Consider the following 261,246-nt stretch of genomic DNA (forward strand, 5'->3'; position numbering starts at 1 on the left):
TAGAAAATTGACTTGGAAAAATAGAATAAATTAGCTTTCTTAAATTCTCCACCAGTGATCTTACCTAGTTACAAATGCGGGGCTTTGAGCCAAAAATAGGATTGATGAAGTTTATAATCTATGCAGCATACTCTGCTGGACAAGTCTCCAAGAAATCTCAACTAATTAAACCTGTTTTGAGCAGGAAATTGGACTACATTTCTTCCAGAAGTCCTTTCTAATCTAAATTATTTATGATTCTGTGATAAAATACCTAGACCTTTTTCATTTAAAGTTAATCGTACTGAACGTTAGTATAAATTCTTGATTTTAGATGAACATGTTCCACAAAAAGAAACAGCATCAGATGCAATACTAAAACAAACTACTAGAAGAAATGATTGCAATGTAGGATTTAACTCTCAGTGAGGTGCCTTTTAAATGAACTATCTTCTCTTCTGTAGGTGGTGTTTACTGTGGGAAGAATATCATTTCATTTTATTTATTACAACTTGAAGTACAAGTGTGATAAATCTTGCTGGAATCCTTACCTTGCATTGCCAGTGTGCCATTTGGTATGATAAATTCCCATCTATAAAGACAAAATTTATACCCTGAAATTTGTTATGTTATTATTCCATGAGAGATTTAGGATGCAACAATCTTGTTGCTTGGTTATTACCTACCTGTTCATTTGCATTTGAGCCCAAGAAGTTTTAACCCTTCTCCACATGGACTATGTGGATTGTTCTCCACATAGAGGAGGTTTTAAGTTAATCAAAAGAAAACTAGATCTAGTAGAAATATATGTCACAAGTTCAGTTGGATGTAACATAATAAAGGAGATAGAAAATTGACACAGACGTTGTAGAGAGCTTATAACATTTCATGTTTGCTGCGAACACATTCATCTGTACAATCATTTCAACAAATGGTGTGAGGGTTGAGCTGTAACTACCCAGACAGTGATCTCAGAGCATTCTTCTGAAATCCGTGGCATACCCAGTTCTTTCCTATTTGGCAGCACATTGGGTCAACTATTCCCCAAGAGCTTGAGCTGTTTAAATAACATAATTTTTAAGCTAGGACATTCATACCATTATATTGAGATTCTGCTGCAGGATTGGTTCACCATTCTTTCTTCTTCCTATTTAGAGCTCTCCTCTGCAGTTGCACTGGAGTGAATGTCACAAGCAATCTAATTAACAAAATTAACCTAGTGCATATGCAATCAAATTAATGGATAAAACTACTTTCCACAGTTCACTTTTTTCAAACAAAGATCAGAAATAAGCTCTCAGTGGATAATTGGATCCTTATTAGTTTGAGGACCCTCTGTTCATTTAATTGACATTCAATAAAACAAGTATGGCATACCCAGTGAAAAAAAGAGGATAATATGTTGACATTCTTATTAACACCCAGTTACTTTGAGGTAGGCTGGCTGTAGAATATTAACATTAGAGCTCAAGCATCATGCATGGTTCATACTTTCATAATGGTTCATAATTTTCTGTAGTTTCAATTTAAGAATACTTTATAATAGAGTTAGTTTTGTTGCTATATGGTAAATTTCTCATGAAAATGCTCTTCCAAATGGGCATATACCAAAAAATAACAAATTTACAAGAAAGTTCATATATGAAGCTAGCTAAAGCTCGGCTAAACTTCTGAGGATATGCACTCACTTGTATCCTTGTTACCATTTCTCTGTATTTTCTGTATTCACTGTATTCCTCTATTCATTGAAAACATACTTTTAAGTCCCTCACTCCTTTCTTCCAGCTGATTTCTATGTCAGCCCTGCTCCTTTCAAATTCAGCAAGATAAACAAAAGTATTTCTAAGAATGAGAATATAGTATATAGAATCATAGAATCATTTGAGATGGAAGGAACTTTAAAGGCCACCTAGCCCACCTCTCCTGCATTAAAAAGGGGACACAAACAGCTAGATCAGATTGCTCAGAGCCCTCTCCAACCTGGCCTTGAATGTCTTTAGGTACAGGGTGTGGACCACCTCTCTGCGCAGCTTGTTCCAATGCATCATCAACCTTATTGTAAAAAATCTATTCTTTATATCCAATCTAAATCTCCCCTATTGTAGCTTGAAACCATCTCCCCTTGTCCTATCACAACAGACCCAGTTAAAGACTCTGTTCCCTTCTTTCTTATAGCCTCTCTTCAGATGCTGAAAGACCGCTATCAGATCTCCCCAGAGCTTTCTCTTCTCCAGACTGAACAGCCCCAGTTCTTTCAGCCTGTCCTTGTAGGGGAGGTGTTTCATCTCTAGAATTGTTTTTGTAGCACTCATCTCAACACATTCCAACAGGTCCATGTCTTTCCTGTACTGAGGACTCCACATCTGGACACAGTACTCCAGGCAAGGTCTCACCAGCATAGAATGGAGGGACAGGATCACCTCCCTCACCCTGCTGGCCATGCTTCTTTTGGTGCAGCCTAGGATATTTTGGCTTAATTTGACTCATATTTAGAATTACATGTAATTAAAATCTGTTCTTTAGTAGATAAACTATTCTTTTAGCAGCTTGCATTTAAAAAGGCTGTATCTTGCTAAGATTACATTTATCTTCGCCTCCTTCTTTAACCACACAATCATGGACATCTACAAGGGCTGCTCTGAAAGTAATGTCTCCTGTTTTATTCTGTTGGCCCAAGGCAGCAGAGGTAGATGTTGATGGTATGGCAATACAGGTTGAAATTTCCTGCCATTATTCCATTACCTTTTGTTGTTGTGTGACAGGTAGCAGCAGAAGGGTAGTCTGACAAAATGGCCTCATGGAAGTGCGTATGTAGCAAAGGTGTGTCACTGAATTTCTCCACATGGAAAAAAATGCACTAATTGACATTCACTGATGTTTGATGAACATCTATGGAGAGCGAACAGTGAATGTGAGCACAGTGAGGTGGTGGGTGGTGCGTTTCAGCAGGGATGATAGTGACAGTGGGTTACCTGCACTAGTGCAGATTTTGATGAGCACAGCATGGGTTTTTCCAAAGCGTTACATTACACTGAATCCTCATGTCTTCAGCCATACCTAAGATTCAGAACCCCAAAGGCGATAGTTTGCTATCACTAAGTATTCATTGGCTTTGAGTGTAGAATTCAGTCTTTACAACTTTATCATAAGAAAATACTTTCAAACTTCAGGAAAAAAAAACCCCACAATGCTTAGGCAAAGGAGTCGCCAGGTTGTTCAAACAATAATCAGTTTTCAAACCACAGACATAAAAATAAATCGTATAAACAGCTTAAAATTTGAACTGTGCATATATCAAAGAACAAATTGCAAACTTTCACAGCTACTACACAGTCTGTAGTTCTCGGGAAAAAAAATTAACACAAATTCTTCTGCAATTGTGTCACAAATTGGCATCATTCATTTGACCCTCATACCTATATTTTCATCTGTCTGCTACAATCTATTTTTCCATAGCAAATATGTTGCAGAAAGAATGCTTATTAACTAACTGTTCTCTACAGTCTATGCTTCTGTAAATGTGTTTGTTTGCTATCGAGACAGGCTGCAAACATGGGAATCATTTACACAGCAATTTAAAAACTGGCAGTATGTGAGAGTTGCGCTTACATTGCATGGCATGGAAATGGTACTGAGACTGCGTATGGGACATATTAATGTGTTTCCAAATACAGTTTTGTATATTAATTTGTAAATGTAGAAATATTCCCATTTCCCCACAGATCACAAAGGAAACCACAGGTTTTCACGTGAGTCCCCTTTTGCCAAATCCCAGTTTAAAACAAAGATAAGATAAACTGCTTGTTGGGAATGCTCTATGATTCAGCAACAATGATATTTTCACTATACTGGACTTTTGAAACTTATACCAAGTTGTCTTATCCGAAATAACACTGGACTGGAAGAAGCTTTATAAGAAACTCGTCCAACTTACCTTTCTGTTAAATGCAGAATTTGTTTGTCAAAAACTATAAAAAAATAAACAATCGTTTTCAAACCTTAATTCAGATTAAGGTATCTGGTTTGTAGTTTTTCCTTTAAAATAAGACCAGTTTTCTGATTTAATGTGTTCATCACATCACACACTAAGTATTTTCATCTCTTGGTCATCATTCAAATTCCGATCGCCCAGCATGCCTTGGGGAGCACAGTCAGGTTTAAAAGCTTGTGTTAGTAATGAGCACACATCTGAATCATTTACATTACCATTTACACCAGAGGAGTGTGACATTTTGAAATAACTTGAATTAATAAAACTAACTTACACATTTTGGGAGTTCTGAGACATTCTGTGAAGGTAGAATTTAAAGTAGCAGAGTTTAAAAGCATTTTTTTTAAGTATTTCTATTTCTGTTTCTCCATTCTCATTACTACAAGGTAAACCATCATATGATAATAATGTAAAGGATACAGTGCTAAGGTATTAATTTTTTAGATAAAATGATTATTCTAACCTATTATACTGTTACATTTCCTGCTAGCTTCATAGCATATTTATAATAATTTCCATAGTGTTCAGTGTTAATAGTAATCTTGAAATTCCTAGGATAAATAACAATGTTTGCACAATTTCTGTCTCTTTCAGATGAGGGAGGTTGATGAACAATTTGAATGCAGTTCAATTCTCAAGTTTTTGTGTGAATCTACCTCTCTGTCTAAGACACAGATACATATATGAGCTTGTAATTGGTTGATTTCTTAACTTGAGGACAGAGGCAACATTTTAGATCTGGAGACTAGTACAGAAAAAAAGCAGTGTTACAACTCATGCATTTCAGCGTGTAAAGACACCTATTTTTAAATTGATCTTTTTAATTACAGACTGATGGACTTACATTAGAAATATGCATCCCTATTCAATAGCATTCAAGGGATAGTCCTTTTATGCCTCCATATAATTTATACATAATGCACATAAAACACTGTATTTCTTTTGATCAAAATCTCGAGTTAACTCTTTGTTTTGTATCAATATATTTATTCCTTCAGCCTCAACACAGTTTAAAATTCAGTCAGACTGCCCTCATTTTACATTTATGATATTCTTCTCATCTGCTTTGATTTATATAAAAGAATCTTTATTAAAGGAAAATTTGAATCTACTGACTTAATACATAAGAAGTCAAATTTTCAACCAGACTGGTTCCTGCATTTCGAGGACTTAAAATGTATTTTTTATGAAGTCCCGGAGTAATTAAAACAAAATTCAACAGTCCTTACTTAAATTGTGAGTAAGATGAGCTTGATTGTCTCATTCCCAGAAGAACAAAATCTATCACACAGTAACCCTCTTCTATCACAGAATCATTAGGGAGCTTCTACTAAAAGTATCAGATAAAGGTGGTATCGTGGTAAAAGTGAGTCAAAAGACAAAGGCTGTAACAGTTGAAAAAATGTTTTGAGTATATATCAGAGAGGTATTTATACTGCATCCCTATTACCATTGGTCATTTGTGTGCATTTAGATTTTCCAAATGCAAAGCACAAGACTGACTTCCTCTACAAATTTTCTGCACTGATGTTTTTGAGCTTAGATGTGCTTTCTTTATGATGTGTTGGCAAAATGAAGACAAAAAGTGCCTGAAAATATTTGGAAGTTCATAATCTAACAAACTCAGCATCAGAGATGCATGGCTCTGTCATTTCCTCCCTCAGTCCCACAGAATGGGGGAGAGATGGAAAAGTGAAAAAGCACACCTTTGTAGGACATCCCTATGTGCTAAAAAATGGGATCAACTTTCAGTGCGTTCGTCATTTGCTTTGTTGTATTTGTGCCAAATCACATACGCTTCTACTAGTGTTTTCAGTGCAGGCATTCCCTGAAACAGTATGTGTGCATGTCTACAAGCAGAGCAGACAGCCTAGTTAATAACATGCAGTCTATTTCCAGTCATCTATTTTTGTTACTGTTGGCAGCCTAAACAAAAATAACATGCTTCAGCTACCCAGTGTGTACCTTAGTGCACACACAATTTTAGTGCATGCTGAGGGGACTTTTATACTACACCTTACTCCTATTTGGTCTCCACAAATTTTCACTGGACAGAAATGTCAGGGAAGTTCTTCTTGTGGTGCATGCTCCATCTGTGACCTGTAGGAGCAGCCAGGCTGCCCAAAGGCAGCTCCATATGATGAAGGGGTGTATTAAGCCCATCTATACTGACATTCAGGCACTTCTGGAGCTCTAAGTGCTTGACTTTCCGTCATGGCATTCCTTTAATACAGACTCCACGCGTGTGTCATACAACCCAGTATTCCTGCTTTGTGGGAATGGAAAAACACATAAAGCCCAGATGCTATAGAGGAGTTTTTAATCTCTTCTTTTTACAGCAAATGCATTAAACACCAAGATACCCAGGTGAAAATGAAGAAAATGAAGATTTCTTTCCTGAGGTTTTGCTAACATTTTTTGTAAACAAATAGTTACAGCTGAAGACATGACATCTCAGAACACGAGATTTCATCAATCTTGTTCAACAGAGGATTGAGAATATGAATCACATTACCAACAGAGTGGAATTTGTATTAAATGTATCGATAAGCAGTGTTTTCGCGTCATGACTGCTTGCCAGAAGGCTTGCATTCTCAATGATGAACTACAATTTTTCCCAACAGTAAGTCAAAAGCTGGAGCCACTCAGCATTATATCATTTGAGGCCAGACATCCATTAACACATTTGGAGAAATGGGCACATAGTTGCAGTATGCTGTGATTGCTCCTGTTATTGTGTTCCTAGTCTCTCTTCAAAGATAATAGATAACAGATAATAACTGAACTCAAAATAAACCAGGAATACAAAACCAGCATCTTACAGTAACAATTTGCTTTAATGTATACATGATGAAGTATATAAAAAGCAAATTAATTTTTAGTGTTTTGTGATAACATTTTTCTTTGGGTCACTTCATGGAATTCATTGGCTAGAATGTTAATCTCAGAACAAAATTAAATACATCTGTTTGTTACCTAAATAAAGTAGCAACATAAGGAACATCAGAAATAAAAGTGGCATTTGTGATTGAAATCATGCTTTTTATGTTAATTCAGCTCCACAAGTACTCCCTGTATGTTATACTCTGCCAAGATTGTAATTTACTTAAAAGTGAATGTAGGTTATATGTAGGTTTTATTTAATAGTGATGATGATAACGATGACAGTGATAACAATGATAAAAACAGTGATGATGAAAACAACAACAATAACATCAGACCTTTCTCATAACTTTTTCATTTCTGTCACCACATGAATTCTTTTGACAAGTTGTTACTGGGGTATAAAGTGATTTATCTTCTCACTAGTTGCATCCAATTGCACAGACATGATTTCCATAGATCGTCAGGGTCAAATGATTTTTCCAAAATTTATTTCCCAAACTGCGTTGAAGTGCTTCCTCCACAAGGTTTTACTGATTCCTGATGTTGATGCAAATTCAGATTTGCTGCTGGAATAGGAGTGATGTACAACTTCAAAAATTAATCTTAAGTTTTGGTGAGTATAGTAAAAGGAGCACAAGAAAAATAATTCCCTAATTCTGAAGAACTTGCAGAGTGTCAGCCATGATATAAAAAGCATTTTATAACTACAACATCACTTGGATATGTTTGCACTGCATAGCTAGGGCAACATCTGGATGGACACTTTGGTTACAGTTTCACCACCTCCAAAGTACATTATGGACTGGACAATAACACAGGTTAATTAAATTGGTTACTATTATTTAATATTAGAAGGCATCTGCTTTGGTTGCTGTGCTGGCAATAAAAGGAATCATAAGGCTATGGGTACGACCTTCCTAGTTTCACTCAAAACCCATTCTCTTTTTTGTTCCTGTGAAAATGCAAATGAATATAGATTTTATTGAGAGATTGTACAGATACCCAGAATTTGCTTTCTTAGTGAGATGACCCCCAAAAATTCCTCACGTGGCAATAGCAGGAGCCTTCTATAAGCCCAGGAATAAGACACAGCCGTTATACTTTTATTTCAGAGCGGTCAAATGAAGACAACGCAGGGCACCTTCACAAGAGATTAGGGTGGGCAGAGTTCAGGCACAGTACTGTGGATCATGAGGCTCTGCTTAGCACTTTAAGGGCAGAGAGGAGTCTGTTGTTGACACGATTGGACAGGGGAGGTGGGTTTTAGGATGGCAGCAGCAGTTTTGAGTGAGATCAGAAATTACATGAGGTTTACTTCTGATTTTCTTAAAAGTTCAATTTGTCTTCAGTTCAGTTCTATACAGACTGGCCAGTACAGTAGTAAACAAATGATTCATGACCACCTTACTGCCATACAATACCCATTTGAAGTTCTTTTCATTTGCAATACTGTTTTGTCCTATATATAAACCATCTAGTGTACAATCATGCATGCTTCCTGTACATGGCCCAGACTATGCATGGCCAAATCCCCAACTTAGGAGGACAACAACAAACGGCTTTGTCTTTTTTTTTTTTTCCCCTTAAGTAATCCAAACCAAACTGCATGTTACTTTAAGAACTGAACAGCTGGATCACCTTCCTTTGCCTTTGTCTGAACACGATACTCCTTAGCCAAGAATTGCTAACTTCTGCATGCTCTTGAGAATACTTGTGTCCCGGACGTGTGTTTGGGAGCTAGACAATACAGCCATGTCTGCACGCCACATCTACCTCACACAGCAGACTGCCACCTCCAGGTTGGATCTGCACTTCATGCTGCCAGCCTTCCTCCACTAATACAGAGACAGGAGCACTTTATTTGACCTGTTAATCAGTAATTGTCAGTGATCAAACTGAAATTGGCAGGGCATTGGTAAATCACCATCTTTAAAATTTGTCAGTATCTTTTCACTGAAAGATTAAAGGTAAATATTAACATCCCAAACTTCAGACTTCAGTATTCACCATTACAAACATCTGAGCAGAAACTAGCTATGAAGAAACAGCAATGGTTCTGTTGAGTAACAGAATTTTCAAAACATGCTGAGAAGACTGCAAAATATGTTGTGTTTTCCTTTCATTCTCCTAGTTTGTTGTTTCTATATTTGTTTTTCCCCTGTAATAAATACACACAGAACTGGCAGATCACATTATCTTACATTCTTACTACCTGTATCCAACCCCCCCCCCCCCCCCCAAAAAAAAAAAAACAAAAAAAAAGTTAATTTTTCGGAAAGAACGTAATTTTTACCAAACTCTTGTTTTCCTAAGTGGTAACAAAACCTGGGGAAAAAAAAAAAAGAAACATAACAAAAAAAACAACAAATAAGCAAAGCTACATAGCCAGAAATTATGCTGCACTGCCAATATCAACAACACAGCTATTCAGTTTATGCATGAACTTGCAAGCTGCATTTTCCTTCTCAGAAATTAATTGCTGTGAGAAATCAGGATCTAAGCACTGATGAGGAAGGCTTTCATCTGATCACTGGATTTTTTCATTTGTGTGTGCTTCCACACTACCTCCAGGGTCTTGTAGGTTCAAGTTGCTGATTCTCCTGTATGGATTAAACACCCTGGCCAGACAACAGGGAAGTCTCAGAATCATCACTCTTAATGAAACACTTTAATGCCTATTGGAAATCAAAGTGACAGTGAATTAAGAAAGATACAGTCCAACTAAAGAATCAAAGTACAGGGGATAATGAGGGCACAAGATATTCAGACTATAACAATCAAGAAAACTGAAGTCCAAATTTGCAGAGGGAAGAAATCTGTTATATTTTGAAATGTCTATTTCTTTAAAAAAAGTCCTGTTAAAAACACTGAGCTAGAAAAATAAAAAAGTCACTAGTATTTTCTTTACATCATTTGAAATTTTTTGACAGAAAATTGTCAGCCAAAATCAAACTTCTCACTGAGAGTGTCTGTCAGGGTTGAGTGATACCTATGGGTGAATATATATACTTTCTGAGTCTTTCAATGTGTTTTTCTGCAAATCCAGTAGTACCAGGTCATAGGTAATTCCCTGAACCCTTTCTTCTTACTCTGACCTTTAACACTGCATATTTTACCATGTAATTCACTGTAATCAAAGGAACGAGAAGGACAAAAGAAGAAAACTTTAATCCCTGGATTAAGTCAAAAGGGAGAACCTAACTGAGAGCTTGTTTGAAAGAAAGTTCTGGAACGTGAGCGGTTTAATACAACAAATATCTTATTGGCAGGACAGATTACGTCTTGGATCTTCATAGTCCAAATAAGGACACTGTTGTTTAAGTTAATAACTGCTCTAACTTGGAATATGTTTTGGGGGAGAATTATTAAACATTAATCAAAGAGAGGCATGGGGGGAAAAATATGTAAAAAACAAAACAAAACAAAACAATTGCAGTAGGAAGAACCTTTTTACAGTCATCCCACTCCTGCCTAGCTCTGGCACTATCTTCACCCAACTTCTTTCTCTTCCTTCTTGCAGGAGCCTTACCCTGGCCAGTTGGACAGGAGCACTGGCTTCTTCCACCAAAAGGAACTGCAATATTTAGTTAGTATCCTTGTATGCTCCAACTACATGGGGGGTGGAAATGATAGAATCTTCAGAATCAGCACACACAGACTTGAAGTATAACTATTCAATCGGTATTTACTCAGAATTACTTTCAGTACAACATAAAGGCTATTTGAAAAACACTCGTATCCATTGAAATTTGAGATAGCTAGCATTTATAAAATGAAGCATGAATAGCAATGACAAAACACTGATATAACGTAGGCAAACGATGTGCAAGCATTGCCAAGAATCTCTGCAAATGCAGCTCTTTTTTCACCTGAAAGAGCTTTTCTAATATTCCTTCCATACTGCTCTAATTAAAATTTAGACACTGAAAGGGAAATAGCTTCCTGAATAAAAAATCAACACACTAGAAAGCAAACAGAGTTCTGAAAGAAAGAGATGCAGATTTATTTTTACCATGAAGGTGAAATGATTGAATTTGAACCTGAATAGGTCCTAGCCCACTGTCAGTAAATCACATACCTGAACAAATGGGTCTGAATACAACCTGCACAAAAATACACAGAATACCAAATAGAAGTGTACACCCATGGCAGACATTTCTATTTGAGGCATGTATATGTGTGTTAAGTGTGGAGAGTTTCAGTCAACACGGAAGGCAGGGAAGATCACGTCCTGTATTGATGGCTATGTAATAGGAAGCCACAAACCTGGAATGTCACTGAATTGCATTTGAAACCGAAATAGCTGTTCACAGTCACAAGGACACTGCGTTATTTTCCATAAGAGGACATAAAGCTGCTCAGCATTTGATAAATGTACATAAGGAGTGAATATAAAACAGGTACTACTTACAGCTGGCAATTGATTTTTCTGACTTTCTGCTGCCTTCTCATGATTTGCCAAACCATCCCCCACTCGCATTAGAGTCACAACCAATTCAAAGTTCAGTTTAAGCACAAATTTAAATCCAATTAAGATTCTTCTGCAACTTTCTCTCAATTTGTTGGGCAGGTTGTAAAACCTAGTGCTTAGAGATCCAGAATCACAGTAGTAGTGTAAGACACAAAATATCCAGGTTGTCTTTCTGCATCTTGGTCAATCTATACAGGAATTCATTTTGATAACACAGTGAAGATAGAAGTATTGAGTCAAGCTTGTACAGCACAGAAACTTCTGCATATGCTACAGAACCACAGAAAAATATATTTATGACAACAAAAGACAATTTTCCAGCTTCAATACAAAATATTGATATGTCTCATGAACTTAGCAAATGTAACAGAACAACAAATAACATTCAACAGTTATGCACAAGTACTGTTTTCCTCAGGGTCTCTGTCTACAAGATGAATGCTTCCTGTGACCACCGACTCCTCTTGAGCTGATGTGTTCTCCAGCTGCTTATTTGTGCAATATGGAATGTGGCCACAAAAATACATGTAAATCCACGGGTTGGTGCAACTATTTAAATTGCCGAGAAGCATGATAATGGTGAATGCTGATCCTGGAAGGAAATAGTTAAAGGAGTAACAGAGTAAATAAAGTATTCACAGAACCACAGAATCACAGAATCGTACATTCATACAAGGAAGTAACATTTTCACTGCCTGATGCTTTCTGATGTACCTGTTCATATCTTAAATGTACAGTAACACTGGGAAATCCTCATACATTCAATACAGTTTGTAATTGTATAAGTTACGAAGCATACTGTATGCTTTTCAGAATTAAATAGTTCCATATAGCTCTTTGTTTGGTGTAGCTGCTTTAAATTTAACATCAATTGCAAACCTGCTATACAGGTAGAGACAAATAGAGATACAGATATTGATGTAAATACATGTAGACTAATACTCAAATTTACACAGTTAGAAAGAATTCATAAAGATCAGAGTTTTTTTAATCTATATATCTATTTAATATCTATGTATCTTTGAGTTTTCAATAGGTGAACTTAAAAAAGAGCCTGCCTTTTACAAAGAGGCAATAGTACGAGTCTGACAAGATTAATCCTGTTTCAGCATGGTGTTCTTTGATGTCTTTTTTTTTTTGCTTTATAAAGAGCTGTTTCACAACTTTTAATCATTTCATAGTGTACCACAGATACTTCATCAAAATAATTTCAATATTAAAGTTAAAATTAAGATTTCTTATAACACCATTGCTCCATACACTAAGAAATGCTTATTTCATTACTGTGAATAATTAACTATTTCTTTTCACCTCAAGAGCCCAAAATGCTGCTGCTATAATATCCAAAAACCCCTGAAAGTCTGAATTGAAGCCCTGGCACATCACTTTCACTGTGCTGTTTATTAATTTTTGAATCATTCATCACTCAAAACACATACACAAAATACCTACTTTCATGAGGTTTTTATCACATAATATGTAAAGTTCTCTGTATGTAAATCAGCATAGTAGCTAAATGATACACAAATCATAATCAAATGCTATTGTAACTTTTACAGAAAAGCCAAGTCCCCATATGAAGCAATGTAGCAATGGGTTAGTCTGCCATGAAGTTAATAGAAAGGACAGAGAGTTTCTTACCTTCAGTAATGCCACTGGGGAACCACACAGACCACAGCTGTGCAATGAAGAATGGTGACCAACAGAGAACATATGCAACAACTGTCACCACTGTCATTTTTACAGTCTTGATCATAGCCTTTGAAATACAGTTCACACTGCTGGCTCGGGATGGCAGGACTTGCTTCTGATTCGTTACTTCATATTCATTCTGTTTTTTCACATATATATTTCTTTTGATTATTTTGCAAATTTTAACTTGGCATGTGATAAGGATGGTCGAGGGAATGAAGAATATGACTACAAAAATCCAAGTCACATACGCCTTTGGGCCCCACGGTTGAATAAATTCAGCCCAACATTCAAAGATACCTGGAGATATTTCAGTCTTAGAAAAGATAAATACCTGTGGTAGGCTAAGAATCAAGGATATAGACCAGCTGGTGCAAATGGGAATGTTCCACAGAGCTCTCTTCTTTTGGAAAGTGACCATAGGGTAGCAAACTGCTTGATATCTGTCCACTGTCATGACCACTATCATATAAGTAGAGGCAAACATGCCTAGCAATTGCAGATACTTGATAATTCTGCACAAGAAATCTGGCCCTATGAAAACATCCGTAATATCCCATATGAGTTGAGGCAGCACTTGAAAAAAAGCTACCACTAAGTCAGCTATGCTGAGGTGCAGCATGAATACATACATTCTAGAGAGCTTCTTTCTTCTTCTCCACAGCACCAGAATGAGAATAAAATTGCCCACAGACGCTGTCAGAAATATCACCCCCAGTACAGCAATCTCTACTTGAGCTAATTGCTCATCTCTTTCCGGTCTTCCAACAGGATCTGACTTATTTGTCAAACTCAGAAATCTGTGAGGAGGACTTTCAGTCTGATGTGTGCTATCCTGCATAGGAAATGAAAAATTCTTCATAGTGCACAGAAGCTACTCCCAGTAGCTGCTACTTGCGACTCAGGATGAAAGCTGTGAAGTGCCAGCCAGCAATAAACCAGCACGGGTTCAGGTTTCAGGATATCTTCAAACAAATCTCCTCCTGCTTGTGCGAACTAAAGCAGTGGACCTGTGTCTGAATGAAATTCTGCCTCTTGCTGGAGTGCAAAAAGGCTTTATATAGGCTCTGAGTGGAGCCTTATGTAACTCCAGAGTCATCGAGTAGGCTGCCGGCACCCGAGCCAATAGCAGCTCGAGCCACACAAGTGGGCGAAAGACATAAATAAAGGGAGAACTTCACAGGCTCTACATAATTAAATTACTCACTTCAGTCAAAAGCTTAACTTGTAAATAGCTGTGGCCAAAATCATGCTTAAATGATATTACTCTCGGGAGCACGTTCAAATATTTTTTATTCATTGCAGAAGTGTGCGCTTCAGCTTAATCAGAAGGAATGTTTGTACGTAGACGGAAAGTTAGGCCCCTGAGCTCAGATGCATCATCACTGCAGTCCCTTGGGTTCCTGGGGCAAGATCACATCCTAAATGCAGCAGAGACAAATAAATACATTTTTCCAAAGTGGTTTTCTTGGTTTGGTTTTGTTTGTTGTTTGTTTTTTTGAGTCACCTGATTCTGAAAGGGAAAAAAAAATGTTTTTACTTCCCTAAAAATAATGCCTTTATTTCAAGAAGAACTTGTGCTTCATATTTTTTTTTTTTTTTCCCTAAGTAAAATAAAAAATAACACATGTAAAATAAATTACTTTAGTGGGACCATGAGTCTACTGAGAATTTAATAGGAAAAGAAGTGAAAATTCTGTGGAAAGCTCAACTGAGTAAAGGTCAGTACAATAAAATACTCTTTAAGGGTGTCTATACAACAACAGTGCTAAAGGCTGAGGGATCATTTTTCACTGTCTAATCCTTTTTATTTTTGTGCAGTGAGGTTCATCACAACCATAAGAGTGTCACTGCTCTTTCAGTGTAACTTTTGCATATTGGGTAGTGGCAGATAAGAATAACAATATTGATTTAATTTCATTTGTTTTCCCTCAGTCTGTCCTCTCAATCACAAAAAGATGGATTTAATAAAAAGAATTAATTTAACATTAAAGATAACACATATTTGTATGCAAACTTGTCTAAAGATAGAGCACTCATATCCTTTTAGATAAGGTCAGAAGAGTGACAATTTGAAGTTCTTCTGAAGAGGTAACTGATTAGGTTATAATTCTGTCCACGCAACATGAATAACACACTATACATATACACTATATTACCTCTATCTTAATTTATTATTGTGATCAAGACTATGTTATAAAAGCAGCTGCGGAGTCACGTGAACAGATTTACATCTCCTTGGCACTGAATGTTTTCATCAACAGACAGGGGTAGGACAAAATGCATAAACAGGATGCTGAGAGACTCCAAAGGTTTGTAGACATAGTGCCATTTCTTTTCTCTCCATCTTTTTCCCCCTTTCATCCCACCGTGGGACTGACATTAATACCTCAAGCAAGGCTAAGCTTATGAAAGCAGACAAAAGACAAGCAGAACAATGTCCATAAATTTTGCCACTGACAGCAGCTATTAGTATCCTCAGTCCAGATTTGTCTGAATACTGCTGCAGCTGCCTGAGTCTCTCTAACAGCTTCTTTCTATGATCATGTTGCAGACTATGAATCATAACTACTTAATCTAATATACCTGATAATTTTTTTCCTAACTGGAAGGCTGTCTGTTACAAACTCAGATTCCAAAGGTCGCTTCTTTTTATTTTCCACCCGGTCTATAATACATCCCGAGTAGTGGGATGCAGCACAACAAGACTACAAGGGAACAAATGATTTTCCCTTCACCCTTTGCTCGGTAACTTTCAGGAGAATAACTGACTTGACCACAGACTGAGAATGTCAGGCAATTCTTCTGGTTGCAAACACTCTGCTGCAGAGCAGGCTGGGATCTTCAATTCTACGTTCACATGAAGACAAAATTTCAGGTGCGTGCTCCAAAATCGTTTATCCTGATAACCTCAGTGTATGAATTAACAAAAAAACGGGCATGTTCTTTGTTATTCCAGCAGGCTGAGTAAACACCTACATGTAGGCAGTGTTAGAACTAAGTGGATTGAAACATGAATACACTGAATAGAAAACAAAGCCCAGGGGTAGGTAAAGAAGATAAATTTACACTTCATGATCTGAAAGATGATCAAGGAATTATGTCTAAAAATAGTAGAATATGAAACAGAAGTTATTTCTGGGATAGCATTGGAAGACTAACCAGAATATAGTACCATAATCATATGTGTACAATTTTCACAACGCATCATGTATGAATAGATGTATTTTGAGAAAACATGCTTTTTCACCTACGCCTAGGACAGCAAGAACCCTGGAAACACACAGAGCCTGGGCAGCATACATGCTGTAATAGGTGTCAGACCCAGCATGTGGACACGGGCTGAAGGGCAAGCACACTGCAACACATAACTTTTGTCATGTTTATAAAAAGGGAGGGGCCCTTCTCGTACAAATTGTCTTAGTGATGTAAGACTCCGCTTCATCTTGCCTATAATTAGTTCAATATATGTTAATGGTTTCACAACTGTATAACTGTGCCCTTTCCAGTCTTTTCGTCCACACTATCTGACATTTAGGATAATGTTATATTGAAATTGATTCCACTCTGGGAATATAACTGTCTGTAAAAAGAAAAACAGAATAACAGATGAAAATGTTTAAGCAGTCTTAGCTGTTCTTTTACTCTGATCATTCTTTTTCCTCTTGCCCAGCTTTGTATCATTCCCAATCCTATCTGTCCAAGTTAAATTCTTTCCGGAAATTATTTACTTTCAATAGAGTGGGAAGGTACATTGTAATTAACTTCTGTTGAATTTCTCAGTGTGGGCTCTCACCTAATGTTTGTGAGGTAGCTGGTGGGGAGGGATTCAGCTCACAAATTAAGACACTTAAATTTAGGCGTCTGCTTAGAATTTCAGAATCACATGGTCGTTCATCCTGGAGGGCTTCTTTTCCAACCTCCTCCTCAAAGCAGGCTCAACACTGAATTCAGACCAGTTTACTTAGCAGCTGTTGGTTCACACCTTGAAAACCTCCAAAAACTGAGATCCCATAACACTCCTGGATAATCTGTTCCAAACACTTACTAATTGTCGTAGTAAAAAAGCTTTCCTTCTGTGCCACCAGAACCCCCCCTTCTTCTGACCCATGTCTCTCATGTTTCTTCCATCATCTCAGTGAAGAAGCTGGCTCCAGCCTCACACTGAGCCTCCCTATGGGTACTGGAAGGACACTACTAGGCCTTCTGAAAGTCTTCTCTCCTCCAGGCTGAACACATTGCACCAGGAGCCCTGCAGAAGACATTGTATTCAAGGAGTTAGGTATCTTGACTAGGCCACCTCTACTCTGCTGGGCCTTACACTTAAATCCTTTGCTTTGTGTTATTATGCAGATGGCATTCTAGCCTGTAAGAAGATATATGATTGATATACAAAAGAAGAGGCTCCATGACATGGAAGAAAGGAGGAAACTCTGAATAGACAGGATGCATGCAGTATGGTAGGGGAAGATCTCTCCAGTGCTGCACAGAAGCGGTGTTCCCAGCATCTGATTAGACCTGATTTGCTCACCGTCCATAGATTTTTTTATCTTCTCAGAACACCTCAATGGCCCTATGCCAAGCTCCCTTAAGCTCATCAATGTATACCCATATGGGGACTCCAAAACTGGTGGCAGTGCTCCAGACACAGCATAAAGAGCGCTGAGTAGAGGGGAATAACTATTTTCCTGACCTACGGATTACATCTGAGTTGTGTATCTCAATTCTCCTAACATGCAATATAAATAAATAAATAGAAATCAAGCCTTCACTTCAGTGTTTAAACATAGGTATTGAGTACTGTTTGAGTTGCCGTAGTGACACTGCCCAAGATTTATTTGGAATCATAGAATCATTTGAGTTGGAAGGGACTATTAGAGGTCATCTAGTTCAACTTTCCTGCAATAAACAGGGGCATGTACAGCTAGATCAGGTTGTTCAGACACCTATCCAACCTTACCTTGAATGTCTCCAGGGATGGGACATCCATCACCTTCCTACCCTTACTGTAACTTTTTTTTCCATATATCCAGTCTAAATCTCCTGTGTTAGTTTGAAACCATTTTCCCTTTTCCTATCACAACAGATCCTGCTAAAGAATCCGTTCCCTTCCTTCTTGTAGCTCCCCTTTAGATATTGAAAGGCCTCTGTCAGGTCACCTCAGAGCCTTCTCTTCTCCAGACTGAACAGCCCAGCTCTTTCAGCCTGTCCTCATAGGGGAAGTGTTTCATCTCTTGGATCATTTTTGTGGCCATCCTCTGGATGTGCTCCAACAAGTCCATGTCTCTCCTGTACAGAGGACTACACATCTCGACACAGTACTCCAGGTGAGGTCTCACCAGTGCAGAGTAGAGCGGCAGGATCACCTCCTTCACCCTGCTGGCCACACTTCTTTTGATTCAACTCAGGATACAACTGGCATTCTGGACTGAGAAAGCGTAGTGCTGGCTCATGTTCAGCTTATCATCTACCAGTACTCACAAATCCTTTTCAGTAGGTCTGTTTAATATCCTTTCATCTCCCAGCTTGCTTCAGTAGTGGGGTTGCCATGATCCAGGTGCAGGACTGGGTCTTGCACTTGGGTTTGTTGAACCTCATCAGGTTTTCCTAAGCCCACTGCTTGAACCTGTCTGGGTCTCTCTGGATGGCATCCCATCTCGTGGGCATATTGACCACACCTCACAGCTTGGTGTCATCCGCAAACTTGTTGAGAGTACACTTGATCTCACTGTTAATGTCATGGATGAAGATATTAAAGAACATCAGTCCCAGTAGAGATCTCTGACAGACACCATTCATCACTGATATCTACCCAGCCACTGATAATAACAAAAAGAAACTTCTAAAAATCATCAGTTGTTTCATCTTATGGTAGGCACGAGATACGACTTGTTATTAAATACAACCTGTGAAGACAATACATTTCCATTCTTTTATTTTGGAATGCATAAATAAATTCTAAAACTTTACTATTTATGCAAAGATCAAGTGGAAAATACTACTATCTGCTTTTGACTTAAGAAACCTGAGTCTTTATCTGTGAGATTTTGTAGATCTGAAGAGCTAGTAGATAATTGCTACTGAATTCATCAAGTCATGAAAACCAATTAATTAAGAATAGCAAATTTTTGCATAGTTGGCTAAATCTCTAGAGGATTTTGACGAAATCAGAAATTATTTTCTTAGCGGTGATGTCATCCTATTTCTTTTAAAATCTTAATCTGTAGGATTAAAAAAGAGAAGGCTGAAGATTAAATTATCAAGAACATAGTATAAACATTGACTTCTTACTTGAAATGTTTTTGTATGAAACACTTTGCTAGTAATATGTTCTAGAGGACACAAAAAAAAATTAACATAGTGTATTGAAATTGCTGTCATGGTAGAGAATGCATTATATGAGATGCATTAAGTAACATAAATACATAGGAATAGCAAAAATGTAACTCATTTTTGGCGTAGTATAATTGCCAGCAGATGGATTATTTCACTTAGTGAAAGTTACACAAGTGCTCTGTCAGGATTTAGGCTGTAATACCGATGCATTTACAGTAAGGTAGATTCATATTTTTCAGTATTAAAACAGTTTATTTCCAGATACAGCATATAAACAACTTTGTTATAAGCCATTTTTACCGGACTGAAATTATGATCACCATTTTGCTGCTATATTGGTACAACTTTCTACAGTTCTGTTTTCTTAAAAACCATCCCCCCACTAATTCAATATAATATATTAATGTACACAGTTTTTTGGACAACGAATAAAAGACTTACTCTGAAACTATATAGTTAGGAATTTATTAGAGAGGATCTATGGAAATAAAGCAGCATCAAAGGCAACAATTAAACCCAAAGTGCCAACTAAAGACACAGAAAAATCATATTGGAAATAGTATTGCAGGTAGTACATGTACAGTCATCCAATAAAGACAGCTACTAATGCTTTTGTCACAAAACAATAAGACCCAAAATGACGAATGGTGTCAATAACTACATTCTTCAGAAGGAACTGAACTTTGATTTGGACAAGAGAACTTTTAAGTAAGAAGCAGAACTCTTGGGAAACACAAAAGACTATTAGAAAGTAGGTCTGAACAATTCAAATTCTCATCAGTGGCACAATTCAAATTCTCATCCAGATCTACTTAATTTTCAAATTAACTTTATAATAAACATAGGGTAAATTACTGTCTTGCTAAACATGTATATAATGGAAAGTGGATGTTAAACCCTTCAAAGTAGATCAAGCTCTTAGTTGTACTCACATCTATGTTTTGTATGTACACGTGTGTGCATGCACGTGCAGATGTATGTGTGTGCAAAAGCTGCTTTCCCTAAACACAGCTTAGATGCCTTTCATCTTCTGTGAGATTATGTTCAAAGTAGTATGTTAACTGTGTATTTGAAGGAAGGGGGAGTTACTTCAGTAAGATTAATAGCTACATAAAAAATCCAGCTTAATATACTCAAAATGCTGGACTGCAATGTATCAAATTACTATAAATTACTCTTAGGCAATATTTTGGACCAAGACTCTCATAAACTAAGTGCAGCAGGAATTAGCCCCAGGCATTAAAGCTGGAGAAAAACAATAGGTATTGGCCCCCTCTGGCTCGTAACTAGATTATTACAGGTACTCATCACAGAACAGTAAAGCCATCTACGTAAATTACTACGTGACTCTTTTTAATCCCTAAGGATGTTATGTCCAAGAGAACAACTTTTTAACCTTTTCCAGTAAACTTAAAACTTTATTATTCACTGTGCTGATCTCATTCTTTGTGCATGTTTCTGATTTCAGAGCTGTTACTGACAGCAGGGAGTGAGAGTCCCACTTGGCCTGAGGACTAAGTTTGCTAGACTCACTTGAATTATGGTGGTAGAACTATTTTCCACAGACTATAGATCATTCTTTAAATAACACTTTATTCCCATTGCCGCAGTAAAAAATTGTGCAACTTTAATAAAGCGTGCTTAACTGCACAATGCGGAGATTTTGCTGGTATTTCTGTAACTCTCATCAGGCTGCTTTATATTGAGACATAAATAGTTCTTTATAATTTAGGTATGTAAGCTTCTTCCCAAACTTGTCTTTTTAATTTGCAGCATTCCAGGCAGTCCATTAAGATACTGAATGGCATGCCAGTTCATCTGCCACCAGCACTGTGGAATATGGCTGACAGGGGAGGATACCCACAGGAGCCTCAATAAGGCTCTGGACAGAGCTAACAGAAGTGGTGAAACAATGTGTAGCTTAGGAGGAGTTCTGGCTTAGAGATTAAATGGTTTTGAAGAATAATGAGAAAGTACTCCTTCAACAGATGAGAAGCTATAAATAGAGATTTTGAACATGGGGACAAATGCTAAGAGGGAAGCTGGCATAATACCTCAAGACCTGGTGCAAGAGTCAGACTTACTTCAATGCTTAAAATAAAGACAAAGTAAACAGCAGTGAGTCAGTTCCTCAGACAACACTGGGTAAGTAATAGCAAACAATAAGGACAGGGAATTAATTCCAGAGTACCTAAAAGAACTGTGTGTTTTGACCTCTTCCATTCTTGCCAAGAATTTTGTCTGACACGTACACAATTATAGCCTCAGCCAGATGCTGCAATAATGAAATTCACATCTACCAGCTCTTGCATGCTGAAAGATAACAGAGCAACTATTATAGTAATCACAGAGGGCTGAAAAGGAATTGTAATATGACCTCTCGCATGAGTCTGAATTACAAACTCTAAGTAATCTACTGCATTATTCATAATTACTATGTAATTATTTGATTAATACATTCTTATTTTTAGCAGCCGGGTTTCTAGAATGCACAAAGGCCCTGATCAAGGCCAGAGACCACTGACTATGGACTGTGGGAGAGCAGGAAATCAAGGCTAACTATAAGAAATATTAAGTAGAATCCCAAACCCCGATTTAAGGATCGAAGTTCCTTTGTGGTAAGCAGGAGACTGCTTGGAAGTAGTGGAACATATAAATGAACAGAAAGAGACACACTGGAAATTCCAGATCCAGATTCTGATTGAGTCTTAACTCCCAGCTAAGGTCTGGTATCTTCATCCACTGAAAATGCAGAGCCATTCTAAAAGTGTCTTAGAATCATTCCTTCAGGAAACACACTGGGACTCATCCAGTTCTTTTAAATGGGGTGAGAAAATGAAGTCTGTGGGTAGGGAGAGGAAAAACAGCAGGAAAAGGAAGAAATAAAAAAAGGAATAAGGTCATTGACAATATATAGTGTAAAACTATTTTGAACAGAATATTTGACCAGGTGATGTAAGAAAACAGTTCAGTGCAATTTTCAGCCTCAGGAAGTTTAAATACATATTTCTGATTCCATAAGAAGACTTATTGCTCCTTGATGTATCTGCAATGCAAACATAAAATGCTTTCTTCTTCTCATCTTGAAACTTGGTGACTATGCAGAAAAGAAGATTCATGGAACCAAGAAAAAAACATGGAAACCATAGGTGATTTTTAAAGTTCCCTTCCAACTCAAAGCACTCCATGATTATCTGAAAAAGGGACATAGTTCTACATCTTTGTGGCTAAAGCTCTCCCATGGGAAGAAGAAGGACAGGCCACGCTCTGGTGTTTGGTCCTGTATGCCGGTCTAGCATTAAATGGGGAGGTTGGTGGCCCTGCATGTGGCAGGGGGGTTGGAGATTCATGATCCTTCAGGTGGCTTCCAACCCTGGCCATTCTGTGATTCTGTATGTATTTTTCAAATGAAAAACTACTGCAAAGTGAGAAGAATCTGAAGAACTAATATCAGAAGCTATGGTCATCTTTGTGACTTCCTAACCATGAGATAGAAAAGTCATACGTAATTTCAAACTTACCTTCTGTATTAATATTTTTTACTTCTGCAATTTGAAAAACCTCAATAGGAAAGATTTAATGAGAATAATTTGCACGTTTTCTGGTTGTAGTTAATGAGGTTGCCTGCACTGCACAGTGTATCACTGAAATGAGCCAGGCTGGTACAGAATCTGTGCAGCCACAGTAGCAGCACAACGAGGGAAACATCAGGTTTGATTGGGTGTGACCTGTTATAGTTCTAGTGTTGTATATGCACATCAAAGTTTAATAGCAACCAAGTATGTGCTGGCCACCAGTTCTATAAATGCACCACACATCTATGCATAATAAGCAATGCAAAGCACAGCAGTTCAAGACTGTTTTGTTAGCTAACAGAAACTCGCACATGCACAGAGAGTAAATGTTGCATCCATGGTGCAGACAGCATCCCAGAGCCTGCAACAGGCACGCTAGCACATTGCTGCAGGTCAATGGATTCACATTTGGATGGATGATTCAGAGCAGATGTACCCTCAGGGACTCTGACCCTCCTGATAAATGAAGTGTCAAACACTTCTTTTGGAACATGCAACTGGGAGAGGAATTGGGTAATAGCCCAGAATATTACTGGCCGATAGATGATTATATAACTCATGTTTAGTACTAAAAGTTCTCTGAAATTGAGCTGCCTCCTTAATTCTCCATTACTTTCTGAAATTCAGTAACAACAAGGAGCAAAGCTGTCTAATTATTGATGTATGATAAAGATACTAAGCAGTTGCAATATAAGTTGTATATTGCCCGCCTTTTTAATTTACAGAACTGCACAACTACGAGACTGCTGGGCAAGGATAGATGTCTGAATGTTTTTCTTCAACTCAATTTGTTTAAGCCCTTTTTAGGGCTTAGCGTATTTCAGTCATTCTTTGACAAGAGGAAAATATAGAAGGGAAGCAAATGATATAAATAAAGCAATCAGAAATTAGTATCAAAAAGTTTCATTTGATTATTTGCAGTATTTGTGCCAAAAAGCCACACATCCAAATGAAAAGCTGAAGGAGGTATTCAAGCTGTCAGAAGTATGTGACAATAGTCTTCATTTTATTAGTTTGAGAACAATGTATGCTTATTCATGTTGCAAATTAATTTTTCTATATCATGTCTTCAAGAACAAGGAAATATTTTCCCATTTTTGTCTGCCATCTAGTGTTAGAAGGCAGAATACCTATGTTTTGCATTTAGACAGCTTAAAAACTTTGGGAACACTATGCAGCTTCTGTCTGCTACCCTGCATTGTTGAAAATGGAAACGAGCATTTTCCCTAGGACTTAATTGAAGATGCTATACTAAAGCAATTATCTCAGATATCATTATTAGCAGAATACCGGTCTGCCATTTCATGTTAATTTGCCCTAGAGATTTGAAATACTTATGTTTGTTCCCCAGTTAGTGTGTCTTGATTGCTCTGTGTTTTCAGGACACTATCCATAATCAAATGTAAAAACACAAACACATGTCTACAAATGCTCAAAAGATATACATACTTATAATATCTTCATGTCTTGTGTGCAGTGAAAGTATATGAAAATATATTTTTTCAGAAATAACAGCTTGGAAGTTGATCACGTTTAATTAATGTAAGATGAAGACAGTGGTCACTGCAACTGAAATAGTGTTGCTATCTAAGGGATTACTCAGCCTGTAGGTGTATGGAGATTGCAACTGTGGTTTGTAGGATTCCATAATACAAAAAGACACAAAGGCTTTATCTTGTAAAAATTTCTGTTTATCACAGATCATAACAACTCACCACTAGCAAGTATACTATGATTAGTGAGGCGAATATCTATAGATAAAAAACAAACTATTACAGATATTACAGGAAGCAAACATATACACAGTAGAAAATAAGAGTATAACACTAATAACTGAACAGTAGCAACAATTAAGGACAGTAAAAAGGCAATTAGATGTAGAAAAATCACTAATATAGCAGCAAATACAGATTAGATAGATATAGGCTCAACAAATTTATCAGTAATACTATGGCAGTGAATATACTTCCATAGGATTACAAACTCAACAAAGCTGTAAGAGAAAATATGATAGATTGTACTTAACAAGACTATAGTTATGACCGATTACATAGGAAGGCTGCTCTGAAAGTAATGCCTCCTATTTTATTATCTTGGCTCACAATGTCAAAGGCTGATGTTGGTTGTACGGGAAGTAGAGGTTGAGCCTTCCTGCCAATATTCCACTTCATTTTGTTGCCATGCAAGAGATGGCAGCAGAGAGGAGTCTGACAAAATGGCATTTGACATGGAAGTACATATGTCACTACATTCCTCCCCATGGAAAAAAAATGCACCCATTGACATTCATTGATGCTTGATGAATAGTTATGGAGAACAAAGAGTGGATGTGAGCACAGAAGGCAGTGGGTGGTGTGTTTCAGCATTGGCCACAGCAACATAAAAGAAAATCCATGTTTTCAATAGCCACTCACAACTGTCACAGTGTGAATTGAGGAGTGTCTCCATCAGCTATCATGTGATTTGGCGGATTACAACCAAAGAATATCAGCTTTAATACACTGGAAACAGCAGTGGCAATGCTGGAATATCAGAAAGTTTGCGGTAGGTGGGTCTCACAAGTTCTTGCACAGGAACAGAAAGAATTCCATATGAAGTTTTTCAGGACCTACTGGATACTCAGTACAAGGCTGAAGGTGGCAGTTTCCTGGATCACATTATTACCCATGACAAGACATGGTGCCACCATTATGACCTAGTGTCATAATGACACCATGTGAATTCTCCATCAAAGCAAAACTTCAAGATGGAGCCATCAGCTGGCAAAGTGATATGTATTCTTTTGCAATAGGAAGGGAGTGATCCTTCTGGATTTCCCGGAACCTGGACAAATCAGCAGCTCTGACCACTACATCACAACGCTGACTAAGATGAAGACTCAAACTTGCCAAGTTAGGCCAGAGAAGACAGCCTTTCTCTTGCAACATGACAGCAGAACCCACAAAGATTTGAAGACCATGGAGCACTTTGCCCATCTTGGCTGGACTGTCCTACCACACCCACCATATTGTCTGAATTTGGCGCTTTCAGACTTCCATCTTTTTTGGGCCAATGACAGAAGGACTGCACGGGCAACTTTTTCCTAATAATGATCTGCCATAGGAGCTGTGAATCAGTGGGTCGACTCCACAGGTACAGATTTTTATGAGTGCAGCATATAGGCTTTTGTGCGTTGCTGGAGAAAATGCAAAGTGAATGGTGGTGACTATGTTGAAAAATAGTGGGTTTTAATTGAAAATTTGCTCTATTAAACAGCATGATTGTACTCTTTGTATCCATTGTAAGTTTCATGGAAATTAAAAGGAGGCATTAGCTGAGTCACCTATGAATGTGCATATATATATGCATAAAATCACCAGTACCAAATGACCAAACCAGTCCAAGAAAAGGTGTATTTGTCTTACCAACCTCAAAGGTTCTTAATAAGAAAACTGATCACAGAAAAAATGGATTACTCCAGGAAGCAGGCACAGAAAGGGGACAAAAGTGATGGACAACTTGCTTCAAAGCTGGTCCACATCACAGGGTGTGGAGTGTCACAGAGTTTAGGAGTCAGTTCAAGAGTTAGGAGTCAATTTGATGGTCCACTGAAGTTTCAATCTATTTAAAATAAAAAAGAGAGAAGCGTGGCACCGAGGCATAGAGAGAGGCAGAGGGAGAGTAAGAAAGCCTTTGTTTTTTTAAATTGTTACAGAGATAATAACCATTAAAATGAAACTACATTCAGTACTATCTGAAATTGGAAACTGCCACTTTTTAAGGGACCAGTGTGACAGAGTTTGAGTTGCTAGGCATTCAATCTAATAGACATGAGCAGACAAAACATTGATGATCACAGAAAAATTCTTGGTTGAAGCTTTACAAAGGAAGTATTGAAGCAAACATAATTTTAAAATAGCAAATGTACATTCTATTAAAATTAAAATATACCTCAAGATGGTAAAAAATTGGATGATTTTCATACTATATGAAAAGTACTTTAATTGGAGTTTGTCACCCTCTGAATATCTTGAGCAGATCTATCTCCCTCATCTAAAAATCAGGCGCTTAGTCAGATGGGGTGAATCAGCTCTCTTCTGAATATTAAGAGAGTTCAGAAAATTAGTTTAGTGGAGGTGCCTATCTTTTAGATAAATGGATAACATTTCTTATTTATGTTCCTATTAAGAGTATGGGAATGCACTTTAGTAAGGGAGATTTAAATGTGTACGTCACAGTCAAGCACGGAACCAAAATATACTTAGAAAATGAATAGAGTTGAGATATTATTAAGTAACTTCATCAATTCCAAGGTGTAACTGGCCAAGAAGTTAAAATAGGATGGTGGATAATCAGTGAGCTCACCCATGGAAAGACATGTTGGATGTGTACAAAAATCAATGGAAAGGACCACCAGCTTACTGTAGATTTAATTGATAGAGAAATATTAACTCTCAATTGTAACCAAATTCAACTGTGAATGCAATCTATGGCAGCAGCAATTATAAGAGAAAGCAAAGAAGACACCTTATCCACTGGAATTTGAAAGATGACTTGAAAGAATGCAACTAAATTTAAAAAAGAATTCCAGTCCTGGTGGTATCTACTTAATTTTACTTATGATCCCATCATACAATAAAGCCATCAGTTTTGTCTTAACAATATGGTTATTTTGGTATATACCATATATCCAACCATTGCACTAGGATTAAGTCATAATGAGACTAAACTCTATTCACTAGAACACAGAAGCGTGGGCCCAACGAGTCAGAAACAAACAGCAAACTTGTGAAGTTAAGGTGTGCATTGCATGGGAAGGACAAGTATGAATCATAACATTAAAGCCTGAGACATTTGTCTTGACACTGATCAGAATGTTATTTTGAAGTATATCCCAGTGAACACCCTGAAAACGTATATCTTGAAAATGATGTGCTTGTATAAGAACCCTTTGTGATTTTATAAATATTTGTGCTTTTAGCCTTACTGAAATCATGGCATGCAACCTTAATTATTCAACTCCTATTATGTTTTATCTGTTATTACAATCTGATTATATAGTGAGTCTGGATTTGTTGTCTGCTTCTATTGGAATGAATCTCATACTGGTGAAGAGACTGCTGTGATGAAATGCCCTGTGTCAGCTACTGGAGTGTGCCTGAAACAATGGACTAAAAGCCTACGCACCATTTATCATGATGCAGTGGAGATATACCATGTTTGGAAAGAGTGTGAAAAAATGGAGAGCACGATTGGTGGGAAACTCTTCTTGAGTGGTCACTCACAGCAACATGAATTTTTAATCATCTGCTACATGCAGTTATGATTTTACTAATTACTAATTAGTGTGTCTGTTGTTATAATCATATTGTATGTAAAGGTTTTGTCCATGATAAACCAAATAACCCAACTTCAACCACCTAAAACATACAATGTACTACAGAACAAATGGCAATACTTCACTGTCAACTTACTATGGATCTGTAAGTGCATAAATTATCAGTATACTATTAATGGAATACAGGCAAGGAGTGACAATACCACTCTGTGAGGCTAAGATTTACCATCAGTGGCTGCAATGATGGATTTGTCTTGTGATGTTAGCAGAACTAGGGTCAAAGTGGGTTTGTGGGAGATAGCTTGCAGACACCAAATATGGCTGATATGCAAGTATGACTAGTAGTCAATTGTCTTACACTGTAAATAGGGGACAGCCCAGAGCCTGCGAAGCTCTCCTTCCATGGCAGGGGGTTGCATGCCAGGACCTCCCTCGTGAGCAGAGACTCAGCTCAAGGCTATTCCTCAAGGTTGAGGGATTCCTTACCTGTGATAGATACTTGGTAAGAGACTAATAGTTAGATTCTTGTAACTTCACTTCTTTCAAGATTGAGAGATTACTTATCTGCTAATAATTTGCTAACTTGCTATGTGGTACTTGCTATGAAGGACTGATTGTACACGTAAGCCTTTAGACATAAACCATTGGCCAGAGGGTCCACTCTAAACCTCGTGACTCATCAGGATGGTCTCCCTGACAGTTCTGTGCAACCCTGTTCTCTGTTCAGCACATAATCAAGTGACCTTGCCATCACAGATCTTGTTAAGTCATGTAACCTTTGTTGAATCACTACTTCATAGATAATATGTACATGTTCACAGTTGAATATGAGCCAGCAGTGTGGTCAGGTAGCCAAGAAGGCCAATGGGATCCTAGCTTGTATCAGAAATAGTGTAGTCAGCAGGACAAGGAAGATGATTGTCCCTCTGTACTTGCACTAGTGAGGCTGGACCTCAAGTATTGTGTTCAGTTTTGGGCCCCTCACTACAAGAAAGACACTGAAGCCCTGGAATGTATCCAGAGAAGGGCAACAAAGCTGTGAAGGGTCTGGAGCACAAGCCTTATGAGGAGCAGCTGGTGGAACTGGGCTTGTTCAGTCTGGAGAAGAAGAGGCTCAAGGGAGACCTTATCACTCTCTTCAACTGCTTGAAAGGAGGGTGAGCAAGGTGGGGTCAGAATCTTCTCCCAGGTAACAGCAATAGGACTAGAGGGAATAGCACATGGTGGTGGTATGGTGGTGATGGGTTGATGGCTGGACCAGATGATCGTAGTGGTCTTTTCAAACCTTAATGATTCTGTGATTCTATGATTCTATGAAAGACAAGGCTAAATTGGTGAAACATTTGAGAAGATGTGGGTGCACAATTTGTGCCTGGAAATATATGAATTTATCCCTTTTTATCCAGTGTTTTTTAGTTTGTTTGCTGTTTTTTTTATTTGTTTCTTTTTTTTTTCTTTTTTTTTTTTTTTTTTCTGAGTTGTATGGTTGTTCTGCAAAGCTGATGAACCATGGGTCTCTGAATATTCTTAGATCAACAGGTTTGGTCATGCTCAGGGAGACCTGTATGCAAGAATGTTTGTGTTTGTGATCAGACCTGAAATATGAAATCCCTTAGAATCTGTAGAAGAGGTGGTATATACACAACTCAGTGGTAAAATGAATGCCTGAGCTGGCACAGAAGGACTCATGGGAGAACTTGTGGTTGTTCAGATAAGAGCTATGTACAGATAGAAGGGATCTGCAGCAACTTTCATAATATTATTTGGCAAAGTAAAGCAGGATGTGCACTAGCAGTATAAGGCTTAAGGGGGCAGAATCTTCTTCTTACTAAAGTTGTTGGTCTTCTTTCACCTAATCCTTTGTTGCTATAAGAATGCAATTTATCCTACTTAAAGCCAGCTCGGAATGTTGCTTCAGATGGGCAACTGCTTCTTATGAGTTCCGCCTCCATTCACCACTAGGCAAACAAGGAGTTCTAGGGTGTGCACCAGGGCAGACACAGCTGGGGAGGGTGCTTTGGCTTACGCTGCAAGCAGAAAACCTACTCCTGTACCATAGCCTAAAATCTATCAGGACTGTGATGTTCTTGTAGCGTAACAGTAAGTTATGAATTAGAAACTCATAAAACAATGGGCTACCTGCATAGCTATGTCTGGCACTTAGGGCAGAGGCCATGACTTTGTCACCTGCACCAGAAATAGCATGGCCAGCAGAACTAGGGAAGCGATGCTCCCATTGTATGTGACACTGGTGAGACTGCATCTCACATACTGTGTTCAATTTGAGGCCCCTCATTACAAAGAGGGTATTGAGTTGCTTGAGCATGTGCAGAAAAAAAGCAGTGAAGTTGGAAAAAGGACTGGAAAACTGATGAAAGCGGGGCTTTTTAGTGTGTAGATGAGGAGGCTAAAGGGAGCCCTCATAGCTCCTTTCAACTACCTGAGATGAGGTTGCAGTGAAGAGGGTGTTTGTCTCATTTCTCAGATGGCAAGTGACAGAACATGAGATAATGGTCTCTAGTTGCACCAGATGAAGCTTACACTGGACATTAAGAAGAATTAGGAAGAGGCTGGTCAAGCACTGGAAAAGGCTGCTGAGGTAAGTGGAGAGGCTCAGGTTGGGTGTTAGGAACCAAGGCTCTTTACCACAGGGCAGCAGTCATGGCACCAAGCTGCAGGAGTTCAAAGAGCGTTTGGACAGTGCCCTCAGACACAGGCATAGGTGGTCCCGTGTGGAGCCCGCTGGGCTCAGTGATCCTTGTGGGTCCCTTCCAACTCAGGATACTCTGTGATTCATCAAATATTGGAGAGTTGGCAGATGTCCTGTAGGTAGCTGAATCTGCTTGATTCTGATACTAATTACAGCGTGCAACAGACTTAAATATTCCTAGGGCAAAGAAAACATCAGGTAAGGAAATTAATTTTGCTTTTTAATTAGTAAGAAAGATCAGAAGTAGGTGACAGAACCCCGCCCACAAACATAACGCTGCCTCTCTTTCGGGACAGGGTGAGGAGCTCATCACCCCACGGTGACTTCACCCCTTCCGCACCCAACGCCGCACACTTAGGCAACTCCTGGAGAATTACACTTAAGGCAGGCGGAAAGGCTGGGCTCTGCCCCTGCCCCTCGCGGCCCCTCACCCCCAACACCTCCACAAGCCGCCTGAGGAAAGGGCGAAGAACCGGCTGGGCCGCCACCTCCCTTGCCTGCCGGCGGGCACACTCAGCTGTTTCGCGCCGTGCCACCCGAGCCGTGCCGTTCCACACGTCGCCCGCCAAGCGCAGCTCCCGCGCATGCGCCGCGGCCCCACCCCAGCAGCGACCTTTTCCCGCCCGGCTCCTCCCCCAAACACCGCGCGAGAATCACGTCACACCACCCACCCTCGCCCCCTCCCTTTCTCCTCCCCCCAGCGCTCGGGGGATGTCGGTCTCAGCTGTTTCCGGCGCACCGGGAGCGGCGCATGCGCACTCTGGCCGCTCCCCCGCTATCGGCTGTTGTCACCGCCGCCCTGCTCAGCCGGGGGGCGTGCGGTGAGCCGCGGCCGCCTCGTTCGTGAGGGCGGCGGGAGCCGCCGCCTGACGGGGACCCGCCGCCTGGCAGGTACCCACGGCCGCCGGGCGGAGGAGGGGGCGCCAGCGCGTGGCGGGCACTTGGGGGTGGGCGTGGGGCGAGGCGGGGCCGGCCGGGCCTCGCCGCCCTCTGACGCGGCGCTCGCGTAGTCGTTTCCGCGAAGCGGTGAAGGTACAAACAAAGCACGCCCTCCGCCCCGTCCCCCAGCGCCTCCCCGCCTATATCAGCCCCGGCCGGTGGCTGCGGTATCGCTGGACGGGTGGGAACGGACGCGGCCTGGGGAGTTCGTGAGTAGCAGCCGTTTGCTTGCGGCCGGTCCCGCCTCGGCTTCATCGCGGCTGTGGCGCTTGGCAGCAGTTGGGCCGGGGGTGGCCGTTTACCAGTGAGGTAAATGATGGGTTTGAGCCCGCGTGTCTGCGCGGATCGGTGAATACCCTAGAAAAGTTCGTGATTTGCTTGTGGAATAGGAATTATATAGTGTACTGGCTTAAGGCTGGGATCGCTTCATTGAACTTAGTTCATTGTTACACAGATTTGATCAAAGCGTTGGTGCTCTTTCTGCCCTGGAGAGGAGTTCCTCCAAGAAGCACCAGTACCTTATCATTTTCATTTGGAACTTTGTCTCGTTGCACAAAAACACCTGCTGAAAAACATGCAAATTTCTGCCCATGGGAGGGACGAGCAGACACTCCTCTGTGTGTCACTAATTGGTTTTGGTGAGGGTTGCATGTTGCTCAAGGTGAACATTAACTTTTGATGAACAGCTCGGAAAGCAAATGGTATCCTGGGCTCCATCAGAACAGAGGTGGCCAGCAGGGACAGAGAGGTGATTGTTCCCCTCTACTGTGCTCTTGTGAGGCCCCATCTGGAGTAATGTGTCCAGGTCTGGAGCCCCCTGTACAAGAGGGTCCAGAGGAGGGCCACAAAGATGATCAGGGGACTGGAGCACCTCCCCTATGAAGACAGGCTGAGGGAGCTGGGCTTGTTCAGCCTGGAGAGGTGGGGTGACATCATTGCAGCCTTTCAGTACCTAAAGGGAGCCTACAAACAGGAGGGGAATCAACCCTTTGAAAGAGTAGATAACTGCAGGACAGGGGGGATTGATTTGAAGTTGAGGGAGGAAGACTTAGATTGGATGTCAGGGGGAAGTTCTTTACAGAGAGAGTGGTGAGGTGCTGGCACAGGCTGCCCAGAGAGGTTGTGGATGCCCCGTCCCTGGAGGTGTTCAAGGCCAGATTGGATGGGGCCCTGGGCAGCCTGGTCTAGTATTAAATGTGGAGGTTGGTGGCCCTACATGTGGCAAGGGGGGTTGGAGATTCATGATCCTTGAGGTCCCTTCCAACCCTGGCCATTCTGTGATTCTGTGAACATCAGGCCTTGTAGTTGTTGGGACTTTACTACTAAGTGTCCTGAGCACTAGGTATCACCACTGTGAGGTTATTTATCTGCTTTCACTGGAGCAGTAAATAAGCTGCATCAGCTTTAAACAACTCTGAGCTTTTAGTCTAACTTGTTATTGATTTGATGTTTCCTTTATTTTATTTTATTTTTTTTTTCCAGGTAACGCCACAATTTGAGGCTTATTTATTGAAATATATTTTCCGGGATGCAGTAGACAAACAACAAAGGAAGGGCCTAATTTATAAGTAATGACAGTTCATTTGTCTCTAGATGCATATTTGTTCTTTGTGATTAACCCAAAAAGTCTTTGGTGGAAGCAAAGAAACAAGTACCCGTGTTTGTATAGACCTAAAGTCTGCTGGAGAATAAGTCATGCCATTCATCTTAGAGTTTTTCATACCAGTGAGCCTCAGTATAAATGGGCCAGGAGCAGAACATTGTGGTATAGTAAACACATTTTCAGTCGTGACTTTTTGTATTACAGAGTTTCTAAACTTTTAACTTCTTCTTCCAAAGGACTTGCAAAAGTGAACAATCGCATGTCACGAATTAAGAATACTATAGAATCTGTTTCAAAGGCAGTGTCTGGCACTCACAGTGAACTGGTTTCGCGAATAGCTCGTTTAAAGTCACACTCAGGTACTCTAGGAAAGGATACTAAAAGTAATGCAGATGAAAATAATCTCAACGTGAGTCTGGGAAGTGGTAAACAAGTCTCAGATGCCAGAACTCAGGAGGATTGCAACAGAGGCCTAGCTGCCAAGCAATCCAGTAACACAAATGAAAACTTGGAGTTTGTGTTAAATAGTACAAGTGACACTAATCAAGATATTCCAGAAGATTCAGCATCTGCTAAAAACCACCTTTTTCATATAAGCTACCTTTCTACAAGTTTTGGAGAGACTTATAACTTTGTTGCTGATCATATCAACTGGTACTTCAGTAATATTTCTGTTATGGATCAAGAGAAGAAGAGGAATGCTTTGTTAAAGGGCTCTAAAAGTGAAGCCAAGCTTGATTCATCAGAGAGTACTGTAATTAGTGAAGAAACAGTGAATTCGGCAGCTCCTTTAGCTCCTGAAACAGAGACTCAGGGTGCTGAGAAGTCAAATGTTGCTCTTCCAGTTTCCACTAAAAAAAGTATTGCAAACTTTCTTTCATATCCCAGTAACAGTGTACAGGCTTTTGTAGACAGTTACATTGGTGGATTGGTTCCCAAGTTAAGATCGGATACAAAAGTTGCTGCACAGGAAAAGAGTAAACAGTTAGAGCAAGAAGGGTCTGAGAAGGATGAGGAGGATGAAGTCAAAGAGACTAAGATTGCAGAAGAGAGGGAAAAACATCTGTCCCTTCAGAGAGAAAAGGCAAGTTTTTCAGTGTTATTTTTACATATCTATTGTTTCTACATATATTTATAGCCGTGTATACATTCATGTGTACGTATAGTGTGTGTATATAGGTCATATCTATGTGCATTATGGGTAGATGTAGCTATTTATTCTTGTACTAGTTACAGTAATGTTACGCTTTTTCATGATCTACCTGCTGTAATTTTGGAGTTGTCCTGAAAAAACACCCCGTTAGAAATACTGGCACCAGTTTGTTCAGTACGTTGTTACTGTGAGCATTCTTTACTTATTTTCTGGGAAACAAAGTCTGTTTATATCTAAGAAAACCGTTGTGTTCTGTAGCAGACTTCCAGTACAGCAAGTGCTGTCCAGCACTTCTGTGGCATCTTAAAATAACCTTCTGCAGTTAGTCTTGACAATTTGCATACATGTCTTAGTGTAGTCCTGTGTTCTTTGTAAAACTTTTATCTGTTTTAGATCATAGCAAGAGTGAGTATTGATAACAGGACTCGAGCATTAGTTCAAGCCCTACGAAGATCCTCAAATCGAAGAGTCTGTATCAGCAGGGTTGAAGAACTGACTTACCATCTCCTGGAATTTCCAGAGAGCAGAGGAGTTGCAATTAAGGTGCAAACAATTATGCTTAAACAAGCAATAAATATCTATCAGAGAAAGTCTTATAAAGTAAAATTTTCTTCAGTGCTTTTGTGGGCTAGGCATATTTTCTACTTGTGAAGAATATGGTTTTTTTATAGCTATTTGTTTAACTGGTTCAAGCAGATCTATCTGCACGCTATCAGTAATTTAGCTTAAGACTCTTAGGATTGTTATGTTTATTTAGAAGCATACAGCATTGTCACGTGGATAGATAATATAGCTAATTCTAGTGGTAGGTGATGATTGTACACTGTGTTCTGTTTTGCAATTGGCCAGAAATGAATGTATGGTACAGTTGATCCCTGTGTGTACAATAGTTGTGATGCTTCTTTACGTGTTCCCTTTAAAGAGAGAGGACAGGGCTGGAGCATAGCCATCAAATAATGTTTGTGTAATCTAGTTCTACGTGTTTTCTTTCCTGCATGCAGTGAGAGGACAGGAGTTAGGTGGTGGACTATTCCAGCACTACTGACCAAATCACAGTGCTTCAGTCCCATGTCTTTTCCCAGCAGATGTGACAAGTGGCTGACATGAACTGTAAAACTGGTGCAGCGAAGTTCCAGCCAGATGAATTATCCTGGCTGGACATAAGTCAAGCATGCACATGAATAGTTATGATTTATTTTATTACGAGAGAGTATGCTTGCTACTCGTACCTTGATTATAATCCTGTGTATCTTTGTGATAATAATTCCAAATGTAAAGATTAGTCAGTATGAGGAAGAATTTTAACTTTTGTTTCTTTTGATATTATTGTGCTACTTCAGATGCACTTCCTGCTTTGCAACAGAGTGACATCTGCAAAATCTGTGCTTTTAGCTATACTTTAATTTGCAAAATAGAAATTTAAAGTACTAAGCATATGTGACAATGTCAATAAATAAAACTAAATTAGTAAAATGCAACAACAACTGAAATACCAATAAATATATTAGAAGAATTCAAATTTCAACTTGATTGTTGAGTTTTGATAGCTGTCTATTTTAACAATAAGGAGCATACAGCATAATATTGGAGACATTTTTTCCCCATGTTAGATATAGAGATGGCTTTAATGAAGTTATCCTTCAGTTAATATACGGCTATTACTCTAACATGCAAAACTAGTGTGAATTCTTTCAGTGTAAGCATCTTGACAAATACAAAGTTATTTCCTTCTGACTGCAGGAAAAGATAATCCCATGCCTACTGCGATTGAGACAAGCAAATGATGAAAGTCTTCAGGCTGCTGTTAGAGAGACTTTGGCAATAATTGGATATACAGATCCGGTGAAAGGCTGGGGAATTCGAGTCCTTGCTATTGATGGAGGAGGAACAAGGTGAAACTTTCATATACTCATAGATTTCTTTTCATAGTGTATCTGGGAATAGAATTGCAGTTTCTCTTTAATATTTTTGTGCCTAAACATGGAATTTTCTGATTTACAGTTCTGTTGCATTTGACTATTCAAGTCATAGGTACTTACTTTTGCATGTGCTTGTGAGTAAATTTCCATTAATACCACAGTTGGCTGTGCTCTAATTTTGTGTTAATTTGTACACCTACCAGAATTTGTAGAGATCATCAAAATCATGTGCATTAAGTTTAAAATCTTGTTTACTGACAGCTATGTTTTGAGGCATGTTTGAAGAAATGTTTTTAGCAAATATTAACTGATTGATTAATCTTCATTGTTAGAGAACAGAGTATAACGTCCATAGCATAAATACTTCCGCTTTTATTTCCTCATAGTATTTATTTATGTGCACCAAAATCAGTAGCATTCATTAAGAAGTAAGAGTGTGGTGCAAACCTGATGTTTGCACTAGATAGTAGTATTTTAAAAATATGGGGCTGCTATGTTGGTATAGTGTATAATTACTATCAATATGTCTAAATTGTATATTTTTTCTTAAGTACTTACAAGTTTCAACTTGTTTAGTGGGAAGTAGTAGCTTCGACTGTGAAGGCATTGTTTTGTTCCTATAAAACAGGAATAAACTTGGTTGTGCACACAGTACCGTGAAATTAATATAAACTTATTAATAAAATGAATAGGAAGAAAAGAATTTTGTATGTGTCTCCTTGTGAATTAAGGAGGTTTCTTTTTTTGTGTGGTATGTTTTACAGGGTAAGACTTTCAAGAACTTGCTACTGATGTGGAGTTTCTTAATGGTTCTATTAAAGCACCTTATTTTTAGAAATCAGTAATGATATCTATACCATGAAAATGAAGCAAGTCCAGAGAGTAAGCCTGATCACTGACTACTGTCTGTTCTGTGTCTTAATTGGTAGTGTTCAGCTGATTTTTGTGCAGGGCTGAATAGTGCTCTTCAACACAAGCCAGGCTAGGGTTGGAGGTAGCACACGATTCTGTTCTCAGCAGAATGTGTTGCCAAGATTGGGCTTGCTTCAGTGCTTCTTCTGCCTTATGCAGTTTTTTAGCATTGGACTGGAAAGGGTTGATACCAATATGCTTTCATTCCCTGGAATATTCTTGATTCTTAATATTGTAGATATCAGTTATAATTAAGCAAAGGTAGGTTTAATTAAATCTACATAAGATAAAACTACCACTGTGTATGAATGTGTTGGGTTTTTTGTGTATTTCAGGGGTTTAGTTGCACTTCAAACACTGCGGAAGCTAGAAGAACTTACTGGAAAGCCAGTTCATCATCTTTTTGACTACATTTGTGGTGTAAGCACAGGTAATTATTGTTCTACAAGTTGGAATTTTGTTATGAATGTAGTAAGAACATGTGGACTTAAATGTAGATTTTGCAAAATTTGCCAGATTTCTGATTTTTATTGTAAGCTGGGGAAAGTACAGGTTTAACTTCCAAAGGCTTTCTTTTTTAGTTCTTCTACATTAAAAACTTAGGATCATTCATGATATTCTTCTTAACTCAGCCTTCTGAAGAGAAGGCTGTGGTTCTGTGAGACCTTATTGCTCTTTCAACTAATATGAAAATAGAGAGAAAATGAAGCAAGACTCTTTGTGAAGGTACGCAGTGATAGGAGAAGAGTTAACAGAAACTGGAATATAGAAAATTATGATTAAGAGAAGGAAGCACCTTTTTTCTTGCAAAGATGGTTGGACAGTAGGAATGAGTTGCCTGGTCAGACTGATATATCCGTGCACGATGGATCCTGACCAGCATGTTCTAGTTGAATCATTTTCACCAGGAGGTTGGACTAAATGACCTCTAGAGAGTCCTCCCATCTTCAGTTATTACTCTGTGACTCAGTAAGTTGCCTCTCCCTAGGAGGCAACTGTAAAGATAAGCTTCTTTTAGAAAGACCACCATTGCTTCAGGATGTTATGGTAAACTAATTACAGTGCATTTCTGTTTTATAACATGAGAGATGCATTTAGTAGTTCAGTTTCTTTAGAAACCCAAATTCTCTTTTTTTTTTTTTCCCCCCACATCGTTATCCTCCACTACAATTCAGTTCTGAAATATATTAAATAGATCATTATGGGTAAATACACTGTCCATGTTTTCAAAGACAGAAACTGCTTTGTAGGATCAAAATAGAGAAGTTGACAGTGTTTGTCTACTAGTCAGAATTTGTTTGTAGGCATGTTATGACTGCTGCTTTTACCTTAATTTTTTTTTTTTTCAGAGACTACTAATAAGGTTATTTAGTAGTAGAAAGTTGTTTCTTTTCATATATTTAGGAAAGTTCTGTTAGTGAAATTTGCCATCATGATAAAGATGTTTTATCTCTAACAGAGAGGCTTACTATTCTTACTTGGTTCAATCCCACTACTCTGTAACTGCTAATAAATGCTTAATGCATTCTTTTAAGCTTTATTTCCATTAGCAAGTTTTTGTTTCTGCTAGTCAGAAGTACAATACATGACTATCTTGGCTGGGGGAGATTGTGAATGTTTGTCAGCTTGTGCTACCTGTGTACTTGGCCATTGTGATCTACATTGTTAGTACTTGTATTTATACCAATGGAATTTGCAGGTGATTGCAGCTGGTTGAACTGTGATTTACAAAAAATAAGAGGGATGCCCCTTATGTTACAGATCTTCTTCTTTTCTGCTGCACTACTTATCTCTCTTATTATCCTTAGCTGTGTGTCCTTTGAGGGTTAGGTTTTGCTTATCACAGTCTTTGTAGATAGGTATCTTGTACTTCTCTATAGTGATCATGGGGTATAAGCGTGGCAGCCACACAAGAAGATCCCTATAATGATGCCTTACAAACTTAACTCGCTTGCCTGTTGCCAAGCATTATATCTGGGCTTAGAGGTACCAGAAAATCTTCAGCCCATGAAATGCAACAAGGGCCACTGAACATTATTTTTTTTATGAAGAACAAAGTTAATGTAAATTCTATACTGAGTTTGTGCTGTACAAAAGTCCATAGATGAAAGCAAGTTGTACTATTACTCCATGAACTGAGCTACTGGAAATTCCATGTGTTTATCTCAGAGCTCTGGAGTGTGGTATGCTTTCATGGACACAACACTTAACCTTTTGAGAACTTCTTGCCTGCACATTTGCTTGTATTTTCAGTTCCTACAATGTCTCCAAATACATCAGTCAGAGTTACTTCTCAGTAGTGGTGTGCTTATAGTTCAGTCACATGGAGCAGTTTATAAATTGAGAATATGTATCAGGCCAAGTGCATACTTCCATGTTTTCCATGTGTGGATCTCCTCCACACATGAATGCTAGTAGGACTTCTTTCTAAATCTTAATATAATTAGTAATCTTTGTAATACTTAGTCCCATTCTGAAGTATTGTATGGTTTGGATCACTGACATGCTCTGATGCACTGAAAAACAGCATGCTTAGATAACCACTTGTGAAATCATAGAATGGCCTGGCTTGAAAAGGACCACAATGGTCATCTAGTTTCAACCCCCCTGCTATGTGCAGGGTTGCCAACCACCAGACCAGGCTGCCCAGATCCACATCCAGCCTGGCCTTGAATGCCTCCAGGGATGGGGCATCCACAACCTCCTTGGGCAACCTGTTCCAGTGTGTTACACCCTCCTCCAAATATCTAACCTAAACCTCCCCCATCTTAGTTTAAAACCATTCCCCATTGTCTTATTGCTGTCTACCCTTGTAAGCAGTTTTTCCCCCTCCTGTTTATACATTCTCACTTATTTTACTACAGAGACATCTGAACTGTAGTGATCTCTTTGGTCACCAGTTTTGAGTGTATAGGAAATCTGCATAAGATCCTAAGGATCTTCTCCGAAAATCCTCTGAAGTTGAGAACAATACAGGATTTGTTTTCCTATGCGTTCTCCCAGCCTTCATGGATTTGTAGGTTAGGAGCCTCCTGAAACTAGGTTGGCAGTTTTATTAATGGTTTGGGTGTGGTTTTTCCCTCAAATTTTCTTTCTAGTTTTGAAATGCTTTTTGAACACCTTCCTGATTGAAGAAATATGTTTTCAAGACAACTCATAAATACACCAAGTTGTGGTATTACAAAGCTGGAATTGATCTAAAAAATCTTTCTCATTTCCCAAAAGATGAATAAGCTATGCCTGTTTCACTGCTGACAGTTGTCAGATTTTGTATCATAACAGATGTCTTCGGAAACCTTGTTCTAGTGCTCTGTTGTCATTAGACAACAGCATTTCCAAAAGGTAATGTCAATCATCCTTTTGCAGTTCAAATGCGTTTCTCCATGTCCTAATTCCCTAGGGCCGTGGATGACATTATTTCCTTTCTCTTTGAAGCAGTCTGCTGTGCATTTAAAGGCTTTCATCGTTTATTTGGTCTTTCCTTAGAGATTGATTACTTTGACACATGGTGTTTTTTTGTGAATATATATATGTATTTTTTTCAGTTGGTCTCCATTAAGACCAGATGAAGAGTTTCTACTGACATCTTGCTGGTGCTGAGTTGAATAAGAAATACTTTCATCTTTCAGCTTACATTCTTGCCTATGTTAGGTCTTATTGACCTTCTGTATGTCCATGTTCTTCAAGATATGCTCCTTAGCCTCTCAAGTTTTATTTAGTAGTTTTTTTTTTTGTTGTTGTTCTCTGAAGTGTTGGCAGCCAAGGCTGAGATGGTTGCTGGAGTGTAGAAGTCTGTGATAACAGGCTAGAAAGTGGAGGAAGCGTTAGACATGTTTTCACTGGGTCATCAGGTCATCACCTTCGATTTTAGCTTTTCTCTCCTGGGAGTGTCTTGTTACCATCCAACAGATTTCAGCAAAGCCCTTTAATGGGTAACTTGCCTGATAATATCTGTTGCCATTTGTGTGCTAACAGACTGTGGATTTTGATGCTGTTTCTCAGGTGATAATGGGGAAAATGTTTTTGCATTTGGTATTCTGCAACTGTGCTTTTTGGAAACTGTTTCTTTTCCTACGAGGGTAAGTCATTCTTGTTTTATGCACACACTAGATGGCAGTGTGTATGAATAGAATAGTTCAGTTGGAACAGACCGTAAAAGATTATCAAGTCTAACTGCCTGGCACTGTAGGGTTAACTGAATGTTAGAGCATAAATGTAACACAAATGCCTCTTCAACACTGACAAGCTTAGGGCATCATTGCCTCTTTAGGAAGCTGTTCCAGTGTTAAGCCACTTGCACAGTAAGTACATTTTTCCTAACATCCAATCTGAACCTCCTCTTACACAGCTTTGTGCCAATCCTGTATGTTCTGTCACTGGTTCCAAGGAGAAGAAACTGACCTCTTCCTCTGCATTTCCCTTCCTCAGGGAGCTGCAAAGAGCAATGAGGTCACCTATCAGCCTCTTGTTCTTCAGGCTAGATATACAAGATGTTCTCTGCCTCTCCTCATAGGACATACCTTGCCACGCTTTTACCAGTTCTGTTACCCTCCTCTGGAAGCTTTCAAGGACCTTAGTATTTTTTTTATACTGTGAAGTCCAGAACTGCACACGCTGTGGTGAAGCTGTATCAGTGCTAAACGTAGTGGGAGAATTGTCTTGGCTGACTGGCTTTTCTGCAGTATTTGACACATCCCCAAAATGCAGTTTGCTTTCTTGGTTGCCAGGGTACACTGCTAGCTTATTCTGAGCCTGCTGTCACCAGCACGCTCAGGTCCCTTCCTGCTGAGCTGCTCTCAAGCCACTGGTCTCCTAGGCTGTGTCTGGTGTTAGTCCACTCCAAGTGCAGCAACTGCCATTTTACCTTGTTGAACTTCGTGGTGGTTGATGATCATCCAATGCTCTGTTCTATCTAGACCTTTCTGCAAGGCCTCCGTCGATGATTAATTATAAACGATTGGAACCAAATATATCCCAAACCAAAAAAAGCTCCCCTGTTACAGAATTTGCTGGAAGTTTTCTTTAAAGAATGAAGGAGTTTGTAAGACAGCAAGTAATGCTCCAAATATCTTTAAATGCTACAGCACAGACTACTCCTACACATTTCTCTTTCCAAATAACACAGTGGATTTAACCTGCTTTCTGGCCATATATGTTTTGGCAGGGATGAAGGCTGCAAAATAAAAGAATAGCATTTGTCAGTGTCTAAAATAATTCATTTTTGAAAATAGACTCTTCCTAATTTCTAGTTGTCCTTCAAAAATAATAAACAATGTTTTAACAGGAATTTGGTGTTAGAAATGTCAGTTGATCACCCTTTTCAAAACAGACGTTTTCTTAACCTATGAATATTATGGTAATTAATAATCCATCATTATAATCTCATTATGTACTATACTTACCATTTCAAAATATTTCTTTTCAGGAGCTATATTAGCTTTTATGTTGGGGTTGTTCCATATCCCTCTGGATGATTGCGAAGAACTATATCACAAGTTGGGATCAGATGTTTTTAAGCAGAATGTTATTGTTGGAACAGTTAAGATGGGCTGGAGCCATGCCTTTTATGACAGTGATATCTGGGAAAAAATGCTCAAGTAAGTTTTTTTTTTTTTTTTTTAAGAAAAAAGTTAAATAGAATTTACTATTATAAATGTAATAGCCTTCATTTTTGTTAGTGTCTCTTTGGTAAGCAAATTTAAACAAAGAAAAATGATTAGTATATAGTCTCATTCTTTTAAAATAGTTGTTTTAATATTTAATAGAACACTGGAATCCTTTAGTGTAACTTTTTTTCAGGAGCAGAGTAAGCTTTTAGTGCACTGATTTCTGATTATATTTTTGAATGCTTGCCAGCTACTTGATCTGACTCATTACAGATCTGCATTAAATTTTACTAGCCACCTGCTGTGCTCTTTTTTTTTTTTGTAAGGAGATATAGGAAGAACTGAAAGAATAAGTTGTAATAGGGATATTAGATGTTAGCTGCTCTATTGAGGGATTTTAACCATTTCCCATTCCTATAAAATAGGAAAAAAAATCTGTCAGAATTGCAATGGAAGAAATATTCACTTAAAGTTAACAATGTAAAAGTATAGAAATTCATTAACAGGTACTTGAGGGAAAAAAACATTGGAAGAAATAATTATTTATTATGCATTCTGTTATTTTCATTGATCTGTATTCATATTGATAGTTCAGTTCTTGAAAATGTACAGTATTAGCTGGCACTGCAACTGAAAGAACAGAAATGACTTAATATGAGAGCAGATGTAAAATGGCCAAAAGCTTCTTTGGATAGGTAACAAGTTTCATAGAATCACAAGGTTGGAAACGACCTATAAGATCATCTAGTCCAACCATCTGAGAAGGGTTTCTTACAATGGCCTGTGCTTCCCAAGTGGTAAGCATCTCACTGCTTTGCCGAAGTGGAAAAAAAGCTTCCAAGCACTTCTTTTTGTGCTCTTGCATATTTTTAGGAAAAAAATTGTTGATTAAATCAGTATCATATTTTTCTTCTGAGAAAACGAGAGTTTTTCTTCTGCCCAGAAAATTGTCAAATTACAAAAATTAGCTCGTGACAGTATTTTGTATGCCTTTAATTAAAATTAAAAATTCTTTGCAGCTGCATATAACACAAGGGAAGTAAAGCACGCTACTCATGTACAGTATGCAAAAGCAAGGCAATTATATGATTCATAGATTAGATTCTATGATCAGTACATTTAATTTTTAATCATATCATAGAATGGCTTGAACCTTGGGAGGGACCTTAAAGTTTGTCACGTTCCAACCCCCCTGCCACAGGCAGGCTTGCTAGATCAACTACTAAATCAGATTGCCTAATGGCCCCATCCAGCCTGGCTTTAAACACCTCCAGGGGCAGGACATCAGCAAACTGTTTCAGCTCCTCACCACCCTATCAGTTAAAAACTTCCCCCTGATAGCTAAAGGAAGGGAGATTTAGGCAGAGGGGGAACTGTTTTAAACTAGTCTGTCTCTCTCTTCTTGTGTAAAATGTTCATTTCTCTCCTGTTTATAATTTTTTTTTTAAATACTGGAAGGCTGCAATGAAGTCTCCCCGCAGCCTTCTCTTTTTCCAGGCTTAAACAAGCCCAGTTCCTTCAGCCCCTCTTCATAGGAGTGGTGCTGCAGCCCTTGGATCATCTTTTTGGCCCTCCTCTGGACCCTCTCTGAAAACTCCATATCTTTCCTGTGTTAAGGGCCCCAGATTTGGACACAATACTCCAAATGGGGCACCATGAGGGCAGAACAGAGGGACAATCACCTCCCTGTCCCTGCTGGCCACCCCTCTTTTCATGGAACCCAGGATACAGTCTTCCAGGTTGCAAGCATGTGCTGCTGGCTCATGTTCAGTTTTTCATCAACCATGACCCCTAAGTCTTTCTCAACAGAGCTGCTCTCAAGGAGTTCTTGTCCCAGTTCATATACATATCTGGGATTATCTCGATCCAAGTGCAAAACCTTGTCCTATGCTTTGTTGAACCTCATTAGGTTTAGAAGTGCCCAGCTCTTGATTTTTATCAGGGTCCCTCTGGATGGCATCCCTTCCTTCTGCTGTATCAACCACACTGCTCAGCTTGGTGCTGTGAGTGAATTTACTGATGGTGCACTCAATCCTACCGTCTCAATAAAAATGTTTAAGAGTACATTAGTTGCCTTCCCTTTGTGCACCCATGCCCACTCTATCATAGAAGGAAAATAGGTTGATCAGTCCTGATCTTCCTTTAGTGAAGCCATGCTGGCTGTCTCATCCACTCATGCCTTGTGCCTTAATGTGTCTTCCAGGAGGATCTGTTCCATGATCTTCCCAGGCACAGAGGTGAGGCTCACTGGCCTGTAGTTCCCCGGGTCCTCCTTCCTCCTTTTCTTGTAAAGAGGGGTAATGTTTCTCTTTTTACTGGGGACGTTGCCTGACAACTATGACTTTTCAAATATAGTGGAGAGCAGATTGGCAACTAGCTCAGCCAGCTCCCTTAGGACCCTGGGATGCATGTCGTTTGGCTCCATGGACTTGTAGACATTCAGTGTCATGAGTCAGTCTTGGACTTGTTCCACCCTTACAGTGAGGAGGAGTTTGCTCCCACAGTTTCTGCCCAGAGGCTCAGGTTCAGGGAATCTTGGCTGCCAGTGAAGACTGAGGCAAAGAACTCATTGATTACCTCAGCTTTCTCTGTATCTTTTGTAGCCAGTTCTCCTTTCTCATTTAGCAGGGGAGATATGTTCTCTTTGGCCTTTCTCTTCTGACTTATGTACCTGTTGAACGCCTCCTTGTTGTTTTTAACATCCCTTGCCATGTTCAGTTCCATCTGTGCTTTGGCTTTCCTAATCCTATCTGTGCAAGTCCAGACAGCATCTCTGTACTCTTCCCAGGTGACATGTCCTTACTTCCACTGTCTGTACTTGCCCTTCTTTTTCTTTAGTTTGACCAGCAGGTCCTTGCCAAACCACACTAGCTTCCTGCCTCCACTGCCTGCTTTCTTGTTCTGATGGATGGAGAGCTCTTGTACTCCCAGAAAGGCATCATTAAAGAGCAGCCAGCTTTGTTCCCCTCCTTTTGTCTCTAAGGACTTCTTCCTATGAGAAGTCATATCAACAAATGAGTCTTTGTTAACCCAGTTTTGCTATGTTGAAGGGAGCTGCTATGCCTATACATCATTTCATTGAAACAGTACAGATTCACGAGGGCTTCCTTGCAGCCTGGAACTGAGAAAGAAACTGAAAGGTCATATAGCATCTCTTTATGGAAGTAAGAAGGTTGGAGCTTACTTTCAGTAATTGCATGGGAAAACTGTTTTGTATTTTATTTTAAATCTAAATCATAACCATGCTGAGCAAATTTTTGTTTAGGATGGTAGTTGGGTTTGTCAGTCTTACTTGAAATAGAGTACAAATTTACAATATATAGGCATGCAATAAACACTTAGCATTTGATGGAATTATTTCCAGAAAGTAATCTTGCTGAAAATAATCAACTAATGTTGCATTTATTTGTGAGGCATATTATAAGTTCAATTTATGAAAATTACAACTGATTTTGCTTAATTTCTTATTCAGAGTGCTGAAGGGTATCAATTTTGTCTTACAGACGCGTTTAACTTACTGATATCTTACGTTACAATTTGAAGAATGATTTTTAATAATTTATATTCAATACTTTGTGAAGAAAATTGTGCTTGCTGTATATTGATTCATATAATGCAATATTGAATAGTGTTTACATGGAGAACCTGGCACATTGTTCTAGCTTTTCAGTTTTCTCTTGGCTGTTTACACGAACTTGGAATTCTTATGTCTGAGCACTCACTGTATAGACTTTTATACCTTTACTGTATGCAAACACAAGTCAAAGCTGCTAAGAGGTTATTATCTAGTATAATTATAGCAGCTGGTGTCCTGTACCTGGAAAGTTAGCCTCTCATTAGTGATTAGAATACAAGATATGGAAAACATTCCACCTATAAAATGAATGCTAAATGCATGCTGAATTATTGCTATGGAAAATATTCTTCTAAATCATGCAGGATGATGCGTTTATTTTCTTGGCTTCTGTTCTCATAATGGAAAACGTTTGCTTTTATTCCTATAAAGCTTCTTGATGAGATTGCTGTGTTTTTTTTTATTATTATTATTCTGAAATGCAGCAAAGTACTTTGTTTTGCTCTCGTAAAGTAGTTGTGTAGTCATGATAAATTTTTTGTTGTGTGATGAAGTGAGTAACTGAATCAAGGCCTCAGTCACTCTTCAAATTCACTTCTAACAGTCTAGAAAGATGAAGCATTGGTCCACTGAAATTAACTGCAAAAACCTGATTATTGAAGTGAAATCCAAGCATTGTTTCTTCTAAATGCAGAATACTTGTACGTTTTTATAACCCCTTATATTTTTTGTTCATGATAAAACTCATGGAGCATTTTCATTTTTCTACATTTATTTGTAGAGAAAAAATGGGCTCAAATCTAATGATTGAAACTGCACGAAATTCTAAATGTCCAAAGGTAAGTACAGTGTTCTAATATAAATACTAATTATATGCTCTTTAAGTATTATCAGGGGAAGAATAATTATTTAAAAAAAAAAAAAATGTGAGCACTGATAAACTCTGCAAGCATCTGTATAAGATAACCCATGCTTCTAAAGAATAAAAATTCTTTACAAGCGTAGATTTCTATAGCAATTTCTCATGTTTTTAGTTAATACTGTAAGTTAACAGATGTTTCATGTTTGTAAGCAGAGAAATGGTAAATGGTTCTATGTCCAGATGGAGGCTGGTAAGGAGTGGTGGCCCCCAGGGGTCTGGTACATCTTGGGGTCTGTACTCTTTAACATCTCTATCAGTGACATAGATGATGGGGCTGTGTACACCCTCTGCAAGTTTGGAGACAGTGCCAAGTTGAGTACTGCAGTTGATGTGACAGAAAGAGGGGATGCTGTCCAAAGGGACCTTGACTGACTTGAAAGGTGGGCTCATGTAAAACTTATGAGGTTCAATAAGGCTAAGTACAAAGTGTTGCTAAGTTCATGTGTGCAGACTGGGAGAAGAGCTCATTGAGAGTAGCCCTGCCCAGAAGGATCTGGGGGTCCTGGTCAATGAAAAACAACATGAACCAGCAGTGTGCACTTGGAAGGCCAACAGTATCCTGGGCTGCATCAAAAAAGGGGTGGTCAGCAGGGTGAGGGAGTGATTGTCTCTCTCTACTCTGCCTTCTTGAGGCCCCATTTGAAGTACTTTCTCTGAGTCTGGGGCAAAGAAATATGTGGTGCTTTCGGAGAGGGTTCAGAGGGTGGCCATGAGGATGATTTGAGGGCTGGAGCACCTCTTGTATGAAGACAGGCTGAGGGAAACTGGGCTTGTTGAGTCTGGAAAATGGCCTTCCAGTATTTAAAGTGGGAAGTTTTTGACTGAGGATGGTGAGGTGCTGGAGTATGTTGCACAGAGATGTGGATGTCCTGTCCCTGAGGGTGCTCAAGGCCCGGCTGGATGGGGCCCCGGATAACTCAGTCTAGTGCTTAATCTAGTGGTCAGCAACCCTGCTAGTTGCCTTGTGACTCATCATGTCAAATGTGATATTTCTTACTGTGCAGTAAGGGAAAAGAGTCTCTTCACTTTATCTGGATAACCAGGTTTTCCTCAGTCTTGTTTGTTGACCCTGAGATCTCTACTCTTCTGTATCTGAAGGGCACCAATTAATTGAAGGGATGTTATATACAGAAACAGCATGAAAGATGAGAAAGCATTTTATTTTTGGTGAAGGATAGGGTGTGAAGAAAGAAGAGAAATATAATAGCATATATTTCAGAACAGTCTGTAATTAACAGGTGTTTTGGTGTCATAGCACTATATTCAATGCTTTACTGTTAAATGGAAGACATTCACATTTTTCTAAACATAGAAACACGTGCTTGACTGACTGCGTTCCTCGTCCATGTCTAAAACAAGGACATGAAAAGGATGGAGTGGTATGTTACTTTCTGAGAGAGAAACTAGCCTACACTGACTTGAAAGTTATCTTTGAACTGGGATCTTTGGCATCATTCCATGTTCTTCAGTAATAAAATGTGAATATAAATAGAATTGAAACTAGTTGTTGGTAGTAATCACTCTGTAGTGCTTGCACTCTTTACAAGGCAAGTAAAATCAAAATAAAATGAACAGTTGGGTAAACTGTTAATTCCTGAAGAGAGATGGATTTTTCCAAAATGTGCTCAGTATTTTACAAGTTGCACTTCAAGAAGTAAAATATGAGTAATGTAAAGAAAAAAAAAAAAGCTCAAGCATTGATTTCATAGGTTTTTTAATTAATTAAATTTTTCAAAGCAGTGCTTAGAACCAGGCCTTCCTTTTGATAAAACAGACAAGTTTTCCTCTGACAAATGACAGAATACAGTCATGCATACATTTTACTTCTGTTTTGTTTTTTGTTTTTCTTTTTTCACGTAGTAGTAATACTTGTCTTGTTTTCTTTCCAAAGGTAAGCTTATTGTAAATGAGATGACTGACTTAGCTGAAGAATGAAAATGAATCCAGTGATATCACAGCGTCAGCTGCTAGTAATGCTGGTGCTGAGCAGTGTTTCACAGAAAAAAACCTGCTCTGTAATAAACAATAGACAAAATAGAATTGAACACCCACTTGTCTGCTGTATTGTTCTAAACAGTGTCAGACAGACTGGCTGCATCATTGCTAAAAGGTCTTGCATATTCTAATGCTTATCCATAATTATAGGTACGCCCACCTCATGTGATTATATCTGGTAAATATGCTGAATTTTGTAATTGTGCATTTTTTTAAATGGAAATACAGCTTTGACTTTTCACATAAATTTATGTGACTTAAAGATGTCTTAGTGTCCTTACAAAAAATCCTTGCAAGAAAATCTTTCAAAGATTTTTTTCTTTTTAGAAGAGATCCTTTCTGAGTCCTTTAAAGAGTCCTTTAATTTAAGTTGCAATGTTAAGTAATTGTCTTCCAGGAGGAATTGATTGATATGTTAAATGTATGTATTTCATACCATTGTTACATTGTTGGATACTGTGAGAATTGTTCTTGGTTTTCGTGCGCTTCTGAAAGAAACAAAATAGAAACAGAGGTTTAAAAAAGCCTTATCTTTAGGGAGGTTGTGTTGTTTTGTTATTTTCTCTTTATCATTTAAAATTTACATAGGCATTATTTTAAAAGTTAGTAAATACACACTGAGCAGAGTTCCTGAGAAGCATTTAATGTATAAATTGAATTTTTATAAGTTTGGGAATTTGTCCTTGTCTTTTATTACTTGATTTTTATTCCTTTCAATTCTCTAGGTAGCTGCAGTAAGCACCATTGTAAACAGAGGAACACCACTGAAAGCATTTGTTTTTAGAAACTACAACCACTTCCCTGGTGTTAAGTCTCATTATATTGGAGGCTGTCAGTATAAACTGTGGCAGGCCATTAGAGCATCATCAGCTGCACCAGGGTACTTCCAGGAATACGTTTTGGGCAATGATCTTCATCAGGTAAGTTGAAATTTTAGCCTTGAGAAAGCATTTTTCTAGGTATAATGCTTGAAAATCAGAATTAATCAAAATACCTTTGTAGCAGAAAGAAAATCTACGGCTGGTAGGAGCAAGGAAGAACACTTCTTCCACATGTATAGCCTTTATAGAACCAGAGAATGGCACTGGCTTAAAAATTGTAGGCTTCCTAATATGAACTTAAGTTTTTCTACTGTTCCTTTCTTCTCTGCCTGGGAGGGAACTTTATATGAGTTGTAAATGGCCTTTGACTTCCTGCTTACATCTGGTATTTCATTGAGCGTTATTTCGCTAGATGGATGGTATGGCTTTCCATCTCACAGTACTGCAAAGTGTGAAAATTTCAAGTTGCATGTTTCAGTGCTTCATTTTATTAATGAATAATTTCTGTTTATGTTATGTTTTACTTCTTTCTGCTGATACCTTATTAAGTTCTACACTGATTCCAAGTTGAAAAGCAAAAAGAATAAGAGATGCTAGGGCAGTAAGATTAAATTCAGAAGACAGCTTCAAAAGAAATTCACTTGAGTGTGAAGTGATATATCCTATTAACAGCGAATGCTGTTTTATTGTATTACAGCTTCTCTTGGTGACTGTGAGTGGTAAAGAAAAAAGGAAATTAACTTTATGTAGTACATCTTTTTTTAACTTTTGTTATTGTCCTTCAGTACTTGTTGACTGTTTATTCTATACCTCCAAATTTGAAAGAATCCTTTTTATAGTATTTATTTAAATGTAGTAGTGTTTATTTTGGAAAAGATATATTATAGATCTCTTGCAGAAAGGGCTGTGAAGGATGACTGAATCCAAGGCCTTCAGCAAAGACAGCATAGGATTGCATTATAGGACTTATAAAGAAAGCATCTGTTGTATTTCCACCATTAGTTCACATGACGGCATTAATCTTAACCAATGGAAAGCAACGATGGCATATTTGTGTGATGTGTACCATAATTAAGCATAAATGTACCAGGACCACATCCAGAATTTCTTATGGTATTTATTAAAATACTGTAGAATCTCATTAGCATTGTCATATGCGTAAGTAATACCGAAGTTTAAAGGCTAACAAATAATATGCTAAGAGTCAATAAACGGAAGCAATGATAGAAAGGCAAAACAGAATTTAATTTGAAAAAGCAGCATAGGAGGAAAGTGCAGAAACTTGTCTGTAACAATCCTGTGAAGAAACTGAAAGCAAGTCTGTGCACATTTTCTGCCTAGATTGAGCTCTCCTGCTTTATCAGTGATATTAGGAGAGAGTGAAAATACTTGAGGAAACTGTAGGCCTTGGCTTGTAGACTCATAAAGCAGTATGTATGCAATACACAAGGATTTGAGGGTATCTAACATTTCATATAGATTTCTTTTTCCAGTGCTCAGTTTCTCTTTCTGTAACGTACACAGTTGCAGTTGCTGAGGTTTCTGGAAGGCTTAATGAGAGAGTTTATTGTAGACCTTATCCATTTCCTTTAGTGTAAGATAACTTTTTAGTGTGTAGTGTACTTAACTCACTCATAGTAGATGAATTTATCTAATTTTAAACATTAATTAATTGAGAGTTCTTTTTGGCAATTTTGTGTGTGTTGCAAAAACATCAAATACTCATTAAATGTAATGATTGAAAATGGTGATTTCAAAAGGTAAGCTGTATTTTGAAATAGCATTTATAAGGAGCTGGCATAATTGTGTTCAGATATATAAAAATTATGCAAGTTAGGGGGTAACGTTCTCATGAAGGGCAGAATAACCTTACTGCATCCACCAGATTGAGAGTACTTTTATTTTCTTCATACTCTGTTTTTCCTTTCAGTTTAGGGCCTTTTTGTTTTTTTAATTTTGTATGCTGTCTGGTTATCCCCAAAGCATTTTAATCAAATGCCACCTGAAATAAGCAAATAAGTTATTTTATTTTTCTGTAAAGCTAAAAAGGGAGTGGCACATCAGATATTCTTTTTGAAATCTTGAAACACGGTCGTCTTCCACCTGTCCAAGCAGAACTGGAAAGAGAGCTGGTTTAGTCTTTGGAGCTGCTCCAAGCTGCTCCTTAACTACTTGATCGGTCAGAGTTAAGCTATGCAAGGCACTTTTCTTCCTCTTCTCACCATCCTACCCCCTCTTTTCCTTGAATTGAGAGCACATCAAAGTCAGTCTGTGCTTCCATATGAAGAATAGCTCTATAGTATGATTTTAAACTTCTACAGAGTACTGAACTGCCAGACTTTGGTGAAGTGTATTAAAGTGGATAGTAATACCACTTATATTCACTTTAAGTCCTATTTACCAGACTAGAGAATGTAACATTATGATTAATGTTATTAGAGATCAAGTCCAATATTCTCAGATATATAGTTAGAATGACTTCTAGTTCATTTTCCTTACTTGGAGTTCTTTGGACAAATCCCTTCCCTACGATAGAATCAGCATTGCCTCACAAACTCACGGTTCTTTCTTAAAACATTCTATTTGGTGTATTTGGATTGCTAAAATGTAAGAGATTAGGATGTGGCTTGCTTAATTCTACAAAATTCGTAAGACTGTAGGTTTTGTGTTCTCTTTGCAGGGAGTACACCGTGGTAAACTATGGAGAATTAAATATGTTTTCAGTATTAAAGCAGTTTATTGTAGTAGAAATAGATGCTAGATTTTCTTGTTATTCTTCCATATAATCTGAAAAATCTATATTCTTTCCAAGCATGATATGTTAATAGTCTTGAACTCTTTAACATTTTTTGGGTTGTTGTCTTTTGTCTTTCAAACCTTACTGATTTTTTTCCCCAGATTATTTTTCTTAACACATGGGATGTGCTTGTTTTTTACTAGACAGCAGACTAGCATGGTTCTATATGGCAAATGCTACGTAACTGTTTGCATGCGGATTTGTGTATCAGATTTAATTTGCATCAGTGCGCATTCAAATTACCTTGAATTACCTTGTTTTGATCCTGAGGGAAGAACCTCCTTGTCTTCAGCAAACTGTCACATGTATGTTTTTGAATGTAATGGTACCTCAGTGGAAAATGTAAGATGATCAAGGAGTTTTATTTCTACTAAGTGTTCAAGATTGAAAACAGTACATATGCATAAATACTTCTAAATGGAATATGAAATTCAGTAATATTTTCTGGTTAAAATAGCTTTTTAACTAGTATTTCAGCTCCAGGATTTTTTTTTTCAATAGATTAATATAGTTCTTTTAAATATTAGTAGATTTGGTCAAGCATCATTATTGAAGTTCACTGTAACTGGCCAAGAACGTTAATGTGATGTATCGTATATGGTGCTATTATAGTTTACATGGAAATACTTACTCTTTTCTATTTATCACTTTAAGCCTGCACACTAACAGATTGCATTACTTTTGAACTACAGATACAAATGAAGCATGCCATTGTTAGGCAGTAGTATGATTTTTTTTTTAATTCATCAATATAGTATGCATTCATTGTATGCCAAAAGATTCAATATTGTAGTACAATGTAGGAAATATGATGGTCCTCTGTGGATTTTTTTTTTTAATGGATTGGAAACTTGTATTAATTTACCAACGTAATCTTTTCTAGTTTGTCCTATATATAATCTACTTCTGCATTGCTTGTGTTTCTACATGATTCAGAAAATAGAGAAGGCCAAAATGTGAAAATACTCATAAAAGGCCTTGGAAAATTCTGAATGGTAAATACAATGAGATTTGTTTCTCAGCACTGTCATTTGGGACTCTGAAGGATTTTATATAGATGCCAGGCTTTGTATTGGCTTATCACTCAATTGTATGTTGAAATCTGAATGAAAGACGTTCTGTCATTTGATTTGACTTCAAATGTGTGAAAATACTTACTTTTACAATGGAAACATAGTGGTTTTTTTATAGTCAGTCTACATATTCTCTTTTTATTTTATCTAGCCTTTGTTAAAATTGATGTCTTTCTCAGAGTGCATGAAAGAGTTGAATGAGAGGTGTGTGTAAGGTTGAGATTAGTTCTTAAAGATGTTCTTTGTAACTCTAGCTGTATATGCTGCAGTCATGCCTGAGCTGAACTGTGGCTGCTCACTTTAACACTCACATTTCCATCTATACATATATATTTATACATGCATGTGTATTTGTGTACACACAGTCATGCCCTCTCTCTGGGAACGTTCCAGTCTCACTTTCTGTATTAGCCTCTGTAAATGTTTGAGAGGATTGTAGTGTGTTAATTTATTAATAAGTTAATAAATTATTTCTATAACTCTTCTGATATAACTGCTAAAAGATATTTCCAGGTGCCCGAGTGGTTTGTTTTTATTTGTGCAGTTGATAACTTGATGCCAGGTTTGTTAAATTTTCATTAAAAAAATTAAGCAGTTAAAAAAAAAAAAAAAGAAAACAAATAGCAATATTTACATTCAGGTCAACTGTGCCATGCTATCTTGTTCCACTCTGTCAAGAAGGAAAAACAGCGCAGCTGTTGGTAGATGAGGAGAGGAGGATTAATATTCTTTGTGGTTCAAAAGAGGAAGACATTAGCATTCAAAGGGATTTAATCCCTGTAACATGCTTCTCCAGGAACCGTGCAAGTCGAGAGAGACCGAGTCATGATGTCACAGTGTACAAGCTGTATTGCCACATATCAGCTTTTTAATATCAAAATCTATTTAAGAAGCACTGAGTGTCTCTTAAGCTCTCTCCAGGCCTGCTACAGCCGGTGATTTTTTTTTTTTCCCCCTACTTCTCACAGACGGTGTCTTTTTTTTTTAAATTGCTGTTCTGTCATGTAAAAAGCATTTCTTTTTTAGCTGTTCAACAGTATCACTTCAGTAGACAGTGCAGTATGCTGAGCAAATTGCCAATTAATTAATAGAGTAATTTGAGATTTAACAATCATTATGCACACTTCACTTACTTGATTTTACGGTTAAAAACTAAACTTGATGAATTAGGGCATGGGGAGGATGGGAAGAAATTTAACAAAGCCATACATTTTTCTCAAAATAAAATATGCACTGTTCAACATGACTTCTTCTTAAGTATGTTCCCATGATTTCACTGCTTTGTTACAATTCATTTAATACAAAACTAGTGTTGACTTACAGTAGTGCTCAAGTAATATTTTCCAGACCACCTTTGAGCAAGATCAAATATTGAAGTGGTTGAGAAATCGGCAGCTAATCTGTTAGTTGAGCATTAATAATCCAGGAGAAACAATGCATATGGTGAGAACATGAACTAGAAATAAAATTATATATATATATACAGTAATATAATATGTAACTAAAATTTCAGGTTTCCTCTCAGTGGAGGGAGGAAAAAAAAAACACATTTTCTTCATATTCTTCAGACTTCTTTCCTTGTAGTCGAGGGTAAATTTGCAAGCGCCATTTCATGTTTGTAGCTTGTTATGAGAGAGGCCTTCAAAAGTGATTCACTTAATAGATCCTACCCTAATTGGTTTTACATGGTAGCTTTTAAAATTAGATTCAAGGGTACTTCCCAGGCTCTAAGAAGACATAGAATATAGGTCACATTGGAGTTCTTTTCATTCTTAGGATATGCCACGGTGATCAGCATGCACCAGAGCTTATGCAGACTGTGCTTTAATAGGTGTATCTTGTTCTCACAATGATAGAAACAAATATTTCTTTGTTTCTCTGTCTACTTGTTGCCATACGCATTTCGTTCACTACGTGGATATATGCAGTTCGTTTTCTCCTGTGGATTCTATGGATTTCCTTAGCAGCTCATAGGGTGAATGGCCAAAGGGCAGTTTACCAGCCTTCATGAAAATGCTGTGTTTACTGCAGCAGTGTTACTTTGCAGAGCAGGCTGCTTTTAGGATTCCCTGCAGAGACTTGCTAAATGACTTGGTTCTGGAAGATTTGTTCAGTGAAAGGAAATAGAGGGTGTGTGTATTATTTAGGCATTTAATTTGGAAGCATTATGATGTGTATCTACCATGATTCAGAGTGATTTGTTACTGTAAATGTAATATTTCAGTGTGCTTATATGAAAAAGAAAAAAAAAATCACTCCCAAAGGAGCTGTATTAGATTGCATTATTTTTTTTTTTGCATTTTTTTTTTCTTTACTTCCTCAATCCATGTGTCCTGATTAACACCATTTACCAGCTAGTGTTTGCTAAATCTTGTAAAATCAGAATAGACTGGTATTAAAAAAAAAAAATTAAGAGCTGAGGCAGTGCAGTAGTGTGTCTAGTCAGTCTAGGTTGCTCCTCTAAAGTGCTGACATCACTGGCCATCGTTTCTTAGGAGATCATAAAGGACTATTTTCTATCATTGATACCTGTAATTTTTATTTTAAGCTGTACATCTGTCTAATAGTGACTTGGAAGGGACCATATTTCCTTATGAAATAGCATTGTGATGGTCATTGTGGAGGAAAGCCTAAGAGAGTGCTTGTTTATGATATATGATGATCTGATGCATGTTGCAAGTAATTGCTTCATGCTTTGGCATGTGCCATCCGCTCTGATTTGCCTTCTGCATTGTAGTTTAGTTTAGGAAACTGCCTTCTTTTTGTCATGGATGCAGGTCTTAGTACCACAGTGGTGATACTCTTCACCATGCATAGAAAATGTGCATGAAGTTGATTGGTGAATACCAAGTACATTCGCATTAGTTGAATGGGGTACAATGCCTAAGCCCTGTTTCCTGTGCTGAGCTTCTCTTTTATTGCATGGATTAATCTATAGTGCTAATTTTGCAAATCCCAAGCAGGCTGGAGATCTCTTTGATGATTCTTTACATTGCAGTTTTTCTTCTACTGCATTATGTGTCCAACTATGTCTTTAGTAGTAGTGTACCTTTTTATATATTTTTGTCTCATTTTTGAGAATTATTTCAGCTGGCATTTCCTTAGGGGAAAAAAAAACAAGAGAGTACAGATCAAAACAGTTTGCCTTGGGTCAAATCCAGTCCTCTGTCATCGTTGCCAGTTGCATTATAGACTGTAGTTCATAAACATGTAAAGCTGTCTTTGCTGTTGCTACCCTTGTAGAAGGTTATTTTTTGGAGGATATTTCTTCATCTTTTGATGGCCAGAAGATTTCTGATTTTGTTTATTTGTAGCTGTTCATAGTGGATACGAATTCTCCTTGTGCCTGTTACTGTTCTCTAGTTTAATTAACTCTTCTTTTATTGGTATTTACACCCCCTCTCCTCAAAATTGACAATACAAATACTAGGTTGTTTATATCAAAATGCTCACTCCTTCATGTGAATTACCTCCAGTAATTAACTTGCTTTTTCTTAAATTTTGTCAATTTTCAAATCCTGTAGTTATGAACCTGTTAGATTTTATTACATTGAAACTGAGCAAAGCATCTGCATCATAAAGAGTGAAACTATGAAATAATAGAAATAGTTTGAATAGTTCTGTTCAAAAAGAATAATGGACTAATTTCATTTGACTTCACAGTATGAAAGATAAAACTCCTCTTTAGCACTGCCTGTGCTTTACAAACACAACAGGAAGAACAGAAGTTGGGATGTGTGTTTGGGGCCAGTGTAGACTTAACCACAACCTGGCTTTTTTTTATTTACACTGCACACTATGATCCTTTCTTGTTTGTTGTTGGGGAACCACATTTTAAATTCCATCGTTCGTTGCTTAATTAATGTAATTAAATGTGGTACACAGTTCATGCCTTTAATGGAATATCCGAGTATATATTTCATTGCCCAATAATTCTTTCTAGTAAATCTTCACCAATACAACGCAAGTACATTTTCTGTGTCTGACATAAAAATTAATTCAGTAATGTCTTCAGAGCAGCTGGTCGTTTTCTGTGAATTAATGACCTGCTGGGATGAGTTAATAATTTAAGATAATCACCTAGCGCTATACCTCTGCCGACCATTCATTCCAAAAAAAAAAAATGTCAAGAGCAAACATGGCTAATGTAGAAGAAAAAATAATGCAAAATAATTATTAAATATTTAGCAATAGTGATTGGTAGCTCTCAGAAGCATTTAGCATGGGATTTATATATATATATATATATATATATACAACGTAGTGTGGCATTGTTACTTTTTAGAAAAATAAGGATGAGGAACATTAAAGGAGCATCTGAATTTCATTCAGAATCTCATTCTGAAATTCTTAGAAGCTTGATGTGCAGGAGGAATGCATTCGTATTCTCACTCCTGTCTTCTACACTGAGAACCTTCACTGCTGCTCAGATGAACATACTGAGCTGGTTTTGCAGAATGATTTGGCAAAGCTTACTTTTTATTTAAGGAAACCAGGCTAAATGTTTTTGGAGTGTTTTAATTTTTCAGAGCACTGATCTCTTACCGTAGTGCGGAGAGTCTTCAAGTCTTCATTTGAAACAGTAAACCTTGTTCTGAATCTGCGTCTGTTAATTATTTCTATGTTGACTTATAAACACAGAATTTGAAAAGTACTTTTCAAAGTCTTTTCAGAATCTTAGCCTGTCTTGTCTTAGCCTGTGATCGCTTTGTACTTTTTCCAGTCCTTCCGTATTTACAATGAAAGTAAACAACAGAGCAAGTCTGTAGAAGTGAGCTAAAATGCAAAGCATGTCTGCATAAGCACTGAGGTGAAATGGTTACTATGGAGCCTGCAAACTCAGCTTCCAAATGTCAGACTTGGCTTTCTTAAGTCATATCCTTCAGCCAGTGCTAGATTATTTTCTTCATGAAGCTTAACATCACTTAAGTGAAACTTGAGGATGCTGCACACAGCAATTAGAAGGCACAACTTGAGACTGACAAAATAAAGAAATGAAGTGATAGCTTATGGGTAAACAATGTGTTCTGAACTTCATTTAAAAAAGAAAAACAAAACTATCCACAGTAAAGTGTGATTCAAACTGCTTTTTTATAACATCTTCAGTTGAAGAACTGTTTTAAAATTACTGGTTTGAATAGCTGAGTGGTGATTTTATGCATGTTCACCTTAATTATTTACATAAAACAAGAATTCTCAGAAGGTTCTGTGCTTTCTGAGGCTCCTGAATGGTCTGGAGCACTTCTTTTATTTGAGGTCTCTGTGTATTTTCCTTTGGATTATGAAGTAAATGGGGAACATTTGACAATATTTAAGCATGCCTACCTTAATGCCTAGAACTGCATGAGCAAGGAATCTTTACCAAAGAGATTTCATTGGAGCGTATACCTACAAAAAGTGCACTTCTGTTTGAAATAAATTGATCTGGTAGTCAAAGCACAAGGGAGCCTCCTCTGCTTTGTAACTGTCAAAATACTTGGAGAAAGTATTAACTACAGCTCTAGTATAGCTAACTAACACTGGGCCCTAAAAGTAAGGTTATGCTTGCATTGAGAAGTTCTAGAGAAATCTGTATTGGGAAGAGGAATGTTTCATAAATTTCACTTGGGAATTACTTCATAAAATGTTAAGCAAAGTATAACAACTCAATGTTTGCCACTTGAAAAGCCTTTGGCAAAAGACTGAAAGCAAGTCCAAGTGCGTGACTTCAGTGCTTTGCTGTCACAGCCAAGCTTGTTTATACGTGTATTAAGCTCCATTTTAAGATTTGTTTGATTACCTCCATTATTTTTATCAGATTTTTATTTTTTTTAAGTTTTCTTCCCTACTGTTAACCTGCATGATGTCACTAGCGAAGTTACATACCCCTCTTCAGCACTTGCTTGCAGTAATGTTCCTACCCTGGCACTTTGTGCTCAGTGTACTGTCTGCAAATTAAGATGACTGAAGTGTGAGGTGGTTTTGCAAAGTTTGGAGTATGAAGGAGTGTGTAAGAGTTGCCAGTGTGCTGACTGTAGCAGCACAGGGAAGGGGTAACTTTGTATGCTTGGGAAGTGAAAAAGTTTGCAGTTACACCGAGAACTAAGTGAATGAGAGGAGATGGTGAAATGTAGTCAAGGACAATCTAAGAATGGAAGAACAATGCAAGTGAGTCACTGGTCTGCTCTGGCTGGTTGCCTGGCACATAGTCAGACAATTGCATATTTTTGTGGATGTTGATCAGCAATTTTGTCATTTTGCTGTGTGTGAAAAATGCATATTTGTGGTGTTTTTTTTTTAAGACTCCAGACTACACTGGTGTAGTTCTGTATTTTGTAAGAAAGGCTTTTAAAAGTTTGTTTTACAGCTAAAATAACATGCAACATAACATGATTCATGTTCTTTTTCTTTAAAGAGTGTAGAACCTCAGGAAAATGAAAGAGAATGAGGCCTCAGGAGGTTGTCTGGTCCAGCCTCCTGTTCAAAGCAGGATAAACTTCAAAGTTGGGTCAGGTTCCCAGGGCCTCACCAAGCTGAATTTTGAAAACATCCAAGAACAGAGATTCTACAGCTTTCTGTCTGCACTTTTTAAAGAGTCTAGCTAGAGATTCTCCCCCTTAGACAGAAGTCTGTGATATGACTCCTCTTTGACTTTCTCTTTTTTCAGGCTAAATAAATCCAGTTCTGTGCATCATCTGCTATGTCATTTTCTTCAGTTCCAAAACAATCTTAGTGCTTCTTTACTGTCCTCATCCCATCTCTCCAGTGTCTTGTTACAGAGTGTCCAAAACTGGACACAGTATTCCCAGTGTGACCTCATGAATACTGAATTAAAGGAATAATCATTTCATTTGACTTACTGATTGTTATGCTTTTAGCCCAATATGCTATTAGTATTCATTCATGAAAATGTACGTTGATAATAGTAGTGTATCTAGTATACTATTCATATTGTCTCTCTTTGTTGTTTCTCGCACAGGCAGTGCTATACCATAGCAATATAGGTAGAAGGGGCAACACATTCTACTGGGAACTTAAAAGGTTTGGGGCCAGGCTTCTGAAGCTCATAGTGTAATTAAAATTGTAACTTTGTCAACAAGATTTTTGTGTTGCTATATATGGCATAAAGAAGCTGTTTTATTTACATTATTTATTTTTGTATGAAGGCATTAGGAGAGCAGAATTGTGCTATCCAATGTGGGTCCATTAAATCTATGCTCTTCAATTATACATACATTTGCTCTAAAAGTAATTCCTCCTGTTTATTTCCATGGAAGCTACAGCAGATACAAATAGCACAATAGCACTATCTGATAGAACAAATTGTCAGCTACACAACACTTTTTCAACACAGTCACCATCGTTAGCTGTGCATTTTTGCCACTAATGAACAAAAGCCTGTTTGCTGTGCTTGCAGAAACCTGCACAGGGGGAGGTGCACCACTGTCACTGTCTTCACTGCTGAAATGTACCAACTGCTGCCTCACTGTGCTTGCATTTACTGTTTGTTCTCCATCAGTATTCAGCAAGTGTTGATGAATGTCAATGGGTACAATCTTTTCTACATGGAGGAATTCAGTGACACACCTTGGCTTTATCTGCGCTTCCATGTCAGACCCCATTCTGTCAGACTGCCCCTCTGCTGCCATCTGTCACACAGCAACAGCATAGAATGGAATATTGGTGGGAAGGTTTAACCACTATTGCCAAACCACCAACATCTGCCTCTGACGTCGTGGACCAGCATAATAAAATAAGAAGCATTGCTTCTAGAGCAGCGCTCATAAAATATGAGGTGTTTAGGGAACAAACCTCATGTGTCTCAGAAAGGACTTTTTGTGCAATTTTATGAAGACAGAGAAGACAATTATCAGAATATTAGAAGGGTCAATCTCTGGTTATTTTTGATCTTAGAACTGGATTTTTTTTTAAACTGTTTTTCTTACAATTCACATACGTGTGATATAATTGAAGCTATTTTTAAAATGTGTGCAATATTTTTAATGTGAGAATTTTCTTTGACTTAATGTGTTCTAATGTTTCTGGAGCTGCAAATCTGTAATTAAATCATTGCAGTGCTTTCTTCATTGAGTCTTTTAAAGTTCAGTTTAACTAATAACATTACTTACTAGTTCAGTAGTTGATCATTGAAAGCAGAAGAGCAATATCATGAGCATCTTTGTCAGAGTAAGCTGATTTGAAAAACAATAGTGATTGGATCATTATCAATAATAATCTGAAGGTGAAGAAAATAAATTAGTTACCCTTGTAACCTTGTACCACCTCTCCTATGAGGACAGGCTGAGAGAGCTGGGGGCTGTTCAGCCTGGAGAAGAGAAGGGTCCAGGGAGACCTGATGGAGTCCTTTCAGTATCTGAAAGGGGATTATAAGAAAGGGAGAGACAGACCGCTTATGCAGGGTCTGTGGTGTTAGGACAAGGGAAGTGGTTTCACCCTAAAATAGGGCAGAGATGAGGAAAAAGTTTTTTCCAATATGGATAGTGAAGCACTGGAACAGGTTGCCCAACGATGTGGTTGATGCGCCCTCTCTGGGGACTTTCAAGGTGAGGCTGGATCAAGGCCTGGGCAACCTGATCTGGCTGTGGTGTCTCTGTTCGCTGCAGGGAAGCTGGACTAGATGGCCTTTAAAGGTCCCTCCCAACTCTAAGGATTCTATGATTCTGTGTTATTTTTCTTTGGTGTCTTATTTGTAAGTTTGATAAAAAATACAGTGGTATTCTGTTATTAACAACACCCTATATTTTGATAATGCTAAGCTTTCCCATGGTGGAAAAAAAATCATGTTTAATTAAATTATATTGGCAAGATCAGTGGAAATTATTTGGTAAGCATTTTTTAATCTAGTTTATAAAGAAATAAGTAAGCACCATGAAGATACGTATTAAGATTTCATATTAAGATTCGTGGGGAATTGTATCGAGGACAAAGACATCCTTGTATTTTGTTTTCTGTGTAGAATTAAATTTATACGTAAGCAAGGATAATAGGCACTGCAAAGACTATTCATTTTAGCAGTGTTTTGAGCAAAGCAGACAGTAGTCCAGAAGCAGTTCAAAGATCTTTTTGTAGGTTAAAATAGAAGCTTGATAAACAACAACAACAAAAAGCCAACTCAGCAATCTCATTACTACTTGTCTAGTACAGCTGTAGTTAATAAAAGTTCCTGTAAAATGTGAGCAATTCCATAATGTTCTTTATTTTAAGCTCTGTTTGAATGTCATTGGTTTCTTTGTTATTCTTGTAATGTGATGGACAGGTGCAGCATATAGGTAGTTCAGGGAGCTTTTGCATAATGCTTATGCAAATATTCATCTATATTCTGTTTCTTCTATATTTTATATGGTTTTTTGAGTGCCTATAAAAATCTTGGCCTCTGCTATGATTAATTACTGTTCTTAACTACAGAAATCTTGAAAACAAAAGTCTCTTATGTTCATACATTCTATTGCTTGCATATAATATGCTCTTCTGAAGTTGGCTGTCTTAGAAGCCTAGAAGACAGAAGCACTTACTGAAGTAGCAAAGATTACCAATTAAGTGAGTGAGTTCAATGCAGGGCCACAAAGATGATGAAGGGAGCATCTCAAATGAGAGCAAGCAAAGAGCAGGGACTGCTCAGCCTAGAGAAGAGAAGACTTGTGGGGGAGGAGAATCTTACCAGTGTAAATAAATAAAGGTTTGGAGAGAATATAGAAGAGGGAATACCCTTAGAAAAGACAAGAAGTAACAACGCAAATCAGAACACATTACATTCCACCTGAATGGAAGAAAATTATGAGGGGGGTCAAACACTGAAAGAGATTGCCTAGAAAGGTTTTGAAGTCTCCATGTATGGAGATACTTAGAATTGAACTGGTATAGCCCTTGGCAGCACGCTTCAGCTGATCCTCTGCAAGGAGGGGGTTTGGACTACATGATCTCAGTCGGTCCTACCTAGTCTGAACTTTTCACTCACACCAGCAGAACTGACCAGAGATTCAAGAGATTATCTGACAGTGTCCATAAGCCCAGGAAACTTAGCTATGTAGCTGCTGCAAAGCGTAAACAGAGCGCTTGCACAAAAGATGAAAATTATTGCCTGTTTCATTGAGATGTTTTAATACAAAAATGCTGTACCAGTTCAGTTTGTAATTGCAATTTTGTTTTATTCACATCATATATAGTATTAACCTTTGCATTTATTTTTAATTTACAGGACGGAGGCTTGCTTCTAAATAATCCTTCTGCACTGGCAGTTCATGAGTGCAAGTGCCTTTGGCCAGATGTTCCACTGCAGTGTCTGGTATCGCTGGGTACTGGCCGATACGAAAGTGCGGGGAAGACAAATGTCACATACACCAGTTTGAAAGCCAAACTCACAAACGTTATCAGTAGTGCGACTGACACAGAAGGTTAGTGTCTTAATTTGTCTTTGTTCTCTGGCTCTTTTCAGCTTTTTGATTATTCTTATAATTTCAATTCAGAGAGCGATTTGCAACATTTTGTTTTTCCCTTTCTCTCTGTCTGACCCACTGAAACTTCTGCCTAGGTCATATAACCTGCAAGATCATGTTTGTTTGACTTTATTGGTGTCAAAATCAAATGCAAACAAAAGGAGAGCTTTAAGTGGTTGCTTTCAGAAAGCTGTTTTTACCCAGCAAGCGTTTGGAACTGGTTGTCCAGAGAGGTGGTGGATGCTCAGTGTTGCTGAGCTCTTTTAGCTTATGAGGTCTCAGCTGTTAGTAGGTGGCTGATGACACAGGTAAACTGCAGGTACCTGAAAAATGAGAATTCCACTAGTAATCCAGCAGGATTTGTATAAATTGAGAGAGGGAGTGGTAAGAATGCAAAGAAGGAAATAAGAGATGGAAGCTGGAAGTAGTCATGGAAACGGAAGTTTAAAGGAGATATAAGAGGAGAGATCTTAAAGGAGGGAGAAATGAGGTGTGGAAGGAGAAGAAAAGAAGAAGCAAAGAGAGGAACAAATAAATCTATTACATAGCCAGTTTATTTCTGTACTGGTTAACTTTCAGAATTCAAATATTCTACAATTCATGAAAACTTCAAAGCCAAAACCTGTATTCATAATACATAATAATTGCAGTTTAAAGAAAGCTTCAAAACTATGTATTTTTTTTACTGCAGACTTTGAGGTAAGATTTGAATATATAGCTCTGTTTCTTAATACCTTCTCCAATTAATATTGAGTGTAACAAATCATGAGTATCCCGAGTGGGGATATGTAAGTTACATTACTGCTGTTCAGAATGTGTTCTTTTTAATCAAGGAATGAACATACGTGTATCTGGATAGCTCACAAAGTCATCTTGATAATCATGAATGCAGTTGTCGTAGAATAAAAGATGAAGCTTTCAGCAAAAGCAGAGCTATGGGGTTATTTGCAAAATGAGTTTTATTTCTTTGTATAAGACAATAGTGGAAAAAAATGTACTTAGTAAAGCAGCGCATATTTACACTTTCTGGGTCATGTCACTCCAGAGCACTTGTTGTTCAGATTGTAGGACTGTTTGCCTCTCATGTAAATGTAACAGTTTCCTACATTTGTTTTCAATGCAGAAGTTCACACCATGCTGGATGCACTGTTACCACCAGACACTTATTTCAGATTTAATCCTCTGATGAATGAAGACATACCTCTGGATGAAAGTCGGAAGGAGAAACTCAGTCAGCTGCAGACAGATGGAATTCGCTATTTAGAACGAAATGAAGAAAAACTGAGAAAAGCTGCAAAAATACTAACACAAGAAAAATCAACTTTACAGAAATTTCATGATTGGATAAAATTAAAGGCTGATATGTATGAAGGGTTTCCTTTTCTTTCCAAATTGTGAATACGTAATGCATGAAAGTCTGTAAATGTAAATCTTATTTCAGAAAACTCATTCAGTACTGTAGAGGAACAGTGTTTATTGTGGGTGAACATCTTTGGAAGCTGTCCGTAGAACTCTGGTGCAAGGATGGCTGTTTTGTGCAAACTTACTTGATATCAAGTTTTATGGTGTTAATTATTATTATTTTTGAACTTTAGGGATCTTACTATTGTTCTTATTCAATTTGTTGAAGTTGGTAAAACTGAAAATTATGAAAACGATGCATTTTCAATGTATGTACCATATTTGTGGTTGGAGCAAGACTCGGTCAGTCACCAGGCTCATTGAAAATAAACAAATTAATGACAAATAAAATCCTCATTCACTTTAGGGTAGGCAGCATACTTGTTAGGCCCTTATGTAGCCAGTGAATTTAATAGAAATGAAACCAAAAACAAAAAGAAACTTTGCTCTGTTAATTGCACTTTGCATTTGAAAGATAACATCTAAATTCTTTTTCTTTTCAATGGTTTTTGTACATAACTATTCAGTAAGATGTTTGAATGACTATAAATGGCATATTAAATTATGAAGATTAACTGTTGTTTTTAAGACTTGCTGCCTTTTTTTTTAATGACTTCAGATTGGTTTGTTCGTTATTTGGAAATAATCCCAAGCCCTCCAACTTCATGTAAGCTGCTGTTCTTATCAGAAGGTAAAGGAAGTAAAACTTTAAAACAGTTCACTAGTTATGCAAGTGAGAAGCTTATTATAGAAGCTTTTTGATGCCAAACTTCAGGTGTCAAGAAAAATTTAGCAGTCGGTACCTGAAATAATAAATTATGCATTGCCTTTTATCTTTCAACTTTCATATATGCACTCTCTTGAAATTATCTTAAAGTTGTGAAGTTTTATTTACAGCTTACTATGGTCTTAGTACTCATTCCATTGCAACCTCTTGCTTATGTTAAGCGAGGTGGTGTGGTGAGCAATGCTGATACAGTATGTTAATGAAACATTTTCAACAACACTATTAGAAGCACTATAAGTGCAATGAAATGTGAGTTAGCTGCTGTCATGTGTTGGGCATCAATACAAGTCAAGCTCTCTTCTCTGGGTGACTTTTTACATCTTAGTAGACAGTTACATGGAACTGCTTACTGTGTAAAATGCCCAATTTCACCAAAAAGCAGCATTTGTCCATTTGCCTTTCAGGGGTTATAAACTGCCATTGCATTGTTTTCTATATATAATGCTTACCTTGACAAGTCACCTTCTCTACTTGTCTTCTTCAATCAAATGTTAGTAGATTACTTTTAAGAAAGGGACATGGAAGAGGACAGCGGAGATCCTCAGGAGCTGCCACGTACCATTTTGTGACTGTGGGAAAATATTTGATTAGGGCTGGTTTTTATTTTTCAATGTGTGAAAAAGTTTTACCTGAGTGTTTTATTTTCTTCTTTATTCAAATACCCATTGTTTTCTAGTGTTCCCTCAGTTCTCGGACTTGTTTGGTCAGTGAAGCTAATAGGTGCCATTAGCACACAACAAGCTGAAGCCTTCAATTTTTTGTTTAATGCTTCCCCATGCAAATAAATTCTAGGTGCACAAGGATTAAAGAAGCGTTTACTATTCAGATGTGAGGAAGGAAAAAGGAGAAACAGAGAGAAAGAAAAGTTCTAAAGCTACACTGATTTAAAAATAAGAAGTGAAAGAATGTGTGTTTTTAATTCACCAGGGTTTGGTGTTTTCTTTTTTTTTTTTTTTTTTTGTGTTGTTTCTGTGGTGGTGGTTCTGGTTGTTCTTTTTTTACTGTGAACAAAAATAGTTCCTTGAATAGGGCTATAAAAAGTTTTATGATCTTGATACAATTGTGCTTTATACAACTTCCCTTCTGCATTCCAGTTACTAAGAACTGACTGATAGAAAACAAGATCAAGTCTTTCCAATTCGTGTAAATTTAAGCGTGTAAAAAGCAATGTTAACATTTATAGAATGGCTTGGGTTGGAAGGGTCCTCAATGATCATCAACCTCCAACCCCCTGTGCTGCATGCAGGGCCACCAGCCTCCCCATTTAATACTAAGCCAGGCTGCCCAGGACCCCATCCAACCTGATCTTGGACAGGTTATTTTGATCAAGATGCTTTGCATAGCATCATACTGTGTTGCCAGTATCCTGAATTATAACAGACAATGTGAGATATTCTCTTGAAACAACATTCAATACTATTACTCCTCTGGAAAAAGGGGAAAGTCAAGCCTTTATCCGCAAGGATTCTCAAGATAGTATTAGGAATTCATGAATTTCCTATCATAGCTTTTTGGCATTGCCATTTATTTAAGAGGGCACCAACAGAGAACAAAGTGATAACATCTCAATTTAATTTTTACAAGAATTAAAGCTGTGTGAGGTGCTGGTGTTGGACACTCAGGTAAGTGTATGTGCTGGTCAACTCTATTAATATGAAATAACTTTACAGGTGGAATATCATTTTTCTATAATGCAGGATCTTTTCTTCATTTGGAAGTACTCAATACTCTGTTCTTTATACTAGAAGTTGATTAAAGAGTGTAAATTTGGAAAAGTACTAGTCTTTTGAATGGGAACAGAAGATTCCCGGATGACTGGAGGAAGGGTCATGTCACTCCAATTTGCAAGAAGGGGAGCAAGGAGGACCCAGGGAACTACAGGCCAATGAGTCTCACCTCTGTGCCTGGAAAGATCATGGAACAGATCATCCTGGATGACATGCTTGATCAGGTGAGGAATGTGTGTGTGATCTGAGACAGCCAGCACGGCTTCACCAGGGGAAGGTCATGCTTAACCAATCTGGTGGCCTTTTATGATGGAGTGACGGCATCGGTGGACAAGGGAAAGGTGACCGATGTCATTTACCTGGACTTGAGCAAGGCCTTTGACATGGTCCCCCACCACATCCTTATCTCCAAATTGGAGGGATGTGGATTTGATGGGTGGACCGTTTGATGGATAAGAAATTTGTTGGAAGGCCACAAACAGAGGGTGGTCATCAATGGCTCTATGTCCAGGTGGAGGCTGGTAACGAGCAGCGTCCCCCAGGGGTCTGTCTTGGGACCGGTGTTCTTTAACATCTTTATCAGTGACATCGATGACGGAATCAAGTGCACCCTCAGCAAGTTTGCTGACGACACCAAGCTGAGTGGTGCGGTCGATACAATGGAAGGAAGGGATGCCATTCAGAGGGACCACAACAGGCTAGAAAGGTGGGCCCAGGTGAACCTGATGAGGTTCAACACAGCAAAGTGCAGAGTTTTGCACTTGGGCTGGAGGAATCTCAGACATCCATACAGACTGGAAGGAGTGGTCCTGGAGAGCAGCCCTGCAGAGAAGGACTTGGGGGTCATGATGGTTGAAAAGCTTAACATGAGCCAGCAGTGTGCCCTTGCAGCTCAAAAAGCAAATGGTATCCTGGGCTCCATCAGAAGAGGGGTGGCCAGCAGGGACAGAGAGGTGATTGTTCCCCTCTACTGTGCTCTTGTAAAGCCCTATCTGGAGTACTGTGTTCAGGCCTGGAGCCCCCTGTACAAGAAAGACAGCTGTTGGAGAGGATCTAGAGAGGGTCACAAAGATGATCAGGGGACTGGAGTACCTCCCCTACAAAGACAGGCTGAGGGAGCTGGGCTTGTTCAGCCTGGAGAAAAGCAGGCTGCGGGGTGACCTCATTGCAGCCTTTCAGTACCTAAAGGGAGCCTATAAAGAGGAGGGGAATCAACTCTTTGAAAGTGTAGATAACTGCAGAACAAGGGGAAATGATTTGAAGTTGAGGGAGGGAAGATTTAGGTTGGAAGTCAGGGGGAAGTTCTTTACAGAGAGAGTGGTGAGGTGCTGGAACAGGCTGCCCAGAGAGGTTGTGGATGCCCCGTCCCTGGAGGTGTTCAAGGCCAGATTGGATGGGGCCCTGGGCAGCCTGGTCTAGCATTAAATAGTGGTCCTGCATGTGGCAAGGGGGGTTGGAGATTCATGATCCTTGAGGTCCCTTCCAACCCTGGCCATTCTGTGATTCTGTGATTTAATGTTATCTTCACTTAAGCATTACATTATTTCTGCTTCTTTAAGTGTTCACTACAAATCTGTTAAAAAAAAAAAAAAAGAGATTTGATGTAGAGTCTTGGCCTTTAAGCCTTTCATAAGAATGCATTAAACATATTCTATGTTGATGAGAGCAGTTTGTCTGACTTCTGAGATCCCATATTTAAGAAATTACAATATATTTGCTAAGTCATCAACCTTGCCTGCATGTTAAAAGTGTCCTTTTCAAGGGGATATGCATAAATGCATTTAATCAGTGCTCAGGTGTGGAGGGAAAATGGTACCTGCAGCTGTTTGCTTCCTCTTTGCAAAATGGGAGTGTCAGCCCACAAGCAAGGACATGGCCTCATCCTAAACCTCTTCAGAGCTTGATGTTCACCCCTTGTGTGCAGTAAAAGAAGCTGGATTATGAGTTACATATTTGAGATGAAGGACAGGAGCATAAAGATATGTAAAAGCAGCAACAGAACGTAAATCTCATCTGAAGAAACGGTTCACTCTTGGGACTAGACTAAAACAATCACAGCTCTTAAACTGATGAGGCCAAGGCTACACAGAAAGAGCAAGAAATGTCTGTTTAAAGCAGGTTCATTCTGTGAAAGATTTCTTGTACAGTTAAACCCACTGCTACTTTTTTCATATATCGCTGTCTGGAGGAGGCAGAAGGAATTTACTTTAGATCTGGATTTGTGATTACACTTGGAAGCTACTGTTCTTTCTCCTCATTTTTCTTGATGTAACTATATTTTCTTAGGGTTTTTTTTTTGTTTTTTTTTTTTTTTTTAAGTACACATAAGATAGAGTAGAGCTACAAATTAATTCAGACTGTTTTAGGCCACTACGTGTATAAATTCACAGGATGTGTATATCAAATCCTTTCAAACTATATCTTTGATCCTTGGCACTGCAGTGCTGCGCTGTCTATCAGGCACTAATTAGGAGTTTGCACTCCCTTCTAAAACATTTTAAAAGGTGCAGGCATGAGAGATGTGTATCTGGCTGTAATTAGTTTTTAGTTACTTAGAGATATTAGCTGTTTCCAAGGATTCCTACTTATCCTGCTCCTACATCACAGAGTACAACAGGAAGTTTATTGAGTCATTGGATGAAGAATCCCAAATGATACTCTGATAGATGAAAACGAAATAGGGAAAGCTGTAGAGGAAGCAGAACTGGCTACATACGGAGAAAGAATTTTAAATAAAAGGGGTTAATAGGTAGGCAGCAGATGGTCTAGATGTGGATCACATACCAGCATATTTTAACTAAGCACGTGGATGGAATGAAGAACACGACAACAGGTGAATCCAGGAGGGGTCCTTAATATTTTAAACAAGAGTAATTCAGTGCAGCATGAATCTAAGGAGGAAATAGGTTAGAATGAAAGCAGTGCCTTTGAAGAACACTGGTGTAAAATCAACAGTGGAAGGAAGATTACTGTAATGCAGAAAATCGAGTTAAAGGATTCCTGCTATGAAGAAGTACCCTGAGGAATGATGTGCATTTATCCAGTTGACTATCAGAAACTGAGTCAGCAAATTCACAGCTACAAAACCAGGTGTGGATGAGTGCACCTCAGGGGATGCCATGGACAGACAGATAGGAAGAAAAGTGGAATATGAGATATCAGTGTGAATTTTGAAAATTAAGCCACAAGAATATACTGGATAATGGTTGTTCCAGGTTACTTGGTGTGAGAGCAGAAAACAAAGTTCTTCCGCCCAGATGTCCGATCACATTTGAATATGCCAAGTCTGCATGCTGAAAAAGAAAATCAGCAGTTTCGTGCTGTAGTTTAGAACATGATAATGCCAAATCTTTGTAAAATTGACAAAGTATCCTTGCTCTGATTGTGAGGAGCAGGAAGAAGGCGTCTAGACAAGGAAATGAAAAGGTGAAGATGTAAAATAATGTCTGTTAATACAATGTCAAAAAGAGAAAATGCCCCTTGGACATGTTTAATAACTTATGCAGCTGGAGATACTAATTGAAAGATGATTCATTACTAAAGGAAAGAAAATAAAACTTTTTCATGGTGTAATGTGAGGCATTGATTTTAGGATATTTCTTGTCAGTGGCAATTCAGTACCAACATGAAGATACCAATTCTTTGCAAAGGGCACGGGCAGCAAGAGTTGAATGTAATTACAGCTGGGACACTGCTGTTAGAGACATTCAGACTAAAACAGATGCAAAGAAAGGCTGCCAAGGGGAATGTTAAGAGAGCATGCTTTGTTTTACATACTAGCTTAGAAAACAAGGACTGGAAGGAAGGTATACACTGTTGTCCCTTCAAGAAGGAAAAGGTAGTAAGATAAGGGACAACACTTCCATAAAACCAAGGGCAATTAAACTGTCCATCATCAAACTGAGGCAGAAAACGAAAAGGTTCCAATCCCCAAAGCAGTGATGTTACAGAATATAGCAGAGCTCTGCAGAGAATTAACGAGGAGAAAGAAACTCTCTTGCTGTAAGTTTTAAAACAATTCCTGAATAGGGTTCTATACTGTGATATTGTAAGGGCTGCAGGCTTCAAGGCCAGCAGAATCCTGCTAACCTGTGCAGTAAGAAAGAGCTCATTAAACCCTTATATGCAACAGACATATAGACCCCTTATTAATCCCTCATTAACCCCTTATATACAAGGGGTTAATATATATAGGTTTATGAACACATGCATGAGAGGGAAACGTATTATGTACAGCTATTCTGTAATCTTCATAAGGAAAAGAAGGAATCACCTTCCTTTGGCTCCATTGAGCACCCATTCTCTGGATCCCATAGCTACACTTAAAGGATGGTGGCAACAAAGATGATGGCAGATATCAACACTTCCTTTAGTGCCTTCCAGCAGTTGTTCTGCGCTACAACCATAGAATCAAAGAATCCTTAGAGTTGCAAGGGACCTCTGAAGGCCATCTAGTCTGACTGCCCTGTAATGAACAGGGATACTACAGCTAGATCAGGTTGCCCAGAGCCTGATCCAGCCTTGCCTTGGAAGTCTCCAGAGACGGGACATCAACCACATCATTGGACAACCTGTTCCAGTGCCTCACCGCCCTCACTGTAAAATAATTTTTCCTTATATCCAAACTAAATCTCTCCTCTTTAAGCTTGAAACCATTTCCCGTTTTCCTATCATAACAGCCCCTTCCAAAGAATCTGTCCCTTTTCTTCCTGTTTCTCTACTTTAGATATTGAAAGGCCACTATCAGATCACCTCTCAGCCTTTACTCCTCCAGGCTGAACAGCCCCAGCTCTCTCAGGCTGTACTCTTAGGAGAGGTGTTCCATCCCTTGGATCATTTTGTGGCCCTCCTCTGGACATGCTCCAACAGGTCCATGTCTCTCCTGTACTGAGAACTCCACATCTGGACACAGTACTCCAGGTGAGGCCCCACCAGTACAGAGCAGAAGGGCAGAATCACATCCCTTGCCCTGCTGGCCACACTTCTTTCAATGCAGCCCAGGATGGCTTTGGGGGCACATTGCTGATTCATTTCCAGCTTACCATCCATATACAAAGGAAAAGAAGCATGCCAAGACCCTCCTCCACAAGTGCTGCAGAAGCAGGGTGAGCAGGACTTCACCCCAGCCCCACCAGAGGCCACATCCTTGTGGTATGATCTCAGGGGGCTGCTGTCCCACTGCTGCCCTTGTTCATGGCTCAGCCTCCTCATTACCATGCCTGCAGTTGGATTTCTCCTGGTACTATTCAATTTCTGTATGCCACCTTGCCTGGTTTTTATGAAGACAGTTCTATAATGTTATTTAATAAAGTTGGCAGACATCATATATGAGATATCATTAGTGATTTTCAGCACAAAAATATAAAAATGAAGCAAGTATTGAAACAATCCAGTACTGGAAATGCATGTTCAATCTTTAGTAGCAATGCAATGTTGCTTTTTATTTATGATTTCATTTAATTCATTGCTTTCTGTCACATATGGCTATCTCACTGCATAGTAACATAAAAAATACATACCAGTGCTCCAAATTTTTTTACTTTTCAGGAAGAGGTTGTAATAGAATACCTTCATAGGCACACAGACAAATGAAACATATTACTGAGATCATTAAAATGCAATGCCAGAGCTCAACAAACTCATGATTTTAACAATGAGAAGCATTCTTGGTTTTGTATGCTGAAAAAGGAGCAGCTTTATTGTGCTCACACCATTATTTCATTATTAACTGAGACAACAGCTGCAGTAATTATTATCAGGAAACATGCTTTCAGAGTATCTAAAATGTTGATAGCAAGAACTTTCTTAAAAACTTGACCAGTGTCCACTCTCAGTCATAATCTCAGAAAAACTGCTATTGTTCCTTGCTTCCTCACTGTTTGCTCTGTAGAAATCAGAAACCCATCCTGTCCTTCTGTACATAACCTCACCTGAATGCATTTCCAAGCTGGTGGGCCAGGAAGTCAAGGAATGCTCTTAATAACAAAACAAGAGGACGGGTATTGCAGAGGAAAAAAATCAGAAGCGTAGAGAGCTGAAAAGCCAGGTATGGAGTACTGCTATCTTCCTACAAGGAAAGGCAAATATATCATGTACTGCCTAAATGTAGAGTCACAGGATGAAAACATGGGCATAACTAAATCTGACCTTTAAGGATTGCTTTGCAAAGTTTGTGAAGATATAGACATGTCATAACCTCAAAGCTTGAGCACTGTGTAGCTGCTTCATTTTTTATTGTATATTAAAGCCCTCACCAAACAAAGCTTTGAAAAGATCTGGTTACAAATACAGTGAGAAAGACAATAAATAACACTTTTTTTGGACTGGGTTTTCATGAATTTGCACTAGATATGTCACAAATCCTTGGGAAGAGCTACAGATCAGCAAGGAAAGCTTAGATGAGATTAGCAGGAAAAACATGCTCTCAGCAGCTGTTTATTTTGTGGGCTCATATATATGTACACACAAACACATATATATACATGTATGTTAGATAAAGAAAAAAAGCAAGATGAAATATTTCCAGTGTAATGCTGCTCCTGTGCACTTTATGTCTAGACTGTATGCTTCAGACTGTCTAAGAAAAGGAAAGCTTTTTCTCATCTATTATGCAGTACTCAGCTTGCTGCAGCCTCTCAGGTAAATGTCAGCTCTTTTCAAACCAATACGGCAGCCTCATCATAATTCAACTTCAAACAAGTGTTATTAAAAAACAGAATAGTTTTCAGAACTGTATATACCCAGCATGCTAGATTAAAATCAAGGGGCTGCTACTGTCTTCTGTCAGCAACTGGTGTGAGTGGTAGACCCAGAAAGCAACACTGCTTCATGCAGTCACTCTGTTCTCAGGCAGCAGTCAGTCAGCAGCCACTCTCTTCCTTCACAGTACAGTGTACTTCATGTTAGTAGTCCGTGCTTTCAAAAAGGAAGCAGTACAGAAAAAGATGCCTCTCTTTCCTCCTGGAGATAATGAGGAAGACAGAGATCATTACAATCCAGCACACAATGCCTCTGTTTTCCTCACTCACAATAGCTACTTAGAAAGAAGCAGCTTGTGTATCCAACCCTCAGAAAACAATACCCCATAGTCAAAATACCCCCTGGTCACAATAGCCTGCAGTCAGCTAAAAGTCACTACAAGTACCAGAAAGGACATATTCTCAGGTTCACAAACTACTTTGAAATGTCTGATTTCCAATGGAGCTTAGACTGCCAAACACTAAAGGCAATGGGAAAGACTGGAAGTACTGACCATCTCTGCAGAACATCCTCATGGTGAGTTCTCCATTGCAAAAACACTTCAGAAGTGCTGAGACCCAGAACAAATAAACCTCCAGCTGACAGCCCATACCTTGTTCTGGTAACCTCATTCTAGCAGGAGCCCTCCTGATGAACACTGGCATCAGATGGTCAGCTGACACATAGAGCTATTCATCTGATGGGCTTTTTCAAGAACAGAAAACTCCCATGCCAACCCTCTCCTCTGGAGAAATCTACTCTACAGCAAGACAAGAAAGCTCCCAAGCTGGATTCAGCATTGGGCTGAGGGATGTTAAAGCAGTTTTTCACATGTACTAAGGAGAGGAGACTGTTTCCTGAGCAAACAAAAAACGAAGCATAGGTACTGCTCTGCTAAACCTACAAGTTCCTTGTATGACTTATTGTTGTCATCACAGGATGACATGGAGATAGGTGGGCTGCTATTCCAATCCTGGTCAACTATTGCATGAGAGGGCACTCTCCTCATGGAGTGGAAAAACATAATTAGTCCCAAACTGGTCCCAAAATAAAAGTCTTGTGCTTTGAGGAATATAATCCCAAAACATCAGCAGGGTCACTCTCCAAAACCCTCCAGCATTCTTTTGACATATGCACTGTTCCTTATGGGTGCTTTTCTTTGCAGTGAAGGAATCTGAAACTGCAGAGCAGATCCAGAGCCCACACACAGCAACAAACAGAACTTCTAATCAGGTGCTCTTAAAGCTTTCTGAAAAAAAGAACGCTTACATGTACTTTCTTTATCATGACAGTTCCTGGACAGATTTTCTTCCCAGTCACCTAAAAAGAAACAAGAATAAAGACTTTCTTCGGAGGGTAAGTCATCCTGTCAGACTGTATTTGTAAAAACAAACACTGCAAATCATAAATCTTTTCTTCAGAACAGTTAACATCAGATTAGAAAATAACTGAATACTGTTTATTTTTTAATCTGATGCAGATATGCTCAAGTAGCTTTGTACAGATAGAGCACTGAAGCCTTCATCTGGCTTGAATTAAATACCTGCCAGTCCATGCCTTAGTGTTACCCCATTGTCTGCACACTTTGAAGGTCAGAAAATCAGATCCCAGGTCCCCTGTGAGTATCTGACATCTCTGGGGTTTTATTCAGGTATGCATGTCAGAGCTGGGCATCTAATCTCTATTTATATGTCTCTATCATTACTAAAACATGACGTCATGATAGATGGTGGCAAGCACTCAGCTGTGCACCCAGTTACACCTGTTCCTCAGCTCTGAAGATGTCTAGGATCTCACAGAATTGCTCAGAAAAGTCATCTTGCCTTGTCAAAAGTCTAGAACGGTTGTTGTGAATCGAGCTGTAGGTTTACTCCCCTAGGGGCATAATGTAGAATAGCATGTCTGTACACGTTCCAATGGCTACTGCCTCCAGATCTTCCACTTTGCTTTCCCAGAAAATATCTTTCTTTCTTTTTTTTTCTTTCTGTGTCATTGTTCTCATTCTGAAGAATTCTGTTGTTTTTTTTTGTTTTGTTTTGTTTTGTTTTTAAACCTTTATCCTGTAGGGCTCTATATCTGGTTTGAACCTCTGATTCCCCTGTACACCTACTGCTGTGTATTTTGAAGTACTTTCATTAATGACCACATGGCTAATGTTGCTGTTATAGACAGTAGTTAAATGGCTTATAGAACAGTCTTTGTGCTCATCTATTTCTCCACTGCTTTCTGGACAAAAGCATACTTTCCTAAGATAGCTCTCTTTGTGTTACTTCTTGACTTTGTGCCATAGAACGAAACATGATAAAAGTGTTACAGCAGCAACAAAAACAAAAAGCATTAGCCTCGTTTCTCCTGCTCAAAAATGTCAGTGTTAAAGCATTGCTCAAACTTTGAGCTGAACTCAGATGTTTCTCAGAACAACAGATGACAGGAGAAGTGAGAAAATCACCATTATGTTGCTAAAACAAGGGAAGATTATAGATAATACCAAGGGATCGGTGGATTGGATTGAACTTTAGAAAATAAAGGAAAATTAGGAAAAAAAACATGAAGTTTAATGTCACATGTAATATACATAGTAAGTTTTTGGAGAGAATTCGAGATGGCAGAAGAATCTATGTGCCTTGAGAGCATACACTGAAATGGTGAACCACAACTTGTGTACTGATCGCAGATATTCGTATTTCAGGTATGGAAATTATTTTTTAAGTGCTACAAAAAATAGTTATTTAACATACCTCAGCATGTGAGGAAACTCAAATCTGTTTCTTTCATCCACTGCAGTGGAAAGAGTGAGCTGGTGTGTGCACACGTACAGGAAAAAAATGGTATGTACTCCATACAGTTAAAGTTTCACATGAGGAGTACAGTCATTCTTCTGGCTTCATTTTTGGCACCATGTTTGATTAAGAAGTCAAGGAGTCAGTCCCATGGATCCAGACGTTTCCTTTGCCTGTCCTAAAGCTGGCCGACCCACCTGGCCTCCAGTTCTGGTTGTCAGAGCCCCTTCTGCCAGATAGGTGAAAGCCTGCACCATGTAACTTGTGAGCATGTGGGGTTTACAGCACCAAGGTGCAACAAAAGTGCATTATTTATTTTTTAGGCTTGTTTCCACTATATCTTTATTATTAAGGGAATGAAAAATCCAGTTGATATTAGAGAATTGATGTAAAACAAAAAAGCTTCTGCTAATAAACCAAATATTGCACAGTTTGTGCTCTGTCACTTCAACCATCTGATTTAAGAGCATTTAGCTGGTAACTATACTAATATGTTTGGCATGTTTTCAAAGTATTCAGGGGAACTCCTATACTGAAAGTGATGGGCTCTTGGAGCAGTCAACATCACAGCCCGCAGGAGGTGAATGACTGCCCTTTAAAATTAGGAAGGAGCAGGTAGTTCAGGATTGAAAGACTGACAACTTTAGGAACACACATTGGAAGAGGACTTATTTCCAGTGTGAGGAAGGCATGAACACCAGGGATCATTCGTCATTAACTAAATTTTTTCATTTATTTTAGTGAGATCCACCACAGCTGGAAGATACCCAAACTAAACAATAATTGCTGTATGTGACATTAGCTCTTCTAATAAAGTGTAAATAAAGGGTGAGACAGAGAAGATATTTCCAGTTTTCTTCTCATAAATTGTGTAACATTCCTTCAGTTTGTAAAAGGAAAATGACACGCTTTTCCTGGAAAAAAATGGAAAATGATGAAGCTCGATGGCTATGCTGCAAAAGGCGGGGGTTTCGGGGAGAAGAAGCAGAAGAGGATGAAAGAAAGGTTTTCCTATTTTTGCCAACGTTTGCACCTGCACATACGACAGGACTTTGCAACCTTGCTGAACATCAGTTTAATCTCCAAAGTATGGGTAGAGTCACTTCCAACACAACATCAACTGTCCGCATTCTGAACATCTTAGTGTTTCATTTTGAAAACATTTTCCTTTCTTAAATGTGTATATGTGATATCTCTTGTGACGTTTGAGCGCATTGTTTTTAATTCATTTGTTGTTTTCCATGTTAAATATTTTGAGTATATTTCTTTCAGAGTACTTCAAAGTATTTTATTTGTCTGAGACAGATTCCTTGAACTCTTCTAAATTCCCAACACATACCTGAGGTCCATACAAGAAATCTGCACTAGAACATTCCAAGAAATCAGCTTATCTGGATGATCGTTATGGTCCTTTTCAACCCAGGCCATTCTATGATTCTATGACTCTATGCTCTCCAAGGAGCTCACGATTCCAGTGATCACTGCATCTTACAAACACTGTTTGGTGCTGGGAGGACTATGACAAAGCCTTTGAATTATTAACTAACTTTATTCCCAGTTAAAGCTGACAATTATAGCCTAGATTATTACTGAGGTGATGGGCTGTTGCTTTTTTTCCTATCCTAGGTGCTTTGCCTGACATTTTCAGGGTCAGATTTTTTTTCTTTTTGCATTTTGGACTAACAAACACAAGCAAGAGTGTAAAAAATTTCACACAAAGTAATCATAGTTTTCTGGACCTTTCAAAATGCAGTTATCCTGATGTGATGACCAATACAAGAGAATCTTACAAATATGTTTGGTTATTCAGAAATAATGCTGACTGTTCACTGGCATCTGTTTTCAGAAAGCTATAAGGACCATGAACAGCAAATCACTGATGTCTCTTCTCTGGGAGTTTACTACAGCCAGCAAATTTATCCAGAGATTTTCTCACTTTAAAAGCTTTAAGGAATCCAAGCCTTTAGGGCAACATTGTGTTTACAATTTAAAAGCAATCTCATCTTCAGAAGATCCAAAAGACTTAGAAACCAAGCAGACTAGAAAAGTCATGTGGGCTTTTTTTCTAATTCAAGACTAAAGGATAACTTCAAAAAAAGACTTAACTGATGTAATTTTTTTACCAAACTCTATGTCTTTTTCTTTTCAATCGTTCAGAAAAAACCTTCCTTCATTCCAAGCTTACATGTGATCAAAACTCATATTCATGTGTTGGGAAAGGGAGCAGAGCTTACTCTTTCACCAACTTTACTCTTTTTCACTGTCATCTGAAAAGGCTTGAATACATTCTTGTGTGTGTGTGTGTGCGCGTGTGTCTATCATTAAGGTTTTTTTTCACATTATACGTATATCAGTAAAATGCATGAATGTTTGATGGATTGGAATTAAGAGTCCATTGGAGCAATAATAACAATAATAGTTATTTGCTGCTATCCAGAATCTTGGAATGATTCCTATGTCATTTTTATAGTGGAAATCTCCCTTAACTTGTCAGACATGTAGCAAAAAGATGGGACAGGTTAAATCATAAGGTTGGGTTTAACCTTAAGCTCCTGACTTTCAACACAGTCCTACTTAGCATTCAGCACTTTAGAAGTCCTTTGGAGTAAGATGCCTGGTGTCTGCAGACTTTTGATCTTTGCAGAAGCAGTGTTTCAAGAATTGTGAACAATGAATTAGGCTTGTAAGAGATTTTTAAGAGACTCAGCCAATCCTTTCAAATGGAAAAATAGGAATACTAATCATGTATGCAAACCATGTTTGGTATCTGCAGAAAGTTTAATCTGGTGTGTGGAGGACTTCCTTCCTTTGTTTATATACCAGATAAAACATGGATCCTAGTGAAATCAATATCCAATTTCCATCAACTTGAGTCATTTCATCATGCTGAATACAGCTGTCAAAAATGACTGTAGTTTCCATAGTATGCTACAGATCACATTAAATATTTATAATCCTTTCTCTCTCAAGTTCCTGAAAAGTTACAAAGACCTTTTATGACCCTTGAGATCACCTTCTGAGAATGGCCAAAACTACTGTTCTCTGTATACTTTGGCATCTTTGTGTGTTTAAAAAGTTCATCTTCCCCTTTTGCCTTTCAAAATTGCTCTCTAAAACATTCTTAGAGCACACAAAACCAACATATTCCTGTAATCACAGTTGTCCAGAGTGTTTGAGAAATATTTTTAACTCCTTTTTCAGCCTTTGCTATCTAACTGCTAAAAAAACAAGTATTCCAAATTAACAGACTGCTGTCATCTCTCCTTCCAAAGGCATTTCACTTTCAAAGAATGCTCTGATCATTAGTCAAATTGTCAAGCTGCTGGGCAGAAAGGAGGCCAAATATGACTTCAGCTTAAAAAAAAAAAAAAAAGACAAAAGGACAAAAATGTAGTGAAGTATCTGGTGTAGGTATAGGGTTAAAACCTATTTCTTCATAAACAGGCAAATACATTAAGAGTTTTACAGGCAAATATATTACAGAGTTTCTATGTGTTTTTGTGAGATGTATTTTATATTTCTAAGTTTACTTTCTCTCAATATTTAACTAGCCTGTATAATGTGAAAGAGCATCAGTAGAGTGGAGTGAAACCACCTCATCCTCAGATTCTCCTTGATGCTGTTCTAAGGTTTCTGCCCTGAGAAATTAAAATTCATTAAGATTCATTCTGCTTCATTCCTTTGCATTCTCTTGACCAAGTCAATGGAAGGCAGGGCAGGTGATAGCACTTGTAGCTCATTCTCTTCATCTACTCCTTGAAGATCAGGACCCACTCCTTGCATTCAACTGTCTAAGTCCTGAAGGAAGTTTCAGCCCTGTGATGGCAGTACAACATGTACAATGCTTAGTCATGAATTGTCTTCTGAGAAAAAAGTTCTGAGGCCTAAAATTGAGTATTATTTTTCGGTTCTTGACAACATTTCTGTACGATTCTCTTGATGGCCTAGTTCTCAACATATTTTATATTGAAACACATCCTTTGCACTGTTCTCCATGAAGGCCGATTTTTATAGAATCAGAGTCATAGAACGACCTTAAAGATCATCTAGTTTCAACCCCCCTGCTATGTGCAGGGTCACCAACCACCAGACCAGGCTGCCCAGAGCCACATCCAGCCTGGCCTTGAATGCCCTCAGGGATGGGGCATCCACAGCCTCCTTGGACAACCTGTTCCAGTGCGTCACCACTCTGTGTGAAAAACTTCCTCCTAATATATAACCTAAACCTCCCATTTTGTTTTTGTTACTGTATGCCAAGCAGTGCAACTTTTAATATTAGACATTATCACTGAAGCTTTTGATACTGACTTTGGTCTCTTTTCTGCTTAGAAATATTTACATTTTATGCTACTATAATAAACAAAAACTGGCATCAAAAAAATAAAGTATTTGTCCAGCAGTTAGTGTATTTACTTTACTATTGTGGTACAAGAAGATTTGACATACCAATAAATAAATCAGATTAATTTCAAAAGATATTTAGTTAGTCACAATCTACCAAATAAGATTAGCCTAACTTGTACTAATTTTACTATATTCAGTCAGGTATTTCTCAGTTTGTGCTACACTGTACTCCACTCACAACTGTAAAAGTGAAACAGTGGCACAGCGCACATAAAAATCACAAGTGATATTCAGCTGAGTAAATGTAGAGCATTAAAATACAGACATTTACAGCTGAGCGAGACACCCGCTGGTCCTGTTACAGTCAATGGAGAGAAACAGGCATTTCTAGGATGCAACTCAGCTCATCCTAATGTAGACATCTAAAATAGGTTAGATGAATCATATGCTAGAAGTGTCTATTTCTGGTCCCTTTATGCTCAGTGGTGAGAGTGACTAGCTCAGATGCAGACGTTGACATAGTAGACATCTAAAGTTAGGTGAGATGAACAAACCAAGATGTCTTTCTGTGTCTCTAAAAAAGTTCTCATCTAGGAACAAAATGTTAAATAATTATCTTTCAGCTAAAGTGAGTCTCTTCTACTTTATCAAACTTCTGAATGTTTAGTAGGTAAATTCTTCTTGAAAACAGTATGCAAATGCCCAGATAATACTGATAACTATCACAGACAAGTTTTTGATAGCTTTTCCTGTTTCACAATACTGCAACCATGTGTATCAGTTTTGTGTATCCATTAACTGGCTGTATCATGCACCTGATCGTTGTTTCCCTAAACAAAGATTACTAAATACTCAACAGATTTTTTCAAATACGGAAGTTGGTGATAGAAAAGTAAATGAATAAAGGTTGCTGTTAATGCTTCATGAATACTAAAACACTTATTCTGGAAATGCCCATTTGTGGATCTAATTGCAGCAGGCAAAGTGAGGAGAAATGCTAAAAAAAAATTATGGAATTATGATTCCAGAGATGATGCAAGGCAGAGTGAATTACTCTAAAAGGTAATAAACCTTCAGCTACACAACTTCTGCTCACATGCTTCTGCCAACAAACCCACCTATTTATTTTTGCTTGATGCCACCATCCTAACTGCCTGTGTTGATGGCAGTGTTCCACAGCACTAGATACCATCACCAGCAGGTGTAGCTCCTAGCTCTGCTATCTGCTGCATAAATACTAATTTTATATGTAATATTAAATAATAATAATGATATATATATATGCCACCATTTGGAAAGTTATGCTTTATGCTGTTGAATGTATGCATTTGTTTATCTCTGTAATAATAAAAAATTGAATTTAAATTCTATGGGGTATCATGTAACCATAGCAATTGCAACATTTCAGTTTAAGCATACATCAAGGTAGAACTGTCTGTTACACCCTTCATGCAATGCTTGAAAATTCTTTATTTGGTTTCTGCAGTCTAACACAGACCAGGGGGTTTGCCATAGCCCAATTAATTTGTCTGTTACAAAATTCATTATACCATCCAAATACAAACCAGATCTCCATTTCTACACTTAAAAATAAACCAAATAAAACACTTTCAAGTCTTTCCCCTTGAAGTGTGCTAAGTTCCTGGGTCCACCTCCTGAAGCTTTGGCTCACCATGTTCTCCAGAAATTTGGCAAGGATGCAAAAAGACAGCTGAGAAATCACGCTTCTCTCAGCATTTTATGCCCACGTTTTTTTGAAGCCAGAACTGGATACATATTCTCCCTATGAAACAGCATCTTGGAAGCATAGTTAGCCAATATCCTAACATTTTAGGCTCTCTGTTTACACACTGCATGATTTCTACTTAAGCCATAGTGTTTCTGCATTAAATAAATTGGTGAAGGGAATTCTATGCTAAAAATAAATACAAACAAATGAAAATAAAGAACATACAGGGCTACAGAAAAAAATCAAGCACTTACTTCCCTCTCTTTATAAAAAGGATTTTCTTCCCATCCTTCTAATCTTCTTTACTTATTCAGCTCTCAAATAATAATACTCTGGCATCAGATTGATAGGAGCCTGAATATCTCCAGTCTGAAGCAGTAGTGTCTGACTTATTATTTATCCCTTGGATATTTTTATGCATGTGCTATATCATTTATAGCATCTGTTATTCATCCGGAGTGCTGTTTTTCAGTAGGTCAGCTGTTCAGATTTAACTTGACAGAGTCATAATTGGTTCTCTGCAGAGATACGGGGTGAGAGCTTTTTGTTTACCTCAGGCATTGTGTTTTGCACTGTTAAGTAAGTTACCACCTCAGAGTTCACCTTGAGAGCTGTTTCCTGAAGCACATAATGAAGAGTTAACCACTATGAAAGTTACCACTTCGCAGACCACAAAAGGATGTTCCTAAAATGGCTGGTAGCACACTCAGCAGTGGTAGATAATCACGTTTATCATGCATTAAACACAGTCTTGGATTAATTTTGAGCCTACAGGAATCTCAAAACGATATTGTGACGCTTTCTGACCGCTATTAGCTGAGCTGCAGGATGTGAAAGGGAAATGCAGGTGTGCACTGCGAGCATGCCTTGACTGAGATGTGCCTTCAACAGAGCGGTCTATGTGAAATAGGAACCAGAACAGGCTGGAATATAGGGAACAAGCTGCAAAGGGAGGTGGTAGAATCACCATCCCCGAAAGCGTTCGCAAAACGTGGAGACACTGAGGGACAGGGTTAGTGGGCATGGTGGTGGTGGGTTGGACCAGACGGTCTTAGCGGCCTCTTCCTACGAAACGACCCTCAGCTGAGACTTTCCTCCAGCGGCTCTGACCCACAGCCGCTCCCTCAGCGCCCGGCATCCCGAACCCGCGCGGTGGGAGCTCAGCGCTGCTCGGACGCGGCCGTGCCGCGGCCCTGTCCGTGCGGCAGCCAATCCGGGCCTCCGTGCTCCCACGGCCAGCCTCGCTTACTGCACGGCTGTACCCAGGGCGGCCGGAGTTCCTGGCTGAGGTCCTGCAAACACCCGTGTTTAACTGCACGCATGGGAGCAGCGCTGCCGAGCTCAATGGGACTATTCTCGAGCGTAAAATAATACCCTTGTCTCCCGTTTGGGAACTTGCTGAGACCGTCTATTTAGAGGGGCACTGCCGGGCTAAAATAATGCCTCTATTTAAAACGACGGCATCGCCCGGGCCCTCACGGTGTGTGTGGGGGGGGAAGGCTGCCCCGCGGCGGTCCGGGTTCCCCAGCCGGACGAGGACGGGGGGACGGGCGGCGGCCGCCCGCGCAGACACCCGGGGAGACCGCGACGGTCCGCTCCGGGGATCCTCCTGATTTCCCGAAGGCCCGCAGGCAGGACGGTTTCGCGGCCCGCTCTCCCCGGTACTAACGGGAGCGGGGCGCTGCCCAAGATGGAGGCCGCCGCCCCTCCGCCTCAGGTGCGACGGACCCGCGCGGCGGCCGCAGCGCCGTCCCCGCTCCCTCCTCCGCTCGCCGCGCGCGCTAGCGCAGGCGCGCTCCTTCCCCGCCCCCCGCGGGAGCGCGCGCCCCGGTACGGCGGGGCGGGGGCGGCGGGGAGGTGATAGGCGCGGGAGCGCGCCCGCCGCCGCTCTTCTCGCCGGGCTGCCGGGCGTGCGGTAGTAGGAGGCGCGCGGCCGCGGGTCTCCATCGACCGTCTCTCTGGCAGAGGGGCCGCAGTTTCCCGTGAGTACCGGGCCGTCCACCTCACCCGGCCCCGACGGCGCGTTGCTGAGCGGGTGCTGCTCCCCGGGCCGGGCGCGGAGCGGAGCCCGGCGGCAGGTGCCCGGCTCGAAGCACCTGGCGGGGAGGCGGCGGCAGCTCGGGCTGCAGGTGCGGGAGGCGGGCGCCGTAGGCGGCCGCTGCCGGCGAGGAGGGGCGCGGCGGGCCCGGCTGTGCGGCTGCGGAGGGGCCCGGCTCGGCTGGGCTCGGCGCGTGGCGGCGATTCCGCCCGGCGCGGCCCCCGCCCGGTGCCCGGAGGTCGCCATTTCGCGCTCGGCGGCGGCCGGGAGCTGTCTGTGCTGAAGTGCCGGCAGCGGTCGCCGCGCCGCTCCGCTGGCGGCAGCCCCAGGTGAGCCGCGATGTGCTCCCGGCCGGAACCACCCCCGCACGGCTCTCCGTGCCGCCCCCCGCTGCTGCTGGCGGGGTAAGGGATGAAGGGAGCCCGAGGGGGGTCGGGGCGCGCGGTGTCCTGGCGTCTGGTGGCAACCGGCATAGAAAATGGCAACGAGAGCGTGAGCAGCAACGCACCTGCTCCTCGGTTGTAAAGTCATCGTTAAGTGAGCGTTCTGCTCAACTTTCCGGCACGGTGCCGTTAGTTCTGAAGTCTGAAATGCGTTTACGTTCCGTCTCGGGAGCCGGGGTTTAGGCGCTCTCTGATTAATGAGGGCAAGCTGTTTAAATATTGAAGCTCGCGGTATTCCAGCCCGGTCAATAGGGCTGTTCCACACCAACAAATGCAGTGTGACAGCAGTGTTGTTCCATAGCTGGCTGAGTGGGGAGATAAAATGATGGAGAATGAGATGTGTTGCTCTATGGTGAGACCTGCAGACCGTGGTCTGTGGTCCTTCTGTTGGTCAATATCCTCTTCTTCATTCTTTCTTTAAGCCCCTCTTCTGCTGAGCCTATAAGCCAGCTGCCTGGCTTTCTGTTCCTGTGCTGTTGTATGCTTAGAAAAGGTGGATGAAGCAAGAAAAGAACTTCACTGAATCTAACAGGTGCAAAATATTAATTGTTTCAGCTTCTTCCATTATTTAGCAAGATCAGTGTTGTCACTTATGGGTTGTAATTGTACGGGGCTGTGCGTGCAGTAGGTCAGTGTGCAACACCAGAAGGCATCTGGGCTTCATGTTGAGTTGGAAAGTGGCATGGATGCCAAGAGATGCATCTGCAGGTGTTTTTTTGGCAAACGGTATCAGCTGTCAGAGAAACCATAGTGTGACATACTACCTCAAAGCACACACAAGTCAGGAAGCTGATATTCTGTTTTTTGCCTGATCTGATAATTTGTGCGTGCACTTCGTGCAATTTCACAGAATCATAGGGTTTGGAAAGGACCTCTGAAGAACATCTAGTTCAACCCCCTGCTAAAGCAGGTTCCCTGCAGTAGGTTATGGTAGGTTTCTTTAGCTGATGTCTGTCCTTACTTCAGAATGTGAACGGCAAAGCAAGAGATCAGAGTTGCTAAAGAACTGAAGTCTGTGGAAATTATTTATCTGAATTTAGAAACACTTTGATATTCTCTTGGGTGCTTAAAAACAGTTGTTGAACTGTATCAATACGGTTAGCAAAGCATGTTTTGAGAATACTGAATTTGAAAGCAAACCAAGCAAACCCCAACAGGAAATGGCTTAGTGGTGAGAGAACCCAGGATCTGTTGAATGAATCTGTATTCTGGATTGTGCAAAGGAGATTTAGCTGGAGGAAAGCTGTACAGCTGTGTGTCATCATCAGATGATGTGGCTGTGTATACCAGCTGGTGCTAATGATGAAGCTAAAGCCCTCTTCATAACTCGGAGTAAAGCCACAATTAATCATCCTCACATTGGTACTTTGTTCTGTAATTAGTCTCACTGGTTACAGTAAAAATATTCAAAAGTAATCATGCTTAAGGTGAGGGAGATCACCAGAATCTGATCTTTAGTTATTGTTCCTAATCTTCTTGCAGAAAGGGTAATGTTTATCACATTCACTGCAGAGCTGGTTTGCAAAAGATGATTTTAGAGTGGAAATCCGACTTCCTAAAATGGTCTTTATTGTCAGGCATGAAATGAAATAACAGATCTAGTGGTACTTACTCATATCTCCTAATAGTGCCCTGTGCTTTGGTCTTCTCTCTGGTATTCAGAAAGGCAATGGCAGAAGCGTTAATAACCCAATTGCAGTTTCCTGGAGTTAATGAGGCATCTCTCTAACTGACAGTCTTTATTGGTTTGAGGATTTCGATTTTGAGCCAGGAAAAGGTAAAGGAAAAGGACAGGCAAGTCTCCCTGTTCTTCTTGCTATGGTGAAGTGCATCTCCATAGTATCTGGATATAAAATGTACTGGGGATTTGTTGGTAGAGCTCAGTTTGTTGATGGCTCAGTCAGCCTGAAACCCAAATCTGCTGTTTGCAGCTGTGGAGCTGCTGTTCTTTTGCTTTATTTGGTTGTCCCACGTCACCTTGGGCTGTAATTATTTACCTTCCAATATATCTGAAGTGTGCAATAAACATAACCAGTGAAAACCAAACAGTGCAGTTTAAATTTGTCACTTTTTATGAAAAGAGTTTGTAAAATGGGAAGCTGTACAGAGACAGTACACGCCAGTAATGTAAGCCGAGGGAATAATGTAGGAGGCTGTCTGCTGGGCAATATGCAGTGAATCTGATTTTGCCTTCCTGAGTGGGCTGATAGTATTCAAAAAATTCTGTTATACTTTATCTGCAGTGATAATTTGCTGCATTTTAAATTGGTGAGTATGTTTATTGCCTATTCACTTTAGTATTAAAGGTACTGTAATTTAATGTGTTTATGAATATTGTGTTTGTTTTTTTTAATACTAAAGAAATTTGGAAAGAGTTAATTGTCAATAATAAGGGCAGCGTGATTTGCCTGATTTGCCTTGAGTTTTGCCCTACTGCTTGTATAGCAGAAAAATATAGTTGCAAGTTGGCTGCATTGCTTTCTTCTGAGCTACTGAGGGCTGGCTGGGCTTTCAGTTATTTACCTCCATAGAAAACTGGAAGGAAAAAAGTGAACAAAGGAGGTCTGTTTTGCCTGTCCCACTTGCTGGGCTGTTGTCTTTGCCCTTTTCAGTGAAGAAGGGGGTAGAGCTGGGTCAGAGTTGAAGAACACTGAAAAGGAATTCAAGTCTCATATTGAAATGTGAACGATAGCTTAGTTTGAGAGCCGAACGCGTTTGTTTGAGTTGGAGTTTTTCTATCTGTGGGAGCTGTAACTGACAGCTGGTGATGGACTGTCGTATTGACTGCTGCAAGGTGCAGCTTGATGTGCACTCAGGCCCTGATTAAGACGCTCAGTAAACAAGTACATATCTGATGAGACGATTAATACCGGAGATAGTGATGCTAGACAGTGTGCAACACTAGACACTTGATTGTGCGAGTTAAGGGCAAGCCCCTGCAGCTGGCACGCATTCAGGCTTGCTTGTCTAGCCTAATTGCATTGCAAATACCTCTCTGGATTGCTCTGTGGCTTCTCCCTTCTTCTAAGTGTTGAATAAGTACAGAAATGTTCATTTGGATCTTCTATTAACTGTTATAAGAGGCTTTCAGTTTTGTTTTGTTTTGCTGTATGAATCAGGATAAATGTATCTTACTATTCACTCTGTGAATGCACTGTTTTCCTACACTGTTTTGGTTTTGAAATGGCTCAATTCATAATGTGATTACAGCTTTCCCCTTGTTAACTTTTTAGTATGGAAGCATATCAGCTTGAATTATAAAATGTTTCTGTAAGAGCTCACAGTGCCCCTATTCTACTTTAAGCCACCAAACTTTATAGAAAAAGCAGCATTTCATGCAGAGCATCTCAGACGCACAAAAATAGCCAAGCGAGGGAAAAAAGGCCAGTTCAATTTATAAGGACGTGATAACTTTAAAAAACAGACACATTAGAAAGGATCTAGCTGTCTAGATGGTCAATTAGAGCAGACAAAATTAGCACTGATGTGGTGTCTGTAAATCCTTGTGTAAGGATGCTGAATTTGGATGAGGTCTAGTGGGAATGCAGGTGTTCTCATACTTGGTCTGCACCATTAGGTGTACGTGACCTTTTAATTTCCTCTGGTTTGAAGCGTGTAATTCTTACTGTTTAACATCTTGTTTGAGGAAAACAGAAGTTAGCTTGCATAACCAGGAAGTTTTGAATCTGCCTTTGGCTGAATAATAGGCTCCCCTGATCAGTCATCCAGTGTTAACATACCACGTCCCTTTACAGACTGTTAGTGAAGTGTTGGCCTGACAGTGCTTATACATTAATAAGGATATTTTTTCGTGTGTGTGTTTTTCTGAACTATAACTTTCACTTCCAACTTCCTTGTATCTGTGTTGCATTTGTCCAACTTGAGACTGAGAGCTTATGTGAGGGAGTTGCCTTTTCAGTGTCACAAACCTGTGGAGGTCTGTATGTGTGTACATAGGCATTGTATGTGGTCCATTAGTGCAAAAAACATCTGTTGGGTCACAGAACACTTTGCAGCTGGAGAGGAATGCCATGGATTTAACTGCATATGTATAGGTACTAGTCAGGGGAAACTTTCCAGCTGAATGTTGTGCTGCAGCATAGGCGAAGTAGTAGAAATGGACAAAACGCTAACTGAGAGGCTGAATGAGGTGATGAATTAAGAACAAAATCCACAAGGAGGACCACTGTTTGAGTAAAAGGATGAAGAACAAAATGTGTCACAGAGTTTTTCATTAGGAAAAAAAAAAAAAAGTGGTAGAAATGAGGGATTTGGGAAAGAATATCACTGGAAGGCTTAGAGGAAAGGCAACAGTAGAGTAGTCAGGGAACGTACATGCAACTTATGCACTTATTAAAAGGGATTTTCAAGAGTATTTTAAAATGCCAGATGGTTCAGTTTCATTTTATCAGTAGTTTCACGCACTATATGTTACCCTTGGTGGTCGGATAGGCAATCCTCTTCCCTACTCTGAGAGATTGTGTCTAGTAGGACTAAAAAGTGGAGTTGCCTATCCTGCTGCTAGCATCTCTAGCTTAATCAAAATACAGGAGGTAACCAATGCCTTCCTCCTTCTAATCTCTGTGGAATATGAGCAAGACAAACATGTCGTGGGCAATTCTTTGGGTGGGATAACAAGTCTAGTGAGTAGGTTACTGCTGCTTTGCATAAGCTGGAGACTGTAAGTTCCTGCCCTCCTTATGGACTAATACAGGGTCTGTAGACAAACTAAATACAACAGGAAGCTTGACCCTATTGAGTTCTTGATGTTTTCTTGAAAACTGAAGCTGTTTTCTCTTCTTCCTTAGCATAGTGACTTGGAAACTTTGTTGTGATTGTTACATACTATCAAAATCTGGTTCTTGCCTTGGGTGAGATGAGATGGTAATAGGCTGTGCTAGCTATTTTACTGTCTTTTAATCTGTTATGACTGGAGATATATATAGAGAGAGAGTTTTTACTGAAGCTCAGAAAAGGGAGCTGCATTCCTTTTCCATTCCTTTCTTTCAAATTGTATGGGACTTGAGTGAGTTTACAACAAGGGAGAGAAAATAATAGAAATAGAGGCCTATTGTTGTGTCTTGGAGCAGTAAGCTTTGTGTTGTGCGTCCAGGTGTTCTGAAGAGCTCTGTCTGCTATGGACTGTGAACCTTTTTAATTCGCCAACAATTCAATGGCTCCCGTGTAATTAGGTGTGTCCTCTATCACTGTAGAGTGACAGGTTGTGAATTCATTTTTGAGCAAAATAAAAATCTGTGATGGCAGAGTCCGTACCATAATGTGCCATGCAGTGTTCAGGTTGTCATGTTCTGAGTGATTTGTGGCTTTCTCTAGGGTGCAGTGGGAATCATTCTAGCATTGCAGTGGTCCTGTCTGTAAGTTGTGACGACCAGGGCCTTGTCACCTGACAAGTTGGACTGGACATGGAGTTTTCCATCTGGTGAAAAGATTCCTACCTCTGTTAACTACAGTATTTGTGATTGGTCTGCACTAAAGTTCAGAGACTCCAAAAGGCAAGGAATACCTGCACTGAAGGTGGAAGGGAAGGATGTGTCCTTGGTTGGGGCTGTCACACACAATTCATGGTTATGTGAACTCTTCTAGTGCAAATGCCATGTTACTCTTGCCTGGGCATAGGTTTGGTTATGTTTATAGGGGTTGATGAGGACAATTATTGCTCATGATGACCCAGTCCAAGTAATGCTACAGGGGTGTCTTTGTGTGTGTGTGAAAGAACTCTCTCTTCTTATCAAAACTGGTTGTACTTTGTTTGACATGCTTTTCCCTGCTCTTGTGTAGGTTTTGGTTACATGCTTAATACATCAAACGAAACTAATTTCAGTGGTTTGTGTTCACATGCCAAATGTGTTTTGAATCATTTTGAAGATTGTCTGTGTGGCTTTTGGCATATCTAATGCCTTTAAAAACATCAAATAATGAGGGAGAGGGATCACCACCTACTGCTTCTCTGAAGATGAATGTTTAGAGCTGGGAAACAATTTTCTCTAACTCCTTCCTGGTTGTATAATACCATGAAAATAAGAAACTTGAATGACTGTTCCTCCGTTATGTGAAATAACATATCTGTTAGAAAAGCAGTGTTAGTAACTGAGTAAAAAACAATGAATTATCCTTGCCAATTGAATGTTTTTGTCTTCACTGATCTTGCATGATAGACCTCATGGAAATTTCTGTAGTAGTGTAAATCTGAAACTTTGATGTGCACATCCTCTTTTAAACATCCAGCAAGAAGCTCAAGGTGGCTGAAAGCTAACAATATTAGACCTTGCATGTGACAATTCTATAAATTGAATTTGTAGCAGAGAAAAAAAAAAAATAAAAATCTGGGAAACAGTGAAGGTGACCAGCAGAGGGCGGGCATATTGTTTATGGAGCACAAAATAAATCCTTAGAAAGGAGATTGTCCATGTATGTGAGAATACAACGAAATAGAAAGTGAATGAATAACATACTATAAATGCATAGAATGTCTTGAAGTATTTTATAAATGCTATTATGTTATGTTAGTATAAGATGAAAGTAAATATATCTGCTTATAACTGGTCTGTGGTTGTGCATTCATACAAAGGAAGCCAGAAAAACAGTTAATTATATCACTGAACCCAACAACTTTAATTAAAGTGCATTTTCATGTCCATCATCATTTGAAAATGACATGTATACCCCTTTCTCAATAGTTTTTCTCTTGCAGTTAAAGAATAACTTAATTCTGTCTTCATGTTATTGCAAAGATCCCCCAACATTTGCATGTTCTTCCACTGCTTTTTATTATTAGTAACACTTAAGTCCTTTAGAGCATGTAATTTTGCTTCTTAGAGTATCATGGAAAATATTTAACATTATGTGCCAAAGGTTAAGTACTTCAATGGAAGTAGCTTCTTTCAGGAGTTTTGATCTGTAGTTCGTAGTGAAAGGTGATGTTCAGTCATTTTATGTAGCTTTCCTGCTACAAATGCAGGATTCTGATTAAAGCATGTTGTGTGTTTGCCTTTACTGTGTCTTGTAGCTTCTCAAGTTACAGTGATAGTCGCCTTTCTCAAAATTATTTTCCTCTAGGCTGCTTCATTAAGAAAAGCAACAATATTCTTTATCCTGTGGTTTCAAACTCACAGGATTTATTATTCTTTAGAGGCAAATCTTAAGAGCTTTCCTTGTTCTCTGAGGTCTTGATTCTGCTTGTTTTGTGAGTGAAGCATCATGAAGATAACTTTAAATGCTGCCCTAGATTTCTAATTTCCCTGCTGTTGCTTTCAGCAGACACATTTCTCTTAACAGCAGGATTTCTGGAGAAGCTATTTCTATGGCTGTTTACAGATATCATTCTCAAAAGTTTAGTTGGAGGAATTTTTCTCCCGGTTAGTTCTAAGATTTTATGTACTATGTACTGCTTCACAATCTTCTCCTCCACTTGGCATTGAAATATGGAAGTTGGTTTTTCATAGGATTCAGGAAGGTGTCCTGGCAGAATTGGCAGCATCAAATACACAAGAGTATCACTGGAATTCATGATTTATTAAGATTTGCATATTCATAGTTCAGTTGGCTAATGTGTCCTAGCTTCTTTTTTTTTTTTTTTTTTTTTTTTACTAGAAGCTGAGCAGCATCCAAAAGTAAACCCGTGTTGCTCTGAATAATTGGTCAACTTTTGCACTTGGCTTTTCAATGCATTGTTGAATTTATGAGACTTCAGCTTCACAGGGGCTGAATTCTGCTGCTTAAGTACAATAACAGGAACTCTACTGCTGAGAACATGATCTGTAGCTGGAAATGGTTGCCAGGATTAATCCAAACATTAGTATTAGTAGATTAGTAGTAGTGTTTAATACATAATATAGATGCTTACATTTGTTTCTTTTCTCTTCTGTGAAGTTGAGATACTGTCCTTAGAGTAAAGGATTTGTTTCTTTTCACCCTTGGTTTGAAACACACACCAAGTATTAGCCATTGCTGTGGAATACAGTTTCATATGGTAAGCTGAAGTAAATAACACCTGCCCTATTATTATTTTAGATGGGGAAGTGTCAAATTAAAAACTGCTATGCAATTTCCCAGCTTGACTGTTAACAAAAAGACATGAACTAGAATGAAGGAGATAAGGATAAGAAAGTCTGGAAACCTGAAGATGGTTTGGAAAACAGCTGAGTGAGAGGAGATAAAACAAAGGCAAATAGGTCTCCTGAACTACTTGCAAATAGCAGTTAATAGAATGGAGCTACGATTGCTGGTTTACTAAAACAAAACACCAGGTTACTGTTTTAATGAATGAAGCTTGTAACTGTAAAGTAGTTTGCCAGTATGGACTGGCAAATAATTAAGCTAGTAAATTAAATACTACAAGAAATAATAAGTTGGAAGACTGTTCTCATAAAGATTATGGGTATTTCAGAGCGATTCTTAATGTTACAGTGTTATTTTCTAGAGTGATTTTTGATTTCTCCCAAATACAAGATCATGCAGTTCTTTAGTTGCATGCAGTTCTTTAGTTGCATGCAGTTCTTTAGTTGCATGCAGTTCTTTAGTTGCATGCGTATAGGTCAGATAAGGTACAAGTATTGAGCAAGTAATTTCTTATTCAGTCAAGTTAAGGCATGGTTGTTGGGTTTTTTGTTTTTTTTTTCAGCCTTCATGGTATTAAAGTTAGGGATATCACTCCTTAGTCTGTCAAAGCAAAAAGAGCTGTGAGCAGACGCAGTTGTATTCTGCCCTTATACGCTTTAGAATGTAAAAACTCCTGTATGAATTGTGTTTTTTCTGACTATGGTTGGGAGTGCACGGGGGACAGGAAAGTCTACTTTTCTCTAGTTGATGCTGTGTTGTACAAGGACTCCACATTGACCTTGTGTCACCAGAAAGCATTGGGACTCTCTGAGCTCTTACTCTTCAGCTTGTGGCCTGGGTTTGTGTCTTGTATGGCAGGACTACTTGGGCTGCTGGCAGTTTGTGTAGTAGAAGTTGGAGAGTCACCTCACGTAAGGCTGACTGAAGTGTATAGTTCCTGGGTGCACAGGTGCCACATCTTCAGTTCACTAACTGTAGAGGTCCAGGAGGCTATGGAGCAGCCTTACAAGAGGTTATGAAAATTAGGAAGCTAGGGAATGTCAGCAGTAGTTTGGGCATTTGGGGCTGTAACTCGTGTTTTGGTCTCCCAAGCCAGCTGTGTTCCAGCTCTGTGTAGATATATAGGCAGCAGTATATAATATACAAAGATGAATTATATCTATATCATACAATTAACTTTATTCAGTAAAGCCAATATCTGTGCAGTAAAATAAATAAGTTTGGAAGGGGCAGAAAGAATGGCTGTTTTGGATCCTGGATGTTTGCTGCCTCAACATTATAGTTTGAGAAGGGGCTAAATAAGTCAAAGAAAGCTGTGCTGTAAGGGGGAGGGGCTCATTTCTCTAACATCTAGACTGCTGTGATCTATTCTGAGGTAATACTGGAAAAAGGCTGCATAGGATAAATGCAGCTCAAGCCTAGGGAATACCCTGAATCATGCATGTTTTGAGACTAAAGGAAATTAGGAGGAAATACTGTGTTACAGGCACAGATCACTTTGAGGGGTGAAATCACAAGCGTCGTCTTTCAGCATTCAAACTACAGAAGATGATCAGCTTGAAATGAGATCCTGCTGTTCAATTATGCGAGAATACTTAAATAGGTCACAAAACCAATATTGGTTGCTAAGAGAAAAATCACCTTTGCTATACAGTGTAAAAATTCTTAACAAGGGTCTCTCATGTAAACCTGATATAATACATGTTTAAGATCTTAATAGTAGCAAAGCTGGAGTGGATTGCATCTTAACAAAAGAATCTGTTTCTCAAAAGATGCAGAATAATGTTGCTCCCTGAGGTTATGTGTTTGGCTTACCCTGAATGGTAAAGGATGGAGCGAGATATCTGTTTCTGAAAGCACATCTATAAAAATTGAATATTTACTTTCATTAGAAGTTTTTTCAGTAGTAATTTACCGTAGTGATCTAATGCACTGCTTTGAACTGATTTTTTTTAATTATTAAAAGGTAGAATTCAGATTAGTATAATTATGAATTTGCATTTCATAATGCATTATCTAATTATGTTCATTTAATTTTTCTCCAATTTCAATATTAATTTTGTTTGATTAAAAAGAGACTAATTTGACTGTGTTCGTCTTGCACTGAAGTATAACTTGGAAATTAAAACTTGCATATTTTAAAAATATATTGCTGTTCAGTATTAATTATTACTAAAATACATAAATTGATAATTTTTCCAACACTAAATATCACTGGAAAAATATCCCATCACTTTTTTGACAGAACAGAAACTCAACTTTTGTAATGAAATTCAGTTTCTGAACATTAATCTTCAACCAAAGACTTGTGCAGTATCCAGAAGGAAACACTTGCAATTCTTAAGTAGCATCCAGAAAATCATCACTGGAATTCCTTATGCCTTCTTAAACCCTGTTCATACCATCTTAAGGTAGTGACTTTTATTTATTTATTTTTGCCTGCTATTCAGGCACAGGCAAGTATTTAATAGTAATTAATAGTGTGTAAATCTTACTTTGAGTGCAGTTGTGTAATAGTAAGCATAGAACTATAAAACAGAACTTCAAGGTTCCTTTTAAGAAGGCTTACAGTCTTAAGTATAATTAGAAAACCAGACTTTGAAGTAAATATTTTAAAAACTTTGCTGTATAATGACTCCAGAGCTTTCATGTAAAATGATTCTGCTAATTTCTGTATGATCGTTGAGGCTGTGGCTGTCTAGTATGCTACTAGGCACAATCAGATGGTAATTGATGACTGTTCAAAGACACAGTTAATGAGTTCAAGGGAGTATGGTTTTATAGCACTTATGTTAAAAAAAAAAAAAAATTAAAGCTAGCTCCATTAAATATGTTAAATATGTTAACATGTTGTTGTTCTACTGTTCTATACCAGAGTTTAAAAATACTCTGAAGGAATGTCTGCTTTTCGTATTTCACTTTCAGAAGCATTTCTTGTAACATATTTAGCTTGTCAAAAGTGTTCTTTGTATTAAAAAAGCTAGATTTCAGTTTTTCAATCTTATTGGGGATGTGACATGGAAGACTTGTATTTATGTCCAGCTACTTTAATTCTGAATAGTGCTTCATTACTGGAAAGCAAACAACTATGTTGTAAAGAAAATATCCTTCATGGATGGTTTAGCAAGATGGCACCATTGTATGGCATGGAGATCCAGAATGGCCAGATTATCCACACTAGCTTCATCCTACATGTGAATAAATGATATTCTGCTGCCTATATTCAAATGATTAATTAGATTGATAAATACAATATCAGATGACAAAAAAATGAGTTTTGACTTCATTATATTTTCAAGAGAGGTGGGCTGGGGAAAGGCTTCTTGTACATCCAACATCCACTGTCCTGAAAATTGTCAGTGTTTTGATGTTACACTGGCAATTTGTAATGTTAGAAGTAGCATAATGTAGTAGCTTTTTGTTTAAAGCTATCCATTGTATGTATTTCTGTTTATTCTCCAGCATATGTTCAGGCTTGGGTCCCCCAGTACAAGAAAGATGTGAAGCTCTTGGAATGAGTCCAGAGCAGGGCCACTAAGATGATCAGAGGGCTGGAGCACCTCTGCTATGAGGAAAGATTGAGGGAACGGGGCTTGTTTAGCTTGGAGAAGAGAAGGCCCCGGGGAAACCTCATTGCAGCCTTCCAGTTCTTGAAGGAAGCTTATAAACAGGAGGGAGAATGGCTGTTTATGAGGGTGGATACTAATAGGACAAGGGGGAATGGTTTTAAACTGAGACAGGGGAGGTTTAGGTTAGATATTAGGAGGAAGTTTTTCACACAGAAGGTGGTGACACACTGGAACAGGTTGCCCAAGGAGGCTGTGGATGCCCCATCCCTGGAGGCATTCAAGGCCAGGCTGGATGTGGCTCTGGGCAGCCTGGTCTGGTGGTTAGCAACCCTGCAAATAGCAGGGGTGTTGAAACTAGATGATCATTGTGGTCCTTTTCAACCCAGGCCATTCTATGATTCTATGATATGGTTGCTGTGAATCTTAGTTTATTCGGATTTGGGAATATAACCATTTTTCTGGTTATACTATGAATGTGGAAATCCCCAAATTGGCTTTCATGTGAGCAAGCTTAAGCCAGAAAGCAATATTGTCTGATTTTTTTCAAGTCAGTATTATTATATACATTTGCCTGCTCATAGTCAACGTTATAACTGATCTGTTCTTTTGTTCTGTATTATCTGACTCCTGTGTTGTCATAAACTATTCTGTTTAAGGTTGGGTAAATGAAAGTGTGGATGACCCTTCACAAATAATGACAATATGGCACATCAGTTTTGCTTCCCAGTGGCTCCTAGAGTGCAGCTTCTATGCAGGAGGTACTGCTATACCTAACTGTCAATTCAAGGCAGTCATTATAAAGGTCATATCTCGGGATCGCATAACCGTGTATTTAAAAGAACAAGAATAAAAAGCCAATCTGGGTGGTTTGAGATGCAACAGGAGTGATGAAACAGGTTAGATGGGCTAATCTGAAAACTTGTAAGTGGTAGATGTAGCCTTCACTCAGGTAGTTGCTGGTGTTGTGATGCAGTGACCTTACTTCAAGTATTTTGGGGGGAGAAAAAAGAAATAAAAAAAGTCACCACACAGTTCTCTTTTTTGTTCCTTTTTTTCTCCTCCCTCCATCTGGTGTCATTACTTAAAGACATTTTTTTTTTTCATGTAGTCTTAAATGGCTGATCAGAAAAAGCCCTTATGTAAACTGGGAATAGTGCTTTGAGGATTAATCTGAACCTTGGATCGGGCTTTTGACCACTTTGTCCTTTAGTTTAGTGCAGGTTTGATAAAAAAATAAATATTTTTTGTATTATGCTAGAATATTTGATCTGGAAACCATTAGGGAAGCAATACAAGTGCAGATGAAGTAGGCTTAATGCGACTTCCAATTTTGGGAAATGACAGGAGTATTTTCCTTGAAAAAGACAAGGCAATTCTTTGTCTCCAAATAACTTTCTTAATATTGCTGCATTGTCAAACAGCTGTTTGTTTGAAATTGAGGTTAAAGTAAGTTGTTGGGTTCTGTTCCATAGAGTAATGCTCATCTGGAGTATCTAATCTCTCAATCCTGTACTGGATGGCAGTAGGAGTCTTCAGGTGGATTAGATAAGATTGCCCAAAACATTTGCTGTTATTTACGTGTGATCTGCTTCTGCTGGTTACGTTAACATTACACTGAAAATACTTCCCAGCTGTCTTACACCAATAGAGAAGAATGTTGTGTAACCAGGAACAGTTTTGGCTGCCTTAGGATGTCTCTGAGAGTGTTGGATTCTCAACCTAGGGTTCTAGTAATGCATTTAAGCACACGATTAACTCTTCTCAGTTGGTCTGTGTGCAGCATGAGCTGCCTGGGCAAACTTCAGGGGTCTCTACAGTTCCCATTAGGAGAAGTTCTATAGCCATTAGCCTGGGTCCTGGCTGTAAAGGCAGCTGGGATTGCCATCAGCCACAGGTTGATCCATGGGCTGGTCTGGGAGACATGACCCACTGCAGCACTGAGTTAGTGTGTGCACCAATGCAGGCCTGATACCCGGGACTTTAGTATAGAAGTGAAATAAAAGATCTGGGAAGTATGGGAAACAACAACAACAACAACAACAGAAAAACCTTCTGAAAAATATTTATTTATTTAAAATAGTAACAGTATGTGTAAAGAGTAGTTTTTATACTGATGTTTATTACTAACTTTACAGCTGTTGCCACTTACAGTATGTAATATTTCAAACAGAGAATTAATTGGAGGTCCTTTTTCTGATGGCAGCAATGGTATAAAAATGTTTTTACCTTATCAGGGCAGTACAACTGTAAATTTAAGCAGCAGAAAATGCAGCAAGCCTCTGTGCTTTCAGTTGATGAAGTCTCTGGGAAAGAACTGCCATAAACCTATCCTTCTGCCTTAGGCATCTGCTTTTAGCTGCTGTCAGAGATGAGACCTGGGGCTAGATGGACCTTCATGGTTATGCAAAGTGAATGCCTGGCTTGGTAGGGCACATGGCACTTGTACTTGCAGATTATAGACTTTAACAAGCTAGTGATTTGGAAAGCTACTGAACTCTGGAATAATTTTTGAGAAAAGTTAGTGTAATAATAGAACAAATCTGTAAACTAAGTACAAAGTGTGTACATGTATGTATGCTCAGGGTGAATTCCTGTTGGGTAGTGAGCCAGCTGCCCAAACACAACTTTGTTACAAGCATTTTGCTTTTTAGTGAGAATAGGTACTCTCTGAAGACCAATCCAATGAAGTGTTTGTCTTTAATTAAAAGCATTAAAGATTTTGTATCCAATTTGAAATTTGATCTAGAGCTCAGCAGAGAGGAAGGCAGCAGTTTAAGGTAGCTGGCTTCCAGGAGAGGTATGTTATTGCTTTGGGGTGGTATCACTCAATTCATTCTGGAGCAAGTCTAGAGTCTTCTATAAGTAAATGTTTCAGAGGTATTGGATGCTAAGAAATGAATCGCTGGTCGGAATTCAAGAGGTGTGATAGCATCAAGTTTAATATTAAACTTTCAAATTTGAAGTTACAGTTGGCTTTATTGATGGCAAAAATTTGTTACTATACCATCCCACACATATCTCAGTAATTCACCAAAATGCAAAATCAGACTCTGTTTTAATTTCATAGGGCCAGTGATAGTTCTCTATATACTAAAAGATTAAACCTCAGTTCATATCACTGTACTATTATATGCATCTCTAATGATACAGAAGGTCTATTCATAAACTAAAGAAAAAGCTAAAAGCAGTTTTAGTGCTTGAGTGCCACTCCTGCTATGGATGTTGCATTTGTAAATAGAAGATATTGATTTGGTGTCACAAGTATTTTTTAACAGGATTACAAAACACAAATAGCATTATGTAAGACAGATTACCTATGGCTTTAATATAGGGTTGTTTTTAGGCCAGAGGCTTCATTTTGCTCAGTTATGTATCTTTGTTTATAACCAAGCACATTAAGATTAGGTTTAGCAGGATACTATTTTCCAAATACGTAGTATTTGGTTAGATTACTTCATCTTTTAGTTTAAAATTATGAACTTAAAATCTGAATAGTGATTTATTTCCTTCAATTGCTTTCAATATGGATAGCTTCTTTGATCAGGATCATTTAAAAACTACCTGATTCTCAATGATAAGTTTGCTTTTCTCATTGAACCATAACTTCTTTTCCTGCAGAGAGCCACTTTATTCCAAAACCAACATTAAGACCTTACGTATTTCCTGTACATCAGAAAATACGTGGACAAAACATAATCGCACATCAGATCAGTGAAATGTTGATTTTTTTTTTTTTTTGTACTGAACTACAAGGAAAAACATACTAGCAGTTGAATTCCAAATAATTTATAAAAGGCTTCATGCATGCAGTGCTGCAAGTTCTTGACCTTTTAGTGAATGAAATTTCAGGAAGCTTACATAGCTGGCACAGAGTAGCTTCATGTGACTCTACATTGTTGTCATTGCTTTATTCTCTGAATGCCTGAAATGTGCCACTCCCTATTGGATGGGCAGAAGAAAGTCTTTCACAAAGGTAGCGTTTCCTTTTGGAAAGCTGAAATCTGTGAAGTATTCAGAATCAGCCTTTGTTCATTACTAACAGATTTAGTTCAAACAAACAAACAACTCCTCTTAAAAAAGAAAAAAGAAAAAAGAAAACCTCCCAATTTTTCCATTTCCCCATGACTTATACTCAGTTTCATTCAAATATATTGACATCTTCTAGTTTGAGCACTGGTGTTTCTTTCAAAGCTGCTCTTACCAGCCATTTTCCCACTAAGGAAAGATTTGGTGGTATTTTCTGAATGACAAGATGCATTTAGTGTACATGGAAGGAAAAGGAGGAAAGGATTTAAGCAGTGGTGAAAGGTTATTATTGCATATACACAAACAAAATATAGTTAGCATTTTAGGAAGCTCTTTTGAAATTCCCTCATTTTATATGCTTTCTTGTGTTGTGACTTTTATATCTCTTATTACAGTGAGGTACTTTTTTCCCATTGGCTTAGTTTTCATTTCTGCAGAGCTCTGTTCTAGGAGTACTTAAACATGGCTTCCACATGTTACAGGTTATAAGAAGTTTGAATGTTATGTAGATAATCAATCCACCTTCTTAGAAGATGGATTCTTGTAGCATTTTCAATTTGCCTTTTCTGGGCAGCGTTTGGATGGTTCCTGATGTGTTCCAGAGGGGATGATCCTTGTTTCTGAGAGATTTGAGAAGCAGGGTGCTGACTTTGAGGATTTTTATGGTGGTGATAATTTCTGGTAAAAAAGTGGCTGGAGGGGCGTCTTAAGAAAAGTTCCTTTTGCGTGATTACATTCAAGTTATACCTCAAAGAGATAAAAATACAATGGAGTTTGAAGGTCGATGTTCTTTAAATACCAAGGAAGCAGCTGAGAAAACCCATGGCTTTCTGCTAAGCTCAGCTCTCTCTCTACCCCTCAATTTTAAGTAGACAGGAATTAGTCCTGGAGACATTGTGCACTGAGTTATTAAATGACAATCTGATCAAGGACACAGCTGTGATTTGTATGACTTTCACATCTCTCTCTTCGAGTATATGAGACTAGTGGGCGTGACATTCTCTTGTTGTCTTTATGGTCTCTTGTGGTCCTCAAGTGCTGAAAAGGAGAAGAGGGATAGTATTTGGAAGGGGAGAATGAAATCTCTATGAAGTCATTTGTCAGCTTGCTCCAGGCAGCAGTGAGGCAGTCATTTCCTTTAGTTTAAAATGAAATGTGGGTATTTCCATTGAAATGGGATTATTCACAGTGGTGGCTGAATGTATTTCACTAACTCTGTCCTCAGATGAGATTTTTTTTTTTGTAGTTCTTTTCTCTTCTGTGCTTGCACACTTGCCCCAGACAGTTTCTGTGTTCTCTTCTGATAGTATTTGAGCAAACAAAATTTTCTTAATAGGTTATGTGACAAAAGTTACTACAGTAATAAAGTTGTATTTTGAGGTGTCAGCTTTGAAATATCTCAAAAATACACACAATATAGACTAGCCAAGCTCTGTGTCTGTTCTTGTTTGTTGTGCTATACCTATGGACCATGAGTTCTCAATGAGACCAGGCTGTTCATTTCTTCTTAATCTGCATGGTTCAGAAGTAAGGTGCTTAAGCAAGCTTTATAAAATATTAAAAAATAAATTTAAAGTGGGAGAGAATAGTAACAGCTGTATGATATGGACATTAATGTCTCCTCTTTGATGGTTTATCATTAGTACACTTGTTAAACTTGATCAATAAAGCTGCTTCCTGTGGTAAATAATCCACGGAATATGGTGAAATGGGAGAAATGCATGCAATGGCAAGCTCTTCTCTGTATTATTACTCTCTTCCTGCTACATCCTCAGCTGTTCTGAATGGGAAGGATAGAAAGAAAGAGACTACCTCTGTGAAGTGGTCTGTGCAAACCACTGCCAAATGTTTTCTGTGCTAAGCCTACTGAATTAATAAAAAGTGAAATGATAGGTGCTGAATGCTTGTGGAAATCAAAATGATCATTTCATTTCATATACAGAACTTAGGTAACTACCAAGGCCTTGAATAGTAGGAAATAATTGAAAATCTACATGTATTTTTACATAGACAAGTACATGGCAGGTTTTTTTGTTGTCTTGTTTTTGTTCTTCTGGAAGATTTATATTGCAGAATCCTTGGAATGGAGAAATCCTGTAGTTAGTAAGGTGAGGAGGAGTAAAACATTCATGTTTGGAAAGCTGATTTTTCATTTTCTACAGAAGTTATGTCTTGCGGTGACTTGTGTCTAGAACATTAAATTTTTCTGTAATACTTTCTTGGTGTTCTTTATTTTCAGAGTGAAGTCTATGAATATTGCCCTTGTGTGTGCATCCTTCCAGAAACAGAATTTTTACTGCAGTTGAATTAAAACCTAAGTGTAACATCAGTTTTTTAAATCAGAAAATGTACTTTGTCATGTGTGGTGTTACTCTAGGCCTTACTAGAAGGATAGCTAAAACTACAATTTACATTGATTCTGAATTAATCCATTCTGTAATTTGATGCAAGAAACTGATATTCTCATGGGATTATAACCTCCTTCATAATGAACCAATTATAACTTATGATTGATAGAAAAAAGAAAACTGTATGCATACATTTTTTGTGACATTTGGAATTACGAAGTGTTTGATTACAAGATTTCCTAGTCCTAATAGCAATGATTACAATAGATGATATATACAGATATATTTAATCTCCACATATGGCTTGACATTTCTTGGTTTTGAATGCTTTCATCCCTGTCAAATTTGGTATTTATTAATGAAATAATTTAGTTTTAGGGTTGATTTCCACCCTCTTCCTCCTTGCTCTGCCTCTCCCCCCCATTTAAAAATAACTTATTAAAAATGTTTTTTAAAGACTCATTGACTTTGGTTACTGGCTAATCCTGAAGAATGAATAAGACTCTCTTGATCTTAGAATAAAAGATCCATTGGCATAACACAGCCTGGAACTTGTCATGGGTGCTACATTCTCCAAAACTAAGTACGTCTGCCTGTCTTGCCTACAAATGCAAATCACCATGATGAATCCAAGCGTCAGAGATGATGTAGCTCTTGGCTGTTACTGCTAGTTCTTGTCCTTTCAGGACCTGTATCCTGAAATGTGTGCTAGAGGAATATATGTGAAATGTCACCAAGATGGAACAGCAGAAAAAAAAGTGGTGAGTGCTTCCTAAGCGATACTGCTGCTGAATGAAGTGGTCCTGTCCTCTATCGCCTGTGGACTCACAAAGCTACATATGTTGGCTTTTCTCCCATTAATTTGTACGTCTCCTCATAATCCTGTGTGCTGTCTCTTGGTCTCTCTGAGTGATCTGCAGAGTGCCTGTGCCACAGGCATGCCTAGTATGAAGCACAGATGCAAGGAGGAGGCTTGACTTCCTCAAGTCAGAAATTCTTTCCCTTTCTTCAGGCTGATACAGAGAGGGGGTAAACATAATAGATAACTGTGGAGTGACACCTGTTGCTTTCCACCATGTCCTTACCCCATCAGCTCATTTGAGTGCAAGGAGGTTGAATGCCTCCTTTTCAGGAAGAACCAGTGGTCTGGCAGCTCCAGAAAAGTCTGCTCCTAGATGGATTTAATCTTTGTTTGAAGAGACTGATATGGGTGCCTGACCAAATGGTCATGGGTTTGCTTTATGCTGTGGATATGTCAGTACTCTGGCCTTGTTTCCTGAAGCTGTTTTAAACCAGTGTGACCCAAATTACTGCTTACTCAGCCCATTCTAAGAACTCAGACAGTTAGCTATAGATAATATCACCTAATTCCACCATGGAACGATAGAGACTGGGTAGTGAAAAACCTCCTGACAAGAGCTGTTTTGCTTTGAATAATGCGAACGCTGCATCCTCCCAGTGAGCCCGAGCTATTCCCCTGTAGCCACGGGTCTTTGTTACTGCTTCTGACAGTCTGCATGTCCTTTCAGCAGTGTGATTACCAGAGCCCTGCTGCAGTCAGGCTGAAATGCGAGGTGATCATCTAGCTGATGTCGCTTGCTCCTGCATATGGAAAGTTTTTACAAAAGAAGGTTTAGCTGTTTTTATTTTTCAGGCATGCTAATGGTCAGCAGTAAGGTATTATAAATACTTTTGCAGATCACTGCTTACTCCAGACCCTCTATTAGGAAGATGAGGAAAAAACTATATCTCACTATAATAGGAGTGGTAAATGTATTGCAAGAGAGAGAATGTTTAGCCAAAAAAAAAAAAAAAAACAAAACTTTTTTTTTGGTGGCAAGCTGTGTCTTTAGTATAATCTCTTCCATAATCATTAAGAAGGCAGGTTGATTTTTTTTTTTCACAAGTTCATTGTGGCTTTTACAAATGTTACTGAGAAAGTAACTGTGTATTAAACAGATTTTCAGACCTCTGTCTGTACAAGAAGGTATCTATTAAGTTTATACATATATGTATATATGTGTTACTTCTGATAAGAGAAATAACAAATTCAGTATGAGGGAAAACTATAAGACTGGAAGATAGCTTTCAGAAATATTGATTTCTAAATAAAGTATTTTTGTTCAGTATTAATGTAGCTTACTGAATTATTTTTTAAATTATGTGAATATGTAGTTTAAAAGGAGTAGTAAGATACTTTATAAACTCAAGCATAGACTTATTAGTGCAGTCAATTTTGATGAATAAACAAACTGCTGGATGAGTGAAGCTACGCTCATAAATATGTGAAATAAAGCCAAATATACCTAATAGAAATATAAACTGTGGTTATTTTAGCGTTCTTTCTCCCAAGCCTCAATTTTAGGCAATTCTGCTTGCTGATTAATGTGTGTGGAAGGGAAGATGAGAAAGAAGGCAAGGTTGGATAAAGGCTGTTGCCTCATCTGGCTCACAGCTGGTGCCATCCCTTTAGGAGAGCTTTGATTGCAATAAGCACGTGCTTTAATTGCCCTGCAAGATGAAAAGGCTGGGGCGTTCTATTAGCATCTCTCACATGACAAAATAAAAAAAACTGCTTTGCGTGTTTCTGACTATTGCTTTAGCTTTCAAATTTTTATTTAAAAATAAGTATTGTGGCTTCTAATCTCCATGAATTTTACACTGCAGTGGTCCAGAAAATTGTGTTATCGCTCTGGAATATTTAGTAAAAAGATCCTATTCTGAGGCTTAATAATTTCTGTCACATTATTTTAGCTTAAATATTTAAAAGTCTTTCTTGCTTTGTTTTTAAAGGACAATCTTAAGGTGATAATTTTCATGGATATCTTTCAAGTTGTTCTTCTTTTCTTTCCTGCCAGTAAGTGCCTCTGTCAGCACACTTCAATACTTAGACATATTTTATACATAGTTAAAGGATTAACTGGAAATACCTGCTCTTTAAATGTTGTGAAATCTGCTCTGTCAGATATCCAGGAGATTTCTATTTGACTACATGCTAGATGAGGAAAACACCTTCTCTTCTTTTCTATGCTTGCTATCTGTTAATTTTGCACCAATGTCCCCTAAGGACTCTGTAGTGCTGTAGATGAGTCACCTTGTAGTTTTGATCATCTTTGGCTAATCTCTTCTGATGTGACTGAAATTTGAGGAAGTGGGTTTTGAGGGATGGCAAATACAACACAGAAAATATAGATGTATCATGGATTTATGCTGTGTAAACATGTTATGTTTCTCTTTTTTTCCCTAATTCTTGATTTGCTTTTTTTTCACTTAGTGATGAGGGCTGTGCTGATCTTTCTTAGAAATAATAATTATAAACCAAGTATATCATTCTTGAATTTTTAGAAATTAATTCTGAATCTTTGCCTGAATTATTTCTGCTATTTTATTGTCTACTGGCTTTGTACTACAATTCCTTCCACTATTACTTGAGGTTCTTGTCTTTATTGTCACAGTGCTTTAGGAGCACAAGTTGCCTCACAGTTTGGTCTTTCTCTAGATTGTTTTTGAATAGATTGAGAAGCATAAACCTGAGCACAAATCCCTACAGGATTCTGAACAGGCTCCTTTCCTTGTATGGCAGTAGTACCTAGTTAGAATTTTAAAGCTACCCTTTGTAGTATAAGTAGAATCAGTAATGAAAACTCCAACCTTGTATTTGTTCCTCTTCTTTATTTGATGTTTAGTCTGTACTTACTAACTAGTGTTCAATAGCAATAAATGCTAATGGACGTTTGCTGAGTTCTCATTGCTGCTGTTTCAACCTTTTTTTGCTTTTGTGTCTTAAAACACAGAACAGAGTAGTTACACACCAATAGCTCTAAGCTACTGAAACTTGGAACAGAGAATGAAGAAGAGAATGTACAGGAAGTTACATGAACAGAATCTTCATGTAGCAACATATAAATCTGTATGTTTTTTTTTTTTCCCAAGAACTAATACTATATAGTAGGATTTTTTCAGTGTGGTTTGTTTTTTTTTAGTGTAAAGTATTTGGAAGTCTGACAGCTGATTACTTCCATGTTCTTTGATGGTACAGCATCTCTAATGCTTAATTCATACTTAAAAGCAGCCCTTTTATAACTTGGAAGGACATGTCCAGACTAGCACTTACAGTGATTAATATCAATTATTTTAACTACTGATTGCATAAATTCATGTTTCGAAAGCGTGTGACTTCTGTATATCAGAGAGTGTGCCTATCATTAAATAACTTTTTAAATACGGATGCTTGTTGCACTTTGGTGGTTAGATGTATGTTGATACTTGAAGATAAAAATAATTCTCATTCTTTTTTTGGATGTTACTTGCCTTTGCACTGAAAGAGCGGAAAAACTAAAATGTCTCAAACTTGTGAAATAGCAGGGCCAGGGCCTGGGCCTGCACTCTGTGTGGAGTGATGGCTTGTCATTGTGGGTGTGTGAGCAGCTCCCAGAATCCAGAAACCTGGGTGTGGAGATGGGGCAAGCACTGGCATGGATACAATGAGAGCTTCCCAAAAGAGAAAGGGAGGATGGTTTCATTCAGTGTTTTCAATAAGCATACTTGACTTTTGAATACATCTCTGACCTTTTATCAAAATGGCTGTAACTTCAGGACAGTGTGACTATGTTGTCCTTCTATGCACTCATGCTGAGAAAGCAGACTGATTCAGACTTCTGTTTAAATAGTTGCATGTGTAGAGGTTCTTCTGTTTTTGCAATGTGTCAGTGGTTGGACTGGCAGTAATTCTGCTGTATTGTAATCTTTTGGTTTTGTACTTTTTTTTTCTCTTATGATTCAAGTTTCCAGTAAGTTGTAAATAGGCAACTTTGTTCTTTATTTCCCCCTCCTTCCCTTAGTCTCTGTAAGTATAAGTGTTTCACTGGACAGGACAGTGAGAGAGAATGGACTGTTGGAGGAGCAGAAAATGAAACCTCAGAGCTCTCAAAGGATAAGTAACTGGTAGTCACCAGATAACAAAAGACTTCTTTAAAAGAGTTGTGGGGAAGAGAGCAAGAAGTGTTTTCAGCTGTTTGAGAGAAGGAACGAGAAGGAACTGCAGATTAGAAAGTCATGGAGGGGGGGGGGGAGGGGGGAAGGGAACCAGATTGTCGTAAGGAGAAAATTTGAAATAAGAACAAGAAAGTAACCCTTGTAGTGCAACTTCTCAATGCATTTATATGCTTACATAGACATGTGCATAAGTGGTCAAGGGATTTGAAGTCAACCTTTAGAACAAAATATGTTGTGCTTATTTCTGTGTATATTTCTGTTCATTTGAGTTGACTTCTGAATGTACAAATGCTTTCCCTACAGGAAGTTCAGATCAAATGGCAGCTTCAGTTCTTTCATTTGTTATTATAGAGTGACATAGATCTAAACAGACAGAGAAAGCAGTAGCCTAATCAAAGTGGAATATCTGGAGGTTTTTTCAGTTCTGCTGTATGTGGAGTTAAGATTAGAAAGGCTAAGGGTACATATATTTAAGAAATTGTCAGTAGAATCTGGAACAGTTGATTTAGACATCTGAACTACATGAAAATATGCTTAAGTATTGCCCAAAGCTTGAATTAAAATGGCTTTGTTATCATCCTCTGAAAAAAGGCTGTGGAAGCGTGCTTGCATGGTATATGCAGGTTAGCAGAGAGAATTCTTACTGCTGAGAAATTGTGTTGGAGATGTAGGATAAAGCTAAGAGATTGAATATTGTTTTTGTACAGATATCGTCTGAAAATACTTTTTGTAGCTGCAGCTTTCTTTTTTTTCCCTCCTTACTTGTTTGCTTACATAACATCACATCTCAGTAAATCAAGTCTGATACCCTATTTATTCCTAACACCAGAATTTCATTATGAACCAGAGCAGCAAAAACTTTACTGATGGTATCAGTGCTCTGGACATGCTAAAGGTCTGAGTGACCACGGACAACTAGAAAGAAAGAGTGGCCTTGACTACTGACCAGACATCTCACTCTACCACCACCACCATCAGCCCAATTTACTTGTGTAGTTGCGCATATGTGTGGTTCAGTTGTCCAATCATGTAACAAGACTTCAAAAAGCAACCAGGAGGCAAAACCACCTTAGGCCTCTGATTGGAACAGTGTTCTCTAGCAGCATTAGCCACTTACAAAGTATTAATTACCCCTGCTAAGTCAAAAGACTTCTGTTTTCTTAAAATTTCCTGGTTTAAAATCTCCCTCGTCATTGTCCTCGTGGGTATCTGTAGTCTGACAGATACCCATTTCTGTAAATGACCAATGCTAATTGTTGTTCTACTGCTTCTTGTGAACTCATACCTTCTATTTATATCAGGCCTATCTATTCAGCTCTTTATGTTTTTGAAGCTGGCTCTAGCAATGTCCTCTCCTTGCATTAGTTTCTGGTGGGACAGCTTTTAACATTAGTAAATGTTTCATTGTAACAGTGACAAGTGTGTAGAAAACATGCCTATTATTTCTGTGACTAATTTTTACTCTAGTTAATATCAACAAGATGTTTCTATGAAAATGTATTACAGCTGACCTGTAAGAAAAAATGAGTTACTGTGGATGCATTACTGGTTATTGTATGTTTTTATATGAACATAATTTGAAATTGTCTAGTATTTCCTGATTCCTTTGGCTTTTTTCACTCTGTGTTGCACTTCTACCCTCAGGTTCGCGTTTATGTACTTTGAAAGGAAATGTAAAGATCCCACATTGTCTCTAGGGTGATAGCTGGGTTTGAGAGAAGTTTTTTCCTTCTCTTTCTTATCAGAGAGATAAGCAATTAAAAACACAAAAGAAAATCCTCCTGTACCCTTTTTCTGGGTTGGATTCATTAAATGTGTAACAGGCTGTTGTAGCACCGTCTCTGTGATCATAGACGTGATGATAGAAAATAGACTTGGCAGATCAAGGCGGTGTGATGAGCTGCTGAAGATGAATCTGTCCCACGTCTTTTCCCACTTTCCCTGAGGCAATTCTTCTCAGCACAGTAACCTATTTCCATCTTATTGGGCTATTTTGCAAATCTCATTAAAATATGATTAAAATGAAATGCAACAAAACTTGTAAGACAAACTTGATTAGAAGATGAACTATTACATCCGTATTATCCCTTGGTACCGCTTGATAAGTATAATTCAAACTTTATTCATATTTGAAAGCAATTATCTGTTCTAACTAAAACTTCGTTTCTCAAAAGCATTTATTTTAATCTCAGGTTTTGGAAGACTTAAATATCTTAATTTTCTTGGTAATTGATTTATGTTTGTTGGAGCCAGAATTACCTTTTTTTTTTTTTAATCTCATGCATAATGTCCATCTTCTGAACTCAGCTATGAGCTCAAATACAGATACAAATAGTGTTTAATCTTTAGTTTAACTTCAAGGTCAATCTTGTACTCTTGCAGTGATGATAAACTTTTGTGTTGATTGACTACATGTGTTCGTAAAAAGGGATTAATTTACCATACCAGTTATCTCATAAAACGCAAGTGCATAAGAGGGGGCTAGCTTTTGAATTCTGGCTGGGAGGAACTTACAAGTCTCTCCTTCCTGAACATGTAGAAATTCAATTGGGAGGAAGTTTCTTTTGGTTCTGTTCCAAAACAGACTTGCAGAATTTCTTCTTGACCACTTTCCTATGCTCAGTGGATTGTTTCCTGTGTCATGTCACATATTTAAGTTAGGATGTATTTCAGCAGTTTGCCATCTGTGAGCATTTGTTGGGCTTGCTGTTGAAGAAGGAAACTTGTGAGAAGAAGCCTCCTCACAAGGCCTCTCTTGTTCTTTAACCACGCAGGAATAGATTCTCTTGGCTTGACATTTGGCTCAGATGGAACTTGGTCTGGTGAGGCACCAGAGCTTTGTGAATTTGAGATGGGCAGTGAGTCATGTAGATTACAGTTGGAGAATATTATCCATTATTCCTGCTTAGATCTGATAGTTATTACCATGAGACTGTCAAGTAAAAAGTCCCTCTCCATTCCATTCCTGGTGAGTTACCTGTCTTCTATGATTTTTTTACTAGATTACCAGTTTTTTGTTAGAATCAGCTTTTTAAGACCATACATTCTTAGGGTATTCCCTAATTGATATCTAATTGCTGTTTTTTCTTTTTTTTCTTTTTTTCTTTTCTTGTTTCTGCTAAGGCAGGAACCTATACCCAAAATTCAGTCATAAAATCTTAACACCCCCAAATGACCAGAGTTTACTATTGACTGGTAACATTTCACACCTTGGTATTTTTTGTTTATTTGTACAGTCATTGTGAACTGCTCTTAGACAGGACAAGTATTGGGTGGTTGTTTTTTTTTTTTTTTTTTTTCCCCTGTATGTATGTGCCTAGCTAGCTGTTTTTGAGGCTGACATAGAGAAGCAGGGTTGTACCTTTCCTCTCTGGTATCTGACAGGCTGGTTTGTATGTAAAGCAGCTCAGTGTGAAGATTTACATTGCTGTAAATTGACCTGGGGCATACGTGTACCACAATACCTCTCAGGCTGGAATCATCAGCACAGACTTGAGAAAAGCCAGCTTGTCTCTGCTGCTTGCATTTGAGATCAGCACCTGGCCCTGTGCTGATGGAGGTTTCTTGCACCTGAGTTGCTTCAGATGTAGCTGCGCTGTCTGTGCTTTGTGAGGTAAGGCTGTTACCTGAGGCGTCTTGGGGCTGAGCACAGTCTAAGGTTTATTATAAGGAACAAAAGCTCATAAAGAACAGCGGCAGAAGAAAAGAGAAACAAGATTTTATGATGCTGTTAATACACATAAGATTATTGAGGTCTCCACCAATTTTTGGATGCTGAATCATTTCCTACCATCCATTTTAGATGTAGAAAGGTAGCTGATAAATGTGGTAGGAAAGCTTTGGAAAATGAACTTGTAACTGAAGACTGAACATCAGAACACTTAAAATAGAGAAAAAGATATGTTGTTTTAGGGTGGTGTTTTTGTTTTTGTTTTTGTTTTTTTTTGCCCTGTAGCAATTTAAAACATTCTTGTTTATTGAAGCATGGGAAGAAGTGGAAAGCAGAACTTGCGTGTCAGGCTCAGCAGTGATTCTCATGACTTCCTTTCATGTTTCTCTCCATGCTTCTGTATAACCTCAGCATTTGGGACTATAATTTGTGTGCTTGATAGGCATCTTAATTTCTTCAGTAAGCACCCATGAACAACTGAATTTTTTTCTTCCCTGTTTATTAGGCTGATGTCTACGAAGCTATTTAGCTTTCTCTATAATACTGAGTTGTCATTGTCTTTTTTTCTTTTTTTTTTTCAGTGCAAGGCAGGCAAATGTGAACTACCTTTGTTAAAGTAATCAATGAAGTCCAAGATGATTTATGGAAAGCAGTGGGTGACCTCTGTTTGTTGGAACGTCCTTTGTCATCCTGATGCTTGCCAGGCAGTGCTGCTTTACAGCAGTGGGCTGTGAAGAGCAAGTGTGCATACAGGGTTGTTCATGTAGTGCTGAAATTGAATGATGGCAGAAGAAACTTTTCTGAGTCTAATACCAGGATGTAGAGATTTTTTTCCCCTGCAAATACAAACTCTTTTGTCAGAATATATCAAGCCTTTGTTACTATAGATTTCAGATAAGTGTTAAATCAGATTGAGAAAGTTCTTGAGACTCTGCCACTTTCCTTTCTTATGGTACATGCATTGCCTCATTTAAGTTTCTTAAGGAAATACCTTGTAAGGACTTTTGTGTATCGTCAGATAGATGATCCATGTCATAGATACAGATTTTGGAATGTCTTCAGTTTCTTTTTAATGGCACCTGAGCACAAAGGTTGATGTCTTTAACTGGCAGGATTTCAATTGACTTGCATCACTGTTTGAGCTTAAGTATGCACTTTTTATTTCTTGCTGTACTATGGTTAAGTCTTTGAAAAGTAATGTATTGTGAAATGCTGTAATTTAATTTTATTTCTTTAATGCAGGGAAGAAAAGCATCCATGACATCTGAATGCTGACTTCAGCATTTTTTAGTGTAAAGGAGAACAGTGACAAAGCCTCAGTTTCAAATAATGATTCCCAATTCATCATGATTTGAGAGAATGTGATGTATTAAAAGCTTTTTTCCTTACATCGTTTTCAATTGATATAATAGCTATTAAATTTGACTTGATCTGTTTATGCCTTGTGCTAGCATGTATTGCTTTGGAAGGCCTCATTAGCTGTCTATCTTCAATTAAATTACTTCTGCCTGCAACAGGATTGTAATCTAGTTCGTTATACTTTCTAGCAATCAGTGATATTTGGTCAGTTGTCAGATGTTGTTTGATTAACTTAAGTCAATTTCCCCATTTCCCCCAGGTGAACTTTCAAGGAGTTGCTTTCTAGTATCTGACCCATAAATTATTTTCTGAACACAGAGAAAAGCAGAATTCAGTCAAGGTGTAAGGAGAGGCATACAGTTACCTTTTTACACTTGTCTAAAGAGCTTTTTCTCATGAGTGTGATGCAAAATACACTTCTAAAAGTTCATATTTCAGAGGAATTGAAATTACTGTTGTCAATTTGCCACATTTCCGTATTACCTTGTTTTAATGATAGAAATTTAAACAATTATTCTGTAGTTTCTCACTAAATTTCTTAAAAGGAATGTTTAAAACAATTAGCATTAAGAGTATTTAATCCTGTCTGCTTATTACGTTGTTTAAATAATCAATTCATTATAACAGTGCATTATATGGATACATTTGTACTAGCAGCAATTTAGGAATCGTTCACTTTATGTGAATTACTCAAGCTCTTATCATGTAGTCTTAGTCCAAGTGTGTACTCTGCAGGACACTGGCAGAGGAAACTGGCAGTGACAAATATGTGGAAGACAGCCTCTCCCTGGAGACAGAGTGATCAGTGGGCAGCTGCAGAGAGGACTCTGCAACAAAGGCAAATGGTCAGAAGGCTGAGAAAGAAAGGCTAAGACAAGTGGAGTGTCAATGGGGTTGGATGTGAAGCTTTTAAAACTTATTAATATAAACATGAGAACTTGAATCAGTGGTCAGCGTGTCTTGTTCTCACACTCAGAACTTTTTTAATATTAGATTTTGTTGTCTTTTTGTAAATAGTCCTCTGTATGCTCTGTAGGAAAGCTGAAATATCAGTTTCGAAGCTCTAGAACACATAGTGTTCTGTTAAGGTTTTAATGCTTTCAAACAAAACAAAAAGAAAATAGCTGTTGATTGGGTTGAAATGACTCATAATCTATTGTGTTGTTAGAATTAATAAAAGTAGTAGGAAATTCTCAAACTGCAGACTTTTCCAGCTGAGTTAAAATGTTTGTGCTGATTTTTCTCAATTTAAGCAAAACCAAAAATAAAGGACACAATTACAGCAACATGTATTTAAAATTCAAACCTCCATTTATCCAAAGCTATAATGACATTAAAATATCTTAAATACTCTCTGGGCTTACACTATGAAATATTCAAGTGTCTTTCTTAAAGAATGAGATGGAGTTTATCACGTAATTGAAACAGTCATATACTTCAGTGTCTAATTACGATCTATTAAATTGAACATAAAATGAGTGCCCACAACAATCTGGCTTTGCTGAAGAGTGTGTATGGCAGGGTTCTTTCTGAAAAAATATCTCACCATGGGTATATGGCGGAGGCTTGCTTTTGTTAAGGTCAGCCACTTGGGAGTTCTCTATTTAGTGAATCATGTAGGTTGTGTAATGATTAGATGCCAAGTCACGATCTAGCACTTGGAGCTAATTTTACTTCCAATGTGCTGCTTTTGAATGCAGAGCTCTTCATGCTGACACTGTTATGTTCCCCTATAGCTGAGGGAGGCTGCTCCTTGCTGCCAGGCTTCCTGCAAGGCTCTGAGCAGGACAGATGGGGCTGGGGCTCTACAATGGCTTTGAGGTTCAGGCCTGAGAATCCCAGTCATTTTAGGGGCTTCTGGATATGTTTATAGTAAAAAATCGTGTGTTACCTGATGTTCTTTTTGCATTCCTGAATTGCATGCTCCTAAGGATGTGGGAGGCTGAGACAAAAGTTAAGTATTGCTCGTTCTGACCAGTCCAGACATTGCCAAGCTATCTGAGCCAACTCTGCTGCTCCAGTTCTGTACGTAGCTCTTCTTCCCGTAGTTCTTAAAAGTGGAAGTGATGCAGTCAGAACTGCATCAAGTGACTGATTAAGCAGCGTTAGGGTCTGCCTCCTCTTGTACCCTGGCTACATCTGCACCATGTGGTATTCGGCTCTGGGTCTCCTCTGAGCCATACGTAGTCATTCTGTGCTCTAAATCAATTGATGTTTTTGTGAAGAGGCAAGGAATGTTTAGTTCAAAGTATTTGATATAATGTGAAGACTGTCGTGCAGCCCCATAGGATGTTCTTGGATAGACATACTGTGTGTCCTTGGGAGCAAGAGAGAGTATTTGAGAGTACAACGGCTGCCTAAGATGGTGTTAGAGTACTGTTGAGAGAACCAGGACTGAGGCAGTCTTATTAATGCAAGCAGCACTCGAGTGAAGAATAATTCTAAAAATCTAGTTGAGGCAACCTATGAGAGCTATGTAGGAAGCTAATAAACAGTCTGGGTGGTCTAGCAGCTTGGGGCTTTATTAAGTCCCTGCATTGCTGGTAGCATTACACATGTATTCAAAGTGTGATTTGACAAAGGGATCAGCACTGCAAAGCTGAGGAATGGGGAGAAAAGGGTTAGCCTGAAACACTGGAAGCTTGTTTATGTACATGGATTTGGAGGAGGGAAAGGAAGAGTGAAATAGATAAGAGTAAAGCCAGGAGGATGTGGGTGACCAGGAGAAACCCTAAGAAACTGGAAAACTAAAGCTTGATTTGTGGAGAGTGTGACCCTTAGTTAAGGAGCAGCAGGGCAAGAACAAGAACTTTATATGTCCTATCCCTTGACTAAAATATGCTTCTGAAAGGTATACTGTACATGGCTTTGAAAGCTGACTCCAAAATTTTAGAGTTGTAATTAATTCTGTATAATCCACTGCAAAAGCGTAAGTTGTCTCCTCTGTTTTTTGTTTTTTGTTTTTTTGGCAAAATGACGTTTGCTTTTTGAGGCTTCTTTTTAGTTAACTAATGCTTTGCTAACTGTAGCAGACTTGAAGTTTTCAACTCTGTGTCAAAGCTGTGATTATTTAGGATTATGCCATATAAGAGTTCTTATCTCCAAGTTTTTTTGTGAAATCTTAGTATGAAGGTTTTGCTGAAGGACCTAAACTTGCAAAATTAAGAACTCAGTAGAAACATTAGACTAAAGGTTGCAAATTTGTTCTTATAATAATGTGAATTGTAATCATTATATGGTAAGGCATGCTGAAGTTGATGTAATAAATCATGTTTACACAAGGGGCAGGGATGAAATTGCTGCTGGAAAACTTGATTTTAATTATTGATATGGATATAGGATAACACTTTGTTCTGCCATATGCCGTTTATGAAATATACATGGAATTGGGTGGTGGGGGAAGTGCCCCTACAAAAAGCTGGCAAGCACGCCCATAGCATTAAATATCAAAACCTCCCAATAAATGTTTTGCAAAATCTCTGGCATTGTAGGCCTGACTTCCCTGCCATTTCTAGCACGAAAGACCTGGTTTCTTTGTCCAGATACCTACCAGTAGGCTTCTGAGTGTTCTGGGGTAGACTTTTTTGCTCTGTAGTAATTTAAAACTTTCATATTTGTTGAAATATGGGATGGAGTGGAAAGCCCCAGTGCTGCCTGCTCTGCAGACCCACCCTGGGCCTGGTGATGGCACAGTGTCATGGCAGGGTCCTACAGTGCTGCCCAGCCTGTAGGAGGGCAGAGCACCTGATACTCACTGCCTCACAACAGCTTGTTGGGTTTTCTGGCCTTGTAGCCAAAAATCAGCTCTTACAAGTCTGTTTTTGTTTGTGTTCCTCTCTTCCTCCTAGGGCAAAAACAAGCCACAGGCATTGTGGGCACAGGAATGTGGAGTTTAGTTTCTTCATCATCTGGTGTTAGGCATCTTGCTAGAGGAGCCAGGTGGCTTCTGTGGATAGCCTACCTCTGCAGGTGAGAACTATTTCAATGCCCTGTAGCTTTACCAGATGCTATCAATATACATGCTTGGTGCTAAAATACATGCACAAGCAAATGCAGATATTTTATTGCCATTTTACACAGACAGCGCTGCAGACTGTTTTGTTACCAGCCAGTCAGCCTGGCTCTTTTCTCAGAGTTTCCATATCTGGGTTCCTGAATTAGCTGCATACATCCAGATGCATTAGTTGCTTGCTTCTGATGAGTAATAAGGGAGTGGATGTACTTTGCAGAGACTTCAGTGGATGCAGCAGAATTTGTTCTTGAATGGGAGACTAATTTAGACTGAGAGGTGTTCAGCAGAAGGCGCTTCATAATACAGATACATTGCAGTGTTTGCTTTCCTTTATTAAAAAATAAAATAAAATAGAAAAGTATGTGTTATATTCTGGCCACCATTGATAATTCCTAATAAGTGCCTGATTTGAATGGTGGACTGGGAGCTCGGGGTCAGGGCACTGAGTACTGGTAAGGAGACACAAACCAGAGCCAGATAAGCCTAATAGGACTATGCAGAACAGAGAGAGGAATGAGCATCTGTTACCCTGACATTGTCGTTGCTTGAGTTTTTTTTGTCTATGGAAGCTTGTGTAATTGTCATACTGGAGTATATCATCTGCTACTTCTTCATAGCCTTAAGTCATTTCAGTTCTCAATATGCTGTGTAAAATAAGAGCTGCTATTTGACTATGCAGTATTGAATGGTGCATTGAAGCTACCTGTAAAAAGGCTTTGTAAAATAATATTTTATTTAAATCTATATTATTGAGAGTTTTTAATTTTTGTTTTGCAAATAAATGAAATTAATTTGCCTTCAAATAGTATCTCATTGTGAACATGTGAATTGTTAACTATCCTTCTAATGCAGGTGGGATGGCAGAATATATAATTTTTTTCCAACAACTGACTGGCACTGTTACTCTGTTTAATGTCACCTGAATTACTCCAAGTTCAGCATCTTTGATCCGGTTACATTGAGGCTGTTGGGGTCTTTGTGAAAACAGCCAAGTAGTCTGGGTGGCTTTATAATGAAACTATCCCCAGTGTGAGGTTGTTTAAATATAAAACAGAAATTGTCTTAAATGATGAAGAATATAACAAGAGTTTTTCTATAGCTGTGTAATTAACTATATTTTGAGTGATTTTCTTTTTTTTGTTGTTTTCATAAACTCGTTGAAGATATCTTTATAGTGTTGAACTGTCAGGAAAGCAGAACTTTTTAAATGTTCTCAGGAAACTGGAAGTTGAAAGTTTTGCACTGAGTGCTTTAAACTTGAATCTTGATCTCAAAAAAAGTTCAAATGCTCTTTAATGTTTTATTTTGATAAAGTAGACATCTTGTCAGTGTTTAAAGTAAAAATAACATTAAATATTTAATGACACCATAGCTTTAACTTGCTGTGTTTTTTTAAAGCTCAGTACTTCAAAGTGTGGTAGTAGCTCTCTGTGTTAACCTTGATTGATATATGTGTATAAGTCCTTTCAAGTAACCTCTAGCCACTATTTTATTTTCTTTTTTTCCTTCCTTGAGACTGTTTGAATGCTAGTTCCTGCATTGGATTTGGCTTTGTTAACAATATACACATAATCTCTTGCTTTTTTTTTTTTTTTAGAATTTTGAGAGTGAAATTTAAATTTAAAATTGCTTTAAACTTAAAATTACTTTCCGCCTGTGGTGCTTGTGGCCCAAGTATTATTACTTTTCTGATAAGGAGGAACTGTGAATGCATACAAACACTGACTGTGCTGATGGATTATCCTAGACAGTCTGTAACACAGTGAAAAAATAATTTGATTTCCACTTGCAGAACAGTACCATTGCAACATAGGAATGAAATGGACTTTTCTTTTTAGAACTTAGTGAATATATATTTGCTTACGTACTCACTGAGTCAAAAATGACCTACCAGAATAATCAGATGTCAATACAGAATGTTTTCTATTCTTTGAGACTGATTCATAATTTGGAATAGGCTATACTTGCAGAATTCCAGTAAGACCTTTGGATTTACCATAACATGGACTTTTGTGCAGCACAGCTTCTGAACCAAAGTATTCCTTTATTGTTATGTCCTCTGTTTTACTCACTGAAAGCCAGTGATTGGTGGCACTGCCTAAAAATGGAGTAAAGTAACTCGAATACATTGCAAAAAAAAAAAAAAAATAATAATAGTAAGGGGGGGGAGTATGGGGTGAGGGGTCAGTTCTTTATGTAGACATTAAGTAGTTCTGTGAATTTCCCCCTTCTCTTTGCAATATGTTATTTTACCTACAACTTAATGTCTGGTCTGTGAAGATATGTAATAGCATTTTCTATCTGGACATATTTCTGATACAATGTATTAAGATAAGTAAATGAAAACCCTCTGTCAGCAAAAAAGGTAAAATATACTTGTTAACAATGCCATTACCTTCCTGGTTTCTGAAGTGGATAAATCTATTTTCAAGAACATCTTATGTTTTCCTCCATTTTGATGGGAAAGGATTTTCTGTTACTTTAGGAGGCAAGAAAATGGTCCCTGAGTAAAATGCAATGCTAAATCTTCACACATTTTCATATGGTAGGTTAAAACATGGCCCTGTGCCATAAGTCTAGTTGTGGCCAGGTCTGATGATGACATAACAACGCTATCAGGGTGTGACTTCAGGGAAAGATGAGTTATTCGTTTGTATATACAAACCAAAAGAGTTAAAATAATTTCCTGTCATCAAAGGCTGACTTTCCCAGTCCAGTTAGAGAAATAGGTGAAGATCATTGGAGAGAAGGGCTAGCATAACTCATTGGAACTGGAAATTGTACTGATGGGAAGAGGTGTTCACTGCAGGTTGGAAAGTAAATTAGGGGAGCATATGATCAATGGATTAAAGCTGTACCGGACCATTCACAGATTGTACTATACCATGATAGTGAGTGTTGTTATATATTGGATAAAGTAATGCATCAATTTTAGTCGTGCCCTTAAAAGCCCCTCAAAGGGAAGAAACAAAGTCCACTTGTAGTATTATTTGATTACTATATATTTTATAAGCTCATCAATCTTTGAACCTTAAGGCTACATTTGTACATGAGATCTGCCCTTTTGAAGAGAAACATTCTGTGTTTGTTAACTTTGCAAACTGCTGGAAATGCATTGATTCCCAGGTTTTAGTCTTTTGGAAGCCAGGGTTGCAGCCTCTCTTGTGCAAGTAAAACCCATTCTATATATGGAGAACACACTGAATTTGTATGTCAGGTAGCTATTTTACATTTCTATACATGGTATACAATTTGGTAGTCAAAAAGTACTTAAAATGGGCTGTACTTAAATATAGAAATTATATGTAAATGATATTCCTCCTCCTCCAAATAAAAAGCTAAGTAATTTACGGATCCCCCATGATAATAATAGTACCTGTGAGCTCACATCATGCTCTCCTAGTGAAAGGAGGAGGCTGTGTAGCAGCAACTCCCTTGCTTCAGGAGCCCATTCAAGGAGCTGTGCCTGCTGGGGCATAGAGCTGCAGCAGGGCTGCCCTTCCAGCTGCTCCAGCTCTCTCCAGTCATGCTGAGCCAGATCCAAAGCAGCTTTGCTGTGTGGGAGGCAAATTGCAGATAACTGAATGGAACAGTTGGCAGCTCCAGCCTCTGAGGGGCAGGATCATTCCAGACACCTTCCTTCTCAAGCTGCTGTGAAAGGGGTACGATGTGTCTGCTGCTTGTTCCCTGGGGTGGAGCTGCAGAAAAGAAAACAAAAAATCCTTATGGTATCCCATTGCCCTCTGAGGTGGGAAGACGGTGACTCTCTTTTTCACTTACTGTTCTGTAAAGAGCATCACTTTAATGGTGTAACAGATGTTAAAGCAAAACTTCTAAGTAGTTTATTTTCTTCTTCTGAGCATGCATTTAATAGAATTTTGTTGCAAATTTCCAGTTTTATTTTGAGACTTCTAAACAATTGGTTTCCTTGATAGTAGCAAAACAGACTTCTGCAGAGATCATGTTCTTATGAAGACTCTTAGGCTTTCCTTAGTCTGTAAGAAATCATTTGACAAAATGTGTGGGATTGGGAAAAACCATGAAGAGAATAACTTATTGCTGTTTTTGTTGTTGTTTTAAACAACATTGTGTGTTTAAACATCATTTTTGTGTGTCCGTATTCCGTCTGTTATTCTACAGAAATGAGGAAAGGTGGTATCTTCTGTCTCCATGCAGAAGCCATGCCGCCAAGGAGAAAATGCTGATGGTTTAGTCCTGCTTTATGTAAAGGAGCAAATGCTGCTGTGCATTCTTTCTCCAGCTGTGATTATAGAGGGAGCTGTGCTGTGTTAGTGCCTGAGAGAGCCCAGTCCTTTCCTGTGGTAGGTATTCTCTGTGAGTACCTATGAGAGCAGTCCTTGGGAGACTCAGGTGGATAAACTTAGTTTCTAGGTGCTAGTCAAGATGCAGTCATGGTTTGAGCAGAGAGCTGTTAAATTTGTTCCAACTGTTGCAGGAAGGCGAGACAGCTCGGAGGCCTCAAGTCAAATTAGAGACTACTGAGTTAGTTGCTTCTGGGTATGATGGCAGATGTGATCGGACAGAAGAACTGAGATTTGGTCCAGTTCCATCCAGCTCCCTCTTTGGGCATTAATATGTATATACGTTGTAGGCAGAAGTTGAAATAATGTCCTTTATACCAAGAGAAGCCTTTGGGAAGTTGAAGCACCATGAAAAGATTTCTGCAACAAAATATGACTCACTATATTCTTTTTCTTTCCTTTCCCTTGAGCATAGACCCACTGTCAGCACTGCTGAAACGTACCACCCGCTGTGCTCAAATCCACTATTTGGTCCCTATAGATGTTCTGCAAGAATGTATGAATGTCAGTGGGTACCATTTTTTCCATATGGTGCCTTTGCTTCATATGCACTTTCATGTCAGATGCTGTTTTGTCAGACTTTTCTTCTGCTGCCATCTACTGCATGGAAACAAAATGGAATGGAATGTTGGTGGGAAGGTTCAGCCTCTACTTGTCATACACCACCATCTGCCTCTGACATTGTGGGTCAACAGAATAAAAGAGGAGGCAATACTTTTAGAGCAGCCATTGTATGTATTTTTTCCTTCCTACAACCAAGACTCTGACTATCATCTTCTAGCTGTAATCATCTTCCTTTTATTCTCTTTCCATTCTCTCTCTCTGGCTTCATTCAATCTTTTTGTAATTTAAGGTGATTTTAATTTAGTATTTCAGTGATTTCTCCCATCATTGCAGTGTGCTATCAGCTAATTGGTTTTGTTGCTGATGCTGTGAGGGGTTTTGTGTGTGCTGATAAATTTCCCTGTCCTGGAGCTTATGAGCTGCACGTTTGTCCATATGTGTAGTGTGTCTAAGCGGTCCCTGTGTTTAAATGGCCTAGGCATCCAGTGGTCAGGGATACTCCTTGTGTGCAAAGGAAGGGAAAAGCAGTTCCCTCATGGAAAAAAAGAGAGAATAATGCTGGAGAAAATCTTAACGCTGTGAACCTCACTGTGTAACAGCCTCATCAAATGTAATATGAAAGGAGGAAAAGAAGCCCATTCACTTGTGTCTCTGACAATGCCAAGCTGTATGTGCTATAGCTGCTAAAATAATAAAGTGAATGAACCTTGAGTTGTTTGAAGAGGACTCTTCTCAGTCTGGAGTCACTGCTGGGAAATCTTGCTCTCCTTGACAACAGCTCTGTGTGCTAAACAGCTTAAATGCTGTATGTGTGGGAAAGGTCTCTCTTCAACAGCTTCAGTGAAGTCGTAGAGTCATAGAACAGTTTTAGCCCTTTTGTCTTAGTTTAGTGACTGCATTCCCTATATATTTCCCATACTACATTTTTTTATATTGACTTAATTTTGACATAAAGCAATCAATTTTCTAGTTTGCTGCCTATCTACGTTGAGCATTGTGAAAGCATTTTGCTGTATTGTGCTTATTGAGGGATCTTGATTTCATACTAACACTTAACACTTACCAGTCACTCTTCAGAATTCATCTCCCAAGTATTTGGAATGCTTTCTGAGAATGGGGTGTACAGATAGCAGTTAACATTCATTTTATGTTTTGACATAGCTGGATAGCTCTGTTATGTCAGCATGCCTATTCTATCTCTAGGCTTAGATTATTTGATGTTAGATGATTCAAATCTACCACTCCTTTTCTTCCTCCGGTGTTTCAGACAGGCCTTGGTTGATCTAACTGCCAAAGTTTAAACGTTTTGGGATCACACACCCTGTGCATGGTGCTCCTGATCCATGCTATCTTTCTGGAGTTTTGGATCGCATGCCTTTTAAATGCTAAGACAAGGTTAACTACCAAGCTACTTGAAGAACTCAGCTGAGTATTAACACTAACTAAACTTTGGTATGACTGTAACCTTAGAATTTGTTGGTTTTTTTTTTCCCCTGAGTATTATCATACATCTTAAAAGAGTTTGAGGCCATTTGGAAGGGAAAACCAAAAATGCATGAAAAGGGAGATAGATGAGAAGTCAGCATCATCAAGCAATTGCTTAATATTTTTTGGAATCTATTTTTTCTTTTATCTTTTTAACAGTGGGTGTCAGAACAAGGAATTGTGCACTACATCTGCATATTGCAGATGTTTTTAGCTTAAAGAGTTCAATAGGTTAAAAAGTAGCTTTGTTAACATGTAAATTGTTCAGTAAGACATTCCTAATGGCTATATTAGTTTAAAGGCTTCCTGAGACTAAAATGGTAATAAGATGTAAAACAAGATGCCATGGGTAATATTATGATTACTGAAAAATGTATGTAAATCAATGAGTATTTTTAGAGGCATACGCGATCATTTCTGTCAAAGAAAAAACTTGCTGTTATGACTGAAAGCTTTCTCATAATAAAAAAGTATTGTGGGGTAAGAAAACCAGTTCATAGGGTTCTTTTTAAGTCGCCACCTTAAAGAGTCTGTTTTCATAGCTGCCATCCTGACAAAGCCAAGTGACAGATTTTTGCTATGGGTTTTGAGCTTACCATTAAATATAGCATCTCCATTTTTTTTTTTTTTAGTGTTTTGAGTAACCCACTGAGTAGCTACTGTCTGAAGAGTACGAATCACAGTGGGAAGCTGAAAGGGAATGGGCCTCCAGAACATTTAGTGTTTAATGGGGCTACAGCTGTAGTGAAGCAGTGTGCAGAAATAATTCTGATTAGACTTGGTCAATCAGACAACAAAATCAGACCTGCCCCTTCATCATTCAACTCTAAAAATTAAGAAAATAACTTCTGCTAAGGCCCAGTTAAAAAGAGAATGTTTGTTCAATCAGTTATATTTTAGCTATTTTTGACGAAGTGTGCTGTCAAAAGCGGAGGGGAGCAAACAGTTAAGCTACTCAGTAAGAGAAGTTGCCTTTTTCATTTGGGGTTTCATTTTTGGAGGGAATGATTGAAGGTATGAAAATAGTGATCTTTTACCACAGTTAAATATTACTAAATGCAAATAACATTGCAACTTGTTTGTGGCATAGTAAGTAGTTTATTATTTACAGTTTCACTCCAGCTGTTTTCATTAGAATATACAGTTGTAAATGTGCAATTAAAAAGCAATGTCTTCAAATGGCAGAGGAGCCAATTACTCTTAAATAACTTTGAATGGTGTTGCTTAATGAGCACTGTATTAACTGATGACAAACCTTCACATCAAAACCAAATTGCCTGTAACTTCTGTTTTTCCAAGATTTTGCCTTCTCAGCGGAGTTCTTTATATCTCCAGAAGCATGGGACGTGCCTGAAGTGGGAACTCAATTAAGACACTCTGTTTTTATTTCATTATGTTTAGGTGTTCAGGTGGTTGTAGCTGTTACAAACCTTACTGGCAACTTGCTTTGAAGTAGATTCTTCTGTAGAGACTGTGCTTTTGTGAAGGAAAGCATTGTTCTAAGCAAGTCCTGAAATCAGAGTAGGTTTCAAAGGAGCAGATGAAGTTATTGTTCGGAGCTAATGCTGGTGCTAATAAATGCTGACAGGATTCCAAGGCTGCTCCCTAGAAAAGCTGCAACTCTCTTGAAGTTAGAAACATTTTACATTTTAACTAGACTTAGAACTTTTTAAAAGTTTCTTTCCTTAGCAGTTGATTAAAGGCACTGTTCTATAACCAGCATTGCTCCAGGGTGGTTCCTTGGAAAACAGAGGTGGTCCGGAGTTTGGTGTGATGTGTAAAGTTGGTGGCCTCCTCCTAACACATTTTCCTTTATTTCCTGGTACGTGTATGCTTTCTTTCTCACAGAATTTCACCTGTCACCGTATATTGGTTGGTATCAGTGGACAGCAGAGGGCTGCCTATTGGCAAGCAATCTAGTCCAAAGGATGGACAAGAGAAATGGAATAAGGGAATTCCCAAGCAGTTATTTAGGAGGAAATTCTGCATAAGGTGCGATCTAGATCAAAATTGTTGTCAGTTTTATATAAATATATATGTATTTATTTTCATAGATAGAAGAAGCCAATTACTCTTAACAGAAAAAATGCCCGATACAGTGAGAATCATTTTACTGAAAGGCTCATGCAGCTATGCAGATTTAGTTCTGCTTTTAAATAAATACAGGGAAATGTTTAACCTCCTTTGTATGGCCACAAAGCCTGTGCTGATCACACAGAAGCATGGGAGGTCGAGGACAAAGCCATTGGTTGCTGGAAAGGGCTTTTTGTGCGTGCTTCTGCACAGCGCTGTGACTGTGGAGCTTAGCAGCAGACTCTTGTCAAGATTACAATGTGGAAGGGAGCGTGTTACAAATCCCTATCTCCCACTAACAAAACAAAAGAAAGAAGATAAAAAAAAAAAAAAAAAAAAATTAGAGAGGAGGTCTGTACAGCTATATGCACAAGGTAATGGCTGATTTCCCTTTTCTATTCTGATTCTTCTTGATCTGTTATGTGGTTGAGGTCTGTGTACCTTGGTAGCAGTTAGCTAGATTTATTGAGTAGCAGGAGTGTGGGGAAATGGAATTTAAACTTCTGATGCAAGAACAGACTGTTCTGTATAACTTATTGAAACATTTAATTCTGGTTAGCCATCTAAGAATTGAAATGAATACTGTATAATTTATTTCCATGGAGGAAGGCTGCAACTTTGCAACATATTAAAGATGAGAACAAACATAAATTCTGTTTTGACTGTTGTAATATATTGAACTAGTTTGTATAAAATGAACACATTGCTGGAAAAAATATTAATACAGTCTGGGCTGGACTACTTGCTTTAGAAAATGTATTTGTGTGGATTTATCTATGAAGAATGAAAAATTGATCGGTTATCTTTGGTGTATTTCCAGGATGTGTGGTTTTTTTTTTCTTTCTGTTATTACTGTGTCAGAATCATCTGGGGTTGAGCATTGCCAGAAATAAGATAGATATGACAGAAAGATGAATCACTGCCCTCATCAACCACCAGGGTAGTTTCTCCTCTTCCAAGGGCTCCTCATCACTCCTTAATTCTGAAAGAAGAAATGACATGAGGGTGAATGCTAGATCTCTGCAGTATTGAATAGCATAAACCAGTACTTAAATACATTAAATGTATTTTATGTCGTAAAGCAAATATTTTTCCAGGTCCTCAAAATGTGTTGCGCTAAATATTTTCCTACAGTGTTGTGAAGTAAAAGGAAGCTGAATTATATACGTGTGTGTGTGTAGTATTAGTTTTAGGAAAAAAACTGTGTATTGTCCCATTTTAGTGTTATTTTTTTAAGGTTATGTTAAGAAGATAAGAATGTTCTACCTTTTGATGAATATATGGAATACATTTTTTCTAAAACCATTTGGCCATTCTGATTATAAAATAAAAATGAAATTTTTGTGTTTTGATTTCTTAAGAATTTGAACTTTTTTTTTGCATATTTTTAATTGCAATGCATACTTTCTCATTCTAAATTGTACTTACCTGAAATCTATCAATGTTATTAGTTTTACTGCTTTAAAACATCTAACCTATATAAATGTTTCACAACATTTTAAATGAGTAAGTACACGGTAAGGATTATGATCTGATGTGTAGAAGTAAAGGATAGATTTTATATTTCTTTAACTTCTTTCACCCAATAAGTGAAAAATTAGTTTCTTCAACTTATTTCACCCAATCTTTAGACTTCTTTTTGTGTGTGTGCGTGTGTGTGTGTGTAACAGTTTAGAATGTTTTTACACCATGTTCTTAACCCTTTGATTTTTTTTTTCCTTGTTTCATTCATGCTGTCTTACTCATGACTGCTCTCCTATGGTACAAATGCTCCTATTTCTTTGCAAGCCAAATACTCAGTTATCCATTTTCTGTATGTGAAGTTGTATGCACAAGCAGTCCTGAGTCTATTGTCATGCTTAAGTTTTAAACATAATCCTTGAGGCTACAGCTGTTTTTACTGGTGATAACAGCCAACCAGGGACAAATTCCTGTCATTCTGATAGGATAATTGGCAAGTCTCTTATAAAACAGACTGGCCATATATCACCTAATGTAATCTGAGTTTCATCTGGCTACCACGATGTGTCTGTGGCCCTAATATAGAGCTAATTGGTGTTGTAGTTCACAGCATCTCAAGGGAGTTGCATGGCAGTCCACCGAAGCCATGAGTTTGTAGCATAGCAGTGTGAGTGCTGTGTGGGGGCACTGGGGGTGTTTGGAGATTCATTGACTTGCAGGGACTGTCTGTAGTAGAAAGCCAAAACTTGTGCGAGCTCAGCCCTGCGGATGTGGGCCCTAGGATGGACTGTTCCCGTAGGTGTGGGTGATCTGGTGAGACAAAGCATCTGGGAGGCAGTGTGAGTGAGGACAGATGTATCCATCATCTTTGTGTAGAAAGGATATGTGTGATTATGGTCATACTCAAGGATTTTGGTCAGTTAGCAGTTGCAAATAACAATTCTGAATGCAGTTTCAATGCTGACTTTGGCTAACTGAGGTCCTGTTAGTATGTGACAAGCTGGTCCCTGTGGGAAGTGTGAGTGCAAAGTATGGAGGGATTTGAGTGCCTAAGTAAAGATAAAGGTAATGAAGTGATTTTCACCTCAGTGAAATAAAGGATAGATGCCAAACTTCTAAAGTTACAAAGACAATGTGTTCTTCCCAGTGCTTTATTATGTAAGAGCAACAGGTTGATTAGAAAGAGTAGAATAGGAAGCAATGTATGAGAAGAGTGCTCTTTTCTGCTGGAAGAAACAGATACAAGAGAGGTCTGCTCAACAGTTAGAACTTTACTGGGTTACAGAACAATTTAAAAATAATCTGGATTTGAAAATACACAGAAGGAAATTGTTAGACAGCATTATCAAATTGACAGGAAAATGATATTACCAGGTCACTAACTTTTGGATTTTCTCATATTTAATTGTATAAGATAGTGCTGATCTACTGTTGAGAGTAAATGATAAACTTTTCTACTGATAAAGTTTGTATTTTAATGTGTGCTGTATAAAATATTGAGTAGTTTCACTGCAGTGGTACTTGTCTGTTACTTCTGGTGTTTCGTTTCGTCACCGGTTCATTGAAATCAGGACTGTTTGTTTCAAACGTAGCTTAATTTGCAGATAAGCAATGTACTGTAAAGCTAAAGGGCTGCAATGGAAATCCCCAGCTCAACATTTTTTTTGAGGCTCATCTTCAAAATTTATAGTCTTTGAACCTTGCTCTCTTGAAAATTCTACTCCGTATGTACTTAACATACAAGCAACCTTCTTCTTGACAAAAGCTCAAATATATCTAAAATGGGGCATTAAAGTAACAAAGATTGAGTGAAAAAAGGAACTGCTTGTAGAGTTCTCATGAATAAATGAGGAAGATTGTATCTGAATTCACAACCGTCTTTCTCCTGCTGTGTTCTCTTTCCTTGTGTTGTACTTCTAATTTGGGAGATTTACTGTCTCATCCTTCAAGTGGGTGCATCTTTGTACATGCTAGAGGGGTTGGAACTAGTTGATCCTTGAGGTCCCTTCCAACCCACGCCCTGTGATATTCTCCTAGAATGTGTGAGATCGAAAGAACAGCTTACAAATTAACTGTAAGCCCAGATCTCTGGCAAGAGCTATGACCAAAACTTTCCCTGAAGTAGAAGCTTGCTGACGGTGCTCCTGTGACCTTCCAGTAGATGTCTTAGATGCTGAAACATTTATATCCTGAAGAACACTGCAGCGTTTGATCTTGAAGCGAGTACTCAGAATGACTTAAGTTAGATTACTGAAATTCATGAGGGTGTGGTTAGACTTTCTCACTGGCTTAGTCAGCCTTTGTGCAACAAAGGGTTTTTCACTGGATTCAGAGAAAACCTAGATACAGAAAACATTAAATACTTAAATAGGTGATTTGGTTTGAACTGATGGATCTAGCTATGTTATTTTGTAGAGCTAAATGAGAAAAATAATTTTGAAAGCTATGGAGTTGTTGTCTTTTTTTGTTCCTGATTCCTCCCATTTTTCCTTCAGACCAATATAGATGTTAGCTGCTAGTAAAATAACATTTCAATTAGCTCACATAAACCATACAGGTTTTAGCACTGCACCATTATGAGGACATACCTGGTGTATTTGTTATATTTTAACAGCAAATGTGATTATTGGCCTGTGTAATAATTCAGATTCTACATCATTTTTTGCAGGCAAGGCAGTAAGGCAAAAGACCAGCTATACAACAGAGAGAAGGGAAAGTAAATACACAGATCATCTTGCTTAGAAGTTTTTCTGTACAAAGGTAAGAACTTTTTCCTTCAAATTTTAATCTCTAAATTTAGAGGAAAAAAGCTACTGACATTGAGTTTCTATGTTGAAAGTTTCAACTTTGGAATTTTCATATAACGCACTCTGGATTTTGCTGCGTTTCCATGTTTGTTTGGGTTACCAGGTTGTAAATAATATAAACTTTAAAATGTCAGCACAGTTTTTACCTGAACTGCTCAAATCAAATATATTAACTGGAAAAACAGCTAAAATTATTTCACAGCTTCATGTAATTGAAAGTAGGCTTAATCATCTCTGATGTTCCCTGCTGGAGAGAACAGGTGTCGTGACAAGTCAGCTAGTAAACAAATCAGTCTGAGAAACAGAATTTAAGGGAGACTTAAAGTATTTTTGTACCAAAGAGATTTTCCTTCTAGCATAGGTCATAAATATTTATAAATATTTGGTGATAGGGATATTCTGAATTCTTCAGTCTCACAGTTTTTTCCTAAGATTAAAATGCCAGTTTTGGAAGTTTTTGAAATAAGCTTTGATTTTTTTTTTTTTTTTTCTCAATGTCAGCCCCTTCCTGCTCTTGTATTTGAAATGCATAAGTCTTTCTGCATGAGAACAGAGGTAGCCTTACTCGAAGTTACTAGTAGCTGCTGAATAGTCATCTGTGTTTTAGTATCTGAATTTATTGAATAAAAAAAAAAATCTGATTTTGTGTCTTGAATATGGTATTGTATACACTGGAACAGACCTTTTATCTTCAATAGTGTGTAGGCGTGGACGGCTGCAGTATGTTAGGCCTCATTTGTGTATTTGAGCTGACAGCGTCAGTACGTGGTTTAAAACAGAAAAGTGGGTAGATGCTGAAACTGTACTGGTTTTGTTTCTAAAAGTAATGTTAGTATATCCTTTCCTTCCAACAAAGATTTTTTTTTCTGCTTCAGAGATCTCTTCTGAAATGGTTTGTGTGTCAGTCACTCAAGAGTTAAATGTTGCTTTGTGTAAAGAGGACTGTTACTGTAAGATTTTGAAACTAGACTGCTCTGAATAAAAGATAACCATTGAAGATTCTGAAAGGCTTTTTGGATGGTAATCAAGTTAAGGAAGTTCTAAGGTTCTTTTGGCTTTCCTGCTGGCTGCTTTTGCTCCCCAGGATCCTGGCACCCTATCCCTGTGCCCTCATTGCTTCCATAGCTCTAGTTCCTGGGTCAGGGAATGCCACCATACAATGGCCCCCCGGAGCTACTTGGATGAGTGACAACCAGCCAGCTCCAGAGTGACAAGTGTTTGAATGTCTAATTGGGTCAGTGCACAGGTGCCTGCTCCTCGTGAATGAGATGTTCTAGCTTTCCTCAGTGACGTTTTCTTGGTTCCTCTCATTTTTTCAACAGTTTTAAAGAGAAATTTTCAATACTTTGTTGCAACAGAACGGAAAGTAAAAGGATGATTTTTTTTTCTCCCCCCCTAGACTCTTATGGATAAGGTAACATTACTGCTTGAATACTGACTGGAGCAGTGGCAAAAAAAAAATCCATTGAAGTGAGGGATATATGGTGATACAGATAATACTGTAGTGAACAACACAACAATTTGATTGGTGAAACAAATACGTTGTCTTAGTCTGATATATTGTTTAGAGTCTTGGACATCAGGAAGCAACTCACCCTGCGTGGCATTACAAGCAGTTGGTGTTTCAGCTGCTCTCACTGGTTCTGTAGCAACGGCAGACTTGTTAAGGGTGCACTTTGCCTCGTTATCCTGGACATTAGCGAAATTGTTGAACAACACTGGCCCCAGTGTCAACCCCGGGGCTATGCCAGCGGTGACTTGCTTCCAGCTGGACCTCATGCTGATCCCAACCATCGAGCCCAGGTGTGCACCCAGCTTTCAGTCTCCCTGTTCTCTTATGTAGTCTATCCTTTATCAGTTTGCCTATGAGGATCTGATGGGAGGTAGTGTCAAAGTCTTATGAAAGCCAGGATAAACAACATCTGCTGCTCTCCTGTCATCCACTGAGCACCCTGTTTGCTGGTCTGTGATCTCAGTCTCAGTCTGAGTCATGGCAGGTCCTGCTGGCAGAGCCACACTGTGAGGTGCCTCCCCAGTTCAACACTTATTTAAAACAATATTGGCAATTTTGATTTGACCAGCTTGTGAGATTCTAACAATGATTTTTTCAATAGTGTATATTTTAAACAGTTTAAAAAGTAGACACTTGAAGTTTTTCATGCTTGACAATGTTTAATGTGATGTGGGCATGATTATTGTCAACTGTTTATATCCCTATGTGCTGTCCTTATTAATAAAAAGATCCACTGACAAATGCAAAAAATAAGGATCAAAATAGAGTATATGTATGGTTTCTAAGGTAATTGAAGTTCATATAAACTGGTTTTGCCTGATTTTTTTTTTCCTCACCTTATTATCTCAAGTTTCCTTATATAAATTGGTTAAAATAAATTGACTCTTTCTTCAGATGCTCATTTTTTTTTTTTAGCTCTCTTGTAACTTTTTTTTCTTCTGTATGCTAAGATAGGACATGTGAAGAAAATATATAAATCTCAATTGTTGATGCATAGGTTTCTTTTTATAAGAACTTTTCTTGACTGTTACAGAGCTATGTATGTTACTGCAAATTTGAATTGATTTTTATGGCAATCATGAAAACAATCTAAGAACTGAAACATTTAAAAACATTTTAAACATAATTTTAATGAAGATTGGAAGTTGAAGGTATAGAAAGGACAAGAAATATTAAACCAGTCTTTGTTCTATTTTTGCTCTGAAGAGCACTCGGAGCTTTCAGCTTCCTGCAAAAGAAATAGTGAAGGATCTTGAAAACATATTTGAGCGCATCTCAGTGATGCATATGCACTCAGTAACATGCCACTAGGATTGTCTGTTAAATGGCAAACAGCTATCAAGACCTGAATATTTTCCATCTAATTTTAGGTGCTTGGATACATCAGATACATTAACAGCGTGGTTTTTTACTTGTCCCAGCAACTCTATCTGGCAAATATACATCATCTGACCTTCAAAGGTCTCCTCCTCTTTCTGGAGGTTGGTGGTCCTGCCTGTGGAAGGGGGGGGTTGGAGCTTGGTGATCCTTGGGGTCCCTTCCAACCCAAGCCATTCTGTGGTTCCTCAGTGTTTTGTATTTCAGGGTTCTGAAACTAGGCATAGTTTTCAAGACAAATACCTCATGTTACCATATGGAGTAATATCATAATTTTCTTCAGTCTGGTCACTATGCTTTTGTTAATGCTTCCTCTGACATCCATAAGCACTTGTTCTTGCCCTGTCCTTCCCTTGCTGTGATTGACACTCATGAGTGAAACCCTGTCTTGTATTGCAGTTGGATCTTTGTGCTGTTCATATATATATATATATATATATATATATATATATATATATGTACATTATATATCTTATATAAATATAAAATGTACTCAATTATTTTGAGCAAGGGCTGTTTGTTTGGTTTAGTACTACTACCTTGTGTGAGAGCAAACAGTGAAAATTTAAGAGACTAGCAGAAAACATGTCAGCTGAAGCAAGAAATATGAAAGTAAGGATTAGATAGCTTAACACCACGTATTAGCTTCACACTGAAGGAGTGGAACACCTTCATACAGAACATAGAAGGAGTATCTGTTATAAAAACAATCTGATGGACTACCAGTTTAGATTTTGAGGATGCTATGTGTGAGCATGCATATAGGTGTGTGTTTTTGTTTTGTTTTTTTCTCCATAGAAACAGCAGTCTCTTTTCCAAGTACATCTGATTTGCTGGGGGCATTAGTAGGAAAATGTTCGTTCTGCTGTCAGTGTTATTGCACCCATATCTCAGTTATTGCACTTCTTTTAATTTACCGGTAGATATTGTATGGCTGAATTGATTACAGACTGGAATAACGTCTTTGTCCTGTATGAAAGAGGAATTTGTCTATAAAGAAAGAGGTTTCATAGAAGATACAGTGCTATTTTTTCCTAGAAAGGAGAGAGAGGTAAAATATTTGAGTTACACTTGAAATACGATAATAAAAGCAAGGAAAACTAGCTGATAAATTTATAATCTGTCTAGGCAGAAATCCTAGAAGTCCACCAAGTTACACTAAGCCTAACAAAAAATGATCACATCCAAAGGCAGGACTATTATAACCTGCTAGTGCAGGCTAAGATGAAAAAGAAGTATCCAAACGTAATCTTCTTGTTACCATGCCTTGACTAAGTTTATACTTGACAGGACCTCTTATTCATGAGGCCCGGAGTCTTGTAAAACATTCATCCACATTCTTTTCCTTTTTGTTTGTCAGACAGAAAGCAATGCTGCTTTCAGTCTTCTGTTTCAATTCCCTGTGACTTTAGGAATTGATATTGGGAATGCACAATGGCTTTAGCACTGCCCTGACTTGATAGTTTATAAAAACACTAAAGGTATTGCTAGGCAACGTTACATGTATTTGTACAAAGTCCAATTTTAATAGATATTTTAGGAAACATGTTAGCATGAGAAATAGGCAAAGAAACACAGTATTGAAAGAGACTGCCATGTTATACCAAGATGTTTTGGAAAGAAATCCCTGATTTTTTTTTTTTTTTTTTTTTTACCTGTCTGTCATGTGGAAAGCTTGGCAATGCTGAATTTGTTACAGAATAGTTTGCTACTGCATAAGTCCATGTTTATATTTACAGGGGTATGAAGTAATAAAGAAGCTGAAACAAAGGATTTTATTAATTGAAATTTCAGAAAAAAATATAGTGCTCCACAACACAGAAGATGAGCTTACAAAATCAGTTGGTAAAAGACCAATGGAATGGATTACAGGGGGATAAAAAGGGCAAAGGACAACAGTTCAATATGGAAAGGGATAAATTGGTTAAGTCACTATTTTTAATCACTATCTGCAATAACAGAGTAAAAAGACGCGGTTTCTTGTTTTATTATAAATTTATGGAAGAGTTATAAAACAGAATGGGCAGATGATATTAATGGATGATCTGAATAGATTTATGCATTAATAAAATGTAATTATAATGAGTAAAGGCAGCAAATGTTATGCATTTTAATAGCTGGAGGGCTTTAGCCTTTGTTGAAGGATGATGTATTTTTGCAGAGGAATACAGATCACCCCTTAATTATCTGAATATTTTTCTAGGCTTTTGTGTCAGGAGTGTATTATGTCTAAATAACTATGAATATTAAAGTGTCTAGTACAGTGTAACACTGTGGGTATTAATTTTGCACTAATTATTTCAAGGAAATCATAATCTAACAGCTTTAAAACTCCAGAATCATTTCTGCATTATTTGATGATCTGTGTGTTTATCTCTGAAAAAAAAACATTCATATTATCAGTCTTCAAAACTGGTAGTAGATGAAGAGGCACCTGGAATGTATGAATTTATTTCTAAGGAGCTAGGGTTGCAGTGGGATAGCAAATCTAGATCTATGCTTAACTTAGAAGGAATAAAGGCAAGTACAGGGCTGTAAATCTTTTGATTCCTCTCCCTAAATCTCCTTGAAGGTACAGAATGGATAGAAGATCACTGACTGCTGAAAGTAATAGTAATTGCTCATTTGAATGAGCTTTAATCATGGCTTTGCTAGTCTTCAAATCCTAGACAATGTTTTCTTGTACTATCTCCTGGAAAATATATTGGTCCATTGCTAGGATCCATTGTGTTACATTTCCAGAGCCTCAGATCATTCCTGGTGGAATGAACCTTCTAAAACATACAGAAACATTGAGTAACCAAATGGAGGCTCATGCCCTGAATTTCTCCCAACAGGATATATATACATCTCCTAGAATTGATTACTTGTCTAATTACTGTCTTCAGAGGAGGAGGCTTGTGCATGATCTCAGGTTAGTTGTAGACAGGGCTGTTTTCTTCTGCAGTTCTGCAATCTGGGCTGTTTACGATCACGTGCCTGAGGAGGCTCAGAGTAAAAGCAGTTTTAGTGTATCTTGCTCCTTGTCATCTGAAGGAACACTGTTGGTGTGTCCTACCTCCTCCCCTACTGCCTCTTTCCCTCCAGATGACTCATCACATGTGCGTCTGCAAGCAACTCAGGCCAAACTTCTGATTCAGCTTCAGTAGTGTTCTCATAGCTGAGTCTGCTTTCTAAAATAGGATTTGAAAAAACAAAATGTAAGCTATAATCCCAGCAATATCAGCATAATCTATGGATTGGAAGATTGGAGAGTTATCTGCTTGCAGCAAGACACAGTACATCAGTTATGAGAGCTGTTTAGACATTATTTCATATTTGTTTGTGCTATGACCAGTAACTATGAGCCTTTTCTTGGTCTCTCGTTATGGTAGAAAGATGACGTTTTGTTTCCAGATTTCCAATTCATTCTTTGCTGTTAAGGATTCCTTTCATGTACAATCTCTCAAACGTGTGCAATGTTTTCAGTGAATAGTTTTCTTTCATTTATACCCTAGCGTAGGACATCCGTGGAGCTTTTTGTCTCTTGCTACCCCATTGTGCTGCATACAGTATTGCAAGAATCTGAGGGCAGATGGGGAAGGAAACCAATCAGAGGTGCTTGTCATTGAAGGATTAATTTTTAAATTACAAAATACAGTAACAACCCATAGCCATTACATTTTTTTAATATCTATGTACTAGATTTTTTTCATTCATTAAAATTAAAAAAAAATCAAAATTTATGCTTCTTTGAATGTATTAAAAATTATACTTTGAGAATCTCGTTTTGTGTCTCATAAGATTGGGTCTTCCATTTCTGAACCATGCAACATTAGATATGGTTTGCAGAGTGGCATGTAGACCTGTAGATTTCATATGTGCAAGAACTGGTAACGTGTTCAATCTATGTGTAGTTTTGTTTTCTATGCAAACATACTCTAACAGAGATTCTCCTTAATAAACTTTATGCCTGCAAGGAAGGGATAGTTGCCAAGGGTTTATAGAGTCTCTTTGCTGTGAACTACACATTTCACTGCATGTGCATCTGTTCTGTGAGCATGTGTCTGTGTGTATGCATGAGAGAGAGACCTTGGGACCACAGAATTTCTGTGAATATTAAATAGTTTAAAGTGTCTGGGTGCCAGTGGAACATTGGGAACCCAGTCAGCAATGGATCAGTGGAATTCCCTGACCTTCATGTTCATTCTGTGTCTCTCCTCTTTTCCTTCTCTGCATCCTTCACTAGTCATAGCATGGGCTTCTTGCCTTTGTTTCACAAGCCTACATGCTTTGGATCAGTGCCTGCTGTATGTGTGTGGTAATTATTAGTGGATACCAGCCTCTCCTTGTCCTGAAGTGAGTCAGTTTCTGAGCCATCTTTGACTCCTGTTTAGACTTGGTTATATGAATGTATAAATATTTAAATAAATCTAATTGGTTTTACCTCATAGAATTGTTTGAGTTGGAAGAGACCCTTAAAAGTCATCTAGTCCAACTCCACTACAATAAACAAGAACTTCTATAGTTAGATCAGGTTGCTCAGAGCCCCCAGCCTGATCTGAAAGTCTCCAGAGGTGGAGCATCCAAAACAGAATCATAGAACTGCAGGGCTTGGAAGGGAACATGAGAGATCGAGTCCAACTCCCCTACTAAAGCAGGTTCCCTACAGTAGGTCACACAGGTAGACATCCAGACCGCTCTTGTATTTCTCCATGGAAGGAAACTCCACAACTTCTCTGGGTGACCTGTTCCAGTGCCTCACCACCCTTATTGTAAAGAACTTTTTCCTTGTATCCAATATAACCCCATTTTCTCCTCTTGTAGCTTGAAACCATATTCCCTTATTCTATCACAACAGACCCTGCTAAAGAGTCTGTCCTCTTCTTTCTAATAGACCCCCTTTATATACTGAAAGGATATCCTCGGGTCTCCCCAGAGCCTTATCTTCTCCAGGCTGAACAGCCCCAGCTATCTCAGCCTGTCCCTGTGGGAGAGCTGTTTCATCTCATAAATCATTTTTGTGGCTGCCCTCTGGATGGACTCCAATAGGTCCACATCTCTCTTGTACTGAAGACTCCACATCTGGATGCCCTACTCCAGGTCAGGTTCCACCAGTGCAGAGAAGAGAAATATAAGAAACATGTATTTCATTATTTTCAAAAATGATGGAGAATTTGGAGACAATTTCATTGTTTCTCCTAAATTATTTACCGTATTTGTAGATCTTTTACTGTCTGCTGCTCATGTGCTGCTCTATTTTTTTTTCTGTGCTTTTCTAGCTGCTGTGTTGCTAGGACATGCTTAAGTAGCTACCAAGGTTACGAAGTACGGAGTGGGAGAAGCTTCTCACTGAAGTAAGAAAAGCAGTAAAATAATAAGTTGTATGAAGATTCTGAAATAAAATATTTGAAGCAATAACTTTTGTATTAAAATACGAGTTTGCTTGCAAAAAGCTTACCTTTGATTAAAAATGAAATAACAGTTAAGGTTAGCCCTTCATAACAGTATTTTCAAACACCATGATAACATCTCTGTAAACATCTCTCGTTCATAAATCCTGGTTTTTCTGAATTGCAGTTTTAAGAGTATTCACTAAAATATTCATAAGGGAATGTGTCAAGCGTGATTAGCAGTCTATATTCTATTGTTGTAGAATTGTTTCCAAACTTGAAAATTTGAATAGATTATTCATCCCAATCAGGCCCTCCTCCACTGTATTTTTAATGTTGTCTTCATTTGAATCTTGACAACTTGAAACATATGGTAAGCAGTTAATTTAAAGAACCTGCCAAAAATAAAAGAACTGTGTAATAAAGGCTGAATAATGTAGATGTTTAAATTGTGTAAGTATGTTTTCAAATATGAAATATTTTCAAATTTGCATTGCTGTGCTTATGTAGCTTGATCCATTAACTATCCTAATAAACTGAATCCTGATTCTCAAAAATGTTTCTCTGACATAACCTCAGACTAGATTCAGTGAGAACTGCTAGCCGCTTGCATGTATCTGTATTTTCCTTGATGACCATAGTCCAGTCCAGAATTAATTTTATGGAGAGAGGCCTGTAGAGTAGCTTTGCTGTAAAAGATGAACACGTCTTATGGGCTCTTTGCTCCTTTCCCATGGAATCTCTCAGGGCTGGTCTATAGCTTGAAAGTTTTGTTGATGATTTTCTGGGCAATTAAATTCACAGGTAGTAGTTCAAAGGAAAAATGGATGCTTGTCTGGAAAGAATGGATGTTTTCCAGCCAGAGAAAAAAAGAGAGAAATGTTACAAGGATAATTGTAAGCCCTGTAGGTATTTTTACATAACCTACCACCAACTGTTCTATTTTCCTCCTAGTCTGACGTTGTTCAGACAAGTTTCTCCAGTCCACTTAATGAAACGGCAGGTTTTAGGCCACAGAGTTGAAGCTTCTTCACATCTAGAAGAGAAGACTGCAGAAAGACTGAATTCTTCTGCTTGTTAATAACTATCAAGCAGCAGTAAAACTGGGATTGAGCCATATAGTGGATGGTAACATGGAGTAACATGGCCATCTTTCTTCAAATTAGTTCAGAGTTAAAGAATAACATTAGTTGCACAGTATTTTCTATTGAAAGATTAAAGGTAGTATTTTGGTGTCCCTAGGACTTCTTACTATTTCTTTTATTCTTTGGTAACTGGAAAACACTTACTGAAACAATGAGATGTTTTCCAAATGTTCCTCAACCAATTAAGAGTTCTAGATGCACTACAACAAATCTTTGGTTAGTGAAATGTTCATGAGTTCTACATATTACTGTATAAAAAATCTTTGAAAGGAACGCTGGAGGATGTTAAAAGTGGAGGTGGAATTCTAAGAGAACCATAAAAGAATTATTTTTGAAAGAATTATTTTTCTAAGTTAATAATTGAAGTGTATTTTTTTCTTTATAGCTTCCCCAAAACAATAACTATGGCGAAATATAGTTGTGATATTGAAAGTTCCATATATTATGCTATTAGTTCTTTACAAACTAAGATTTTTAAGCTGAAGTTTTTTTAAAATTGGTTTGCTCACTGCAAAAGTTTGCTTTGTTCAATTAGTTGAAAATTAACACAAATTGGGAAAGCTGCTGAGGCATTTTGTTTGACTCATTTTTTGATACTATTACAAAAAAGCAGTGAAAAACTCATGCTTAAACTAGAAGGAAACAGATCCACGCCTGTTCTTTTGAAAACAACTAGTAGTCCTTCAATGGTGTTTGACACTTGTTCACTGCTTTTCCAAATGTGAGTTACGAAAAGTATATTAAGTGCTTGATTCTTTATACTGCTGTTGCAATAATCATGCCAATAACCTATCTGAAGCTGCTGGAGCACAGGTATGTGGAAATAAAAATGGGAAAGGTTTAGCCTATGTATTCTAGAAACTATGTCTTAGAATTACTGTTTCTGTAGGGCATATAAACGTTTACCACAATCAAATGCATTATACTGACTGAAGCAGCCATCTCCATCCTTTCCTTTTCCCAGAATTACTGCAACATTTAGATAATGCATCTCAAAACTGAAATGAGATCTATTTATTAATTTAAAGCCTTATCTTCTGAGAGGCTGGAAAGACTGATGGACTGGGAGAGGATTTTATGTAATTGTGTCTTGATGTGAGAGCTTTCCCGTAATATGTAAAGGGAGAATAGACCCAAAAAAAGCTTCCTTTATTGTGCCCTATCAAACTGAACAAATGTATACCTGTTGATAAAACTATTTGTTTTACTTGAAAGTTCCAAGAAGAATGGTTAATTTAATTATTTTTCACAAACACTCTGTAGCAGAATCTGCTGTTTGCTGAGTAGGGCTCAACAGTCTGATCGTCAGAAGCAGCTTCCACAAAGCATCAAGTGTTCCATCAGAGTATCGGTCTTCTTTTGGAGGGCAGCCAAACACAAAGAGAGAGCTAGATTTTTGAAGATACCATCCTGCTATTCTTTGCTGAATGTAATTTATAGATGCAGATACTTACATTTCCTTGATTGCATAATGGTTTAGCTTCAGGAAAAACATAAATTCATCAGAGTCTTGTGATTATGACCCTTTATTAGCATAAACTTGGACAAAACAAAGAAACAGAAAATCTTGGAATACAAGTTTCTACCTATTTCTTCATTGCATTACCATACTTCTGAACACAATGTTGCCACTTCCTTCTTCTGCTCTCAACCATGCTATCGTGCCATGGAATCATAGTGGTATAAGAGGTTTTCAGCTCTGATTTCTGGTTTTATGCTAATATAACAGTACTTAGAATTCCTGGGAGAAAGAATTAACAATTTTTTATTAGTTTCCTTTGTTTTTGATAGGTATTTCTTCACTGAGGCTGTTGTGAACACTGTGCACAAACATCTGCCTACTTTGTCTTCAGTGTAATAGGCAACATAAATGTGCAGTCCAAGTATGAAATGCATATGACCTTATGGGTTGGGAAGACCTTCTCTTTTGTGTCTTGTTTTGATCTTAGTTGTTCAAGTAGGGTCTGTGGCTTGTGTGTACGGTGTTTGAAATTCTCAGCTTGCATATTGTCATGTTTATCATTGAGTGATCCTAGCATTGGTTGGCTTTCAGCTAGTAGTAAGCTTCCAGTGAAAATGAAAAAACATTTTCTTCCCTCAAAGAATATAACTCATCAAATATTGCAGATGTTGAGTCACAGATCATGAGGACAATTACAGCAGCCTCAGTGGAGGTCTCCTCTGCGTGCCACAGACCCTGCCTTCAGGGCTGCAGGGCACCTGAGGAAAGGATTTTGCATAAACATGTGAGACAAAAGTTACAAAGAACCTAGACCTAGGACACAACTAGACTGCAAGGTCAGTATATGGTGTGTGCGTTTATACCTTGACAGATGTCAGCATTTATCTCTGTCATTCACGGCTTTCTTACTTGTCTGTTCAGTCCAGCAGCCCAGTGATGTGCCTTGTGTGTGACAGCCATTTCCCAGGGCTCTGCCAGACGGGTGTGTGGCACCTCGGCTAGAAGGCAGTCTGCTGTGCCCTGCTCTTCACACAGATGTCATGAAAATGGCTGTTTAAAACACATTAGTGTGGCTTGACCTCCATTTTGTTTCCAGGAGGCACTTGCTTTATAGAGTCTGCAGCTCTGATGGTACTTGTTTCCAACCCTTATTCAATTCAGGAAATGTGTTTGAATACAATCCTGTCAAACTGATCTCAGCAGCTGAGTTCCTGTTGACCTTACTGTGATTGGGATATTGTCCATTGCCATGGACCATCTGTGATGAAGTGACATTCTCTTCAAGTTGTAGTGGGTGTTCGAAAATTGATAGAATAAGCTTTTAATTCTATAATCTACTTTCTCAGTTGATTTTTGTAAAACGCTTTCAATCTGTATGAGTCAATGTAGAAGGAAGACCCACAGAGACCCACACAAAGATGTTTATGCATTTTTCAACAATATTTCCATGTAAGAAAGGTGGCCATGAGGGAATATGAGAAGCCTTCTGTGACACGCTGTATAATACTTTGCATAACAAACATACATGGCTCTTATCACTAAAAAGCAGTTCCGAAGCCATTGCTTTTTCAGGTGCCATAATCCTTTTCCATTCATTCACAGTAGGAAATGACTGAAGGGGCACACTGTGCTGTGTTGGTGTAACGATTACTTTCTAATATGGTGATTTCTTAACTTAGCATGTAGCTGATGTCTTTTTCAGAGAGCTAAGCCCTTGGGAGAACTTAATGCCAATCAACCGGTCTACCTTTCTCTTGGCCAATGGATGCCGCCTTCCTTCCAGATTGCATATTTGATCTTTAACCTGTTTAAGTCTTGACAATTCCTTTATTGAGCTTAGTTGGAAAAGGATCAACACTGTCTGTAAGCTTACATGTAGTATGTTAATGATGAGATAAAAATAAACTGGGCACAAGCCTGTAGTGGTGGACCGGAAGCCAGTATAAGTTGCTGAAGAGTTAGGGATAATAACTCTGTTTTTGTCATGTGGATTTGGGCATTTGGGAAACATGGTTAGCATTCATAAGCCCAGGGATGGAAAACTAAAAGTTTTGAAACTTAATAAGCAGAGGCAAGAAGAGTAACATCAGTTTTGAACAGAGCTAACCTAAAATCTCATTAATCTTATGATGGGGAATGTAATACTTCGGGCTGTATTGACACTGTCATCAGAGGGACAAAAATGCTTTCAGTATCACTTTGCTTTCAGTCAAGATGTAGCAGGGGATTTCAGACTGTTAATTAAACACCAAGGATTACATACCCTCACTGTTATAAGAGATGAAATCTAAAGTTTGTAACATAAGTATTCTCCAAAAAGATTATGCTTTTTCTTTTGTTCTGCAATCCATATAAGTCCTTTGTGAAATTAAAAAAAAAAAAAAACCTACTATGTTTGGAAAAGTACCTATGGAGCATCAACATTTTCAAGTTTTTATAAAATTACCAATCTCTGTAGCATTTATGGATTCCGTAGCAGAAATGTTGTTAGATACTTCATGCTAAGAATACATCATCTCACATTTATTCCACAGAGATTTTTGTTTTCGGATTCATGAAGTCTTGTGAATCTTCTAAAAATTAGCAGATGTGAGCACTGTGATGGCTCAGTAATGTCATCTGTCTGGTATCAGGGGCCCTGTTTTGCAGTAGCTTAAGTGTCTTTTGATATGTGCTGTGGTCTGGTAATGTTGTAAAGCTCTCTGACTTCACTAAAGAGTAAATGACTGGGTATCAGCAGTTTCTAAAGCCTTTTAATACTTCAGAAAGAATAGATAATAACAGTGTACAGTAGCAGAACAAAGAAACAAAGACTGGATATAAAAATGTTGATGGCCACTTAGTTTCTAAAATAATTACAGTTCATGGGCTTTTGGCTTTTAAAAGTTTGGAGTATAATTGATTTTGCTGAATTTCTATAAAGTGTTATTCATGAAAAACATTTCTGCAAAAAGCTATCATATGTTTAGCTACAGAAAGAGAGAGCATTTTTTTTAAACTGTCATCCACTCAGCATCCACTCAGCTGTCAGTATATTCATTCATTTTTGAAATGCCACCAAAACAACTGTGCATTAAAAAGGAAAAAAAATATTTTGAAAGAGTATACATCCTTCTCATATCAAAATTTATACTAAACTTTTTTGCTGACTTTGTACAGACAATTTAAACTGGCCTAATCTACTGGCAAAGTGAAAAAAGAAATTATGTACTCTGCCTGGCAAAATAAAACAAAATGAGATTTGTGTATTATTTAGAAATGCTTACTATATAATTTCCTTTAAAACAAGTCACAAGAGGCTGGAAAAATGATAGACAGCCTCTCTGGGAACAGTAGAAAATTCCTGTTGTATCTGCCTACTGCGGCACTTAATCTCAGTCAAGCAGCAAAAGGAAAGAGTCTGCATACTCTCACTACCGAAGGAGTGCACTCACCTCTGTTCAAAAAGTACACCTTTGTTCATCAGAAAGGGTCAATGTCTTTTTCATTAAATTCTTTATTAAGTAAGACCACATCTAAAGAATTAAATCATGAATTTCTGTGTAAAGCATCTTTTAAACTAGAACCAGTTCAGTAGAATACTTCCTGCAGAATTTCGGGTATTTGTCAACAATCTTCCATAAATGTTATTAACACCACTGTTGTTTCATTTTTAAGCTGACTACCTCTAGAGTACAAAAAAAGATTATTCATTGCCATCTTGATACTGTCATCCTTCTCTACTGCTCTTTGTAACAAAGTTAAAGAGCCAAACATCCTTCCACTCAAAATGTTTTTCCATTCAAATGTAAAAGCAGAGAGTTCCTTCAAATTTAATATAAGACTAATTTGCATGTGTGCTTGCTCACACTGATGAGAACTGAATCAGTTGAAGATGACAACCATGCTGAAAGGGAAGAAGCAGCTTTAACATAGGCTGAAAAGTGTCAGTACCTAAAACATGCCCCTTTCTGAAACTAAGAAAGTGATCTTCTATGTTAGGATGCTGCCTGAAAAGTTTATACAGCTTTGAGCAAAAATAAAAAGCAACTTCTGATTTATTTTTTAACTGTAGAATCTCATATATAAATACATTAAAAATATATTTTTTATTGGAATAACCTACCAAGATGCCTCTTGGTCAACACTCATGCCAAAATCAACATTTCCCATATTATTCTGTATTCACAATGCCTTTAGTCTTTTCTTTGACTCTACTCATTTTCCTTGGCTTTGCAGACTATTCTTCGCCAGTGCTTCAGCTGGGAATGTAGTCAACTTTGAGTGATGGGAATACTTCAGTAAGACATTGACTGAGCTCAGATCCATAAAGATTTATACTGACAGTATGGTTATAAAGTGCTTCAATTCATTTAATTTCAGGTTGTCATCCAAAAGAGGTTATCCTTGGTGGGTGATCTCTGTCAGATCAGAACCTAATCTTTTTTTACCTTTTTTTTCTTTTTTCATGTATCGACGAACATGAGAATGCTAGAATTCTTAAATTGAATGCAAGGAGAGAAGGTAGAAGGTTGCAGTGAGGCACAGAAAAAAAGAGCTCCAGACTTCTCTGTATCTTCTTGGCAACTACTTGTAATTAGTTCAGAGCAAGTCAAGTATGAAAATCCACTGTAATTAAGTACCAACTTTTTTCACTCAGTTGAAAGGCAATATTGGAAAGAGTTGTAGGAACCACTTTGACAAAAAAAAAGGAAGCGTGGCCATTGATTGTATTGTCCTGATTTCTCTTCTCCTCCTCTCCAGTTTCTTTTTAATTTGTGGAGGTTAGCTAACTCTGTAATGCTCTGACATTTCCCTGCGAAGCAGAGAAGTATGACTTTAAAGAAAGTAGTTGTTTCTAGTCTACATGAATCTCCATTTTTATACCTGCAGGTGTGTAGGATATGTGGAAGATAGAGGACTTAAATCTACCCTCTAATAAAGTACTTTGATGATTGGGATACTGCGGATTCAATTGTTGGCAGAAAAGAACAAAACACTTTTATATTCTGTCCCTTGATGCTTTCATTGTAGCTATGAGAATTGTATGGCTAACTTCATTTTTTACTCAGCATTCAAGTTAGTTCAGATTTAATCACATTTTTTTCTCAACTGAGATTTCATTGGCTGTTTTTTTACATCAAGGCATCTGTACTGAATGCATTATAATTGCTTCAGTTTTAAGCAATATTTAAACTATTTTTCTATTCTCTTTGAATCTTTGATTCTTTCCTTCTTTCTAGGTTTCCCCGTGACATTCAGTATTTCTGCTAAACCAGTGCAGTGACTTAGGTAAACTTTCTGTGATTAAACATGTGAGAAAGCACACATTTGAAGTTCAGAGCGTCTCAGTCATGTCAGCTGTTGGCTCTATGTCTGGAAATTCTGGTTTTTTGTATTAAACAACGGGTATATCGCACTTTTCCCAGCATATACTTATATGAATATATCTTGTAGTGTTAAAAACAGCCAAGATTTTAAGCCGATGAGGAAGAAAGGAATGTGGTTTAATTAAGCAAAAATTTTATTATCTTACATGGCAACTGCCCTGCAGCAAGCATTATGTTGAAACACATGTAATTTGTTGGACCCAGCCTAATGCTGGGAACCTAATACCAAGATTAGAGGATACTGGGAAAAGGTCTTACTTTGTTTTTACCTTTGCTACAATTTTGTAAAGGATGTTTCCAGACAATCCCTTTTTACAGCAACAAGCTCCCATTACAGAAGCAATTACAAACTTAAAAATGGCATTCCCTTGATGCATTATAAAGCCTGTAAAGCTTTTGATTAAATAATAAGGGATGCAAACAGGTGAGTTGTCCTTGTGTTCCACTCTTGATTAAAAATCCCAAGATGTGAAGGTGTACATCTTAAAGAACGCACAGACTCTTTCCTTTTCTGCTTCTGGTGGTTATGGGAAAAGTCTTCCTATGCTCTATCGACATGTCCTGAATATATCAGTGCTTGTTTTATGCTTTTCCCATCTGGGAGAGGAATCTTGCAAGTGTTTTCTTTGTTATGGTGTCCAATGAATGCTCCACAGGCAGCCAACATGACATAACCCCATTCATGAGCATGATCCAATTCCATCTAAAATGTAGTGTGAAATGTTTATTTCAGAATCTCAAGTGACAAAACTACCAAAAGAATTCCATGAAAACATTTAAGCCTAAAAAAACCCTGGACAGCCCCTCTAAAAACGACTTCAGTCCATGAGAATTTTAGTACCTATCTATCAACATTGTTTTTATATACTTAGAGATGCAAGATTTTCTACTTTAAATTTTTTTCTGATGATGAATGAATCTATTTGTTTCAGTCTAAATGTTGTCTGCACAAATTGAAGCCAACTTAATTGTGGAATATAATTATGAACTGATTTATCTTTTAGGCTGGAAAACAGTAAACTACTAAATCTCTGCAGTGAAACAGTTTGAGTCAATGTACTGCTAAAGAAGGAGAGAATAAGTGGGAGAGGAGAGCTTCAATTTTGCCTCCAGCTGTTATCAGCCAGTCTCAGCTGTCAAAATATCCCTCTCTAAGAGGGTATTTTTAAATTAATTTAGTATTTTATTACAAAGAAAAAACATAATTCAAAGCCTCTGCGTGCATACGGGGTAGATAGTTTTTAGTTAAGGTCTGACTGATTTCTTCCTCAATTGCCTTTTTTCTCATATCCCTCCTTCATAGGTGGCTACTCCCTCAGCAGCATTGAATGCAGTTCTTCCTCCAGTCTGGAGGCATCCAGCTAGCTTACAACTTTCAAGAAGAAAGAAAAGACAGCAGCTGTCTGCTTTCAATAAGGGAAGATGCTTAGACCAGGGGGAGAGAGAAAAGGCATACATTCCCAACTGGTCCTGCCTTGATTTCTTGTTGTAATCTGATCTCATAGTGGGTACATACAGTGGCAGCCCTCATAACCATCATAAAACAACATGCTCGGCAGAGTTGTCTTCCTCTTACTCTGTCCATATGCTCTGTGAAGGGTTTCCCGGAGCGCTATGTAAGCCTTTAATTCTTTCCCATAGATCATACAAAAATTACAGAAGTTGCCCCCACAAGTCCTGCTTTCACTTTCAGATACATTATTCTTCTGAGATAATCTGAAATGGAAATTGAAGGTGTGGAACCCTTGGGAATCATGCCTCAAGGGAAGTTAAAGGTGAGGGCAAAAGAAAAAGACTGATTTGAGAGTTTTAAGAACAGGAGATCAAAACTAAGATTTCTGCCATTAGTGCAGTAGTTTCTACATGTCCTTACAGACCCAATTAAAATAACATTTGATTAAAATGAATAGAACAAAGCACTATTGTAAGTGGTGCTAAGTCTCTGGATAAATTGAAAAACCAGCAAAATTTAATTTTATATTGAAGATTAAAGAGTACTTTATGGTTTTAGTTATATCATGGTTTCTCTGGTGTATAAGCAGTAAGGCAATGCAATGTAAGATTAAAAATCTGTGGACAATGGCATCTCTCAAATTAGCATGGCTGAGAAAATCATTTTAGCCTTTAATGTTGATTTACAGCAATTTTGCATTCTTCACATGTTGAAATCCAGAATAGTATTATGCTAAGGCAGTTGTATCACTCATAGGTATTACACAAGAGGTGAATGAGCAGTTCTTTGTGTTTTCCTTTGTAGGATTAAAATTTGGAGATGTGCAAAGACCAGGGGTCTGACTAACAACTGCCTTGATTCCTTGTTATTCTATGACTAGATTGACTGAAAAATTGGTCACAGGGTAAGAGAGTTTACAAAAGCCATAAAGCACAGCCAAGTATTGTCATCAAAGCTAATTCAGAATATTAAACTTGTTTATTTTCACTTTCTAAAGGACTTGTTTTCCCATTGATAGTTTCTTGAAGTTTATCCTTCTGAATTGTTCATGTTTTACTTTATTTGTGTGAAAAATGCACATGAAATGTCACAACTATGCAAAAATTATAACTGGCAGAATTTGCTACGTTGATTTTTTACAAATTGTGCTGGGAAAAATTACTGTAGAGTGCACTATTTTACTGAAGAGAAATCCATTAGAATGGGTAAAATTTTGTCTAGAAACATGACAAATAACCTGGATTATGGGGGAAAAAAAAAAAAAAAGGTAAGCTGTGCTAGTAATGTGATAGTTTTAGAATTAATGTTTAGCTATAAAAATGTTTTCCTGAGAATAAGAATTCTGTTGTGAGGTGAAATCATACTGCCTTGTTTCTGTGCATAGATGTGTTGTCATAAACAAACAACAAGCTGCTTTATTTTTACTTGATTAAATTTATCCATTCTTGAGTGTGGAAAAAAATAACACAGTACTTAATCTGCTGTTACCTGTGTGCAGTATAGGCTGCAAGTCTTGTGGTGTAGTTGTAATGTTCTTATGTAGTACTATGAGCAGAATTTCAGAAAGGCTTTTTTTGGAGTGATTTTGGGTTTTCATGTTTTCCTCTTGCAATGCTGCAATTTTTCTGTTACCGTGAAGAGTCTTTCTATCTTTAAATCATTATTTAATGTTAATTTTATGGGATGATAGTAGTTGTACTTAGCATAATATTCATATAAGGGAAAAACAGAGAATTTGAAAGTATACACTGAATGGACAAATAGCCATTGGTGTGACAATGAAGAAGTGCACTGAACTTATTTTAAACAGAGAAAAAAATCGCTATTCTTATCATGTGTGTAGTTTGAGATCTTGATTTAAAGGATAAATCAGTTTTAACAAGCCAAAGAAAATAGTAGTAAACATGGCAGTATGAAATAAATTTCTTTTATCTCCTCTGTGATAATGTGGATATGCAATTCAAATGAATCTGTGAACATTGTACGTTTTTACATCAAAGTATAATGTTTACTTACATAATAGATATGAAGTCCTGGGTAAGTTTTTTTTTTTTCATTAATGAATCGCGTACACACATAAAAATGCAGGAAAAGCTATTTCTGAGTTAGAGTACAAACTAGATTAAGTTCTCAGTGAATAAATGAGCTTTTTTTTACCCTGAAGGTTTGAATTAATGATTTGTATAAAAAAGCTCACTCAGGATGTAGTTACTGACTTTGTCCTATTGCTGCTTTGTTAAACTACAGCTAAAATTGTGCTGTTTTAGTGGTATTAAGTGCCCTTCCAAATTCATATAAACACAAAATCAAAAATACTCTTAACTTATAAAATATTTTTAAAATAAAGGGACATCAGCATAGGAACATAAGTTAGCATTTCTCACTTGGAAACCTTGTAATTGATAATGGTATTTTAAAATCTGTATTAGAAATACAAGATTTATTGTGAGAATTAAGCTGCAGGGTTGTTTTGCTTTGGTTTGTTTTTTTGATACATTAAAATAAAAATAAATTAAAAGAAGTGTTAATCTTTTAACACTATAATAGCAGGAAATTGTCCACATTTACATAAACGTGAAACACATTTTAAGAAGCTCTTCATTTATGTTTGGAATTACTTTTTTTTTATGTCTCTGATATTGCAGATCTAAGAAAATGGCTAAGGAATGCAGAATTAAAAATATAGAAATATGAACTGCAATTAGGTTATAGAACAAATCTTTAGAGTTTTAATCAGGCCAACTTCTGATGAAGCCAGTGGAAGACCTGGTTGAGCAACACCAGTAGTGTGAGAGATAAATCCAAAAAATATCAGTGTTACTGCATCTGATATTCTAACTTATCCTGCCAGAATAAAGTAACTTTGGGTCTATCATTTGGGATATTTAGATAAATAGATAATAATGGATGGGATAGACTTGGTAGTTGTAGATAACAAATGACTCTTGTTGAAAGTAATAAATAGGGAATTGATTCATCCTTTGCTTCCTATTATTTCATCCAGGGCACTTTTCCTGCCCTGAGCTAAAAATATTCACTTTCACATCAGGCTGGCCCATAGTGCTGACTAATGAAAAGCAATATAGTGTGGAGAAAACCCATCATTTGTGCAGCTCTACTTCAGAGATACAGTCAGGGCTGTGGAAGCATCACTCAGATGCAGACCTGTGGTACCATCTCTCAGTGCACTTAAAAGTTGCTGGCATTTGCTTTCTGATGACCCACTGTGGACCCACAACTTATTTGAAGCCTCCAGGTATCAGTGTTTTTAAATATTCTGTAATTACAGCAAGATTGATATTTTACCTTTTCTTTGTTTCTTCCTGTGAAATATCTATAATGCAGTTTCAGCTTTTTTTAAAGGTGTAGTCTACAATGAAATACTTTGCTGCTGTGAACATCCTGTAAAAGAGACTATGGGTATAACAAATACTCATGTGCAACTCGCTGGGCTGTTGCAGAGTCTATTTTAGGCCCAATCACCTTCCAGGCTGTGACTGAACCCTGCTGGAAAATGACTTTCGTGTCATGTTTTTTATGTGAATATCTCTAAATTTCCGTTCGCCTACATTTGGCTCTGTGTGTAATGTTTTAACTCCAATGGAACTCCAATGTTAATGCCTTTAAATACACAAATGCTTCCTTTCTTGCCTTTCCCCTCCACCTACTGTTTATTTGCTATATCCCTTCCCATTTCCATGGCTTGGTGTCAGTTGCCCATCCCAGACTTTCCCTCCCCAGCTCCAAGCCCAGAGCAGCACCTACCCTGTGTCTCTCTGGGTCAACCTGCCACCTAATGGAGGATTATTGTTAACAGTTTTAGAGGGAAGAGGACACATCTGGCTATGGCGTGTGTGCCCTCTTCAGTGAGAATGGGGGAAATCCTATCAGTGTGTAGCAAAGAAGGACTGACCCACGTTCTGGTGGCTCTTTCTATTTTCCTGTGTATGTTGTGGAGAGTAAATATCAAATGCCTTTGCTTTTCTCAAGTGCCAGCTGAATAAGTTAGCTTTTAACTGGGTGATACCTGCAGTCAGCAAAGTTGTGCCATTGTTCACAGCGCATTTTTGCACAATGCTGTGTGCTTCTACCACAAACTTCTGTAGGGTCCTCAACAGCTAAAGGCATTCAGGGGCCTAGAAGGTCTGCAAGGTAATGTTAAAAATAAAAACACACAAAGGCAATAGTAAAAATTGAAGCTTTCCCTGCTTTACTTAGTCCTGTAGAGTCCAGGTGGCTAGGTGCAGCCAGCATTTTTCATGAAGGTGATAAAAATATTTAGCAATTTGCATGTTATAAATTACTTGAGAATGAGGGGAACTAGAGATACTCATATAGAAAAGTGCTAATATCCCAAATCATCCCTCATCAGATGTTCTTGGTCTATTTGCTGTTGTCAGGGCGGTAGTCATCTCTACAGAGATGACCCTAAGCATGGTTACCTGAGCGTGGTGTCCTGGTTGTGAAACATGGCTCAATGCTGGCAGTAACTGCAAGTTTGGAGGAATTACTTTGCTTGTTCAGGCATCACATCTTGCTGCTGGGAAGAGCAGTAGGATGAATGAGCATGAATGAGAGCAGGGACAGACCCGAGCTGTACAGCTGTAATCATTGTTAATGTTACCAGCATTTTCCATGAAACAGGCAGACGCATTTCTAAAGCTTTGAAGGGTGTGGATCTGAGTTCTTGGTAAATTTTCATTTTGGTTTTTAATGGTGTGCAGAGATTTAAAGCTCACAGCTAACTCCTGTAATAGAATTAATTAAAAATAACAAGCATGCTAACTTTGCCTGCTATACAGATATGACATGTAGGTGCACAGTCCCCAGCCCCCATCTCCCAAAAACTTACTCAGGGAGCTCGCCGGAGCTTGTACAGTGTGTTCCCTCAGTGCTGTTTACCCTCCTTTGTTCATGTACTTGTTAGGGTTTTAGATCTGACAGAATGCCTTAGTCCTCAGTTTCTGGCAGTGTCCCTGCTCTGAGTGACCTCCTCCCTAGCATAACTATTCTGACATTTCACGCTAATATTAGTGGTTTCTGCTCTACTTCCCAGGGGGAGGAGTTTCCCTATCTTTGAATCAGATTCTGCTCTTTTGCACAGTAAGCTTTTCACAAGAATATCTCTGCAGGAATGCTTCTAGACAGATAGTGCTTTTGGGGTTAGCTGTAGGGATGTAAAAAGGTAATTAACCAGAGGAACGCAGAATGCATTATCTTCTGAGAAGCAAGCTCTTTGAATCCCTTGCATTGGCTTAAAAGAAAAATAATTAAGAAAAAAGAGAGAAAAGAGAAAAAAGAACATCATCATATCTGTTGAGCAAAGAAATTAGCATTTCAGGGAGCATTTCAGCTGAGCATCCCTTTTGCATGTTTATGAGGAACGAATGGCAGGCACTGCGTTCAGCCCTCGCTCGGGATGATGGTGCATTTTCCTCCTGCCCACTCTGCAGTTTTCCTTCTGGTTCTGTTTGCACAGCACAGTATTGCTACAGCAGCAGTCTGATGATTCATAGATTTATTTCTCACAAGCAACAGACACCTCTTTTCTCTCAGTTCAAAGCTTTCAGAGAGAAAGAACCTACCTGAAAGCCTTGTCTTGTTGAAGTTCAGTCTGACTTAAGATCTCCTGGAGTGGATGTAGTGAGCAACCACATCATTTACGTGTTTCTAATGATGTTAAAGCATGACCTGAGGAGCTGTTCTAATAATGCAGCAATGTGGGTACTTGTTTTGAGCATCCAGGTAGCTGTAAAAATGTGTTTTCTTACTTTGTTTTCTTACACTCATTCTGAGAGATTTTTAACTCACTGGAAAATTTAATAATCAAGCTGAACTCCTTACTTTCCTTAATCACCATATCTAGTGATGCACATGAATCCCAACTGTTATTCTAAATCCATATGAGTTGTGTTTCCACTCCATCCCATGTAACCCCACATTCTTTGGCTGCTTTACAAAGTTGCACTCAGTTCAGTCACTTTAACCCGTGTTTTGAAATAGAGCAGAATACACATACATGGAGAAGACACAATGCGTATCTGCACAGACCGTTTGCTCGTGATACTAAAGGACTAATGAAACAAATAACATAAAAACATGATTCAAATGCTCTATTCTATCTTCTGTTGTAAATAAGGAGGAAAAAAAGTGAAAAGACTGAATGCAGTGCAGGATTTAGGTCACCAGAAGGCACCCAGCAAAGCAGAGACATTTGAGTTTAGATTTCAATCCCAAAATGCCATTTAGCTGCCGATTTGACTCTGAAGGCATCTAAACTTACTAGCTTTACCTCCTGTTTGAGAGGTATCCGCAGCTTTGCTCTGCAGTGTATGTAATCGCTCCAGTCAAAGCAGCTTACACGTTAATCTGAGCAGGATCTAGAAACAAATGCTCCTCTGCTTAAATCCTCACAAGGCCCAAATCCAGTACAGGTCCTCAGGGAATATGCAAGACAACTGTAAAAGGACAGCTTCTGTGGTCTTTCAAAAAACAGCTCTAAGTGACTGCTCTGAAGACAAGATTTCAGTCTGTGGATTGTGGCTGATTCTACATGGTAGACATACTGATGTTTGAACTTTACACTTGGGTTTTTTTTTGCTCTGCATTTTTGGGCACTTCTAGGATATGGCATTTGCAGTTTTGAAGCAAACATTTGAAATAAGACTGTGCTGAGAGGAATTTTGAAGGCCTACATTCTTGCTTTTTTAGCTGTATCCCAGTGCTCACTGTTTGCTACTGAGCTGTGTTTAGCAGCTATAAAGTGTTACAGGGTTCAGGGAAGAACAACATGAAAGACTCCCAAAAGAAAAGGGGAGAAGTATTTGAAGAAAACAAATACATTTTAAAAATCAACAACAACAATAAACAAGTGAACAAACGAGGACCCAAACTGCCTGTTCCTTGTGAGTATGGAAAAGATAAACAGTGTCTAAACTGAAACACAGAGGCTTCCTCCTGTCTCCCATTTGCTGTATGAATGATGCTGGAGAGAATACTCCTTAAAGAATTTCTCAAGTTGCCATACACCTTCATTTATACCCCATTTGCCCTAAAAACCACTGATAAAAGACTGATCAGGTGTGGACTGTGCAAGTCTGTGTCTGCTGGGTAGGTGTCAGCCCACCTGCTGCTACAGCAGCCCGCCAGCAACGTGAAATGGGTGGCTAATGGAGCTTTTTGGTGCTGCTCCAGTAGCTGTTACTGACACTACACTAAAGGCGGTTGGGTCTCACTGTGCTGGGACTGTGTGAATGTGTATCAGCACTGGCACTTGTGTGAAAGACCTTCTGTCCTAACAGCAGATGTGTTGGCCATTGCCACAGGGGACATAAGTAGATCGATACTGGGTTTATTTTTATAGGTAAAAGTCTTAATAACAGGACAGAATTAGCACTGTGATGTGAGCTACTTCAGAAACATTTTATTCTTTTACTGTTAAAGTATTATGAATATCACAAGGAATTTGATGAAACAGTGTATTTCACATTAGGATAGAGAGCATTTTTAGTCACTAGTAGCCACTAATGGATATTAAACAACACTTACTGGAGATACATGTTTTTTAACCAACGAATCTCAGTGTGATGAGTCTGGCTTTGAGTTCTGGAAGAGACAGTGGGGAAAAATTCTCGTTCACAGGTTTTCATTTTTAATACGTTCCTTGAGACTGGAAGAAAGTTGGTGTTCTGCCCAGATTCAGAGTAGACAAGCAGATTGAGCAGGGTAAATATAGCCTGATATAAATCATGGTGAGCATATGGAAAAAGCTGATTGAGGATTCAGCTGATAGGGAATTAAAGGCCATGAGTAAAATTAATTCTACTCAACATAGTTTTATGGAAAGTAGGGCTTGTAAAACAAATAGTTTATGAAAACCTGATTTTAATCTTTTAATATTTGATAAAATTACAAGTTTGGTAAGATGATGCTGTTGATGTAACAGACAGTGAAAGGCATTTTACTTGTTGCCATGTGAAACTGATTAGTAAATACAGAAATTTAACTATATAATAAAATGGACCAGACTTGAATGATCAGCAAACTAGTTAGATGGTCTTAATATGGAACTGTCACTAAAAAAGCATCAATGACTATGAGGTTTTCTCTTAGGGTTCTCATGAGGAGCAATGCAAAGGCCAGTGAGATTTAACATTCTGTCTGCTGACTCTATCAGTTGTAATTCTACATGTTGAGATTAGCAGGTGGTCTGAAGGTTGGCAGAACAGCAATAACCCTGAAGACAAGACAATCATTAAGGCAGATTGAGATGACTGAGTGAGCCAGATTTTTGTTTCTAAATACTGTGAGATGCAAATAATCCATCTAAGAAGGAAGCTAACAGGCCATGTGTTTCTGACCTAAAATGTCCAGATCTGTGAGTCACAGCAAAAAGATCACTGGCACCAAAATGTGTTTGGTGATGTTGCCAAATGTTCTACCTCAGGTTCATGGGCACTTTCTCTCCTTCAGTCATTGCCTGTCTGCAGCTTATTCGTGAGAAGTGACCATATCATTTTTGAAATAAAAAACAAAAACCAGAAAGCAGGGAAAAATTAGATGTCTTACACTTGATACTCCTTCTGAAGCTGTCCCATTGAGATCCAATGTTACACTTAATGATGAAATATTAATATACTTTATATTTTCATACTGACCTTGGCTTCTGTTTCCTATACTATAGCTTCAACCTTTAGTCCATGCTATCAGCACCTCAGCATGAGGAATAGAAGATATAGCAAGTGATATTTTATTGTGTGCATAAGAAGTGTGTAAGCATAGAGAATTTTATTTTGTGCAAATCAGTCAAAATCTATGTGTTTTCCTATAAAAAGGGTAGGACAACATGTCTGACTTTTATGAGAGTTGTTAGATAAATCAGCTGGAGGAGAAGGCAATCTGCTATATAAATATTTCAGGTTTTGAAATTGAAGCATTTACATTGATCTGCATTTAGAGGCCTGGCCTATTTTGTGGTGGATAATATTATGTCAAAACAGTGTTTAATTCCAGTCAGCAGCTGTTGCATTCATACTAAATTATGTCAGATTTAATTATGAATGCATTCAACAAGAGCATGCAATTGTGCTGACAAACCTAAAATCATTTTCAGTTGAATATGTCCTATCACAAGTCATCTGGGCATGTTTTCTCTCTGCAGTGACAAGTCAGTGTTCACGCTCAGCTTTGTAATTCCTGCTACCTGTTGAATTCCCATATCACATCCAAACATCACAGCAGCAAACTCAATAGATACCTTACAGGAACAATGCAATAGCAGCAGTAGATGATGGGGGGCATTTTCTCAAGGGTATTATTTCCACAATCACTTTAATTGCACATACCCAATACACTGCTTGTGTATTCATTTGTACTTGCTCAAAGGGAACGCAATTTAATTCTGAAATATCTCAAATTACTGCAATGCTCCCTTTGCACAATGAAAGAACAAGACCGTAAAGTGGATAATTAGATTCTCAGAGTTTCCTAAAGAGAATGAAATTTTGCTTGGGGAAGTAGAAGTCTCAGTTCACTTGCAAAATAGTTCAAAGTCCTTTAAATCCTTGAGGTCAGATACCTTGTGCAGAGAGAATGGCTTGTAAAAACATACAGAGTTAAGAGTTGAACTTGCATTGATGAAATGAGGAGATTCAGTAAAGATCAGGAGAGCAGTTTGTGGAAACCTAGTCCCTATGAAGAAGAGCAGACAGCTGTAGTCGGTCAAGCCAACCAGCTTGCTTAGGTGCTATCAGTGGAATGGAAGAAACATTTCTCCCCTTTCCTGGTCCAAACATTCAGCATTTTGAAGTGCTTATTTAAAATGCGAAAGAGTTCTGTTTATTTTTCTAGGAGAGTCTGTATCCATTTGTCATGGTTCTCTGCAGTGCACTATAATCACCTATTAGGTATTTTGGAGTTAGGCTGGCCACCTTGTCTATGCTGTTCCATTTTGTATATGTATGCAAGTGTTAGAACTCAGGTGTTCTCTCTTCTGATGAGTTTTGTAATTACCATATCTACCATGACGAGTACATAGTTGTTTCAATATGACATGCAGCAGTGTAGATAGCTTTGAATATAAAGAAACAATTTGCTGTCTCACACGCTGCTCTGTTCAGTAGAAGTTTAACCTGCTGGGATATTTTGATTGTAAAACAAGCACTCATAGTACAGCCAGTGACAATAAGAATCAGTCTGATGAGCTTGGTGCAGGTTGAGAGGTTGTCCTCTACTCCTCAGTGCTGGTTTCCATTTCCAGCCTCTGATCAGAAGACTACAAAGAGAAAGCCATCTAACAGCAGCAATTAAGAGTCTTTTTTTTTTTTCTGTGAACTGAAGATTAACGCAAATCTTTAACATAGACTACTTTAGGTGACTTCAGAAAGCACAAATTATCTCTCTGTATAGTATTTCTTAAGGCAGCTGCTTCTCTGCAACTTTTACTCATTGTAGATGTGGTAACGTGTTTTCCATTTGTATGCATAGTTGGGAAATGGTCTCTATGAGGTAAATTCACGCTGATCACTATGAAATTTCTGGTCACTCTGGCATCTGGAAAATACTTTCTCAGATGATGTCTGATTTTTGAGAATCAACATTTGGATTTCTAAAGCTATATTCTTACAGCTCTTTGTAGGTCAGCAGTGATGATGAGAGTCACCAGCAGCTACCTTTTAATACTTATTTAATAATTATTATATATAATAATAATATATATATTAATGATATACATTATATAGCATATATAGTATAATATATAAAATAATATATAATATTATATGTTAATAATATATCATTATATATTATTAATAAATATTATTAAATAAATACTTATTTAATAATTATTCTAAGTTATGGTATGGTGCTGGATGCAATGAAAATGAGAAGGGAATCAGAATCTTTCTTCTACCTTGGTTTAACGTGATTGTTCAAGCTTTTTTATAAAAGAAAAACCTAGACTACTTCAAAGAACAGATTTCCCTTGAGTTTTGTTTCTGCCACCTCTTTACATAGTAAAGGAGAAAAATTCATAATGTATTGCTGGTTGATTAGATTTTGGTATTCAGACTAGATATAACGAAGTACTTACTTTAATGTTATCTGTTCTGACAGGGATAAAAGCCTAGGTTCCTATACAGTAGGTAAACAATCTCTTCAGCATGGAAATCCAGAAAGTCTTCTGTGTTCAGACTACAGCTGTCTATTAGAAACACTTCAAAAGCAAAGAAGCTGTCAAACTAAAATCTTCAGGTAGATCCCACAGCTTATGCAGCAAATTTGTGGTCAGATGCGTTCTCACTGGGACAGTTGCCTAAAATAACTTTCCAAGACTTATGCAGGGTATTTGAAAGGGACTAGGTGGGTATTCAGAGTTCTAATCTCCTAAAGCTACATCAGATTACTATGTTCTATAGTATGTGCTGTTTTTACCTAGGACTGATGATTTATCCTTCTTAGAAACCTCATTTGCATTTCCATTCAACAAATTTGTAGATGTTCACTAAGTTATTTAGGAGTTGCTGCAAGTATTAAGATGTAGGTGTCCTAAGAAATTCTGGATCTTGACTTCAGTAGAGTACATGGTGTAATCATCCCTGGATATTATAAGTATACTGCTTATATTTAATAATATAATTGACATGAGATAATTCTACTGTATTTACACGTTGATATTGTCTCTTTATCTACCAGGTTTCTTGTCTATATTTACATTACTATTCCAAGCTACCTAATCTAATGAAGTTGGACTTCATTCATCAAGTGTGATTTACTCAATAGAGCCTAAAATCATGATGAAAAAGAAGAGCATATCTGCAAGCAAAGCTTCCTTGATTTTCTTTCTGTGCCAAATGATTTCTGCATTGGATGTACCTCTTGATTGTAAGTATTAGCTTTTTAAATAAGTGCAGAAAATTAGACAAAAAAGTTATGTATAGGAGGATGAAGACAGCTCCAACATGGAACTAAACATGTAGTGTGTTTGCTCAGTTCAGTCAGGACACTGTGACGATGAATGTTTACATGAATTTACTGAGAATTTTCAAAAACTGTCTATATAAAATGTCTTACATTATTCACTTGAGAAAGGTTACACAAATACACCAAAATTTAATTCATCTTTATTATATAGGCACACCAAATAATTTATAACGATAGATAGCATTACATATATGATATCTATATCATTAATTATTAAACTGATCAAAATGAAGAAGGGCAGACAAGGCTAGTTAAATGCTATTTATCTGTGAAATGATGATCGTATTGGCAATTTCAGTTCACCTGAAATGGGGGTGCAAAGATGGAGCCAGGCTCTTGTCAGTGGTGCTTGGTGCCAGGATAGGAGGCAATGGGCACAAACAGGAATGCAGGAGATTCCTTCTGAACACCAGGCAGCACTGCTGTGCTGTGCAGTGACAGAGCACTGGCACAGGCTGCCCAGAGGCTGTGGAGTGCCTGCCTTGGAGACCTTCTGCAGTCACCAGGACTTGGGCCTGGGCATCCTGCTCTGGGTGTCCCTGTTGAGCAGGGTGGTCCAGATTGACCCAGAAGGCCTTTCCAACCTCAACCATTCTGTGATTCTGTGTGAATTTGTTAAAAACCCTGGAGCTGATTTGATATCCAGTAAAATCTTCAAATACTCACATTGTGGGAGCATCTTTCTTTTTGATCCAGAAGAGTAAGTTAGTTCTCTTAGATTTTCTAGGCAGTATCTGAAAAAAACTTGATGATAAAAGCTTATGTGATGAGAAGGAGGGGATAATCAGTTAGGAAGCATCTAGAAAGGAGGAAATCCTAAGATCTGAAATTCTTATGTCTTATTCTGGACTGTGTTAGTGGGGAACCAGGCCTTAGAAGTAATGCTCCATTCTGAAAAGGAAGCAATTGTAGCTTCTGTCTTAAAGCTGTCATAGTTAATTCTATGAATTTATTCATGCTCCAGGTTGTTATTTTCTTCTTATTATAAGCATGATCACATTTTCAGAATTCAGTGAACCATGTTGCACCTCACATTGGCTATTCATTTGTTAAACTAATTACCAGATAAGAGAACATCAGGGTTGGCATTAAATTGATGAATTAATACATCAGTAAATTCACCTATGATTCTAATCCTCATGGCTTTCTTGATACCCGTGGTTTTGACACTTGCCTACCTTCCATAAATACATGTTTTTCTTTAATAATCATTGACATCAAGTGCAACTGCTTTGGTGCAATTTTCCACCTCCAAACATATTTCCAAGCCTCTCAAATCAATGACCTTTATTTCTGTAACACGATCAATATATCTAAATGACAAGAGACTTGTAGTGCTGTGAATGCCTTTAGTGCATTAAATTGAGGTTTATAGAGAGCCTTAACAGTGTGATGAACAAAAGACTTTGTTTTCTAAATGTAATTTTTCTCCACAGATGTTTTTGCAGTCTAGACATATTGTTTTAACATCTTGTAGTTTAGAAACTAATGTAAATTGTGCACCATTCTAATATTTTTTGTGCAGAGCAGCACTTCAAGTTAAATTAACCAGAAATGCATCAACAGACAAAAATGAATAGCTGTTTTCGATGTATTACATTAACTCTCAATTAACATGTTCCATACTGTTTAACATTTAATTCTGTGTTTAATACTGTATTTAGATCTGATAAAGTCAAAGACTTGAAATTTTGCCAAAAATTAGGCTAACCAAAAGTGTCTACAATTATATTATTATTTCATGTATAATGGTTAGAATAGTATTTGGGAGAGCACTAAAAGGACTGTGTTCTTCTTTCTGTGGGTCTTTCCCACAAATCCACTGCAGAGACCCAGTGGTAAGATCATACTTGATTAGCTGATTAGGTTTCATTCATGTTAGGTTCTTATGCTCTTCACTGTCTCAAAGTAGATAATGGATGACTGATAGTGTAGCTGTTCAAAAGCAATTTATTTGCTCTAAAACATTATTGATGAGGAGATATATATGCAAAATATTTGAAATAAGCAATAAAGATGTGACAACCAAGACAATTTATTCCCCTTAGTTATTTTTCAAACTAAAAGAGATAGCATGTCTGTTGAGTAAAATTAAATGCTTTCGTCTTTGTAAGAGTAATTTTAGCCTGAAGCTTTCTCTTTGTTCTTCTATATGGTCATATGGGTAGATTGATTTTGACTGCAGCATGAGGGCAATGCACTCCATTAATTCTAATTTGCTGTCTCCTCAGTACCAACGTTTTGTGTCCTTGTAAAGCCAAAATCTCAATATTGTGGTTGCCCTTAAAAGTCAGCAATTTGGAAAAGTTCCTCGTGAACTTTCTGATGCAGTGGAAATTGCCACTGGAAGTTGAGGACCAGGTTACATCATCACCACTGTTACAATACTAAACGTTTTCTTTTTAATGGTGACCAATTTACTTGTCTGAGATGCTTGTCTTCCCTCTCAAAAAATCTTATTTTCTTTTTACTAACAAATGTTTCTCTTTAATCTCCATTTGTCCATTCATCTGCTGATTCTGATGGGGGAATAAAAGCAAAACTTCTAGAAGAATGTAAGTTCCTGTCCACAAAAACTAGACTGTGTGGTGATGAAAATTAATACTGACAGTGTTGCAAATTGAGTATGCAGTCCAAAATGTGTGATTCTGACATTTTGCTCCTAATTTTGTTTGCTGTAGCTAGATGCTTTCTGCATGCAGTGTTCAATAAATGCTACTTTATATAAATCCTTCTTGTATTTTGAACAAATGGATTGTATGATTTTTGACTGTTTGCTATCTGAACATTAAAATTATAAATATCAGCATGAGCAATGTTTTAATACTACTTTCAGGAGTAAATATAGTTGATAAAAGAATAAAGTCATTGGAATATAGCATATGTATATTAAATGTCTGAGTTGGAGATATTATGTCCTTAAAAAACAGAATATACAGTTTTGTTGGTAAGCCAAATCCTCTGTAGGATGTTCTAATGCAGCTTTAGTGTCCTGGTCAATTTAGTGAGTTTTAAGTTCAGTTCATAGCAGGGCTGCCTTCAGGTCTTTTATGTGCATCAGGTGGAACATACCATATGTGGTACGACATGGTTGCTCATGTCATGTTCCATTTCAGAGTATTCTTGCTTTTCCCACAGAAGCAACTGATTTGTAATGACTCGTGAACTGACTTTGTGAGGGAAAAGGGCTATCTTCACTGCCTCCTTAAGAGGGAAAAGGGCTATCTTCACTGCCTCTCTAAGTATACAAAAACTCATCATCAATTAACAACATTGCCATCATTATTTAATCACACTTCTCTGCAGTGAGGAAGAAGAGCAAAACCTAGCTATGCATGTCCTGTTCTTTCCTGCTTAGCTGTTACATCTCGTTATGATGTATGCCATGATCTGAATTTTCTTTCTGGCTATTTCTTGTGGCAGTGCTTTACAGACCACTATCTCTTTCTTCAGAATTTTTTCTCCGTGTATAATTGTAGGGAAGATTTAAAATAGAAGTCCCAGATTTACAATTTTAACTAGCTAGAATTGGGTATGAGGACAGAGATAACTCTAATGATTGAAATACTTTGACTAGAAATGACCCCAAAGCACTAGCAGAATGTATTACTGGACAATTTGCTAAAATTTGCACAAGGAAGTTAGCAAGTATGTTATTCAGCTGTTTCCTTTAGTTGACACTACTCTATAAACAGATTGATAATGCTGAGGAAGTCACATTTCTCACTATTTTAATATCACAACCAGCATTTATCTATGAAAAATGCACGTAATTAATAGATAATAAATTACTTTAAATAGGTAGGCATCATCCACTTTGTCAAACAAATAGATTCTGCTTTATGTCACTAATTTTGAAATTATCCATAAATCATAAGTACTAAAAATTTGGTTCTCTTGGGGCAATTCATGAGATTGACTACATTTTTATTATTTTTATTTTAGAAGCACAAGACTTTTTCTTCATGTTTACTCTATTTGGAAACTCTTAGGTTCTATTTTTGACATCCTTTATGAACTGTTTTATTTCTAACATTTTTTACTCCTGAAAAGTAGTTCCTCAAAGCATGCTTTGTAGATTAATTCAATTTGTTGAGCACGATAAATCTGTGAAAAGTTTACAAACATAGGGGATATACAAATATATCAAATATTTTAAAAAGCAAAAGCAATATAGAGATTTTTTTCTCCTCCTGTGCGTTAAAAAATGTTTTATGTGGATTTATATCTCAGAACTGTTTGTTTGGGATGTCTTGGACTTAGAATTCAAGTGTCCATTAACTTCATGAAGATCTGTTGAAATCTGATGTGTAGAAATTATATCCATGAAGCTTCTTGTCTGAGATTCTCCTCCCCTGTAAAGTGATATAGATCAACTGGAAGTTAATAGCAACACTAGTCTATAGGAGGAGAAAGTATCAGCCTCCAAATACGAAGGATACTTTAATCCGGTGCTTTTGTTGATGATTTTGCTACTTGTAGTTTTGCTTTCTCCAAAATCTCACAAATCTGTCTTGCTGATTATTTGAAGATATTGTTAAATTCCTCTCTGTTTCTTATATTCCACAATGAAGTGTCTCAACCTCCAACGATAACTCAGCAGTCTCCAAAAGATTACATTGTTGACCCTCGAGAGAATATTGTAATACAATGTGAAGCAAAAGGAAAACCACCTCCTAGGTTAGTAGTGACTTATTTTGATTACTATGCATGTACCCCCACCTCAGTAATTTATATAGCTGGCAGAAAGTGGCATGTGTTTGACTATTCTTATCCTTGAGATTTAAACTTTTCTGTAGTCATCAAGTAACTGTAGTGTGTTTGGTTTTTTTCACCTCAGAGCTCTAACAAAAACAAAATAATACTAGATTTTTAAAGGAGCAGGTAGGTAAATGCCTACGGAAAAGGCATGCCATACTATATGATGGAACCCATTCCTGATTCAGGCAGAGCGTCTAAGAAGAATCCACACTGAATAAATGCAGAGTGAATTCAAAGTTAATGTTTTCTAAAACACTCAGTTTTATGAAGTTCATCTTGAAATACATACATATTTTATCATAATTTGATTATTATGTATCTATTATCTAAATTATAAGGCCTTCATTAACCAGGTGTATTTCATAACCTTGAGTTCCGTGCTTAGCAAAAACAGCAATGCTGTGTTCAGATCAGATTCCTGATCATATTCCATGTTAATATTTGGCATCAGTATTTGAAATTAGGAGCTTCCGCTCCTAATATATGCTGAATACCTCCACTGGAAGCAGCAGAAGCAGTGATGTATTCTATCATTACTAGTAACTGCTTCTGATTTCTGGGTCACTATATGGAAGTATGCATCTCTGTGTTCTTAGTAGTTTTACACTACAATTTATTCACAAGGTTAACCTATAATTGCTTCTCAGACACACACTGGGCTCATTAGATGTACTTCATGTGAATAACCAGGGTTTTTCTACATTATTCTTTCTGGTTGCTTTCACACCATAGTCATTATACTGGGTGGCAAAATGGCAAAGAATTGTATTTTCTGTGATAGTTTCACCCTTTGTATTGTTCTGTTAATGGCAGGAATGCTATATTGCTGCTGTTTTTACAAGTATTTTAGATTAGCTGGCATCTCAAGACTCTGAGCGTTGACCTGGAGGACAGGATGATTACTGTATGTTTTGAGACATCTGTACCGCTTCTGCAGATGCCTCTTTTGAGTATCTTTTTTGGGTTGGATCTACCAAAGAAGCTAAGAGCACAGTCCATGAGACTGAATATATCAGAGTGCTATTCCAGGGCTTTCTGCTGTACAGCTTCACCTTTCCCATCAAATCTGTGACTGTTGTTCTCCTGTGACAGAAGAAAGGGCAAGATTTAAGTGCAGGCTTTTCTAATGGAGAAAAATAAGTTGTTCTTAGTTCTGCAGATTTAAAAAACATGAGATAGCCAAATAAATTTGTCCAGTAACCAACCTGATCCATTGGTCTTGAATCTGCTTCTGCACATGCATACTTTAATTTTAACTGCTTCAAAGCTCTGAAGATCAGCTTTCTCAGCCAGTGAATTGTTTTGTTAATCCACAGTGACTTCTTATTAGTGAGAGCTGGCACAAAGATTGGTGGATATGCTGCTACCTTTTGCTTGAGCAGGAAAGATTCTGACTTTTATGTACCTGAACTTCAGGGGTATGCCATCTCTCATCTGAAGCTGTGTTACAGTTCCCACGCTCCTCAGTGTGCTGGTAGCTGGAGACTACAGACACTCTGCATTCTGCAGCTTTACCTGCAGAGCCCTGAGAATCAGGTTCACTTTTCATTCACTGTGCACCCAGGTCCTCCCCTAAACACTGCATAGATGTAAAAAGTATGAGAACTGTCATTTGCAGTATTCAAAACTGAGTGCTCAAAACTTTGCAGGCGTTGGTCTGGTTCTGTGTAACCATACTTGTGACCAACAAATCTTAATTAAAAATTAAAAACCTTAATTAAAAATTAAAGAAATGTAAGTTGCATGCTGTGAATCTTTGCTTTTTACAGTTTCTTAAATGAGTTCTAATAGTCTTCTAATAGTCTTTTCAAAGCATCTTCTGTTTTGAGTAACACCAATATAAACCAAATTAATTATGGACTACCACGCTGCAAAATTTCATTTAATAAATGACACTTTTTCGTGTTAGATTAGTGAAAAGGAACCAAACTTACTACAATCTTTAATTCACACGCTGAACTTTAAAAGGGCCAAACCAATTAAGAGAAACGGTTTCCTGCTGGGCCCTGAGATGACACATTTCAGCCCAGAGCCAGCTTTTAAAGGCAGGTTTATAAAACCTTTCAACAATAGCTTTTAAAATGGAAATGCTAATGCTGCTTTAGCAGTATCAGTTCTAGCAGATGCTACTGTATCATCTTTAGTAGAAAAGAAATCAATTCTTTTTCATATACGATTAACTTCTGCATTTTTTAATGTAATTTTAAAATAAAACTGCTGGCTTTGAAATGGTTTCTGTTAACAAGTCGAGCCAAGCCTGTTATCTCAGAATTTTGCCAGATCTTTTGTATTAAAAAAAGAGCTATATTTACTTTATTGGTTGATTTAGTTTCGGAACAATTCTTACTTTCCTGCTAAAAAATAAATACCATTTATTATTGAAAATGACTTTTTTTTTTTTTTTTTTTTTTTTTTAAATTTATCCATATAATCTACGAGTGGTAACTCAAGAAGCAACTTTTCTTTTTGCTTTTATTGTGTAGCTTCTCCTGGACACGCAATGGAACTCATTTTGATATAGATAAAGATGCACAGGTAACAATGAAGCCAAATTCAGGAACCCTTGTTGTAAATATTATGAATGGTGTAAAGGCAGAAGCATATGAAGGAGTATATCAGTGTACAGCAAGGAATGAAAGAGGAGCAGCCATATCCAACAATATTGTTATACGGCCATCTAGTAAGTTAAAATCTAATATTAATAAAACATGAATGTCTTACATTTGTTTATTTTCTTGTGGATATTTTGCTTCATTTTCTTCTTTTCTCTTAAAAAAAAAAAAAATCTTTTAAGTCATCAAAGTGATAATATTAGAAAGTGTTGTATAATTGTTAATATTCTGATCTGGTAATGCCTCTCCCAAATTCCTTAGAGTATTTAGTAACCAAAATGCTTTCCTGATTTTTTCTTAGTACAGCTTTGTGATCTAAGATGTTTAAAATTGGGTTCTATTTATGAAATTACAATTGGAATAAAAAGTTTAAATCTTGAATGCTCCTATCTGATATGGGCAACATTTGCTTTCTTTCTGATGGGTGTATTCCATAGTTTTTATAATTGCTTTAATTCAGAGCAGATAAAGCTCAAAGATTTGAAGTAATTGTAAACTGCTTCTACAGCTTTTCTCAGATCAGTTTTTCAGACTTCTTAGCTTAAAATGTTCCATTCTCACAAGTTTTATTAGAGCATCTGTAGTACTATTTCAGGAAGGTTTTTTTTTCTAATTTTGTGTATTACTTTTGTAGATCCATTGGTGATTAGCCAAAATATTTTGAATCAGTGATTATACATTTCGTGAATTATTGCTGTAATAATTATTTTAAATAATTTGTTTTCCCCCCCATGAAAACATTAAAAAAATCAAAATTAAGTATTTAGTAAATATGTTAAGACTTTACTTACTGATGCTTTTAGTTCTTGTCATTTTCTGGAATTCTATGTGCATTTCTTCCCTAAATTCTAGATTTTTTTTCTCAATTCATAGTTTGTGTGTGTGTTAAAATTATTTTCCATAGGGTCCCCTTTGTGGACAAAAGAAAAACTAGAACCAAATCACGTTCGAGAAGGTGATTCCCTCGTACTGAACTGCAGACCTCCTGTTGGCTTACCACCACCTATAATATTTTGGATGGATAATGGTGAGTTTGCTTTTTATATAGACTTAGTTTACATTTACATTACACAGTTTTTCTATGTAGGTGACTGTTGCTTACCAAGACCACAGGTGATGGAGTTTCCCTCTAAAATACAGACTTTCTAGTTCTGTAGTAATGTATAAACAAGCAAACGTGCAGCCTGAAAGCATGAAGCCAGAGTTAGCTGGAGATCTTAACATAAGCTGTGGATTAACACAGTGGGGAAGATTGGAAGGACAAGGGAGCTTTAGAGAAAATTTCAGAAGGTCTGTGTATTTACAAACCTACAAAAGAATAATGGAAAAAATGTGGCGTCTGCAGATCATAACAATGGAGAGAAATTATAGTTGAAATAAATGTTTTCTTGTTTTTCCTCAGCTTTCCAAAGGCTGCCTCAAAGTGAAAGAGTTTCCCAAGGTCTCAATGGAGACCTTTACTTTTCTAATGTACAACCAGAGGACACCCGTGAGGACTATATCTGCTATGCGAGATTTAATCATACACAAACTATACAGCAGAAACAACCCATTTCTGTAAAAGTCTTTTCAAGTAGGTATTGCATCACCTAATACTTACATACTTGCATGGTATTTATCCAGAATTCTCAGGTGACTTGTCAAACTTTAGTAGTTTTATGCTAGAGATTTGGTTGGTTTAATTCTGAATAAGAAATTGCATTACTTTTTAAAGCTTAAAATGTACTCTCCATTTTTCTTGATGTATAATCTGTTTTAAAAGCTGTCTTTTTTCCTTTTATTAGGCTTTGTCTTTTGAAGAAACATTTTCTAGGATTTGAATGATTGAAAAAATAGTGTAAAGATAACTTTTTAAGTGGTTTTCGTATTCAAGGATATCAATCTGTTACAGCTGTAACTATCAAAATAAATTAATCAATCATTTGATTAACTCACCGTGGCCATAACATCACCTTTTGATTCCCAATACTTTGATTTATCCCTCCTGTATGCATTCTTCATGATATTCTGTTTATTTCAGTGGATTCATTGAATGACACTATAGCTGCTAATTTGAGTGACACTGATATTTATGGTGGTGAGTTATACTGGTCCTCACTGATACTCCTTGTTTCACAGTAGCATTTAGTTAACTAACTTTACCTCTGTAGCTGCTTAACCTTTTGCTTCCTTTTCAATTTCTAATGAAGGTATCTATTAGTACTGGTGATAATACATGCAAAATGGACTGTGCAGTCCTTTCAGCTTGTTAATGTTTTAATGTTACTGTAATATATATCTCATAAACAGTACCAGCTCCTAAAATAAATGAGTCCTTTCACACTGGGAAGGATTTTACAAGTTGTCTATTTGCTTCTGTATTAAGTTACTTTTTAATATTTTTTTCCTCCAACTGTTAGTTTGGTTGTTCATTATCACTGGGACTATACATTATCACGTGCTGCACAATAGATAACAACAATTAAGCATTTAACAGATGCACTTTACATTTAATAACTTCTTGAATGTACCATTCATTTTTAATATATTTCATAAATGTCAAACTGAACTGAAATTGATTAAAATCTAAACACCTTAATACTATCTGTGTAAATAACCTTGTAGGGAAAAGATGTGTTTGTTTGTTTGGTGTTTGAACTTTTCATTAATCTGTGTGGAATGGTGCTTTGTGTATCGCAAATTAAATCCACCTGAACAGGTATCTGTGCTTAGCAAGGCTGACTGTGGGGTAAGACTGATGCTCACAGCAGTTGAGCATCTGGAATTCCCCACTTAATGTTGTTTGAAATAAATGCATAATGTTTGTTCTGCTTTGTCGTTCTGTCAAGTGAGTCTCTGTGTATGTTAAATTGTAACTTACTATAATCTGAACTGCGTCAGGGACACAGAATATTTTAATTCTCTGCATAAAAATAAGCTTTCATTCAAGAACAAACAATAACTATGAACCTGAGTGCAGAATGATATGTTAACTGCAGTTAGTACAGAGCACAATTAATTGGTTCACAACTCAGAAATACAGGAGAATTCTTTGAATTTTCATGGTCTTGCAAAATGAGACAGTGATCTTTGGCAGTGAAGAAACTGGGTAGACTACTAAGAGCCGGTGACTACTGACTGTGTTTGTTATGCTTTTCTCCCAACTTTAAGTTGCTCAGGTACTACTTCTAAGGAATTCATGACAAATAGCATATTAAAATTAAGTGTTCTCTTTATGTCAGTCTGTCAATAAATCCTGGCCCTTAATAAACTGTTTTGTTGAATTTCTGTCCACATTAAAAAACAAAATGAAACAACCGTAGGTTACTGTAGTGATTCAGACTGCTACTGCACTTTAGGGCAAGGTGATCCTTTATTTTAAAATAACTTTAAAAGAACGTTGACAGGAAGGCACATGAGACAACATAGTAGATTTCAGAGTACAGACTATAATGTTGGAAATGGGTCTTATAGCATCTGTTTGCTATGGTTAATTCTTGTGGATAATCAGTGTTCCATTATTACCAGAGAGGGTAATGGTTGGAATTTAGATTGAGTATATAGTAAGAGGAGAAGACAGAGCTAAATTTCTAGAAATTTCTCACATTTTCTAGAAAATGCTGAACAAAACATATTTCAAACTGAAGCATACCTCTTGACAACTTTGTTTATATTTCTGAATTTAATTACTTTGCTTTATTAGTGTTTTGACAGAGGCCCAGAAACTTTTGGTAACTTTCAATCTTTTGCAGACTGCGGCAGGTCAAGCTCAGTACGCATCCATACATAGTTGCTTATGTAGAAACTATGGATCAAATGCTGCCCTCAGCAAACAAATATGTTTTTTTTCATAGGATAGCTTGGGTTGGAAGGAACACTAAAAACCATCTCCTTTCAGCCCCCCTGCCACTCACCAGACCAGGCTGCCCAGGGCCCAATCCAGTCTGGCCTTGAGCACCTCCAGGGATGGTCCATCAAAAGCCTCTCTGGACAAATTCTACCAGTGCTTCACCACACGCTGCATAAAAAATTTCTTCCTAACGTCTAAACTAAATCTCTCCTCTTTTAGTTTATAGACATTCCCCGTTGTTCTATCACTGTCTGCCCATGTAAAAAGTCAGTCTTCCTTCAGTTTGTAAGCTCTCTCCAACTACTGGAAGGCTGCATTGAGGTCTCCCTTGAGCCTTCTCTTCATGTGTGTGTTCAAAGTTGTAGTGTTTACTAGGTTGAAATATGATTCTGGTATGTCTGTCAGAAGCCTAACTTGTTAAACTGTGTATTTATGTAACATGATATTTTTTAATTAAATGGTCTACATGTATCAAAATCTATGTCCAAAATGTGAGAATAGATGTATGCATTTGATCAGTATTAAAAGAAAATCTAGAAATTAATTGTTTTAACTTTTCTTGTTCCAGCCAAGCCAGTTACAGAAAGGCCACCAGTTCTTCTTACACCAACAGGCAGCACAAGTAACAAAGTGGAACTGAGAGGAAATGTTCTTTTGTTGGAATGCATTGCAGCAGGATTGTGAGTGACTTTTTATTTCATGTTTTTCTAAACAGAAGTACAGTACTGGTGGAGAATATTTCAGAGATAATTAAAAAGATAATTAAACAGTGTATAATCTTAAGGATTTAAAGAAACAGAAATATAAACTGGAAAGAGGACTTGAAGGAAGTCCTCCATTTTCTCTAAAATCAGCACATTTTAAAACCAGCTATGAACTTAAATGTTTTTCTCATTGTATTAAATATATGAGATGGCCTTTGCTTTCAGGACACAAGCAAGAAAAGTCATAAGGTAATGTTGGACACTTATCTCCATGTCTGGAGAATTTCATTCAGGAAGCAAGTCTGATTTCTTCCTAACTATACAGCCATTAGGCTCTCGAATGGTATATATGAAAAAAAAAAGATAAGAATGTGCTGGTATAATCTGAAAAAGCTGTTCACGTATGCTAATAAATACTTAGGAGATCATCTAGGTGGGAGTTGTCAGAACATATGTTCAGCGACTTACATCCAACTTCTCATTGTAATTGAGTTTAATTGGTACTTGTTTCTTCAGTGTAATGCATGTTTGCCTTCCCTGCTTATTGTGCAAGTAGAAAATTACCAGAGAACAATTTAGTTTCATGAACTAGTTTGATCTTAAATCAGTTTCATTCTCTGGAGGAAAATGGTTCAGTTACTGTGGTACTGGAAAATTTGTAGTACCAATTTATTTCAAAAACTATAAATATATTTACAATGCACAAAAACATTCAGTGCAGATCACTCTGACGTAGCAGTGAGGTAAACCAGCAAATGATGTAACACAACATCACGTAGAGGTATTCACTTGCATAAACTCCACAGGGTATGCACATGTACAGTCTGGCACAGATTGATATAGGGGTCAGTGCACTGTTTCTGTCACAGCTGTGGTCATAGAATCATAGAATCTCCAAAATTGGAAAAGACCCACAGGATCACCAAGTCCAACCACCCACCAACCATCAATACCTCTCACTAAACCGTGTCCCTCAACACAACGTCCAAACATTCCTTGAACACCTCCAGAGTCAGTCTCTTCAGGTGTCCTTGCATTAGCACCACTAGCATAACCACAACTGTGAGTGGGAATAGAATCAGATCTTGTAATCTTCATCCACCATACTGTTATACACTTTTTGGCAACCTGGCAATAAATTAATCAGAGGTCCAAACTCCAGTAAAATGGCTGTATAAAAACAGGGAAAAATTAAAATATCACGCTTTATATGGATTTGTGTCTTTGTAATGTTTATGTTGCATAACTTTTTGTCTTAATAATTCAGTGAGGGAAGTTTAAACTGTTATCCACAAGAGGCCATATTCAGGCCTCTTGATTCATTAATGTTTGGGAGCAGACATTCTACTCAGTAAGCAACACATTTTAATTTGTGTCTGCATGAGTTTGAAAATCTTTTGACTTCAGTGGCTGACGAGGCACAATCAAGATTTAGACACAATGCAGTGATAAGTAGCCATACTTGACTCAGAACTGACTTTTTTTTTTTTTTTTTGCTTTCTCGTAGAAAAGATTTGTTTCCTAACAGCTCTGCTGTGATGTTTATGATGTTCATGAAGCATTAAAATATTGCTCAAAGGACAGTTGTAAACTGTCATTATCAAAAGTTACTCAAAAGTTACTCTTAAGTAATCATAATAAAAAGTGTAGGTGCAATAAGATATGAAGTACATTTGTATCCCTTTATTAACCATCAAAGTTTTTAGATTAATCAGCAGACAAATATATTCCATAATTATTAAGCCTACGAACAGATGGTCATTGACAGTGTTAGTGAGGCTTGTCATTTCCTAGAAACAAATGCTGGCACACTTTGCACATTTGCTGGACATGCCCCGAAAATCTGAGTAAAGTCTTTTAAATAAATTGTTTGTAAAATGTATCTTCAAATGTAGAACTCTCATCCTCGTCGTTACCAGTCCCTTAATTTGATCTGCACTTCTGCTTCTGCAGACCCACACCAGTAATCCGCTGGATTAAAGAGGGTGGTGAACTGCCAGCCAACAGAACGTTTTTTGAAAATTTTAAGAAAACTCTCAAGATTATAGATGTTTCTGAAGCTGACTCTGGGAACTACAAATGTATAGCAAGAAACATATTGGGTTCTACTCATCATGTCATTTCGGTAACTGTAAAAGGTAATATTTAAGAAATCCTTAATTCAGTACTGTCAGCGTCAAGAATGCAAGATTGAAATATGTTTACTTGGATAATAAATTATTGCTAAAAGGATGGATGATAACAGTAAAAAATAGCAGATAAAGTGATCAATAAACCAACTGAATTCTGCCATCAGACAGACTTAACCACCTCTAACTTCCATTTTTCTTTTTACTATATTGCTTTGTCAAGCAACATGCTAAATTGGGGCTGTATTTACACCGGTAAAATAATTCCTTAGCTATATTCATTTTAGATCTTTTGATTAACTATCATTAGACTCCTTCTATCCTTTGTTGTTTTTTTATCTTCCTCCACATCTCTCTTCATTCTTCTTCACTTCGTTATTATTTTGTCTTTTCTGCTCTCCATTCACATAGCCCAGATTTTTTTTTCAGTTTTTCTAGTCATTCATGCTTCATCTCATGCTCCCTTTCCTCCCTCAATGGACATTTCTGTTTTCTTATTCCTTGATGTCTTCTGTCTGAACTATTGTCTTACTAGTTCCAAAACCACAATATTTTTGTCCAAACAGAAACTGTAAGTATATTGTGAGTACTCTAAAACAAAAAATTTGGAATGACAGCTTATGAGGCATTTAAGTAATCATTTGTAGTGCTCCCTTTGCACGTTAAATAGCTATTTATTTACAGTAGTCCAACGTCCTGGTCATATTTAGCCTTCTTTTCAAGAACAGAAGATTTGTTTACATATATCTCCCAGTCCAAAATCTGAAATTTAATTGCAAATTGTGATAATATATCATAGATGGTTTTTTTTTTTTTTTAAATAATTAATTAATTAAAAATGATGATGTAGATGCAAATCTTTTGGTAAGCTCAGTGTTCTGTTCATTTTGATCTTTGTGTGTTTTTAACTGTATCACAGAAATTTCTAACCCTACTGAAACCACCCACTGAATTCAGCAAGACCAAAGATTTTGCCATTTATAAATTTCACCCTTGACATGAAATCTTTTTGTATAATCTATCCTAACTTCAGTTCTAACAGTCTAACTACTAAGAACATGGATGTATCTGAAATTAATCAAAAGATCATTCTAGCCTCTATAGATGCCATAGTCAGATAAATCTTGCTGTCTTCATGAAAGGCAATTTTTGATTAAGAACAAGTAGCCCTATAAGAAAGAAGGAGTGTTCTGTTATTTATTTCAGGGTTTTGAAGTAAAAGCTAACCTCTATTTAGTGCAGTCAGTAGCTTAGTTTGGCCAAAGTATAATTTATCAGATAATCCTTGAATATCCTGTGTACAAAAAAAAAATGGACCTTGCAAGTGCATGTCTATACCTATACGTATAGTTTGAATTGTGTTATTATTTCCATTGTTGTGCCTCACGGTTTTCTGTACATAATTGTGGAAAATGACTGCTGTGTTTCTGTTCCTAACTCCAGCTTCCCCCTATTGGATAACAGCACCCAGAAACTTGGTCTTATCTCCTGGAGAAGATGGGACATTGATCTGCAGAGCTAATGGCAACCCAAAACCTAGCATAAGCTGGTTAACAAACGGCGTTCCCATAGCAAGTAAGACATCTAACTACCTTGCAGGAGGATTAATAAGGAAATACAAAAAAGTATTAATTTTTATAAAAATTATAAATGAGGAACCTGTGTTTGAAGATTTTTTTGCCTGACATGTAATAACAAATTATAAGTGAGGTGTTAAAAATACTGTGGTTACTAAAGATGAAATAACAAAATTTGCATTTAATGTGCTTGAGAACACTGGAATTCACATTTGTGAATGTACACCTGGTTATCCTGTCTGGTAGCATGCTTACAGAGAGCCATAGCAACAAAGCTGTACCATTCTTTTTAGAGGAGTATTACTGAGGTATCATTTCCACCATTCGCATTCATGTTAGCCAATTCCCTCATTTGCTGCCCCAGAGATACACATTTTTTGTCTAAATCGAAAAGATGATGCAAGTCATCAACCCTGTGAATGTTCAGAGCACTTTTGCAGGGTTTGGAGATTAGATTATGTTGGAAGCTTCAGCACTTAAAAAAACAGCAGCAAAACTGACCAGGTACATCAGCAAGTGCCTGGAAAACAACGTGTGCCAATAGATGCCAAAGAAAAGGAACCTGTAAGCCTGTGAAATGGTTATTTCTCTGTGTATGAGTAAGAAGGGCATCCCAGAATTGATGACTAAGTCAGACACGTTAGCTGCTATATAAAGTACAATTTTACTTGGGAAGAGCTTGCCAGAAGGCGTTGCAGTGTGTTGTCAGTTGTTTTGCACTCAGCATGGCCACCGTCCTCAAATCCCACTTGGTTTGTCTAGCTTTATCCTTCCTTTCTTATAAAGCAATATAAAAATAATCCACCCTGTTTCCTTGTGAGAGATAATGTACTGTAAAATACTGGACTGTTCTGACCCACTGATTGTATGACTGTGACTTCCAGGATTTTCAGGAGGTGTTTGAGAGGTGCACCAAAAGTGGGTGTCATGTAAATCTCTCTACAGTGAGAATATGGGAAATAGCAAAAGGCAAACAAGAACTTACATTAGATATATTCAAAATATTTGCGATACAAGAGAGCTGACACTGAACTGCAGGGAAAAGTATGCAACTTGAGGGAAAATCTAAAGGTATTTACAGAAGACACTCTATGATTCTAATTTCCACAAGGATGTCTGTAATAACAAAGTAGTTCTCAGAAGCCAACAGAGTCTAGCATTTTAATCTTTTATACCAAAAGGATGAAATAAGGGAAAGTATTGAAACAGTTATTTAGCCAAGAGCCTATTTCAGGGGTATTAATTAAGTGTAAGTTAAGATCTCTAGCCTGAGATTTCAAAAAAGAAGCTTCCATTGTTTAAGAAAACTATGTAAGCTGACATTAAGCACCATTTCAGAGAGCTATTACTCATCTCACCAAACAGTGGTAAGTACTGAAGGAAAATAGGAAAATAGCAAAGTAGTCTTGTGCATTCTGTATGCACATAAATGAGAATTTCTGCTTTATACTTGAATTTTTGTACCTATCCTGTTCTTACCTTTCTGGCCTTTTAGCTACTCTCAACATCCTTATTATTTTCATATAGTTGCCATTAATCTTGTTTTGTTTTGTGGAGACTTTCGTCTTGCGGATAGCTTACCCCTTCAGCACTCCTGACTAATAACATCTTTTGCTGATGAGTATGACAAATGCATCTTTGCCTTGTACTGCTTCCTTCTCAAAGCTGTAGGAGTTGCTGTTAAAATAACGAACAAGTAGATTTTCCAGAACAGCCACAATGCGTCTTGAAGTATTTCAGGGTAGCAGTAAAACATTAAGAGATACAAAGTTTTAGGAAGCAGCTGCATGATACCACCAAATTTTCCAAAAGCAAGGGCAGCATATATTGGCTCGCTGGCCCCGAGGAATCAGTATGTGGAGTTTTATTGAAGGAAACCCAGGAAAAATTAAAAGGCTTTAATAAAATTAACCACTCGGCCTCAGTAGGAGGGAGGGAAAAAAAGGAAAGGCAAAAGAATACAGCAAATAATAACCTAGTAGGTAAGCATTATGTTAAAGGTCACTTTCACTGCTGAGGAAGGCTGAAGTTTCACCATCTTAAATATATAAGTTCAAGTTCACTGGATGCTCCAGGACACTGAATCTGTCAGAGCACCAAAGAGAGAAAAGCATCATGATCACAGAAACTGCAGTTCTTAAGATTCTTGTAATTTTGTGTTATTCTGAGTCATCAAAAAGCTGATATGGAAACTACCAAGTACAGTATGCCCTTTTGTTCACTTGTTACTAAATGACAGAATTGAGCCCCTCTCCCAGCTGAATGATTAGTAAATCACTGTAAAAGGAAACTAAAGCAGCTGTTTCAGCTTCAGGGCAGTGCTGACTGAGCTACACCCATGGCAGGATTTCAAAGAAAAAGAACTACATTTGAATTTCAAAGCCCTCCTGTCATCATATATCCCACAATGTGCCTCCTGTGGCCCAGTAATCTGTTTGCAATACTTTCATTTTCTATTGGAAAGCACAACTGGGAGATGCTTAATTCTTCCGGTTTTGTTTTTCCGTAATAAATTCAGGCAAGGAGGGGGAGTGTTGAAGAAAGAGCTATCCATCCGTGTCTCAGTGAAAGGGTGAGCCTTAAATAACAGAAAGGGAAAGAAAAATGGAAAAGGGAAGAAAGATGAAGATGAGATTTGTATCAAAATAAATTTAAAAATTAACGTATTTTAAGCATCTATGAAAAAAAGTGAAATGTTCCAAAAATGTTATATTACTCAGTATGAAGGGATATTTTAAAGGAAGATTTTAAGTTTATTTGAAATCTTTTAGAACATTTTCTTGGACAGTAATGCTTTAAATTTACAACATGCTGTTCTGGAGTGATAAAGAGCTAACCTTGTAATGTTTACTCACAGGAGTAATTTGAACCCACATGCACAGTCCCATTGAGGTCAATTAGAATTACTTTTGCAAGTAGCAATTGAAAGTTCAGGCCATGACTCTGCCTTGCCTCGCGCTTCAATTAACACTCAAGTTCTGCATTATTTATACTGCTGCATAATCCGTTGTGTTTTAGTGCTCAGATATTCAGCATGGCTTTACAAAAGGGAAGCCATGCGTGAAGTATCTCAACTTTTAAAAAAGTAACAACATGGATTAATTGGGAAGGGGAAGCGCTTTCATAATTGGACTTCAGAAAGACATTGCAAATACTGCACAAAAGACTAATTTATTGGTTCAGTAGTTCATAGTTCATGATGAACTATTAAATATTAAATACACTTAGATTTAAACAAAGTAGTGCACTGAAAGGCACTGTTTATTTGCTTTCAAAAGTGCTTCACTTGTTTATATCACATTTCACATTGAATCTTAGTTTGAGTTAGTCCCCATTAGTAATCATATTGAAGTGAATGGAGAAAATTTAGCCCTTAAATTTCCTTCATGAAAGGCCTTGATAATCTCTGGCTCGGGGATTTGTTGTCCATCATGCTCTGTGTGAGTACACACACATGCAGCTTATGATGGCCGTGGGAGGGTGCGGGGAAACCTGCTGGACTCTGATGCCCCAAGGAGATGAATCTGGCTTAGGACTTGCAGTAGATAGTAAAACCTTTGATAAGCAGCTTTTTTTCATTCTGCACAAGATAGTCAAAATACAGCTGTGGCTGTGGGGGTAATACCCTGCCATCCCTTTAGTGTTAATAGTATGATTAAAATCAAAAGCTTGCCCTGGAACAAGGATTGCAGTGATGACTGTAAAATATTTTACTGAGAATCAAGTGAGGTTATTAAGAAAAGGGCACTTTTTTCTTGCTCCATCTCTTCCAGACTTAAGTCTTTGAGAATTTGCTGTAGGTGATAGAGTAAGGCAAAGTTGAATTACATAAGTTTCTTGTTCTTGCTTACTTTCAGTCTTGTATGACCCTATAAGATTTCAGATTTTTCTGATGCTGTATACTGCTCATGCTCAGTATTTTACTACTAGCTTTTGTCCAGATTTACCCAACTCTGAAAACATAGTCCAGTATTCCTCTGGGTCAGAACCTGCAGCATACCATTGGAACTGTATGCATCTGTGCAGAAATGTCTCCTGTTTCTGTGACATTCTCCTGTTGTCATAGCTAATCCATCAGAATACAAATGTACAACATTTTACAAATAGTTCTTCAGAACTACCACCTCAGTCTCTCAACTGTTATTATTTTTAACCACAGAAAGATCTTCCTTATTTTAAAAATTACTTGTCAACATGAATTTTTGGAGAAAAAAGCAGATCATGAAAGATTGTAGATTATTTTTAGCAAAAGTTACAATAAAAGTGATCATCTGATACTGTCAGAACTGAAGGTCATCACTATGCAAGGACCATAGGTTTCCAAAAAACCCAACTGTCTTTACTTTCTTAATATTTTTCAAAGATATCTCTGAAGTCAGAGCTGAAAATGATGTGTTAAAAGCCAGTGGTAATCTCAGGCACTATTTACATTAACTATTATTTGGCCATAAACTTAAGGACAGAATTATAATATTAGTAGAACTACTGCAATAGATGCTCACTATAAAAATCTAAAATAATTTTCTCAGCATCGCTAAGAAACTGATGCAAAATGAAAATTCAGCTTTACTAAAGAGATGAAAGAGAAGCCATGAGCTTAAACAACAGACTTTCTGTTCCTGCATTGGTATCAATTTCTGCAGCTCCTGTGTAGTTTTCTACACTAAAATGATCTTGTTCATGAACTTAAAAAATAAAAATTGCTATTTGAAATGTTTTTCAACAAGCAGATAGAGTCATTGTGACACTGTGAATACATAGCAGTAGTAATTATTTTTAGTCATAGCTTTGATAAAATCATAGAATGGTTTGAGTTGAAAGGGAGTTTTAAGATAATCTATTTCCACCCCTCCCACTAGACCAGGTTGCTCAAAGTCCCATCCAGCCTGGCCTTGAATGCTTCCAGGGAGGGGTATTCACATCCTCATTGGGCAACCTGTTCCAGTGTCCCACCACACTCACAGTATAGAATTTCTTCCTGACATCTAGTCTAAATCTACCTCTTCCAGTTTAAAGCCATTTCCCCTCATCCTGTTGCTACATACCCTTATAAAATATCCTTCCCCAGCTTTCCTGTAGGCCCCCTTCAGGTACTGGAAGGCTGCAATTAGGTCTCCTTGGAGTCTTCTCTTCTCTAGGCTGAAAAGCCCCAGCCCTCTCAGCCTGTCCTCATAGAGGAGGTGCTCCAGCCCTCTGATCATCTTCGTGGCCTCCTCCGGACCTTCTCCAACAGCTCCATGTCCTTCTTGTGCTGGGGACTCCAGAACTGGATGGAGCATTGCAGTCGGGTCTCACAAGAGCAGAGCAGAGGGGCAGAATCACTTCCTTGGACCTGGTCACACTTCTCTTGATGCAACCCAGGATACGGCTGGCCTTCTTGGCTGCAAACACACATTGCTGGCTCATGTTGAATCTCTCATCAATCAGCACTCCCAAATCCTTCTCCTTAGGGCTGCTCTCGTGCCGTTCTCCACCCATCCTGTATCTGTGCTTGACACTGCCCTGACCCAGATGCAGGACCTTGCACTTGGCCTTGTTGAACTTCATGAGGTTGGCAGAGGCCCACCTCTTAAGACTGTCCAGGTCCCTCCAGATAGCATTCCTTCCCTCTAGCATGTCAACTGCACCATTCAGCTTGGCATTGTCTGCAAACCTGGGTGCACTCGATCCCACTGTGCATGTTGCCTATGAAGATGCTAAATAACACCTGTCCCATCACTGATCTCTGTGGAACACCACTTGTCACTGGTCTCCACTTGGACATTGAGATGTTGACCATCCAGCCAATTCCTTATCCAGTGAGTTGCCAATCCATAAAATCCATTGTTCTCCAATTTGGTAACAAGGATGTCATGTGGGACAGTATCAAATACTTTGCACAAGTCCAGGTAGATAACATCAGTTGCTAAAGATGACATGAAAGAAAATACAGGCATCTAAAGATAGTCATAAATCTTTCTGCTCTTCTCAAATTAAAATTAAATTAAATTAAAGTTCTTACTTTATTTTGCTGTGATGTTACTGATCTGGGTAAGGTTAGTTCTTATTCATGCTGAAGCTGTATATGTTCCCATTGATACAAGGAAAATCAAGCAAGTAAGTTTGTTCCCTTCTTCTCCAGGTTGTTTTCAGCCAGAGGGAATCTCTACTACAACAGCTGAAGATGACATCAACATATTCACTATAGAATAGAAAGAGTTTATATGCAAACTTAGACTACAGTAGTCTACAGTATGCTTCTGGGAAAAAGGAAAAAAAGATATTACCTTAGGTTACATTGTGTTTCTCGGGCAATGACAAAAAAAATACCTAACTCTATGCACTATGGGACCTGACTTCTAAGTTAGCAGAGCTGAGAATATCTGATGTCAGCTGGAGCTCATACTTTGTTGTATTTCAGAATGTGTAACAGTATCATTTCTGAATTTAAAAATATTAGCCTTTTTGCTAACAATAATAAATTACAGAATAGCAATCGAAGGTGTCTACCACCTTCTCAGTGAGCAATTTCTTACTGTCAATCTGTGTTTTTAACTAGATTATTTTAAAATCACAGAATCATAGAAAAGTTGGAAGGAACTAGAGATCATCTAGTCCAACATGACTTCTTAAAGCAGAGCGTTATCTGCATCAGGTTGCTCAAGACTGTCTGCTCAGATTTTGACTGTCCCTAAGGACAGAGGTTCCATAACCCCATCAGTCTGACCACCCTTACAATTTTTTTTTTTCTGTTTTTTAAGCTTTTAGAAATGATAACAACAACAACAAAACCTTCCAACAATGGATTATATCTTCCAGTTTTCCATAACGAAAATGGGATTTGAGCTAAGGAATTGTAAAATCAATAAACCAATTATTTCATGTCTTACTAGTTTTCTTCAAAAAAAAAGTATCCTTATAGAATTTTATTAGGCTGAAATTTGTATCATTTATTTGGACTGATAACGTTATGTGACAGACTGCATTATCATTTTACAGTTCTTTTGATCTTCTTTTCTTTAGCTTCCTGAGATTGCACAAATAAATAATTAATCAGGAAAATTAAATACTTTAGTAAAAAGGGGTAAAAAAAAAAATCAAAATTTGGAATATTCTTCCTATTTTAAGCATAAAGGTGTGTTTTAACTGCTTTTGTTCAGAAACCAGATTTCTTCTTCTTTTTTTTTTTTTTTTTTTTTTTTCCCAGAAAATACAGAGGAGCCGTAGTAGTTCTTTAAACAAAATAAGAAAAAGTAGTTGCCTGGGCTGTCAAAGTTTTGTGAAACGGAGTGAGCGTATGTGTTCAGACAGACAGACAGACAGACAGCGGTCAGGGTGCTCACAGCTAACTAGGACAGAAGTATCCCACAGAGGCCTTACGTTCTCTGTAGACAAATAGCCTATATTTGACTCAATGATTTTGAGACTGAATGTTGTCTGATACAGAACACATGCTTAGCTATACATTACAACAGCAGAAATTTTACAGCAAATCCTTAGAGTTCATATGCCCAGCTGTACACATCCATTTTAGTTATTGTGTAGTTCTTTGCTGCTTTTCCTGTCAGCCTGTCAAATACATCAAAAGCATTTTCTTCTTTTTGTGCAGCCATTCTGCATGGTGACCAGACTACACTGCAGACAAGCAGTGTGTGAGGGCAGGGTTATAGTTGAGTGATGTAGCATCTACCTTCTAGGGCCTGGCCCTGCAAGATGTAGTATAGTACATGAGCAAAGACATATAGGTTGTGCTTGTGTTGCCTGGAAATATTAGGTGTGTCAGAAAACACACAGTAGATGCCAGTCTCAACGCAGCACTCTTGATTCAGCATGGAGGTAGCTAGATAAGAGAAATGAAGCACTGACTAACCTGATACTTTTTTTTTCTTTTTTTTTTTCTTTTCTCCTGGACCCATGATTTAAAATACTTTTCTTAGAACAGGCACCTACTTTCTTTTCTTTGAAGTGCTGAAGAATGGTATCTCTTCTTTTCCCTAAATAAAAAAGTGAGAAGGGAAGATGCTACCCTTCTTTTTATACAACTCAATGCTTACCTCATGAGGGGCCCTACCAAGCCTCTAAATTAGAAAGTATGGAGGGACACACAGAGCAAGGAGCCATGAGCCTCTGCCTCTTGGGGGGATGGTTGTGTACATTTTCCAGGTAATGGTGATGTGTGTACAGATACAGAATGCTTCTCACGGGTGAGTAGACTGCCTACTGGGCTACTCACTGCTCCACTATTTTCAGCCCATGAATCTTTTAATGAACATGGCACTTACGAGTTGAGAACTGAGATACTATCTGAAACAAAAGGTACTGTCACTTACAGAAAATCCATGTCAATTTTTTAATTGATCTTTTCTATGAATCCAGAGAAATCAGGAATATTTTTATATGAAAATGTCTTCCACATATGCACTTATTTTCTCAAACTCCAATAATTGGTGTCAATCTCGATGCAAACAAACTATGGTGTTCCTATTTATTCACTTATTTTTCATATTAGTATAGCAATAAGATCACCAATGTATCAACATTAGTAATGCTTTGATAGATTTTACTTAGCTATTTTAAACATTAAATTATAATTTGTGCATTTTTATTCGGTGCAGCGTTATGAGCTAATTCTGTTATACCTCTGTCACTCCAGTTGTATCATAACTGATAGCAATTATTCTTCAGTTAATCTCAGAATTTTATTTTCAATTATATTCTAGATTCTGGGATGCAAGAGCATTTTGACACACCTCTTGCTGCTATGGAATAGTTGGAGCAATGGCACTTTATAATAGTTACATAAGGGAAAGAGTGCCACCTACTGAATTACTGTCACTGCTTTTTGGAAGACTCGATATTGTGTTACTGAGATAGTTTGAAATGGACTATCTAAATAATTTAGATAATTATTTAGGTATATAAAAACAGATTTGAAAAGCTAAACAATTAAACTCTAGGGGCCCTAAGGTTCCAATTGTAACACAATTTTCTTTTGATGTTGAGAAGTATTTCTTTATTTTTGTAGATAGTGTTTTTAGCTTCCTGAATTTTGTTGCATCTGTATATTTCCTCCTTGTTGTGGGCAAAATCTGATCTCATCTCTGATTATTTGGGCAAAAAGAAACACAATACAACAACAAAAGCAACAAACACAAAAACCTCTAAAAAAAAGGAAGTCTACCATCCTGAATTAAATGTGCATAGAACTAGAAGAACTTCCTTAATCATTCTGGAATTCAGATCTTACACAGTGAACAAATGTGAAAATAGAGTAAACTGCATATTGGTCTCACATATTATATGTTCTTTTCAGTAGCATGAAACATGTAATGCAGTTTAAGAGAAAGAACTATTTCTTTTCTTTACACCAACAGTTGCCCCAGAAGATCCTAGCAGAAAGGTAGATGGGGATACCATTATTTTCTCTGCTGTGCAAGAACGGTCAAGTGCTGTTTATCAGTGCAATGCTTCTAATGAGTATGGATACTTGCTGGCAAATGCATTTGTGAATGTTCTTGGTAAGAAAAAAATGCTTATATTTTTCAGTCTTCTTGGTTATTCACTTGTCTCCTATTATTACATGGATTGTTTGCCCAAGCATTCATTGAGGTTTTTAGTATATGGAGACTGATATATTTCCTGAACTTTGTAAAAGTCCCATATATAGATATCTTAGGGTTTCTTTTTGTAGGATATTCCTGAATTTCCCTTTCACTACTACTCGGTAAGAAGCATAGTTGTGGAATCTTGAGAAATTTGGCAGAATTTTTTTTTTTTTTAATTAAATCATAAAAAAATCTAAACAAACAAATAAGGTAGGAATTAATATTCCTTAGGATAGAATGTTTCAGTGCACTTTCATGTATTTGCTGGAGTTTTGGGACTGTTAAATATTTGTTACATTTGAAAACTACAGTACAGACCACATTCCACTCCTGCAGTGATCCCAGATTCAGGTAATCCCTGGATAAGATACAGCTAAACTGAAGATTATCTATAAATTACTATTACAAGGAGAAATGATTATGCGTTAGTCTTGAAGGCCTCCAAGGATGTGTTTCACATTATGAGATATTGTGGTCTCAGTATCTTCCCACTGAATTTAACAAAAATAGTAGAAGGATGGCCCCTAAAGACTCTCCTGAAGGAAATGGCAGGTCCTTTGATTGAGAGACAGTTTTTTAAGTGAAAGAACCTCATTTTGGGTTTTCTGTTCAAAAATGTAGGTGATTCACCAAAAATACCTGTTAACTTCTTTCTGCCTGGAGGTTTTCTTGTAATTATATAGCTCACTCTGTTCCCAGGAGTTTCTCTTCATGAAGTATGTTCTACTTTAAATTTTCCAATTGAAACCACTGGCTTTAGTGCCCTATTCATTGTAAATAGGAAAGAAGTGTTTGTTTTTCAGATGAAAATTCTGCTGCATTAATATTTCCTCAGGCTGCAAATAGTTGAATGTAATTGGACCCTAGACTGAGATCAGAAATACTTCTTTAGGCCCTTCTTGATGTCTTTATGTTTTGTATTTGTATCTTCGCATCTATATCCAGATATCTTTATCTTTTCAGCTGAGCCACCAAGGATTCTAACTCCTGCTAATAAGCTGTATCAAGTCATCGCAGATAGTCCTGCATTAATAGATTGTGCTTATTTTGGTTCACCTAAGCCTGAAATTGAATGGTAGGTTGTAGTTCTTGTGTTTAAGTTATGGAAAAGAACCAGTTGTACCCATGGAAACAAACACATTAATTATATTTGGCGTAGCAACATGTTTAAGTGTAAAGTTTAAACTTAAATTTAAACTCATTTAAATATCATTATGGATGCTGTCTGTATTTGCTAACATAGCAGTCCAAGTTTATTATTTCCAAATAATAAAATATGATAGAATTTAATTACGGCATTGGGTAACGGTGATATCTTTCACTTAAAGGTTTAAGGGAGTGAAAGGTAGCATCTTACGTGGAAATGAATATGTTTTCCATGATAATGGGACCTTGGAAATTCCAGTGGCTCAGAAGGATAGTACTGGTACATACACATGTGTTGCAAGGAATAAATTAGGAAAGACACAAAATGAAGTACAATTGGAAGTTAAAGGTAAGCTATGAATCCCTGTTTCATCACAAATTACTGTAGAACTTAAGACTTTCTAAATATCTAATAGACATTTCAAATTTCAGACCCAACGATGATAATTAAACAGCCAGAATACAAAGTGATTCAGAGATCTTCCCAGGCTTCATTTGAATGTATAATAAAACATGATCCTACCTTAATACCAACAGTTATATGGCTGAAAGACAATAATGAACTACCAGATGATGAAAGGTATAGACAAAATATTTCATATTTTATTTTTGTTTTCTTGTTTCTTCTGTGTGCTTCTTCTCCTGAATTTTGAAGGGCACACATTGGCCTATTGATATTTTTCCAAGCAATACTATTCTGTATTTGATGACTAAAAGACTTATCTAATGTGGTGAAAAAATTAAATTAGAATTCAAAATAAAATGAAATGCAATTTTTTTTTTTTTTATGTGTACATTGATCATGCATATCAATTATAAGCATAAGAAACTGAAGAGTAAATTAAGACATTTCTGCTGTAGATCACAGATAATTAAAAGTAGTTTGAGTATATTTGGAAATAAAAATACATTAGAAAAAAGGTAGGCAGATACTATGGAAAGATGTTTAAGACTAATGCAGAAAAATCTGATACAGATCCTTAGCTTACATTGTTGTCTAGATATTTGCTGAAGTTCACATGTTGGATTTGACAATGCTTTAAGCATATTTCTTATAGCACTACCAGTTACTGAAAGTCATTGGCTGAATCTATTGTATTTGCAGGTTTCTAGTTGGTAAAGACAACTTGACCATTATGAATGTAACTGATAAAGATGATGGAACGTATACTTGCATAGTTAATACTACTCTGGACAGTGTTTCAGCAAGTGCTGTGCTTACTGTTGTTGGTAAGAATACTCTAAGAAATTATGATAGCAGAACTGTACTTAATTTCTGTTAAGTAGGAAAACAACATTTGATTTAAAATAAAAAGCTTAAAAATAGGTTTTGATTGCTAGGATAGGACAAAAGAAATTTCAGATACTTATATATGTGTTTCATTTTAAAAAATATAATAATCTTACCCTAAAGTTTGCTTTTGAATCATCTACTTACAAAAGGATCTGATGGCTTCAAGACACATGCAGTTTCACACTGTATAGGTTTTAATTCCTATCACACCTGAGCTAACATGGTAAATTATGAATTTCTAAGTACTTGTTATGTCAGGAATCTCTTCTGCAGTTAGATTACTCCTCAGAAAGAGTGAGCATGCTTGATTGTTGGACTTTTCAATGATTTTCTTATTAAATTTGTTTTCCCTGTTAACTTTTTATAATTGCAGATTTTTGTAAAATGTGTTAGTTTGCCCCTTCTCCCACTTTATAAGAAAGTTTTAAGTAGATGTCCTGTGTGATTCTTGACTGGGGAAGTTAAGTGGAAGTGAAGTTCAACATGAGAGTTGAAATCAAGTATGCTTGTGTTTTAAAATTGTATTGTGGTCTTATGCATATCCAGAAATGACATCTAGTCTTGTATTTACAACCATCCTGTACTCGTTTATAAATTTTCATAAGATTGCTTACTTTATTTTCTTGATCCATCTATACTATAAAAAAGGATAAAGTATTGTAGAATGCTTTTATCAGTTTTCAGTTTAAATTTCTCAATTACTCAAACTCAGCGATTTGCTCTAAATAAGTTAGCTTTTCTGTATCTCTAATTGTTATGATCTGTAACTACCTGCTATATTCTGTTCCTTTGGCTACTAACTGATTAAATCCTTTATATTAATGTTCTTTTCAGCTGCTCCCCCAACTCCAGCTATCATTTACGGTAAACTAATACAAAGTTCCCTTCATCTGCCAGATATATTTCTCATTTTTCCATTACAAAGTGCAATGTCTCTTTTTCCCTCTTTTTTTTTGTGTTTGTGTGTGAATGTGTGTTTGTTTTCATCCCATTTTACCAACTGCTTTGATACTGGAGTATTAGACTTTGGAATTTTACAGTGCAGGGTGCTTTATATTTTAGAGAATAAATGATTTTAAAAGATAAATTATTTTTAATTGAGATTACAGTGTGAGAGTATTTTCTAATGGTGAACACTGTAATACAGATCAGTTATATAATAAATGAAAGTCTTAAAAGGTAAATCCATTCATTTATTTAAAGCTAATTCACTATCAAAGAACGTGTAACAGATAAATTGTAGTATATTTTTCATTTAATTTAATAACACCTTTCTTGGTCTGGTGTATTTATGTTATAGTTTGTATACATTTTACCTCATACAAAATGGGTAGGACCTTATTGTCTCTTTTATGATTGATGAAACTGCCAAGTAAGGATTTTGAAATTAAAATACACCAAAAAATCTGTCAGTCATGCATAGTCCTAAATTGGAAAGCCTACACCCTTTAATTTGATAGCATTTTTTCTGAATTTGGAATTTGAAATGCAAAAACGCTTCTGAGTGTTGAGCACATTTATGTAGGTCCTGTCATAAGCAGAGAAAATGCTTATGCATTCTTAAGTGAACTTACTCGTTAGTCTTTATATTCATGTAACAATTCATATAATTAAATATTTTCTTCAGTTGAAATGGACATTTACATCTTCATGCATTATGAAGGTGTATTTTATCAACTTGTTTGATATTTCAAGATATCTAAGAAGTACAACAAAAATAAGTGTCTTAGCAACTCAGTTTCCATTTGCACTGTACTTGCTTTGATTTCATAGGCAACATATTTGTAGTGCTTCTAGAAAAGCTTTTTTGATGTGAATTCTTTATTTTCCATTTTATTAAATATTTCTATTTATAATAGATTATTACTCTATAAACTAAAGAGATGCTTCATGTTTATTTTTTTCTCATTACATTTTTATATCACAGTGCAAATTCTTGTTACTGTGTAGAAGTTTCCAAATACATCACTTCTTCCCCATTTCGTATCTGTTTTGTGACAATTGCATGCTAATAGTCATGAAACAATGCTTATACGAGTCAGTAGATCTGCACTGCTGTATTTGTGGGCTTCTTTTCATTGGAATGTAAGGATTTTTCCAAAGATAAAACTACATATTCTGACATGATTATTTGTTTTGTGTTCATTTGATTTACAGCTCGGCCAAATCCACCGCTTGATTTGGAATTGACAGGTCAGCTAGAAAGAAGCATTGAACTCTCATGGGTACCAGGAGAAGAAAATAACAGTCCCATTACAAGTATGTTTGCCTGTGTCTATTGTAGCAGCAGACACCAAAGAGTTTAAAATTTTTTTCTTGTGTAGCATGGAAGAATGGCAAATTCATCTGTTACAGTAGCCATTTATTTACATTAAAAAAATCACTGAAATCTACTGCTGAGCCAAGGTGAAAGACTTATTTACTACCCTGAAGTGCTGGACTTTTTTTCCAAATACCTGTGCGAGTTCATGTAAAGGTTGATAGTGATGTGAGCTCTGTCTGACAAGGTTCTGTCTTATGAATATGTAGAGAGCAGGCTTGTTTATTAGTTGAATGAATAAAAAGTTACTTATATGTCCTTTGAAAGGTGAAAGCTACTGTCATCTTGCTTTAACTCTTTCATAATTCCCATGAACTTGAAATAGCATCAGTACCACTACCTTTCATCACTATTGGTAACAGACCCCTATCCTTCATGAAAATATAAACCAGATAGTTTTTTTTATTTGTTTTTCCTAGTCTAGATACTTGAGGGAATACAGTGCATCCATACGACAGAGAAAATAAACGTATTAAATCTTTTTAGACAGGAAATTGATCTGAAATGTTCTAATTTCTCCCAGTTGAGCACAGTGAAAGCACTGAAGTTTTATGCTTTCAGATTTGTTTAATGTATATGGACTCATAATTTGCTTTTTAAAATATAAAAACCATTAATATAAATATTTGAATTATATTTGTTACAATTCATTTATATACTCTTGTGTCAGTACTTTGATTTTTTTTCCAGACCAGATGACAAAAGCCTTTTTTTTTTTTTCTTTTCTATTGAAATGCAATCATTCTGACTCAAGAGATTTGATACCAGGTGATGGTTCATGTCAGAGATTTTCCAATGCATACATTAAAATACTGGAAATTTTACTCTTCCAATTAAGTAATGCTGGTATTAATTACAGTAAATTTAAACTGATGTGTTGTCCCCTGAGAGGTTGCGAAACAAAACATTTGCTTCATAAGTAAGGCTAATGTTGTGGCTACTGTTCACAGTTCAAAAAAACGAGGCTCAAAGATAGCACTTCATTTTGAGTGATCCTTTTACAAAGATAGTATGATTCATATACTAGAATCTGTCTTTCGGCTGATTGACAGCTGAAAAAAGACATAACAATGTACAGTGATTTTATTTTTGGTTCTACAAATCTGTCTATCCCTGAGGTTCTATATTCTGCACAGACTTGACTGCAATTAATAATATTCACGCAGAAAAATCTCAAGAAATTAAGTTTCTGTACATTAATTCCTTGACTGACTTTGAAGATACTGAAAAGAGCACTTAAAAACCTTCCTCAAGTAATGATTCTTGACTTTAAATAGTTTTTCACTGATCTGACTGAGGAAAATGGAATACTCACTTGGTCTTAATATTGTATAGGTACTACAATAATGTCATCTTGATATAACCAGGAGCAATGTATTTGTCTGCCAAAATGATATTTTATATCAAAATTCCGATCTTGTCCCACTTTCTTGCTGTGATAGTTCGAGGATTCCTGTTACATTTAAATCCAGTACCTGGGAGATTGCTCTTGTAAGAATGTGCTGCCTGACATCTGTATTAGTAAGAATACCACATAGCAAAAGAACAAGTTCTTCTCTTATATTTTCATCCAGGCAGTACTTTTGAGATCCACATTATATATGTCTCCTATATTCTTAAACTTCAGTTTCCATGATTTTTAAAAATGTTCGCTGGATTGCTCAGTTTTGATTAGCTCATTCAAAAATGACTACACTGATCTGAGAAGGTGTTGCAGATTTTGACATAAAATTGGATTCAATTTCTGTTTGCAGACTTTGTGATTGAGTATGAGGATGGACTGCATGAGCCAGGGGTATGGCATTACCAGACGGAAGTTCCTGGATCTCAGACAACTGTGCAGTTGAAGTTGTCTCCATATGTCAACTACTCATTCCGTGTGATTGCTGTCAATGAAATTGGTAGAAGTCAGCCAAGTGAACCATCTGAACAGTACCTGACAAAATCCGCAAGTAAATAAGTATTCCTGCTTACTAGTAATTGATCTGTACTGTGAATGGCATTGCATTTGCTTGGAATGGAAACAGCAATCATTCCTGTTTACATGTAAATACTTTGTTTTTAGACCCTGATGAAAATCCTTCTAATGTACAAGGAATAGGCTCAGAACCTGATAACTTGGTAATAACGTGGGAGGTAAGTTTGGGTTTTGGAAGTTTGTTTGTTGTTGCCTCTGTGAGTAGCATTTTTATAGAGAATTTCTTTAAAGAAATAATGATCTATCTGAGATTTCCCTGTGAGATAATATATGTATTGTGTGTTTAACACATTCTTGGAAAAGAAAAAAAAAAAATCTAGACATTTCTCATTCTTCATTTTCAGGGAAAATCTGAATACATTATCAAAGAAAAATATTTTTTCAAGGTGCCATATTTTCCTTGAGTGATTTCTCTAAGATAAGCAACTAAATTGGTAGTACAAGATGTTTTGCTGCCAATGTAGAAGAACTTAAGTATGTAAATTGTGGTTTATCTCAAGTATACTCTTAGAATGAATTCTAATGTAAAACTTAATTCTCAGCTTTTGTCATAAGCTGAATTGCTGTGCACAGTTCCTCTGGAAAAAAAAAAAACCACTTGTGTTTCTGTCAAGCCCTTGCCATCATGATAGGAGCTCAAGAGAGCCATTTAAATTTCACCTCCCAGGCAAGAAACATTCTCTAGGGACACACAATTTTAGGGAGCTGGTGTAAATCTGTTTCTCCCTCTTCTACTTCTAAAAACTGTATTCAAAAAATGAAATATGTATAGAAACTCCACTGTATGGTTGTCTGGTAATTAGCTATTATCTTATTCAAAACTCTCAATGCAGTTTTTACTAATACTAAAAAGCAACTGAAACTACCTCATATAAAAAGTAAATTGAAAATTTCAGCAGTGCTTTTCTGTCCCTGAACACAATAGTAATTCTTCAGTAAAATTCTAAATCAGCAACTTTGTGACTTTAGATTTTTTTTAGAGGCTACAGAATATTTTAAAAGCAGTTTGATTCACTCTTTTTATTTCAGTCTCTAAAAGGCTTTCAGTCTAACGGACCAGGACTCCAATACAAAGTCAGCTGGCGCCAGAAGGATGTTGATGATGAATGGACATCTGTTGTAGTTGCAAACGTGTCTAAATATATTGTGTCTGGTACACCAACTTTTGTTCCCTATGAAATAAAAGTACAGGCTTTAAATGACCTGGGATATGCACCAGAGCCATCAGAGGTTATTGGACATTCAGGGGAAGACTGTAAGTTTCCTAGTTTGACTCTGTAGTATTAATTAAAAGCAACTAAGTGTATAACCTGAGTGGGAATTCAAAATATTGAAGTATTAAAGAGGGATGTAGTTGATTTTTTTTTCTTTTTTTGTAAGTTAAAATGAAGTAAGTTGGGAATAACAAGCATTCATAAAACCCTGTAGTATTCATGTTGAGATTGATTTTTCTCAAAGAATTCTTCTCAAAGATTTCTTCTCAAAAAAATGTTATAAGTCATTCCAAGAAAGTATTTTCATGTGGTGTTTGATCCTAACTCAGTATCTTTTCACACAGTGCCAATGGTTGCTCCAGGCAATGTGCAGGTTCATGTAATTAACAGCACATTGGCAAAGGTGCACTGGGACCCTGTTCCACTAAAATCTGTCCGAGGACATCTTCAGGGGTATAAAGTAAGTACAATCAAAAGCTTGCTATTCTCATTTGTTGAAATAGATCACTCCTGCAAGGTGAGATTGTATCTAGTTTGTAGTAACTTGATATGTAAGAGAATTCTTGCTTTTAAGAGAGCTCACAAGTTTGGCTGACAGGAGCCAAGTGTTATTAAGACTTATTTAAAATTTGGCAAGGCTCCAACCTTGTAGTATGCCTCCTGTGATATTGTCCTTGAAGAAAAAGGAGATGCTTTTGCAATCAAATTTGCACACATTAAATAGATTGAAACCTTAAAATAGTTTTACAGATCTTTTTCCAAAAGGATATTTAGAGGATGAGGAGAAATAGTTTCTGCTGGAGTCTCTTCTAGGTATGATGTTATTGACTTTTTTTGCAGTTGTTCATCTTCTGCAAAAGTATGATTAGTCACATGATTCTGATGAACTAGCCAATTGGTAGTTTAGTGCGGTGTCTTTTTAGAGGCCAAGGAAAGGCTCAATTTAGAGATACTGGAAATGTTGGAAGCTATAGAGTATACCTGAAGGAAGCTAATTGTATGGTATTGTATTGACTTTGGTGATAACTGGTAGGTTGTGTTGGAAACAAAACAATGCAATTAGAAAAGAATGGAAGACTTCACAGTAGGAAACTGGAGCAGCGGTGACCTTCATAGATCAGGGAAAATCCAGTCACAAAAGTTGCTTCAGAGTTTTTGCATTAGAAGCAAATCAGAAGAAAATCAAGATATGATAGATGGGCTGTGGAGCAGAGGGTAGAATGAGAGGATACATCAACCTCCTCTGCAAAACAGTAGAAAATAAGTAACTACTTATTCACTCATCTGTAAGTATACTAATAAATATTTCCACCAGAACAGATAAGTTCCGCAGCCTGAACTAGGTTACCTTGTAAGACAGACTATTTTGAACTACTTCTGTTTAAATGAAAAGAGAAAAATAAATATTTGAAAACTGACAGAAGGAAGGAATATTTGGAACAAAAGAAATGCACATCATACTTATAAATTTGAGGACTAGAATTCAAAAGCAGTGAATCTAAACTTCAGTGCATTACAGGTTGTTGTGTTCGTGGTATGTGGGTATGACTTATCTTGCACAAATACCACTGTCTGGAGAGACATAAGCTAGTTCTGTAATGAGCTAATGTAAGTATTTGTAGTTAGTGTGGTACTTGGCCCTATATAATAAATCTGGCTGAGAAGCAGGACTTGTTATACTTTTATATCACTATCCGTTTGATTACAGTCTCATATCAACCTGGTATTTCACAAGCAAACAGGATCATCCATTATGTGATAATTAAAATTTAGTCAAGTTATTTCTCTCTCTTAATCCAGTTACCACAATGCTAATGCCCATAATCTGAATCACCAAATTTCAGTTAATGATAATTAATTAAAAAAAAAAAAAGAAAAAAAAAAGCCATGCACAGAAACCCTTGCCAATGTATCCAGTGTTTTCACTCTTCAAAAGCTTGTTTAAAGGGCGATGTCATAATCCCAGGTTTTCTGTCCTGTATTTGTACTCTTCTCTTTCCATTAGCCTAAGAAGTTAGTCATGCCATGGTACCTTTTGTTTAGTGTGTTAGTCCTTCTCTGTATGTGCTATGTTTTGTTTTGTTTTCTTCTCTTTTCTTTTTGAAGAAGAGGAGAACTGCACAGTTACACAAAGTTAAGCAATGCTGAAACTACAATAAGTTAGGCACCAGTCATAGATAAAAAGCTCAAGACTACAGGACTGATAGCTGACCTGACCACTGTGTAATTTGCTTTAATAGGTAGGATAAATGAGACAGTGGTATATCCTAGAATATGTTGCATAAGATGCAGCAAAAGTTTCTTAAATAATTTTTGCTGATACAACTATATCAAGCTAAAATTAGACAAGGTATGACATATCCTAAGACTTAAAGAATAGTTAGTTACTGAAACAAAGCTTTCTCTGAAGTCATGTTGAAAACTTGTCACAGGTGCAGTTTGCTTAGTGTCTTAGTTACTGAAATAGCTTATAAAGCATATGATTATATTTTTTTAAAATGCTTCAGAAAACCCTGCTGGCAAATTCAGGCTTTGCTAAGTAACAAAATTACTTCAGATGTCAGCCCAACATGCACATTGCATTAGGGGTGCCTTTCTTAGTAAAGGGAAGGGAATTTCTCTAAAGAGCTATATTATGAAGACAAATGGATGAACAAAGCAGGAAGATGTCTCACTGGCAGCAGCCTGTACTACACCATTCATATTTTGCTATTTTATTAATTATTACTGGATATACTTTGGTACTATGAAGCAGTTCAAACTGAAAAAAAAAACTTCAGTGTTACTGCTGCTGCCATTTTTCCCTGTTATTCTTATAAATTCAGTGGTTATTCAATACAGTAAGCAAAAAATGTGATGCAATGTCTTTTAGTGTCATATTACTTTTCTAGATCACTACTTATCAAGCCCAGCTTCAATTTCAGCCTAGATAGTGACAAGTGATCACTCAGCTCTAATAATGTACTTCTGACATTAACCATACCTGAGTAGTTTTAATACTAACAGTATCAGCAAATCAAGCTTTTCTGAACTTATAATCGGCTTTCTGTACTAGTTTGTAGGATTACAGTTAGAGGATGAGAGCTGGCAGCATTGAAAAATGTTAACTCTAGCCATGTAAAACATCATGGCCCTTAACAGGGACTGGAATGAAATGGAAGGTAGTCAGCATTAGAGAGATTGTGTTAGTATAATACGTTTTCGAAAGAAATCTAGTTGGGCCTTGTAAGACCTAACAATTCCCTTTTACGAATTCAAATGTGAAATCACAGCTTCCTTAATTAGATTTATATTTGGCAAAAATAAAACCAGAAATTTACCCTTTTACACTATTATATCAGTTTTAATGTCTATTATTATGTGCGTGAAAATTATGCTGTGAAAAATGAAAAGATTATGCTGTGAAAAATGAAAAGTCATGCACTTGCAGCTGATACTCCAAGGATTAAGACAGGTGTTTGTAGGGGCAAATGTTAATGTCTTAATGTCTTTCCAGAAACTGTAGTAGACTCTATATGGTAAAGATAGGGCAGTCAAGAGATTCCAGTATTTACCTGTGAGGCCCATCTGCAGTTTCTTAGAAACAAATTCAGCAAAATGGACATCAGAATCAGCTATGTGCTCTGATCCTTATATCATATAAAAGGAGGAATAGTTCTTCTGTCCAGGAGATCTTTGTATAACTGTAACTTCAGAGGCCTTTCATGATTTGTGTGTTTTTCCAGCATAGAAAAATGTCAGGTTTTTTTCTTTTCACACTAAAAACATCCATTTGGCCTCCACATCACAGGGAATATACCTGCACGGTTAGAGGAAAATTATCTAATCATGTAACAATATGGCAAGGCTGCTGCTTTGAAAGCTGTGTAAACTTCTTTCTGCAAGTATGGATTTATATGAGCTTAGATGCCAACTTGAGAATCATCTAATACGAAGGCTGTTCCAAAGCAGAATTTGCATCAAACTGGCTTTGATTATAAGTAGGACTGGCAGATGGTAATCTTCACCCAGTCATGTAGGCACAACTTTCTGGATGAGATTTACCCCTGGAGCTCTTGCTTCTCTGGATAGCTGAGCTGAGGCCAATAGGATGAAGTTCAACAAGAACAAGTGCTGCGTCCTGCATTTCAGCCACAACAATTTCAGGCAACTCTACAGGCTTGGGGCAGAGTGGCTGGGAGACTGTGTAGAGGAAATGGACTTGGGGGTGTTGACTGATGCTCGGCTGAACATGAGCCAGCAGTGTGCCCAGGTGGCCAAGAGGGCCAATGGCATCCTGTCTTGAATCAGAATAGTATGGCCAGAAGGAGCAGGAAAATTATCACACCTCTGTACTCAGTGTTGGTGAGGCTGTACCTTGAGTACTGTGTTCAGTTCTGTGCCCCTCACTACAGGAAAAACATTGAGGCTCTGGAGCATGTCCAGAGAAGGGCAACAAAGCTGGTGAGGGGTCTGCAGCACAAGTCTTATGAGGAGCAGCTGAAGGAACTGGGATTATTTAGTCTGGATAAAAGGCTCAGGGGTGACCTTATTGCTCTCTACAACAGTCTGAAAGGAGGATGTGGTGAGGTGAGGGATTGGCCTCTTCTCTTGCATAACTAGTGATAGGATGAGAGGGAATGGCTTCAAGCTGTACCAGGGAAAGTTCAGGTAGGATATTAGAAAAAGTTTCATTTCCAAAAGAGTGGTCAGGTGCTGGAATGGGCTGGAGGTGTTCGAGAAACACTGAGATGTGGAACTGAGGGACATCATTTAGTGGGAAGTATTGGTGTAGGTGGGCAGTTGGACTGCATGATCTTGGAGGTCTTTTCCAACCTTGGTTGTTCTATGATTTTAACCTGAGCTTTTTTAAATTATGGTTACTCCTACATATACAATTCATGAATATGCATGGAAAAGCTTAACTTCTGTAAAACTAGAATACCTCTATACTCACTGTAAATTTTCTTTTGTCTTTAGGTTTACTACTGGAAAGTACAGAGTCTATCCAAAAGGAGTAAGCGACATGTAGAAAAAAAGATCTTGACTTTCAGGGGAAACAAGACTTTTGGAATGTTACCAGGGCTAGAGCCCTATAGTTCTTACAAGCTGAATGTTAGAGTTGTTAATGGTAAAGGAGAAGGACCAGCAAGCCCAGACAAAATGTTTAAAACTCCTGAAGGAGGTATGAAATGAGAATGAAGATGTTATATATTCAACAATAGAACACTGAGGATACAATTGCTGAATTTTTATCTCGGATATCATAAAATAATAATATGGCTCAATATTGTAATATTCTTAATGATTCACGAGTCGTTTTAAGTTCATCTAATTCGTGTTTCTCATATATTCTTCTTAAAAGTTCCTAGCTCACCCTCCTTTTTGAAGATCACTAATCCAACACTGGACTCTCTGACTCTAGAGTGGGGTTCACCTACCCATCCAAATGGTGTTTTGACATCATACATACTGAAGTTTCAGCCAAGTAAGTTAATTTTTTATATATAGCTCTACCTTTGACAATATGTCCAGCAAACAGTAAATCATTTCTTAAAAGTAACGTTTAATTTATTATGTTCAAAAAGATATAATTGCACTATAGATGTCAAGTTTGAAAAAGATCAATGTATTTTGACAATATATCTGATCCTATTTGAATAATTCTTCTTGTTCAAGTACAAGTTTAGCACTTTTCTATTAGTTTTGTTTCCTCAAACCATGCTTCACAGGAAAATGGAGGTGAAGACCCACAGATAATCAACAGCCAAATCAAAAGCACTTATAAATCCTATGTTCTGACTGCAGAGAAAACATCGTTAGTGGTAGACCAAAATAAATCCAATTATATTGTTGTCTCCCTCTTTAATTTTCACAATATTCTAATTTTAAAATAAAAAATATTGTATGTGCCCTTCATTCATATCAGAAAGATACAGGATTTAAATTAAAATATGCCTGATATCCCTTCAGTCTGTCACTTCCTTAGGATCCACATGCCCAGAAATTAGTCAGCAAGGACACTGGGAATTAGGAATTACATGTGCATGGAACATCTTAAGGCAGATTATTTTCTTTCACTTACCAAATTCCACTGTTCCTTGTCATTAGGTAGAAGACACTTCAGCATTTTTATTTCTAAGCATACTGAATTTATTTCTAAGCAGTTAGTTCAGAGTTTCAGAGGTCTTAATGATTTCTGTTTCAAAAGTGTTTAAATTCAGTTGATGTGCACATAGTGCCTTGGATTCAGGTACTTTACTTAAGAGTATGGAACTTGAGCTTAAGAAACCTATAGGTGTTTCCCATTTCCCTGAGGTGCATAAAGGTGCCTTTCTTTGGAAACTGCATTATCATTCATATAACCTGAATTGAGCAATGCAGCAGGCAAACAAATACAAAAAAAAAAAGTTAAACCTGTTTTAACAGTAGTCAATTTTCCTAACTAATTTCTTTTCTTCTTTCTTTCTTCCTTTTTTTTTTTTTTTCAATAACAGTTAACAACACACATGAATTAGGTCCCTTGGTAGAGATAAGGATACCTGCCAATGAGAGCAGCTTGATATTAAAAAATTTGAATTACAGCACACGATACAAGTTTTACTTTAATGCACAAACATCAGTTGGATCAGGAAGTCAGATAACTGAGGAAGCAGTAACAATTATGGATGAAGGTAAGATGGGTATGTATAAAGAAAACCCACTGAGTTTAAAAAAGACTAGCAATTTGGTTAAAAATATAACTACTGCCTTCCATTACGGAAATAGTCCTTGGTAAAAAATTCTCCAGGGCTCTTTTTATCTGTGTTATACACTATTGAAATACTATATATAGTTTTTAAGAAAAGATGTACAAGTTTCCCTACTGTAATAGAAACCCCAAATGAAGTCCCTTTGTAGTAAATTCACAAGATCTAAGTCTGTGGCTTTCTGGGCTTCAAAATTTCAAGTAACTTCACATCCTAAGTGATCTTTCTCCATTCACCTGTTCTGTTTCAGTCACCTGCTTGGGTCACAGAGAATAATACTGAAATAATGTAGCTTTATGGCTCATTGAGGAAATGTGTCCTCTCTTCTTTAATGCCTGATTTTTTTTCCTATAGAGCTGAAACAAAAAATATAACTTCATAAGGTTGCAGAAATAAATTTGTTATCTCTGGCCCATGTAACTGGTGACACTGTATGTTTAAATAATTACATTATTTGATCCCACCATTATTGCTTTTATGTTTATAACTATTCTAGATCTGGGATTTTGGCAGACATTTAGTTGAAGATGTTCTTTATTATTTATTTAAATATGAAGACTCAAAAAATAAGAGTAATTTCAAACAAAAAGGAAATGTGGGGGGAAGCCTTTTATGATCTCAGTGTTAAAGTTCTACTTTGATACCATCTTTTCACGTAATTTTAGGGTTAGTGAAATTGCAATTTATTTCAATTGCTTTAAATGAGTTGGTATGCAATATAGTTTTTCTAATAGTGTATTAAGGTTGCATATAAACTACATGTATTTTAAGCCATGAGTCTTAACAAGCATGACCAATGAAATTTAGTAAATGCATGTATATTAATTTTTGTCCTGTAATAGTCTGTCAGTGTTCAGCATAAGTGGATTGTTTCTAATTTATTTGAATTAATACATTTTTTCTAGTCTGCATGCTTTTCTGGTTTATAATAAAATGAGATATGTATGTTCCCTTTGGTGTTTTACCTAATTATATAGTGTTCCTATTCTTGTTTTCCTCCATTTAAGCCGGTATTCTTCGTCCTGCTGTAGGTGCAGGCAAAGGTAAAATAAAACTGCATGATTTGTTAATGTGTGGGTTTTGCAGTGCTTAAAATGGGGAAATTGCAGGGGTCAGGATAGAAAATCTTGAACTACACATCATTATACAGAGTATTAATCAGTGTTGGAAGAAAATATTTCTGTCTAGGAAAAAAAAAATAAAGGGAATCTAGAATGCTTATTAATACCTTTCATCTGCTTATTTTGCCACAGAGTTCCAGGGGAATTCATTAGCTTTGCTTCAGCAAAGTCTAATTATTTCTGAACATATAACAGATGTATCTCACAGTCATAAATATTCAGGGTCCAGGTGCACTAGCACTGATGAACTGGAGTAGAAAAAACAGCACATCTACAAAGGAGATTTTTACTGCCTGTGCCCTGTGCGTTTTTTGTTTTAAGAAAGTAGGTGCACTCTCTTTCTCACTGCTGATTGGTGCTATCCATTTGATCACATTTATTTCATTTACAAACAACTGCGTTGGAGACAGATGAGTGACAATACCTTCTATATACTTCTCAGTTCAAGCGTCAGATTGAATAGAGGCAGGTGACTTCCTCCTCTATTAGGTTCACAAATCTTTTGAGTGAATGCCTGAAGTGAGTGGAACATTCCATGATCCTTATTCTTGAATTCAGTAATTGTCGGTTCTTTATAATGTGGTTCTTCTGTCAAACAAGGTATTCTTCACCCAATTTTTATGAATAGGGTGTTTCTACACCTGTGTGTCATCACAGGATTGTCATTAACACATACAAACATCTGTGTTTCAGATTCTCAGACCATAAAAATCCCAAGTCAAAATCTCTGTGAAGGTTTCCATCATTTTTCACAAACTTGGAAGAGACAGCATTAATTGTTTTACATATATTTTCTTTCCACTTGTTGATTAGGTGCTTTAACAATGATATGACCATGAAAATAGCCACTCATTCACCTCATTCAATCAGACTGGTGTAAGAAAAGTCAGACTATATTTATATGCATGCAGTTGTGCATTTATATATTGCACGAATATATGTATATATAACTGCTTTCTAATATCAGATGCACTTCTGGTAAGTTATGGAGTTTTAGATTTATTTTAATGAAAAGTCTTTATTACCGTTTTTTAGTCTAGTTATAGCTGGGAGGCAACACAATTTGGAACAATGAAAATGGCTTGTAGTCCTGGACACAGCCCCAGAAATGTAAATTAAGTTCTCATTATTTATAACTGAGCACAAAAACTCATGCAAGGAAAAATAGATTCTCTGTGTGAAATTGCAGTCTAATTATAGCTGTTCCACCGTCTGTGGCAAGCAGAAAGCATCTTATTTGTATGATCAGCTGGAGCAGCTCGCATTTCAGAGCTGTCATCTCAGATTCTCCAAAAACTTAAGCAGATGGCTTCGTTTGGTTTCATGCTGTTTATGGTTTCAAAGTTTTCACATATCCCTGTTGCATCTAGCTCTTACAATTGCAAAGAAAACTTTGGAACTGCAAACAGGACAGAGCTAAAGCCATGACATCTGTTAGGATATCTGAGTTGCACCAGCTTTGAGATAAATGTTCCCAGTGGTTACTTACATTAACACGATTAACTCTGTCACTATAAGGAAGGAAAAAGAGGATCATATTATCAAGATCAAGTGCCAAATTATTTGATCCTGTGAGTGGGTGGATTTGGAAAACAGAAATACTCAGCCCACACTGAGAAGCAGTGAATTTTTACTCCTCCATTAAGTGCAGAAGGGCCTATTCGTAGATACAATTCTTACTGATGGGTTCCACAGCCAAACCAAGGAGAATGTGAAATTTAGGTATTCTCAACTTTTTTGTGATCTATCAAAAACAACATCTCAACTTTGCATTTTGAATCACAAGAGTTACCAGAAAAATGCGTATAGCCTTTCTTTTTCAGTTCAAACACTTTTAACTTGGAAGTTAAGAAAAGAGTAGGTCCCAGATTCAGGCAGCCTAAATTGCAGGGAAAATTTTGAAGTATGTGTTTCGTACTGGTCAGCTGCCCCAGATCAGTCAGAAGCATTGGACACAAGGTCCTAGAGGAATTCAGAATGTCTGAACCCGGAAAAGGTGTACAATTTGGGACTTATTCCACTTCTCAGAGTATATGTATTGTGTGGAGGAAAATAATGCTACAGTATTTCTAGGGATTCAGGTATTTTATTGTAGGCCTGAAATATATTTGCTGTTTTTTGCAATCTTTCTAGACAGTTGTGGGCCCTTTGTTGTATTGAGGTCTTTTATCACTAAAAAAAAAAAAAAAAAGTTACCAAAGACTGCTTACTGCTACATTTTCAACATTTGTCCCATCTGAGTTTGTCTGATCATAATGACTGCAACGATGCTAAGTGTTTTAAAGTATTTTCTAGATTAATAAGTTTTGAAACAAGCCTTTCTACCTTTTCCCTATAAGGTAAAATAACAATTTCAGAAGAAAAGATAAAAGGTCAAAGATAAGAGATTGGATAAAGGAATCTTTTTATTTTTTCTGATTCATTTACTGAATAGATATATGCTGATTGAATTGGACATAGAAGTACATAACACTGAAGCAAATGGGAGGCAATATAGAGAAGAATTTGTCTCCTAGCAATAAGGGCACTATACTAATCAAAATGTTCACTGGATAAACAGTGTCATTGCATCAAATAGACAAAATCCTTAGTGAATTACAAAACCTGAAGTTTTATTCTCCTCCAAAGGGAAACTTAACAAGATTTGTGTCTCTATTGCACAAGCTCAGATGAGTGAATCATTAAAGAGATTATTTTATTGTGAATAAGAAAGATACCATGTTGTATAATTCATACTCAGTTTGACTTGTGCTGTCTTTTTTCCTGTCTAATAGTGCAGTACTATGCATGGCATATTTAATCAAATTATGGCATTACAAAGAAAGGTTGTTTATCTTTTTAGCAAATTGTTCTAAGTGTGTGAGTCTGAAAACTGCCTAAAACACCACATATTATACCCAGTATTAGGTAAGCAGTGAGGATTGCTATTGCCATCCGTTTGCTGGCATCTACATCTATAATTTAAAAGCAAATTCTTGTGCTCTGTGTGCACATAGACACTGATAACTAGCAGTTCTGAACTGCAAAGAAAGTAAAGTTGGGAGCTTTAATTGAAACGAATGCTTCCTGTCAATGTGGTACTTCTGTCTGGTCTGCCTTCTTCATGTGAGCTTTGCATCTCAAGAATTAGTGATACTTTTGTGAAAGGAAGAAAACAAGTAGATCAGCCTCTGAGTCTGAAACTTCACTTTTCTTCTGTTTGTAGTTCTTCAAGTCAGAAATCATTCTCAGCTGAGCTTGTAAATGATGTATTTGTAGAATACAGGATCTTCTCAATTTTCTTTGTTCCATACAAAATGCTTTTGTTTAAATCATTTTCCCTACCCGCCATCTGTTTTACCTCCCTTTTTGAATCATTTCTCATCATGTTTCTATATTTTTTCTGTAACAAATTCAAGCTGTTTTTTCTCTTCACATGAATTACAGTGTTTTTGTATGGCTTACATACACTTAAATCACTCTCTGTGGCCTGCTCCATGGTACATATAGTGATTCTTTCATTTTAGTTTGCTAAACAGTACTACTGTTTTGTCTTCTTTTAAGTCTACCATGAAAAATGCCTATGCTATAGATGCTGGAGTAGAGAAAACGATAATCATTGCAGTGTAAAAATTCCTGCAAATACCTTCTGCTTTGTAGACTTCAGAGAAAGTCTGTGCATGCTTGAAGTTTATCAGTGAAACTATTTTGTGCATTTCTTCTTTGTCTTTTATATTTCATACACTGTAGGAAGGTGCTTGTAATGGTTTAAATAGCCTCAGACTGAAAGACAGATTAATGCCTGTCTTTCAGTTCCAGAAATGGAATTCTGTCCTACTGTTATACTGAGGCTTGAATTTCCTGTTGTAAAAGTTGTAGGTTAAAAAGCAAATAAAAGCAAACCCCTTCTGTATTTGTCTTACAGCTTCTGAAAGAATCTGTCACCTTTTTTCTTCACTTTTTCTTGTGTGTGTGACAGGGGAACATTCTTAGAGTTTATTTTTCGCTTTGTATGTGCATTTCAACTAATTCTTTGCAACACATTGCTTGATGTTTCTCTTCCATTTGAAGAGTCCTCACATGCGTGTTTATCACAGATCAGCCATTTCTTCCAAGAAATCTAGTGAATCCTGTGAAACTTCCTAAAGTTTAATCACTTTGGAGAATATTTAATTTACTTTTCTGATAAACTGAATCTTCAGAGACAGTATCTGTTCTGTTGCTAAGATCCTTTCTTATCTCTTATCACAAATTAATAAATTCCATTAAGTCTGCAGTCCAAGGTTAACTGTGTTATTTGGATGAACTCTGTTTTGGAAAGGCTGTAAGATTAAATACCTCTCTCTCTCTTAAAACAAAACAAAACAAAAAAACCAATAGTATTAATTTGAAAAGACAGGAAAACATTACTTTGAGCCTAGGCCTTTCTCAACATCGGAAATTGCTTGAATGCCATAATACACTACAGGAATGAAGCAGTACTCAGAGATGCCAGCAAAATTTTGTGGGGTTAAAATAGCTTGATTGAACAGAGGAACTGAACAGAAGTTGGTCTGTATAAAAACTGTAAATTATTAACAGTCCAATCCCAACATTTTTAATGTGAGCCTTTTGTCAGTACTGGTGCACAGCATTGTGTGTAGCTGTAAATCACAACGACACAGTGTTGTGCCACTGGATAGATTGGGGACAAGCCCTGAATGTTGTAACTACTTCAGTGTCGGGCTATCATCACCTCAGGATCCATCAGCCACCTTTTATCTTCCAATATGTGTATCCATGTTGTAAATATGGCATATTTATAGACTTAACTAAAAATTTCCAGGCCTGCTGGAATCATTAGAACTAGTACTGACTGCAACAAGATCCTGCGCCTTTGTAAATTTCAAGCTTGCTTGCTTTCTTGCTACCTTCAGGTGGCACAAACAAGCAGAGTCTAATCCCCTTGCATTACTGTAGTGTATTCACATGCACTACATACACTACCTTACAGACCAGATTTCCTCTATCAAAGCTCTGGCTCTGGTATTTCTTAATGCTTTTGTTGTTCACTTAATGACCTCAATGGCTTTTTAAAAATCTTGTGCTTTCTTGTTATGGTGGTTACAGAGAATAAGTATATTTTTAATTTCTTAAATAAGTCTGTTCTCTATAATTTTTTGGTGAAAGAAGTGTATATTATATATACTTTTACATACGTATACCTTTATAGATGTGCAATAGATACATCAAATGTGGAAGTAGTTCTTTTAATATAGACTGAAGAGTTGAATGAGTATTACTGAAATAGAATTAAGAAAAAAATAAGCAAGTATGGAAATAAAAGGCTTGATATTGTCAAAATTTATAATAACAATTTTTTTTTCAGATTTGATGGAATTTGCATCATAGAGATCTTTTTAAAGATTCTCAGAAACAAATGTTTTCTAGATGCAGTACTCATATTACTTAGCCTGTGTATAGGATTTATTTATTTTACTATGCCAAAGCAAGCCATGGACTATTTGAATCTAATTTGGAACTACTTCTAGTCAGCTGTATAGACAAGGCCACCCTGTTTCTGGTACAGATGAAGTCAGTGGAATTCAGTCACTTCTGTCTTTCATGAGACTAAGATTTTATCTGTACTGTTTCATGCTGTTTCTGATAGAAAAAAAAAAAAAAAAAAAAAAAAAATCTAGGAGGATCAAAATGTTAGTGGAAAACAGAGTAAGACATTTTCATTGAAAAGTAATTTCATGCCTTTGAGGAGCATCTCCTTTGTGTTTGCACTAAACTATTTTAATATATTTTTATTGATATTATACAAACCCAAAATACTTAGGTATATGTCCATTTGTAATGAGTGTAATTGGAAAACAAAAAATTAAGTAATGAGCAAAGATGTGACTAATTACAAGATGCTGAGGAGAAACACATTTCTTTTCATAGATGTGGGCAAAGTACTGTTGTCCAGTGAGAGCGATAAAACGCTGTATTTTAATGTGCACAGCTTCTTGAATTTGCATTCCAGTGACTTAGTCCTTCACACCAGAGTATTTTGATATTTGCTTTCCAATATTTAATATTTCAGTGTGTGAAGGTGCAGTGAATCCTTATTGACAATGAAGGTGATTTCAGAAATGTTTGTAAAAGTGAGAGTCTCAGTACACTCATTCTTCCATTTGTTTTCAAATACATGTGTATCACTTTTAGCCATTTCATATTTTAACAAGTAAAACTAATCAAATCTTGCATGAGTGTAGAGTGTGCATGCGTTATTCATTTAACAGGTAAGGTTTTACTGTGTTATTGTGTTATTTAAATGTTTCTTTTTGATGTGAAGTGTTTTTACTGTTTATTTTTTTCTTTCCTACTCCCTCTGATGGTGAAGGATATTCAGAAATCCTTTTTGCAACCTCCCCAGTCATGCATACTGTCCGTCCAACTTTCTATAAGGGTATTGTGTTCCTTTTTTATCGTTATCAATGCAATAGAGAAAAAATCCTATAAAGGGTTTGCAGTTGAGGCATTTATGGTCCATTCTATAACAAGTGGAGTAAAGGGAGGTGTGTGCTTCCTACCTCCATTCTCTCCGACCATTTTGTGTTATCCCAAGAATGTTCTCATTTTCCAGCTGTCTTCATTTTACTCCTTGATGAATAATGTTTTCTGAGACTTTGGCAATTAGGTATTTTAAAGTGTTTGGCACTTTCTGCAATATAGGGCATGCTTACCAGAGTACTTAGATTTTACTTTCTAATTTCAGTGTAGTAACTATGTAGGATTCAATTATGCATGCTATTTAGTTGCTAATTTCCAATCATGGAAGCAATGACAAATGTACTATACTTTCCCTGTATGTGATATAAATCAGCATAGTAACTTCTTAAAATCTTTTTTTTTTTTTTTTTTTTTTTTTAGTGTATGAAATCACAATTTCATATTCTGCTTTGTTTTTCTATTATATGTTCAGTGCAACCACTTTATCCAAGGATCAGAAATGTTACTACAGCTGCTGCTGAGACCTATGCCAATATCAGTTGGGAGTATGAGGGACCAGATCATGCCAACTTTTATGTTGAATATGGTGTAGCAGGCAGTAAGAAGTCATTTCATTAAATTATGCTAAGTGTTCAGATATATTTTCAAAGATTTTTAAGTGTGGTCCTAAACTGACCCAGTATTAAAGATAGCTCTTAAATGTTTAGAAGTTTAGTTGTTTTTTGTTTGTTTGTTTGTTTGTTTTTTTAACTGAATCAGGAGCTCAAATAATTTTTCATTATAGATAATATCAATGTGTAGTAGTTTTTTGGTGATTAGATAGAAAATCAGCCTTTGTTCCTTTGTATTATTGTATAAATTATTGTGAACATGAACTTCTAAGAAAAGAAGATTGCTTGAAATTGGTTATGATGCGGTGATTACATGTGTAAAAGTATGAATTTATACATTAAAATGGGATATAACTGTTCTCCTAAGTTATGTCCAATTCAGGAAAAAAAAAAAAAAAGAAATAAAAGAGTAAATAAAAACAATCTTCTTTGTTAAATTAAACCTTAAGACAAGGTATCTACCAACTTGCATACTTTTCTTGGCATAAAATAGGTTTTAATCTTTGAGAATGCTGCTAACAGTTCAGATACAGATAGTTGCCTAATAAAACCAAGATATTTCTATTCAAATACTCCATCCTTCTAAAGTTATGACTTAAAATGATTAATCTGAAAATAAGAATATAAATGCATTTTTCTGGATATTAGTCCAAGAAGTAGCTAAGACTACTGGGAAAAGAAGATAATGATCAGAAAGTATGGTCTGTTCAGATTACAAAGTAAGACTTCCGTGCTAAAGTAAATGTTAACCAAAGCTACAGAAGTGTAATCTAATTAAATGATTAAAATCTATTTTAATGTGTTTTATAATTGCAAGTTCAATAGCCCTTTAAAGAAAATAAATGAGAATATTTCTATAGTACAGTGGAACAAATGTTTAAAGTAGTTTCATAATTAATTTACAGTGTCTTACTTAATATATTGCATGCAATATATTATTTGCAGTCATAATTTTATACAGTTTTATTATTTTTCAGATAATTTTTGTTCAGTCAGTCCATAGCTTAGTCAAGTAACAGTTGATAGCATTCTGTCTAGAAACTTTCAGTAACAAATAGAAAATTAAAATTCCAATATGTTGTTTTCCTAAAATTTTTGTAGGCAAAGAAGATTGGAAAAAAGAAATTGTAAATGGTTCTCGAAGCTTCTTTGTGTTAAAGGGTTTAACACCAGGAACAGCATATAAAGTCCGAGTTGGTGCTGAGGGCCTGTCTGGTTTTAGGAGTTCAGAGGATCTGTTTGAGACAGGTCCAGGTGAGGCACACCGTACCAATTCTGTATCAGTCAGAATTTCAATAGACCATATGCTGAAACGTTGAACTGCTTCTAGCTAAGACATGTTGTAGCCAGCATCTTTGTTTGTTCTTTTTTTTAGAGAAATGTTGAATTGTTTTTTAAACTCCTAGATGTGCTAGCACATTTAATATGTAAATTATGAATGTTTTAATCCTTTCAATTCACTGTGCTCTCTGTTCTTTATATTAGAGGCAAGATATTGCTCACAGTCCATCTGTGTGCTGTGCACAGAAGATGACCTATTCCATTTATTTCTAATTAATATAACTAGACTGTTGTATTTAAATAACTTGTACATTACAAGATTTAAGTATATACATTTAAATCTAACAATCTGCATATCATCAGATTTAATACAAAAAAAAAAACTGATTAACTCTAAAATGAGTGTTTAATCAGAAGTGCAGAATTTGATGTCTTATATAATTCAAAATACTCTTATGAGATTTTTACTTATAAATGTTTATTTTCCCATTTTATATTGGTTTTATAATTATTTTGATTCCACAAACTATGTTTTGTGAGTCAGTAAGACTACTTAAGTTCTGTATCATTATACTGGCAGTCATTGAAAAGGAGTACAGTGGTAATTTTTTCATAAGCAAATCAGTAATGCTTGTTCATTTCACTTGGAGGTGGAGATCTGTGGGAAGTTTTTTTTATGTTGTGCTGAATATGTTGTTGTCATCACAGCATGTTCTCGGTCAGCTATTTTTATTTATTTGTATTTGCTGCTCATTCCAAGCATTTTGATCCATGCATAGTTATTTAGCTGTAGCATCATCAATTCCAGAATGTTATGATTTAAGAAAGTAGTTTAAATATGACAATATATTTGAACAATATGTAATAATTACGAGACACCAAAGTAAATAATGAATATACCAGTTTGAATGTGAACGCTTTCTAAAATCATATACTTTTTTTGCTATCTTTTGTTCCATTTCTGTTCACAGTTTATTATGTTACAGGAAAGCTTTGAAAATACCGTGCTGAATAACAGTGCCAAACAAATATGTATGGGCTAAGCAGAAAGTTTATTTTTGCCAGGAACAACAACTAGTATAATAGGCAATGGGTAGAATTTTATGCAAATAAACAAAATCCAAAGCCTGAAGCAGTGGTAAAGAAAGGATCAAGACTGTAGCAACAAGCTGAATTGAAACCTTCCCAAAAGCATCTTTCTGAACAAGGCGTACTGAACTAGTAGATAAGGAATTCTGTAAATAACTGTGAATGAACGTTGGCTCATGTCTTCATGTAACTAAGGAAGAAAGGGATTTAAAAGGAGTTTAAAGACATTTTATGCATATACTGCACTGTCTTTGATTCTTGATCTAATGTTATACATAGCAGGAAGAAAAGGTGTAGTCAGTATGGATGTACCAATGGCAAGTCATGCTTGACCAATCCAGTTTTCTATTATGTCAAGACTGGAGGGGAGAGCAGTGAATGTTGTCTACCTTGACTTCAGCAAGGCTTTTGACAAAGTCTTCCCTGACATCATTGTAGGTTAGTTTAGGAGGTGTGGGATGGATGAGTAGACAGAGAGATGGGTTGAGAACTGACTGACTAACAGCTCAGAGGGTTGCAGTCTGCAGCACAGAATCTAGTTAGAGGCCTATAGCTAGTGGTGATCCACAGGAATCAGTACTAGGTCTAGTCTTGTTCAACATCTTAATCAACGACCTGAATGAAGGAATAGAGTGCACCCTCAGCAAGGTTGCTGATAATGCAAAGCTGGGAGGAGTGACTGACACACCAGAAGGCTGTGCTGTCATTCAGTGAGACCTGAACAGGATGGAGAGTTGGGCAGCGAAGAGTGTTATGAAGTTCAGCAAGGGCAAGTGCAGAGTCTTAAACTGGGGAAGAATGACTGCATGCATCATAGAGGTTAGGGGCTGACCTGCTGTAAAGGAGCTCTGCAGAGAAGGACCTGGTTGTCCTGGTGAACAATAGATTGACCATGAGCCAGCAGTGCATCCTTGTGGCTGAGAAGGCCAGTGGTATCCTGGGCTGCATGAAAAAGAGCATGGCCTGCAGATTTGAGGGAGGTGATCCTCCTCCTCTATTCTGACCTGATAAGGCCACATCTGGAGTTCTGTGTCCAGTTCTGGGCTCCTCAATTCAAGAAAGACAGAGATCTTGTAGAAAGGAGGGCCACAAAGATGATTAAAGAAGTGTCTCCCTTATGAGGAAAGTCAGGGGCTGTTCAACTTGGAGAAGACTGAGAGGATGTTATCAATGCTTATAAATATCTCATGGCAAGGTGTCAAGAAGATGGGGCCAGACTCTTTCAGCGTGCCCAGTGGCAACAGGCACAAACTGACACACAAGAAGTTCCATATGAACGTAAGGAAGAACTTCTTTACTTTGGCAGAGCACTGGAACAGGCTGCCCAGAGAGGTTGTGAGTCTTCTGGAGATATTCAAAAGCCACCGACTCTAGGGAACCTGCTTTAGCAGGAGGTTGGACTCGGTGATCTCCATGGGTTCCTTCTGACCTCTATAATTCTGTCATTCTGTGTGATTTCTTAAAGAAAAAATGTATGTCACACTGTCTTTAATCTAAATCATACTTTTAAACATTGCAAACAATGAAGTAGATAACAAGAAAAATATCGGAGCGTGGAATACTTCCTTAATTAGGAAATCAACTGCAATATTTGGCATATTGCCACAGTTGTTTTTTTTTTTTTAGCAAGTTTTCCTACAGAACACTTCATAATGCACATTTTGTCTTTTTAAACATACCAGTAGTGTATTGCATTCACATCTGCATTAGCAGCTCAGTAGCAGTAAATGTCTTTCTGCCTGTGGCAGATGATTTGCTTAGAGTGCATAGGAAATTCTGTGCCATTTTTAAAGATGCACTGCGATCCTGAAACGTTTTTTTACTGGATATGTAATAAGTTAAAGAGTACAGGAAGCTGCATAAGTAAGTTTTCATCTTTGCTTTTTCCCATCTATCTTAAATACTTTTATGCATGAGTTGTTTTGCTTGTTGCTACCTTTTATTACATTTGAATGTTAAATGTGCTTTTGCATTTTGCTACAGTATTTATTATACAACCTTTAATGCCTTATTATAAATGCATATGTAAAATACTCCAAATAATTTTGACCTCAGTATGAAAACAAAATTTATATTACTTCGATTTGCAGTTCAGAGGAAGATTGCCTTTGTGATTTTGTTTAAAATTGTCCTTTGTATTGATATTTATATATTTACAGTATATAAGGTATAAATATGTATATATATATATATATAAAGGTTATAAATACGTATATGTATACATACATAAGACTTTTTAACATTTTAATGTAAAAATGGTTAAAATAGTACTCAGACATACTTACAGTCTTCATGCAGCCTGTGGAAGACCCTCTAGGACTCGTATGTTGCTGATGTTTCCAAGCTAGCTGTCTCAGCCTCTCTGAACAAACAAATAACACTGAGACAGGGGCTTGAATTCTGACCTATGACTGTTACATTTTCTTGTTAGTGTGCTTGCCACTCCAGCATAGTCTCTTGTCAGTTCTTGTCTGCCAAGCAAGACTCCAGTATTGCTCAAAGGATGCAAGCATGGGCTTATTACCAGTTTATATTCTCCATGTTTTGTAAGGGGAAGAGAGTGTGTGCTGTATGTATCACGTGGACTCGTGGTTCAATGAGCTTGGACAGTCAGCGCTCCATTGAAAATGGACTCTCTGTAGTATGTTCTTATGAACTTTCTCTTAAAGACACATCTTCTCAAAGAGAGGTGAAAATCTTTATGGGATTCTATGACTTTCACATTTCTGTGTGTAAAACTGTTTGTGCATTATGCCCTCCACTTCACTAGAAGCAAGCCCATAGACATTACCTGGTGGATACAGGTGAAATCTTGTGCCATGGGAGCTGATACATTGTACAAATAAGTCTTTGTAGAACATCTAAATTGAGAGGGACCCATAAGAATCAAGCCCAGATCCCTGGTACAATTTGATTGTAGTGCAAAGTGTCTTCTAAGCTGAGAGCTTACAAAAATTGGCTTAATTCATGAAATCAGAAAAAAAATAATACTGAAACAAAATACTATATGAGCTATGCATAGGAAACCTTTGCATGTGATTTTCCTCATTCAGGTGGAAAGATCATCTTTGTTTATGTCTCTCAAGACAGAGATGACTCTCCAAAGAGTTTCAAACTCTTGGGTTTGAGGCTTGGAGGAGAATAAATAAGTAAGATTTCAGTGGATGTCCATCTACTTCACCTTCAGGTCTTCTTCTATCTATAGCTCACATTTCCAGCTTCTGTCACCCTTCCCACTTTCTCTGAACAGCAGATCCTAAGGCCAGTTGCTGGCCAGTGTATTGCCAAGTAGGAAAGTGGAAAATAAGGTTATCCAGGAAAATCCTCCTACTGTGTCAAAGGCTAGTAGTAGTTCCAGCCACCAAACCACACAGATAATTTCTTTCCTCACTCGTGACTGTAACGTTTCCTTATTGTTTACATTATTTTCCAAATAGAATCAGCATTTGGAGAGAAACTGTGTAAAGGAAAAGCTTCCCAACTGCTTTGTGTTAAGTTCTCACTAATGCTAAATTATGGCAATCATGATAAATTTTAGGATGCTGTACACATTTGAGGAGAGGAAGAAGACATTATGCTTAATAAGGCTTTAAAGGATGCTTCATTGTTGATTTGTAGTTGAAATTGAATGTTATGGTCTTGAATGACCCATCTGTTTCTGTTTCTGACTAATAGGTGTGCAGTAGCTAATGAGTATTGCCTTTTTATTCATTTCAGTAATGCAATCTAAGTGTTTGTGTGAATTACAATTTGCAATTTCATTTCAGTAGTTCAATTAATGTAAAATGGTTGAAAACGGTTCTGAAATTCGTGAAAAGCAAGACAGTATGTGTACATGTTTTGCAAAATAGCTGCTAAGCCTAAATGTTGAAAAAAGTTGGCAGAATTCTTATATACTCAAAAATAAATTCTGTGCACTTTTCCTTGGAAACATTTTAAATAATGAAAATATTCACTAAATACAATATCACTGCTTTTCTTAATACTAATTTTTGCAAGTGTTATTCCTTAATTAATAAATGATGTATACTATTATTTAATTTAATTAACATAGAATTTTAATGCAGGTAAGCTTCTCATAATGTTTTTTTTTTCTATTCTCCAGCAATGGCAAGTCGGCAGGTAGACATTGCTACTCAAGGGTGGTTCATTGGACTTATGTGTGCTGTTGCACTTCTTATCTTGATTTTACTGATTGTTTGCTTCATAAGGAGGAATAAAGGTGGCAAATATCCAGGTATGATATGAAACAGTTAAAGTAAAAGTTATCTACTGGTAATCAATCCACTTATCACAGATCTCAGGTTACATTTGCTGCTAGTTTATACACAATTGCATTGTATATATGAGAAATCAGTCCTGTTGTTTGGTAGGCTCATTGGGAGCAATCAGCCTAATGATAGAGAATTTCAGTCCCTAAAAAGAGTTAGTTATCTCACTCATCCTTAGAGGATTGATTCTATTACCCTACATTAACACTTTAGAGAGGGTTGAGCTTTCTTTGGGATACTTGGCCATCCTGTCAGAGCTGCATGCCCCAAGTTTAGTCTGTTAACTCACCAGAAAGAGCTGATTTAGAACTCTTATTAAATTATTTTTGTCTTAATTTTAGCATGTCATCTTCAGATTACCAATGGCTATAAAAAAGTACTGAATTATTTTAATATGAAATTATAGCAGCCAGATTCATTTCAAGGTGTTATGAATTATCATGAGGAATGATTCATATCATCTTAATTAACAGTGTATAAACTGATGATGTACAAATTAAGTGTGGAAATGACCAGAATAAAAGATAAGAGGCAATATAATGGATTATATAGCAGTATAATCCAATATATAGGTAATAATAAGTTAACAATAATATCCAAATAAAATAATAATAATAATAATAATAATAATAATAATAATAATAATAATAATAATAATAATAATGGTAAAAATAATATATATATTAAAAAAAAGGAAATGAAAAGACAAAGAAAACATGATGAAGATAATTCTTGACCAGTATATTATTTTACTGTGACAACACTCTTAATTTATAGGAATATATATTTTTTATGTAAACATATATCTCCTCAGATACTGGCAGGTTTCTGTGCTGCATGGTTGCATGGAGAGAAATTACATGCAAAAATTAACACAATACATATGCAGTCTTACCAGTGAATGCAAACTGTAACAGGGATGTGCAGGAGATAAGACTGTGTTAAATTTAGGTTCTCTTTTATGTGTTTTTCCTTTGCTTTTGATCATGTAATAGAAAGAAAAGAAATAATGAACAGACCAAGCCCATTCTTTTCCAATATTAATATTTTTCAAATGCTGTTCAAAATTTCCTGGAGACTCTATTGCAATACTTTTACTGCATTGTTAGGGCATGACATGAAAGCGGAAGGAAACAAGTAGTGAATACAAGTGAATTTGATTCAATTTCATCAGTTGATGTGGGAGAAATATCAAGAGGCAATATGGAATGTGGATATTCAGATTTCAATAAATAATAACTCTGCTAATAACACAAGAAAATAAAATAGTTCAGTATTTTTTAACAAGTTTTTTTTTTTTAATAAAAGAAAGGAAAAGTTTTATTCATGAAGGATGACACAGTGTTTTGTACTTGAATTAAGATAAAATTCTGTAATTAACAGTTTTTTTCCTTCAAAAGAAAACATGTAGCAGTCTAAGACTCCAGTTCAACAAATTATTTTTATTCAAATCATATTCTAGCCAAATCTGATTGGTTTGACAAATTAAGGTCTTAACATTTCTAGCCTTGCAGTTTAATGATAAAAGTTATTATTTCAAATATTTTAGTGAAGGAAAAGGAGGATGCACATGCTGATCCAGAAATACAACCTATGAAGGAAGATGATGGAACGTTTGGTGAATACAGGTGAGCAGCTGATATGGTTTGTTGTGTTCACTCTTCATATCACATGTACTTTATGTAATATCACATTTGCAATTTCAAAACTAACTTTATTTCAGTGTTGAGAAAGATTCTGCTTCCATTGTTTTATAGAACTGTAGATAGCATTTCCACTATGCTATAAGAAAAAAAAATAAAAATCCGAGATTAAATAATTGAGAGTTTAGAAGAAGCCACCATTGCAAGCTGAAATCCAGATTCAAACACAATTGTCTCAAAGGGAGGAATTGGTTTTTATAAACCCATGTTTCAGGTACTTAAAATATCAGATACAGTATGCTTTCATCCTTTTAGTTAGGGTACATTTGACATTATGTTTTTTTGAAAATACATTTCTAATTGAAGTTTAATAAAGACAGTCTTGTGTTCCACTGACTGGAAAACAAATGCATTTAAAATGTCACTAATGGTAACACCTAATCTAATAACAAGGCAGCAACGTTAAACATGGAGGTGAGGGAATGTCCTATGGGAAAAAACTTGGATCTTCTGTCCATGTATTTCGGTGCAAGAAACAGAGAAAGCAGATTCAAAGCATGCAACACAGCTCTTATTCCTGACTCCTCCTTCATTCTAAAAGTAGTCTAGCTGAATCTCCTGACATCACAAGAAGCATGCTTTGGCAAGTCCATTCACAGGAGTATAGAATATTAAATAAAACAACAGCATATTATTTGGTGCTTTCGAACCACAAATTTTCAAATAATGTGCTTAGTTTCTAAATATGTCTATGCTGTTATATTTTATTCAGGTATTGTAATGCATTTTACAGTGTATTACTGTGTTAAAAATTATTGTAAACACCCTTTATTACTTTGAAAATGCTTAACTTACACAGATTAAAAAACAAACAGTTTTTCCAAGAAAAATTCTCTTGCTTTAGCTTACTCATGTAAGGGAAATGTGCATATAGATCTGACTGCATTAGATTTTCAATTCTGAATACCAAAGAACAGTTTCTGCTTGTTTTTACTTGTGTTTTTTTTTTTTTTTTAAACCAATACTACTCTGTTCTTAGGTTAATCATTTTTGTGTGCCATTTTGTTACAGCCTTAAATGCATATGTACTAATCAAATTTAGCTGATAAAAGCAGTAGTATAAAGCAGCATTTGGAAGTAGATGTAAATAAGTACTGTATACATTTTCCTATGCAGTCCAGTTTGCATTCTCATTTATCACTCCTCTGCTTTTCAGTACTTGGAACTTTCAGCAGCAGAAACTGGCCCTTATACATAATTGTACAGATCCTGTGACTTGAATATATGTTTTCTTAGGTCTAGACTAAAATTATTGAAATCTACTTTCATGTGTGACCTGTAGCAGAATTTGAATTAGTCTCCATATTGAAGAGACTTAAGTCAATCTAAAGAATCACACGGCGTTTTATTAAATGATTTTATTTATATACCACTTGTCTGGTGAAAATGAACATTTGCATGCCTAGCTTTCAGACTTGTTCATATGCTTATCCTATTTACCTTGCAAAAACTCCTTTCTAAAATGTATTTCTGTGTAATTAGTCTATGTTGGGCTTTCCTCTTTTTTCCTTAGAGACAGGGCAGCAGCAGCAACCAGTCAGATTACAGAAGATATCTTGGCACTCTCTCTGCAGCCCAGCATCCCTGCAGTCACTCAGTTCCCAGTTTGTCTGTCTCCCATGGCACTGGTAACGATGCAGTGCTTTTATGAGGACAAAGGGTATAGGGTCTCCCTTGAGCAAAAATGTGATTTTTGAAAGGTTTGAAAATCCGAGTATTTTGAACTTTTTTCATCACTTCAGGTCCATGTCTGCTTGGACAGGAAAGAAAATGGACAAGGAAAAGAAAAGAAAAGGTAGCTGTGCGAGTTCTTCTGAAGCAGACCCTGTCTTTACCAAAGCAAAGTCTGTGAGATCTGACAGATCCAACTTCTTCAGAAGGTCAGGGGATCAATACTCCAACATCAGATCAGAGACCTCCTTCACCAGGAGGAAGGCTAGGCAGTCTTCAGAGCTTAGAAGGGCTAGTTCTGTCTCTGCTTCTCTCTGCCAAGAGGAAAAGAGGTCAGACAAATGGATATACAGGCATGGCTCTAGATGTCATGCTTCTGAGCAACAAATAATGGGTTTGGATGAGGGTTCACATTCTCAGGCAGGACATCCACACCCTTTCCACCAACCCCTCAGCTGCAACTCAATTCGTGGCTCACTGGCAAGGCAGCATTCTTCTCTCCTGCACCGGTTCAGCCAGACCCCAGACTGCTGCAGCTCAGATTCAGAAGACACTCAGAGCTCCAAACACAGGAAGGTAAGACCTTCTGCTACTACTCATTTCTCTGAATCTGAAAAGAATTCATTAATGAAATCTGTAATTTTGCCTGAGCTAGCTACTGTCTTAAAGGATGCACTCACAGCAGCCAGACAAAGTATAACTTCTGTGGCACAGACTAGGTCCCACTCAATAAAGCATCCCAGGATACCAATTACAGAAGTTCCAGTGGTTCTTCCTCTAGAAGAAATGGGAAGCAGTTCCCAAACTTTTGAGTCTGATCAAATAGGCAGTATAAAAGATCAAGCAGCTTCTGGGAAGGAGAGAGTTGATGCTTACAAGGATTTGGAGGTTGATTCATCCCTGGAAGATGATGAGGTGTCATCTGAATCCCCTACAGAAGATGAAGAAGGACCAGATGCTGTACGTAAGTTTGGCATGGAAAATCAGAGTTATCTGTTCAAGCACATTAGAAGAGTATTAATGCTGAAAACTTCCAAAGGTGAATGCCCTTCAGAAGAAATGCCTGTCTTATCTGAAGAAGGCAAGGTAGATAATGCACTTCCTATTCATTCAACAGTGGAAAATCTCATCTGTAGGATTTGGGGTAATCCTGAGGCAAAACACGAAGCCCCAGAAATCTTGCGTAAGCTGTATCCTCTTCCAGTGGATAAAGCTGCTTTGTGGGGGACCTTGCCTAAGGTAGACAGGCAATTGATTACTGCTGATTCTGTGCTTTCAATGCCTGCTAACATGGATGCTCTCCCTAAAGATCTTACTGATAGAAAGATTGAAGAAGAAATCAAAAGATCTTTCAAGCTGGTTGCAGCCCAGCTTGGAGTGTCTATCTACTGCAGTTATGCTTCTAAAGCATTACTATTATGGCTGGAGGAAGAACAAGCCAGAGTCAAAAGAAAATGTGTCCCATCTGGTGCCATACAGAGGAAGCACAGACTGTGTAAACTTGCAGCTAACTTTATCCATGATGCAGCTGAGGATTCTCTTAGACTCACAGTTAAAAATGTTGCATGCCTCACAGTAGCCTGGAGAGCTATATGGCTGCGTCCTTGGAGCTCATGGCTAGATCTCAGATGTCAGCTGCTCGCTCTACCATACACTGGTGGCAAGCTATTTGGTGAATCCTTGGTCCAGATCCTGAAGGACTTTGCAGAACACAAACATTCCTTACATCAAATGAAAAAAAAATGCTCTTTTGGCAGTTCGTTTTCTTATCCTCACAAGTCTCAGAGTTCCTTCCGTTCTCCTCCAAAGTTTAAAGGAGGAAAGGGAAAATACAAGGTCTCACAATCTTTTCATGCCAGCTATGAAAGGACATCTCGTTTTCAAAGAGATACCAGACCATCAAGAGGAACTTTCTAAGAGCATCTAAAACTATTATCCTTTCTCAGGAACTGGGGAGACTGAAAAATACAGAAATTTATGCTAAATAAACTTCAATATTTCAGTATTTCAGTATTGGCAAGTAAGGCCCATGCTTTGAAAATGTATTATTTCAAAATAAGATTTAAATTATTAAATTACTTAAATCTTAATTGCTAATTTTGATTTCCTAGAGAAGTTATAGGGAGGTTTTTGGCACATTCAGCTTCTAGTATTCCCAGTGTTCTTGGAGTGGCTTGGACTTGTTTGAAATGTTGCAGTCTTCAATGATGTTTTTCCTTCTGAGAGCATATTTTCTGCAGAAAATAGCATATTTTCTTCCATATTGATCTCATGAAGGAAAAAATAATGTTTCTGGGATCACAAATTGACCGGATGTACACTGTTCCTGTGATCAGTGGCATACACGGTTCCTCTAGAATTATTTCTCTACAATCCCAGTGGTTTTCTCATTTGGAAAAAACAGTGAATTTTGGACAATGTTTACACTAAGGAACTGCAAGAAGTACAAGTGCTATAAATGTGTTTATTTAAATTTAAAACAAAGACTACACAGAGCTCCTGTTCTGGTCAGTGTAGCTATATAAATCAGCCCAAATTTCTGTCCTGGGTCATAAATGAGGAGAGATTAGGAACAAATGGCATCTATAGACCTGTTGGTTCATGGGTGGGAAGAGTTTGCAGGCATACATTTCTTACTTAGCTTTACGAAAGTAGTGCTTTTTGCATCTCTTCTTACATGATATCCCAGTGTTTGTCCTCAAAGGAAGATCAAACAGGATAAGGCATGTGTAGTAGCAGGACCACTAGTGTGGTTACACAGGATATTTGCACATTTTGTTGAATTCCTTTGCCTCCTTTCTTCATCATTTTGACACATATTATTTTTTCTAGAAATTCCTAGCTATGCTATGGAGACTTTCTGGAAATGGTTAATGGAGAATTCTGAGGCCAATAGATAATGTATTAGTCTTCCTGCTTTGTCTAGGTTGACTAGGTTATGAGGATAAGTTTGTAAATGCAACAATATTTTTTTATGCTGTTTTATTGCAGCCTAGGTTTGTTTCCAGGGGAACCTAGCAATGATTTGTGCCTCACAACAGTTATAAGGTTGATCCTTTCTAGCATTAGAGATGATGTCAGTAGACTGCCCTGGAGGATTCCTGTCTCTGAATAGTCTGATTGGATTTGGCAGTGATCTTACTGTGTCCTCATTCACATGCGTTCTTTCTCTGATGGTTCTTATTTTAATTCTTGAGCATCTGTGTCACCTACTTTTTAAAATCAGTTCTTTGTTTTTTCCTTTGTACAGTTTTTCTCCTGAAATAGCAAGGGTGAAAAGTTTGATTAAATTTATCTCAAGCAGGTTTTTCTTTACAACTTTTCACTAGGAGTAGGTCAGATTCTTAGGCTAACAACTTTTTTCAGCCTGCTACCAGGAACTCAGTCTTCAGTTTTTTCAGCTTCTACCGTGATTGAAGATTACAAACATGCTAAAGAAAATCTGCTCAGAAAAAAAAAAACAAACAAACAAGCAACAAGATAGATGTGCCTTTGTCTTAGGTAGATTGGAAATAGTACTAAGTTTTGAAATCTGAATTATTTGTGTAAGAGTATAGGGAGAAGTATAATCTGCACAGTCCTCAGGATCTCTTATCAATTAAGGAGTGTGAGCAGATGTCCATTAGGCAGTGGATCAGAGGTTGTCCTGGAATCTACAACGAAGCCACAGAGTAACATACTTCTATGCCTTTGTGTGCTTATACTTGAATATTTCTGGTCTGTTGACCTGAAGGCACAAAACAAGAAATTCATTGCCAACAAATTTCTTTCTCATCATCCTCTTTCTGCATCCAATATCCCAGAATGCTTTACCCATTTTGTTTGTTTTGTGTTGCCTTTCATCTGACAGCTGTGCTATAAGGAAAAGTAGTATATTGCTAACCATATATTGAGTTGTTTTGCATGTCCATGAATGTGGCAAAGTTTAGTGGGAACTAGTTGCCTGCTGGACTGCAGAGGCATCGTAATACTGTCTTCCCCATTCTGACTGGTTGCTGCATGTACCCATATCTAAGGAAGAAAAGTTGAAAAGTTGAAAGAAGAAAGGAGATTTCAAGGTACATATTTCTTTCAATAACTGATGATCTTGTGAAATGGAAGTACTTTTTAAAAAATGTTTGTACTTTGCATTTACACATTATTTTTACCTCCGTACTTCATCTCTCTTAATCATTGTCTTCAAGTTTACTGTGTGTTTCATAGAGCTAAGAGGGAAAAGAAATGTATATTAGCAATTATCTCAGAAAAGTATTTAGAGTTTTACAATCTTCCTTACTATCAAATTCTTGTTGAAATGGCATGAAATGCCTGATACATGTTGATAAATACCAAAATGTCAGGTGCATTTCAGTCTTTATTGAGCAACTTTCATCCATAAAAAGCTGGTAAAATCTTTATGAGACAACAAATAGAGAAGGTGTTCCTAATCTTCATTTCATGGTCTTCTGACCTGAAGATAAAATTGAGTTACATTCTCATCTCTTCTTGCATTCCAGTACTTATTGTCTCACTGCTAACTGTCAGCACTGCATACATGACACATTTCAAAATACTTCTTAAATTTTCCATTGTAATTTTAGTTAACCAACTTGTACTTTCTGTTTCAGTTCAGAATATTACACTAGAGAAGTTTAAAAGTCAGCAAGCAAAAGCACAAACAAAAACTAAAAGAAAGTGTGAGCTATGATGGTTACATTTTGGTCTATTTTTATGAACAGTCATTAGAAAATCTTGAAGATACTGTATCAAAATTTCTGACCTTAATGTGTTTTTGCAACATTATATACTCTAAAGCCTGAAGTGTTGTATAACTCCTTGGACATCAATATTAACAACAGGACAACTGTGTATTTTTTCTAGTTTGCCTCTTGGCAGCACGCAGAAAACCCATTCATTTCTCCAGAGTGCCAGAGTCCCTTCTCTGTTTTGCACACCCAGGGTTGCAAAAGTGCTGACAAAAATATTGATGTCTTCACTTTTTTTTCTCTCTCTCCTCTTTGTTTTCTCTTCTATTCTCCCTTTCTTTCCCTTCCACCCAAAACACTGTGTTCATCTAATACAAGTGTTATAATCCAGTTTGACAAAAAATCAAGGCCCCATTCAATGTGTTTCCTCTTCCTGAAACAGGAGAGGAAAGCACTTTAGACAATCCCACTTCTTTTTTCAATGCCAGAGCCTGGGAGAACTTCTTTCTGGACTTTTCAGGCACAAAAGAGGAAAGAATCCCCAGGTTCAGATTTGATTTTACACTTGCTGTGACTGTGCTCTTATACCAGCACCCACCTCCATGCAGGTACACTCCTGGATAAATCTGCAGTTTTGTTTGTTTTTAATTATACAGACAGTAGAATCTGTATCCTTGCTAATATCTAGAAAAATTACAGACAGAATGCAACCAACTGTGTAATTATTTATTTATCGTTCAGATTATAAATAAATTTTGTTTCCATAAACGCAAACAAAAAAAAAGCAAAGATCAACATAATGGAAAAGTTTCTATTCACATATTTATCAAAGTTGCAAATTAAAATTAAGATTTTTATTGGATTAAACACAAAAATGTCTGAAATGTGGATATTTTTAGTACAGTAATGGTATATTATTTACTTACTTTATACTTCGAGCCTAGTGAATTACACTGGATTGGATCACACTTTAGAACATTTACAGTTTCTTAACCAGTTGGATAGGATGCAAATGCATTTTTAATTTGCTTTCATTCCTACATGTTACTGCATAAGCAGTTATGAAGCAATGTTCTTTACAAAATGCTGTTACTGAGAAGTCATTAAACACTGCAGGTCATTTTTCTCTGGGAGTAGGACCTGGTATCATTCAATGTGAGATCTGGTCTTCATTGCTTTTGTATAGCCTGTTTTAATGACTGTTGCATGGCAATGAAGAAAATACTTTGCTATCTGACTAAGAGACTCACACTTAGGATTTATAGTAGTATATTCTTTATTTACCTTTTGCATACAAGATCCTTCCAAAATGACCTGCCTTTGTAATCTGCTCGTGTTTGCAGCGTCATAAACATTTGCACTTTGCTGCTGCTTGACTGACATTTTGGAGCAGAATTCATTTAAGTGTTAATAACCTATATGTTTGCAGTGAGCACATAAGATCAATGATCAGATATTTATCCTAATGCCATGTACACAGCAATAACGAAAAACAAAGTCAAGGCAATACAGTCAAGTGTATTTGGCCTCTGTACATTTTAATTTTAACATGAAAGTTTTAATAAGATAAATGTTCCTACCACTTCTGTGTATGCATAGAAAATAAAATCTCTTCTGTGCTTTAAAAAAGCAAAAATGTTACATGCATATTAGAGGTGTTCTTTCAGAATGTGAAAACTTGGAGTTTTCCAAAGTAAAAAAAGGATGTTGAGATAAGGAATACCAGTTGGATGGAAAATTATGTAGTGGGTTGCTGAAATACTTCTCGATAGAGCATTTATCAGTGAACCTGTAATATGTGACCTTGTATATGCTATAATGTTTTGATTTCTCTGGATATTCAGAGATTATAGAAAAAGGAAAGCAAATACATTATTGGACAATCTAATGTATTACACAGTTAAAATAATTTGCTGAACATATATTCAGTCTAATAATGTAAATTTTACATATTTTCATTTCCACAATATTCTATGCATGTTTATTTACATTTTCCTTAAGATGGAAGTCATGAAGGAAAAAAAAATGGTTTGGTCTTTGGTACCTATGTGAAGTCACATGTTTTGTTTAAGACAAAGTTTAAGACAGTTGCACCCAGCAGTGCTTTTTCAGTACTGCCTGTAGTGTTTTTCAGTTGGAGATGGTTTGGAGCTGCTGCTGAAATCTTCCTCTTGAGACTGAAGTGCAGTGTTGAGGATTAAGAAAAGAGCCCAGCTGCATCTGTTTCACAAAACGCAGGCTTACCATAGCTACAAATTTGTTTGGGATGCTGATGGTGCTGCAGCATTTCTACTGACTGCAGTACTCTGCTAAATGGATCTTTCATCCCTGCCTTTCTTTCCTTGCCTTTTCTTGTTGTGCTCCAAATCATCATCATCATTGCCTGAACATGTTATCAGTTATGGATTTGAGATAGGGAGATTGATCTCATAAGTAATAAAAACCTAAGCATGCTCTTAACTGCTCATTTCTAGCTACTGTAAGCTGAATTTGTTGATTTACCTGTATGCAGTAAAAGTTTTAGCAATTTTAAAAGCAACTTATTATTGATAAAATACTGATCACTATCAGGATATGGACTTTGCTTTTCTTCTTAGGCTATTTTCATTTGTTTCTTCTGCACCCTTTTAATGGAATATGTAGGTCTCTTGAAAGGTAAGATTAAAAATTGTAAGTCTGGCCTGCATTATGTAACAAATTATTTGAAATGCAGCACTGTTATTTTCTTTGTACTAGTAAAGAAAATCAGTATATTCCATTTAACCGAATTCATTCTTCATTCGTGTTGAAGGAGTCAAAGAAATTAAGAAGTTTAACAGACTAACTTCACAGCACATCAGAACCTTGTTACTTTGAAGAACAAATAATTTTTTTTGGTAACTTTACAACCCCCTTCTTAATGCTTGCAGTTGCATCTAAATTGCTTCCAAGCCCAGGGCACAAGTTTTACCATTGAAAAGTCATGCACGATGAAAAAAATAAAAACAGAAAACCACAAAAAAACCACCTTCCACTGAAGGCATTCTCTGTTTAAACCATCACTACACCATGCATTCATGTCAACTGCATCATATCAATTTGTCTCTACAATGTGTGTGGACTTAATGCAGGATTATAGGGCTGCACACATGCTTCTTATGAACTCTGCATGCATGACTGATTTTGCCTTACAAAACGGTGCATCGCTTAATTCCTTTCATTTGTTTGTTTGTGTCTCCAGTGATGCAGAGGACCATAAACCTCTAAAAAAAGGAAGTCGGACACCGTCAGACAGAACTGTGAAAAAAGAAGACAGTGATGATAGTTTAGTTGACTATGGAGAAGGTGTAAATGGCCAGTTCAATGAGGATGGCTCCTTTATTGGACAATACAGCGGTAAAAAAGAGAAAGAACCTGCAGAAGGAAATGAAAGTTCTGAGGCTCCTTCTCCTGTAAATGCCATGAATTCATTTGTGTAATCAAAGAACTTGATTCCCTTGTGTTTTCTGTTTGTTTGCACTTGTACGTCCTCCTTCTCGTGCGATGAACATGCAGGTAGCAAAGCTCCTCACCTCAAAGTGTTTATGCTATGAGAACGTGCCGGTTTGTACAATTACATGGTATAATGACACACCAAGTGGGATGGGAGTATGAATCAAGATACAAAATTCAAATTTTGTTTGAAACTTGCATTTTCTTACTTTTCTAAAAAAGGAACTGACACAGACAAAAAATAGCATTGACTTACAATTTTGTTTCCTGTTGAAAATATGGTATAATGCATGAAAAAAGATACTACACAATTCACAATCTCACGTTCACTATAAAAACATGGTTGGACAGTTTGTTATGCAGTCCTCAGCCGAATCCCTGGGTATGAATTCCATTTTCATTGTTAGAGTGTTATAGTAGTATTATATAGAACTTCAATGTCTTTGTGGACATTGCTGTGAAATTGGTGACTTAATGTCTAGCTATCATATGTCTTTTTGCAAGACAGTTAGGAACAGTATGTACAGTATATAATTGCTAAATGATTTTAGTATGACACTTGCATTTGCTGATGCTTAATGAGACCCTATTATCTGCTCTTTGCTCCTATTACTTTATAGCCTTTTTAATCTATCAAGTATTACAGCAGTACAGTGTTCTATTTTTTACATCAAAACACATTGGATTGATTTTAGGGTATAAAAGATATGCATTGCAATGCATTTTGGAATTTGTACAGTCACTGAAAGAAAAACTTTAAAATGAGAGAAAATATTCCAGAAAACACAGGGCAAAATACATTCAGTGCCTTTATACAATATGCATTCCATAATGCACTGTGCTATGAAATCAGTTGGTGCAGTAAACTGTGATTAGCGGATTACTATCATTGCCATAAAGTAAAAACTGTAAAATAAAAAAGTGTCATGAAACTGTTGTGCTGAAAATTGGAATGTTTTAAATTACACAAATGAGAATATGAGTGGTTTGTTTTTCCTTATAAAATAAACACTTTCTAGACAGTTACAGCACAACAGGTTTTCATGGCCTTAGAAGATTTATTTAAAATAAGTAATCAAGCAACCAGAAGTAAATTACTTCCTTACACAGCAAGCTATAAGCTCTTCTAAAACAAAGAGTTAAAAGCCAAGGTAGCCAACATCACCAGCAAGAGTGCGTTTCCCTCTGTGTCGCGGCCCAACCAGTGCGGCAGCTTTGGAATCATCTACACCCCAAAGCAGTGTGGGGTTACTGCTCACAACTGCAGCATTCAATCTGACAAGTGCTCCTATGGTTTAGTGGTAAAGGATTACCATTATCAGTTACAAAATTATTTTCTCGCATACAATATCAATCAAGTGTTTACCTCCAAATATAAATTTTATAACAACCTATGGTTGAAGGAATGCTCAGTTTCATTTGCCAATAAATTGGTTTTTCATAACTTGCATCAAGTTTAATTTTAAGTAAGCTTTTTATATGTAGATATTTTGTTGAATTTGTAAATACACTTAAAATGTAGGTGCTATATGCTTCTAGGTGTTACAAACAAATAAAACAAGAAAGCTTATGTTGTACTGTGTAAGAAGTACTATAGCCAATGGTGTGCATGGTATTTTAAGGCATCTACTTCAATATAATTTTTTTTAATTTTTTTTTTTTTTTTGCTGTGACAACAAAATAGTGAACTGTTCTGCTTTCTTACTGCAGATTCCTAATTGAACCATTCAGAGCTTTTGCCAATGCATTACATCAGATCATAGCACACCTCTCAGCATCCATGTATATACTGTAGGTAAGGTACAACTGAAGTACTCACAAGTGTATCTGTCATAAGCTTCTTTCGCACCTTTGAGCTTTCTGTTGATCAGTTTTCTTAACGGGAACCGAAACAAAAAGTGAATTATACAAACGTTGACTACAAAGCACAAAGAGAAAATTTCTTAAGAGTTGCCAATGGTTTTGGTAAAAAAAAAATAATATAATTTTATTTAATTGTAGATGCTGAATGATCTGTGCATGTGGGGGTAAACATACAGGCTTACTTCTGTAATAGTGCAACAGATTTTGTATTAAAAATAAATGTGGTTTTAAAATTTCACTGTTTGTTCTGTTTACACTAGCAGTAAAAATACATCTGATTTACCATCTAATTAAGAATTTGAAGTAGGAAAGAGCATGAAACAACTCTATCAGAAGCTGTTGCCATGGTGTTACAGGACCTATATATACTGCCACCGAATTATTTTATATACTGCAGGTCTTTCAATACAACCATTCAAAAAGAAAGGTGAATTTTATCTGATCATTTGCCATTTAAATCTGCTGCAGCTTATATTTTACTTCCATGGATGCTTTATTTAGTCACATTTCTGTGAAGAAAAAAAAAAAGAAACAGACAAACAGTCATGTCCATACTTGTAAGTGTGAATAAAAAGGAAATAAGAATATTCATTCCAAATTAAGAGCCTTCAACTAGGATCCTAAAGCCTAAAGAGCATACAAAATTCAGAGCATTTTTAAACTGGGTATTTAGCAGTACATGAACTGAGAGGATTTGAAACAGCACCTCTTACAGTATACAAAATCCATTGCAATGCTTTTTGCATATCTTGCCTATTCTGTGTATGAGTGGAAACAGGCTGTGCAGGAGGGCAGTTGCTCTGCAGGGGAGCCATGGATTCCAAGAAGCACAGATGCTTCAGGAAATACATCAGAAGATTGATGTTTGCCCACAATGCTCCAAAGAGGGATTAAATCCCTGAATCAGAATCCGTTCTGTCCGTTTCCCGAGCCATCTTTGTAACTGGGACCCCCTGGCTGTTCCCATGTCTGTCATCTGCGCAGTCACCATTTTGGCACCTTCAATATCAGGCTGCCTGTTTTTCTGCTCAGGTATCCTTTGATTTTTCCAGCAATATGCTGGAAAATGGATGGAGAGACATGAAGTACAGCTGTTTCTATTTAGAAAAAAAAAGAGTAATTCCTGGGAAGAGGGATCTTGGCTCACTAGACTTTGTTGAGACAGAAAATTTCACATGATAGTCATTTCTGGAGACACAAAGGTTGGTATGTTCTTATGTGCATGCTTCCCAAAGTGTTCTGATACATGAAGTGGCTGCATCTTCCTTTGGTGATTTTCGTTTGCTTTTGATTTTATTCTCACTGAAGCGATTGTATAAATCCAGAAGAAATTAAAGAGGATACGCCAACAGTAATTTTTCTTGTAATCTTCTATGCTCACATGGTTCCTAGGAAAATATCTCGGTATTTCCTTCCCACTGGAAAAAAACATGTCAAAATATAAGCCACTGCTCTAAGCAGAATTTAATTCTGTCTTTCTGTTATGTTTTAGAGGAGGTAAAATATCTGGTCCCCAGTCTGCCATGTTGTATAAATTAGTGTGCCAGGTCTTCAGAGCTGAGCCTTTGAACAAGGGAGGTTTAGGCAGTCTGACTCTTGGAAACTGCTTGGTCTCATGCTCTACTAAGGAATGAACTTTGTTTACCTCCTACAATAAACTGCACTTGTTCTGTATCTTCCTATTTCCTAATCCGAAGGCCTCTAAAAAGGGATGCTTTGATCTTGAACTCCCACAGCTCATCTGACAGGCAATAACAGCCCACCCTACACAGCACTGTGCTGTGTGTTTGCACAGCTCTGGAGGGTTTTGAGTCCTCACGGGACTAAGGGGACAAATTAAGTTTTCTACATTGCAGCATTCAGAATATATTTCAATTAGATGGTCTGTAAAATGGGCTGCACTGAGAGTCCTTCTGAGTACACCAGCATGAATGGATTTTTTTGTTGATTTTTTTTTTCCCCCCATAATTATCCATTGTTTATTCCATGAGACTTAGAAGAACTTATTCATCTTGGATCCTTTGGCTGAATTTAATTGAAAACTTCCAGTAACTGCAGTTGAAAACTGCCAGTAACTGATGGAGGAAGTACTCAGACAGATGGACAAACACGCACACACGTAAGGCAATTGTTTTCTTTCCTTAATTTTTGAACGAAGATGCAAAGTTGCCTGGGAAGAAAATGCTTATTGTAAGCATAGGGCAAGGCCAACTGAACAGAATCCTTTCCCTTAGCTCGGGAATTCCATCAGTATTGTTCAAACAGGTTGAGAGGAGAAGGAATCTCCCAAGCTCTTTAGATAAGGAAAATAGGAAGAATTCTATGTGATGAGGTCTTCAAACCTGGGATGCCAGAATCAGTGTTTTTGAAGAGCTTCCTCAGAAAAAACATAGGGGAAAGGGGCAGTTAATTGAAACAACTTGTGGCCAAACCAGAGAGCAGAGTGAATGGAAGTGACGTGGACATGGACTGGAATATTTTGACTTACAGTAAGGAGAGCACAGAGGCCTTTGCTCGGCCACATCTGGTGGTCTCTTGGCACAAACACTACAAAGGGAGCCACTGAAAAAACTGTTTTTCTTTCTGAGGTTATTTTCTCTTCCTGGCTCTTCTTCAACGTTGAACTCTTCTCCAATTTTATTTTTTTCAATTTATTTCTTTATATTTTTTTTGCTTTAGTAAGAAAGCAGATTCTGCTGTTGTATTAAAATTAGTCAGTGATTGTAAACTTTTGAGAAAGGGAGGGGTTTGATTTTTTTCTAAAACAAATGGATTTTTTCAATGTGATAGCCTAATTTTTAAGCTTTAGAAATAACAATTGACCACTAGGGGGAAGTCACAGTTACTCGTTAGCAGAAGCCCATGGAAAGCAGCTATCCAAAACAACACATCTAAGTTCACATCGTGCATGAAAGCGTATATACATATACAAATATATATGCATCGTTATAAATATGCATATATAAAATACTATGTAATAAGGTAGAAATTCAAAACGATTTGATTGTTTTTCAAAACTACCAACCCACAACTGCACAGTAATTCTAGTCAGAATATTTATTTTTTACTAAAAGAAGTAAAACCCACCCTTTCTGTGGCCTAAAACCAAACATTTTTAAATAGACTCTACAAACTGTATCCCCAGCCTTTGCTTTCTCCCCTCTCAAGGTGCTGCTGGGTTGCAGAGGCAGCAAGGGCTCTGCTTTCTAGCCCGTGAAAACCCTTGCAAGGAGAAACCATGAGACCATAAAAATGAAGAGCTGAATGGAAGATTATGTGTTGCTGTGCTGCCACATTCACGATAAGCTGTATAGAATATTAAGTGCAGGATATTACTCATTTAATTTCCTGTGGCTGTGAAAATTACATCTGCTCTTGTGAGCTGGACGTCTCAGAACCAACAAAAATAGCCAGGAATGGGCCACATCCAGAATATTTCTTATACTGAGAAGTATAGTTAGCACACCCAAACTGCAGTTGTGTTTGATTATCTTTGTAGGTACATTCCAACTGAACTGTTCTATTCCATTCTGTTATTTGAAAGGTCTCAACAGTTCTCTAATGTTGTCTGTGAATAATTTGACAGAGTGCTGTTGGCCAGAGTAGACCCATGGCAGGGATTATTTTAACAACATCATGTACCACTGAGATGTAAAGGTTGGAAATATTTCCAGATGCTGTTTATTCTGCTCTTACAAACAGCCAGAGGACACCATTTGGTCTCCCAGATACAAATGGAAGCTGGGTGAATGGAGGATGAAATCAGCTCAAATTTTCTCTTCCTATTTCCCCACTACAAGATCACGTAACTGCAGCACTGACAAACACTGAGCTGCAGTCAGATCCACGCTCACTGAGATGAGGCAGACTTTAACAAACATAAGAGGGCTAAGCTCATAATTTTGCAGAACCTTCCTGGTGAAGGCTTTTTTTTTTTCTACAGTGCTGTGCCCAGAAAGCATCTGTGAGGATGAGGAAGTAATAACTCTGTGTGCGTGATGCAGCAAGAACACGGGAAGAGGAAGTACAGAAATTGGTTCTTCTTGTTGTTTAACCAGTACTGTATCTGCAGATACAGTATTATTCTAATTTGTTCATTTGTTATCATGATCATAAATTACAGGGACATTTTAGATAGAATAGCTGTTTTGTAAAGTAAATCGATAGATAACAACAGTGGGTCAGGGAAGGTTGGTCTGAAATTCAGCATCTGGCCCAGTCCCAGAGGCAAACAAAAATGGCAAATTTTGAAGATGAAGGGAGAATCAGAATCAGCCAAAACACCTTGCTGTTTTACCAACTTCCAAGTCAGCATATCTGGGCACCAGTTCTTGGCAGCTATATAAAATAATTAAGGTATTTGTGTTTTTTTTTTAATGTCAATTTGGCTTGTAGCCAATTAGCTCAGATTTTGTGACTCACTTGAAAGGGCAGACTGCTATTCTTAGCTGAATTTGTGAAAGCAAAAGAGGTGCATTCCCACAACAAGGCCACACTGCATAACCTGTAGGCCAGTAGCCTATGATCCCAAGGCGTGGTGCTTCATCATCTTTAAATCTGTCAAGATTGCCCTTAATCTCCATGTCAGAGAGGAAGGGCTTAAGGTCTTGTTGCATGTGGGTGAGATAAACTCATCAGGCAGCAGATCACACTCAGCTGGGCATGCCTTGCAGGGGTGGAGGAGCTCAGTGCTGGGCTGTCCCTTTCTGACAGCTGTGCGTGCTGGCCCTCTTTGGCTGTACCCAAGACAATCACCACTATTAACCCTATCAATCAAGGCAACACGTTACCATCTGTGCAATCACAAGCCATTATCATTGTCTGGATTGGAAGAGATCTTGAAGATCACCTAGTTCCAACTCCCTGCCATGGGCAGGAAACGTCTACAAAATCATGCTGCTCAAAGCCATATCCAGCGTGGCCTTGAATGCCTGGGGGGCACCCACAGCTTCTTTGAGCAGCCTGTACCACTGCCTTACCTCCTTCATAGTAAAGAATTTCTTTCTAATATCTAATATATATCTCCTCTCTTTTAGCTTAAAACCATTTCCCCATGTCCTATCACTACACTCCCTAATAAAGCATCTCTCCCTGTCTTCCCTGTAGACCTCCTTTAAGTACTGAAATGCTGCAGTGAGGTCTCCCCTCAGCCTTCTCTTTCCAAGGCTGAATAAGCCCAGCTCCCTCAGCCTGTCTTTGTGGCCCTTCTCTGGATCTGCTCCAACACCTCCGCATCCTTCTTGTGCTGGGGGCCCAGAGCTGGATGCAGTGCTCACAAGGGCAGAACAAAGGGGGACAGTCACCTTCCTCACCCTGCAGCCCCAGATACAGTTGGCTTTTTCAGCTGAAAGTGCCCCTTACCAGCTGATGTTTATTTTTTCATCCACCATCATTACCATATCCTTCTCCACAGGGTGGCTCTCCATATACTTACCGCCCAGCCTGTATTCATGCTTGGGATTGACCCTACCCAAACAATTGCATGTTTTTGGCATCACAATATCAGAAGTCCCACTTGTCCAAAAATAGATGAAGAAACCAGGACTGAATCCACACTGTCAGACAGCATCATCTTTACAGGGCCTGTGCCTGCAGGAGCCATCTCAGCATGCCAGGGTCTCCCATACTAGGAGACTGGGCAATGTCCATTACACTGAGTACTGCCATGTCTGCATCACAGCAATGCAAGGCAGAGTGACCTTCATTCAGGACGTGGACAGTGTTGCAGCAGGACACCTGTTGGATGGAGTGTGGGAGTGGAATAAAAAGAGAAAGCATACAATATTCAAAATACAATAGAAGCGTTAAAAGCACCTTAGACGTCTTAGCCAAACAAAACAGAAAAATAATTATGTTTTTGTCTCCTACAAAACACAGCAGTACAAGATGTTTGAGATAAGAGGGGGTGCCTAGCCAAGGTTACAAAGAAAACCTGATTCTCTTGCTGCTGGAGGTGAGAGCAGAGCTTGTGACACTGGAACTGGGACAGATTTCTTCAGCCGCCGCTCTGCCAAAGCCATCAAAGCTGCGTTAATTTATACCAGCTGAGACTTCTGCTTGTGGCATTTTATGTAAGTCTTTGGGCAGAGGTTTGCATAATGAATTTTTGTTTTTAGCGAATAAATGTCTAATAAAGTGTCAGGATTTCTCCACTAATGACAGCAGCCTCCAGCAGTGACACAACAGCCCCAGCAAGCGATGCTAGAGACAGCACATGGAAGAAAGGCAATCTTTCTTTTCTGAGTGATGTATTTCAGGTTACAACTGAAAAACATTCTGCTACAAATACTAAAAAAAGCAAACTGCTTTTATGATGTAGTTCATTTTTGGTGAGATTATGGCCAACTAGTTGGTCACTACAGTGATCCGTAATAATGAAAATAAAGTAAAAAGACCATTGGAGGGGCTCAAAGTATAATTTTTAATTCTACACACAAAAGCTTTGGGAGAATGACTGCAACATCCTTCTTAATTGTAGATAGGATTTGCTGGTTTTGATGGCTGTAATTTGATGTTCTTTGTAAAAGATAACAAGATGAATTGCCCTGTCACTCATCTAAAGCTTTTCTGCAGGTTTGGTTCTGTTTTTTTTGTTTGCTGTCAAGCATTTAGTTTTTTTAATGCATCCAATAGGATAGGTTTCAATATGATTTACGTCCATTCATCACTGGATGATGGCGTTTTCAGTAAGATGTTTGAAGAAGAATTGCTGTATACCATAGAAAAGTCTGTTGAAAATGAGATAGGACAATTAATGCAGCCTAATCCCGCATCTGGCTGTAGTCTTTCCACGTAAGTTAAATTGTAATTTCAAGCATGCTTTCTGTGTGAGACTTGAACTGATATAAAAACACATAGATATTGAATCTGAAATGCTCAACTACTTCAGTGAACAAATATAGGCTAATATATGAAGTGTGTGTGGGGCTATGTTTGAAGACAAATGGAGATGGTAAATGCAGTGGGGTTGGTTCCTGCTGAAGATAACGCAAACTGAAATCTATAGCAGCAGAAACTACAGCCTTGCTGAAAATGTCTTTAACTCACATCTCAGCCTCACAGAAAGAGTCACGTCTTCTCTTCCCTGTGTTCAGCACAGTGAAGTCTGTTCTCTGAGCATCTCCAGGCACTGCAGGGCTCTTTGCTGTGGTACAGTCTCACCCAGTGCTGAGTCCTACAGCTGGGAGTGCACTCAAAGGGAAAGCAGTTATGGGGGGGAGGTCATTAAATAGAGGTTAATGCTTGAAGTCCATTTTATTTCTAACCCCTTCAAAGTGCTAGGCTAGTCACTGAATGCTATGTTTTTCTACTCATTCATCTTGTTGGGTGAAATAAATATTGACATGTTAGCTATTGGTAGAATGGATAATCAAACTAAGTACTGAAAACGAATTCCCTGAATGCTTTGTGCCAGCATCCATTAGTGACTGTTACTGACCTGGTGACACACAGATGATGATTTGTAGTGTTTCTTGGCTACGCTCTTACTTCACATGATGCTCAGCAATGCACTTAGCACTATTTTATTCATTTTTGGCTTTTTAAAATTCTGGTAGATATTTTAGACACACAGGAATGACCAGTAATGTAGACATCAGTGAGAATTTTTAGGCAAGTTCACATTACAGTGCATCTTCACCTACAGAACACACTTCAGAAATGGATATACCATTATGTTTTATGAAAAAAAAAGCAGGTGAAGTTGTTTTGTCCTCACTGCATGAAGCGTTCATAGAGCTAAATCCTGGCAAAGTCTGTGAAGCACAAAACCAGAGCGTATCCTTGTAATGCAGAAGGCTGGGCACAGTCATCTGCTATGAATCCCATGTGGCTGCACAGAAGTGATCTTTTCCTATCTCCATGTCTCATTGCTCCTTGCAAACAACAGGCAGCAAAATGAAAATGCTTGGCTGGACAAATACATTCACTGAAGAGGTGTTGTCCAGACTGAATAACAGTCCCAGACATTCTGCTTCAATTCTGGTACAGGTCTGTGCATCACCTTTGCAGGGAACTTTGACAACTTCATTTAACTGTGCAAATTGATTTTTACATCTTCTGAGATTCCTAATAAGCTGTACACATGCCTAAATTTGAAGTGATATCCCAAATCAGATTTGAGGAGCTGCAGTTCTGAATAAAAACACAGATGACTTTGAAATATCAATTAATTACAGTAAATGTCACATGGCCTAGCTGCATGTGACCAGGTGTTAGTAGTGTAATGTTGCAATTACCACTTGCACCCCTACTTTTTCTGCAAGTGTGCTCCAACAGCTTCTAGAATGTGTTGGTATTTCTGCTAAAATACACCCAGATATTTTCCATCATCACTTCTCAGAAATGTCAGACAACTGCTGAAGTTTCTCCCTGGTTCCTGTCCAAGACTCAGTTTAACTTTGAAATGCGTTGGTTTTTCTAATGCTGAATTTTGCAGACAACTGAAGTTGAGTTCTAATCCTAACGTGCATGGTTTCTGTCTCATTAATTCAAATGAAGTCACATCAAGAATTTGTTTACCAAGAATTTCTTTGTAACGTTGTTGACTTTGCAGCAGTCTCAGTAGGTTTGTCTTCAACAGCTAATTAGAGGCCAGGCTCACCTGAATTGCTGTTAGCTCGTTACCTGACTGTATTGAAGGGCTCTGTTAGGGCTTTCAGGGACCTCTGAAGTACTTGACTCCCAAAAGACAGTGATGACAGAACTGCAGCTTTTCAGCACTGTCTTAGCTTGCTCTGTGTATCAAATGGCCAAGGATTCCAGTATTTTGGGGCTTTCAACATGGAAGATGGAAGGAACGGGGCCACTGCTAGTACTTATTGGCCACTGAAGAGCAGAGTCTACTCAAGGAAGCTATGAAGTGTTTTTTCTTTGTCTTTGGGGTCAGCACTCCTGCACTCTTTTATTTGAGAGCATGACTGTTGTTGCACTGCCTCGCTCTGTGTGTTGATTGCTAGTGATAACTGTGCCACTCCTGGAGAGTAGTGGGTTGAGCAGGGGGTACAGTGCTCAAACAACACATACTTTAAACAAGATAGCCCAAAGCCATTCAACTGTGTTTTCTGGCCATAGTGAGAAAACATTTGGTTTAGAAAAACAACTTATGCATGTTCCTTGTTGCAAGTTGAATTGTAACCTTTCCTACCAGAAAGCAAGATGGAAGATCTTGTGGAGCTTGTGTGAGCATAAGATAAAATCACAGATGGTAATCCAGAACAATATTCTGCTTTTCTCTGAAAAGGCTCTCCACATCTAAAGACCTGATATAGGAGATCCAATGGCATTAATTGATATTATGTGGTGATGCCTCTTACTGAAAACTCAGCTTTTGCTCTATTTATGATGATATATGATTTTTAGCTTTAGTTAAATTTTCAGATACTGTTTTTTTTCTCCTCTCTATCTTTGTATAGCATGGTCTGCTTAAGGCAGTATGTGATTAAATTACTCTACTTGCTTGAGATGCAAAAAAACCACCGCTATTAAATATAGATGTGATTGGATAGGGTGCTAGGTGTGCTCATGAAGAGTCCCTTTTCCCATGAAAGACTGGACCTGACAATTTTCTAAGGTCCCTTCCAACTTGGTCTTTTCAACGATTCTGTAATGAAGGATGCTTATTCAAAATGTTTTCAGAAAGATAAAGAATATTTGTCCAATGGTACCAAGAATGGGTATTCCAGGTAAGCAAAATATTTTATTTTTGGAAGCATGAATTAACCAAGGCAAGAAATAGGAAAACATGCGTAGGTCAGAGGACACGAATGTACTGTATGCATATAGGCTGTCTGGTATATATAATGTAGACATACTAGATTGTACGGAATGTTTCATGTGGATATTCATTCAAGCACTAATGCCTCAATGGGACTTAGCACAAGTGCCAAAGAAAAAGGCACAGGAAGAATGAGGTCAGTGGGAAACTAGGTAACAGAAAGAAGACAAAGATATAAGGAAAGAGTGAGTGACCTAGTCAAGACTTTTCTACCACAGATGTAATTACTTTAGAAGAAATTAATCTACAAGATCTTCACATTGGTTTTGTATGAATAGTCAAGAATAAATCCATCTAGAAAAACTTACTTGCCACAAAGATGTGATGAAGAAAGAATTAACCTTGAGGGAACAAAAAGCAGAAATGAATGGCTGATTGCCCAAACCTAAAAAGAGACTTCCTGCCACTGCCACATGTACACTTGTGTGATGCCTCAAAATGTTTTTGTTGGAGTGGAAAAAAAACAATTTCAGAGCCAAGTAATTGCCACTCTTTCATTGAATGGTAGTTAATAAGACATCCAGGGAGAATTGGGTTGATTTAAATTCTTTAGTCTAAAGGATATTCAGCAATCATTTTCCAACTAAATGGATAATCAAATAAGTCACACTCTCCACTTAAAATGTGGTCATTGTTAATGGACCTAATATCTGAGAGTACAGCTTTGTCACTGAATTCAAGCACAGACTCAGTTAAAAGCACAGTCCCTCTGAGCCTTTGACTTGCACTGCTTCTAACACCAGCTCTGGACACCAGAAAAGCTGAGAAAGCACTGTGTAAATTTTAGATAGTCTTACAGGTGGCAAAAATATATACATTTATGCTCAGTTTCAAAATTAGTGATTTCCTGTGGTTAGTAAAATTAACCATAAAGTGATCCCAGTTGGACTTTGAAATTTATGTGGCAGTGAAGTGAATGGAAAGAAATTGGATTCTCACCACAAATGTTCTTGATTTGTTTTTTGTTTTTTTTTTAGTGGGCTCAAATTTCCAATGTGGTGGAATCCCTATGGATCTTTCCAGCAACAAGAGAGAACAGAGCTGGTCTTCAGCCAGTTCCTATCTGCCTGTTCCCATCAAGCTTTGTAGGACTAGGCTGATTTGAAATAGCCAGATAGATAGCCAGGTTTAAACACATTGAAAAGTGATCTTAAAATAATTAAATTTAACTCTTTCTTCTTCTTAACATCTTTAATTTTCTTCTGTGAGATCAGATCAATCGCCAGAAGAAATTAGTAGTTGTGGTTGCTGTTATTTATGTTAAAACAGCACAGAGAGGCTCCGGGAGATCCCAATGTGTGAAGTGATTCTAAAAATGTATGGTAGGGTCCATCCCATGTAGTCAGAGTTGTTTAAACAAGGCCTAGGTGTTGTCTTTGAGTTCATTTTGTCTCTCACAAAAGACAATGACAAGTCATTCCACCTATTTTTGACAACTCTCTTAAGTGGCAGTCAACTGTTAAGCTTACGGCCATCACTTAAACATTTCTGCCAAGAGTAGGAAGGCCCATTGCAGGCTTGGAAAGGAAATGCAGTGCCCAGGATTCCTATGGAATCACGGAAAGCTTTTGGTTGTCATGGGAATGGCACTATTTGTCTTTGCTGCTTCCATCTGCAGACCTCATCTTCTTCCCCAGCCCCAAGAAGTCTCAGTCCCTGTACGTACAATCTCATTCTGTGTCGTGTTGCTCCCTATGGACTGCAGTCTGCTTTATGCATACAGCCATTTGTGCTGTGAGAATTTGTATGGAAGTTAAATGATAATACTTTTCGTAAATCTTAAAGGACTTTAAAAATCTACCTAACAAGCAAATACATACAACTAATTCCTTTTCTTCACAATTTGCCGAGATAATCCTGTTGCAAAGCTACTGATCGGACCACAGCAACATGGGCCTGACTCATATGGTGGGGATTATGTACTGCAAATCATTGGTACCTGGTAGATTGGTACGAGGATGCTGGCAGTGTGTAGTGAGGTCCTATATACTATCATGCATTGCTCTCACAGCCTGGTACTCATAAAATTGAGGAGCTGATTTAACAAAATTTATTCTACACTGAACACTGGATTTAGGAATAAGCCGATGATTTAGCAGCTCAGGTTGGCAAACAAATTAAGAAGTCACACTCCTGAAGAATTAATGCAGAAAAACATGAATTAAACAACAGATTTTGGATAATTTAGATTATGAATAGGTTTTGAAATCAATGGCACCTATAGGTTGTGAATCATTACATGACCTGGCTGTGAGTAGCAACAATTAGCGATCTGGCATCAAGAAACTTGTAAAGTGAGCAAATTCAAAGCAGGAAGATAAATGGGAAACAGAAAATGACTCTTGTTTTTGGATCACAGATTCTACAGAAAATCAAATGTCTGTCCTTGAAGTAAGACAGATAGATATTTCAGACTGTTAAATCCTGGCAAGGGCAATTTGAATCAGTTGTGTCAGAAGTATAGTCATCTTACTGGAAGAACTCCAGAAAAGAGATTAGCAGTTGTTCAAGCAGGAAGTAATAAAAGCAATTCAGCCTCCTCCGGGGAAAGGTAATACCACAACACTGTGATGTTCCTGGGATAATGGAGCATTAGACTGGTGAGTAAGTTGATGTCATTGATAAAAGACAGACTGGAAACCGTGATTACTCCAGTGAAATAAGTTTCACTCTAATGGAAAGGGCATACATCATGCCACGTACCTGAAAAACAGCCTGGCAGTATGCCCAGGAAGATTAAACAGCTACAAAAGCACCTGGGTATAACACAAAAATTTTAAAGTTAGATCAATATTGATATTGTGAACCTGTATCAATTATGAACCTATAGCTTCCATCAGAAATCAGTGAATTATGGATAACACACAACATTTCATTAAACTTCCAGTTACCAACACAACTCCAGAACAGAAAGCTGAATCCTGACCTTTTGGTTCCTTTGAAGACCAGTTTTGCTGTGCATTAACACCCCCAAGAGGTGAGGTCACACAGCTCTCTGCCACACTAGGTCCATTGCTGTTGGTGATACAATTCCATAGTATTTGCACTTTGTTCAGTGGATGTAGAATATGAGCAAGGAAGCACCCCAGGCTCCTGCTAGTCATGTCAGTTTAGAAAGGAATTTCAAACAAACTCATTATGTATCTTTAAATTATAATTCCTAAGAGAACACGGAACATAGAAGTAAACTGAATGAGTCAAATATGAAGATAAAAGCAAATTAAGAGTAAAAACACTGATGGCTATTTGGCAAACTAATGAGAACTGGAGAAACCAGGGAGGGATGATAATGAATGAGAACTGTTTTGCTGGCACTGAACACAGCCACTATGATTCAGATTTGGAAGATGCAAAGAGGTCTTAGAAGAAAATGTTATTCAGGCTAGTTTTGAGTAGATCCTACATAACCCCCAGGAGTCAAAGCTTGGAGCTGTGATAATATGGCTGGCATCTAATTGAAATGTTCTCACAGCAATACAAAATAATTTCTAGGAAGATGGATCTGTGCTGAACCAGTTATCACTGTTCATGAACTGGCTGAGTCCAGACTAAATCATGAGATTTAGGCAAAGGTGTTTCTTGTGGCTTTAACTTCAGTGTGTACATTTCAGTGTAGATGTCCTTTACTATGACACTTTTTTCCTCTCCTTTGGAAACAAAACAAAACAATTCTGGACTCTGCAGTGGCAAAAGTTTTTTTTTACCCATCCAAAATAGTCCCTTTGCAATTTCATAGTCCTCATGTTACAAAACCCTCCAAAGAACTCCCATTACTGTAAGAAAGATAATTTTTCTTCCTCAGGCAACAGACACAGAGACAGACAGAGATTTGACAGAAGAACTAGAAATATTTGGACAAAGATAAAATGAGAAGGAAAACTCAAAATATGACTGCCAAATTTCAGGAGCATTAGGAAGAGTAAAGACTTTAGAAATGGTAGAGATGCTGGAACTCTGTCCAAGACAAGGCAGAGAGGTAGGCTGAGATGCAAGTCTGGGCAGAGAGAGACAACACGCAAATGGCTGGATATGCAAGGTGTTATGGTGGAAGCTCAGACTTACTGAGTAAAGAGAGAAACCATGTAGGCACAGGAAAAAAACAAAGCTGAAGTGCAGAAGAGGAGAGCCAGAGGAAAAGATATTAAAGAGAGGGATCCAAAAACCTCAGATACGATTGGATATCAAGGAAAAAGATGTTGGCTGTGATGCTGAAAGCAAAAGACATAGAGTGGGATGGCACCACATTTTTTTTCTTCTGAAAATTTCAAAAAGAAAGCAGAATAAATCAAAACACAAGCAAGAAAAGAGCTGGGCAGAGAAGCTCAGTGCAGCAGCCATAGAAGGATCATTTGATAGAACTATAAATGTAAGGATAAAATGAGGAGAGACGTGGCATGCTGGGAACTGTTCTTTTGGAACAAAGAAATTAGATATCAAAATTGCACTTATACCTTGGTATTTCTGTTCTATAATTATACAAGGATGTTTCCTTATGAATTTATACGGTAGGAAGAGCACATAACCATTTAAAAATGAGATAACCAGCACATTTCAAAATTATCCACTTAATAAGAGTTTCTTCTTTTTGCAAATGTGGAAGCTGCAATATAATTAAATGGGTATACAAACCAAGTTGATCTCATGGTCAGATACAACCCATTGCAGAGAAATGTAATTGAACTTGCCCTATATAATTAACAGCCAACCATCAGCTTTCTAAGCCCCTGCAGAGATGTGTTTTCATTAGCCTGAACTGGCTATTGATAGCTTCCTGTATTTCCAACATCCCCTGGAGCACAAGGCAGCCTTTCATGCGTGTCTGTGGTCAGTGCTAGGTGGGCAGACATGGGGAAAGATTGCTAGGGGCCAGCTGGGGTAATGATTTTTAACAGCTGAACTACAGAATCTGAGGTGATTATATAAAATGAATTTTGTTTGTGAAGCCAGTTACAAATATCTTTTAACTTTAACATCACGAGGAAGAAATAGTTTTTACTGTAATTAAAGAAGTTCATTTATGCTAACTTCTTTTAACTCACTGGAATGAAAAACACCATTGAAGGAATAAAGTCATCCACTATCAATGGTTTTCAAACATTGTAGGAGTTGTAAAGATCTGAAAGCTGAACCCTGGTCAAGCAAGGAATGAAGCCAGTATGACCAAGTTCCCACACAAAGCTAGGACCTGGATCAGGCTTTGGGTTTAATGGCACCAGGATCTACAGAAGGTCTGTAGCTAAAGAGGTTCTCACACCTGAAGAAGCCATACACTGTTTAAATATTTTAGGCTGCCCATATTAACCAGCTTGCAGCCACAAGTTAGAAAGGAAAAGAGGGCAATTTTCACAGGAGTGCAGAGATAGCTCCCAGAGACTGCATAATTACCATTCTGTGCATTTGTCTGATAAACATATTCTAATCCAGCGTGTTCATGTTATAAAAATATGACCAAATAAGTCTTTAGTAATGCCAGTGGGTAATTCTGTTGTTGCTGTATGTGATATTTTATATTTTCGGTGTGGCGCAATGAAGTAAATAAATAAAAAACTTTTAAAATAATATCATTTGCTATGAAGTACCTTGTTTCCTGAATAAATATATGAAGTACAACTTTAGCATGCAGGTTGATATGCAGTCTTGGCAATCTCAATTTATATGTGTTTTTCTTCAAGTATAATTATGTCAGGATGAGAAACTGTGCAAAGATAAGATGCACCTTATTTTCAGTTTGTGTGACTGATCCGCTTTTGTTGGATGTGGGGTGACTACTCTGCCCAAGTGGAGAAGGGATAACAACCGAAGTCCAGTTGTGCAGTTGTCTGTGCTGAGACTGAATAGACCATTAAAGTACATCTGAAAAGATCCAGGTACTTCTTGTGATATTTAATTCACAATCCTCACTCATCTGATTGGATTTCTGACTCTTGCTGCCTGACTCAGTGCAACCACAGTTGCTACATACAGGATATTGGGTCCCTCGTCTTCATTAAGTCTTCTCTTCTTCTAGACATATCTTTAATGTTGGCCTTCCATAATCACTTAAAATCTTGTATTACATCTCAACACTTTCCAGGTCTTTTTCACTGTGTTTTCACAGTTCTTATCAGCCCTGACAGCCTTCTCCCAGCCTGCAAGACTCAAATTACTTCCAGCCAGGGAACACAGACAGCTGTTATACAAAATGTTGTCAGTAGCTGGTGGTCAGAAAATTGTAAGGACTCATAGAAAGACTTGAGGAAAATGATGCTTGGGTTGCGCACTAATTCTGAGAACTGAAATAGTCAAAAGCCTGATATATATATATATATGTCACTCAAACTGTTAAAAAGAGCACAATGCTATTGTTTGATAGAGCAAAATCTCAGCTACAAAACTATTTTTCAACATAGTCACTATCATTAGCTCTGTATTTTCACCAGCAGTGAATAAGAGCTGCATGCTATGCTTGTAAACATCTGCACCAATGGAGGTGAACTGCTGTTGCCACTGCTGAAAATGGTGGTGGCAGCTTTACCTCATAGCAACCACAATCCTTTCCCAGTGAGCTTCTGTGAGTAACTGTCAAATTATGAGAAATCTCTCCTAGTCTGCATCCCACCAGCAGCAGGACAGCATGGTTCAGACCAGTCTCAGCCATCTCCCAGTGCAGGGCTCTGAGCTCAGGCACTGATGACTGACCCACTTCTGCTGTATAGGTGCAAGGCATGAGGTTTTTTTTTTTGAAGAGAGCTGCTGTGAATCAAGACACTTCATTTCTGGAAAAGGAGAGTACTCTAATCAGGTGACCTTGTGTTTAGTTAGCTAAGATTATGGACTATTTTAAAGAGGATGTGCTGCAGAGATACTATATTTCTATGAGATGGATGTTACCTTAAGTAAGAGATGACTTAGGTCAGCTTGGGGAAAGCAGAGCTGGTTGAGAATCCAAAAAGCCTGCATAACTGTTCTATCTATATTGAGCTGATAAAAACCTCAAAAGCATATTTATTTCAGTTTCTTATTTGTTTACTGCATGTTAGAAGCACTTACCAGCCCTACTGATAAGCATGATGCTAACAAGAATGAGTGATGTTATACAGAACATAAGGAGTACTGAAATAGGATTGAACATCTTCCAAGTTATCCCAAGTGGACAGTGTTCCTCTTGCTCTATTCATTTAAAGAAAGATGTACCCGCAGCAGGGCACATACAGAGAGGGATAAACATATGCAAAGTAATCCTTGGCTTGTTTCTCATTTGCTCACCCTTTTCCCTCCATATGGAATATGAGTATAAATATACAATCAGACATACTGTCACCTGTGGTATATCCATTGGCTGGCTGGGAGTGAGGGTGCCATTTGTTTTGAACCCTGATGTGGAAACCTGAGCCCCTTCTGCTTGGATAAAACTCCTTGGGCACCTGGTACAGTCACTTCCAGCTCTGGATCTTGGCATCCAGGCACTGTAGAGCCATGTGTCACTGTGTCCCTGGCCCTATGCGGAAGAACTGCCTTCTTCTGCCTTTAAGTGGGAGGCTAGAGCCTGTTGAAATAAGGATGGGAATACCTAGCTATATATATACGTCTCACTAGCATTTAGATGTTATATGTCTCATTAGGATTTGGGTGTTACAGAGATGGCAAAAACCTCATTTATGTAATACAGCCTACACAATTCAGTGTGCTCCAAGGGGAGATATTTTCTGAAGACTACTGCCAAAAATACATGCTTAAAAAATTTAGTAGCTTTGGGGGATAAAAATTGAACTTGAGCAGCTATAAGGATGATTAGCTCCCTAAATCTCTTCTGTGAATCCTATTAAATACAACTTCTGCAGCCTGAAGAGCTTCTGTCCCCTCCCCCTGCCGACTCCCTAGACAAAGAGAATGTATTGCACTGGGCTAAATGTTACCCTAGCAGAAGGATTCTCTCACAAGAGAAGCTGGGAAAACACTCATTAGAATAGAATTGCATGGGATTCATTTCTACATGCAAGCACCTTTCTTGACCTGTCTTTGAACTAATTTTGTCTTTTTTTCTTTACTGACCTGATGAGCTCCTCATGAATACTTAATAGCTACTGAACTTCCTACACAACCACAGAAAAAAATAAACCAAGGAGAAAATTTAGAGATGCTCTATTTCCAGATATGTCTTTGTTGTTTTCTCTTTGTGTGGAAACAAAGACAACCACAGCCTAAAATTATTCTTCTCTTTTTGGACTTAAAAATCTTGCAATATTGTACAATGGTACAGATGGAGAGAGACAGGGCCTGGTGCTGAGAATATAAGTTTCCTTTAATTAAAGCTGTGAATTCACCATGACCTCACCATCTTGCCTATGTTTAGCTGAGCTATTTGGGCCCAACTGATATAGAAGCCTGGACTGTCTTCAAGATGCCCCAATGCACACTCATAATGTACCTGCAAGGCACCCTCAAATCAGAGATGCAGTTTCTCCCCAAAATCATGTAATCCCAGAACACATATGCCAGCATATTCTGTAAAAAGAACTGATAGCTCAGAATTTAGGGCTCAGGTTTTAAGAGATGCTGAAGAGGCACCAAACCATGGTCCGAAACACTGACATATGGCCCAGGCCAGAACTAGGTGGACTCAGAGGGACAGGACAATAGAGAAGAGAGTCACAAACAATACTTGGAAGAGTCTTATGGAGATAAAACATACAGCATGCACGATCTCCTAAATGAAAAGACAGACATTACGAAAAAGAAAACAAAATAAAACAACCTTAAACAAAAAATAAAACAAAAAACCATTCTACTTTTAAAGTAGCTATAGTTTGTTTGAATTATTATCAGTTGTATTACTATTTATATTTAATGGGATATTTAATGGGATATTTAATGGGAGCACTTCTCACAAATAAACAGTCATGCAATGCCACACAGATTTTCTAATTGATTAGTGAATATGTGGTCACAGTTCATTTTGAACTTCAATCCCAATTGTGGCCATTTTTGTCCATCCTCAAAACAAGTACACTTCCTTATTCCCAGTACTTGTGGTGTGAATCCAAGCATCATACGGCCTTGGACTGCCAGCCAAAGTCACATTAGTCTGCTGACTGTCTAAACTGCACACAGACCAATAGGTCCAAATGATTTAAAGAAAGTAATGGGCACAGGATGTTGTTGGTGTCTGCTGGTGATGTGAATGTGTGTCCTCACAGTGGCACTGCAATCTCATCAGAGCATCTGGCTCTAAAATATACCAAAGAGTACAGGGAGTCATGGAGACACTGTTGCGTGCTTTTGGGATATGAAAGAACAGATTTTATTAGTCTGGAAGCGTCTGGATTTGCCTAATGATACATGCATGGATAATCCATTTCTTATGGACTTGATTGCTTGCATTATAGGACACTGAAATAATTACGGAATGCCAGATGTAACAAAAAAATGTAATCATCCTGATTTCAACCCATTTGTAATCTTGTGTTAGCTTTTTTTTTTAAGATACACTTAGGACTGATGTCAAACAACAAGTGAGTTTCATACTGGCGTGATAGAATGAGTATATATTGTGCCGCCAAATCTCATAACTAGAATATGGGATCAGATGAATACACAAAACTTAATTCAAGCTCTGTATTAAAAGGTTGTCTCATTTTAAGTCTCCCCGTCTGACCTATTATCTGTGAATATCTCATTCGATCTTTCTGCAAAGTGAAGGATAGATTATTTTAGTAAGTTTGTAGTACTTCTGATTTAATCAGCATTTTAAAGAAGTATAAATGTCACTTCTGTTTTCTAAGCACATTAGAGAACATCTACTCTATTTCCATGCCTAAAACTTTGTTAAGTTTTGAACTGTATTTTACATAAATTCCCTACTGAAATAACAAGTAATGCTACTGGAGGATGGTCTCCTTTGTGAATAAAAACAACACTGATTGTGCAAGATATCCAAAGGTAATTTATTACAGCTTTAAGCCCCCCCCCCATGGCAATTTTTCCATTCAGAAGACTGTCAAATTCCTCTACTGTGTCTAGTATATCACATATAAAAGGCATGCTGTGATTCCTGTTGGAATAATAGGCATGGAGGGTGATTGCCCCACTTCATGTACTGCATCCAAGTCTGGGGCCCTCAGCACAAGAAAGATGTGGAGTTATTGGAGCAGATCCAGAAAAGGTCACAAAGATGATCACAGGGCTAGAGCACCTTTCCAATGAAGAAAGGTTGAGGGAGCTGGGCTTGTTTAGTTTGGAGAAGAGAAGGCTCTGGGCAGACCTCACTGTAGCATTCTGGTACTTGAAGAGAGCATATAAGAAGGATGGAGACTGTCTTTTTACACAGGCAGGTAGTGACTGGACAAAGGGGAATGGCTTTAAACTAAAAGAGGGGAGATTTAATTTAGCTACAAGGAAGAAATTCTTTGCTCAGAGAGACCACAGCAGGCTGCCCAGAGAAGTTGTGGATACCCCGTTACCAGATGTAATCAAGGGCATGTTGGATGGGGCCCTGGGCATCTGCATCTCGTGGCATGCCCATGACAGAGGAGTTGGAATTAGGTGATCCTGAGGGACTCTTTGAACCTAAGCCATTCTATGATTCTATTATTCTATGGGAGATCTCTCAGATGTGAACATTCAGTACATTTGAAATAAAACACAGCCTGTTTTTGTTTTAAACTCACTTTTTTTCCCCAATACTAGAGGAAAATATTGTGCAGCTGCTCATAACTGTGATTTAGTAACAGTAACATGTACACATTCCATCCTCCCTACATTCCACATGAAAGATAACCTGTGGCAATCATATCTGAAACAAACAAGTAAAGATGTTTACTTAACTGCAAACGTTGTTAGTTTTCTATTTCTAAATGGCATTTCCTAGAGATTTCTTTGCTTAGTTATAGTACCCAGAATACTCATGGCATCCCTGTTCAGAGAGAGTATAAATGCATTTGAGCACACTTTATCTTAAATGACAAATAAACCAGAAAGTATGTTTTAAAGGTACAGTCTCAATGTTAAAAAGACAAGCACCAAAAATTTACTGGGTGGTAAAATCACGCTTTCCTGTTTAACCTTGATTTATCCACTTTTGCATGTATGATAATAGTCTTTGATAACACAACCACAGATTACTCTTTCCACCATGATGGTGTCTCATCAAGTATGCAGAGCAGCATCCTGGAGTTACTCTGGGGATGGTTCCTACTACTCAGTACAATTATAGAATCCTAAAATTATTTGAGTTGAAGTGGACCCTTAAAGGTTATCTAGTTCAACTCCTTGGCAATGAACAGGATCTCCTACAGCTATATCATGTTGCTGGGAACCCAGCCTGACTTTGAATGTTCCGGATACAGAGCAGCCACCACAACCCTGAGCACGTTGCTCACTGGACTTCAACCAGTTGTGACCATCTGATGCTGTTTTCCTTGCCCAGGCACCCCTCATCTCTCCAGCAGCTCCAAACAGTAATGGTCCCATGTTTGGCATTGCTTTTTCTGGTCCAGCACCTTGCCCAGCACACAAGTCTAGGAGGTACCAGGTCAGACTGTTTCTAGCATGATGCCATGACTTCAGGTAGGGAGAAGACTCCTCTAAGGTTGGGCAGAAGGAGGCATTTCAAGGAAAATTTAGCTTTCCACTAAGTCTGGACCAACATGTATGGCCAGTATGAGGATGGCTCATGCAACTCAATTTTACTTAGGAACAGTGAGAATGTGAAGTGTACTTGTACATGAAGATGACACATGGGACTGGAAACGCTGTAGTCAAAGCCATACTGTATATTAAAAGGTGGTGGTACAGTTTTGATCTTTTTTTTTTTTTTTTTTTCAAAAACAATTCATCAACACAAGTTGGAAATCAACTTCAGCCAGGAACCTTTCCCAGAAGGCAGCTCCAATGAGGTTCCACTGCTGTAAGGAGAAAGAGAATACAGTAATTACATGGGCAGTGCCAGACCAGCTGGTCTCTGTACCAGAGATCAGGCACATTTAATTTATTGGCCTGAATAAACCCTGAGACTCTCAGTCATGGTCACTGCTTCCTGACACATTGCACTTTTAAGCTGTATAACAGCAGCAGTCCTTATTCACTCAGGCAGGCAGTTTGCCTGAGTTTGAGACAACATGACAGAACTAACAGTGCAAAGAATTCATTAAAGGAATTAAGAATTCATTAAAGATTTCATTATGTGTAGCTGGGCATGGAAAATGTCAAGCCATATACTTGAAAAAAAACCTAGAATATTCTGGAAGAACTTGGATAAAATTTCCTAATGCAAAGTATGAGGTGATATTTATAACAAAGTCACTACCCTACCCACATTTCTAAAAAGGTTAAGCATTACTGCATGGGGAACAGCCTGTGCAGAGATTGGATTTACTGTCCTTAGTTCCAAGAGCAGAGCAGTAAGAGATTCTCAGCTTCAGAGCAGACAGCTAGCTAATTATATCTATTAGGGACACAGTGACAACGGCCTTAACAATTTCTAGCATTTTTAACTGCCTCTTGTTCAGGAAGGAAACAAAACATCCCTTCCCAGTATGTCGCTGAAAGATCATATCAGTAAGTGTGGTCTTGGGAAAGCTACAGGAATAAGTCACACGCCAGAGATGTGACTTTGGCTAAGCAGCTGGGGGCTGAAAATTCTTGTTACTTTGTTCTAAATTTTTTTAGCTTTGCTATCAGTATGGAGCTCAAAAAAGACTGCTGCCAAACTGTTATTTGGCTATGATTTTGTTGTTGTTGCTTTGGTTTTACCAGTATCTTGGCTTCTTACTCACTGTATGACATAAAAATTCTCATTTACTCTGCAATCACTGCTGGCAGTTCTCTCTTTTCTGCTTTTCTGGATTCAGGTTGTAGATGGAAGGAGCCTTGCAGGACTACAGCTGCAGCATTTTGGGTTGTTCTGGGTCTGTTGAAAACTATCACTTAACAGCATGATGGCATCACAGCTGATATCTGAAACCTATCATCACATGTTTAAAAGCCCTCAATGCGGTTGAACTTTATCAGGCACCTGATTTTTGGCCTCTACTTGAAAACAGTCAGTGGATGTAAGAATAGCAGCTGATCTCCCTGACCACCTGTGGCCCTGCTCTTGCTTTGGGCCAGCAGCATAAGATGAGGGCCAGAGGCCAGCCACAGAGCAAGCCCTGGGTGGGAGTGATGGTCAGGACTGGGTCCTAGGGAGATAATGCTGCCCCACAAGACAATGACCTGTGAGATGGTGTGGGTAAGCACTGCCTACAATAATTTTTGCTAAATCTCTTTATGATTTCTACTTATCCTTTTCATCTTAATTTCTCTCATATTTCTACTGTATTACAAATATGTCATAGGTATTTGGGTTCCTTGGCCTGAACCACTTTTTTTTTTTAATATAAGAAAATCCAGATCATGCAGAGTTAACTCCAGAGGGTGACAATCATGCAGAATTCTTGAATCTGCACACTTACTCACCTGTGTATTTAGCTTTTGTGTTTACGTTGTTTATTTTTAATGCAATTTCAATGAGTGCAGTCTGGACAATACCAGCTATCTGGAAGTCACCACAAAGTAAGTAAATATGCATATAAAATATTGATGAAGCAGTTTTCCTAAGGTATTTAAAATGCTTAGCAGGAAATTAAGAGCTTGATCCAGCAAACTTCTACATATTTCATTGACCAGATAAAAGTTGGCAGGCCTCTGTGAGGGTTTTTTCAACCCATGTTTGGGTGACAGGAAGGTGACTTAGAAATGAGAGAATTTCTGAATTGCTTCTTAGCAGTTTACTTTAGGGTAACCTAACTCTTTATTTCTGATGCAATTTCAGCAGTACACATTCAGTGTATTATTATTTCAAACAAGTGGTTAATATTTAGTCAATGAAGCATATAATTCTCAAAAAGAATTTTTACAAATACTCCACAGTGTGAAGATGTTCAAAACCACTGTTTCCAGTAAAAAAAAAACTAATCTTTTTTTTTTTCCCTTGAGTAAGAATATGAAATTTACCTTGGAAGACTCATGGACACTGTTGTTGAGGATTCAAAATTTCATGATAAGTACGGGAATGCTTTGTACTAAGGGAAGGGAATTAACAAAATCTTTTTCCATCCTCACAATTCCTTCCTGTCTCACTATGAGTCCCAAGGGGCTATTTCAAAAAAAGCTTATAATGAAGCTCTAGGGACTGCTGTACAACCCATTATTCAGAGGAATGCTTTTCAGCTTGTTTTTTTTTTTTCTTTTTTCTAGAGCTCCAGTGTATCTGACTAACACGTACTGAATTCTCAGAAGCCTTCTTGTGATCTTCTTACATCACCAGGGCAATTACTCTGTTTTATATGCAAACTAGTCCATAAATTTAATGGATTTTTTTTTTGAAAACTGAAAGAAACGCAAACTGATGTGTGTATTTTTCACTCCATGGGCTACATGTCTAGAGGATGGTCTTTGGCAGTATTGATCTGCTTCTGCAGTCTGGGTTTTCAAATAATCAAACAAAAATTGATCCTTTATGTAGTTTGTTTCCAGCAGCCCCGGAGCTAAGAGTTTTCTTATATTTTTCTCCTGTGACTCTCTGATTATTACAGTGTTATAGAAATCAATATTTACAATAGAAATGGAAAATCAAATGCTTCCACTAATTTGGTTCATGCACCACAGCCATTTCCATGGGGTTTGACTGTCACAGGCCACAGTCCTATAAGAAAAGTGAAACACAGTGGGGAAAGAATGCTGAAGAGGGAGGTGGTGAGAAGCAGATGAAAGCAGAGGTGGGAGAGCCAGAGACTGTGATCCCAGTCAGGACACCTGGCCCTCCTGAGGAGGCACTGGTAACACCATGTGTGTATTTGATAAGATAGAAACTTTGTTTTATCTAACACAGTCATTGAGGTTTGAGGAAAAGAATGGGGCAAAACAGTAGATTCTTCTTCTCTTTTCCCTCAATTACAAAATCAGTTTTACTGAAAATAAATACTGGAATAAGATGGGCTGTCATTTTTCAGCTAGAAATGAGGTGAAGTGCTCCTGCCTTTTCAGCTTTTATATTTTCAAACACTTTGAAAAAAGAAAATCTGATAATGAATATACATAATCCCAGACACATCATTTTTAACAATTTATCTGGTGTGCCCAAGGTAAGAAATACTGTCCTTTTCAATGTAAGCAGTTGTTCTAATCTAATCATCTGTGCACTGCAGTCACATACAAAGTAGTAGTAATCAATGGATTCTCCATCTAAAAAAAAATAAATACTGATCCTGATTTTTACATATTAATTGTTTTTAATGTAATCTGCCTCCAAGATTTATCTGCTGTTATCAGCTCTTATTAGCTCTTTCTAGAAGCTGCTAGTCATCATTGTTGTGTATCCAATGTTGTGATGTGGATACCGCTGTGCTTTGACATCAGCACACCAGGTAGAATTTATCTGAGGAGATGAGGGTATTTGCTGTGCAGATTTCCCCATCTGAGCTATTCCTCTAGCCTGGCTGTGCCTAATCAGCGGAGTGAAAGAAGCACTTTGGCTTGTCTCACCATATTATTGGCATCTAAAGAAAGTCAAATGAACAGCATCTTAAAACTGTCTAGCTTTCTCCATTCACCATGCATGAAGATTACAGTGAATGCTGCAGCTGAGGATATTTATACTGAAGTCATGAGTAGGTAAGTGAGATGAATCTGGCCACTGCCTTTATATTTTCATCAGCTCTGTCTGTTTCATAACTTGCAGGTTATGCTGTGGTTGAACCGATATGGTCCCAGGAAGAGCAATAAAGAAATCACAGCCTATTTTGCAATACCTTCTTTTTGAAAGAAGTAGGTGTTTCAATCATCATTTAGTTAATGCAGAATAATACAGGTGCAATAATTTTTTTACAGCTTCCAAACACAATAATGTCGTGGTCTGGATAACCTAAAAAAAAAATATTCAAGACTGTTTTATTGTTATTGAAGGCCTTTGCTACAGGAAAATAGTCTGGTTGGGATTTAGACATCAGTAAGACATCCTTCATAGGACTGAAGGGACTTTAAAGAGATCACCTAGTGCAGCCAAGAGGTAGGATCATCTTTTAGAAGGATTACTCATGATTTTAAAAAGCTCCCAAGATGGAGTCCTCAGCCTAGGAGTAACTAAACTGCTGCTTTCTTGTAATTTACAGCCATTACTTCTTGTCTCCTCTTTTTTGGGCTTTAGGAGACAGAAGGCACTTAGGAGCAGGTGAACCTCTTTTTTTTCCTTTATTTACTTGACTGCTATCATGTGATAATCTAGTTCTCTTTCCTCTAGGCTAAACAAAATCATTTGGTCCAATTTTTCCATATGGCACTGTGACTCTTCTCAGCGTGTGTTATATCTGTCCAAATTTGCTGCACATCCTGTTGTATCCAGAATTCTGCAGCTTTATTTTTTCCTTCATAAATGCCAATTTTGTTTGTACATCAATACAACACCATTTCTCATGCTTGGGAATCATTGTGAGTAACCTGTGAATCCTTTCCTACGGGACACTTCATAAGCCAGTCAAATTCCATTCCTGTACTTACCTACTAATTTCCATTTGTCAGTGTACTGTTCTCAGATAGAATTTCTGCTTTTCATTACTCCATTTTTGAACTAAAACCTGTCCTGCCAAATTAACTCCCTTCTATTAAACCATCTTGAAATTCAGTAAGCTTTGTATCTCTTCTACTTCTCTGTCAACAATGAAAATATTGAACTATGCCATTCCAGGACAGGCCATTGATAAAACATCTCTTAGAGCACCTCTCCATTTTGATCCTGAGTCAGTGCCAATTACCCTAGATATGCTCTTTCAACCACATTTAGTCAGGCAATAGCATTTTTTGTCTAATCCATCTTCCCCAGTTTGCGCTAGGTCTGTTATGTGAAACCTTAAAAAATGCCTAGTATTTGACATCTACTGCTTTTTATCTGTTAGGCTGTTGTGTAAGAGATTACCCTGGATTGATACAATTTGTTCCTGACGTATCTGCAGAGAAGCAGACATGTGGGTTAAGAAAAGGATTTAAGTACCACCTGACTGTCATTTCCGATGCCTAAGACCCACATTCTCAAAACTCATAACTCCAAAAATCTGAATTCTCTGGCTTCTATGCTTTCTCTAGGAAGTGTGTATTTTGCCAAATCTGGTCTGCACCCCAAAATTTAGTGCTTATATTTCAACAGGCTTAAGAGTTTCTTAACCCAAGTCCTGGAAAAAAAAAAAAAAAAAAAAAAAGATTTAATGGGAGAGAGATGAAGAAGAAATTACACTGCTCACATAGGACTGAGACCTTCAAGTTCTGGTCATGACCAGAACTGTTTCTGTATTTTCCAACAGAATGTCACTGGAAACAAACAGACAAAATCCTACAGATGGCATTAGGCTGAACTTAAATTTCCCTTTCTAAACTAACTTCTTAACAGAGGAACTGTGTGCACTGCAGTGTAATGATCCAGCATGTTGTTCTTATTCACTAAAATGTTAGGGACAAAGGAGAAATCAATTGTAAACTGTAATTGTCTTCTTCCCCCTTGAGTTACAGTGTCTATTAAAGATAATATGTTCTAATTCACAGATGATATTTTTAATTCTATGATAAATGTTATCTTTCATGATGTCTAGAAGTAACAGGAATCAGAATATGTATAACTTACAGCTACAATATATGACTTGCATATAAAACTGTTAAATTTAATAATTGCTTCTATTAAACAGTGCCATTTACAGTACCATTCATTCTCTAAATTCTGTTTTCATAAGCACAATTTGTCTAATACCATGAGATATAAAAATAATCTAGTGAAATGAAGTTTTGTATCTAGGAGGGATCAATGTGCACAAATCCATTGGCCCTGATGGGATGCATTCGCATGTGCTGAGGGAGCTGGCAGAAGTTATTGCTGAACTGCACTCTATCATCTTTGTCAAGTCTTGCAGAACAGGAGAGGTTCCCAAAGGCTGGAGGATAGCTAGTGTTACTCAGGTCTTCAAAAAGGGCAAGGAGAACCTGGGAAATTACAGGTCAGTCAGTCAGTCTCACCCCGGAAAGGTGATGGAAGAACTTGTTCTAGATGCCATCTCCAAGCAATTGGAAGAGAAGTTCATCAGGAATAGTCAGAATGGATTCACCAAGGGAAAACTGTGTTTGACCAAACTCATAGACTTCTACGATGGCATCACCAGCTGGGTAGATGGGGGAGAGCACTGGATGTTGTCTACCTTGACTTCAGCGAAGTTTTTGATACTGTCTCACACAACAGTCCTGATAATGAAGCTGAGAAAGTGTGGGATAGATGGTGAGGTAGTTAAGAACTGGTTGACTGGCTGAGCTCAGAGTGGTGATCAGCGGTGCGGTTGGAGACTCGTGACTAGTGGTGTCTCCCAGGGCTCAGTGCTGGTTCCAGTCTTGATCAGTAACTTCATTAACAACCTTGATGAGGGGATAGTGTCCACCCTCAGCAAGAATGCTGATGATATAAAGCTGGGAGGAGTGGCTGACACATTTGGAAGGCTGTGCTGCCATTCAGCAAGATCTGGACAGACTGGAGAGCTGGGCAGCAATTAACCAGATGAGGTTTAACAAGAGCATGTGTATAGTCTTGCACCTCGGAAGGAATTACTGCAAGTATCAGTATAGACAGGGACACAGCCTGCTGGAGAGGAACTCTGCAGAGAAAGACCAGGGGTCCTGGTGGACAAAAGGTTGGCCATGAGTTGGCAGTGTGCCCTGGTGGCCAAGAAAGCCAATGGGATCCTGAGGTGCATTAAAAGGAGTGTGGCCATCACGTCAAGGGAGCTGATCCTCCTCCTCTACTCTGCCCTGGTCAGGCTTCATCTGGAGTACTATATCCAGTTCTGGGCTCCCTGGTTCAAAAAGACAGGGATATCCTTGAGAGAATCTAGTGGAGGACTGCAAAAATAACAAAGGTCCTGGAGCATCTCCCCTATGAGGAGACTGAGTGACCTGGGTCTGTTCAGTCTTGAGAGAAGAAGACTCAGAAGGGATCTGATCAATGTTTATAAATATCTTAAGCATGGGAGTCAAAGGGATTTGGCCAACCTCTTTTCAGTGGTCTGTGGGGACAGAACAAGGGGAGACAGTCATAAACTGGAGCATAGGAAATTCTGCACCAATATGCAAAGGAACTTATTTACAGTGAGGGTGATGCAGCACTGGAACAGACTGCCCAGAGGGGTTGTGGATTCTCCTTCTCTGTAGATATTCAAGACCCGCCTGGATGCCTACCTGTGCAACCTGCTGCAGGGGGCTGCTTTGCAGGGGGTTGGGCTTGATGATCTCTAGAGGTCCCTTTCAGCCCCTGCAATTCTGTGATTCATCCAAGTCTGTGGAAATCACCTCAGCTAAGCAACTAAATGCCATCATCAGAAAGAGATGAGAAGTTTCAGAAGGCAAGTCACCCTGATCTAAAGTAATTTGATCCTGGAGCAAGGCAAGGTAAATTGCTTTCTGAAGGTTTCCTTCTCTCACCTCAGTGAACACAAAAGTACATGAAGAGCTTACATTTTTAATTTGCTGATTTTTAATGAAATGAAGCTACACACTTGTATGAGCCAGATGGATAGCTTGTCTGATTTAGAACAATAGTTCATAAATCCTAAATTAAAATGTGCTAGTAGATAAATAAAACTTGTGTATATGTCTATATATTACTTATTTATAGATATGCATGGAAACTGACTCTAAAGCCAATGGTAAACTTTCAATGCTATTTCTTCAACCTTGGCACTGGAAAGATAACAGTCATATACTGGAACAGAGATCCAGACTGCTCAAAAGTTGAGTTAGCTATATTCACTCCAGACAGCTAGTGAAAGAAGTGAGTTTGAAGAATAAGAGTTAGTTGATTCCCTACAACTCCTTGTCGTTACTTCTCTCTCTTCATGTTTTCAATTAACTGAGTTAATTCATTAAAATAAATTCAGGAACAGTATTTGTAAAGTATCTTACAAATAGTAAAAAGGGTGAAGAAAACTTTGAAATATGAGCTCTATGAAGTATGCATTTTGTTACATCTCCCATTTTTTATTTCTTTACATTTGTGTCCTTTAAGAAGCAAAAAACATCTGGCTTGAAAAAGAATGAGTGAAAAATGTATAATCTTTTGAAGTGGAAGTTCCTGCTCTTTGAAGTTTAAAGATTAGCCTTTTTTAGATGATCGTGACTGCTGGGCAACCAATTTATGTCAGCCCCATGAGAATTCTTTAAATTAAGTTTAGCAGCACATTGCTGAGAAGATTAAAGACTTTTTTGGTGCTGTAAAAGAAAAGACTGTACTGGATGAAAATTAGGACATCATAGGTTTTTTTGTTATTTTTTCTGATAAAATCTGTTCTAAAATAATTCATACATGGCATTTATGTGTGTATATCTGTATCGTGGTATGCATATGTGCATGTATCTATGTCATTTGTATCATCTCTATCTACACACTGTCAAAGTGAAGCAAAGCTACAGATTATGGCTATGTAGATTGGAGGCCTTGCCATTAGCACTAGTAGGTACGTGGCAAACTCCTCTGCCACTTACATTCTAGTTGCAGGACTTGAGCATGCTTTGGAGAATGTGTATTGGTCACATGAAAGCATACTAAGACAGCTGCACAATGCATGCTGTCTCCAGGACAGAATGAAGGAAAAACTGTTCTAGATGTACAGCTCCAAAAGTAGCTTGCTCCAAAAGTAATCCTCTTATTTATTTCCATGGAAACAACAACAGATACAAAGAGCACAATAACATTATTTGATAAATTCTCAGCTACAAAACGCTGTTTTTAACATAGGTACCACCTTTAGCTGATTTCAGTCTCTGCTGCCATGCCATAGACATCCATTTCTGGCATTGTTGGCCAATGTAATAAAATAGGGGGCATTACTTTTGGAGCAGCCATCATATTTTATGATCTTAAAAATTTTGAAGAATGATATATGGATTCATAGAAAAAAAGCATTAATCTCATGTAATTGGGTAATGATTAAGAGAAGGGTGATATTTGCACAGCACTTACATAGCTGGCTCTGTGTATACTTAAAGAAAATGGAGATGTCTTCTGAATGAGCAGAACTGTCAGCAGCTGAAGACTTTTCTATTCACGACATGGCCATCTCTCACTGGGACTAAATTAATAACTGTTGGCATTAATAGGTATTATCCTCCATGAGAAACAGCTGATATAGCTGTTTAGCAATATGACATTTTTTTTAATTTCTATTCATTTTGGCTTTCTCCTTTGTTTTTCTATTGGAAGGCTGTAAATAAGTGAAGGTAAGCAGCTATGGCATCTAGCGATAGGCATCAGTAGTTAATGTATGTAGGTACAGTATCCCATTAAAAGGATGGTTAGATAAGTTGTTTCTCATTAAAATTACCCAATTTTGTCATTTTGCATTCTATAAACATTTGGGTCATGAAAGAGATTAAGTATAGGAAAGAATAACCTGAATGATTACACTACAGGCTACTGAAAGTAGAGCTGTAAGATGCAGAAGCTATCTAGAACTGTAGGTTTTGCTGTATGCCATAATTTAAGGCCCATAAATAAAATGACCTTTCTGACATTCTTTATTCACTCTGGAGAGTTTGGAATTCAACAAGGGTAGTGTTTACCTCAGTGGTGGCTGACTCCAAACCTTTTACTTTCATTTGAAAAATTTCATATCATGGGAACAATTTTGCACCATTTGGGAGTAATGAAAAGGAACTTGCATGCATCAGCTTTATGGTTCAGATGTGGTCAGAGTTCAAATTACGTCCACAAATACACATCTGAAATTCAGTAAGAGGAAAAAATAGTGAATAACTGTGGAATTGTGGATGTATTGCATTGTTAGCCTTCTTATGGTCACGTAAGCTGCAGCAAAGTATTTCAAAGAGAACACTCAAGACGTTTTAATGTGCTACCTTCACCACAGCAGTGGGATGAGAGGTCAAATAATTGTTTCTTTTTGTGAAATTGCCAGTTGGAATGTGATTTTCATTTTTTCCTTTTAGCACTGGAGCATGGAGCAACATATGGTCATTTCTGTATGTTTACAAGAAAAGCCCTTTTTCAAATAAACAGCCATTAGCAAAACAATAGGCGCTTCTAATCTTATTAATCCTCTAAAAGATTGCTGAGATTGGGTAGGGGTGTCTAAAGCTCATGCTGGCCTGAGTCTCCATCTTATCGTAATAATGGAAAGCTGTAGTCTTTGCTTCATATTCCCCCGCCGACCCTTCCTCTCCTGGTGGATGCTGTGAGTGTTT

The 261,246-nt window shown here is 37.5% G+C and overlaps 3 protein-coding genes and 1 long non-coding RNA gene across 13 annotated transcripts; 3 read left to right on the forward strand and 1 right to left on the reverse strand.

The window, feature by feature from the left end:
- Nucleotides 1-10,596: 10,596 nt before the first annotated feature.
- On the reverse strand, nt 10,597-14,084 carry LOC116226695 (arg8-vasotocin receptor-like). The gene is made up of 2 exons (XM_031589620.2): nt 12,969-14,084; nt 10,597-11,919 (listed from the first exon to the last, which is right to left on the reverse strand). Exons 1-2 carry the CDS (start codon nt 13,879-13,881, stop codon nt 11,720-11,722), a joined length of 1,113 nt encoding a protein of 370 aa, XP_031445480.1. The 5' UTR covers nt 13,882-14,084; the 3' UTR covers nt 10,597-11,719.
- A 17,613-nt stretch (nt 14,085-31,697) lies between these two features.
- PNPLA8 (patatin like domain 8, phospholipase A2) lies at nt 31,698-66,685 on the forward strand. Of its 3 annotated transcripts, none has more exons than XM_031589587.2 (10): nt 31,700-31,848; nt 33,379-34,583; nt 35,046-35,195; nt 36,393-36,544; nt 37,819-37,913; nt 42,909-43,080; nt 47,445-47,502; nt 50,306-50,500; nt 64,467-64,662; nt 65,828-66,685. In XM_031589587.2, the coding sequence occupies exons 2-10, from the start codon at nt 33,468-33,470 to the stop codon at nt 66,100-66,102; spliced, it is 2,409 nt and encodes an 802-aa protein (XP_031445447.2). In that variant the 5' UTR covers nt 31,700-31,848; nt 33,379-33,467; the 3' UTR covers nt 66,103-66,685. The 3 variants fall into 3 exon arrangements, with proteins under 3 accessions (XP_031445450.2, XP_031445447.2, XP_031445449.2); XM_031589589.2 differs by lacking the exon at nt 31,700-31,848 and adding an exon at nt 31,912-32,205; XM_031589590.2 differs by lacking the exons at nt 64,467-64,662; nt 65,828-66,685 and adding an exon at nt 61,668-62,241 and having other exon boundaries at nt 31,698-31,848.
- A 19,357-nt stretch (nt 66,686-86,042) lies between these two features.
- On the forward strand, nt 86,043-230,551 carry NRCAM (neuronal cell adhesion molecule). Of its 8 annotated transcripts, XM_090137767.1 has the most exons (33): nt 86,043-86,192; nt 131,323-131,414; nt 160,844-161,032; nt 163,669-163,686; nt 165,706-165,811; nt 168,376-168,572; nt 169,409-169,531; nt 169,907-170,077; nt 170,525-170,581; nt 172,902-173,013; nt 174,991-175,175; nt 176,610-176,741; nt 186,097-186,240; nt 187,291-187,402; nt 187,656-187,822; nt 187,906-188,053; nt 188,579-188,703; nt 189,602-189,631; nt 190,925-191,026; nt 192,842-193,039; nt 193,153-193,223; nt 194,095-194,320; nt 194,624-194,739; nt 199,239-199,443; nt 199,624-199,746; nt 200,756-200,941; nt 202,015-202,050; nt 208,481-208,546; nt 209,063-209,188; nt 210,303-210,455; nt 215,677-215,808; nt 217,392-217,470; nt 219,288-221,430. In XM_090137767.1, exons 3-33 carry the CDS (start codon nt 160,942-160,944, stop codon nt 221,131-221,133), a joined length of 5,583 nt encoding a protein of 1,860 aa, XP_089993893.1. In that variant the 5' UTR covers nt 86,043-86,192; nt 131,323-131,414; nt 160,844-160,941; the 3' UTR covers nt 221,134-221,430. The 8 variants fall into 8 exon arrangements, with proteins under 8 accessions (XP_089993893.1, XP_089993876.1, XP_089993884.1 ...); XM_090137750.1 differs by lacking the exons at nt 189,602-189,631; nt 202,015-202,050; nt 208,481-208,546; nt 219,288-221,430 and adding an exon at nt 227,122-230,550 and having other exon boundaries at nt 200,756-200,932; XM_090137758.1 differs by lacking the exons at nt 189,602-189,631; nt 202,015-202,050; nt 208,481-208,546; ... (1 more) ...; nt 210,303-210,455; nt 219,288-221,430 and adding an exon at nt 227,122-230,551 and having other exon boundaries at nt 200,756-200,932.
- Nucleotides 230,552-251,949: 21,398 nt separating this feature from the next.
- On the forward strand, nt 251,950-254,101 carry LOC116226693 (uncharacterized). The gene is made up of 3 exons (XR_004166391.2): nt 251,950-252,217; nt 252,968-253,031; nt 253,225-254,101. It is a non-coding gene; the product is annotated as an uncharacterized LOC116226693 (long non-coding RNA).
- The last annotated feature ends 7,145 nt before the right edge of the window (nt 254,102-261,246 follow it).

The sequence above is a fragment of the Phasianus colchicus genome, chromosome 1 (genome assembly GCF_987193195.1).
Source record: "Phasianus colchicus chromosome 1, bPhaCol1.hap1.1, whole genome shotgun sequence".
In the NCBI taxonomy this organism is placed as follows: Eukaryota; Metazoa; Chordata; class Aves; order Galliformes; family Phasianidae; genus Phasianus; species Phasianus colchicus.

Excerpts from the sequence above, each read along its gene's own strand:
- LOC116226695 (XM_031589620.2), bottom strand. The coding sequence starts at position 13,881 with ATGAAGAATTTTTCATTTCCTATGCAGGATAGCACACATCAGACTGAA. Across the intron at positions 11,920-12,968 it reads CCCCAGTGGCATTACTGAAG|GATCAGCATTCACCATTATC; the intron begins GTAAGAAACTCT and ends ATTTCCTTCCAG.
- PNPLA8 (XM_031589587.2), top strand. The coding sequence starts at position 33,468 with ATGACAGTTCATTTGTCTCTAGATGCATATTTGTTCTTTGTGATTAAC. Across the intron at positions 37,914-42,908 it reads CATTTGTGGTGTAAGCACAG|GAGCTATATTAGCTTTTATG; the intron begins GTAATTATTGTT and ends ATTTCTTTTCAG. Across the intron at positions 64,663-65,827 it reads TAGTGCGACTGACACAGAAG|AAGTTCACACCATGCTGGAT; the intron begins GTTAGTGTCTTA and ends TTTTCAATGCAG.
- NRCAM (XM_090137767.1), top strand. The coding sequence starts at position 160,942 with ATGATGAAAAAGAAGAGCATATCTGCAAGCAAAGCTTCCTTGATTTTC. Across the intron at positions 170,078-170,524 it reads TTCTGTAAAAGTCTTTTCAA|TGGATTCATTGAATGACACT; the intron begins GTAGGTATTGCA and ends TGTTTATTTCAG. Across the intron at positions 188,704-189,601 it reads TGCTGTGCTTACTGTTGTTG|CTGCTCCCCCAACTCCAGCT; the intron begins GTAAGAATACTC and ends TGTTCTTTTCAG.